This window comes from Dendropsophus ebraccatus, chromosome 7 (assembly GCF_027789765.1).
Source record: "Dendropsophus ebraccatus isolate aDenEbr1 chromosome 7, aDenEbr1.pat, whole genome shotgun sequence".
Lineage (NCBI taxonomy): Eukaryota > Metazoa > Chordata > Amphibia > Anura > Hylidae > Dendropsophus > Dendropsophus ebraccatus.
The window spans coordinates 95,948,908-96,237,265 of NC_091460.1; the positions used below are offsets into that span (position 1 = coordinate 95,948,908).

Sequence of the window (288,358 nt, forward strand, 5' to 3'; positions counted from 1 at the left end):
AACCCCTTTAAATTTTACATGGCCATATATGTGAAAAGTAGAAAGCCTTTTACACTGCTCTCAGTCCCTGTTCTCTATGAGTAATGTAGTTAAATATTTCCTTTATTATTTGGAAAGCAGTGTCTTCTGCTGAGGTTCCCTATGGGTAACTTAGTCGGTTGGGGGCCCACTCAGACTTGCTCGCCCCCCCTAGACTGAACCCCTAGCTACGCCCCTGGTATAACCACTTTCTGTATACGCAAAAAAGTTTCAAAGTTGGAAAAATGCATTTTTTCACATTATTTGGTTTTTTTAATAAAGATTTGTTATGAGCATCGACTCCAATTTACCAGAAATGTAAAGTACAATATGTCACGAGAAAACAATCTCAGAATCAGCCGGATAGGTAAAAGCATCCCGAAGTTATTAATGAATAAAGTGACACTGGTCATATTCATAAAATTTGCTCCAGTCCTTAAGGGGTGAAAGTATCTCATTTTCATAAGCAACATGAGAGAAAATGCACCCCAAATTTTGTAACACAGGTTCTTCTGAGTACAACGGTACCCAATATGTGGGCATAAACCACTGTATGGGCACACAGCAGGGTTCAGAAGGAATGGAGCGCCAACTAGCATTTCCAGTTCAGATTTTGCAGAAGAAGTCTCTGAGCGCCAGGTGCGTTTGCAGAGCCCCTGTAGTGTCAGCAGAATAACCCCCCCCCCCCAAAAGTCACCTTATTTAGGAAAGTACACCCCTCAAAGAATTCATCTTGGGTGTGGTGAGCATTTTGACCCCACAGGTATTGGAGGAAAGTATTCAAAACTAGACCGTAAAAATGAAAAAAAATAATTTTTCCAATAACATATTTGTTTAGTTTGAAATTTCTCAATTTCACTAGGAACAGGGGAGAAAAACCACCCCAACATTTGTAACAGAGATTCTCCTGAGTACAATGGTACACCATATGTGGGCATAAACCACTGTATGGGCACACAGCAGGGTTCAGAAGGAAAGGAGTGTTTTTTTTACTTTTACACTAGTGTACATTACTGTACACTAGTGTAAAATACTTTGATCACTGATACAATACATTGCAGTACATAATGTACTGCAATGTATTGTATCATGCCTCATGCTGACAGGCCACCCCTGTCAGCATGAGGCATCTCCATGGTGACCCCGGGGGCCTTCATTAGGACCCCGGGATCACCATGGAGACATTGGGACACCGGACGGCGCCACGGGACATTGCGATCACGTAAGTGACCCACGGCGTCGTCCGGGACCCGTTAGATCCTGCTGTCATGCTTTGACAGCGGCATTTAACAGGTCAAACTGCCCGCAGCAGAGAATCCTCCTCTCCGGGCAGTTACAGGGGGGGGGGGGGGTCAGCTGTCACACTGACCGCTGATACCCCGCACTGCTGCCGCCGGCGGGTGGCAATTCATTCCGATGTGTACGCCGTTAAAAGGCATACGCATCGGAATAAAGCCCATTAGTGGCCGCCGTGAAAAGGCAGCTCGGCGGTCACTAAGGGGTTAAAAGTTATTTTTAGGACAATAACTGCATCACCTGCTGAACAGACCCCAGGACAGATCTTGGATTAAAAGCAGCTATTCAACAGGGGAGTGGGGGGTAGATTCTGGGTACAGAGTCGCTTTAAAAGGAACCTGTCACCCCCCATGCCGGGGTGACAGCCTCCCGACCCCCCGCTACAGCCCCCTATACTCACCTGATCCCCCCGGGTCCCGCTTCTGGATCCGGTCGGGTCATGGAGATATAATAATAATGAGAAAAAAAAGACATCTATTTAATTTCCATCAGGGGATTCGAACCAGAGAATGAACTGCTGGCAGGTCTCTAGACCACAGCTCCAACACATTAGGTAGAAGAGATTCTTTCAGAGATAACCTGCCTACAGAGGACTGATCTGAAATCAGCTGACAGCTGAGCGAGCAGGAGGCCGGGCAGCATTGATTATTCATGAAGAGGGAGGAGGATGCATGACAAGTGTGGCACAAACAACAGCTCTGTGACAGTAGAAGACATAAGATTGTACATAATCCGCTGCACGGAAAATTGCCAAAAAGGCACCATGCTTACTGGGGGCTGCCAGCTACAGCACACTGTCAACACCTTAGGTAGGGCCCAGGAGCTGACAGATTCCCTTTAAGTTCTGAAGTGGATTTGTGGGGCCTGTAAGTTATTTACCCCCATAAATCCCCCCATTGTAAAAACTGCACCCCTCAAAGTATTCAAAGTAACATTTCATAGGTTTATGAAATGTGCTTCACAGAAATTTAAGCACATTGGAGCGGACATTTAAAAATTTTAATTTTTGGCAGATATTCCATTTTAATTAATTTTTTTCTCTTACACAGGAAATACTAACTTAGAAATGCAACTCACTATTCATTCCTCTTATTCCAATGTTTCCAGAAATAACTCATATGTGGCTGCAGTGCGTCATCTGACTCACCTGACATGACAGAGGCCTGGTAAATTTTGGGGCCTTTTTGTATTAAGGTTTTTTTAGCCATTATATCAAGTCATAGAGACCTTAGGGTGCCAAAATAATTTAATTTATTTTTTTTATGAGGTGGTATGAATGAAAAACAGAAGTTAGAAGCTGTTTTTCATTATCTTTATCGTTATCTTTATTTTTCAGGTCGGTATTATTGCAGTGATATCAATTTTATATAGCGTTTGCCAGGGCTGTGGAGTCGGAGTCAGAGTCGGAGTCGGAACTAGTTTTGGCTGGAGTATCTAGCAGAGGAGCTTCCCTGAAGAAGCCGGTATTGGCGAAACAATCGTAGGGATAGCTGTGACCCACATAGTGAACATGGGTGAGTGTTAATACCATGGAGATCTGTTGTGTCTGTATATAATTGCCCTTGTTTTATTAATATTGGGCAGTGCTGCGACCGGGCCGCTACCAAGGGGGGGCCCGCGAGGCCCCCCTTGCCACTGCACTGCCGTCCTCCCACTCCCTCTTGTGACCGCAAGCAATGTTTTGCTTGCGATCACAAGAGGGAGGCTGGGACGGGCCCGGCTGACTTGCAGCTCCTTGGCTCTGTCCCCGGCAGCACACACACCAGTGAGCTCTGTGTGGGAGCAGGGAGCGTGCCACTGATGTGTGTGCTGCATAGTTTTGCCGTGTCTGTCCCGTTTCTGAGGAGACAGCCCCGGCAAAACCGTGTCCCGGGAGGCCCCGCCCCCCGCTAGCGCCGGTGACATTGTTCGTGCAAGCAGGGACAGGAGTGCTGGGAAACCATACAGGTGAGTATAGCGTTTTTTGTTTTAAATACAGATGATGGGTGTAGTGGTATGATGATAAAGGAACAAGAGGATGATGAGGATGTAGTGGTATGACGATGAAAGAACAAGAGGATGGTGAGGATGTAGTGGTATCAAGGAACAAGAGGATGAGGGTGTAGTGGTATGATGATGAAGGAACAAGAGGATGATGAGGGGTGTAGTGGTATGATGCTGAAGGAACAAGAGGATGATGAGGGGTGTAGTGGTATGATGCTGAAGAAACCAGAGGATGATGAGGATGTAGTGGTATGACGATGAAGGAACAAGAGGATGATGAGGGGTGTAGTGGTATGATGATGAAGAAACAAGAGGATGATGAGGGGTGTAGTGGTGTGTTGCTGAAGGAACAAGAGGATGATGAGGATGTAGTGGTATGAAGGAACAAGAGGATAATGCAGGGTGTAGTGGTATGATGATGAAGGAACATGAGGATGATGAAGGGTGTAGTGGTATGATGATGGAACAAGAGGTTAATGGGAGGTGTAGTGGTATGATGATGGAACAAGAGGATGATGAGGGGTGTAGTGGTATGATGATGAAGAAACAAGAGGATGATGAGGATGTAGTGCTATGATGCTGAAGGAACAAGAGGATGATGAGGATGTAGTGGTATGATGCTGAAGGAGCAAGAGGATGATGAAGGGTGTAGTGGTATGATGATGAAGGAACAAGAGGATGATGGGGGTGTAGTGGTATAATGATGAAGGAACAAGAGGATGATGAGGGGTGTAGTGGTATGATGCTGAAGGAACAAGAGGATGATGAGGATGTAGTGGTATGATGCTGAAGGAACAAGAGGATGATGGGGATGTAGTGGTATGATGGTAAAGGAACAAGAGGATGATGAGGATGTAGTGGTATGATGGTAAAGGAACAAGAGAATGATGAGGATGTAGTGGTATGATGATGAAGGAACAAGAGGATGGTGAAGGGTGTAGTGGTATGATGCTGAAGGAACAAGAGGATAATGAGGGGTGTAGTGGTATGATGGTAAAGGAACAAGAGGATGATGAGGATGTAGTGGTATGATGCTGAAGGAACAAGAGGATGATGAGGGGTGTAGTGGTATGATGCTGAAGGAACAAGAGGATGATGAGGGGTGTAGTGGTATGATGATGGAACAAGAGGATGATGGGGGTGTAGTGGTATGATGATGAAGGAACACGAGGATGATGAAGGGTGTAGTGGTATGATGATGAAGGAACAAGAGGATGATGAGGATGTACTGGTATGATAAAGGAACAAGAGGATGATAAGGGGTGTAGTGGTATGATGCTGAAGGAACAAGAGGATGATGAGGGGTGTAGTGGTATGATGCTGAAGGAACCAGAGGATGATGAGGATGTAGTGGTATGACGATGAAGGAACAAGAGGATGATGGGGATGTAGTGGTATGATGCTGAAGGAACAAGAGGATGGTGAGGATGTAGTGGTATGAAGGAACAAGAGGATGATGAGGGTGTAGTGGTATGATGAAGGAACAAGAGGATGATGAGGATGTAGTGGTATGATGAAGGAACAAGAGGATGATGAGGGGTGTAGTGGTATGACAATGAAGGAACAAGAGGATAATGAGGGGTGTAGTGGTATGATGATGGAACAAGAGGATGATGGGGGTGTAGTGGTATGACGATGAAGGAACAAGAGGATGATGAGGGGTGTAGTGGTATGATGATGAAGGAACAAGAGGATGATGAGGGGTGTAGTGGTATGATGATGAAAGGGCAGGAGGATGATGATGTATGATAGTATGATGATGGAGGAGGATGAAGGGGGTAGTAATATAAAGATGGAGGAGCAGGAGGATGAAATGGGTAGTAGTATAACACGGGGGGCATCTATAAGGGAGATTACACGGGGGGTGTATACAATAGGGCATGTACTATAGAGGACCACACAGAGGGGGGAATATACTATAAGGGGGTCACATAGAGTCAGGGCTACCCACTAAATGAGGGTGTAAAGGGGCCAATACAGATGTGCAGTTTGTAGAGAGATGAGGATGGTGACAGAGTGTGGAGCCTAATATGTCTGTCTGGCAGATTCTGTGGATTCATGGCTTGGAGAAGTTCTCATAATGGCCCAGGACAGATGGAGAAGATGATGAAAAGGGAAGAACTCCAATCAGAGAAGACGTCCTCTGTGAGTCACTTGATATAACTGCAGTGTAATGTATATGGTGTACAGAACTTGTGTAGAGCTGGGGATACCTCTATATGACTATATAATATTTGCCCCTTGTATACTGGATTTGGTTAGTAACAATATGGCGGTAATATGTATGGTGATATTTCCTATATACTGGTATTATTGGTAATATCATTCTTGAGATATATATACCAATAGCATCGACGAAGGGGTGGCCCAAGTTGACCTCTTGCACCAGGGCCCAAGAGACATTAGCTACGCCCCTGTCTATGTGGGTTGGTTTTACATATGTAATTTTATTAGTAAGTGGTTATTTTTAAATATATTTTTATGACATAGTATTTTTTAATCATGTTGTGCAGGGTATTATGGTAAATAAAAATTTTGTGATTATTTAGACTTTATGCCCATAGTTGTTGTTGTGTATCCATTCTGTTGATGGGTTGTTCTGGTCGTTTGGTGGAGTGACGCTTGGGGTCGCGGTTCATCACTGTGCCCTATACACTTATACAGGGTTATTGTTTGTCTCTACCACTGAGCCTTTTTGTGTATAACTGCTTTATATACAGTATTCCTTTATTCCCTTTAGAAGTCACCCCAGGATCATGTAGGACATTAGGGAGAAGCTGCTGAGCCAGTGTGATAAATAACCCCCCTGGTATATGACTGGCCATTTATGAAGGAGCAGGAGTCGGAGTAGGTCCTGATAAAATTCAGGAGTCGGAGTCTGAGTTGGAGTTGGCCCTGATAAAATTCAGGAGTCGGATTCGGAGTTGGAGTCGGAGCTGCGGCTTACTGACTCCACAGCCCTTTATGAAATTTATACTATAAAAACTGTTTATACTATAAAAACTGTGTCTATCCATATTGTAAAAGCTGTAATATTTAAATTACAGTTTAAAGTTTTGATTACTTTTTTCCTATATTTTTCAGAGGGTGGGATAAACAAAAAATTGTCATTTTGGTTTTATTTATTTTTTCTACAGCGTTATTCGGGCAGGATAATTAAAGCGTAACTGTAATTTAGATGTAATTTTTGTAATAAAATGTAATAAAAAATAATCTTAAACCTGCAGTATCTTTCCATCTAGTCCAGGATAAAATACTCATAGACACATTAAAAGCATAAACCATACAAATACATAACCCAGGGGCCCTTATAGTGCAATAGATCAACACAGAGGTTTAGGGAATGCGGTACAAAAGCATATGAAAACAATGAAAAAAATAATGAAAAAATAAATAATTAAACAATAAATAATAAAAATAAAAAATATCATAAAGGTGTATAAAGTGTATAAAACAACTAGTCATATAAATAGCCATGTTTCAAAGCTGCTAGATTCTTCCTCAGTGGCTGAGGAAGAAGCTAGCAGCTTCGAAACGTGTCTGGCAGCCACCTAACATTTGCCTACACCCCTCAACAGTCACCTGAACATACACCTGGATCTATTCCCCATCCCTCTAAGTCTGGGAGGAGCTGGCTCAACAGTCACTTTGCCTACTGCACCACTGGCAGTGGGGCCACGCTTTGACACAGACCAGGAACAAGATCGGTGACGCCACTGTATTCATTGCGGGCAGACCGGGACGCCGGTGACCCCGGAGAAGACGCAGATCCTGTATGGGTGAGCGGTGCACATGCACCAAACTATGTGAATGTGTATAAGTCCTCCCCTATGACAACAAACAGTGAAAGAGCCAGAGAGATCCAGTGCTTGCAGTACATCTAAGACAGAACACCAGGGATCAGTGGTATCTATTATACTGGTCTAACAACTATACACTCCACACAAGGAGTTCATTTACTTTGGAACGTTATCTACAAACGAACTGACTTCTAGTTTTAACAACAAAGTTGGATCAGTCCAGTGACTCCAGTGAGAGGATGATGGGAATCCCTCTCTTGGTCTGAACCAAAAGACCAGTTCTACCACATCTGTGCTGACCACACACTTGAAGCATTGCAGTATAATGACTATATGGCTATTTATATGACTATCTAGTTGTTTTATTTTTATTATTTATTTTTAATTATTTATTTTTTCATTATTTTTTCATTGTTTTCATATGCTTTTGTTCCGCATTCCCTAACCCTCTGTGTTGATCTATTGCACTATAAGGGCCCCGGGGGTTATGTATTTGTATGGTTTATGCTTTTAATGTGTCTATGAGTATTTTATCCTGGACTAGACGGAAAGATACTGCAGGTTTAAGATTATTTTTTATTACATTTTATTACAATAAATTGATATATATTATCAGATTTTGCTTTGAGGACTGGTTTGTTTAGAATTTTTAGTCACTGTGTACATTGTATGGTGTATTCCAGTTAGCCTCAGCTAAATCAGATACAGGTGAGCTGCACCTTAGATCGTTACTAAATATCAATAGTACAAACGATTTTAAGAAACTCTGCAATAGGTTTTTTTTTAGCAAAAGTGTTTCCTTCTGTACTCAAAAAACTGTTTTTTAACCTCCCTTCTCACTTCAGAAGAAGCAGGATTTCTGTGTCCATTATGCTCTATGGGGAGGGGAGGGGATGAGAGAGTGAGTGAGCATGGAGGAGAGTTGCACAGCACAACATCCTGCAATGTTCTCTCAGCAAGTTCCAAGATTAGCACTGACCTTTCTGATTTCTGATTTCAGCGTTTTAGATGCCCAGACAGTCTACAAACAACTGACCTTCATGACCTTTGCCTAATAAAACCTGTTACAGTGGTTTTTTTTTTAATTGCTTGATTTCTGCAGAACCCCCCCCCCCCCAAAAAAAAAAACAAGACAGTTAGGGCCCTATTACACTAACAGATTTTCTGACAGATTTTTTTTGAGCCAAAGCCAGGAGTGGACTATAAACAGAGAACAGGTAACAAAGGAAAGACTGAGATTTCTCTTTCAGATCCATTCCTGGCTTTGCTAAAACAAATCTGTCAGATAATGGGTTAATAAACAGGGTCATTAAGGATGCGGTGATACTGAATTTGTGTATTTTATTATAAGGGTTATGTCAGGACTGGAGCTCATAGCGAGCATGCCATCGCTCCTGTCTCTGACACTGCAAATGATGTAGGTGCTCGCTTACGTTCTCAAACATTAGCTGCACGCAGGAGAACGTGAGCATTTATTCATTGCCATCTTGTACTGACCTGGTCACATTAGGGTTAATTTCTCTGGAGTTCTCCTGCTCTCACCTGTGGGGGTGGGGCTCCAGCCTGCATTTAAGCTCTATCAGGCTGCTAATGGTGCGTTTACACAGGCAGATTTTTTAAGCCAAAGGCAGGAACAGACCATAAACACGGAACGGGTCATAAAGGAAAGAATGAGATTTCTCTTCTTTTCAAATCCATTCCTGGCTTTGGCTTCCAAAATCTGTCAGATAAATCTGCCTGTGTAAACGCACCATTACTGCCAGTGTTTGATTTCTCTGCACTAGCTAGCTTGGTGATCTGATCGCTGCAATTCTGACCTTATTTTGTGTTCTAACCTTCTCTTGCCTGACCCCTTTGTACCTTGCTGCCGGTTGGTTTTGACTTCGGCTTGTTTTTGACCTTTCTTAGCTTTCTGATTTTGTCCTGACGCTCCTTCCTAGTTTTGACCCGGCCTGTTCTGACAATTCTTCTGTGTTTGTCTGTGTCTCTTGTCTCCCATCCCCTGCACACTAGTCAGTGTATACGCAGTCTTCGTGGTTGTTGCCCCACGGTCTAGCGTGGGTGGGGCAATAGGCAGGGACAGAGATTGGGGTAAGCGCAGGGCTCACGTTCCTCTGTTGTCTGTTTATCCCAGCCCTGACAGGTTATCATTTATAATGGGGGAATGGGGAATGTGTATATTTATTTATTGTGTATTTGTATGTGTTTTTTGATTTTTTTTTTAACTTTTATTTTTTTTCTCAACAGGTGATCATATATAATACAGTACAGCACATGATCTGTGCTGTAACGTATTATATACACTGTATAAGCTGTCAGTTACACAGCTCATACAGATCAGGCTCCTGTCAGCTACCTAGAAGCACTGACTGGCTTCTAGGTTGCTATGGCTACCTCGGAGCTGTGCAATCGTCTTGATGCCAACCTCGACGTCTGTTTCGCCGATATAGCTTAGCAGCTTTATATTGATACCCTCTGATAAAGCTATATCTGCGAAACGTACGTCAGGGTTGGTATCAAGACAATCGCAGCATGATGGGTGAGTTGCTATACAGATTTTGAGATATAATGAACTGTGGTTCCCTTTTGATACATGCAGACACCTAATAGCGATAGTAGGAGTTACAGGTGGTGGGGATTCATGCTGGCTATATGAATGTGTAGTATGGAAACGCACTGAGAACTTTCTTTGTTACTTTATTGGCTGCTGTATCTGCATATATATTGGGTAGAGGAATTTAGAAGAATTTAGTAAAATATGTTTGCAACCTTTATGCCTACTCTGCGGTGTTATCCTGTTATATTGCATTTTTGTTTATCTCCTTGTTTTTAATATGTATTAACCCTTAGGGGACACAGCCAGCCATTTTTGCCCTTTCGTGTTTTCCTCCTCGTGTATATAAGGCCATAGCGCCTGTATTTTTCCACCTAGAGACCCAAATGAGCCCTTATTTTTTGCGCAACTAATTGTACTTTGCTATGGCAGATGTAATTTTTGCCTAAAATGTGCCGGGAAACCAGAAAAAAATTATATGTGTGGTGAAATTGAAGAAAAAAGTAGTTGTTTTTACTACGTTCGCCCTAGGGTAAAACTGACTTGTTATATATGTTCCTTAAGTTGTTACGATTACAACGATATGTAACATGTATAACTTTTATTTGATGGCTTGTAAAAAATTAAAACCTTTTAAAGAAAATATATGTTCCTTAAAATCGCTCCAATCCCAGGCTTATAGCGCTTTTATCCTTTGGTCTATGGGGCTGTGTAAGGTGTCATTTTTTGCGCCATGATGTGATTTTTCTATCGGTACCTTGATTGCGCATATACAACTTTTTGATCGCTTTTTATTACAATTATTCTGGATTTGATGCAACCAAAAATGCGCAATTTTGCACTTTGGGATTTTTTGGCGCTTACGCCATTTACCGTGTGAGATCAGTACTGTGATAAATTAATAGTTCGGGCGATTACGCACGCGGCGATAGCAAACATGTTTAGTTATTTATTTATTTTTATTTATAAAATGGGTAAAGGGGGGTGATTCAGACTTTTATTAGGGGAGGGGGGATTTTGTGTTATTAAAAATCAATTTTTCTTTTACTTTACACATATACTAGAAGCCCCCCCTGGGGGACTTCTAGTATATGCACTCTGATCTCTCATAGAGATCCATGCAGTATGGTTATACTGCATGAATCCATGAGATCGGTGTTCTATTGCTTTTGGCTGCTGCAGCCAAAAGCAATAGAATGCCGGGCCGGGATCAGCGCCATTACGGCGCAGACCCCGGCCCGGGATGGATGAGGGGATCGTCCCCCCGCAATTGCACCGCGGGGGGGGGGGGGGCGATCCCCCCCACTAGACCACCAGGTATTGAGATGAGCAAGTATTTAGAAGCAGCTGTCAACTTTGACAGCTGCTTCTAAGTATTTAATTAGCGGGCACGGTGATCGGACCGTGCCCGCTAATAGCCGCGATCCTGGGCTACATGCGACACCTGGGATCGCCGCGCGACCCCCCCCTCTGAACTCCCATAGCGGCACGAGGACGTTCAGTAACGTCCTGGTGCAGCTATGGGTTAATGATAATTTTTTTATAAAATAAATTATTTTATGGATATCTATGCTCATAATTTTTAGTATACAAAACCTTGGTAAAAGTGTCTCACTCTGTCACAGGTTAGGGCAGGAGGCTGCTGCTCCACTAGTTAGTGCCTGGCTACGGGCCAGGCCGGACTTGTATATAGTTGTTCTGGACAATGTAGCTATCCAAACACTATGGGTTTTCTACACTGGACCCCTAGGGAAGCCGGAGACAAGGAAGTCTCACCCCTTGCATACGCCAAGGATTTCCTTGATAACACAAAACAGTCGACTACCTTAGAGAAAAGGACTGATACTTCAAAACTGGACCTGCAGTAGAGCACAGCGCCAGAAAGCCGCTCTCTACTGACAGACGCTCAGCTTAGTAGGAAGGATTCTACAAGCCAGCTCCCCCCAGAGCAGAGACCTGGGACTTGTACTACTCCAGTAGGATGGAAACCCGACACTGTAGAGTAGAAGGCGGTTAAGTGAGATAACTGTGACTCATCCATACGAGTATGAGAATATTCTTAAATACTACAGAGACACTTCACCACATCCTGGCAAAGTACCTACTACATTAGGCAAGGGGCCCTCCTATCCAGTCCCTTACACCTGTTACTATTTCTTCTATGAACTCGCCTACTTCCCTGTTGGATCAGTATTATTGTTTTTTGTACTAAGTACCTGAGCACTGTTTGTGACCTTTGATAAGTAAAATTTTAAAGTGATTTGAAGTGGGTCTCTGTCATCTCTACCACGGCACTTGCATCTACACCTCGCACCTCACTTTAGTACCAACCAAGGTCCTGTTGCTCATTTCTTTATACACTACAGATATATCCTGTTCATTTTAGGTGTATCTAGCAGAAGAGCTTATATTCAATAGAAACAGATGTGTAATTCCTTTCCTGTGCTAGATATGCAGCATCCAGGGTTGAAGTGGTCCCAATGCTGGGTGAGGTTGAAGTGGTCTCAATGCCTGTCGAGGCGTCACCACCTATTGCTGCTTTCTGGAAGAGATGGTAAGGTGTGTTGCACCCTTATGGGAAATAAGTTCAGAGAGTCAGGGTTCACGGTGAACAGTGTGCTTCTTTACTGAAGACATTTCAGGTACAAAACGATACAGGCAAAGCACTGAGCTGGCTTCTCCAGTCTGGCTGCCCGCACCCAGAAAGGTCCCTTTTCAGTATGGAATTTAGTCAATACCCTATATACAGGAGCAGCCAGTGTGCAGGGGGCCTGGGGAGCTTGCAGGGTGATTCAAAGGAGCAGCCTATATATTGCTTGTCCAATTTATGTACAGTCTGCACAGGCAGTGAGACTGTTTGGTAGCAGTAATATACATCACTACAGTACAGGCACTAAGTAGCTGCAGGATTATGTGTATTACTGCTGCCCAGTCTCACTGCCTGTGCAGACTGTACAACGATTGGACAGGCAAAGCATTAGACAATACCAAACAGTGTGTGACCCTAGGCACCTGCAGCCTAGGTCCCTCTCCTCACACACTTCAACCCCTGACACTGGCCCTGTTCGGCAGACAGAGAGCTGCACTACCTAACTAGAAATAAACTGACCCATAGCAAAGGAAGTTTTTTTTGGGCAAGGGAAAGGCCTAAGCTAGCAGTCTTCTCCTGGGTCTTTGCAGGCTTGTGCTCTTATCAAAGGGTAGGTGACTCAGGGCCTATAGAGTCAGCATCTTCTTCTTTGTCTTCTGTGCTGTCTAGCAGAGCAGAGTCTTTTTACCTCTTAAGGCAATTTTACATCTTTCTCCATTGAAAATAATGTTCATTTATATTCTTCACTCTTTTTGTTCGGGGCGGGGAAGTAGTCATCTGGGCGGCTCCTCAGAGCTGCCCAGCGCGCTGACAGGCAGAGCGCGGTGACTAGACACGGGCCTTTTAGACCGCTGCGAGTATGTATTCACAGTGACTTGCCAGGACCTTACCTCGTAGCGGATTTTGCTGCAAAACTCGCAGCGAGATTTCTGCTGCAAGTCGTCCTGTGTGAACCCACCCTTAAGGTAACATAAAGCTTCTTCAGCCTCCAACCTCTCCAGACAACACCCATCACCCGACCCCCCCCCCCCATACACACTACTACCCCCCAGCCATTCACACAACTTCCCCTGCCAAACACACAACTACCCTACCCCCCAGCCATACATGCAACTACCCCTCCGTCATTCACACTACTACCCCTCAGCCATTTACCCAACTACCCCCGAGCCATACACACAACTACCACCCCAAGCTTCCCACACAACTACCACCCCCAGCCCCTCAAAAAACTACTACCCCTAGCCCCCCAAACAACTACCACTGCCACCCCCAGCAACCTAAGCAACTACCAGCCCCCCACGCAACTACTACCTCCAGCTCCCCACAGTACCATAGCCCCCCAAACAACTATCACCCTGGGGGTATATTCTGCTGTAGGCTGCTGGCACAAGTGGATTTAGGCAATCCATGAGACATAGGGGATATGGTGGCAGCTACAGACAGAGCAGCAGGTCATTACCTGATCCATTGTCCCTACAAATAGTTTCTGTGTCTGGGGGGACACTGCACAGCACTTTATACAGGGTAGTGACTTAATCCCATACCGCAAAGGGACCTTGCTGGGGGAGGGCACACAGCTCCCAGGCAAGCCCCGCCCCGGCTAAATTTTATTGGCTGCTCCACTCCGGGCTTCCTAGCAGTCAAAATCAGACCCTGCCGGACTCCCGACCCTAATCCGAACGTTTAGTATTAGGGTTAGGGTTGTGGGTCGGATAAGGGTTACTACAAACATTTAACTATCCCCTGCCCATACAACAACCCTAACCCTCAGGGTTGGTGCTAATCAGAAGGGTTAGGGTTGGGGCTGTGGGGAGGGTTAGACATGAGAAATCAGTGGGACGTAACCCTAAGCCGACCCCCAACCCTAACCCTAATACTAAACGTTCGGATTAGGGGAGGGGGTCCGCAGGGTTTGATTTTGACTGCTAGGAAGCCAGGAGTGGAGCAGCCAATGAAATCCGGCCAGGGCGGGCTCGTCTGGGAGCTGTGTGCCCGCACCCAGCAAGGTCCCTTTGCAGTATGGAATTTAGTCACTACCCTATATACAGGAGCAGCCAGTGTGCAGGGGGCCTGGGGAACTTGCAGGGTGATTCAAAGGAGCAGCCTATATATTGCCTGTCCAATTTATGTACAGTCTGCACAGGCAGTGAGACTGTTTGGTAGCAGTAATATACATCACTACAGTACAGGCACTGAGTAGCTGTAGGATTATGTGTATTACTGCTGCCCAGTCTCACTGCCTGTGCAGACTGTGCATAGATTGGACAGGCAAAGCATTAGACAATACCAAACAGTGTGTGACCCTAGGCAGCTGCAGCCTAGGTCCCTCTCCTCACACACTTCAACCCCTGACACTGGCCCTGTTCGGCAGACAGAGAGCTGCACTACCTAACTAGAAATAGAAGTTAGATGTGCTTTATCTGCCTGGGAAAGAAGCGGGCGGGCGGCCAGCTGGGGGGGGGGGGAAGCGATCCTGCAGACAGGCAGCACATCTAACTTCTATTTCTAGTTAGGTAGTGCAGCTCTCTGTCTGCCGAAGCGCCCCCTAGCTGGCGCCCTGGAGTGAGGCGCCCTGTGCAAGCTCACAGGTCGTTCGCCCTGAAGGCCGGCCCTGGCCCTAATTTTCACTTAGCTATTGTGTCCTGACCTATTTATTCACGCTTCGTGCTCATAGACTGTGTTTTACAGGATTCTTTAAACCACGGTCTATAAGGCATAGGTTTAAACTCTGAACAGGTACACATGCTTGTTTTTCATTTATTTCGTTTATTAAAACTATATGCAGATCGTCTGTGTAGGTAATGGGGGATAAATCATCTAATGCTCATTTATTAGGTACTTCTTTAGTACATATTTTGTAGAAATATGCATTGGCATTATATTTTTTGCACATAATTTCCTGGAAACAGCCCTTCCTTGCCGCGAAGTCGTCCCTTCCACCAGCCAGAGGCATCTGAAATGACAGTGAGAATTGTTGAATGTGTAACACGCACATGACAAATATTGGCTCCATGGCATACAGAGTCCATCTTTGTGGCTTTGTTCATACACAGTCAAATAAAGGTAAAATATAAGGGTAATTTTGAGGTTAAAATATGGCTGTATTTTAAATATAATAATTTGGTCCATTGAAGTTAAAGAGAAATTGTCTGGCAGTGCAAACATCATATAGAATAACAGCTGTAATTAATTTTAATCGTCAAATAATTACCATGCTTAGTATTTACCACCTGCTTTTGCAAATACAGTCCCTTTTTTTTTTTTTCTTAACTGTTCACACATTGTTTTATTTACACTCAAAATTATGGTCATAGTTCGCTTTTATTTTACTGTGTGTGAACCAAGCATAAAGCATTCCTCTCATTTCCAATAACTTGCTGGGAGTGATGTGTACTGCCACTCACTCCCTTAGCTGTATCTTGGGAGCACAGCAGGTCTCAGAAGTGACAACAATGTGCACATGGTTCAAATATGTTAAGCCAAGCTTTTGACATGACTTAGATGCAATATGATTGTAGGGTCGGGTCTGATAGGAATGGTCTCCTTTTCTTCCCTGTGCAGGTACAAACATTAATTATGCACCAATTTTTTGCATTTACCTAGTCCAGTCGCACAGACGGAAAGTGTGGGGATCATGAGACAGTACCATCTTTTCCCTGTTATGCCTCTATAGTTGCAAATCTTATATGCACTTTGATTAACACTTTTTTTGTCAGCCTTGAACTTGCATTATGTTGCTCTATACAGTGGAGATGCTACACCAGCATAGAGGTTCTGTTCTGGTTTATACCGTACCTGGCATTCCCATGGTTTATATTTTAAGTGTTTTTAGCTTTGGGACTATTTACTTAAGGGCGTGTTCACATGCCGTAGGACACTGGCCGTTCTGTGACCCGGTCTGGTCACGAAACGGCCGGTGTCAGAGAAGATCATCCCGGCCGGTACTCTTGATGAATTGGGATGCAGGTGCATTCGTGCATGCCCGCGTCTCAATTCCCCGCTGCACGCTCCATTGTGTGCTCTGACAGATTTCTGCGGCTGCTATTCAATGAATAGCGGACCCAGAAAATTGACGTCAGTTTTTTTTAGATGGGAGCACTACGCAAGTTCCGTAGTAATCATGGCCGTTGTTGCAAATCGGCAATGACGGCTGTGATTATAACGTAACTTGCGTAATGTGAACATAGCCTAAGGTACAAACTGGGCGGATCCGCAGTGAGTTTCTCGTTGCGATTTTTCAGCGAGACCCGCTGCGGATCCCTGCCCTGTACACATATGGGCAGACAAACTTGCAGCAGGATGGACATACCGCTGAGAGTTTCTGCGCAGCCCACCCCATTAACCCCCCGCCGGCTTACTTCTGGGCTCCCAGTGTTTTCAGTGCGCTGCAGCGGACCTGGTGATGTATAATCTCCAGCCGGCGAGATGTTAAACATACTCGCAGTGGGATGTGCATCTTGCTGCAAGTTTGTCTGCCCATAGGGTGTACAGGGCAGGGATCCACAGCGGGTCTCGCTGCGGATCCGCCCAGTGAGTTTGTACGCTAATAGTGTGTTTTACCTGCTTCAATAAAGTACTTTTATTCTTATGATTTTTTTGGTGTGCCAGTTTGCATATTTAGCATATTCTTTTTCTTTGATAGTTTCTGGCAGCCAATGATTAGCTGAGCGGGCTGACTCTCGAGAGTGACAGCCAATTACTAGCCGCAGCACTGTCCTGTCTCAGTCAGTGATTTTTTTTTTTTTTTTTTTAGCTGATATTTTGAGGGTTTCAGAACCAATTATCAGTTTTCCATAGAGTTATGGCCGCACGATAAAATAGTATTAACTAACAATGGTGGTCCTGGAACCAGTTACTATTATGGGATCCCTTATAATATAGTAGATAATTTAATATTATCCTGTTTATGCAGAAAATATCAACACTGTCATGTCATGTAACTCACCTTCAAGTAGAATGTCGATTACATCATTAACATTAAAGCTAAGTTCATCAACATCTTGTCCTATGTATTGATAAATAGCTCGACAGCGAGGGCATGCAGGCCTAGCCTGGGGTTTGGGCCGACCCACTGCTGGTGGTGGTCTTTGAGTTACACTTTTTCTTCTCTGTGCCCTGAAATAGATTTTTGAAAAACAGCCGTAGGTAGGAAGGTGGTTTTCTGACCTTAAAAAAAATACTAAAAAATACTAAAAAGTTGGATATTAGTTTTCTCTTTTTTTTTTCAAAACTGTTTTAGCTGCTTACAAGTGTTTTGTAGGAATATTTGTTGCTACAAAGACAACACAAATGATTTTGGAAATGAAAGGCTATCTGTAACATCTGCACCCGTTCAGACTTCTGCACCATCCCCCAGCCGTATGGTATGAGACATGTTCAGCTCTGAACTTGTTGTTCTAATGCTGCGTTTACATGGAACGATTATCGTTCGAATTTTCACAATAACAATCGCATTTAGCGATAATTGTTCCGTGTAAACACAGGAAACGATCAAGCGACAAGCGAAAAACCGTTCATTTAGATCTTTCAACATGTTCTCAAATCGTCGTTCATCGTTCGCTAAAAATTCGCAAATCGCTTTGTGTAATAGTCTTTCAAAGATTCACCCTATGTAACAGATGGGCTTAATAACTTTTTTTTAACGAATTTTCTTACGATTTTTCGAACAGTTTATTCGTCTAAAAGCTGATTATTATAAAAAACAAATTGTTGCTTCAAAATCGTTTAACGATCGATTGGGCGAATTATCGCTTCGTGTAAACGCAGCATTAGTCTAATCTTAGTTCTATTCCTCGTCTATGGTAATGGAATTCTCCTGTTCCTCCCTGTGTGTGGCTGCGATGTCAGGATCCGGTCCACCACGCCTGGGGTGGGCTCCTGGCATCCCATAAACAGTTCTCTAATCCAGACTCCATTGCTTGCTATTGGTTTCTGTTAGCATGCTAAGTGCTTTCTCCTGCCTCTTATATGTTGTTATTCTACCCCCCCCCCCTTTTCCGTTATTGCCATTTGACTATTCTTCTTTGTACTCTGCTGCCTGACTGGTTCTGACCCTTGGTTTGTTTACTACCTGTATTGGTTTGTTTATCTGCACCTTTGTCCTCTACTGCCTAGGGTAGTTGAGGCAAGTAGGTAGGGACAGCTGGGTGGGTTTCATCTCTAGGGCCCACTGTCCATGTCTCTCCCTTCCCACCTGGCATTACTGCAGCAGCTATTAGCATAACACTATTTTCACCTTTTGTAACAATTGTACAGACTCAATGCATTTTTAACCCCTTAACGACAATTTATGTAAATGTATGGCATGAAAGTCATGGCACATGTGATGCATGGCATACATATACATCTTGGTCTGTAGGGCCACAAGGAGTGAGGATCGGCTGCTATGAGCAGCTGGGTATTAACTGTTAATGACAGGCCGTCGCGATCCCGCGGCCACCCGTCATTAACCCTTTCAATGCCGCAATCGTAGCATTTAAATGTCAGTGACAGGGACCCCCTTATTACAGTCTATCTGGCTGCTGGAGGTCTCTTACCTCTTCCCTGGCAATCAGATTGGCAATCACTGCATTGAGTCTTCCACAGGCAGGCTCAGTACAGTGATCGCAGATAACACTGATCAATGCTATGCTATGGCATAGCAATGATCACTGTTACCGATCAAATGTATGTAAGTTATATTCCGAACCCCCACTTTCCCATTTTATAAATAAAACACATAAAAATAATAAAATAAATAAACATATAATACACTGTAGCGTGCGTAATTGTCTGATGTATTAAAACACAGCTGTTCCCGCACGGTGAATGGCGTAAACAAAAAATCTGTAAAAACCGCCAAGATTGCAGTTTTTTTTATTATATTTTATATTAAAAAAAATTATAAAACAAGTTCAATACATCCGATCTACACAAATATGGTACTAAAATAAACTACAGATCATGGTGCAAAAAATGATCCCCCCATACAGCTCCGTAGGTTAAAAAATAAAAGCGCTATAACCATCACAATGTGGCCATTTTAAATATACCTATTTGCAAAGAAATATGTTCTACTGGTGATAAAACAGTAAAACACTAGAAAAGCTACGTACAGATTACACAGGTCAACAAAAAAAAAAAAAATTTACTGGTGTCCAAAATATTTTAATGATTTTGGGGTATTTTTGGGGTGCTGATTCTGAATATGCTATCAGTTTTGCCAGATTGGCTCAAGTTTTTTTTCATGTCTTGTTCATTTTTGAAGATTACTTTCTAAAACTAGTTAAAATAAACTAAAATCAACATTTACTTTGTAAAATTTATTGTATTCATGACAATAGCAATAAAGTTAATGCGCGTGTAGCAAATTACGTCTTCTTTTTTTTTTTACACATTTCACGAAAATTCTCAAAAACTTGAGCCAATCTGGCAAAACTGATGACATATTCAGAATCAGCACCCCAAAGTTACCCTAAATTCGTTGAAATATCTTTGGCTCCAAAAATGCTGTTGACCTGTGTTATAGATAAAATGTTAGTTTTACTGTAAAGCGCATTACGTTAACACGGAAACACCCCAAGATTTGCAGAATTAATTTTTTTTTCCTAATTTCACCCCATAAATAATGTTTTGGGGATTTCGTCATTCATTTTATGGTAGATTGAAAGGCGCCATTACAAAGTACACCTGTTCCTGAAAAAAACAAGCCCTGATATGGCCCTGTAAATAAAAATAAAATAAACAAAAGAAAAGAAATAAAAGAGTTATGGCTCCTAGAAGACGAGGAGGAAAAAACGAAAATGCTAAATTGTTGCGGTCAATTTGGGTGATTTTAGTTTCCGTCCTTAGGGGTCCTTTTAGGGTACTCTGGTGAAAATCTTTTTCTTTCAAATCAACTGGTTTCAGAAAGCTGTATAGATTTATAATTTACTTCTATTTAAAAAATCTTGAGTCTTCCCATACATATCAGCTGCTGTATGTCCTGCAGGAAATGTTATTTTCTTTTCAGTCTGAAACAGATCCCTGCTGCCACCTTTGTTCGAGACAGGAACTGTTCAGAGCTATAGCAAATCTCCATAGAAAACCTCTCCTGCTATGGACAGTTCCTGTCACAAACAGAGGTGTCAGCAGAGAGCACTGTGTCACACTGAAAAGAAAACACCACTTCCTGCAGGACAAAACAAAAACATTGGATTTGATGTGGACATAGCTTGATGTATAATGTTGGTTTTAATGGTTTTATCTTTAATTGCAACAAGTAATATTGATGGAATAGATGTTAAATTACACTATGGCTATGTTCTCATTTTGGGAACATAGCAGGGAAAGACGGCCATTTCATAACATAGATGCCTGCTAACAATGATCGTTATGGTCACTGTTAGCGGCCGTCTATATTATGAGACAGCTGCTATCTCCCACTATGGAGACATAGCCTATAGTTGCCATTGGAAAAGTATTAATAGCAAAAACACAGCGTATAGAAATACAGTATATCCTATGTGAAAGTGGGAGACACTATTAAAGTTATCATTGATTAACTTAGATTAATGTATACAAGCAGGGGTATAGAAAAGGCAAACTGAGAAATTGCCCCATTTGCTGGTCCCCACTGCTCAGTTCTTCCTGCAGCTACTGGTGAGTAAATGTATTTTAATTTTTTTTTTTTTTTTGCCACCCAGAGAACCACATTAAAGCTATTTTCACACTATGTGAAAACAACAGCCATATTTCATAACAATGGTCGTTGCTTGCACAACGGCTGTTGTTAGGAAATATGGCTGTTGTTTTTACATAGTGTGAACATAGCCCAAACCTGATTGATTTGTGATAATGTAACAACCATATCAAATGCATTACATATAGTAAGTTGAACAATGGTGTGGGTAGTTCCAAGCTGTAGAGTTGGCAGAGCACTAAAATTACTTCTTCTTTTTTTTTTTTTTTAACACTGAGTGGAGTTTTATATATGCAATATATTAATGTACTTACCCAGCTACACCTTGGTCTGGAACATTAAGGAATTCCATATTGTGGTCAGAGGGAGCACGGCTTTTTCTAGCGGCAGTCTGTCGAGGTATAGCAGCTGTAGGCGGAGCTCGGGGTTGTTTCCTAGCTTGGCTGTACGTTGGGCTTCTGGTTTTTTCTGTATTGAATTGTGCGGCCCCATTTCTATGAAATCCTTTAAAAACATAAAGAATTCCAGTATCGCATACAAAGTAAGGTAAAAGTGTGCTTTATTATGTGGGGCAGCACGGTGGCTCAGTGGTTAGCACATGTTCTCTCCCTGTTTGTGTGGGTTCCCTCCCAAAACAGACAGGTCAATTTAAATAAAAAGCATTATTATAAAAAAAATAAAATAATAAAAAGCACTGCTGTAGGAAACTGAAATAAAAGTGAATCTGTAACTGCTAATCTCCTAACTCCTAAACAAGCTACTTGCACCACTGGATAGATATCAATGAAAGCATTCAGAACATACATTTATGGCTGTTTTTATTCATTAAAATACACCTTTATTTGGCCGTAAAGGGTGTCAAAGAGAGGGAGCCTTTTTTTCCCCTGGACTCTAGCATCACTACATTTTACTTGTGTGCTGAATGCAGAGTGTACCTGGCCGATTATGCAGGGGGCAGGTATACAGCATGGTGAGGCATAGTGGCGCTAGGGCCAAGGTAATAATAGGTTCTGCATCTTTGACAGCCCAAACAAAGATGTTTTGGTTTTTTTTTAAATAAAAATAAAAACAGACTCGGGAAACAAAAAATATATTCTGATTGCTTTCGTTAATATCTATCCAGCGGTGCCTTCAGCTCAGTAGGCGGTCAGAGGTTCACAGATTCAGTTAAATGTTGTCAAAATCATTTGGCCGCCCCATTTGGGCATCATGTGGCTAAATGTTTATCTAAAGAATTACCTGGTGGTGCTGGAGCTGGGCGATTTGGGGGTGGTCTGTGTCCATGGTTCTGGAATCTTGCCTTTCTTGTAGGTTCTAGGTATAAACATTTTTTAAGTTAATATATTTTCCATGGAACACTTCTACTATTCTCTTTTTGTGTGTTCATATAGACACTCTAGAAAGTGTACTTCAAGACAGAAATAAAAACTTAGGGGGAGATTTATCAAGGATGTGCCCCTTGCGTACACCAGGGAAAAGGTGCAGATCCTTGCCTTTTCCCTGGAGTATGGCAGCCGTATCACCCACTTGCCCGATGAGTAGGCAGGGGGGGGGGGGGTACAGCAAGGTGGGGAAGAGATCGTGCATCTGTTTGTGTCCTTACTTGCCTTGCTTGTGACTTTTTGTACCATGAGATTTTGACACATTGAAATAAAGAACAGAATTTTTATCTTGCAACATTTTCCCTTTTCTGTTCAAGGCGAACAGATCTGTGCTAGATTTATCCTGATTTACTCACACCCGCAGGCGTGAATCATGATACAAATGTACACTTTCTCTTGAGGTCTCCTATTCAACAGCCTGTATTTTTAGGTTAGTCTACAACAGCGCTTCTCAATTCCAGTCCTCAGGCCTCACCAACAGGTCATGGTTTGAGGATATCTCATACAAAAAATAGCTGTGAGAATACCTGAATATCACCTGTGAAATAATAAGGCAATCCTCAAAACATGACCTGTTGGTGAGGCCTGAGGACTGGAATTGAGAAGCACTGGTCTGCAACACTCAGTCAACTCATTCCTATAACCAATTTTTGGAAATAAATCTGAGTGATCTGAGGGGATCTGTTCATTGATTTCACAGCAAGTTGTCAGAAGATTACTTTATGCTGCATCTCCTCTAGAACAGAGATCATTCCTTTACAGGCTCCAACAGCCTCATGTTGAAAATATTTAAAGAGGACCTGTCACGCGGTGTGCTGGGGCCAGTGTCGGACTGGGCCACTGGAGGATCCTCCGGTGGGCCCCTCCCCCACTCCCACTGACAGTCCACAGCTGCGGCCCCCCAGACAGCCATAGAGTGAGTATCTGATGCTGCAGCAGCTGTCAGGTCTCCAGCCCTGGGAGGATACCTGGACTCAAGACGGGGCAAAGCCATGTCCCCGGTATCACCCTGGAAGCACCGTCCCCCGACGCGGGAAGCCCCGCCCCCTGACGGCTGGACTGATCTAATGCAGAGCAGGGAGAGGAATCACTGGGAGACTAGAAGAACCATACAGTATAGCTGTTTTTTTTATTTTAAATAGAGATGGAGAGGCAGGAGAATGATGAAGAAGGCGGTAGTATGGTGATGAGGGGCAAAAGGATAAGAGGGGAACTACTATGATGATGGAAGGGCAGGAGGATGAAGGGGGTAGTAGTATGATGGGGTAGGAGGATGATGGAGGGGCAGGAGGATGAAGGGGGTAGTAGTATGATGATAAAGGGGGTGGTAGTATTATAATGAAGGGGTAGTAGTATGATGATGGCAGGGCAGGAGAATGAAGGGGGTAGGAGGATGATGGAGGGGTAGTATTATGATGGAGAGGCAGGAGGATGATGGGGTAGAAGGATGATGGAGGGGTAGTTTTATGAGGGATGGGCAGGAGGATGAAAGGGTAGAATGATGATAAAGGTGTTGGTAGTATTATGATGAAGGGGTAGTAGTATGATCTTGGAGGTGCAGGAGGATGAAGGAGGTAGTAGTATGATGATGGAGGAGCAGGAGGATGAAGGGGTAGTAGTATGATGATAGAGGGCAGGAGGATGAAGGAGGTAGTAGTATGATTATAGAGGGCAGGAGAATGAAGGAGGTAGTAGTATGATGATGTAGGGCAAGAGGATGAAGGGGTAGTAGTATGATGATGGGCGGCAAGAGGATGAAGGAGGTAGTAGTATGATGATGGAGGGCAGGAGGATGAAGGGGTAGTAGTATGATGATGGAGGGCAGGAGGATGAAGGGGTAGTAGTATGATGATGGAGGGCAGGAGGATGAAGGGGTAGTAGTATGATGATGGAGGGCAGGAGGATGAAGGAGGTAGTAGTAGTAGGATGATGGAGGTGCAGGAGGATGAAGGAGGTAGTAGTAGTAGGATGATGGAGGTGCAGGAGGATGTAGGAGGTAGTAGTATGATGATGGAGGTGCAGGAGGATGAAGGAGGTAGTAGTAGTAGGATGATGGAGGTGCAGGAGGATGAAGGGGTAGTAGTATGATGATGGGTGGCAAGAGGATGAAGGAGGTAGTAGTAAGATGATGGCGGGCAGGAGGATGAAGGTAATAGTAGGATGATGGAGGGCAGGAGGATGAAGGAGGTAGTAGTATGATGATGGAGGGCAGGAGGATGAAGGGGTAGTAGTATGATGATGGAGGGCAGGAGGATGAAGGGGTAGTAGTATGATGATGGAGGGCAGGAGGATGAGGGGGTAGTAGTATGATGATGGAGGGCAGGAGGATGAAGGAGGTAGTAGTAGTAGGATGATGGAGGTGCAGGAGGATGAAGGAGGTAGTAGTAGTAGGATGATGGAGGTGCAGGAGGATAAAGGAGGTAGTAGTATGATGATGGAGGTGCAGGAGGATAAAGGAGGTAGTAGTAGTAGGATGATGGAGGTGCAGGAGGATGAAGGGGTAGTAGTATGATGATGGGTGGCAAGAGGATGAAGGAGGTAGTAGTATGATGATGGTGGGCAGGAGGATGAAGGGGTAGTAGTAGGATGATGGAGGGCAGGAGGATGAAGGAGGTAGTAGTGTGATGATGGAGGGGCAGGAGGATGAAGGAGGTAGTAGTATGATGATGGCGGGCAGGAGGATGAAGGGGTAGTAGTATGATGATGGAGGGCAGGAGGATGAAGGGGTAGTAGTATGATGATGGGCGGCAGGAGGATGAAGGGGGTAGTAGTATTATGATGGGTGGCAGGAGGATGAAGGGGGTAATAAAATGATTATATGGGGTGCAGCTGCATCATATGGGCACAAACTACCAGTATATACAGTCAGTCATTGGAGTGCTATCTCTATAGCCTGCTCTGAGTGGGGGACAAGGGAGTTGTCGCAGATCCAGATGAATCCAGGATAGGGCTGGGTCAGTATGTCGCTTTTTACCGATTTGTTCTTTGGTGGGCCCCAAGGATCATTTCCTCTGGTGGGCCCAAGGTATCCCAGTCCGACACTGGCCAGGGCAGAACCCGCCGGACTCACTGGTGGTGCACTAGATACTTACTCTTTCCTGGACGTCCCGCTCCTGTACCCGGTGTATGCTAATTACCAGAGATGAGTCCGACATCCATAGAAAATGACTAGAACAGTCATTTTCTATGGACGTCGGATTAATCTCTCGTAATTAGCATACAGCGCACGCTCAGCTTCCAGCGGCGATATATCCGTCCCAGGACCGGGTCCAGGAGCAGGACTTCCAGGAAAGAGTAAGTATCCAGGGCTCCACCGGGGGGTTGGGCGGGTTCTGCCCTGGCACACCGCGTGCCAGGTTCCCTTTAAACATTCACCTTTCCATACAACCTAAGGTGATTATGACATATGACAACCCATTCTTGCTCTGTTTAATAGATCAAGAGGATGAGAATCACGAGGGCAGAGAAAGATGTGAATGGAAGCAGGGCCCGACGTGCAGGGTAAGCGCCCTATTACATGGGACGATTATCGTGTAAAAATCATTATATAGTTTGAATTTAAACTATAATAGTTTTGTGTGTTTACTTGTTTGTGTGTCGTTGATCGCATAGCTTGCTAATCGTTCACTAAATGTTCAGTAAATATTTGCTAATTGTACACATAGTCGTTCATTTGCTGAGATTAGAAGGAGTAAACGATGTTGGCCAGCAGCCATTACACAATTCTGATTTGGCAGATAATCACTCCATGTAATAGAGCCTTTATTCTTTCAGTGCTGAGCTGTTTGTACAAAAAATGTTGCTTTTGTGTAAGGCCCTATTCACACAACAGTAATCCTGTCCATAACTCCATACCCACAATGATAGACAGGTTTCGAATGTGTATCCATCCCTGTCTGCATTTGTGTGAACCCATTGACTAAAATGGGTGGATCTGTGTTGCAGATATATGGCATGTATTATGGCTTGCCAGCATTCTTTGTGGCACAAATCGCAGATCCGTAGCAAATACAAGTACGGTATGTATAAGGGTCAGTTCAAGTCAAAAGGTACTATACTGTTTGCAATTACAAATCTGTAATTGTGGACAGTATAGTATGGATGTGTGAAATCGGCCAAAGGATGCCAAAAATACATCTTGTGTGTTAAAATGCAATGTCTAATGTCAGGAGGCAGATATTGAATTTGTGACAAGTGCAAGTTGGTAAACTATTTTAATGCACCTAAATTTAAAAAAAAAGTAATCTTGATCTTGTAGTCTAACCATCGAGGTCTACATAGAAACTGTAGACAACAAACATCATTTTGGTTTCATAATAATTCACAGCCTCATTTATTTTTGTGATTGGATTGGAGCAGTACAACATCCATAACATTGTTATTATTATTATTATTAGCCTCTTCTCACCTAATTCGGCTCTGTGCACTTATATCAGTTCTCTTCTGTCTAAGCAGTCACTTACTGGAATTTTTGGACAGTCCATCCCCAATACTGATTGTCAGGATTTTTCCTCCGAGTTTAAGCTGTGCAACGTCTCCTTGTCCTCTCAAGAATGTAATGGTTCGAGTGCCTCCACCTCCCCAGCCTTCTTTCTTTACTCTAAGCTGTAGTCTGGAGAGAATGCGACCCTTATATAAATCAATGCACATGCTATTGCAAGCCATGTGTATCATTAAAAGATCTGTAGTCAGTATTAAAATAAATAGCTTTTAAATAATTTTGTGTCTCTAATGCCCTGATTTCAATGCTTTATGTGGTTGTTAGACCATCACAACCCCCCTCCTCTATTGTTAAAGGGTTAGTTCAGCAAAAATCTTTTCTTTTAAATCAACTGGTGCCAGAAAGTGCCAGAGGTTTTTAATTTATTTGTAATCTCAAATCTTCCAGTACTTATCAGCTGCTGTATGTCCTGCAGGATGTGGTGTACTCTTTCCAGTTTGACACTGTGCTCTCTGCAACCACCTCTGTCCATGTCCAGAGCAGCAGCAGATTCCCATAAAAAAAACCTCCCCTGCTCTACAGACTGGAAAGAATACACCACTTCCTGGAGGTCACACAGCAGCTGATAAGTACTAGGAGACTGAAGATTTTTTTTTAATTTCTGGCACCAGTTGATTTGAAAGATTTTTTTTTTTTTGCTTAACTTCCCCTTTAAGATAAAGATTTTACTATCTGGTTTTAAATCTGCACTTTTCTCTGAATATGTACATTGGCTTTATTTTAATAGGGCTGTGAATGCTAAGCTCAACTAATTCACAGTCCCTCAGATACACATGGAAACCCCTTTTAATATACTTACATTCTTTCCTATGTATTTATGTGCATTTTAATCATACAGGTTACAACCATGGCAATACTAACGTGTCTGCAAAGTTCAGGGTGAGTTTACTCTTGGTCATCTCCTCATATCTTTTGCACAGTAGACTAATAAGTTCTGTTTTGAACATTGATTCCAGAAGGGTGTCATGATCTGTCTCATGTAAGATGAAGAAGTCATCCTGGCGTGTGCTGGATACATGAAAAGAAATTCACAAAGCCTGCTATTAGTTTGTGGATTTGTTTTTGATTACTTAACAAAAAGAACTAAAATAAAGAAAAGAACTTAAAGGGTTGAAAACTATTCCATAGTGTACCATGTTAAAAAAAAAAAAATTACCAACAATAACAATATGGTGTGTATAATGGGAGCAGCACTCGTGCAGATAAGTTCTTGCGGGGGGGTGCCAGCAGTGTGCACTGTGGGACCACTTGTGCACAGCTATGTAGACAAGGTAAACCACCGCGGCACTCCAGATGAAATCAAACAGGTTTGTTTGATTTCATCTGGAGTGCTGCTTTGGTTTACCTTGTGAACAATAACAATAGATATACAGGAGACAGATGAAATATGTTTAGTCCTATTGACAAGAAGCTCCCGCTGGGCTGCGAAACAAGGTCTTTCTACCTCCCTCCCCATTAACTTCCTAGTTGCCAGGCCTCAGCAGAGAAGAGCTGTGTTCGCTGCTGCCACGGACACCTTCTGTCGGGCATCTCCACCTCCTAGCTGACATTGCCTGCCCCCGCTCCTCCTTTACAGGCCGTCCCTGAACTCCTGCTCGCTGTCTCCCTTCCTGCCGCTACGGTCTGTTCAGAAGTGCCCATGGACGGGGGCGTGGCTTAGCCGGCAATGTGAGTGGACGTGCCTCAGAGAGCTCCCTCAGATAATCCTCCGTTTATCCTGGGCATCCTGCCATTAACATTGCTTCTTTTGCCTAATACCGGGCGGCATACGGCTAGGCTCTCTGCTGAGGCAGGTATGAGCCAGAAAAACAAGCTCCCGCACAAGAATAAGGCGAAGAGAGGTGGGGGAGTGAAGAGGCCTACGGCCCGGCGCCATCTTTGCAGGCAGACTCGGCGGCAGACATTACCGGGTGGCTAAAGAAATACGCCCGCATACAGGGTGACGATAATCCTTCCGACGACTGGGAGGATATCGGGTCTGCGCAGGCTGAGTGGCTGGCACCTGTTGCGGCGAGCTCCGAGGCGGTGGAGACGGAGGCCCCTGCGCCCAAGATGGCGGCCGCAGCAGAGGTGAGTGCGGGTAGAGCCGGGGAGGATGATGCTGGAGCCTCTGGTCAGTGTACTGCTACCCCCACCCTGCAGGATGTGCTTACAGCCATTGCTAAAGGCAATAAGGACCTCACACTGTTAATGGGGAATATGAGAGAGGACATTAACCTACTCAGGCATGATTTACAGAAAGTCTCTGAACGGATGGGAGCGGTGGAAGAAAGAGTGGGAGATATAGAGGATCAGGTGACCCCCATGAAAAGAGATATGAAACGGGTGGCAACGGGTCTGTCGGCGCTGGCTGCAAAAGCTGATGATATAGAAAACCGCCTGAGGCGAAACAATGTGCGCCTTATAGGAGTACCAGAGAAAGTGGAGGGGAGGAATCCGAGTGACTTTTTTGAAACATGGCTGTTGAACACTTTTGGCAAGGACGTCTTGACTCCCCTGTTTGCAGTTGAGCGCGCACACAGAGTCCCGTCCCGTCCTCTGCCACCGGGGTCACCTCCTCAAACAGTCCTAATTAGGATACTACACTATAAGGACAGAGACATTATCCTACGCAGAGCGCGAGAAATGGAGCGTATTGCTCTGGACGGACATAACATCTCTGTGTTCCCCGATTTTTCGGCAGAGGTGCAGAAGAGGAGAGCCAAATATATGGATATTAAGAAAAGATTGAGAGCCTTGGAGATACAGTACTCAATGTTGTATCCTGCCCGTTTGCATGTGGCTGCGCTGGGAAGCACGCATATTTTTGAGGAGCCTGCAGCAGCCCTTGCTTGGCTGGATGAAAACGAAAATAGACTCCGCGGCCCTAACAGGCGCAGGCCGGACAGAGACTGACACCGTGGCACGATGACATCAGGACAGTGATATGTTTTGTAGCTAACCTGGCAGTCATTCCCATTTTGAGTATACTTGGGAGGACAGAGCAGATCACCATTATTATTGCAGTGTACCTATGCAATTGGTTAAAGTTGTTCTACAAGTTACATAACAAGTCTATAAGGCATTGTGCAGGAGGAACTATATGTGGTGACGTTTACTGCCTCCTAGTGGAGGGACAGGCTACCAACATTCTATCTTTCCCTTTCTATGTGTATTCTTTCAGCTATCCCTGTCCCCCCGATTCCCCTTATACTGTTGGTCATAAATACAAGCCAGCATGTCAGCAGATCAAAGTATGTTTCATGACAGATGACTGATCTCTATAGCTGATACGCAGGAGGGCAGATGCGCAGTGAAGCTCGCTGTCCCTCTCTTGAGAGGGTGATATGTGTCGTTCTATTTCTTCATGTACTCTTTCTGCTATCCCTGTCTCCCTGATACCCCTTGTGTGATGTTTGTCCTCTGCTGTCTGGTTGGATCGCTGGCTCAAAGGAAGCGGAATACGATGAATGTGAATATGTGAATGTTATTCTTTATACTGATATGCTGCAGGGGATATGTGTGGAGATGCTTAGTATCCCAGGAGGGGGGACTGGACTGAAGGAACTTTATCTCTTCTTTAGATTTTCCTGGCTATCCCTATCTCCCCATATCCCTTTGTGTTATGTGCAACTTTCCTTTCTATATGTTATGGCAGGGCCCATGGTTTTTTTCTTTTGGGAGCTCGGCATATGCTTGAGCACATATATGGAGTGGTTACTGAAACTGGTTTACGTACTGCTCCATTGTTGGGTCACATACTTTGACCCCAATTCCCGCAAATTGCGGAAATATCTAGAGTTTTTTGTTGTTTCTGGCAGGCGGGGAGTCTCATGTATGTATGTGAGGAGTGATTGTTTGGGTATGAATGTATGGCACTTTCGTGTGGGTAGAGTGGTTTCCGGGGGGCTAAAATGCATCTTTCTCTATTTTTACAATGGCGGTTGAACTAAACGTAGTGGCATGGAATGTGAGGGGACTGGGAGCTCCTGCCAAACGGCTGGCGGTGCTTGACTCTCTCAAGCACCTTCAGCCTGCTATTATCTGTCTCTCTGAAACACACCTTGTTGAAGAAACTAAGAATGTGTTGAATAAATGGTGGGTGGGTACAGCGTATCATGCAACATTCTCAACGCATGCACGGGGTGTGAGTGTGCTTGTACACAAGAGTATAATATATAAAGAACTTAAGTCACTGATAGACCCGGACGGGAGATACATTTGCCTCCACTGTGAGGTTTACCATATTAAATATTGTGGCAATATATGTCCCCCCGCCGTACACACACGCTGTGTTGTATAAGATATTCTCCTTTCTCTCCTCTTGCCCAGATTTACCAACACTAATTGTCGGGGATTTTAATAATACTATGGATTTACACCTAGACAGATTTGTGCAGGGGGCTGCGGCCTCTCCTGCTGCCCCGACGGGAATGTGTAAATTGCTAAGTGAGGCTAACCTCTTCGATTTGTGGAGACTGCGCAACCCTGCACAACACCAGTTCTCCTGCTACTCGGCCTCCCGTGGTACCCTGTCCCGAATAGACCTAGCAATAGGAAATAGCCTTATGCGTGCTTTGGTGGTAGAGGTTGAATACCTGCATAGACAACTATCTGATCATTCCCCGGTAAGGGTCAAACTGTGCTGCGGGAGCCGCCCAGGCTCATTGCAGGCGCCTTGGCGTCTCAACCCGTTCTGGCTCCAGCTGGTTCAGCCTGTCCCTCACATCTCGGACGAAATCGCCTTCTTTCTGGAGGTCAATAATGGTACTGCTGCCAAAACGATAGTCTGGGACTCTCTTAAAGCATATGTGCGGGGTGTGCTGATTAAAGCGATAAGTAAATGTAAGTCCAAATCTAGAGAAATTCACAATATGCTACAGCTTAGATTAGAACGCACAGAACAAGGGTATGTGGACCATCCGTCTAAGGAGTCCAAAAAACAATGGTTAGAAGCTCAGGATATGTATAATGGTCATTTAGAGCATACTGCGGATGATAAGAGGTTCTTCCAGCAGCTTAGGTATTTTGAGAGTGGGGAGAGTACTGGGAGGCTATTGGCGAGAGTTGCTTCGGCTCAGAGGGGACCCTCATTTATAGCACAGCTACAGGCGGCTACTGGTCAGATAGTGACAACAGATGAGGACATCTTGGCAGAAATGGTTTCTTTTTATAAGGACACATATACTTCTAAACTCAATTGTAGGGAGGATGAGCTAATTGCTTATGTTTCTTCTATCCAGCTTCGTAGGTTAACAGAGGCACAGGGGGAGGAATTGTATCGGCCCCTGGCAGTGGAGGAGTTGGAGGAGGCGCTAAAAGATTTCCCGAATGAAAAGTCTCCTGGTGTGGATGGGCTGCCGGCTGAGTTCTTTAAACAATATGGTGAGAGCTTGCTACCGGCGCCTCTGTCCACATTCAATGCGGCATGTGATGAGGGCAGATTACCGGGGTCCATGGCGGAGGCTGTAGTAGTTCTTATTCCCAAACCGGGGCAGGATAACACGCAACAGGGATCGTATAGGCCCATCTCTTTGCTATGCACTGATATTAAACTGATAGCTAAAGTGCTTGCAAATAGGCTCCTCACGGTCATCTCTCACCTAATTCACCCCAACCAAACTGGGTTCATGCCTGGAAAATCTACAGCCGATAACATTAGGAGGTTGTATCTCAACCTACAGGCTCACGGGGGGGGGGGGGGGGGGAGGGGGCTAGGGCTATCCTCTCACTCGACGCTGCCAAGGCTTTTGACAGCGTCGAGTGGAGGTACCTGTGGTGTGTGCTTTCAAGAATGGGGTTTGGCCCTAAATATCTGGGGTGGATACGTCTCCTGTACACCATGCCCACGGCCCGACTTCGGGTAAATGGCCTGTTATCGGAGGCTTTTCCGCTGGCCAGGGGAACCAGACAGGGTTGCCCCCTGTCGCCCTTTTTGTTTGCCCTGGCCATCGAGCCATTAGCAGTGATGGTTAGGGCATCTCCTGATATAGTAGGATTTACACATGGGGCTATAGAAGATCGTATTGCACTATATGCGGACGACATGCTACTATTTGTCGGGAATGTAGAGACATCCCTGCCTGCTATAATGGATATGCTGGGGGGCTTTGGGAAATATTCCGGGCTCCTTATTAACTGGAATAAATCAGTGCTCCTGCCATTGGACCCCCTTCCTGATCTGCCTCTGCTACAGACGCATTGTATACCGGTAGTTCAGCAATTCAAGTATCTGGGTGTTCAGATACATCCTAATCTCTCTAGGTATTTGGCGCTGAATCTGACTCCTCTACTGGCCAGGGCACAAGCAAAGGTAAAGGTGTGGAGAAAACTGCCTCTCTCCCTGGTTGGCAGGGCGAACCTTGCCAAGATGATCCTCATGCCACAATTTCTATATATTCTTCATAATGCACCTGTATGGGTCCCCAAAACATATCTTAAGCAAATTCAATCGCTCTTTAGAGAGCTAATTTGGGATGGTCGGAGTGCAAGGATCGGATTGGATACGCTGCAGAGGGGGAAGGAGGATGGAGGACTAGCAGTCCCAAACCCGTATCTATATTATTTGGCAGCACAGCTTCAACAGATGAGGGGGTGGGATTCGCTGGACCGCCTGGTGCCGAACGGAAGATTACTTCAATGTATGTCAAGGGGAATGTTGCCCATTCATCTCCTGGAGATAGCGGCACAGACTAGACCACTGGATGTTCCGGTTATTACTCCAATGCTGTGTAAAGTATGGGAACAGATCAAACTGCTTCTTGGCTGTAGGGGCTGCATTGAATATACGCCTCTGTGGAATAACCCAGACCTGCGGCACTTGACTCTGTTGGAGGGGAGAGGTGAATGGGAGGGCAGAGGTGTATGCAGGGTGGCACAGCTGTATCAGGATGGTATCTTTAAGTCCTTTGCTATGTTACAGGAGGAATTTCAGATACCGCGAACAATGTTCTATAGATATTTACAGCTGCGACATGCGACTGAATCTCAGTTTGAGGCGGCGCCGCTGATTGCGACTAGTGCCATTCTCCGCTCGATGTTGACTGCAGAGGACTCAAGGGGTCTCATATCCTTTATTTATAAACATCTCCTGTCTGCGGTTCATACTAACAAACCTCTAACAATAAAAGCTAAATGGGAGGCAGATGTGGGACCTCTTACAGGGGAACAGTGGTCTGACATCCTGGCGCTAACACCTAAGTTGGCTTTGTCTGAAACGCATAGGAATCACATGCGAATCACAGCATCACAGCTGTTCCTTCTTCATAGAGTTTACCGCACTCCAAAATTTCTATATGATATAGGCCTGAGAACTGATTCTAGATGCCCGCGATGCCAGATGGAGGGAGCCCACATAATCCATATTATGTGGAGCTGTTCAGAATTAGAGAGGTATTGGAAAGGAGTCCTTGCCCTAATTAAAAAGGTATATCGTATCACGATACCCCTTGAGCCTCTGCGGTGTATACTGGGTTTGATAAATGAATCAGCGGAACCTACTGGAGCGGAGTTGGCAATATGCAGGATACTGTACCAGGCCCGCAAATTAATAGCCCAGCACTGGTTACAGACTGCGCCTCCTACTGTGGCTGAATTGACTGTTAAGCTAAATAATGTAATACGACTGGAAAAAGGGATATACAAAAAAAGGAAAGCAATGAAGAAGTATGAAAGTATTTGGGGCCCGTGGATAGACACTCCTGGTTTGCCGTCTCACTTTCTGAAGCGTAACCCTATGGAGGCCTTCCTATTGTTGGCTGATCAAAACACTGAAGCTAGACGGAATAGGTCCTAATAGATTCGAAACCCTTGGTGAAGCTATATAAGCTGTATTGCAATTGGTTGACGTGCTGGAATGAATGATGGTGTGAATGGAGTGTGTGGGTGGGACTCCCTGTCTGCTGGATGAGGTTCTTGAAACACTGATTCTATAAAAGAACACGATGTTATGTTTACGTATTATATATTTTTGTGATACCTGTGTTTTCCTGTTTGATAATGGGGATGTTTGAAGGACATGTTGTCCTATGGGATGGGGACGGGAACAGTTGGGGGAGGGACATGAGGGAGGGGGGGAGGGGGTTCTTTTTCTTGTAAAATTGAAAAATGTTTAATAAAAATTATCTGATTAACCCATAGCTGCACCAGGACGTTATTGAACGTCCTCGTGCCGCTATGGGAGTTCAGAGGGGGGTCGCGCGGCGACCACCCTCTGAACTGCCGCAATCCCGGGTGCCGCGTGTAGCCCGGGCTCGCGGCTATTAGCGGGCACGGTCCGATCGCCGTGCCCGCTAATTAAGTACTTAGAAGCAGCTGTCAAAGTTGACAGCTGCTTCTAAATACTAACTAATCTCCATACCTGGTGGTCTAGTGGGGGGATCGCCCCCCTGCGGCGCGATTGCGGGGGGGCGATCCCTGCATCCATACCGGGCCGGGGTCTGCTCCGTAATGGCGCTGATCCCGGCTCGGCATTCTATTGCTTTTGGCTGCAGCAGCCAAAAGTAATAGAACACCGATCTCATGGATTCATGCAGTATAACTATACTGCATGGATCTCTATGAGAGATCAGAGTGCATATACTAGAAGTCCCCCAGGGGGGCTTCTAGTATATGTCTAAAGTAAAAGAAAAAAGTATTTTTAATAACACAAAATCCCCTCCCCTAATAAAAGTCTGAATCACCCCCCTTTCCCCATTTTATAAATAAAAATAAATAAATAAATTAATAAACAAACATGTTTGCTATCGCCGCGTGCGTAATCGCCCGAACTATTAATTAATCACATTCCTGATCTCACACGGTAAACGGCGTCAGCACAAAAAAATCCCAAAGTGCAAAATTGCGCATTTTTGGTCGCATCAAATCCAGAATAATTGTAATAAAAAGCGATCAAAAAGTCATATATGCGCAATCAAGGTACCGATAGAAAGATCACATCATGGCGCAAAAAATGACACCTCACACAGACCCATAGACCAAAGGATAAAAGCGTTATAAGCCTGGGAATGGAGCGATTTTAAGGAACGTATATTGGTTAACAACGGTTTGAATTTTATACAGGCCATCAGATACAATATAAGTTATACATGTTACATATCGTTTTAATCGTAACGACTTGAGGAACATGCATAACAAGTCAGTTTTACCCCAGGGCGAATGGCGTAAAAACACATTTCCCCCAAATAAAAGAAATGCGTTTTTTTTTTCAATTTCACCACACATATAATTTTTTTCTGGTTTCCCGGCACATTTTAGGCAAAAATTACATCTGCCTTAGCAAAGTACAATTAGTTGCGCAAAAAATAAGGGCTCATTTGGGTCTCTAGGTGGAAAAATGCAGGCGCTATGGCCTTATATACACGAGGAGGGAAAAACGAAAACGCAAAAATGAAAACTGGCTGTGTCCCCTAAGGGTTAAAAAAAAGAAGTGCCCATGGACGTCCGTGCAAGTTGTGGGAGTGCTGCAGGAGAGACATACTGGATCGCAGGCACTCCTGCTTTCACAGCTGAGAACTCTGAAGCCAAGGAGAGGGAAGCGTAAAACTGCCGGCAACTGACAGTCAAGAACAGGTTGACCTTGATAAAATGAATACAGAGTGTAACTCATCACATGCTCCTGGCAGACCGGACCCTCGGAGCCTCTCTCACTACTAGAGCAGCATAGCAGTTGGGAAAATTCTCCAGGTCACTTTCTCCAGAAAGAGCCCCTTACCATCGATTTTCCTGTTTGACGGGTCTCCTAGTCCGTCTCCTCCTATGTCACCTAGAGGTTCCCCTTCTAGAGCCTCCCAAATGGACTGGAAGTTCACAGAGATTCTTATGGCCATTAATGTCTGACAAACTACCCTGATGTCCAAAGTGGTTAGAGTTAAAACAAGATTTCACAATCATTAAGCATGACTTACAGAAGCTCCGGGGTCGCAGTTCTGAAGTTGAAAGGCAAAACTCTGATTTGGAGGACACCTTGCACCCCATCCCAGTGTAAATTGTGGAGCTACAGCGGCAGGTCTCCATCTCCCACCTTTTCTCATTTTTTCACTAATGAGCGGGCTCACAGGGTACCTACAAGCTTGGGCACCCCTCCCCGAAGTACCCCGAGACCACTTCTGGCTAAACTGATATATTTAAACAACGGGATGCCATCCTTCGGGCAGTCAGCCTGAAAGGAGACATTTTGTACAACAATGTGAGCGTCTCATTTTAACCAGATTTCTCTGTCAATGTTGGGAAACAAAGCGCCAACTTTAAAGAAGCCTGCAAGCTGCTCCATGATAAAGGCTATCCCTATGCCATTATCTTCCCGGCTTGTCTGCGTGTAGTTGATGGTACCACCACCCGCTTCTTCAATTCCCCGGAATTCTTCAATTCCCCTGGGCAAGAGAGGCCGGGCGTGTTGCACCTAGAAGCCCAAGGACGTGAGACTGAAGACTCTTCTGCTGAAGAGTTGTATGCATACAGTGCTCTTGTTTACCTAATTGGTTGTTACAGCTAGTCTTACTGCTCAGGTTTGGTGGGAACCCAGTTGTTTGATGTTTTTATCTATGGCTTTTTTCATGTTGCCAAGGTTGCCTGTGACTGCGTATTTTGTGTTTGCCGCCTCCCGTGCTTCCCTCTTGTTTGTTTGTAATGGGGCTCCGATCTCCGAGTTGGTTCGCTGTCCTACTTCTTAGACATGGCGTCCATTAAGGTACTTGCCTGTAATGTCTGGGGTCTAAATTCTAAGTTTAAGAGGGCTACGGTACTCTATTTTGTTAAAAAATATAACCCCAACCTTATTTTTTTATTACAAGACACCCATCTGACTGGCCAAAAAGTCCTTGCTCGCAAACTGAATTGGATATCTCACCCCTACCATGCCTCGTATTCCAATTATTCCCAGGAGGTTCTATTCTGGTCGCCAAATCACTGCCATTCACCTCATATAGGGTTGAGTGTGACCACTTTGGAAGATGTGTTATCCTCCAAGGGGTGGTTGCTGGATTCCTCTTTACTATAGTCTACACCCCCCTATATCTTTCCTCTTTACTATTCCTATATCCCTCCCCTGTTTCAGATACCCCTACTAGACTCTATTGCCTCTGTGGTGTCTACATTTCCTCCAACCTCTTCTTTGGTGATCGGAGACTTCAACATGGCCCTTAATTCCTCTTTGACCGTATGTCCAAATGTGACCCTGCCAGTGCGTCATTGAAGTCCTGGTGCAGTTTGTGCAATCTGAAAGATAACTGGCGGTGGAAGAATCCCACTGATGTTGTTTATTCATGCTTTTCAGCTACTCATAAGTCTATATCCAGGACTGACCTTGCCTTGGGATCTTCTGATTTACTTCCATTAGTCTCTAATATCTTTTACACACCGAGAAGTATTTCTGACCACTTTGCCATAGTGCTCTTCATCCTGTGCCACAATCTAAACTTTGGCGATTACACCCTAGGCATACTCTAGGGGCATACTCTAGTTATTGGGAATTCAATTCTACGTTCCTGGATCAGCTAGTTCAATGGAATATAAGGCTGTATTTAGAGGGGCTTTCACACTGGAGGTTGCCACTTTTAGTAAGGCTCTGCACTCTCGGGTGGTGAAGTTGGAGGATAAACTTGCTTCTGCTAAGGCTACATTTATATCTGACCCAACTTGGTTTTCGCCTTTGGGGACAAAAATGTGAATCTCTTGACTTACTAGGCCCACTCTGAGCAGCCCTGTGTGTCTGTACCGTACGGAGAACTCCAGGTCTTGATGGCCTTTACAAACGACTGGTATAAAATGAGAGTGGAGCAGTTGGGTCCAATCCTGGCGGATCTATTTAATGGGGTTGATGAGATGGGGTCCTCACTGCCAGTATAAGGGATGAAGTGGTGGTGTATGAGTGAAGTGTGAGTGTGTGTGGATGTGGCAGTGAACAACCATGTCAGTTGATCCTAGTGTTCCCTTAATTCGTATCCCTGGGTTTCAGGCAGTTAATTAATATCCTTTCAATTCTTATTATCTGACTCATGCAGGGCGTGAACCATGATCTGGTCTCATGGACATGCAATTGATATGCCCTGGCTCCTTTGGACATTTACCAGGACCAGGATATTTCTCTGGCCTTGTGTTGATATTGACTGCCTGAGTTACTGGTTCTCGGGGATCCAGGAATGGTTGTGTCTTTGATGTTTTAATGTTGGTATTTGTGTGTTGTCAACAAAAACAAAATGTCAAAAATAAAACCTTTCAAAAAATGTCTTGTTGACAAATCTGGTACACTAAAAGCTAATTTCATACACCTGGAATATGGGCACGTAGCTGGATGTGTATTACAGACCCAAATCAAACCCACGACCTGAAGTACCAGCGCCATAGGTTCTTAGGATGCTGGCTGCGTGGTGACACCACAAGTTGAGTCAGGATATCCACCACCAGTTGCATAGCTAGCATGGAGGCAGACCAAGCAACTGCTACTGGGCCCATGCGTCAGAGCGAATCATGGTTTTCCTGCCCTGGCAAAGCATGGTTTGCCTCCATGGTACTAGCTACCTCCCCTACTTACCTGGCCCGGACCAGTAGCCCAGCATTTGTTCTCCTGGCTCCCCATGCATGAGTGAACTCACTCGTGTGCTGGGGAGTCAGGAGAACGAAGGAATGCTGAGGGACTGCGCCGAGCTGGATAAGTATGGAGAGGGGAGGCCATATAGGATTAATGGGGCCCGTACATTATTTTGCTATATGGCCCCATGAATTCTAGCTACGCCCCTGTCCACCACAATATGGGCACAGAAATGCTTCTGTATTTCGTTTGTCTGAAACTGTTGCACTATATGTCTCTGTTAGTAAGGGGCAGCTGGGGAAGCAGAGTCCTTTTTTGGAATCCATGAGGCACACATGACATAGGCTAATCATATAATTGTTTTGCATATGAATAGCCTTCTTTTGGTGACCTAGAAAGGAAGAAGGTTGAATGAGCTAGCTAGGAACTTTTAAAAATGTCATATTAGGCTAATAAGCCTCTTGATATATGACAAGTGGTAGCAGCGAGACATCTTGGGTACATGTATGGACTGATCATTGTAAAAGTGAGTGCGTAAAGCCGATTTACTGTCTGTCATCTGGGTGAGCTGGATAGTGAGTATTGATTGTTACCTTAGAGAAATACTTTTAACAGAAGGAATTTCGAGCTTCTTCTTCAACACTTCCTTTATTTGACCCTTTTCGGGTCCTTTCTTTACTTTCTCACGCCCAATCAAGTAGATGTATTTGGGAGTGGTGATCAAATCTCTTTTAATGGACTGTTAGTAAAGAGAAGATTATATATTAACTGGAGCACCTATATTCGACTACTATCTAATTTCTTTCAAGCAACATTGCAACCAAAGCATACCTGTTAGGAAGTACACAGGCCTGATTGTTGTGAAATCCCTTCTACCACCCGAGGTTCGAGTATCCAAGCATACAACCACACCTGGCCGATTCTGTGCACACGCCCCATTGGATCAGAATGGGACTGACCCGGCTTGGTCGTATCCATGGATACGTGAACTTCTGGTGGCAGAATAGATTTCTCACAGATCAGGTTAGTGTACTTTATGACAGGTATCATTTAAAGGCAAGTAAGAATCTGAGCAACATGCCACTAATTTAGATTGTATATGAAATATACAATACAATATATACAAAAGTGCATTTATTGGGCTGGTACAACTTGATTACTGGGGTAAGTGAAAATATTCTGGACAAACCATAGAGCAATAGAAAAGCACAAAACAAAAAAAAGATAGGAAGGAGGAGCAAAACTAAAAAAGAAAAAGCAAAATAAAAACAAAACCCTATATATACAGTGGGAAAAAAGGATTTAGTCAGTCACCAATAGTGCAAGTTCCACCACTTAAAAAGATGAGAGAGACACCATATGTAGACCTCAACTATGGGAGACAAAATAAGAAAACAAATCGAGAAAATCACATTGTCTGATTTTGTAAGAATTTATTTGCAAATTATGGTGGAAAATAAGTATTTGGTCAGTAACAAAATTTCATCTCAATACTTTGTTATATATCCTTTGTTGGCAATGACAGAGATCAAACGTTTTCTGTAAGTCTTCACAAGGTTGGCACCCACTGTTGTTGGTATGTTGGCCCATTCCTCCATGAGGATCTCCTCTAGAGCAGTGATGTTTTGGGGCTGTCGCTTGGCAACACGGACTTTCAACTCCCTCCAAAGGTTTTCTATAGGGTTGAGATCTGGAGACTGGCTAGGCCACTCCAGGACCTCCTTCGTTGCCCTTGCGGGGTGCTTTGGATCATTGTCATGTTGAAAGACCCAGCCACATTTCATCTTCAATGCCCTTGCTGATGGAAGGAGGTTTGCACTCAAAATCTCACGATACATGGCCCCATTCATTCTTTCATGAACCCGGATCAGTCGTCCTGGCCCCTTTACAGAGAAACAGCCCCAAAGCATGATGTTTCCATCCCCATGCTTTACAGTAGGTATGGTGTTTGATGGATGCAACTCAGTATTCTTTTTCCTCCAAACACGACAAGTTGTGTTTCTACCAAACAGTTCCACTTTGCTTTCATCAGACTCCAAGCTGGTTGCCTATTGCAGATTCAGTCTTCCCAGCCTGGTGCAAGGCTACAATTTTGTTTCTGGTGTCCTTTGACAGCTCTTTGGTCTTCACCATAGTGGAGTTTGGAGTCTGAATGTTTGAGGGTGTGCACAGGTGTCTTTTTATACTGATAACAAGTTTAAACAGGTGCAATTACTACAGGTAATGAGTGGAGGAAAGAGGAGACTCTTAAAGAAGAAGTTACAGGTCTGTGAGAGCCAGAAATCTTGATTGTTTGTAGGTGACCAAATACTTATTTTCCACCATAATTTGCAAATAAATTCTTACAAAATCAGACAATGTAATTTTCGGGATTTGTTTTCTCATTTTGTCTCTCATAGTTGAGGTCTACCTATGATGTAAATTACAGACGCCTCTCATCTTTTTAAGTGGGAGAACTTGCACTATTGGTGACTGACTAAATACTTTTTTTCCCCACTGTACAGTAAAAGGCTAGGTTCAGACTATGTAACTGTGCGGCTGTATTTGCGGCTGTAATTGTGCGGCCGTATTTTTGGTGGTTCATGCGCACGCTGGAAAGTATACGATATACGGCTGCACAGTGCACACTATGTATGAATCTACGGCCCTATCGTAAACGGACCCGTAAAAAATGAACAAGACCATTGTTTGTGGCTGGAAATGCGGCCGTAGATTGACAGGTGGTCCGTACGGAGTACTTAAAAAATACCCGGCAATGATGCCGAATGCCGATGCCTCTAATAGTTAATATATTAAATTAATAAAACACATTTTCTTTGTAATAAAGTCCCTTTCGTTGTTCAATAATTTAATTCTAACGAATCCATCATTGTGCAATTAAATATACTGTTAAAATAAATATATATATAAATAAATGTATATTTATATATATATTTATTTTTGACAGTATATTTAATTGCACAATAATGGATTCGTTAGAATTAAATTATTGAACAACGAAACTGATTTTATTTCAACGAAAATGTGTTTTATTAATTAAATATTAATTAGTACAGGAAGCTCCAGTAAGCCGTTAATTCATATTGCCGGCAATAGAGCTTTCTGTACTAATCATCACTTTACTTTAATTAAAACATCAAATGTTTCTTCTAATTATGTTATCACAATAGCATTATTAGAAGAAACATTTAGAATTATATGTGCGCTCAGCTGATTGGCTGATCGGCTGAGCGCACATATAATTAGCGGGTCCGCAGCACAGTGACTTCATTGTGCTGCGGACTAGCGAAGAGACAACATCAGGGTGAGTATAGAGCTTTCCCCACCCCCTCCCCAGCACTGCACCCATCCCAGCAAGGAAGGGGGGTCACCTAACCCCTTCCTTGCTGGGATGGGTGCAGTCTGACATCAGTCTGGCCCCCAAGGGGTTAAGGGGGATGCAATACATCCTCCCTTAACCCCTTGGGGGCCAGACTGTAAGCAGCGATCTGTAAAGATGCTGCATACTGTAAGGAGCACAACACCGCTCACAATGATGGGTGTTGTGCTCCTGTTTGTGTGTTTTTTGTGTGTTTCTCCCTTTTTATTTTTCAGATATCGGTATCTTGGGGATTACGTCGGATTCCGTGGACTACGTCGATGATGAGCGGTTGTTTGTTGTTTTTTTTTTTATAAAATGGTCAATGAGGGGTGTGGGGGTGTTTTTATTTGAATAAAAAAATTTTTTAACTTGTGTCTTGTCTTTATTTCTTTACTTTATAGACTTAGTAGTGGAAGCCGTCTAATAGGCGGAATCCATTACTAAGTTGGGGCCTAGTGTTAGCAGGTATAAAATGGCTAACACTAACCCCCTATTATTACCCCAGTACCCAATGCCACCAGGGGTACTGGGAAGAGCCGGTTGCCAGTGGTCCCGGAGCGCCAATTTTGACGCTCCGGGACCGGGCGGCAGCAGGCTGGTAAGATTTAGGCTGGGGAGGGCCTAAACCAATGGCTCTTCCCACCCTGGTGTTACCAGGCTGCTGTCGTTTGGTTTTTAACCCGGCTGGTTATAAAAATAGGGGGGACCCTATGCGGTTTTTTTTTATTTATTTATTTAAAAAAAAAAAACGCATAGGGTCCCCCCTATTTTTATAACCAGCCGGGTTAAAAACCAAACGACAGCAGCCTGGTAACACCAGGGTGGGAAGAGCCATTGGTTTAGGCCCTCCCCAGCCTAAATCTTACCAGCCTGCTGCCGCCCGGTCCCGGAGCGCCAATTTTGACGCTCCGGGACCACTGGCACCCGGCTCTTTCCAGTACCCCTGGTGGCATTGGGTACTGGGGTAATAATGGGGGGTTAGTGTTAGCCATTTTATACCGGCTAACACTAGGCCCCGACTTAGTAATGGATTCCGTCTATTAGACGGCTTCCACTACTAAGTCTATAAAGTAAAGAAATAAAGACAAGACACAAGTTAAAAAATTTTTTTATTCAAATAAAAACACCCCCACACCCCTCATTGACTATTTTATTAAAAAAACAACAACAAACAACTGCTGGTCATCGACGTAGTCCACGTAGTGTTGTGCTCCTTACAGTATGCAGCATCTTTACAGATCGCTGCTTACAGTCTGGCCCCCAAGGGGTTAAGGGAGGATGTATTGCATCCCCCTTAACCCCTTGGGGGCCAGACTTATGTCAGACTGCACCCATCCCAGCAAGGAAGGGGTTAAGTGACCCCCCTTCCTTGCTGGGAGGGGTGCAGTGCTGGGGAGGGGGTGGGGAGAGCTCCATATTCACCCCGATGTGTCCTCTTGCTGGTCCGCAGCACAATGAAGTCACTGTTCTGCGGACTCGCTAATTATATGTGCGCTCAGCCGATCAGCTAATCAGCTGAGCGCACATATAATTCTAAATTTTTCTTCTAATAATGCTATTGTGATAACATAATTAGAAGAAACATTTGATGTTTTAATTAAAGTAAAGAGATGATTAGTACAGAATGCTCTATTGCCGGCAATATGAATTAACGGCTTACTGGAACTTCCTGTACTAATTAATATTTAATTAATAAAACACATTTTCGTTGAAATAAAATCAGTTTCGTTGTTCAATAATTTAATTTAAACGAATCCATCATTGTGCAATTAAATATACTGTCAAAAAATAAATAATATATATATATATATATATATATATATATATATACATTTATTTATATATATATTTATTTTAACAGTATATTTAATTGCAAAATGATGGAATCGTTTAAATTTAATTATTGAACAATGAAAGGGACTTTATTACAACGAAAATGTGTTTTATAAATTCAATATATTAACCATGAGAGGCATCGGCATACTGCAGAGGATCGCAAACCCCGGTAATAGCGATTCATGTAAACTGTTTCCCTGCTTTCCCAGATGCATTCCAGAGGTGTTTGCATCACTTTCTTAAGATTTTATTTGTTATTTTTAGTTGAACCAGATTTCCAAGTAAATGACCGTATGTTTTCAGCCGCATGTCTATTTTTTCCCACGGCCGTAGTTTCATCCGCACATTTACAGCCGCATAAAAAATACAGCCGCACACATACATAGTGTGAACATAGCCAAAGACTGTAACCTGCTGCTATGTTTCCATAAGGCCGGTGATGCTGGGGAAAAAGACAATTTTCGTACCTGCATCCTCAGGGCTGTTTTAAAATCCTTTGTTTTATTATAATGTTAAAGGAGAAGTCCCACAAGTTACAAAAACTACAGACAGGCTGGTGGGGGCAGTAAGATAATAAACAACTGAAGTTTCCGGGTCCCATTCACATCAGCCGGCAACTTGCAGCTCTCATAGCTGCTACATCACGTTCCTGGTTGGTGGAGGCCCCGGGCGACAATTTAGTTTGGGGCCTTTCATCCCCCCCCCCCCCAAAAAAAAAACAACAAAAAACTATACAGCCATCCATACAAGCGTCTGCCTTACTGTAGGGGATTTATTACCTACCCCTCCTCACTCCTGGCTGTATAGCTCAGCATTTTCTTCTGTTCTGCTGAAAAAAATTATTGCTTGCAATAATTACATTATGCAATGGAGCACTGCGAACCAACGGCACAAGTGTGTACCTGACCCTTCCTACAGAAGGCAGCCGTATATGAGAAGGCTCAGATCCTGAACCTGCTCCATACCTCTCTAGTGTCCATTAGTTATATGTACAGCAGATGTCACCCAGGAATAGGAACACATATATACATATAACCACACACACACAAACATAATCACACACATACTCCCTCACACATACATACATGCAACCTCACTCACATACATGCATACAGTGTGATGCGGGGTTTCTCTTTGTGTATTAACAGTGTGATGCGGGTTTATCTCTGTGTATTATCAGTGTAATGCGGGGTCCCCCCTCTCTGTGTATTTTCAGTGTTATGCAGGGTCCCCCTCTCTGTGTAGTATAAGTATGAATCGGGGTCCCTCTCTGTGTATTATCAGTGTGATGCGGGGCCCCTCTATGCCCATTATCAGTGTGATGCGGGATCCCCCCTCTCTGCCTATTACACAGGTCAACAAAAAAAAAAATTTACTGGTGTCCAAAATATTTTAATGATTTTGGGGTATTTTTGGGGTGCTGATTCTGAATATGCTATCAGTTTTGCCAGATTGGCTCAAGTTTTTTTTCATGTCTTGTTCATTTTTGAAGATTACTTTCTAAAACCAGTTAAAATAAACTAAAATCAACATTTACTTTGTAAAATTTATTGTATTCATGACAATAGCAATAAAATTAATGCGCGTGTAGCAAATTACGTCTTTTTTTTTTTTTACACATTTCACGAAAATTCTCAAAAACCTGAGCCAATCTGGCAAAACTGATGACATATTCAGAATCAGCACCCCAAAGTTACCCTAAATTCGTTGAAATATCTTTGGCCCCAAAAATGCTGTTGACCTGTGTTATCAGTGTGAGATCAGTGGCCCAAAGTCAATTTTATTTTTAAATCATAATTTTGTGTTTTGCTTTGATGCCCATTTTTATGCCAGCCGTGGGGTCCTTTAGCCATGTTTATCACCAATCCCCTTAGGGCACATCACTTACAGGCAGGTTATGAATATTATACATTTTCTGTAAGAATAATACCTGAAACAGGAAAAAAAAATTCTCTGAATAGGAAACTGCTAAATAAGAAGCCTGGTTAATCTAGATGGCTATATAACAGCAACATGGCAGACATTATATATGGTAACGTGGACAGAGGCTATTTGTATAGCAATACTGTGCACTGTGCCACTGAAGGGGTATTGGGTCTCTCCCAGTGGTGAAATTAGGGGGGGCAGTGGCTCCAGGGCCCACTCAGGCAGGGGCCCACTGAAGTCCCAGACAGTTATTGCTGTCTGTAGTAGCTATTGCTTTTGCAGACAGCCTTAACACGTTTGCAGGGGCCCCCAGATGGCATCAGGTGTGGGCCCCCTGCTTCTTGGGGCCCCTCTCAGTCACCTGATGCTGCTTCTGGCCGGGGATGGTTGTGCTCTCACTTCTCTTCCTATGATGCACAGCGCTGCAGACAGGGGAGGAGGGGGTCCCATGTAATGAGAGCAGCCGAGCGATCCTGCAACTGCATGGCTGCCAGGTGTATGGCTGACTGTAAAGAGGAGCAGCAGCAGCTGACTGACTGACTGACAGTGAGTGATCATCATCATCATCAGTGTGTCTGTCAGGCTGCTGTGTGCTGTAAGTTGTAGTGGGCAGACTGAGTGAGGGAAGTACAGAGTGCCCCCCTCCTGATGCTGGAGACTGGACATCTCTGTACAGGCAGCAGCTTCAGACAAGTTTAGGGACCATTGAAGTGAATGCAGCTATACACATGATCCGTGCCGCGCCCCACACCATGTAAAAATAAGACATGTCCTAGTGTGGACCACGGCACGGATCACCCCCCACCCCTGCCGACTGCATGGCATCTGAATAGGGTAACTTTGTAACCTACAAGTGACTGGGTCCCAATAGCTGCAAGAAAGCCATCTCAGGTCATAACACGACCCTGTTCGGTTACCAAAGCCCAACCAGATCCACTATAGCTAAAGGTGTCTAAACACCTTACGCTAAAGTCAGCTAAACACGCCAGCAGCTTCAGCCTATTGTATAAAGTATATGGCAGCCTCCAACTGTCCAACAACAAATAAAGTAAGTAGAGATAAGGGCTGGGTGTGCTGGATTTTGCCACCCCACTATGTTATATAGATAGATAGACACATAGATAGACAGACAGACAGACAGATAGATAGATAGATAGATAGATAGATAGATAGATAGATAGATAGATAGATAGATAGATAGATAGCAGAATATAGCCTTTGTTATTCAGAAAACATTGTCGTCTGCCAAGGTTTCCCATGGGTAACATAATCGGTTGGGGGCCCACTCAGACTCACTCAACAACCATCCCCCCCGCCACCCTAGCTACGCCCCTGGTCTCACCACAAAATGTGGGCATTGTTGTAGAAACTGTGTGTGTGTGGTGGTGGTGGTGGGGATAAAGATGGCATTAAGGGGGCAATGTAGAGAGTACAGAGTGTGTAGGAATAGATAGCAGAGCTGTATGTGTGTGCAGTAGAGAGATGTGTGTGAGCATTAATAAAAGATATGTGTGTGCATGTGTAACAGGCAGTGCTGTGTGTGTGTGCGCATGTGTAACAGGAAGTGCTGTGCTGTGCATGTGTAACAGGCAGTGCTGTGTGTGTGTGTGTGCGTGCAGTGGTGTAGCGACCGCGATCAGGACGCTTTAAAGGGGGGGCCAGCGAGGTCCCCCCTTGCCACCACACTGCCCCCTCCCTGTTGTGACCGCAAGCAGTGTTTTGCTTGTGGTCACAAGAGGCTGGTCCCCCGTCTGACGCGCGGCTCCCGATTCCCTGGCTCGGTCTGGCCCCCAGCAGCACACTCGTCAGTAAGCTATGTGAGCGCACTGGTGTGTGTGCTGCCGGGAACGGGACCGAGTCGGGGAGCCAGGAGCCACGTATCAGACGGGGAGGGGACCAAGCCTGCACAAGAGAGACACGGCGGGGAGCGAGTTGTAGGTGAGTGTTTTTTTTTTCTTTTTCTTATCTGCTTTGCACGGGGGGGGGAGCATCTATAAGGGGGATACATGGGGGGCATCTATAAGGGGGATAACATGGGGAGGCCATCTATAAGGGGGATACATGGGGGGCATCTATAAGGGGGATAACATGGGGGCCATCTATAAGGGGGATACATGGGGGCCATCTACAAGGGGGATACATGGGGGGCATCTATAAGGGGGATAACATGGGGGCCATCTATAAGGGGGATACATGGGGGGCCATCTACAAGGGGGATACAATGGGGGGGCATCTATAAGGGGGATAACAGGAGAGGCATCTATAAGGGGGATACATGGGGGGCATCTATAAGGGGGATAACAGGAGGGAGATACATGGGGGCCATCTATAAGGGGGGTAACAGGAGGGACAACACAGAGGGGGCAATCTATAAGGGGGAAATATTGGAGGCCATCTATAAGGGGGATAACACAAGGGGGGGCATCTGTAAGGGGGATAACATTGGGGGGCTATCTATAAGGGGGAATACACAAGGGGGGTATACAATAGGGCGTGCACAGAGGGATGCATGTACTATAGTGGTCTACACAGAGGGGGGCATATACTATAAGGGGAGGTCACATAGAGTCAGCCTACCCAAAATTAGGGCACAAAGGGGCCAATCCAGATGTGCAGTTTTTTAGAGAGATGAGGATGGTCTGTCTGGCAGATTCTGTGGATTTGTGGCTCGAAGAAGTTCTCATAATGGCCCAGGGCGGAAGAAAAAGATGAAAAGGGAAGAACTCTGATCAGAGAAGACATCCCCTGTGAGTCACCTGATAATGTATATGGTGTACGGAACCTGTGTTGGGCTGGGTCAGCCTCGATATGACTGGATGAGGTGATCTGTGTACAGTGGATGTTATTTAGTAGCAGCGGTGGTGGTGTTATTCAGTAGAGGGTGGTGTTAGTCAGTAGCAGCAGCGGTGGTGTTAGTCAGTATGTGGTGGTGTTAGTCAGTATGCAGTGGTGTTAGTCAGTATGCAGTGGTGTTAGTCAGTATGTGGCGGTGTTAGTCAGTATGTGGCGGTAATATTTGTTGCTTGTAATCTGGTACTGTGTTTTATTGGATTTAGTATACTGGATTTGGCCAATAACAATATGGTGGTGATGGTTATGGTGTAGCGGTAATATTTCCCCCTTGTGTACTGGTATTATTGGCAATATTGGTCTCAGTATACAGGATTTTGTTAGTAACAGTATGGCGGTAATATGTATGGTGATAATATTTCCTATATACTGGTATTATTGGTAATATCAGTCTTCAGATATACCAATAGCATCTCTTGGTCGAGGAAGGGGGGGCCCAAGTTGACCTCTTGCACCAGGGCCCAAGAGACATTAGCTACGCCCCTGTGTGCGTGTGTACATTAAAGGGCTGTTTACCATCTCATACGGACATGAGCTCCTCTCCATACACATCCCCTCCGACAGCTTGCAGAGCCTGGCTCCTCCCATATCACATGGGCCTGACATCACCGCAGGTATCCTCTCCTTTGAGTTTCTCACTGTAGGGGATACATTCTAGCATCTTCAGTACTGAAATGGCTAGAATGTATCCTCTCCTTTGAGTTTCTCACTGCAGGGGATACATTCTAGCATTTTCACTATTTAAATGCCTAAATTGTATCCTCTCCTCTGAGGCTCTCACTATAGGGTATACATTCTAGCATCTTCAGTACTGAAGTGTCTAGAATGTATCCTCTCCTCTGAGTGTACCTTCTCCTCTGAGTTTCTCACTGTAGGGGATACATTCTAGCATTTTTAGTATTAAAATGGCTAGAATATATACCCTCTCAGAGTAGAGGATACACTCAGAGGAGAGGATACATTCTAGGCATTTCAGTACTGAAAATGCTAGAATGTATTCCCTGCAGTGAGAAACTCAGAAGAGAGAATACACTCAGAGGAGAGGATACACTCAGAGGAGAGGATACATTCTAGCCATTTCAGTACTGAACATGCTAGAATGTATCCCCTGCACTGAGAAACTCAGATGAGCGCATACACTCAGATGAGAGGATACACTCAGAGGAGAGGATACATTCTAGCCATTTAAGTACTGAACATTCTAGAATCTATCCTCTGCAGTGCGAAACTCCGAGGAGAGGATACATTCTAGCCATTTAAGTACTGAACATGCTAGAATGTATCCCCTGCAGTGAAAAACTCAGAAGAGAGGATACACTCAGAGGAGAGGATACATTTCTCAACCAGTTTGAAGACCATAATCAGCTGATATAATGGATTATTACACCAAATCATTATCAGATGGAACAGCCAGGAATCATCAGAGCTGAGCTGCACAGGGAACAGGAATGGTGTGTGGGGGGGGGGGGGGGGTCTGTATACAGGGGAAAGGACGGGTGCGTGTGGTCTGTATACAGGAGGAGAGGACTGGTGTGTGTGGGGTCTGTATACAGGGGGAGAGGACTAGTGTGTGTGGGGTCTGTATACAGGTGAGAGGACTGGTGTGTGTGTGGGGTCTGTATACAGGGGGACAGGTCTGGTGTGTGTGGGGTCTGTATACAGGGGGAGAGGACTGGTGTGTGTGTGTGGGGTCTGTATACAGGTGAGAGGACTGGTGTGTGTGGGGTCTGTATACAGGGTTAGAGGACTGGTGTGTGTGTGGGGTCTGTATACAGGGGGACAGGTCTGGTGTGTGTGGGGGTCTGTATACAGGGGGAGAGGACTGGTGTGTGTGTGTGGGGTCTGTATACAGGGGGAGAGGACTGGTGTGTGTGTGGGGGGGTCTGTATACAGGGGGAGAGGACTGGTGTGTGTGGGGTCTATATACAGGGGAAGATGACTGGTGTGTGTGGGGTCTGTATACAGGGAACAGGACGTGTGTGTTTTGGGTCTGTATACAGAGGAGAGGACTGGTGTGTGTGGGGTGTGTATACAGGGGAAGAGGACTGGTGTGTGCGGACTGTACACAGGGGGAGGACTGGTGTGTTTTGATTTGTATACAGGGGAGAGGACTGGTGTGTGGGGTCTGTACACAGGGGGAGAGGACTGGTGTGTTTTGATTTGTATACAGGGGAGAGGACTGGTGTGTGGGGTCTGTACACAGGGGGAGAGGACTGGTGTGTGTGGGGTCTGTATACAGGGGAGAGGACTGGTGTGTGGGGGGTCTGTATACAGGGGAGAGGACTGGTGTGTGTGGTCTGTATACAGAGGAGAGGACTGGGGTGTGTGTGTGGGGGTCTGTATACAGGGGAGAGGACTGGTGTGTGTGGGGTCTGTATACAGGGGGAGAGGACTGGTGTGTGTGGGGGATCTGTATACAGGGGAGAGGACTAGTGTGTGCGGGGTCTGAAGATGAGAAGCAGGAGCCCCGGGGCTAGAGCTGTAAACTGCGGGGGCAGGGGCTGAGCTGTGTGTGAGGTTGGTGAGTATATGTTTGTATTATTTTCTGTCAGGGTCAGGGATGGGTCTGCCTAGAGGAGAGGGAATAGGGGATACTACAGTGGGACCTATAATGAGGGGGAGATTACTACAGTGGGACCTATGATGGGGGGATACTACAGTGGGACCTATGATGGGGGAGGGGGGATACTACAGTGGGAGTGGGGACCTACTATAGGGAGATGAGGACTTGTTTGGCGATTTCTATTTTGAATTTGGTGATGGAATACCTTACTGGGGGTATTGATGCTGTTGTCTCCGCTGCTGAGTGGAGTTGATCGAACCTCGGGAAATCCGAGGTTCGATCGAACCTCGAACTCGAACCTCCTAGTGGTACTTAGGGACCAAATTTTAAATGGGAAAAATGGAAGTACTTTAAAAAATGCTGATTGAGCCCAAAGCTGCCTGATAATCATTCCTCATAAAAACATTCCAGATACACAGTAAATGTGACATTATGTTACCCATAGGAAACCTTGGCAGACGACAATGTTTTCTGAATAACAAAGGCTATATTCTGCTATCTATCTATCTATCTGTCTGTCTGTCTGTCTGTCTGTCCATCTATAGGCCCTATTTCACGGAACGATTATCGTTCGTATTCAGCCGATATCGGCCGCTACGGACGATAATCGTCCCGTGGAATAGAGTGCAACGATCAGCCAACATCGTTCATATCGGCTGATCGTTGCAGTCGCTTGTTTTTCAACATGTTGAAAAACAAGCGACTGATATAGCAGCGATCTGCTGCCGTCGCTCCATTGAATAGGAGTGTCGGCAGCAGACGCTGCTATATCCTATGGGCTGCCCGGACGATCTAGCGATCCCCCGGGCAGCCCCCCCCCCGCCGCGCCCCCCCCCCCCCCCCCCCCCACACACACTCACCCGCTCGCTGCAGCCAAGCTGAATAGCGGCGGCAGCGAGCGGGGAACGAGGAGCAAACGAGCGCTCGTTTGCTCCTCTATCGACCCGTGTAATAGGCCCATAAGTGTCTATCTATCTATATAACATAGTGGGGTGGCAAAATCCAGCACACCCAGCCCTTATCTCTACTTACTTTATCTGTTGTTTATCTGTTGTTGGACAGTTGGGAGGCTGCCATATACTTTATACAATAGGCTGAAGCTGCTGGCGTGTTTAGCTGACTTTAGCGTAAGGTGTTTAGACACCTTTAGCTATAGTGGATCTGGTTGGGCTTTGGTTGGGCATAACCGAACAGGGTCGTGTTATGACCGGAGATGGCTTTCTTGCAGCTATTGGGACCCAGTCACTTGTAGGTTACAAAGTTACCCTATTCAGATGCCATGCAGTCGGCAGGGGTGGGGGGTGATCCGTGCCGTGGTCCGCACTAGGACATGTCTTATTTTTACATGGTGTGGGGCGCGGCAAGGATCATGTGTATAGCTGCATTCACTTCAATGGTCCCTAAACTTGTCTGTGGTCACGGATCCGGTCAATTTTATGGGACATGTGAAGGCAGCCTAGAGGGAGGTAAAAGACTGCAGGCACTCTGGGTGGGTGGGGTGGGGGGGGGGGAGATAACACACTGGAGGTGCCACTGTTGGGGCACAGATGGGACACATTTACTGTATGTTGCTGTTTAGGGGGTAGATGAATAAAAGGAACAGGCATGCTGGAATTGAGCTCTGCACAGGGGAGGGGGGCAAAGTCATTGGCAGAAAACAAACTTAAAATCATTCCTGAAGCTGCTGCCTGTACAGAGATGTCCAGTCTCCAGCATCAGGAGGGGGGTGCTCTGTACTTCTCTCACTCAGTCTGCCCTCTCCAACTTACAGCACACAGCAGCCTGACAGACACACTGATGATGATGATGATGATGATGATGATCACTCACTGTCAGTCAGTCAGTCAGCTGCTGCTGCTCCTCTTTACAGTCAGCCATACACCTGGCAGCCATGCAGTTGCAGGATCGCTCGGCTCCTCTCATTACATGGCTCCCCCTCCTCCCCTGTCTGCAGCGCTGTGCATCATAGGAAGAGAAGTGAGGGCACAACCATCCCCGGCCAGAAGCATGGTTGACTGAGAGGGGCCCCAAGAAGCAGGGGAGGTTTACTAGCAGGAGCCCTGCTGCGGTCAGGCAGGGGTTAACTGAAGTTGAACAATAAAAGAACAAACTATTTAACTCACCTGTGATCCATTCCCGGCAGCCACTCGTCCCCCGTCACGTTCTTGGCGCAGGGAGTGTGAAGCTCTCCCAGCCGCCCAGCGCCTCATCGGAGAAGCTTGGAGACGCTCGACTGCCAGGAGAGCTTTTCGGGAGAATGGCAGAGGCGCCGAAAGTCCCCGCTGTCTCTATTATTTTCCCGAAGCTCTCCTGACAGCCGAGCATCTCCAAGCTTCTCCGATGAGGCGCTGGGCGGCCGGGAGAGCTTTGGAAACCTCTGGCGCAGACAGTGTGCAACACACAGTGTGCGCCATTCCCACGCTGAGTCCTGTACTGGTAAGAGGAAGGAATCCCCCCCCCCCCCCCCACGATCGCATCATGGGGGGGGGATCCAGCCACTAGACCACAAGGTGATCGCTATTAAGGACTTTTAAATGCAGCTGTCATCTTTGACAGCTACATTTAATGGTCCTAATTAGCGGGTGTGGCCAAACACAACACCCGCTAATTAGGACCATTAAATGTAGCTGTCAAAGATGGCAGCTGCATTTAAAAGTCCTAATAGCCGCAGTCCCTGACTGCAGATTGCATGATGTATCCGATACGTCATGGGTCATTAAGGGTTTAGGAGAGACTTTGGTGTTGTGAGCAACTTGGGTTCAGTCCCTTTAAGAGCGACTTTGGTGCCGTCTCTTTAAAAACGACTTTGGTGCCGGCCCTTTAAGAGCTAATTCAGTACTGGCCCTATAACACTGACTTTGAAACCGACTCCTTAACAGTGATATCCACAGCAGCCTTACAATGGTAAAGCACATTGCTCGGTTACCATGACAATCTTACTTATGTCAGTGATACAAAATCGTTAAGGACCTTCTATCTTCTACATCTAGTGGACATGTGATGCCTGGATGTTGTCAGGCATTGACTGACAAGACCTGAGAGTTTCTATTGGCTGCCACATTTCAGCTCTTTGCATATGTGCTGTGATTGGCTGTTAGTGCTGTACAGTGTGGCCATTATTTCCTATGGGAAATTTTGGGTCTTAAGGGTAGTTTCACATGTACAGGATCGGCAGCGGATTTCACGCTGCGAGTTTGCAGCGAAATCCACTGCGGATCTTCGTAGTGTGAAAGGAATGGGTCCCATACCCCAAAAGGAATTTTCATTCCGCTGCCAATATTTGACTCGGCCCCTTTAACCCCCCGCATCCCGCAGACCCCAGGCCCAGAGCATACATTACCTGCTCGACGCCATGGCTGTGTGTGAGGCTTCCGGCTCCCCTTGTTTCCCATCAGCCAATCAGTGCACGCCCAGAACAGGTAATGTATGCTGCGGGCGGCAGGATGCGGGGGATTAAAGGGGCCGGGTCACATACTGGCAGCAGAATGAAAATTCCGATGGGGGTATGTGACCCATTCACTTCACACTACCATGATCCGCAGCGGATTTTGATGCAAACTCGCAGCGTGAAATTCACTGCGGATCCTGTATGTGTGAAGCTACCCTTAAAGTAAATTTCTTAAAAATGACAAATCTGAAACAAAAAAAAACTTAGCACACCTCTCACAGCTGAAGGCTTTGAGACACAGTTTGAATGGAGTCTGTGCGCAAAGCATTTTGGGGGGAAAAAAGGAAAAAAGAAGCAGAAGAAGAAGACATTTTCATACCTTAAATCGTCTGTCATATTTGTTAATGGAGTCCGCAAAGTCTACCCTTTCCCGCTTAGCCATGAACTGTCGGAGCTCTGGCTTATCTTCCATACCCAGATAGTCACCAACAAAGTTGCGATTAATGCTGTTTCTCCGTCGTTCTTTGAATTCATACAAAATGTTGGAGGCTAGAGTAATGAAAAACAGAAAAGGATTATATTTGTTACCTGCTTTATATATTGATATTATAATTATAAATTATAGTGATATTATAAATATCTATACTTTACTACTAAAAATGAAAAGGAATTACACTGTTTAAAAGTCATTCATATCTTGATTATGTTCAGAACTGCAGACAAGTGAAGATAGCTAAGGTAGCTTAAGGTAGATAAAACAGATTAATACATTCAAAAGTGGGTTCATCACTCAAAATATAAAAATCCATGAACTTGCATACCTGTTCTGGTTGTGTCTCAAAAAGGTAAGGGAGGTGCACACGGATCCTAGGAGCTTGCTAGGTAGAGCTAACAATTCAAATTCCAAGAAAATTTGTCTAAGGCACTCAATCTCATAAAATCATGTTCCTTTATTAGTCGTTACCAAGTTAGAAAATAGCGTGTACAGCAACACGTTTCAACGTCACCGTCTTTGTCAAAGCATATGCCCATTGCTGTACATGCTATTTTCTAATTGGACTTCTTGTACTTGTGAACAACTAATAAAGGAACATGAGATTTATGAGATTGAGTGCCTTGGACAAGTTTGGAATTAAAACAAATGATTCCTGTCTTTTAAATTATGGCAATTTGCAAAGTTATAAAATCATGTATTCCTAAGAACATAAGCCGTATAGGTCCTGCTGAGCTGCAGCATGCACACCTTCTCCTCCCCATCCTGTTTTGCATGATTGATGTACAGGGTTTAGCGATAGGTTCACATTGTGTCAGAGGCTCCATTCAGAATCCTCCACGCAGGATCTCAGGTCTCATTACACAATTGCAAAATGGTGAACATAAGCAGATAACCCAATTGACCGTACTAAAGTCAATGGAGTTTATCAAGCTCTGTTTGTGTCCAATGGTTTCAGTGGTCCATGTTTCTCAAACGGCAAATGCCATGGAGCCTGACACAGCATGAATCTAGCCTTAGCATGGTCTGTATAACATGAATTTGGAATTAATTTAATAATTTTGAAAGTGGCCATCAGCTAAGTCATACAGTATGTATCATATTTTTTATCTGCTCTATCTACCCATGTCTGTAGTGCTGAGCAAGTTATAAAGCTAAAATGAAGAAGCAGGGAAAACGCTTTGTGAAGGAGAGCAAAATAACCAGGATAGAGCAAGCTCTAAAAGAGCCTATGGCTCGGCTTGATAATCATGCTACAAGAGCTGTATATATATTGTTAGCAATGTACGTGCAGCCCTTGTTTTAAATGTGTAAAATAATAAAGTTTATACATACTATACCTGTCAACGATCCCCATTGTTCTTCCTGCTTCTGCCCACAGCTTCTGCTGGAACTTCCGAGCCGGTCTCTGAAGTGACAAGCCACTCAGCCAATCACTGGCCAAGACGAGACAGCACTGCAGCCAGCCTGTCACTTCATAGACCGGCTCAGAAGTTCCAATGATGGCTGCAGGGACCAGGCAGATGCGGGAAGAACACATGGAGCATGAACAGGTTCAGTATGTATAAACTTTATTATTTTTTTTACACAGTCGGCGGCCAATGATTTTTCAGCAGGTTCAACAACAAAGATACTCATTGATTGTTTCATCGGCTGATTATTGTCTTTATTACACAGAGTGATAATCTGCCAAAACTGTCTCATTGGGCAGATTCTGTGTAATAGGGCTTAAAGAGGACCTGTCACCCCCCCCCCCCCCCACCCCCGTGCCGGGGTGACAGGCTTCCGACCCCCAACTAGATCCCTTATACTGACCTCATCCCGCAGAGTCCCGCTCCCGGGATGGAGATATCCTGGTCAGAAGCAAGATAAGTCCGGCATCCATAGAGAATGAATGGAGCCGGACTCATCGCTGCAGAGCGCGCACGGCTCCATTCATTCTCTATGGACGCTGGACCTATCTCCACAGCGCGCGTTTCGGCTTTTGACCAGGATATCTCCGTCCCGGGAGCGGGACTCGGCGGGATGAGGTCAGTATAAGGGGATCTAGCTGGGGGTCGGGAGCCTGTCTCCTTTAAGCGAAGCAAGGTTTTAAATTGTTTAGCTTATCAAAATATTGCCTATACTATATACTGTAGCAAGTAAATGCATTGGTCTTTTGTTACTGTTAACCACCTTCTTCCCGCATCTGCTCATATTTCCTTTTGGCAATGTATTTCCTCCAAGCTTTCTGGATAGCTCTGGCATAGGAATCAAACTTTCTCTCTCTCATTTCCTCCAATAGGAACAACTACAGAGACAATAAGAGTTAATAGATTAATAGAAGGATATGAAAACACTATGTAAAACCAGCTCCCCCCTGGATATTTTTCCCTTACTGAAACTGGTGGGCAGCAACCCTATGATTAATATTCTTGCTCATCAACAGCATGACTGGCTAGGCCATACTGTCATAATTTAATGCCTTCTTACAACTATAAACAGGGCTGACATCAGCACCCAGCAAACCGGACCAAGTGCTGGGGTCCCCTACTCCTGGGTGCCCCCCCCCTACTCCTGGGTGCCCCCCCCCCCCCCCTGCAGTGCTCTGGCTTGTACTTTAACTGTAAGCACTGGGAGTGGCTGCCAACTGGGGGATTACTTACATGGTGAATTCTATTTATGGGGGGATCCAACAACCAGCAGGACTACCTACAGGGGGGTACCTACATGGTAAGGCAGATGGTAAGATTTTTTTTTTTTTTGGACAGGGGGATACCTACATGGGGAAGTGACTGCTTAATTTAGGGTCTTACCTACATGGGGATTTTCTCTTCTGGAAGGGTAACTACCAGGGGGACTACCTACTGGATGATGTCTACATAGGAATGCTACCTACAGAAGAATTACTTACTTTTGCATATAAATTATGGGGCAGCTGGGGCACTTAGTACAGGAATGCCGCAGTGTGTGTGTGTGTGTGTGTGTGTGTGTGTGTGTGTGTGTGTGTGTGTGTGTGGGTGGGTTGGGGGTACCGACATGGGGCATACTCTTTACTGGGGGGCTAACTACCAGGGGGGATAGTATCTACTGGCGGCACTACCTGCACAGGCCTAACTACTATATGGATGCATAGAGGGACCCAACTACTATATAGATGCACTAAGGGGGTCTAACTATTATAGGGGGATACAGAGGGGACCTAACTAAGCTAGGAGGGCACAGAGGGGACCTGACTACTATATGGGGCACAAGGTGACCTAAGTTCTATATTGGTCACAGAGGGGACCCAACTATTGCATGCATTTTATACTAAAAGTGCTGGAGCAAGTAACCTAATATGTTTCTCTGGCAGATTCTGCAGAGAAGAGTCGTGGTTGAGGCTGGATGAAAAAGAAAGGTTGACATCTTCAATCAGAGTAGATGTCCCCTGTAAGTCAATGGATATAACTGCACTGTCGTCACTTGTAAAGTCTGCAGAGATGATGTTGTAGAGCTGATATCTCCTAGTGTTGAGCGAACTTGCTGAATGATTGGTTTGGCCCAAAAATTTGACTCTTATTACCTGGAAAAGTTGGATGCAGCCCTTCCAATATTGCCAGTCACCAGAAGTCAAATTCCAAGTGTTGGGTTTTGGCCAAACCTGAATTTTTGGCTTAATACTAATATTTGTCTTAGTATAGTATAGTATAGGATTTTATTCTGGACAAATTCAGGAACGTGATTAATTAATAGTTCGGGCGATTACGCACGCGGCGATAGCAAACATGTTTGTTTATTTATTTATTTATTTACTTTTATTTATAACCTGGGAAAAGGGGTGTGATTCAGACTTTTATTAGGGGAGGGGGATTTTTACTAATAACAATACTTTCTTTTTTTACTTTTACACTTATACTAGAAGCCCCCCTAGGGGACTTCTAGTATAAGTGCTTTGATCTCTCATTGAGATCTCTGCAGCATAGATATGCTGCAGAGATCCATGAGATAGGCACTTGTTTACTTCCGGCTGCTGCAGCCGGAAGTAAACGAGTGCCGAGTCGGGGACGGCGCCATCTTGGAGCAGTTCCCGGCCGGCTTCAGAAACTGAGATCCCTCCTCCGGGATAACAATATACGCCCTATGTCGTTAAGGGGTTAAGCGATCGCAAAACGAATTTCTGTACGATATATTGTACCGTCTAAACGCTGACCGTTATGGAAAAAAATCGTTACTCCGACATCGTTAATCGTACGATTGGGCCAATTATCGTTCCGTGTAAACGCAGCATTAGTAAGTGTACTCACTGCACTTACTGACAGCAGCTCCCTGTGAACTCACTACACTTACTGACAGCAGCCTGTATACACAGCACTTACTGACAGCAGCTCCCTGTGTACTCACTGCACTTATTGACAGCAGCTTCCTATGTATTCACTGCACTTACTGACAGCAGCTCCCTGTGTACTCACTGCACTTACTGACAGCAGCTCCTTGTGTACTCACTGCACTCACTGACAGCAGCTCCCTATGTATTCAGTGCACTAACTACCAGCAGCTCACTGTGTACTCACTGCACTTACTGACAGCAGCTCCCTATGTATTCAGTGCACTTACTGACAGCAGCTCCTTGTGCACTCACTGCACTTACTGACAGCAGCTCCCTGTGTACTCACTGCACTTACTGACAGCAGCTCCATGTGTACTCACTGCACTTACTGACAGCAGCTTCCTATGTATTCAGTGCACTTACTGACAGCAGCTCCTTGTGCACTCACTGCACTTACTGACAGCAGCTCCCTGTGTACTCACTGCACTTACTGACAGCAGCTCCATGTGTACTCACTGCACTTACTGACAGCAGCTCCCTGTGTACTCACTGCACTTACTGACAGCAGCTCCATATGTATTCAGTGCACTTACTGACAGAAGCTCCTTGTGTACTCACTGCACTTACTGACAGCTGCTCCCTGTGTACTCACTACACTTACTGACAGCAGCTCCATGTGTACTCACTGCACTTACTGACAGCAGCTCCTTGTGTACTCACTGCACTTACTGACAGCAGCTCCCTATGTATTCAGTGCACTTACTGACAGCAGCTCCTTGTGCACTCACTGCACTTACTGACAGCTGCTCCCTGTGTACTCACTGCACTTACTGACAGCAGCTCCCTGTACAATCTCCCTGTGTACTCACTGCACTTACTGACAGCAGCTCCATGTATACACTGCACTTACTGACAGCAGCTCCGTGTGTACTCATTGCACTTACTGACAGCAGCTCCCTGTGTACTAACTGCACTTACTGACAGCAGCTCCCTGTGTACTCACTGCACTAACTGACAGCAGCTCACTGTGTACTCACTGCACTTACTGACAGCAGCTCCCTATGTATTCACTGCACTTACTGACAGCAGCTCCCTGTGTACTCACTGCACTTACTGACAGCAGCTCCCTATGTATTCAGTGCACTTACTGACAGCAGCTCCTTGTGTACTCACTGCACTTACTGACAGCTGCTCCCTGTATACTCACTGAACTTACTGACAGCAGCTCCCTGTGTACTCACTGCACTTACTGACTGCAGCTCCTTGTGTACTCACTGCACTTACTGACAGCTGCTCCCTGTGTACTCACTGCAGTTACTGACAGCAGCTCCATGTATACACTGCACTTACTGACAGCAGCTCCGTGTGTACTCATTGCACTTACTGACAGCAGCTCCCTGTGTACTAGCTGCACTTACTGACAGCAGCTCCATGTGTACTCATTGCTCTTACTGATAGTGTTTTCCTGTACTTACTGCACTTACTGACAGAAGTTGCCTGTGTACTCACTGCACTTACTGACAGCAGCTCCATGTGTACTCATTGCACTCACTGACAGCAGCTCTATGTGTTCTATTTGCACTCACTGACAGCAGCTCCCTGTGTACTCACTGCACTTACTGACAGCAGTTCCCTGTACTCACTGCACTTCCTGACAGCAGCTCCCTGTGTACTCACTGCACTTACTGACAGAAGCACCCTGTGTACTCACTGCACTTACTGACAGCAGCTCCCTGTGTACTCACTGCACTTACTGACAGCAGCTCCCTGTGTACTCACTGCACTTACTGACAGCAGCTCCCTGTGTACTCACGGCACTTACTGACAGCAGCTCCCTGTGTACTCACGGCACTTACTGACAGCAGCTCCCTGTGTACTCACGGCACTTACTGACAGCAGTTCCCTGTGTACTCACTGCACTCACTGACAGCAGCTCCCTGTGTACTCACTGCACTTAAAGCAGTTCCCTGTACTCACTGCACTTACTGACAGCAGCTCCCTGTGTACTCACTGCACTTACTGACAGAAGCACCCTGTGTACTCACTGCACTTACTGACAGCAGCTCCCTGTGTACTCACTGCACTTACTGACAGCAGCTCCCTGTGTACTCACTGCACTTACTGACAGCAGCTCCCTGTGTACTCACGGCACTTACTGACAGCAGCTCCCTGTGTACTAACGGCACTTACTGACAGTAGCTCCCTGTACTCACGGCACTTATTGACTGCAGCTCCCTGTGTACTCACTGCACTTACTGACAGCAGCTCCCTGTGTACTCACTGCACTTACTGACAGCAGCTCCCTGTGTACTCACTGCACTTACTGACAGCAGCTCCCTGTGTACTCACTGGACTTACTGACAGCAGCTCCCTGTGTACTCACGGCACTTACTGACAGTAGCTCCCTGTACTTACGGCACTTATTGACTGCAGCTCCCAGTGTACTTCATAGAGCTAAAATCAGACTACACTCCTGCAGGCTGTGCTGTCCTGCTTTTTGGTGATTCTGTCCATCTGATGGCCGGCATGGAAAAACCTGTGCTTGTGCCCCTATCCCTGGGTAAGCCAGCCTTTATATTGCTATGGAGGACATGGGGTAGGGCTTGGTCACATTTTATGCATACCTCCCAAATGTCCCTCTTTTGGAGGAACAGTCCCCACTTTTGAGCCAAGTCCCTTTGTCCCTCTTTGCCCCTTACATGTCCCTCTTTTTGGCCTAGGAATTAGATTTGCAAGATATGTTGCTTTATTTCACACATGCCGTTCATATGGCCCCATATGAACAAGTATGTTTTAATCAGAAAACCCCGTTAAGACGAACCACAAGCCACAATGATACCTGTTAATGGCTAACAAAAAAAACCTGAAATTGTATAAAATGACAAGCTTTTGAGACAATGTAGGTCTCTTTATCATTCATGATATAAAAGAAAGTATTGAAAGAAACACATATATACAATTCAGCAGAGGCTAGGTGTAATAAGTCAACGTGAAAAACATCAGAATAAACTATTATTTAAATTGCTTATCCAACCTTTTAAAATGTATAGTCTAACCTCAGTGTTGCCTTGATAATAGATCAGCAGCAGTCTGACTACCACCACCCTGCCAATAAAATACCGGCTGTTATTTGAATCTCAGCAGTGAAAAAAAGATGTTTTGGGAACATAGTCGTGGACTGTGTCTACACCTGCCATTATTGGTGCATTTTTGCAGTGATTTCTCCTGCTATTTTTAATGTGAATTATGCATTCGTGGTAAAATACTGCCATGTTTGATGCGATTTTCATAGATTTTACCATGATTGTGCAATTGGCGGCAAAATTGCAGGAATATTGCTGCAAAAATGCATCAAAAACACATAAAATAATGCCATGTGTAAACACATCCTCAAGCCATTTCCAGTCTCATTATATTGAAAACCCCTTTTATGTCTAGAGAAAAACTGGAACATGTTTAGACTAGGCATGATATTGTCTAATGAAAAATAAAATATAGATATGAAAATACTGGGTGTGAGTAGTTAACCCTTTGAGGACCAGGCCCAAAATGACCAGTGGACCGCGCAAATTTTGATCTTGGTGTTTTCGTTTTTCCCTCCTCCCCTTCTAAGAGCTCCAACACTCTCAGATTTCTATCTACAGGCCATGTAAGTGCTTGTTTTTTACAGGAATAGTTGTACTTTGTAATGGCGTCTTTCATTTTACCATCACATGTATGACGGAATCCCAAATATATTATTTATGAAGATATAAATAGGTGAAATCGTAAAAAAGAATGCAATATGGTAACGTTTGGGGGGTTCCTGTGTCTACGTAATGCACTATATGGTAAAAGCAACATTATACAATTATTCTATAGGTCAGCCCGAACACAACCATATGCAGGTTTACACAGATTCTCTAATGTTATATATTTTTTTTTAATGAAATCCTTTTTTTTGGCAATTAATTATAAATAAAATGGGCCTATTGTGACGCTTATAGCGGTTTTATTTTTTCACCTACGGGGCTGTATGGGGTGTCATTTTTTCCGCCATGATCTCTAGTTTTTATTAATACCATATTTGTGAAGATCGGACGTTTTGATCACTTTTTATAAAAATTTTTTTTATAAATAATGTAACATAAAATCGGTAATCCGCGCACTTTTTCGCCTCTTTTCGTCTACGCCGTTTACCGTTCGCAATGACGCTTGTTATATTTTAATAGATTGGACAATTACGCACGCTACGGTATATTATATGTTTATCTATTTATTTATTTTTATATGTTTTATTTATATAATGGGAAAGGGGGGTGATTTCAACTTTTATTGGGGGAGGGGTTTGGGGGTAGTGTGTTAGTGTTTTTAACTTTTTTTTTTTTTTACACATTTGAAGTCCCTTTGGGGGACTTGTACATACATTAGTTTGATTTTTACACTGATCATTGCTATGCCATAGGCATAGCATTGATCAGCGTTATCGGCGATCTGCTCATTGAGCCTGCCTGTGCGGGGGTCTTGATCGGTAAGTGACAGGGGACTCCACCTGTCACTTACACTTAAACGCCACGGTCGCGCCGTGACATATTTTATTAAAAGATTGTTGGTGACATTTTTCAAATTTTCCATTTTCCATCTATATTATAAATAATCCTGAAATCTGGGACCAAAACTAAGCTGAGTCTTGTGATCTGTACAGCATTACAGCGACATGTGACACAGTAGATAGAGGAGACAATAGCAGCTTCCTGTGGAATAACCTCTTCACAGGTCACAAAGCGCACTCAAGGGGACTGAGTCTGTCTATTGTTTTTTATGTCCACGAGTCATGCTGTAAAGCATGTCACTAAATGCTGTTAAAGACAGCCCAAAACAATATACAAAAAAAATTACACTCAGAATATAGAAACAGATTAGAATAAAAGAACACATTTTAGTTGCTGACTCTAATCAGTAAAAGAAAATGTTGGTGACACATTCCCTTTTTATTATGGAATGTATAGGCAGTCACCTCTTTATGCTGTACCATCAAAACAGAATAATATATTAAGCATAAGTGTTTATCATTTAACAGAATGCATACTGATTCTGGATTCTTCACAAACACTTTGGTCTTTCCCATCTGGTACTGATCAGCATCCATATTCACGGATCTCAGGAGATGCTGTACGCCTTGACGCTCATCTCCTCTCCACCTCGGCCATGTTTCTTGTGTCAGGATGGCATACCTAATAGCAAAATAGAGGAAACATTAAGGATCTCAAGAACATGGTTTTATATCTGAGCACTTCTGTGTTACTAGTTTGCTCTACCTTTGAAGAAATTTGTTAAAAACTCTTCGATAAGCAAAGCCAGCGCGACGTACACGGATGTTTTCTTTAAGACCCAAATATTCTACTTGATGTTTGACTCTAGAACATACATAGAATTAGTATAACAGTGAAATGCTGTTCATGCATGATACCTATTTAACAATTTTCCAACCTGTTCTCTTCCCAGTCTTTAGGCCTTTTAGTCTCATTTGGTTTGATACATCGGATATAATGTGGTGTGCATTTCATCAGAGTGTTGACAAGGTCATTGGCTTGTTTCTGGAAAAAAGACATACTTTAATCACTAGCATACTAGCCAATGGCAAGTTCAACAGAACACACCCACACGCATGACATTTCTGCCAGCTTGTGTCTTATACAAAGGAGCCAAGTTATAATACTATACACAAAGTGAGGATAGGTATGGCACTGTTTTTGAAAGAAAGCAGCCACATTTTATGATCCTGGAAACCCTTTAAATCTGTTGTTTACTTCTCCCTAGCTCGGTATGCTTCCGGGATGAGAAAAGGCGAGTATAAGTCATGATCATCAGTGACATCACCGGTCATTATGTGTGTCCGTGGATTTGCTTGCATGTGATAATTGGTACTTACACTGACCCCCTCTTATCTCCGAAAGTATACTTCCAGGATGTGGGGAAAGTAGAAATGAGCACTAGGGAGATGAAGATGTGAGACATTTCCTGATCCCTGGACAACCCCTTTAAAGTGTCCATACACTCTCAACAGTTGTTGGTCAAATGCTTGTTTGGTTGAGTTATTTCATTGGCTAATAGCTCATTTGGAGTGAAGAGAGAAAGCTGCTGCCATGCACCTCCAGTCAGCGCCATATTTGCCACTAGGCACCTCTGGTCCTGTGCCTAGGGCAGCACCTTGTGGGGAGCGGCGCCAGTGCCTGACAGTAAGATTTTATTTTATTTTATTGAGAGGGACTGTTAACTTGGTTGAGAAAGCCACTTCAGGGTGCTACTTTCTTTAACCACTACTTGTTACTTGTCACCAACACTCAGAGACCATGCTGACAGAGTGAAAGCTCCTCAACAGCTCCACCAATGAGGCAAGGGACCTAATCCACGCACCAAAAGATGGTGAAGGGCCTGGGAAGAGGGCAAAGTACAGGACCACCTCTACCGCCGCTCACCTGGCTTAGGCCCAGCAGGAGGCATACATTGTATACTTCCTGCCCAGTTTGTCAGGAAGGGGTTTAGAGATAACCAAGGGATTGGTCAGTGACATCATTTGTAAAGGGAAAGTTAGGACATCCCCATACAAATAAAATAGTCCATTCCACCAAAACTGGCGAGGATGGCCATGGCCAACCTTTCTCTAATACTTGCACAGTGTCTGTTCCTTTTTCTTCAAATAGACAGCATAAAAAAATGAGAGATATTAGAGGAGAGATGTTAGAGGTGTTTGACAGACCTAGCTGGAGATTGCTGATTGCTGATTTCCCTTGCTCCCGTGGATTGGAACTTTTTGAGACTTCACCTGCGATTAACTGTACATTATATTTTTTTGAACTTTTAAAGGATTTGCAATGCTTCCTTATGATTGTTGATGTCAGAGAAGGTGTTTTAGGTTTTTATAGTAAAGTGTAGTACTATGCTGCCAAAACTCCTAGTGTAAATACACAGGGTTTTCTGAGATAGCAAGAATATTGCGATCAGTGATGCTGGAATGGCAGTAGATATATCAAGTGCACATACAGAAGGGGCTTTTGCTGTTCTATGTCATTTACTCAGTTTTTTATGATGCTGGAAATACCAGACTCAGACTGGGCCACCGGGGAGCTGGGAAAAGCCCCGGTGGGCCCTGAGCCCAGTCAGGGCACACAGGGCTGGAGACTACAGAAATGTGGTCTGCACTTAGCAATCCCAGCCGGGGCCCTCTGCTCCTGGGGTGGTTTGGCCGCCAGGTGCCGCACCTTCCAGTTAAATGTAGCAGTGTTCTTATTGACAGCGGAAGGAGCCATAGGCTTCCCACCCTGTCAATCACACTTGTGTCCGCAAGGAGTGTTTTGCTTACAAACACAAGAGGCAGTGTCAGACTGGCCCCGACCCCGACAGATGCGCTGCTCCCTGGGGGGTCTCCTGGGGAGTCCCAGGCATCGCACGCAGACCCGTGTGTGCCGCGGCAGCTGGGACTTCTGGTACAGGGAGCACATGTGGAATGCCAACTGTACTGAAAGTCTTAGCCATCGGCACACACTGAGCTCAGTGGTGCGTGTGCTGCTTGGGAATCCCTGGGACACCCCCAGGGAGCTGCGCATTTGTTGGGAAAGGGAGGAGAAGAGAACAGCAACGGGAGAGTGTGTTGTTAGGTGAGTTGTGTTTTTTCTTTTTATCAGAAAGGGACAACATGAAGAGGCTACCTATATGGGGAATGGACAACACAGGGGGCATTTATAAGGGGGACAATACAGGGGAGGCCATCTATAAGGGGGACAACACGGGGGGGCATCTATAAGGGGGACAATACAGGGGGAAAACACGGGGCATCTATAAGGGGGACAACGCAGGGGGGCATCTATAAGGGGGACAACACAGGGGGGCATCTATAAGGGGGACAACACAGGGGGGCATCTATAAGGGAGACAACACAGGGGGCCATATATAAAGGGGGCAACATGGGGCCATCTATAAGGGGCACTGGACAGGGGCAGAGAGGGTCATCTATAAGGGGGACAACACGGGGCCATCTATAACAGGAACAACATATATAAGGGGCACTGGACAGGGGGCATCTATAAGGGGGACAGAGGGGGCCATCTATAAGGGGGACAACACGGGGGCCATCTATAGGGCACACTACACAGAGAGAGACACCTATAAGAGGCAATACACAGAGGTGCCATCTGTAAAGGAGACAAAACATAGGCGGACAACAATAGGGCATGCGCAGAAGGGTGGCATCTACTATAATGGACTACACAGAGGGGTCTATAAGGGGGGCTACAGAAAGGGGTGGCATCTATAAGGGGACTACACAGAGGGGGGCCATATACTATAGAGCAGGGATAGGGAACCTGGGCTCTCCAGCTGTTGCAAAACCACAGCTTTAGCTGTCCACACATGATGGGAGTTGTAGTTTTTTATCAGCTGGAAAGCCAAGGTTCCCTACCCCTGTTATAGGGGATGCATGGAGGGTGAAATCCATTATAGGAGGGGGGGGGGGGGGCTACACAGAAAGGAGCTCTCTAGGAGATGCACATGGGGCCATCTATATGGAAGACTATTTGTGGGCATATTTGCTCTGTATATACTAGTGTTATTGGTAGTTGTATGACTTTTGTATCTAAGTATACAGTGTTATGTTCACACTACGTTAGAGTCACGGAACAGCCGATCTCTGAAAAAAATCATCCTTGCTAGTACTGCAGTACTGGCCGGATGATCTTTAGGGTCGCAGAGTTCTGATGCACCTGCATCAGAACTCCCCACTGCACACTATGGAGCGAACGGCTGGACGCGCTCGCTCCATAGTGTGCACTGACAGGATTTTCTGCGGCCGCTATTCAATGAATAGCGGCCGCAGAAAACTGACGCGTCAGTTTTCTGCTGCGCTGGAATTCCATAGAGGCCAGGTAACGTATATATTTTCATATTAATCACAGCCGTTGTTGCAATCGGCCTTACTTTTACGAAAATATACTTTGTGTGAACATGGCCTTAACATGCAAGGAAAACTGTATTATAACCTGATTACACAGGCCAATTATCAGTAACAAGCGCTCCTAGGAAGCCTATTCAGCCGATGATCGGCCCATGTACCAGCGATCAGCTACCTGATACCTGATAGTTGGCTTATTTGATCTTTTGTGTGGCTGTAAAAATCATTGCTGTCGGCCGCACATCTCTCTGTGGAGCCCTACACTGCCCCATATCGCATGTAAATAGACCTTTATTTATGTTAACATCAAGTCAAGTATGGTGGCTGAAAGGTCGGCCCCAAGAATGATTTGGTGGGCCCGAGGCACTCCAGTTCGACACTGGGTAACCACCTATAACTTATACAAAGCCTAGCTCTATAGATGCTGCTAGTGCTTTAGTCACAAGGTTTTGACTAATATTACCTTGATTTTTGAGCTTGCCGTAGTTGGTCTACTTTTCTTATCTGAATCCAATTTCTCTGGGAAAAGGCTCTGTATGAACTGGCTAGAGAGAAAAAGAAAGTATTTTTTCAAGTACAGTGGTACCTTGATTTAAGAGTAACTTGGTTTAAGAACGTTTTGGTTTAAGAGCTCACAGTTTTTCAAAATTGTGACTTGGTTTAAGAGCATTGCTTTGGTTTAAGAGCTCCCTGTACTGGGTGGGAGCATGAGTGGAGGGGAATGGTCTGCATAGCGGGGTCTACAGCACTGTACTCTGACCCAGGAAGTCTCCCTTACCTTCCAAATCATAGCAAATCCACTTCAGGCTGGGGCTTGCATCAGGGGACAGGACTATGGGGGTAATCTTTCCATAGGTGTAACCCCTCTCTCCCCGGACAGAGAGTGCTACATGTATGTGCCCACATCTGCCCTGCTCATTCCTTCATACTCCCTGCAGTCTCTGTCAGGTGCCTTTGTCAGGTGCCTTTGTGTTTCCCATCCTCTCCATTACTGTACAGTAACTTATAATATCACATATTCTGCTGTTTCTGAATGTTTGTTTCATTAGTTTTACATGTTATTCAGAATAATAAATATTTATTTTTGAGATGTGGAACCAATTGTCTGCATTTCTTTGATTTCTTATGGGAAAATTTGCTTTGGTTTTAGAGTGGATTTGGATTACAAGCACGGACCCAGAACGAATTATGCTCATCATGCACCACTGTATATATTAATAATAATAAAATAATAATAATAATAATAATAATACATATATAAAGTATTATAATTCAAAAACTGATGTCTTTGACCCTGAGCAAATCTTACAAGCTCTGATTACACACAAAGTTCCCAAAAAGAAACAACTGAAGAAAACAGATTGCTTGATTTAGAATTTTAATACGGTACTTTATATATTTTTTTTAAATCACGCTGCAGAATCTGCGGAATCTGCACTATACAAATAAATACTATTATTATTGACAGATTTTTTTGCCTCTTTGAGTCAATTTAAACTAGACACACTACTGGTCTAGATTTTTGGGTGGTTGTCTCAAAGAGGTTTCACTGTGTATAACTGTAGGTCTTTACACTATATGCTTTATTCATACTGCTACATATATACCTAACAACAAAATGCTCATTTGCATATTATATGAGGAACCAACTTCTTATTAATCTCTTAGATTACATATTTACATTTTAATTTGCTTGGAAATTTAGTACTATTCCCCAAAGTGACCTTGACAAAGGAGTTATTCTCTACTTACTACTCACTGCTCTGCATCAGTTCGATGAGGTCTATGAAAAGAACATCTCGATTCCTCTCGCAGAATCCCTCAATATCATATGAAACCTAAAGAAAACATTTGGAATGTTAGGCTTGCATACAAGGAGATTCTTAGATGGCACTGATTTGCTGCATTATTGCCTGTAGTCTGTAAGAGTGCGTTCACACTGAGGAAAAGAGGTGGAAAATCCAAGCGGAATCCCCACGGCGGACTCCGTTCGGAATTCCGCCTGCCTCAATGTCTCAATGTTAGGTATAGGACATCTCCGCTCTCTGCAGCTTTCCTCTGAAAGTATTAGCATGTCAATTCTTTTAGCGGAGAGCGGAGGTGTCCTTTACTTAACAGTGAGACACTGAGGCAGCCAGAGTTTCGAGCGAAGTTTGCAACAGGGATTCTGCTTGGAATTTCCATCTTTTTTTCCTCACAGTGAACGCACCCTAAGGCTATGTTCCCAGAACGAATGTTTTGCATAAACCACAGCCGTCGTCGGCCTAAGATTGCACAGAATATGATCATCTGTATATAAATTAAATATTTCCAATCCTTTTCCCTTTACTTAGGTTAAAAGGAATCTGATAGTTTTATATCATGCACAGATCTCAAGCGTCAATGAGGCTATGCTGAGCCACAGAATGAATCTCACCTCCCTTCATATCTTGACTTACTGACTGAGGTACATGACTCATACATCAGACTTACATCAATATATACATCAATCAGCAAGACAGGCTGCATGCTGCAGCTCAGCACAGCCAGACAGCTCTGAGCATGATAGAGATGACTGATTCCCTTTAACTTGTGTTGGATAATAATTACCTTCCCAGCATAGTGATGGATAACAAAGCCAGAATTCCAGTTGTTGAAGTGCTCGTGAGTACCCACAGCTGCCTGGAGTTTCTGCAATAAGGTTTGATCTGCACCCCCACTTGTAGCATGCATAGTAGCACACACATCATCCAGCACACTCATTATACCTGGGGGATTCTGGGTGGATAGACGAGACACTACTGTTATATACTTAAAGTGTCACTGTAGTTTCAAAAAACTTTTGACATGTCAGAGAGACACACAAAAACACAAAAAATGCGACATCTCGTTGCTAATGGCAAAACATAAATTCAATACAGATATGAAAATCACTAAAAGCAGATCCCCCCCCCCCCTCAACTGCTAAAGAAAATCATCATAAAAATAAAGAGGCTTTTGGCATACCATTTCCAAAAGTGTGTACCACTCCACCATAGTAAGGTGTACTTATAAACGGGATGAGACCTAACTGTGGCCTCTCCTGGGCTAATAATAAGCCTATGTTCTGGGCATAAAGGGTCCAACTAATGCTGGCCAAAATATCCCCTAGGGTCGGATGGGTGGAGTGCACAACCAAATAGAGGCAGCCCCTCCCCCCAACACAGACTAAAAGACAAAAAAACCTTGGACAGCTCTCCTACAACACTATTCACACTGGGCAGGGACACATTAGAAACATGTCAAAAGTTTTGATCTGTCTGGGTCTGAGTGTTCAGACCTCTCTCGTCTTGTCCTGCAATCCGTTGCACTCATAACAAAAGTCTGACTTTTTACTGAAACAGAGTGGGGGGGCATACTACGCAGCAGTGCGGCTCTCTATTCTCTTGTTATCCCGATCAGTCAGGGTCTGAACACATCACACATACAGATTTTTTTGTTGCAATTAGTGAAAACAAAGCCAGGAATGGAGTGGAGAAGAGGAGAAATTTCAGTCTTTCCTTTATGAGCTTTTCTCTCTTTATAGTCTGTTCCTTGCTTTGGCTTCAATAATTCTATTGGAAAATCTGTCTGTGTAAACACGCCCTCAGACGCGGTCCCAGACGAAACGTTTTTGCGTTTTCGTTTTTTCCTCCTTGTGTTTAAAAGGCCATAGCACTTGCATTTTTCCACCTAGAAACCCACATGAGCCCTTATTTTTTGGGTCACTAATTGTACTTTGCAATGACAGGCTGAATTTTTGCATAAAGTACACTGCGAAACTAGAAAAAAATTCAATGTGTGGTGAAATTGAACAAAAAAACTGATTTATTTTATTTGGGGGGAATTTGTTTGTACGCCATTCACCCTGGGGTAAAACTGACTTGTTATGTATGTTCCTCAAGTCGTTACGATTAAAATGATATATAAAATGTATAACTTTTATTGTATCTGATGGCTTGTAAAAAATTCAAACCATTGTTAACAAATATATGTTCCTTAAAATTGCCCCATTCCCATACTTATAACGCTTTTATCCTTTGGTCTATGGGGCTGTGCGAGGTGTCATTTTTTGTGCCATGATGTTTACTTTCTATCGGTACCTTGATTGCGCATATACGACTTTTTGATCGCTTTTTATTACATTTTTTCTGAATTTGATGTGACCAAAAATGTGCAATTTTGCAATTTTTTTGCGCTTACGCCGTTTACCGTGCAAGATCAATTAATAGATTGGCCGATTACGCACGCGCCGAAACCAAACATGTTTATTTATTTATTTTTATTTATAACCTGGGAAAAGGGGGGTGATTCAGACTTTTATTAGGGGAGGGGGCTTTTTTTTTACAACAACACTTTATTTTTATTTTTTTCACTTATACTAGAAGCCCCCCTGGGGGACTTCTAGTATATACACTTTGATCTCTCATTGAGATCTTTGCTGTATAGTTATACAGCAAAGATCAATGAGATTGGCACTCGTTTGCTTTCGGCTGCTGCAGCCGAAAACAAACAAGTGCCGAGCCGGGGTCAGCGCCATCTTGCGTGGCCCCGCTCTGAACACCTCTTGGGGACATATGACGTATGGGTACGTCATATGTCCCTAAGAGGTCACTGTCGTGAAATTTTTTTTTTGCAGAAATCAATAGTCCAAGCGATTCTAAGAAACTTTGTATTTGGGTTTATTAGCCGAAAAATGAATTTTTATCATGAAAAAGCAGTTTGAAGCTCTCCCCCTATCTTAATTGTACTCCTATGGAGAGAGGGAAATGAGACACCAAAACAGGACAACAAAGAATTTATTAAAAGCTACATTATTTGGCTCTCTCCTCTGATGTCACCACTGACCTATCTGACCTCTGAATAGCATTCTAAATAGCCCCCCCCCCGTGTAATCCTTTGTTCTCTGCTCTCTGCTGCTGACATATCTCCTCCGTCTCTCCACCCCCTCCCCTCTCCATAGCTCAGACCGGACGTGTCTGACTGAGATTTCCTGATTCTGAGCAGTGGATGACAGAAAGGAGAGGAGGGGGGACCTGGGAAAATGCTTTTTAAATGCAGATAATGGCATATTTGCCTAATAAACCCAATTACAAGTTTCTTAAAATCGCCTGGACTTTTGATTTCTGCAAAAAAAATATTTCACGACAGTGACTCTTTAAGCTAATCCTTAACGGGACAAGTTATAAAGTAAATGACACAATAAGTGAGGGAGAAGGTGAGAAGTGCAGTGGATAAAGTAACTAGAAGATAGGGCCTTCCAGAGGTGTAGCCAGGCTCTCCTGCACCCAGGGCAAAGAATCAATTTGGCGCCCCAAAAAAACAATGTGGACCTAGCCTTACACTGTTCACAAAGCAAGATCAATAATTAGTTGAATACTTCAGACATTTCTGCATGATACTAAATATGTTTATTATTGCATATCATTTACATTCTTTGAATGATTTGAATTTTGTTCGTGGAGAAATTTTTCTTTATATTTGAATATATATATATATATATAATTTTTTTTTTTTTTTTCCTTATTGTATTGGATGAACCCGATCAGCAAATCAGTGGTCAAAGTGGTCACTTGCTTTAGCCAGTAATTGGCTGAGCGGGCCTGTAATGTTATGCCCTGGCTCCTACACAGTGGTATAATGCTAGCAGTAGTGGGGGAGCCATGAAATAGGGCATTCTTTTTTTTTTTTTTTTTTTTTTTAATTCAACTCCTATCTATGTCCCTCCAGTCCATTCTAGTGACAGATGGGGGACACAAATATAAGCATTGGTGGTAGCAAGGGGGCCCATGTCATGTTACCCGTTCCTGCTGGTATATAAAAATATGTATATACATTTTAACTAAGTTATATTACATCTCAATATAACTTCATTGAATTCATGTATTTAATCCTTTGAGGACCAGGTCCAAAATGACCCAGTTGACTGCGCAAATTTTGATCTTTGCGCTTTCGTTTTTCCCTCCTCCCCTTCTAAGAGCTCCAGCACTTTCAGTTTTCTATCTACAAGGCCATGTAAGTGCTTGTTTGTTACAGGAATAGTTGTACTTTGTAATGGCGTTTTTTTATTTTACCATAACATGTATGACGGAATCCCAAATATATTATTTATGAAAATATAAATAGGTGAAATCGTAGAAAAGAATGCAATATGGTAATGTTTGGGGGGTTCCTGTGTCTAAGTAATGCACTATATGGTAAAAGCGACATGATACTATTATTTTATAGGTCAGTCCGAACACAACCACATGCAGGTTACACAGATTCTCTAATGTTATATATTTTTTTTTTAATGAAATCCTTTTTTTTGGCAATTAAATATTAATAAAATGGGCCTATTGTGACGCTTATAAAAGTTTTATTTTTTCACCTACAGGGCTGTATGGGGTGTCATTTTTTCCGACATGATCTCTAGTTTTTAAAAATACAATTTTTGTGAAGATCGGACGTTATGATCACTTTTCATTAATTTCTTTTTTATATATAATGTAACATAAAATCGGTAATCCGCGCACTTTTTTCCCTCTTTTCATGTACGCTGTTCACTGTTCGCAATTAGCCAAATTAGCTCTTAACAGTACCAAAGCTGCTCCTAAAGGGGCGACACTAAAGTCGCTCATAAAGGAACAGTGCTAAAGTCGCACTTACAAAGACGGTGCCAAAGTCACACTTACAAGGATGGTGCCAATACGCTCTTGCAGGGCTGGGGCAAAATTAGCTCTTAAAGGGATGGTACCAAAGTCCCTCTGAAAGGGGTGGTACTAAATTCGCTATTAAAGGGACGGTACCAAAGTCGCTCTTAAAGGGGTGGTATCAAAGTTGCTTTTAAAGGGACAGTGCCAAAGTTGTTTTTAAAGGGCTGGTACTGAATTCTCTTTTAAATGGCCACAACTGAATTTGCTCTTAAAAGGTCGGTATTGAATTTGCTTATAAAGGGCCAGTACCAAATTGTCTCCTAAAGGGCCAGTACTGAATTAGTTCTTAAAGGGCTGGTATTGATTTTGCTTTTAATTGGCTGGCACCAAAGCCACTCTGAAGAGGCCGGTAACAAAGTAACACTTACAGATTTCATATCTAGTTTATATATTATCATGAGAATGAGATGATAATAGGTATTTTAAATTTGTAAACATGTACAATGTATAGATTGCAAGTTTCCCTGCCTGGGTAAATTTTCTATTTCTGAATTGTTTATATGGTAAATTTCAACATTGTTATCTTTTTATGAGAGAAAATAGAGAGGTTAAAAACAAAAAAAACAAACAAAAAAACCCAATGAATATTTTTTAGTTCTTTAGTATAGGGATCTGGGGATGGAGCTTTGAACATCTCTTCATACTCACCACCTTGTTCTCAATGAGGTCACACACCACTTTGTTATTAAAGTACTGAATAGGGGTCCATTTTATTCCTTCTGCAACATATTCTTCCTGAAAATATAATTTGCAGTTTATAAATTGATTCCACTCATTGCAAGTTCCTTAAGGGGGTTAATGTTCTAGTTAGATATAGTACAGATTTACCATAAACAAGGCCACATTTAGACTAAGTGGGGCTCTGGCCAAAAGTGGGAACCTAAGTGCTCAAATATTGTACCACAGTTATAGGGGTTTTCTGGGATAAAACAACTGAAAGTCAGTCCAGGGAATATTCTATTGCAGTGTCCCAGAGCGGTTCCACTGTCTTTTCTAAACAAGTATAGGTCAGTACCATATGTCTGTGTAACCGCTGAGACTGAAGCCACCAGATGTCGCTGTTCTGTTGCACAGCTAATAGCGAAAAGTGTATAAGGGTTAACTGATGTCTCTATTATTGATTGTGTACTTCCTGCCACTGTCTTCTGATTTCTACTGACCAATCCCTGAGCTAGCTACCTCAGGAGTATTCCCATATCGCAGAGGGTTATCTTGTCTATTGTCCAATCGGATCCTCCCGTTAGCCCTATATATATATATATATATATATATATATATATATATATATATATATATATAGTGGGGTGGGACATTGGGTAAGTCAGTTTTTGTCTACTGTTCAGTCTATCCACATTGTATGATAGAGAGTATCTTCACAGAGCCTGCTGAGAGGTTGCAACCAGGCCCTGGTCTGCCACCAAAAGCCTTGTGTGGGGCTTCTGTTATTTCTTCTGACTACTAGGATCCTAGCCATGTCCAGCTAGAGCACTGCATGTAGGGACTGCGGTGAAGGACTAACCTATTCATGCTGGGGAACTTTATTCTCTTCTTCTGCTACCCCTGAAGGATTGTACAAGTAATGAGGTACCAAGCCTGCCAGTATCTAAGTTAACCGAAAAAAGCAGAGTCTTCTACTGCAAGTTGCTAATGTGTCTTTCGAGGGTCTCCCGGAAAACTCTCTCTACCACTAGGTGGGCTTGAACTCCCTGATCGTTTTTCGTTCCACAGCCACACGGTAGCGTAGGTGGGTTTAGGAATTTTCTCTAACAGACGCCGGTAATAGACCGTTGTAGTGCGCCGGAATTGGGCCGTGGTTCAAAAAAAAAAAAAAAAGGACTACGGCACTGGCGCCGTTCTATTGATATGCTATACTTAAAGCGAATGCACCTGATGGTACATTCACTTTAAGGCTATGTTCACACTGCGTATGAGTCCGGACGCATTTCATACGCCGCCGTACACGTGTGGCTGAAACTATGGGCGTGGGAAAAATAGACATGCGGCCGGATGTGTACGAACCGCGAACATACGCCCGTAGTACAGTTATGCTTCCCTAGCTTGTTTCAAAGCGATCTGAGGCAGGTCATTTACTTGGAAATCTTCGCCCAGCCCCGTAAACTACACAGAACCTTTTGGATCGAAAAATCAAGTTCAATTTGGCTGAAATAAGTACTTCGAACGGGACCGCATGAAAATCCACGGCCGTGAGTTTCAACATTTCCGTCCTCAAACAATGGTCTTGTTAATTTTTCATGGCGCCGTATACGATCCGGCCGTAAGCTCATACGTAGTGTGCATTGTGCGGGCGTATATCGTATACTTTCAAGCGAACGCATCAACCTCAAAACTACGTGCGTATATTCGCGGTTCGCACTACGGCCGGACTCATACGCAGTGTGAACATAGCCTTAAGCGTAACTGTCATTTATACTTATAGAAGAAATAGAGGCAATGTGGCACTGGCTAAACTTTCCACGTTTTCTTTATTACACCATCTTAACAGTCAGTGATACAAAGTGCAGATCGGCAACCGATTTGCCGATCTGCACTTTGTATCACTGACTGTTAAGATGGTGTAATAAAGAAAACGTGGAAAGTTTAGCCAGTGCCACATTGCCTCTATTTCTTCTATAAGTATACTGGACATTGTTTGCTGAGAGGCGTAGAGCACGGCTATTACCACGCTAGTATCCAGAGAGACTCTATCAGCTGGGATCTCCTACACAGCGGTGAGTGGATAGTGCCGACACCCACTTCTATGAACTATATTGTAACTGTCATTTAAATGTAAATTTTTTTAGAAATCAATACACTGGTATACATCAGTTTTGCTGACAACAAGATGAGATGTGATCTTTATGTATTTTCGTGTGCTGAATCCAGAAATAACATCAGTTTCCTCCAGTCACGCCAGGTTCTTCCCTAAAATGTTGTTAACTAATAAACTCTTGCAGTTATAACGTAACATTACATATAATTACTAGCAAATGTACCTGGCGCTGCCCAGGTATGAAGTGTCAGTGTGTTAATTAGATTTGTTCCAAGGTCGCCCAGGAGGCAAATCTATGCCCTAGTTTGTTTTTTTTTGTTTAAGGGGAAATCGCCAGGAGCCCTATATACCCCTTTATACACTATATACCAGGACAGTTCTGCACTGTTTATGTAAATTGTAGCTTATGCACATTAGAAATAAACTAAAAACTTTAAACATCCTAAATACCTTATAGCCAATCTGAGATGTCATGTGATCAGACTGTATACAGAGCCTGGTTAGGCTAGGTTCACACTGCGTTTTCAGCATCCGTTTAACGGATCCGATTTTTGCAAAAAACGGATTGCAAAAAACGGATGCATTTGTGTGCATCCGTTTTTGATCCGTTTTTCCATTGACTTCCATTATAAAATAAAATGGATCAAAACGGATGCACACAAATGCATCCGTTTTTTGCAATCCGTTTTTTGCAAAACAAAAACGGATCCGTTAAACGGATGCTGAAAACGCAGTGTTTGTGATGCACAATAAAGTACTGTTGACACTACTTTTTTGACCGTTAAAAAAAACGGATCCGTTAAACGGATGCTGAAAACCGCTCCAGTTAAAAGTAGAATTTTTATTTCACATCTTTAAAATGGATGACAAAACAATAAAAACATGCGCCTATACAGGTCCTGTATACCTGTAGTGTATAGTTCTGGGGTCCTGTATACCTGTAGTTTATAGTTTTGGGCCCCGCTGACTGCAGACCATAAGTGTGTATGTGTGTGTGTGTGTGTGTGTGTGCAGAAAACCTGCAGCTTATAATAAACAATCCTGCATAAACAATCCTGCATCATCATAATCTGGCCCTCTTTAGGCACTACTTTTCATCCTAGGACAACACAGAAGAGGTTTTAAAGTTTCTAATATTGTAACCCCCCCCCCTTGCAGGTAGTCCCTATACTGTATACACTCCCCACCCCCTGGAGGTGGCCCCAATACTGTATACACCCCCCACCCCTGCGGGTAGCCCCCATACTCTATACACTCCCCCCTTGCAGGAAGTCCCTATACTGTATACACTCCACTCCCTCCGGTAGCCCCCATAATCTATACACTCCCCCCCTTTTTGCAGGTTGCCCCCATAATGTATACACTCCACCCCCGCAGGTAGCCCCCATACTGTATACACTTCCCCCCTTCTTGCAGGTTGCCCCATACTGTATACACTTCACACCCGCAGGTTGCCCCCATACTGTATACACTCCCCCTGCAGGTAGCCCACATACTGTATACACTGCCCCCCTTGCAGATAGCCCCCATGCTGTATACACTCCCCCCTTCAGGTAGCCCCCATGCTGTACAAACTCCCCTCTGCATGTAGCCCTCAAGCTGTATACACTACCCTCTGAAGGTAGCCTCCATGCTGTATACACTCACCCTTCAGGTAGCCCCCCCATGCTGTATACACCCCCCAGGTAGCCCCCATGCTTTATACATTCCCTAACAACCCCTTACTGTATACATTCCCCAACACCACCACCCGGCAGGTAAGCCCCTTACTGTATACACTGTATATACACTGTACACTGTTAGGGTACAAACACACTGGGCGAATCTGCAACGGGTCTCGCTGCGAATATCCCTGCCCTGTGCACTCAATGGCAGACAAACTCGCAGCAGAATGCCCACCCCGCTGTGAGTTAGTCAACAGCCCGCTCCGTTAGCCCCCCGGCAGCCGGAGTGTATACATCACCTGGTCCCCGCTCTGGCTTGCTTGGGGGGTTCCCGGCAGGTCCAGCTCGGCCAATTAGTGCATTGCCCTGCCGCAGCACACTGATTGGCTGAGCGGGACATGAAGACGCCGCGAGCCTCGAAGCAAGCCGGAGCAGGGAGCAGGTTATGTATATGCTCCGGCGGCCGAGGGTTAACGGAGCGGACTGCTGACAAACTTGCAGTGGGATGTGCATCCTGCTGCAAGTTTGTCTGCCAAAAAGTGCACAGGGCAGGGATCCGCAGTGGGTCTCGCTGTGAACTCGCAGCAAAAAATCCACCGCGGATTCACCCATTGTGTTTGTACCCTTACTGTATTTATTTCTGTGGATCTGTTGTGAGGCAGCTGGCCCTAGCAGCCAATCAGATTCCAGCTCCCTGTGAAAATGAAAGTAGTAGTCCTATTGGTTGCTAAGGCTTCCAACTGTCATTTCTGCTGGAGAGCTGCAGCACTAATTATATCACCTGTGTGTGCAGTGTGGAGATTCTCCCATTCATCTCTATTGGGGCTTTCCCCCTCCGCCACCCCTCCTGTACATCCGGTAAGGACGGGCCCTTCGCTCTAACCTTCCCGGGCACCCAATGTATCTGTGGGTCAAATTTGGGGTTAAATGGTTGAGGCGTTTTGAAGTCTACAGAGGACAGACAGACAGACTTTAATTTTTATGACATAGATTAAGGATGGTCCGAACCTGCCTATGGCTATGGCTGTATCACAGTTTTCCAGGTGGTCCTCCTGCTGTATCTACCCTCTCCACGGAGCGGGCAGACAGCGGGAATCATTGCCAAGAGTACAGGTTCGTACAAACCCGAACCTCGGCAGGTTCGGAGCATCCCTAATATGGATAGAAAATGTACCCGGCGGTATAAAGTGTCAGTGTGTTAATTAGATTTGTTCCAAGGTCGTCCAGGAGGCAAATCTATGCCCTTGTTTTTTTTTTTGTTTAAGTGGAAATCGCCAGGAGCCCTATATATCCCTTTATACGCTATATACCCCAACAGTTCTGCACTGTTTATGTAAATTGTAGCTTATTGTAGAGGAGAGAGCTGTGCCCGGCAGCAGCAGCACAGCACTGAACACACTGGAGGGGAGCCTGCACGATCTAATAGCAGTCTGTGCAAGCGGGATGATGGGTGCCTCTGTCAGTGTAAGTTACGCTCCAGCCGCCAAGGGGGTTAATTTACATACTCGCAGCGGGATGTCAATCCCGCTGCGAGTATGTAGTGTCATAGGGTTGAATGACACTGGATCTGCAGTGGATTTCGCAGCGAATTCGCAGCGTGAAATGCGCTGCGGACGGTGTGTGTGACGGCACCCTTACTGTATTTATTTCTGTGGATCTGTTGTGAGGCAGCTGGCCCTAGCAACCAATCAGATTCCAGCTCCCTGTGAAAATGAAAGTAGTAATCCTATTGGTTGCTAAGGCTGCCAACTGCCATTTCAGCTGCAGCACTAATTATATGACCTGTGTATGCAGTGTGGAGATTTTCCCATTAATTTCTATGGGGTGCTCTTCCCTCTCCCCCTCCCCTCCTTCGGGACCTTCGTTCTAACCTTCCCGGGCAACCAATATATATGTGAGCCAAATTTGAGGTCAAACGGTTTTAGGCGTTTTGAAGTCTATACGGGACAGACAGACAGACTTTCATTTTTATCATATAGATATTATTTGGAGTGTGAAAAAAGATAAGAGCTTTGTCTGAACCGTAATAATGGGTGACACAGGCCCCAGACCTCGTTACCTGGGATGAGCGGAATGGCCAGAATTTTCTGGTTACACCCGCGCTGCGGGATGGAATTCATAGACTTTCAGTAACTTTGCTCCACCGGGATCAGTTCCTAGCTCTTTGGCTCTTTTGCGGAGACTGTCCTGCACTGTAGTTACTCCTAGTCCTCGATGTGGATTGAGATGATCTATTGGCTAGTCCTCTCTTGAAGAGTTTAGCACTGCATCACACAACGTGTTGGTGCTTCAAGAAATAAGTTTGTAAGCGAGTTCTGTCCTGCGTCCTATCCATGCAGGGTACTGACTAAGACTAAGACTTGTTAAGGGGGACCTGGCAGGGGGCTAGGGCCCTGGCAAAACCACTGTGGAGAGCTTTCAGAGCTGCGTCCTTTCTCCACAGAATCTCAAGTAAGACTCCTCCCTCACCCAAGGGACTAACTTCCTAACCAGCGTGTAAGTCGCGCTGTGGTTGGTTGGAAAGAGTGCAATAGAAGAGGAGAAAGAGAACAGGTGATAGGATAGAAGAAACTAGAGTTCCTACTGGTTCACAGAATCTGGTTTACAAAAATACAATAACCCCTTGAGACACTTCAGCTGTGCGGCTTCCACACTTCAGTTATATAATAGAGCGACATCTAGTGGTCATCTTTGGTAACACTTCAGCTGCAATAGGACTACAAAAGGTACAGACTTTTATGAAGGGTGTGGATAATAGTAACACCCCTAGTGGGTTACCACAATTACAGACTTTCGTGGCAACTTTAGAGCAGAAAATTATAACCTTTCAGTTCAAAATGTAATAATCTCTTTTCAAAGACTTGGGGAAAACATGATCGTTAAATTGCATTTTCTTCATACCCAGCTGAACTACTTGTCTTCAAACCTCTTATTACCCTAAATATTGGATTTAATAAAACCTTTAATCAAACACTTCTCATTTGTGGAAAAAATTTGACGTATTGCATATTTTTTTTGCCTTCAAATAATGAATCAGCAGCTATTATTAAAAATCAGCAAAAATATTTAGGTCAGCTAATTTTTTTTTTTCAAATGTAAACCAGTGACATCAATCGTTCAAGCAATTTTAAGAAACTCTGTAGGGGTGCGTTCACACAAAGCAAATCTGCAGTGTATCTGCTGCAGATTCTAATCTGCGCCATCAAATCTGTTGCGGATCCTGTATGTGTGAATGCACCCTAATGGGTTTTATTTAGGCTAGGTTCACACTGCGTTTTTGCAATCTTTTTTTTTCATTCGTTTTTTGCAAAAAACGGCTAAAAAAATTGATGCATTTGTGTGCATCCGTTTTGATCCATTTTTTTACAATAGAAGTCAATGGAAAAACGGATCAAAACGGATGCACACAAATGCATCAGTTTTTTTCATCTTCTTTTTATTACTTTTTTTTGCAAAGAACGGATGAAAAAAACTGTTTGCAAAAACGGATCTGGTTTTTTAAACCCTTTGAGGACCCAGTGGACCATGCAAATTTTGATCTTAGTGTTTTCGTTTTTTCCTCCTCCCCTTCTAAGAGCTCTAGCACTTTCGGTTTTCTATCTACAGGGCCATGTAAGGGCTTGTTTTTTACAGGAATAGGTGTACTATGTAATGGTGTCTTTCATTTTACCATAACATGTATGATGGAATCCCAAAATTAATATTTATGAAGATATAAATTGGTAAAATCGTAAAAAAGAATGCAATATGGTAACTTTTGGGGGTTTCCTGTGTCTACGTAATGCACTATACGGTAAAAGCGACAAGATACCATTATTCTATACGTCATCCCGAACACAACCATATGCAGGTTTACACAGATTCTCTAATGTTATATATTTTTTAATTAAATCCTTTTTTTGGCAATCAATTATTAATAAAATGGGCCTATTGTGACGCTTATAACGGTTTTATTTTTTCACATACGGGGCTGTATGTGGTGTCATTTTTTCCGCCATGATCTCTAGTTTTTATTAATACCATCTTTGTGAAGATCAGACTTTTTAATCATTTTTTATAAATTTTTTTATATATAAAGTAACATCAGATCGGTAATCCGTGCATTTTTTCTCTCTTTTCGTGTACGCTGTTCGCAATGACGCTTGTTATATTTTAATAAATCGGACAATTATGCACGCCACGGTATATTATATGTTTATTTATTTTTATATATGTTTTATTTATATAATGGGAAAGGGGGTGATTTAAACTTTTATTGGGGGAGGGGCTTTGGGGTAGTGTATTAGTGATTTTAACTTTTTTTTTTTTTTACACATTTTAAGTCCCTTTGGGGGACTTTTACATACATTAGATTGATTTCATACACTGATCATTGCTATGCCCTGGAAGTACAGTTACGCCCAGGGTTGTCTGGTGACAGACTTCCATGGCGTAACTGTACGTCCAGGGTCGTCTAGGGGTTGACGGACACAGGCGTGTCAGCTACGTTTTTGTGTCTGTAAAAAAAAAAACTGATCTGTTTTGATCCGTTTTTTTTACAATGGAAGTCAATGGAAAAACAGATCAAAACGGATGCACACAAATGCATCCTTTTTTTCATCCTTTTTTTTTTTGCAAAAAACGGATGAAAAAAAGGGATAAAAAAACGCAGTGTGAACCTAGCCTAAGCAAAAGAGTTTCCTTCTCTACTCAAAAAGCAGTTTTTTTTTACCTTCCCCTTACTTCAGAAGAAGCAGAATTTCTGTATCCATTATGCTCTATGGAGAGGAGAGTGGTCAAGGAGGGGTGTGTGAGCAAGAAGAGTAGAAAAGGCAGCCCTGCAAAACCCTGCAATCTTCTCTCACCAAGCTCCCAGATAAGCACTGACCTATCTGACCTCTGAATCCAGCATTTTATGTGCCCACCCAGACAGTCCGCAAACTGTACAGCTGCTTCTTTGCTCTCCCTGCTCATCCCCTTGGCCCCTGACCCTCCATAGGATATAATGGACTCAGCAAACTCGTCTTCACTTTGCTCCTCTGTAATGAAGATGACTTTGCCTAATAATGCACACATAAGAAGGGGAGGCTGGGAAACGGCTTTTTGAGTACAGAAAGAGGCTTTTATAACTAATAAAACCTTAAAATTGCTTGTACTATTGATTTTTGCAAAAAAAAGTTATATGACACTTTACACTTTGGGGCTATGTTCACACTACGTAAAACTACGACCGTAGTTCTCACCGCAGAACTACGGCCGTAGTTTTGCGGTGTGTGACACAGTTTTGTGTTGAATAGGATCCCGGCCGGAGTGTACACGCATCGTATACGCTCCTGCCGGGATCTGTGCGGCCCCGCAAATAACTGACAGGTCAGTTTTCTGCGGCCGGAATTCAGTGAATTCCGGCCGCAGAAAGACCTGTCAGTTCACACAGTGAAGCGAGCGGCTCCGGCCGTTTGCTTCACTGTGTGCTATGGTAAGCTCTGATGCGGGCGCACGCTGATGCGCCCGCATCAGAGCTCTGCGGCCAGAAAGATCATCCGGCGGGCCGGGGTCACAGAACGGCCGGTCTCAGGCTACGTAAAAGTACGGCCGTACTTTGTGCGGTGTGTAACATAGCCTATCTTCTATGGGATCCCGGCCAGAGTGTATACACATCGTATATGCTTGGGCCGGAATCCCGTGCAGCACCGCAAATAACTGACATGTCAGTTTTCTGCGGCTGCAATTCAGTTAATTGCGGCCGTAGGAAACACTGTCAGTTCACACAATGAAGCGAGCGGCTCCGGCAACTTGCTTCATTGTGTGCTGTGAGAGGTTCTGATGCGGGCGCGCGCTGATGCGCCCGCATCAGAATCCTGCGGCCGGAAAAGATCATCCGGCCAGTACTTAAAGCGTAACTGTCATGTTTTTTTTTATTGCAGAAATCCGTAGTATAAGCGTTTTTAAGAAACTCTGTAATAGGTTTTATCAGCCAAAAAAGCCTCCTTCTGTACTCAAGAAGCAATCTCCCTGCCTACCCCCCTGACTTCTTATCTGTGCATTATCAGGCAAATCCGTCTTCATTACAGAGAAGCCAGTGAAGACGGGCTCTGCTCTCTCCATTGTAAGCCTATGAAGGGGGGAGGGGCCGAGGGAGATGAGGGAGCAGGAAGAGGTGACATGAAGGTCAGCTGTTTGTAGACTCTCTGGGCACCTAAAACACAGGATTCAGGTTTCAGAAAGGTCAGTGCTTATCTATCAACTTACTGAGAAAAGATTAGAGAGTGTTGTGCTTTGCAGAAATCCTCCGTGCTCAGTCACTCCTAACAGCGCCTCCCCTCTCCATAGACACATAATCGACAGAGAACTCCTGCTTCTTTTGCAGTGAGGGTGGGGGCTGGGAGGTTGCTTTTTTAGTCCACAAGTTAACTCTTTCAGTACATAAAACCTATTACAGAGTTTCTTAAAATCGCTTGAACTGTTGATATTTAATGTTTTCAAAAAAATGACGGTTACGCTTTAAGTACCGGCCGCGATGATCCGAGCAGAGACCGGCCGTTCTGTGACCTGGCCGGGGTCATGGAACGGCTGGTCTCTTACGTTGTGTAAACATAGCCTAAAGAAGAACTTTAGTTAAAGTGGATCTAGTAGCGACATATGTGACAAAAAACATTGCTTGTACAGTATTTCTATAAAACTAACCTGTATAATTGTTATTTCAATGTTGAAATTAAAACAATACATCTGATAAAATGAAACAATGGTCTAGTTTTACAATCTCTAGCATGTCTTTTGAATTTACCTGCTCAGCCTTTAACGTCAACTCAATGAAGATCTGCTGTAATTTTTCATTGACAAAATTTATACAGAATTGCTCAAACCCGTTTTTCTGTGCAAAAGAGAAAGAATAGATGACTGTTAAGTCCAAAGTTCTCCACACATACTTGTATTGTGGCAGCTTACAACCTCTAAACTGAACAGAACTGGGAATATATAGTACTCTGATTTCTTTTTTTTTTGTCAGACTTCATGAAGCTCAGGCTTCATTGTGTAGTTGTGAACACATTGGGGGACATTTATTATGTCCGGCGTTTTCTGCATCGGGCGTAAAAATATCCCTGCAGTGCTGACAATACGAAGATTTATGTAGAGGTGCACTGCCTCTACATAAATCCTGCGCGCACCAGTGTATGCCCCAGGAAACCTATGCCAGCTCGGAGTTGACGTAGGCTTCCTTATCATTTTTTATTGCAAAAATGATAAATTAAGCGGACCCAGAGTCCGTGCCCCCCCCCCCCATTCCTCCTCACCCCCGCCCCCCTGGTGAAGCTGGCTTAAAATGGCCGGATGCGAATACCTTTGCCAAATGGCCCTTTGCAAATAAATTTATTCGCAAATACCCGTTTTACGCCAAAAATACACCTTTTTCCTTTCATAACTTTCCCACTCTGTGTTATGAATGCTACGCGTTAATATTCGCAAAAAAAAAAAAAAAAAAAAACATTTTATGATTAAAATTGACATGCCACAGGGTTTTAGGTAGTTTACCAAAGTGCATAGTTATAAATAGCTTCTAAGCCTGATTTCATGCATAACATGCTTTTACAGATTGTGCCGACAGTGGTTGGCCTTGTAGCGCCATGCAGGGAGCAGTTCCAGAAGCCACCAGGATCCCCCAGACTGAACCCCTTCTTCCCTAGTATAAAGTGTCCTCTGAATGACACAGGCACAAAGAAGCTGTGCCTGTGTCATCAGTGGTGGGTCCCAGCTGTCAGTGGTAGCTGGCGCCCACCACATCTGTCAGCACTGAAGCCATGCTCCAGTGCTGACAAATTAAATTAATAAATGCTGCTCTGTATCGCAGAGTCCCAATGATAGCCATGGACACCGGAGGCCTCAGGCCTCTGCTGTCCTGGCTGCCAACGGAGGCCGATCTGAAGAGAGGGGAGGCCAAACGGGTAAGAGGGGAAGGGGGAGAGAGAGGAGGCTGACAGGAAAGGGGTGTCCTGGCTGTTTATAGAGGCCACAGTGAGAGAGGAGTGTCCTGGCTGCTTACAGACAAAACAAACAAAAAACAAAAACAAAGGGCAACAGCAACCTACAGGTGCAAGCGCTTACCGCACATACCCCCCCCCCCCAGCGTGCACATAATAAAAACCTGCTCTATAGATATTGCAATCTGTGTGTGTGGGGTGTATGTATGTGGGGATTTTTGCTACCTTTTGTTGGCTTGCACGCCACCCATGTTTTGTGGGGGCTATAAATAGAGATTTGGCTCCTATCTGCTCAATTGTAGGCTTATTGTTAGCCCAGGAAAGGCCATTGCTAGTGTTAGAATGCTAGAGTAGGACCATGTCTTTAAAGGACACCTTAATGTGATGACATGGTACACTTCGTTTGATCAAATAGTTTGCTAAGATACTTATTTTTAATATCTATAGAGCAGGTTTTTATCATGTGTATGCTGGGGGGAGTATGTGTGGTAAGCACTTGCTCCTGCAGGTTGCTGTTGCACTTTGTGTTTTTTTTTTGGTCTGTATTTAAGCCACTTGCGGCATGCATCCTACAGTGTGAACAGAGACATAGGGGTGCTGCCAATTTTTTTTTCTGGCTTCTTACAGAGGCTGACAGGAAGAGAAAGGAGGGCTGGCAGAGTGCACTGCTGCTGTGGTGGCCTCCGGTGTAGAGGCGGGGCCGGTCACTTGCCAGATGGTTAGGTGGGACACCACTCCGGGAGTTGTTGGCCGAAGTATAGCCCTGCCCGGTGGTAATTTGTCGTGACGCCAGTGCCGGATGGGCACACAGGCATGCTAGCACACCTGCTTTTATTTTAGTGGGCTGGCTTTACCTTTTTCCCCAGTGGACAGTAGCCTGCCGGGCTTTTTGGGGGTCCCTTGGGCAATTATCACGGTGGTCCGGAGTGGAGTAGCGACCCACCCGGACTATTGGTACTGCCACCCCCAGAAAGGGGAGGTGACCCAAGGAAGGTGTATTTGCGGTGTAGGTGCTTAGTGAAGAGCCAAAGAGTCCCGTTACAATAAATAAAATCTGTTTACTTGATCTAGAAAGCAGGTAATACAGCTTTGCCTTGATATGGTACTTTATACTTAATAGGCTATATCTGTACTGAGAGTAGAGTAGAAGGTACAGCCATGCTGGCTGGGTTGCGTGCTGAGATGTCAAAAGTTCAGAAAAGTAGAAAGGAGAATGTCGAGAGAGTCCCAACCCAAGTAGTACTGTGCTCTGCCAGAACTTCAGAGGTAGAAGAACTAGAATACTTGAAAGTAGAGAGGATACTTGTGCCTGTGTTTTGACCTCTGGTCTTTGCACCACCTATTGCCCACCAGTGTCAGTTGACCCGTCCAAGAGGGTGACACAAGCCCCAGACCTGGTTACCTGGGATGAGCGGTATGCTGAGGGTTTCCTGCTTACACCTGCGCTGCGAGATAGAGTGCATAGGCTTCTAGCAACTTTGCTCTATCCGGATCAGTTCCTTTACTTTTAATGGAGACTGTCCTACACTGTGTACCTTCTGGTTCTCAAAGTGGGTTGAGATGATCTCTGACTTGTCCATTCTAGTAGCGACCTAACATGCATAGTGTTAAGAAGTGTTGCTGGAAAGGAACTGTGTCTGGGTCTAGCGTGTGCACTTCTCAACGTCTGGACCGCAACTACCCTGACTAGGGGACCTGGCAGGAGCCAGGGCCCAACTGGCTGCTGTAGGGAGCGTTCTAGCTTGCGTCCTTTCTTTACAGAATCCAAAGTAGTAAGACCCTACACTTCCCCTACCCATGTGACTTTCTTCCTACAACGCATGTAAGGTTTGCTGTGTGTGGGTGAGGAGTACACGTGAAAGATGCAAAGAGAAAGGTGATAGGAAAGAAGAAGAAAGAACTCTTATTGGTGTACGGATCCATGTGACACACACAAAAAACAATAACTCTTTAGCTTCTACAGCCTTGCAATATCTAGGTATACATACTTGCAATAACGACATCCAGTGGTAAAACTTTGGTACTACTACATTACCACTTACACATATGAGTACAGAATTTTGCAAAGGGTCCTGCATAGGGCCCCTGTGCAAAAAATTTGCCTGCCCCCCCCCCAATAAGCAAACCATGCCACCATATTTCTGACTGCCCCCCATCCCCACACACACTCCCCATCTTGCCTGCCCCCCATCCCAACAAACAATACCCCAACTGACCCCTCAATGGTCCTCCAGGTAGAGCAGGAGCGAGGCAGAGCAGAGCGTGGCACCGCTGTGGCCAGCCATTGCTCACATATCCAATTCGGTATGTGGGGCGGGCCATGACTGCTGGCATCTCGACGCTGGAGGGCTGTAGGTGGCAGGACATCTGATAACGCACCTGGTGCATGGGTGGATGGATAATACATTTCACCTATGTGGCGGGGTCCACTAGACTGAGTCCAAACACAGTAGCGAAAACAGTTGGGGGCAAAGGGAGCGGTCGCTTCCGGGCCCACACTGGCAGGGGCCCACTGAGGTCTCAGACGCTTAATGCTGTCTGCAAAAGCTATTTCTTTTGCAGACAACCTTAGCACCTGTGTAGTTGGACCCTAACAGGGCAACAGTACCTGGCAATAGCCGGCCCCATGCTCATGAGGAGCCCCCTCAGCCGTCGGATGCCGAGCCCAGCCAGGGCTGGATCTTGTCCCTGGTCTCTTCTCTTCCTCCTACACGCTGCTTCCTGCTCTGCTGCTGGCCCCTCCCCCTCCTCTCCCTCACTGTCCTACAGAGCCTGGTGTGAGGAGAGAGCTGGAGGGATCCTGCCGTCTATGAAGTCCAGCGGCAGCTGTAAGTGATCATCATCAGTGTCCGTGGTGTCACACACACTCACACTCACACACACACACACACACACACACTTTATCACTTTATAGATATAGCAGTGACCAATTGACTAGGAGGAGCCATATATATATATATATATATATATATATATATATATACAGTGGTACCTTGGTTTAAGAGCGTTTTGGTTTAAGAGCTCACAGTTTTTCAAAATTGTGACTTGGTTCATTCCTTCATACTCCCTGCAGTCTCTGTCAGCCCTGGTGTTTTCCATCTTCTCCATTACTGTACAGTAACTTATAATATCACATATTCTGCTGTTTCTGAATGTTTGTTTCATTAGTTTTACATTCAGAATAATAAATCATTATTTTGGGGTGTGGAACCAATTGTCTGCATTTCTATGAATTCTTATGGGAAAATTTGCTTTGGTTTAAGAGTGGATTTGGATTACAAGCACAGTCCCAGAACGAATTATGCTCGTAATCCAAGGCACCACTGTATATATATATATGGCTCCTCCTGGTCATTTGGTGACTGCTGTATATATTTATATATATATATATATATATATATATATATATATATATATATATATATAGCATCACCTAGTCCTTTGATTACTGCTGTGTTTATATACATATATATATATAGCTCCTCCTGGTTATTTGGTCACTGCTATATATGTGTGTATATAATATATATATATAGCACAAAAAATATATGCGGCACTCAGGAAAAGAGGAGAGCAACTGTGTGCCAGCTAGCAAGCCAGGGGTCCACCAGGCTGTCTGTATATATCTTCAAAAAGGCTGCGGCACTCCAACGATAGTGTTAAACTGTGCAAAAATTTATTCAGATCCCAAATACAAAAGCAGCGACGTTTCTGACCACAACTACTTAAAATAGCTTGAAAAAAGACCGCAGTTGCAGTCAGAAACATCGCTGCTTTTGTATTTGGGATCTGAATAAATTTTTGCACAGTTTATCACTATCGTTGGAGTGCCGCAGCCTTTTTGAAGATATTTACAGCATTGACCTGCAGGATATATATATATATATATATATACAGCAGCGTCCAGCAGGAGCCATATATATATATATATATATATATATATATATATATATATATATATATAGCAATGACCAAGTGACCAGCAGGAGCCATTTATATATACAGCTCTGCTGGAGGGCCTGAGTGTGACACCCTTGCTGTTGTCAGTATGATGGAGGTCACCCAGCTTTCTGGCATCCTGTAGTCAGTATGATGGAGGTCACCCAGCTTTCCCAGCATCTTATACTCAGTATGATACAGGTCACCCAGCTTTCCCACCATCTTTTTTTTTTTTTTTTTTCAATTCAATTCTTTATTTTTGGGTTTTGAAAAGTTGTACAAAACATTAATTGGTTTCTGAAATGACTTTACAAAGGTCATCCAAATTACAGTGAGTATTAAAGAAGTATATTATATGAACATAAGTATATCAATGAACAGTGAACAAATGAAGAATAAATGAAGGATAGTTAAAACTTCTTGAGCCTACCGCTTAACTTTTGGTCCAATGGAGAGGCGTTGTTATATGCGTCTTAACTCCGCCTATGCGGTCTTCAATAACAGAAACTTCCCAGGAATGGGAAGAAATTAACAGGGGGGGGGGGTACAAACACTTGTAACAAGACTAACAAGATGAGAGGGGAGGAGGGAAGGGGGGGGAGGAGGGGGGGTAGTGGGGTTCGTTGTGGGCTTAGTTTCCAAATTTAATGAATGTAGTCATGGATTTCTATTTTTTCTATATGTTGACCATAGTTCCCATGTCTTGGTGAATTTTTAGGCCGCCGCTGAGGAGAGCAGTTCTTTCAGGCTGCCATCCTGCTCAGCGGTAAGGCTCCGCCCCCTCCCACCATCTTAAACTCAGTATGATACAGGTCACCCAGCTTTCCCAGCATCTAGTGCTTAGTATAATGGAGGTCACCCAGCTTTCCCACCATCTTATACTCAGTATAATACAAGTCACACAGCTTTCTGGCATCCTGTAGTCAGTATTATGTGGTCACCCAGCTTTCCTAGCATCTTATACTCGGTATGTTGGAGATCATCCAGCTGTCCCAGCATCTAGTGCTTAGTATAATGGAGGTCACCCAGCTTTGCAGCATCTTGTACTCAGTATGATGATGTGTGTGTGTGTGTGTGTGTGCGCGCGCGTGCTATTTTGCACATAGGTCTGTACTAAACAGAGGAGGGAGGAGTGTACTACACATAGGGGGCAATACAATAGAGAAGCCTACACTCCAGAGAGGGGGGCAATACCACAGAGAGGCCTATACTACACAGAGGCTGCATTACTAGGGGAGTTTGTATAGAGATGAGGATAAGCTGGAGTGAGGAGCCTAAAATGTCGCTCTAGCAGATCCTGTGGAGTCAAGTCATGGTCGGAGATGTCTTCATGATGGCCGGAGCCAGATGGAGACCAAAGGAAAAGTGAACAACCTTGAATACCAAAAACATTGCCTGTAATTCATACAGAGAAGCCGAAGATAGATAGATATATAATCAATGTTCAGAGATTGCCAGAGATTGTCCCGACCACGGACCAAATAGATTCCAGTTCAATAGATAGTCTCGGCACTCCCAAATCGATTTAGTGAGAATTTATTGGCAAAAGTTCATAATCAGTGCAGCACAGCAAATAGGTTATGGTGCAACGTTTCGGCGATCCTGCTTGAAAATGGCGGTGTAGGATCACCGAAACATTGCACCATAACCTGTTTGCTCTGATGATGAAAAGGGAAGAACTCTGACCAGAAGACGTCCCCTGTGAGTCACCGGATATAACTGCACTGTAATGTATATGGTGTACAGAACCTGTGTAGAGCTGAGGCTACCTCTATATGACTGGATGAGGTGATATTGGTCTTTGTACAGTGGATGTTATTCAGTAGCAGCGGTGGTGTTATTCAGTAGCAGCAGTGGTATTAGTCAGTATGTGGTGATGTTAGTCAGTAGCAGCGGTGGTGTTAGTTAGTAATTGTATATGGTGGTATAAGTCAGTAGCTGCAGCAGGGCCATCTTACCCATTCGCAAGAGGAAATCCGGCCCCGGCTGATGCGTCGCTCCCCGGGGGATTCTCCGGGAGCGCACGCATCAGGAACCTCATTGCGCGTCGCTGGGGCTTCCTGTGCCTAAGTCCCGGCCTGGGCGCACACTGAGCTTCCGGATGTGTGCGCTCCCGGAGAATCCCCCGGGGAGCGACGCATCAGCCGGGGGCAGAAGAGGAGAGGAAGGATAGGGGGGATACAGGGGGAGCCATCTATAGGGGGGATACAGGGGGGAGCCATCTATAGGGGGGGGATACAGGGGGGAGCCATCTATAGGGGGGATACAGGGGGGAGCAATCTATAGGGGGGATACAGGGGGAGCCATCTATAGGGGGGGATACAGGGGGGAGCCATCTATAGGGGGGATACAGGGGGAGCCATCTATAGGGGGGGATACAGGGGGGAGCCATCTATAGGGGGGGATACAGGGGGTATCACCATGTGCAGTCCAAAAAATAATAAGAAGCGGGTCAGATAGGCAACAGTCACCCCACGTGTTCCGCCGCCCTGAGGAAGCCGCTGGGCGGCGGAACGCGTGGGGTGACTGTTGCCTATCTGACCCGCTTCTTATTATTTTTTGGACTGCACATGGTGATCGTTTCATTTATCTACCCTTTGTTCATATTAATTATTTTTCTTGATGTCATATGTCATAGGGATACTGCTTAGGCAGTTTTGTTAGAACCCATATGGTCCGGGGTCAGAGTGGTTGTTAGACCTTGCTGGTACGCCGGCGGGTCTCATGTTGAAATTTTAAGTGTTTTTAATGTAGGGTAGTGTTTGGGGTTTGTCTCCCTTATTGCTTTACCCCTGCATAGTTTATGGTATTTTTCTGTATATTTTGTTATTGTCTCAATAAAGTATTATTATGATGTGCTACCTTTTTGTGCATATGCTTTTGTCTTTTTGGGGAGTTGTCTTCTAATTATGTTATGACAATAGCATTATTAGAAGAAACATTTAGAATTATATGTGCGCTCAGCTGATTGGCTGTTCGGCTGAGCGCACATATAATGAGCTGGTCCGCAGTACAGTGACTTCATTGTGCTGCAGACCAGCGAAGAGACAACATCGGGGTGAGTATAGAGCTCTCCCCACCCCCTCCCCGGCACTGCACCCCTCCCAGCAAGGAAGGGGGGTCACTTAACCCCTTCCTTGCTGGGATGGGTGCAGTCTGACATCAGTCTGGCCCCCAGGGGGTTAAGGGGGATGCAATACATCCTCCCTTAACCCCTTGGGGGCCAGACTGTAAGTAGCGATCTGTAAAGATGCTGCATACTGTAAGGAGCACAACACCGCTCACAATGATGGGTGTTGTGCTCCTGTTTGTGTGTTTTTTGTGTGTTTCTCCCTTTTTGTTTTTCAGATATCGGTATCCTGGGGATTACGTCGGATTCCATGGACTACGTTGATGACCAGCGGTTGTTCTTTGAATTTTTTTTAATAAAATGGTCAATGAGGGGTGTGGGGGTGTTTTTATTTGAATAAAAAAATTTGTAAACTTGTGTCTTGTCTTTATTTCTTTACTTTATAGACTTAGTAGTGGAAGCCGTCTAATAGACGGAATCCATTACTAAGTTGGGGCCTAGTGTTAGCCGGTATAAAATGGCTAACACTAACCCCCTATTATTACCCCAGTACCCAATGCCACCAGGGGTACTGGGAAGAGCCGGGTGCCAGTGGTCCCGGAGCGTCAATATTGGCGCTCCTGGACCGGGCGGCAGCAGGCTGGTAAGATTTAGGCTGGGGAGGGCCTAAAACAATGGCTCTTCCCACCCTGGTGTTACCAGGCTGCTGTCGTTTGGTTTTTAACCCGGCTGGTTATAAAAATAGGGGGGACCCTATGCGTTTTTTTTAAATTATTTATTTATTTAAAAAAAAAAACCGCATAGGGTCCCCCCTATTTTTATAACCAGCCGGGTTAAAAACCAAACGACAGCAGCCTGGTAACACCAGGGTGGGAAGAGCCATTGTTTTAGGCCCTCCCCAGCCTAAATCTTACCAGCCTGCTGCCGCCCGGTCCAGGAGCGCCAATTTTGACGCTCCGGGACCACTGGCACCCGGCTCTTCCCAGTACCCCTGGTGGCATTGGGTACTGGGGTAATAATAGGGGGTTAGTGTTAGCCATTTTATACCGGCTAACACTAGGCCCCAACTTAGTAATGGATTCCGTCTATTAGACGGCTTCCACTACTAAGTCTATAAAGTAAAGAAATAAAGACAAGACACAAGTTTACAAATTTTTTTATTCAAATAAAAACACCCCCACACCCCTCATTGACCATTTTATTAAAAAAAATTCAAAGAACAACCGCTGGTCATCGACGTAGTCCATGGAATTCGACGTAATCCCCAGGATACCGATATCTGAAAAACAAAAAGGGAGAAACACACAAAAAACACACAAACAGGAGCACAACACCCATCATTGTGAGCGGTGTTGTGCACCTTACAGTATGCAGCATCTTTACAGATCGCTGCTTACAGTCTGGCCCCCAAGGGGTTAAGGGAGGATGTATCGTATCCCCCTTAACCCCCTGGGGGCCAGACTGATGTCAGACTGCACCCATCCCAGCAAGGAAGGGGTTAAGTGACCCCCCTTCCTTGCTGGGAGGGGTGCAGTGCCGGGGACGGGGTGGGGAGAGCTCTATACTCACCCCGATGCGTCCTCTTCGCTGGTCCGCAGCACAATGAAGTGACTGTGCTGCGGACCGACTCATTATATGTGCGCTCAGCCGAACAGCCAATCAGCTGAGCGCACATATAATTCTAAATGTTTCTTCTAATAATGCTATTGTCATAACATAATTAGAAGAAACATTTGATGTTTTAATTAAAGTTAAGTGATGATTAGTACAGAATGCTCTATTGCCGGCATATGAATTAACGGCTTATAGAGCTTCCTGTACTAATTAATATTTAATTAAGAAAACACATTTTCGTTTAAATAAATACAGTTTCTTTGTTCAATAATTTAATTCTAACGAATCCATCATTGTGCAATTAAATATACTGTCAAAAAATAAATATATAGATAAATATACATTTATTTATATATATATTTATGTTAACAGTATATTTAATTGCAAAATGATGGAATCGTTTACATTTAATTATTGAACAATAAAAGGGACTTTATTGCAAAGAAAATGTGTTTTATTAATTCAATATATTAACCATGAGAGACATCGGCTATAGTGCAGAGGATCGCAAACCCCGGTAAAAGCGATTCATGTAAACTGTGTTCCCTGCTTTCCCAGATGCATCCAGAGGTGTTTGCATCACTTTCTTAACATTTTATTTGTTATTTTTAGTTGAACCAGATTTCCAAGTAAATGACCGTATGTTTTGAGCCGCATGTCTATTTTTTCCCACGGCAGCAGTTTCACCCGCACATTTACAGCCGCATAAAAAATACAGCAGCATAAAAAATACAGCCGCACAGTTACAGCGTGTGAACCCAGCCTACAAGTGTATTTGAGGGGCCTGTATGTTAGAAAGCCCCACAAAGCACCCCATTTCAGAAACTGCACCCCCCAAACTCTGCAAAAGCATATCCAGAAAGTGTTTTAACCCTTTAGGGGAGTCACAGAAATAAAAGCTAAGTGTGTAAGGAATTTGAAAATTTTAATTTTCTGTGCAGAGATTTTATTGTAATCCAATATTTTTCATAATTATAAACCTATTACCAGAGAAATGCACCCCAATAATTATTGTCCCGTTTCTGCAGTTTATAGAAATACCCCATATGTGACCCTATTGCGCTATTTGACGCAACCACAAGCCTCAGATATAAAGGAGCGCCTAGTGAATTTCAACGCCTCCGTTATATTTGGTCATTTTTGACTGTACCACTTCAGGTTGGCAGAGGCTCTGGGGTGCCAAAACCTAAAAAACACCCCTAAAGAGACACCATTTAGAAAACTACACCCCTCAAGGAATGTAACAAGGGGTGCCGTGAGCATCTGGACCCCACAGGTGCTTCACAGATTTTCCGAACAATATGGCGTGAAAAAAGAAAAATTTATTTTTTACACTAAAACGTTGTTCTAGCCTTCAATTTTTCATTTTCTTAAAGGGATAAGAGGAAAAAAAAGACAAAAAATGTGTAGCGCAGTTTCTCCCGAGTATGGAAATACCCCACATGTGGCGATAAAGTGCCAAGGGGGCGCAGGACGAGCCTCCAAAGGGAAGGAGCGCCAATTGGCTTTTGGAAGCTGAATTTCACTGAAAAGGATTTCAAGGGCCATGTCGCATTTACAGAGCCCTCGTGCTGCCAAGACACTGGAAACCCCCCACAAGTGACTCCATTCTGGAAACTACACCCCTCAAGGAATCTAACAAGGGGTTCAGTGAGCATATGGACCCCACTGGTGACGGGCACAAATGTGGAACAATGTGACGTGAAAGGGAAAAATTTCATTTTTTCACTTTCATGGCACAAATGTGCCCGTCATCAAGGGGTCCATATCCTCACTGCACCCCTTGTTAGATTCCTTGAGGGGTGCAGTTTCCAGAATGGGGTCACTTGTGGGGGGTTTCCAGTGTTTTGGCAGCACGAGGGCTCTGTAAATGCGACATGGCGTTCATCATCCATTCTAGCCAAATCCAACCTCCAAAATCCAAATGGCGCTCCTTCCCTTCGGAGGCTTGCCCTGCGCCCATATGGCGCTTTATGTCCACATGTGGGGTATTTACGGACTTGGGGGAAATTGCTCTACACATATTGTGTGTTTTTTTCTCTTTTAACCCCTTGTGAAAATGATAAATTCAAGGCTAAACCAACATTATAGTGTAAAAAATGTAATATTTCATTTTCACGCCACATTGTTCCACATTTGTGCCCGTCACCAGTGGGGTCCATATGCTCACTACACCCCTTGTTACATTCCTTGAGGGGTGTAGTTTCCATAATGGGGTCACTTGTGGGGGGTTTCAACTGTCTTGGCAACACAGAGGCCTTTTGAATGCAACATGGCCCCTCAAAATCCATTCCATCCAAATCCAGCCTTCAAAAACGAAATGGTGCTCCTTCCCTTCGGAGGCTTACCCTGCACCCGCACGGCGCTTTATGTCCACATGTGGGGTATTTACGGACTCGGGGGAAATTGCTCTACACATTTTGTTTTTTTTTCCTCTTTTAACCCCTTGTGAAAATGATAAATTCAAGGCTTAACCAACATTATAGTGTAAAAAATGTAATATTTCATTTTCACGCCACATTGTTCCACATTTGTGTCCGTCACCAGTGGGGTCCATATGCTCACTACACCCCTTGTTACATTCCTTGAGGGGTGCAGTTTCCATAATGGGGTCACTTGTGGGGGGTTTCAACTGTCTTGGCAACACAGGGGCCTTTTGAATGCAACATGGCCCCTCGAAATCCATTCCATCCAAATCCAACCTTCAAAAACCAAATGGCGCTCCGTCCCTTCGGAGGCTTACCCTGCACCCGCATGGCGCTTTATGTACACATGTGGGGTATTTCCGTACTCAGGGGAAATTGCTCTACACATTAAATGTTTTTTTTTTAATCTTTTAACCCCTTGTGAAAATGAAAAAATCATGACAAGATTAATGATTTAGAGTAAAAATTTTACAAAAATTACACTAAATGTTGGTCTAGCCTTGATTTTTTTTCCATTTCCACAAGGGGTTAAAAAAGAAAATGAACACAAAACGTGTAGGGTAGTGTCCCCTGAGTACGAAAATACCCCACATGTGGGCATAATGTGCCATATGGGCACAGGGCAAGTCACCAAAGGGACAGAGCGCCATTTAGAGGCTGGAATGGAGGATGGAGGCCATGTCGCAATTACAAAGCTCCTGTGCTGCCAGGACAGTAGAAACCCCCGACAAGTGACCCCATTCTGGAAACTACACCCCATAAGGAATCTAACAAGGGGTGCAGTGAGCATATGGACCCCACTGGTGACGGGCACTTACGTAGAACATGTGCCGAGAAAATAAAAAATAAAATTTTTTTCATTTTCACGTCCCAAATGTGGCCGTCACCAGGGGGCCATATCCCCGCTGCCCCCCTTGTTAGATTCCTTATGGGGTGTAGTTTCCAGAATGGGGTCACTTGTGGGGGGTTTCTACTGTCCTGGCCGCACAGAGGCTCTGTAATTGCATCATGGCATCCTCTAATGGGAATGGCGGCCATACCTACTTAGCTGGGGAAAAGGGACAATTCTAATTTATTTGGGGGTATTAGGCCAATTATTAGTTTATAAGGTTGAAAATGACATGTGTCCATCAAATTCAACCTGTGTTGATCCAGAGGAAGGCAAAAAACCCTCATAAGGCAGACAACAGTAGCCTCATCACAGGGAAAAATTCCTTCCCGACTCCATAATGGCGATCAGAATAATCGCTGGATCAACGTGACCCCTGAAATAGGAATAAGGGACAGAATTTAGATAATGTAGAACCCCAATGACGTGTGGTGCGCCTGGAAGCGATCCTGTATGCAGAGGCCGGGGGGATTAGGACAAGTGTCACACTGGAAAATGGCGTCCTTCCTGATCCCCCTGTTACGCCACACTCTACACTTCTTCTGGGGTCTCCCTTTCTCCAGTGTGGGGGAGGTCACCTGGAAAATGTTTCCCTGGTGCGATACGGGGTCCCACATATCCAGAGGCGCTGGGTCCGCTCCATGGCTGCTAAATATTAGGGCTCTATTACTGCTTCTGATATTTTCGGATCGTGCCGCAAGCTACAGGGCAGCGAGGGACCAAAAGAGGGGGTGCTGGTATAAAAGTTATCCCCGTACAGGTGGTGACCTTTATCCAGCAGTGGGAGGATCAGTTCCCGGACGATCTTCCCACTAACTCCGAGGATGGGGGGGGAGGGGGCATCTGGGGGCTGCATTCGGGTGTCCCTTCGGGTGACTCCATTCTATGCACGGGCGGATTCCGCTCTCCGTCCAACGTGTTCATTCTTTGGATGGACGACGGATTCCGCCCGTGCATAGAATGGAGTCTATGACACGGGTAGAGACATGCGCCTCCATCAGTCCGCCGGCGGGTGCCAGCTGCGGAATACACAAAGGGTTATCCTTCGCCATTCCGCAGTGTGCACGTACCCTAAATCTGTAAGTGTACCCTGAGGTACGCTCACAGAGTTTGTAGAATTTCACACCATACCGTCATCTCTTATTGGGACGGTACTGGCGGAAAAGACGTGTCTGTGGGGCAGCGTACGCTACGCTACCCCCAGATACGTCATTGGAGGATGAGGATGATGAGGATGAATGGAGGAAAGAAGGATCCCCCCATTCATCCTCACTGGCTGTTTCGGTGTCGGAGGCAATAACGTATGCGTCCGACACCGAAAACACCCTGGGGGTCATCTTTATACGGGGACTAGTATATGGGGTATGTAGTGGTGTAGTGTCAAACTTTATTCAATGTAGTGTGGTGTAATGTAGTGTTTTTTTACGTGTTTTTTTACAGTAAGTATAAAAAAAAAACCTACGCCAACAAAGGAGTTGCTGATAAATGCCGCACTTATGTGCGGCACTTATTAGCAGACTGTGGCAGTAGAATATAGAAAAAAAACACCCTATGCCAAAAAGGAGGAGTTGCTGATTAGCAGCGCAGTTTCGTACGATGCTGATCAACACTCAGCGGCGATAGGGTGCGGAAAATAGAAAAAAAAAAATTTGAAAAAAAAATAAAAATTTTTTTCTACATTCTGAACATCCCTGTAGCTGCTGATAAGTGTATTACACATATCAGCCGCTAGAGGGCAGCAGAGCGCAAAATACGGAAAAAGCCGACGCTGGAGCCGAAAATAGCCGAGAGAAGCCGAACGTGACGTCACGGAGGAAGCCGAAGACCCGAACGAAGACGAGGACGCCGCGAACCCGGAAGACGCCGATCAGGAGCCCGGGACAGGTGAGTAATGTACAAATACCTGCTCTGGACCCCTCGGCTACCTAGCTGAGGGGTCCAGGGCAGGTATTTACTATTTTGTGGGACTCTGATCGCCGTGCCACCGGCCCGATCGCCGAGAACGGCCGGCCGGCCGTTCACGGCGATCGGGCCGGTGGCACGGCGATCACCATTACTTTTTACAGTAATGGCGGTCGGTGCCGTCCTCGGACAGCACCGACCGCCATTTATTTCCGGGTCATCGGGTCGCCGATGACCCGGAAAGGTTCCGATCGCCGCTATTGGCTGATCTGAATTGATCAGCCTATAGCGGCGATCGTAAGCACGGGGGGTGTTAACCACCCCCCGTGCCGTGAAGCTAAGATGGCCTGCTATGATTTATAGCAGGCCATCTTCCCCGACCGCTGTGTGTGAACACGCAGCGATCGGGGAAACATCAGGCGTAAATTTACGCCCTGATGCGCCAAGTACCAGGGCACGAGGGCGTAAGTTTACGCCCGATGTCGTTAAGGGGTTAAAGCCAACCTGGTCTGGTTTGGTGAGGCATGCACGCACGGTTATTTTTTGTTTTTGCGCTGCTGAAAGACTGTGTTGTGAATTAAAGTTTATGTTAACAATAATTAGTATTTTTTATTGTACGTAATTGTACTGGCTAGGGGCGGGGTTGCAAAGATGGGGGGTTTTGATGGCGGCGGCCGCGGGGGGTGGGGCCCAATTCGCACCTCTGCCCAGGGGCCCATAATGCTGTTAAGATGGCCCTGAGCTGCAGTGGTGTTATTATTGGTAATATTGGTCTCAGTATACAGGATTTGCTTAGTAACAGTATATGTATATATATGTTTCCTTTTTTAGGTCCCAAAGCTCGCAATAGTGTGAGGACCTGAGGGACTACGTATCAGGGTGGTTTGGTGCTATCCCCACTAGGAGGCACCGCTTGGCAATAGGCTTCCTTCTCTGGAGAGAGGAATATCTGGCTATTCCCGTGTTTTGAGATTCGCAACTGAGGCTCCATGGACCCCTTCTTTGCATATATATATATATATATATATATATATATATATATAGTGATTATATTTCCTATATACTGGTATTATCAGTAAAATCTTGAGATATATATACCAATTGCATCGCTTGGTCGAGGAGGAGGGGGGGGGGGGGGCAAAATTACCTCTTGCACCAGGGCCCAAGAGACATTAGCTACGCCCCTGGTAGAAGGCAAGTATAGGCACACAAGGTAAATGCTATAGAAACACTAAGAACTAAGACAGGAGGATAGGGCTGCCTATCACTGGCAAGGCAAGAAGTTAACTGTTAAGGTGCTGGTAGAATTCACTCCAGAAAATGCAGGGTGTTAACCAGAATGTTATCAATTAGGCCAGGACCGAATCCACCCATGTTTACACCAGTGAAAAGCAATGTTCCCTCTAAGCTTCAGCCAGAGCTGAGCGGAATGGCAAGAGAGCTGTGTAATGGTCAGGCAAAGTCAGGCAAATCAAGAACTTGACACAGGAACATCGGTACCATAGGCTCTATACACCATATACATTAAAGTGCAGTTATATCAAATGACTCACAGGGGACGTCTTCTCTGATCAGAGTTCTTTCCTTTTCATCTTCTTCTCCATCTGCCCTGTGCCATTATGAGAGCTTCTCTGAATCCATGAATCCACAGAATCTGCCAGAGAAACATATTAGGCTCCTCACTCTGGCACGATCCTCATCTCAAACTGCACATCTGTATTGACCCCTTTGTGCCCTCATTTAGTGGGTAGGCTGACTCTATGTGACCCCCTTATAGTATATGCCCCCTCTGCCTCCTTATAGATGGTCCCTCTGTGTATTCCCTCTTATAGATGGCTCCTGTATTGTCCCCCTTATAGATGCCCCCCTGTATTGTCCCCTATATAGATGGCCCCCTGTGTATTCTCCCTTATAGATGTCCCCTTATGTTGTCCCCCTTATAGATGGCCCATGTGTTGTCCCCTTACAGATGGCCCCTGTGTTGTTCCCCTTATAGATGGCTCCTGTATTGCCCCCTTATAGACCCCCCCTGTGTTGTTTCCCTTATAGATTGCACCCGTTGTCCCCCTTACAGATGTCCCCCCGTGTTGCCCCCCCTTATAAATGCCCCCTTTTGTTATTCCATGTAGAGATGCCCCCCTCCCTGTGTTGTCCCCCTATTAGATGCCCCTTGTGTTGGCCCCCCTTATGTTCCCCCCCCCCGTGTTATCCCCCTTATAAATTCCCCCCTAATACCACTCTTATAGATGCCCCCCTAATATCCCCCTTATAGATGCCCCCCTAATATCCTCCTTATACATGCACCACTATTATCCCCCTAATACATGCCCCCCTAATATCCCCCTTATAGATGGTCCCCCTTATAAGCCCCCTTATACATGCCCCCCTGTTATCCCCCTTATAGATGGTCCCCCTAATAATCCCCCTTATACATGCCCCCCCCCCTGTTATGACCTAACAAATTGTTCCACCATCACTGCTCTCTTCTCTTTTCCCCCGGCTGCTGCTCCGCTCCCTGGGGGTGTCCCGGGGATTCCCGGCGGCGCACACATCAGGAAGCAAAGTGTGCCCCGAGCCGGTACTTCCAGTACAAGAAGCGTCTCTAACAGGCCCTCCCTGTCCTGGAAGTCCCGGCCAACGCACACTGAGCTTCCTGATGTGTGTGCCGGTTGGGACACCCCCGGGGAGAGGAGCAGCAGTTGGGGGCCGGATTGCCTCTTGTGACCACAAGCAGAATACTGCTTGCGGTCACAAGACAGATTGGGAAGGGGAATATCACGCCCCTCTCAAATTCAGTTCCTGCAGTCTATGAAAAGGAATGGCGGGGCCGGTACAAGCAGTGCCAGCACCGCCATTCTATCTGTATCTGTGTCCAGAAGAGGACGCAGATACATTGTTCTTTGCAAGCCGCCCAGAGATCTCGGGCTGAGCGGGCGGCTGGAGGCAGTGAGCAGCGCCTCCCTGTCAGCTGAGTGGATGGGCACCACGCAGCCTAAAGGGAACGTTGGTGAAAAGCAAACATGAGAACAATTAGCAAGTACAAAAATTTTGCTGCAACAGCCATAGCCAGCAGCCAGTGCTCAAAACCAAGGGTTTATCAGGTACAGTTATGACAGCTGGGCTTTTGCATCCAGGGGTGACATTTAGTTCAACCACCTAAAAACTTAGGACCCCTTTTTTCACAATAGCCCGGGAGGGGGTGCATAAAAACAATTACATCTACTTACCTCCCTTGCTTCAGTGCTAACGCTGCGGGAGATAGTATTTGAGACATGATATGGTCAGGCCTGCTTAGCCACTCAGTGGCTGTAGCAGTGTCCCGCCTCTTCTGCCAAATGGCTGAGTGGGTCTCAGATGTCACGTCTCAAGTCCTCTCTCAGACCAGGGAGTGACCAGAGACTGCAGCAGCAAGATCCAATGGCAGCACTGAAGCTGGGAAGTAGATCCCAGGCAATTTTGAAAAAATGTCCAAAGTACCCCTTTAACTATTGCTATGCAAGAACTATTACACGTTATATACTTGGGAAACCATTTGGTGGTCATTATTGTGGCCAAATTTCATTCTTGTAAAGAATCAATATAGTACATTAGCGAGGCGGAGCCTGACCGCAGAGCAGGATGGCTGCATGTTAGCTCAGCTCTCCTCAGCGACGGCCTAATTCCACTATCAAAGGCTTCCAAAACGCACCAAAATGAGCAGAAACATCAAAGACAGGTCGAAGAACACCCCAGGCACCCCTAGATCTCTGCGGGGCCAGACAGACCTAGGAAAATACCTTCATAAGAAGACGGGTCGCAGCCCTGCACACGTCTCCAAAATGGCGCCGGCGGTAACTAGTGACAGAGAGCGCGCGGAGGACACAGAAGCGGAAGACAGCGGCTCTGATACACAAGGTACGGAGGAGAGCACAGAGATACAGATCACTAAGGCCCTGCTGAAGAGAACGGTCACGCAAGCTATAAAACGTTCTCTACAGGCTGCGCTAGACCCCATATTACATGAACCCTCTGAAATAAAATCCGAAGTGCGCCATATTGGCAACAGGACTGAACACCTAGAGACTGTCATGGCGGACACTGTTTCCTTCTGTGACTCAGTGACGGTGAATTTGCAACATCAGGAGAATCAACTCAACAAATCCTTCCTGCTTATAGAAGATCAGGAAAATCGCAGTAGAAGGAAAAATCTGAGGCTAAAAGGTCTCCCGGAATCCTATGCCCCAGAGGCCTTGCCTTCAGTGATGGCGCAGATCTTCAAGCAACTACTAGGCCATGACAGAGGGGCAGACATAGCAGTGGAAAGAGTTCACCGAGCTCTCCGCCCAGTACCAAAAGCACAAGAACCCCCGAGAGACGTGATATGTGGCCTACTGAGGTATGTGGACGCTGCTGCCGTCCTAAAAGCCCACCGAGACCAAGGGTCGTTGCTTTTTGAATCGCACCCTGTAAAGATATTCCAAGACCTGGCCGCTTCAACTCTCGCTAAAAGACGTGTTCTCAACCCGCTCTTGTAGAAACTGAGAGACCTAAACATACCGTATGCATGGACCTATCCATTCGGTCTCACCTTCCAGCGAGATGGAAAACGCCTAACAATACGCCATCCGGACGACTTGGCAGAGGTATGGCAGCTTCTGGACATAGACCCAATTCCCGTGCAGTCGTGGCTGCCAGTACAGATCTGCAACCATCTCCCTGAGATCCCAAAAATGGTGCCATGGAATAAAGTGGAGAGGATGAAGTCACCAAAGCAAAAGAAAACGGCACGACGTGGAAACCTTCTGCCATCTGAAGACCCGGACTGATTCTTGATAACCTCCATGTGGTGATCTGAAGGCTGACCCAGTCTAAGTCATTTCTTTCTATATACGTTGTTTATACTGCAGGGACTCATTCAAATAGGTTGCATAGTCCTATGTTCCTCTAAATGTTGCTCATTTTGGTTCCATATGTTTGAAACTCTTCTCATTCCCTCTTCTCCCTTCCTCTACCTTACCCCCCTCCCCCCCCCATTCAGACAAAAAAAAAATAAATAAAAAAATCTTATCTTCTCATATCTCCTTCCCCCCCCCCCCTTCCCCCAAAGGTTTTTCCTGTGACACACAGAAGATGTTTAAATGCCTTTCTATCATGTGTTATTAGGCATAGAGTTTCACTATAACACAACAGTTGCCTTATTACATTTTCATGTTACTTATTATGTATCTGTTTACAAGTAGAAAAATCCGACGCGCCGGCTCAGGATGCATTCCACCTCTAAAATTGCCTTATCCTTGGCTGAAACTTGTTTGACTCACAGGTTCTCCCGTTTGGAGCACACTTTTCCTTGCTGCTGTTCAATTTACAAGCCCCACATATGCCCACAAAGGGCCCCTCTACCGCTACCTTGGCTCATATTCACCTTCTTGTCAAGAGGTAGCAGCCCAGTGTGTACCGCTTCCCCCCCCCTTCTCTTTTCTCCCTTTCCCTCTTTTTCTTTCCTATTCCTTGCTGTTCTCTTCCCCCCTCCCCCCCCCCTTTTCCCCCCCTCCCATCCCTCTCCCCTCCCTCTCCCCTCCCTCTCCACTGCCTCACATGGAGTTCTAATTTTACATGTTGTGCACATCACTGTGCACTTAACCCTCATCTTACTAGCCCATGGCTGATATTCTAGTTTCCACGTACAATGTAAAAAGCCTAGGGTCTGCTAACAAGAGGCACCAGGTTCTCACCTTACTAAAGAAAGACAATGTATCAATAGTGTTTCTACAAGAGACTCATTTTAAGCACGACAGATTCCCTAAATTGCCTACTAATCATTTCTCCTCTTGGTATCACAGTGGAAGCTCTAACTCCTCATCCAGAGGTGTCTCCATAGGAATTCGCAAAGACGTCCCCTTCACCTGCAATGCGCGATTTGACTCTGGAGACGTGAGGGCGCTGTTCTTAAAGGGTAAGCTTGGACACACATCTTACACACTAGCAAATTTATACACACCAAACAAAAAACAAGTACCATGGCTTCTGAAAATGCTGGAGGAGCTGAGAGCTTTTGCAGAAGGGCCAATAATTTTAGGAACAGATCTAAATCTAACCCTAAATCCCGCAATAGATGCATCCACTGGAAGCTCGGCGGTGTCACCAAAAGCACTACAGAGATTAATATCACAAATAAGGAGGGCTGGCTTGGTGGACATATGGAGGACTCTCCATCCCCAAGAACGTGACTATACGTTTTTCTCCTCCCCTCATAAAACGTACCAAAGGTTAGACTATCTCTTCCTACATGAAAGCCTTCTCCCATCTGTCACCTCATCCAGCATTGCGCCTACGACGTGCTCTGACCATGCACCACTTCATGTTTCCCTCACTTTATCTAGTCTGCCGAAGAGGAACTGGACTTGGAGGCTTAATGACTCCTTGTTAGACAAACCTGCACATGTTACTTCCCTTTCTACCCAACTAAAAAATTATTTTGACATCAACTTAACCCCAGACGTCCCAGTGACAACAGTCTGGGAAGCCCATAAAGCTTTTACTCGTGGCCTGCTGATTTCATTGGGGTCCAAAGTCAAAGCAGAAATGAGAAAAGAGATTACAAACCTATTAGACAGAATAGCCCTATTGGAGCTATCCCACAAAACACAAAAGTCAATGCAGATCCCTAGTGAACTCACCCAAGCCAGGGAACAATTGAAGGACATCCTAAATAAACAAGCTGCGGCTAAAGCTCTATATTTTAAACAAAAACTGTATGCTCACGGAGACAAAGGGGGTAGGTTGATGTCGGCAATGATTAAGAAACGTAAGGAAAAATCATTTATCCACCATATCACCTCATCTAAGGGACAAAAGCTTGACACAACACCTGATATTGCTACTGAATTTAGCTCTTATTACTCCTCCCTATACAACATAAAGCAGCAGGACCCCGGGCAGGGTAACGATAGACCCAATAAGATAAAAAACTTCCTGGAAACCCTTCACATACCCACCCTCAGTGAAGAGGACAGAGTGACCTTAATGTCTCCCATCACAATCCAAGAAGTGAAGGATATCCTCTTCTCCTTCCCACCCGGTAAGAGCCCTGGTCCAGATGGCTTGCCCATCTCATACTATAGACACTTTCATGAAATATTACTCCCACATCTAACTAATGTCTGCAACTCTCTCCTGCAAGGAGCCCCCCTACACCCCCAATCTTTAGAAGCTCACATTAGTATACTACCTAAGGAAGGGAAGGATCCCTCACTATGCCCCAGCTACAGACCCATCTCCTTACTAAACCTAGATTTGAAGGTCTGGGCTAAAATATTAGCAACTAGACTTAGCCCCTTCCTACCCACGCTTATACACCCAGACCAGACGGGCTTTGTGAAGGGGAGAGAGGGCAAACATAACGCCATAAGGGTTTTACATGCAATGCACTACGCTACGCGACACCGAATACCTCTAGTATTATTGGGAACTGATGCCGAAAAGGCATTTGACAGGGTAGCGTGGGACTATATGGCTGAGACCCTACACAAGTTTGGTTTTCCTCCAGAATTTGTCTCCGCTATCCTGTCCCTTTACTCTAAACCTAGCGCACGGGTAAGGGTAAATGGCACATTATCCCCCCCCTTTGGGATAACAAATGGGACTCGCCAGGGTTGCCCTCTCTCTCCTTCACTCTATATAGTCATGGAAACCCTGTTACAAGCCCTAAGGCAAGCCCCCAAAGTGAAAGGCCTAACAGTAGGATCACATACACACCTTACCGCAGAGTTTGCAGACGACTTGCTGGTGCTTATCACAAACCCGTCAACAGCCTTACCGCGAGTTCAAGCAATACTCGAACTGTATGGACACCTCTCCAACTTCAAAGTAAACTATAGTAAATCGGAAATTCTCAACGTCACCCTGCCCAGAGCCCTCACGGACACTTTAAAACATAATTCACCTTTCCACTGGCCAACAACCTCTATCAAATATTTAGGGATTAACTTGCCCAAGGACCTCTCTCAACTATACGCATTAAATTATCCACCGCTTTATGAGAAGCTTAAGAAGCTAATGCAATCCTTTACTATCCCATACCTATCGTGGATGGGAAGAAGAAATTTGTTACAGACTTATATCCTGCCTTCGCTCTTATACACACTCCAGATGCTCCCCATGGAACTCCCACGCGCCTACCTCATGAGCTGGAGGACATTATTCTCCAATTTCCTGTGGGCCCAAAGAAAACAACGACTTTCCCACGCCCTGCTGTCGCAGAAAAAACATATGGGTGGATTGGGACTTCCGAATGTGGAACTCCTATATCTAGCCATACACTTACAGAGGTGGGTACACGTGGCTTCCAATATGAGCCTTTTGGTTGGACAGGATCTGGAGTACGTGCAAATGGGCGCAAAAGGTTACAAAACTCTTTGGCTTCCCACTAAAGCGGAAATTAGAGCAATTAGCAACCCTCTTCTTAGAGGCACTCTCCAAGTCCGCCTCCATCTGCTTTCCACATCCCCACAACTATCTTCTCCCCCTCCATTAGCACCAGGAATGATACTGCCTTACCTAACTGCGCCAGATTTAACTTCACACGAACCAATATGGGAAAAACTAAACCATATACCCCTCAGCTCTATCTTTTCGGACTCCAAGCCTCCATTCTCTTCGACACTGCTGGACATATTATCACCTTACAAACCAAACTTCCTACAAATGCATCATCTTACGCACACGTTTAATGCCTTTCTCAAATCACACACTGAATGGAGAGAATTGCACTGGTTGGAACGCCTACTTGCCTCCATAGTCAAAATCAAGCATAAGTTAACCAGGTATGTAGACAGTTTACTAAAAGAACAATCCAGGAGCCCCCCGATATACCTTCTATCCTGGGAAATGGACCTGCAGAAAAAATTCACGGACAGAGAACGTGAGATTATCCTATCACATTCACATGGTTTTTACAAATGTGTTAAGACACAGGAAAACCATTTCAAGTTGTTATCTAGGTGGTACAAAACCCCAGAACATCTATATCGTATGGGCCTCTCTGACTCAGACACATGCTGGCGCTGTAAAAAAGACAAGGGCACACTATTCCATGTCTGGTGGTCATGCCCAGATATAGTCCCTTTCTGGACAATGGTGGAAGAGGACATAAACAAAATATTCTCCTCCCACACCAAACTAAACATGGAATTGGTAGCGCTGGGTTTACCCAACAAAACCTTTCCACTTCATAAAAACTCACTGCAGGCTCATCTACTATCTGCAGCAAAACTTCTAATCCCGCTATATTGGCTGAGTCAAGAGATCCCATCCAAACGGCAATGGCTAGAAAAAGTTAGTCAGATCTGCAGGCTGGAGGAACTGACCAGTATTTTAAGCCATACCAGGACCAAGTTTCAGAACACTTGGGCTCCTTGGATAGCATACAGGGACACAACGTTATTGAACTTATGATCTAGAACTCCTCCCCCCCCCCGCCTCTAACCACCCCCCTCTTCATCCTACCCCTCCCCCTCCTCCTTTTACTTACCTCCCCCCCTCTCCCCCCCTCTCCCCCCCCCCTCTACTCCCTCCCCCTCCCACTGGTCTGCCTCCCCCCCCTAATACCCGAAGGGTACACACTGGGCTCATCTCATCACATCACATCTCATCTTATCTCATCCCCTTTCATCTAATAAAGATATACGTGATAACTACGCATTCTGGTACTTAAGGTAAAGCTAACAGTGGATTTAAACTTAGAAGAAATATATAATGACCATAATATGGGACATTCATTATTCTTTACAATCTGTCCTGCGACAGAAATCATGACAACATTACATGACTTCTAACAAAATGTATGACCACGCCAAATATCCTCATCTATCAGAATATGATGCTATCAACCCTACACCAACTAATTAGCAACAAAGAAAAATAACACCTAACTCTCAGCCGTTACTATGTAGTACCAGCAATTATAATACCCTATTGACGCTTTTACGTAGCCCTACCTACTTTGTGGATTGTTTATTGAATACTATGACACTCTCTGTTTAGTCACTTACCCCCCTTTGTTTACCTTATTATTACTGTAAAAACTAAGGTTAAAAAGTTATTTTGTTTCCTATGTAACTGCGATTTTATTGGAAAATAAAAACACAGATTTGAAAAAAAATATAGTACATTAGCAGGTAGCTTTATTGCCAGATGCAAAAATCAGTAGAAAAGAATTATACCTGGAATATTTCAAACCCATATATATCCAACACCCCAATGCTGAATTCTTCATGGGGTTTTTGCATGGCCTTGTTAATAGACTATAAAAGAAGAAAATAAGTTTGAATAAATTGGAGTATTTTCAGTCACATATTGTTTTTTGTTTCTCTAAACAGTAAATTTTGTTAGACACATTTTTATTATTTTCTTACTTCTCACCTCAACCAGAAAATCAAAAACTCTCGCATACAGAGCTTTTGATAGAGCATCTCGTGTATACGTGGCCTGCTCCACATTAAGGGTGACTGTGATGGACTCAGACCGTCCTCCCCACTTGCTATCCATCTTGCGGCTGGTTAGTTTACCATTGAGGCGATCTTTGTCTATGCCAAGCAAATAGGCAGGGAAGGCCAAGACTAGAACATAGTAAGAGTCATGATGAGGATAAAATGAGAATGGTTGTGAGCTAAGAAGAGAGTAAGAATTATTCTTTAGTAGGAAAAACAAATAAATACAGCAAATGATTGTGTTGGACATTTGTGTCTAGAAGGAACAAAGTACTTTGGGAGTGATACCTTTATTGGTTAACCCTCAAATTGTTATATTCACAAGTAGAGATGAGTGAACTTTTCAGTTTGTTTGGTTTGCTGAACTTTACAGTGAAGTTTGAAGTTTGTCCACTGCTGTCCTGAAACAGGTTGGTTGGAGGTTGGTGGATCAGCAGTGTAAAACTATGACTTCTCTATAGACAGCAGTGGGCGTCATATACAGTGGCATAAAATTATGTTTTTTTTTTACATTTTATCCCTTGTTAGCAGTGCATGTTGGTAGATCAGCAGTGTAGAATTAAGTTTACTCTATAGAGAGCAGTGGGCGTTGGAAGATCAGTGCTTTCTTCCAGGATTATGCTTCCTCCCAGGAAAGTAGTGGACACTTTAAAGTGGCAGTACCATGAGAGGCAATTTATTCTTGATCCTGAGAGGCCTAGTACACAGACCTGGAATAAGCAGCAGCAGTAGCACTTTCTTCAACCTAAAGGGGCCAAGGTCAAATAGTTGGAAGTGGCAGCAGCCTCCTTCACCCTAGGTGGCAGCAACAGCAGTAGCACTCTCTTTGACCCAAATAGGCCAGGACATCATCAAGGATCATTTTCACCAAAGAAAGACACCCAACATTAAAAATATGCAAACACATAGGGGGAGATTTATAAAAAGGGGATTTTTCTAGATGTGGTCTATTTCTGTTTTGGCATGAATAGACTGGTCTATTTAAAGTGCAATTTACTATCAGGGATAAGCCTGGTCTATTTTCTGTGGTGCTGATTTGTTTGGCTCAGAATTGTCTCTAAATAGTCTCAGAATTGTCTCTAAATAGTCTCATTGGCCCTGGTTTGCCTCCTAGGTAATGAGCATTTCCTTCTCCCTTTCTTTTTCAGATAGCGGCATGCAGAGGATTACGTCGAAGTCGTTTGGACTACGTCGATGACCGGCGGACTTTACTGTTCAATAAAATGGTCAACGAGGGGTGTGGGCGTGTTTTTATTTGAATAAAAAAAATTTCTAGGTGTGCTGTGTTTTCTTTCATTACTTTACAGGCTTAGTTGTGGAAGCCGTCTGATAGACGGAATCCATAACTAAGTCGGGGCCTAGTGTTAGCCGGTATAAAATGGCTAACACTAACCCCCCCATTATTACCCCAGTACCCAATGCCACCAGGGATACTGGGAAGAGCCGGGTGCCAGTGGTCCTGGAGCGTCAAAATTGGCGCTCCTGGACTGGGTGGCAGCAGGCTGGTAATATTAAGGCTGGGGAGGGCCTAAACCAATGGCCCTTCCCACCCTAGTGTTACCAGGCTGCTGTTGCTTGGTTTTTAACCCGGCTGGTTATGAAAATAGGGGGGGGACCCTATGCGTTTTTTTTTTTAATTGCGCATGCAATTTTTTTAATTGCCGATGCAGTGCGCTCTGGGGAGGGGGGGAGGAGTTACCTGCTGCTTCTTCTTCCTCCTCCTTCATTGTTGATAGCTGTCCCAGGATGCCCCGGTAAGCCCCGCGGGGGCGGGGCTTACCAGGACAGCTATCAACAATGAAGGAGGAAGAAGCAGCAGCCGGTAACCCCCCCCCCATGGAGATCGCACTGCATCTGCCCCAGCAAGGAAGGGGGGCACTTAACCTCCTTCCTTGCTGGTGCAGATGCAGTGCGATCTCCATTGGGGGAGGGGGTTTACATTCGCTCCACACCCTTTACACTCGCTCCACACTCGCTCCACAGTATAGGTGGTGAAATAGACCACCTCTAGTGTGGAGTGAGTTTGCGACCCATGTGCGACTATTTTAGATAGTCGCACATGATAAATCATGCCTACTTTTAGCGTAAGCTGAAATAGGCATGATCAGTCTAAGTCAGTGACATTTCGCAAAATTTTGCGCAGCTATGCGGGTGCGCAAAATTTTGCGACATTTTCAATCCAAAAAAATGGTCTAAAATGATGATAAATCTCCCCAATAGAAACCATTTTTTTCAATATAAATTAATGTTATTCCAGTATAATTTTTGAGATAAAGGGGACACTGAACTGTTTAAAACTAATACTTAACACATAGTCAAGTAGGATTCCGTTTAAATAGACAGAAACTCCAACAGCAAAAGCAAAATCCATGAGTTGGATAAAGAAAAAGGCCAAGATTTACGCCTATTTCTATAAATAGACATCCTGGTACTTCTTTTTTTTAAAAAAATTGGTAATCTATTCACAAAAAAACTTGTTGAACAAGCTCATACAGATTTTTACAAGAAATGCACACATACTGTATAGACAACAGTTTTATGTTCTTACAATGCACACATTGCACTCTTGCATGAATCTCTTTGCGTGTTTAAAGCTTTTTTCAGCTTGCTTGAACTGGGAAGGGGGAAACCCTGATGGGGTGACCCTCCTACCCTTGTTTTAGAAGTAAGGAAGAGGAAAGCATCCTCAGTGATATATGCCCCATCGTGGGAGGTTAAAATCTTACACAATAGCCTTATTGGCAACCTCTAACTACCCTTATCTTATCTTTAAAAGCCAAGAACATTTATCAGCCACTCACCATGCATGTCCAGGAAAATAGGATACGAATGGTTATATTCCAAGTACCAGGGATGTAATGGATATGATTACCAAGATGGGGAATGTCCTCTTTGTGAACCAAAGTCATGGGGATTTTTGACTTGATATTACTGTTCTTGGGGCATGGGTTGCACAATGCACTTTGCAGAGACATAAAGCTGGTGTGGATACATACAGTATGCCTATGTTGTAAATAGTGTAATTCGGGCAGACAAAAAGGTAATTTATTTGATGTTGGGGTTGTTGATTTACATTATTATTAGATTATGTGGGGTTTAAGGGGAAACACTATATTAAAAAAAAAAGATTAATTATGATTGGCGCATATGGTAATGGAAACTTGGATAGACACTGTCTGTCATGTGCCTGAATGCTGGGTGGTGAATTAGTCCTTTACATCAGGCACAGGCGTGTTAAAATTCGATGCTATCAAGGCTTAATTCATTGATAAATGTCAGCCTCTCCACACCTGGGCAAGACAGCCTTGTCCTGCTAGGTGTTACAAAGGCCCCTGCTGCGCTAAACACCATCTCGGATGCTGCGCTGCTTGCTGGGCATGACAGCATGGACAGAGCAAACTCTGCCAGCTGCGGCCAGATTTATTTTTCTGGCCCAGAACAGCACAGGGTCTGTAATATTTAGGGGCAGAGGTGAGCTTAAGTAAAAAAAAACACTTGGTGTTTCAGCTGCTGATGTTCATTCTGTGTGGATGCTGCTGGCTTGGTTCCTCCCTTGATGGGTATAGAAATTTGCTTATGAGCAAATGCAGTCTCAAGTGGCTACCACTGCTACTACTGCTGCCCCTCATGGCTCCACTACCAGTCATGGGAGTGGCGCACACTGGGTTCCCCCGAGGAGATCATATTGGGGAGAATGGCTGGTTGTGATGCAATGCCTCGACCAAGCAACTGGCCAAAAGTTCGTTCAAAAGTTCACGTTAGCAACAAATTTTTGCTTCACTGTCTGCAGGTAAAAAACATTCAGCCATTTTCCACAGGTATCAGGGGTCAAGCTGCAAGCAGAGTGGCCAGCCAATAGTCATCCCTCCTTCAGATTGTGTCAATGCGACTGTTGGACTGAGCACGCACTTCAGGAAGCACGTTGTCATCCTTGAAAACTGATGGACTGGTCCCCTCCTTGACGATGTTTAAAAGGGAAGTCTCCAGGACATGAAGCAAGTGGATGACATCATTAACGCCATAGTCATTCTGGCTGATGAAAAGAGTTGCAATTGCGAGCAAGTGACAGGCATCACGCATCATCTGCCAATGGGTAACTTGGAAATTCCAGCTTTGTGTGAAACTGCCTGAATGCGTCATGAGGAAGTCTGACACCACCGTTCTCTGCTCAAAGGGCCGATCTAACGTGGAGAGCTAAGATTCATTGTTTTGGCATGTCACAGATCAGCCAATGTTCTGGTAGACCGCACTGCCGTTTAATGAGGAGGAGGGCATTTCATGCAGTACGAGTGGCTGAATTGTATGCACAGCTTGTGTGACATCTTCATCAGCTCCTTCAGTCCAGTGAAGGTAAATAGGAACCTATCACATGTAAAGCAAAGAAGAAAAGGTCTGGAAAAACGGAGAGTGCACCTCCAATATATAATCAAATACACTTTATTCACATCACAATATATAATCAAATACACTTTCACATTATATAGATCAAAGCACACTCTAAAAGCTTTCAACTGGCATTCTGTTAAAGGTTCAATCAAACGCATCAAAAAGTTTGGCCTGTTAACCAACCCCAACTTTTGCAGAAGTTCAAAACAAACCCAGGTTTGACGAGTTTGATTCGCTAATCCTTAATCACAAGCTTTCAACATACATAGACCTCTTCCTCAGTTAAATTTACAAGTTTGTTTACATGTGCAAACTCACTTAACCGCTTCCCTCCTGGGCCAATTTTCATTTTTGCGGTTTAATTTTTTCCTCCTTGTATGGATGGATGATAAGCATTTTTTGGGGTTAGCCACTAGAGGTATCACTCCTAAAGTCCTCAAATACTTTTTTGGGGCCTGCTTTTTAAATAAATGTCCTGATTCACTGAAGGTTATTGGGCAATAAGACACTACCAAGTAGTCTAAACTGGTAAGAGCTAGTTTTGTACACATTTGTAATATAATGTAGATCTTTCTGAACTATTCGAGAAGGCTTAAAGGGGTTATCCATTATTAGAAAAACATGGCCACTTTCTTCCAGAGACAACACTACTCTTGTCTCCACCTCCAGCTCCATTCACTTCAGTGGAACAAAGTTTCAAATCCTTAAAGGGGTTATCCAGTGCTACAAAAACATGGCCACTTTCTTTAAGAGACAACACAACTCATGTCTCCAGTTCAGGTGTGGTTTGCAATTAAGCTCCATTCACTTCAATGGAAGGCTACGTTCACGCAGAGCAAAAGGGGCGGATTACGCGAGAAAATATTTCCGCCTGAAATCAACTGACGCTGAATTCCGAGCAGAATATAAGCAGAATGTAAGCAGAATCCCTGCGTATTCCGCTAGGAAAGTGTTCAGCTCGTAATCAGCTCTTGACAAATTCAGCGCGGAATATTTGAGGAATCCATGCTAAATCTGCATGCATTCAGCGCTGAAATTCAGTGAGTATTTGGCGAGTAAACTAGACTATACCAGAATATATACTAGAATCCTCCTCCCCACCCTTTTTTCCCCCATTTACGCGCTGATTCTGTGCGTAATTTCCGCTTGTATTACGCTTGTATTCCTCACTGAATACGCGCATATTCCGCGCTGAAACAGAAAATCAGAGCCCCATTGGTTTGTATAGGCTTCCGCTAGCGGAAGAATGAACATGTTCATTCTTCTGGCGGAAAGCGGATTAGTTCAGTGCGGAAATTCCACTGTGTGAACTGCAGAGCAGAATTTCCTTTCAACACAATGGAAATTAGCTCTGCACCTATTTTAACGGCTGAAATTTCAGCGCTGATTCAGCGCAGAAATTCAGCTGCTTTTGCTCTGTGTGAACGAGCCCGAACTCAGCAGCAAAACCCCACCCAAGCTGGAGACAAGAGTAGGGCTGTCTCTGGAAGAAAGTGGCTATGTTTTTGTAGCGCTGGATAACCCCTTTAACCCAAACTGGAGACAAAAGTGGTGCTGTCTATGGAAGAAAGTGGCCATGTTTTTCTAAGGCTGGATAACCCTAAGAAGTGTGTTCAAGAAAGAGATATCATATTGCAGCTGTTGTTGCTGACAGCTGTCAAAAGGACATCACTTTTTTTAGAGAATTTAAAACCTGAGTGATCTAATAAATTAAAGGAAATAGCACTACATGTGCATTTCCCATAATCAGTGTACTGAGTGTGGAGTGATTTTTTTTGTGCATTTTGGAATCAAGTGAAACAGTACTACTCACGGTCGGTACACTCTACCATTGCATAATTCCCCTGTTCTTGAAAGCTGATATTTCCAAGATGCAAGATTCCTGCTGCTATTTGCAGGACCAGCTGTTGCTCTTCCCATAGAATACCAATAACCTGCATAGCATTCTGTGAGAAACAAGGGTGAAAACAATGACTTGGGGTGAGAGTTGAGAGAGTTGCATGCTAGACCAAGGGTCCCTTAACATGCAGCGATTTGTCTGCCATTGGGGCTGCAAACGAGCGCTCACCTGCAGTGTCTTTACACAGCATGAGAAATTCTTCTATCATTCGTGCAGCCCTGGAAACTGACAGTACGGATATGTATATATGATATACTATACATATAGGATATGTATATATATGTGCTGCCAGTTTCCAGATCACTAGCAGTGTATACAGTAACTTAGATCAGTGTCGCTTGTGATCCAGCTCTCCAGTCCTCAAGCCACTGTCTGTATATTTGGGCTCCTCCTCCGGCTGTCAATCATTCTGCAAGAGTTGGGGCCTGAAGTTACAACTGATGGCCTGAAAACTTGACAGTCAGATTACAAGCAGGGCGGCTGGTAAGTATACACTGCTTGTGATCTGGAAACTGACAGCACTGATATATACATATTCTATATGTACAGTATATCCTACATATATATTTGTGCTGTCAATTTCCCAGTTTACTATTATCGGCTGCACAATACACATTACTTTGTAATATAACTGTATTAAAGTATCTTTTTTTTTTGTACACATCCACTTCCATCCACATGGCCCCTATCATCGCTCACTGTGCTATAAGCAATCACTGCTCCTTCTGCAGAGGCTGCCGGACACAGCAAATGTGACAGACAGCTTCCCCCTGGGTGCTGCATATAAGAATATACAGTACATGAAGGGGAACGGGACCCTGCTCTGTATAATGCTGTTCAGCAATGCAAAATCAGAGCAGGGGATGGGGAACTGACGAGGCTTAACCAGGCCTACAGTTCCAGAAAACAAACATTGGTGGCAGCAGAGGGGACCATGTCGCCCCTTACTGCTGCTAGTCAACATAAGTGCATATGTACATAAGAAACTATACCCACAAAGTAATATAACCTACTTAAAGCAATGTATAAAACATTCATTTTTGGTCTTCGGAGTACCGTTTAATGGAATACACTGAATAGTCCAGATTGAGAAAACTTACCATTGTCTCACCGAAGTCATTCTTATCATCAGTTCCTTCAACTTTGTATGTTTCTGACTGATTCAAGTAGAAATAGTAATTAGGAGTCATGATGCCCAGATTTTGCTTTTGTTCTTGGGAAGCCCCCTCTATCAGCTGGTAAAGACAATATTAGGGTCACACTCAACACCAATGAAGTTCTCTTCTACACCACAACATTGCTTTTACAAGATTGAAATCATTTACCAATTCTACCTCAGTACCAATATAATATCAGAAACTTTACCTGATAAAAAACATGGAAGTTGCGCTCATTTTCGTTTTGATTGACAACACGAGATTTTTCCAGAAGAAAATTTGATATTTTACCTCCATCAGGCTCTCCCCCACGGCTGAATTGTATCTCAAAATATTTACCCTGCCACAAATAAAAATGGTGTGAAAGAAATTTGTAGAAATCTGAATTAAATGGGCACTATGGCAACCCCCCCCCCCCAACTTTCAGATCAACTGGTGTCAGACAATTATACAGAGTTGTACTTCTATTTGAAAATCTCTAGTCTCTCTTCTAGTACTTATCAACTGCTGTATGTCCTGCACAGCACACTGCATTCTCTACCTGTAATGCTGATATCGGAATACATTTTTTAAATAATTTTTTCCCCCTTTCCACACACATATTATGATCAAGCATCTTTTATCTTTGAAGTTGATTCCCACAAAAAGGACTTTATCCGATATTATCTTACATGGGATAAACTGTTCATGCCTTGTTTTTTTGTGCAGGTGGGATTGGCAGTGTCGGCTTTTATCCTCTCTGCTGTTTAGCATTATCTATTTGTGTTACTCAGGGGTGAATCTAGCCTCTCTGCTGCCCGAGGCGAACTATAGGATGACGCCCCCCCCCCCCCCCGGTCAATCCGCCCACATTATAATCCACTACTGCCCCCCCCCCAACTGCTGTCCCCAATAAACATAATGTTTGGTCCCTTGCTGCACAGAGGATGTCAGGAGAGGAGGGGGCTGATCTTATAGGGGAGGTCACAGCCACACAGAGGAGGTCAGGAGAGGAGGGTGCTAATCCTATAGGAGAGGTCCCAGCAGCACAGAGGAGGTCAGGAGAGGAGGGTGCTAATCCTATAGGAGAGGTCCCAGCAGCACAGAGGATGTCAGGAGAGGAGGGTGCTAATCCTATAGGAGAGGTCCCAGCAGCACAGAGGATGTCAGGAGAGGAGGGTGCTGATCTTTTAGGAGATGGTCCCCCTCTTCCCCCCTTATAGATGGACCCCCTCTTCCCCCCCTTATAGATGGTCCCCTCTCCCTTATAGATGGCCCCCCTCTCCCCCCCCCTTATAGATGGTTCCCCTCTCCCCCTCCCTTATAGATGGTCCCCCTCTCCCCCTCCCTTATAGATGGTCCCCCTCTTTCCCCTCCCTTATAGATGGTCCCCCTCTTCCCCCCCTCCCTTATAGATGGTCCCCCTCTCCCCCCCCCCCTTATAGATGGTCCCCCTCTTCCCTCTCCCTTATATATGCCCCCCCCCCTGCACAGCAGATAAAACAAAAAACAGCACACAACTCACCTGCCATCCGTTCCCCCGTCGAGCCTCTCTGGTCTGGTCCCGGCTGATGTGCGGCTGCCCGGGGTGTCCCGTCCTGTCCCCGGCAGCGCACGCATCAGAGAGCTCCCCGTGCGCCTGTGGCTGTGACTTCCAGTGCACAGGGAGCTCTCTGATGCGCGCGCTGCCGGAGACATGATGAGACAAACCCGGGCAGCCGCAGATCAGCCGGGGGACTAAAGGCTGCATTCCCACGTTCCGTGGAATGCCGATACCGGAGACCCCCGAGCCCGGACAGCATCTGTAATTAGATGCTGGGAGCTGGGGAGACTGTATTCATAAGCGCTGCGCTGTAGTAACAGCACCGCGTGGCTGATTCATTACACCGCGGCGCTTATGAATACAGTCTCCCCCGCTCCCAGCATCTAATTACAGATGCTGTCCGGGCGCGGGGGTCTCTGGTACATGGTACAATCAGTGGCGGATTATAATGTGGGCGGCCGCCCGAACCGCCCATATTATAATCTGCCACTGAATGCCGCCCCTAGTAAGCTAATGGCGTAGCTAATGTCTCTTGGGCCCTGGTGCAAGAGGGCAACTTGGGCCCCCCCTTTCTCGATGCTATTGGTATATATATATATATATATATATATATATATATATATATATATATATCTCAAGACTGATATTACCAATAATACCAGTATACAGGAAATATTATCACCGCCATACTGTTACTAAACAAATTCTGTTTACTGAGACCAATATTGCCAATATTACCATTACAAAAGGGGAAATATTACCGCCACACCACAACCATCACCACCATATTGTTACTGACCAAATCCAGTATACTAAATCCAATAAAACACAGTACCAGATAACAAGTAACAAATAATACCACCTCATAGTGACTAACACCACCGCTGCTACTGAATATAATCCTCTGTACATAGACCAATATCACTTCATACAGTCATATAGAGGTGGACGCACTGTACACAGGATCTATACACCATATACATTACAGTGCAGTTATATCAAGTGACTCACAGGGGATGTCTTCTCTGATCGGAGTTCCTCCCTTTTCATCTTCTCCATCTGTTGTGGGCGATTTTGAGAACTTCTCTGGGCCACGAATCCACAGAATCTGCCAGACAGACATATTAGGCTCCTCACACTGACACCATCATCTCTCTAAAAACTGCACATCTGTACTGTCCCCTTTACACCCTCATTTAGTAGGTAGCCCTGACACTATGTGACCCCCCTTAAAGTACATGCCCCCCTCTGTGCATGCCCTATTGTATACACCCCCCATGTAGTCCACCTTATAGATGGCCCCCAATTTTTCCCCCTTATAGATGGCCCCCTGTGTTGTCCCTCTTATAGATGCCCCCCATGTTATCCCCCATATAGATGGCCCCCCATTTTATCCCCCTTACAGATGCCCCCCATGTTGTCCCCTCCTCCTGCCCCTTTATCACCATACTACTACCCCTTTCATCCTCCTGCCCTTTCATAATCATACTACAAACACCTCCATCATAATACTACCACCCCCTTCATCATCATACCACTACACCCTTCATCATCCTCTTGTTCCTTAATCATCATACCACTACACCCTTCATCATCCTCTTGTTCCTTAATCATCATACCACTACACCCATCATCCTCTTGTTCCTTAATCATCATACCACTACACCCTCATCATCATACCACTACACCCCCCATCATCCTCTTGTTCCATCATCATACCACTACACCCCCCATCATCCTCTTGTTCCATCATCATACCACTACACCCTCATCATCATACCACTACACCCCCATCATCCTCTTGTTCCATCATCATACCACTACACCCTCATCATCATACCACTACACCCCCATCATCCTCTTGTTCCATCATCATCATCATACCACTACACCCCCATCATCCTCTTGTTCCATCATCATACCACTACACCCCCATCATCCTCTTGTTCCATCATCATACCACTACACCCCCATCAATCTCTTGTTCCATCATCATACCACTACACCCCCCATCATCCTCTTGTTCCATCATACCACTACACCCCCATCATCCTCTTGTTCCATCATCATACCACTACACCCCCCATCATCCTCTTGTTCCATCATACCACTACACCCCCATCATCCTCTTGTTCCATCATCATCATCATACCACTACACCCCCCATCATCCTCTTGTTCCATCATACCACTACACCCCCCATCATCCTCTTGTTCCATCATCATCATCATCATACCACTACACCCCCCATCATCCTCATGTTCCATCATCATCATATCACTACACCCCCCATCATCCTCATGTTCCATCATCATACCACTACACCCCCATCATCCTCTTGTTCCATCATCATCATACCACTACACCCCCCATCATCCTCATGTTCCATCATCATCATCATACCACTACACCCCCATCATCCTCTTGTTCCATCATCATACCACTACACCCCCCATCATCCTCATGTTCCATCATCATACCACTATACCCCATCATCCTCTTGTTCCACTACCATACCACTACACCCCCATCATCCTCTTGTTCCACCATCATACCACTACACCCCCATCATCCTCTTGTTCCATCATCATCATACCATTACACCCCCCCATCATCCTCTTGTTCCATCATCATACCACTATACCCCCCATCATCCTCTTGTTCCACCACCATACCACTACACCCCCATCATCCTCTTGTTCCACCATCATACCACTACACCCCCATCATCCTCTTGTTCCATCATCATCATACCATTACACCCCCCCATCATCCTCTTGTTCCATCATCATACCACTATACCCCCCATCATCCTCTTGTTCCACCACCATACCACTACACCCCCATCATGCCCTTTAAAACAAAAAAATCTTTACTCACCTGAATGGTTCCTCTAGTCTTCTTGTCAGGCGCGCTGGCGGGCTTACCGCGGCTGGGGGGCGGGGCTTCCAGCAGAGGGGGCAGAGCTTCGAGGGACCTGTTTTTTTGCCCTCAAGATGCTCCCAGCCCCGCAAGTCAGCCGGGGGCCGTCCCAGCCTCCTCTTGTGATCGCAGGCAAAACATTGCTTGCGGTCACAAGAAGGAGTGGGATGGGAGCAGTACAGTGGCAGTACAGAAGCGGCCCGGTCGTGCTGCGACCGTGGTAGCTACGCCACTGAATGCCGCCCCCATGATAACAGCTGGTGGCGCCGCCTGAGGCAGACGACTCAGGTCGCCTCATCATTGCGGCGCCACTGGTGTTACTGCATCATTTTTGTGCAGATGCTGCAGTACAGCAATGACACTCCAACAAGTGTGAACACAGCCCTAAATTCTCTGTAGACTTTTGCGCAATCAGCGAAAGTTGAAACACCTGCTGAGACGAGCAGACTGAGACTAGCAGACACACACAATGTGAGACAGAGGCATGGAATATTTGTCTCCTAAGGGGGGACAACAGAAAGAGCAGAAGACAATGTAGATTAACACGAAGGCAATTTTTTTTCACTTCCTGGATTTCCATCAGCTACCAGTGTGTCAGAACCATACAGATACAGTAATACATTGTATAGACACACCTATATAACTTTTAATGTACTTTTAATAGAAAACAAGTTTTTCTTATCCGGAGTTCCCCTTTAAAATCTGCATGACTTTCTGACACCAGTTTATTTGAAAGAAATTAAATCCCCCCTTTAATTAAAAAGGTATATGTAGACAAAATGATGAAACTAGAAAATACAACTTTTCCCACAAAACACTAGTGCTCATACAGTTACATAAAAAACAACCTTTAACAAGGAAAAATGTAATAACCAGTCATTGATTTATTCATACATTTTCAGGAGGACCAACAGAAGAACAGGATGCTGCAGAATTCTAAGAAAAACTATTATATGGTGATTGCAAGTAGTTACTTAACAGATAACCGGTCATCATTGAAGGCACCAGGGTCAGTTATCAGTTAGGCATAATCTATGTTCTATAACATATGGACATAGTTCTATCAGCCCACGATGTTGTGTATAAATGGAGAATTTTCCTTCCTATATTGTAATACACTAGATTTTTCAACTCTAAACCATTGTGGTATATGTCAGAAAAACATAGAATGGCATGCCAACATATACTGTGGGGTACACACACTCTGCCTTGGCCCATGACTGGCTTAGCAGACCTTACATGTCATGTCCCAGGTCCCCACTCAGCAGTTGGTGGCTGAGAACCAGAACGGAGGACAGCAAACCCCAGTAGAGTTAAAAGATTTTTAAATCTCAACTGCAGACTTCTTCACAATAGACTAAAAGTCTCTTGATGGCCCTCACACTTTTCTGGCCTCCAAAGAAATGGCAGAAAAAATGCCAAAGTGGTGCATGGTGTTTTTTTTTCTTCATACATTTGCATTTTTTCTGGAGTATTATCTAGTGATGGCCGAACTTCCATTTTTTCTGCCATCACATGACACAGTTGCAGAACCAAAAGGGTGAAAAACGCCATTACAAAAAACCCATACGCACAGCAATAGCATTTTGAGATGACCAGAACAGTCCCACTTAAGTCTATAGAAAAAAAATTCCACTGTTTGCAAAAAAAAAACAAAAAACACCACAACCTCAACATGCTGCGTTTTGGAAAAAACAAAGCTTCAGAAATGCCAGAGAGGAGAGCAAAAAGGCCACCCCAAAAAAACGTCATGAGTGTAAAGCCTTGTTCACATCACTATTTTGCTGTCCGTTTAATGTATCCTTTCTGTGAAAAATAAGAATTAAAAAAACGGATGGTAAAAACAGATGCTGTTGTATGCCATCCGTTTTGATGCATTTTCAATTGACTTACCTTATTTATAAAAAAAAAACGAAAAACATTAAAACAGATTTTTTTTACATTTTGTAGCAGACTCAAAAATGTGGCTCTGTATATTTAGCAAAATGGATACAATGAGACGGATTGCAAAATCGTCATGTGAACCTAGCCTAAAGCTGCTATTACACAGGGTGACGAGATGGAGCATGCGAGCGCGGACCTGTCAGGTCAGCGCTTGCTTGCTCCTCATTCCCCGCTCGCTGCTGGCGCTATTACACAGGTTGGCAGCGAGCAAGTAAGAACCAGGGGGCTGCGAGGGGATGCCTGGGTGATCACTAGATCGTCTGGGCAGCTTATCGAGGATAGTGGAGGTCTGCTGCCGGCGCTCCTATTACACGGAACAACGGTAGCATATCGCTGCTATCTAGATCATTGCCATTGACATTGTGCATGTCGGTTGATCATTGTCTTCTAATACACTAAGTGATTATTGTTTGTAACGGTCGGTATCGCTTCGTTTAATAGGGCCTTAATGCAGATAAGAGACTTCCACTGACTTCCAGCTGACATCTGGCTACTGGTGTTTTTTTTTTTAGTTTGATTTCCCAAAATTTTAAGGCAGTGTAAATCCAGCTTAAGTGAATGAAAAATCTTAACTGTCATATTACTTACAAATCGACTTGAATTGTTGTTTCGGACTGTTTTTGCATTTCCAAAAGCTTCAAGGAGAGGATTAGATTGAAGGATTATGTCTTTAACATGCTGGAAAAGTAACACAGAGAACTAATGTGAGAGCAAATTTGAGCTAATGTGAGCAGCTCCTTTCATTTCTCTTTACAAAAGGACAATATAACAATATGGCATCAACTCACTCATTTGCAGATTGTAGTATTTTGTAGCATCTTTGTAGTATTACTAGTAAAAAAAATCTTTAAATAAAGCCCCGCCCCTATTTAGTCGACCGAATTTAGAGGTGCACTCATGGACCTTGGCGGGGCCGTGCAGCAAACGCAGGCTCGGACTGGGCCACCGGGGAGCCGGGGGATTCCCCGGTGGGCCCCGCCTCCTCCCCCCTCCTTTCTCCTTGCTGGGCCCTGTCCCTGAGCCAGAGAGGGGCCTACCATTTGATAGGGAGCGCAAGGGGGCCCCTGCTTGTTCCCACACTGCTGAAAAGAACAGGCGGCATCAGGGCCCGTTCTTAATGTAAACTAATCATGGGCCCTCCCTCCCCCTGCATTCAGTGTGTCCCCGCTCCCAGCCTCGGCCCTGCTCTCTTCCTACCTGTCATGAGGAAGATGCGGAGAGCAGCAGCAGGGCCCTCCATCCCCCCTCCCCTCTGCAGTCATGTGACTCTCCTGTTGCTATGTGTGCAGTCGGTGCACAGGAGAAGGGGGAGAGGCTGCCGGCTGCCGGGCCTGGCTGGGAGAAGAGGAGGGAAAGACGGAGACTCCATGGAGCTTCCTGCCCTGCTGAACATGTGAGTTTGTTAACTGTATATTTGTCTGTCTTTGTAATCTGTGTGTGTTTGTACATCTGTGTCATGTGTTTATGCATGCGTGTGTGTGTGTGTGTGTGTGTGTGTGTGTGTGCGTGTGTGCGCGGGCGGGCATCTATCATGTATATAGTGTATATTATGTAATGTAGTACTATAGATATTTTACTGTATATATATAATCTGCATGCTTTTGTATCTGTGTATATATGTTTGTGTGTCTGTCATGTGTCTGTGTGTGTGTGTTAGTATGCTTAGATGTAGGTATATATGTAAGGTGTGTTGTGTCTATTTGTGTGTGTGTTAGTATGCTTAGATGTAGGTATATATGTAAGGTGTGTTGTGCATATTTGTGTATGTCTGCAATATGTCATTTTGTGTGTATATATGTGTATGTGATGATAAACAGTTTGCACCCTGGAGGTCCAGTTGTGCAGGAGATCCCTGAGGCTTAGGGGCTGATTCAGTATTAAAGGAGTGATGGTAGGATGATAGGAGTAGTAGTAGTAGACATAACAGTAAGACTTTCATCAATGGATGAGGCGTTTTGAGGGGAACCCTCTTTGTCAGATCTATTGAGGGTTTTCTACAAAAAATGTCATCCATTGATTAAAGTCTTACTGTTACTTCTACTACAACTCCTATCATCTTTGATGTGAGAATCCTGAATCAGCTGATCAGCGCCTAAGCCTCACAGATCTCCTGCACAACTGGGACCTCCAGAGTGTGAACTTCTTCTCAATTATTGCACCAACTCAAAAAATAAAGATATAAGCATCAGACACAGGTAGTATAATGCCCCCTCATCTGACTGCACCCCCTCCAGACACAGGTAGTATTATGCCCCCTCATCTGACTGCACCCCCTCCAGCCACAGGTAGTATAATGCCCCCCTCATCTGACTGCACCCACTCCAGACACAGGTAGTATAATGTCCCCTCATCTGACTGCACCCCCTCCAGACACAGGTAGTATAATGCCCCCCTCATCTGACTGCACCCACTCCAGACACCGGTAGTATAATGTCCCCTCATCTGACTGCACCCCTCCAGACACAGGTAGTATAATGCCCCCCTCATCTGACTGCCCCCCCCTCCAGACACAGGTAGTATAATGCCCCCTCATCTGACTGCATCCACTCCAGACACAGGTAGTATAATGCCCCCTCATCTGACTGCACCCCCTCCAGACACAGGTAGTATAATACCCCCCTCATCTGACTGCACCCTCTCCAGACACAGGTAGTATAATGCCCCCTCATCTGACTGCACCCCCTCCAGACACAGGTAGTATAATGCCCCCTCATCTGACTGCACCCCCTCCAGACACAGGTAGTATAATGCCCCCTCATCTGACTGCACCCCCTCCAGACACAGGTAGTATAATGCCCCCCTCATCTGACTGCACCCCCTCCAGACACAGGTAGTATAATGCCCCCCCTCATCTGACTGCACCCCCTCCAGACACAGGTAGTATAATGACCCCCTCATCTGACTGCACCCACTCCAGACACAGGTAGTATAATGCCCCCCCTCATCTGACTGCCCCCCCCCTCCAGACACAGGTAGTATAATGCCCCCCTCATCTGACTGCACCCACTCCAGACACAGGTAGTATAATGCTCCCTCATCTGACTGCACCCCCTCCAGACACAGGTAGTATAATGCCCCCCTCATCTGACTGCACCCCCTCCAGACACGGGTAGTATAATGCCCCCTCATCTGACTGCACCCCCTCCAGACACAGGTAGTATAATGCCCCCCCTCATCTGACTGCACCCCCTCCAGACACAGGTAGTATAATGCCCCCCTCATCTGATTGCACCCCCTCCAGACACAGGTAGTATAATGCCCCCTCATCTGACTGCACCCCCTCCAGACACAGTTAGTATAATGCCCCCCCTCATCTGACTGCACCCCCTCCAGACACAGTTAGTATAATGCCCCCCCTCATCTGACTGCACCCCCTCCAGACAGAGGTAGTATAATGCCCCCCCCCTCATCTCACTGCACCCCCTCCAGACACAGGTAGTATAATGCCCCCCTCATCTCACTGCACCCCCTCCAGACACAGGTAGTATAATGCCCCCTCATCTGACTGCACCCCCTCCAGACACAGTTAGTATAATGCCCCCCTCATCTGACTGCCCCCCCTCCAGACACAGGTAGTATAATGTCCCCTCATCTGACTGCACCCCCTCCAGACACAGGTAGTATAATGCCCCCCTCATCTGACTGCCCCCCCCTCCAGACACAGGTAGTATAATGCCCCCTCATCTGACTGCATCCCCTCCAGACACAGGTAGTATAATGCCCCCTCATCTGACTGCCCCCCTCCAGACACAGGTAGTATAATGCCCCCCTCATCTGACTGCCCCCCCTCCAGACACAGGTAGTATAATGCCCCCCTCATCTCACTGCACCCCCTCCAGACACAGGTAGTATAATGCCCCCTCATCTGACTGCACCCCCTCCAGACACAGGTAGTATAATGCCCCCTCATCTGACTGCACCCCTCCAGACACAGGTAGTATAATGCCCCCTCATCTGACTGCCCCCCCTCCAGACACAGGTAGTATAATGCCCCCTCATCTGACTGCCCCCCCTCCAGACACAGGTAGTATAATGCCCCCTCATCTGACTGCACCCCTCCAGACACAGGTAGTATAATGCCCCCTCATCTGACTGCACCCCCTCCAGACACAGGTAGTATAATGCCCCCTCATCTGACTGCACCCCCTCCAGACACAGGTAGTATAATGCCCCCCTCATCTGACTGCACCCCCTCCAGACACAGGTAGTATAATGCCCCCCTCATCTGACTGCCCCCCCCCCTCCAGACACAGGTAGTATAATGCCCCCTCATCTGACTGCACCCCCTCCAGACACAGGTAGTATAATGCCCCCCTCATCTCACTGCACCCCCTCCAGACACAGGTAGTATAATGCCCCCTCATCTGACTGCACCCCCTCCAGACACAGGTAGTATAATGCCCCCTCATCTGACTGCACCCCTCCAGACACAGGTAGTATAATGCCCCCTCATCCGACTGCCCCCCCTCCAGACACAGGTAGTATAATGCCCCCTCATCTGACTGCCCCCCCCTCCAGACACAGGTAGTATAATGCCCCCCCTCATAATATAATGCTCCGGCTGCACGCTCCATTGTGTGCATCTGGGAATTCAGATGCGGGTGCACACGGGTGTGCCTGAATCACAATTCAACAGAGATGAAGACCATCCGGCTGGGATATTCTGGTAAAAGGGGTATTCTGGTGAAAAATTTTTTTTCAAATTAACTGGTAATTTGTAAATTACTTCTAATTAAAAATCTCCAGTCTTCCAATACTTATCAGCTGCTGTGTGTCTTGCAGGAAGTGGTGTATTCTCTCCAGTCTGACACAGTGCTCTCTGCTTCCACCTCTGTCCATGTCAGGAACTGCCCAGAGCAGGAGAGGTTTTCTATGGGGATTTGCTACTGCTCTGGACAGTTCCTGACATGGACAGAGGTGGCAGCAGAGAGCACTGTGTCAGACTGGAGAGAATACACCATTTCCTGCTGGACATACAGCAGCTGATAAGTACTGGAATACAAAGTAATTTACTGATCTGTAACTTCTGACAGATTTGAAAAAATGTTTTATTTACCTGAGTACCCCTTTAACGCTTTAATGACCACTGATATGCCTTTCATGAAGGTCCTTAAAAGTCTTATTCTAGCCCAACACCTTGTGGTGAGGCTAGAATAAACCATTATTGGTCTCCTCTGCTGGAGATTGTAATATAAGAATAGACTAGATGGACATTTTCTCCTTCATCGTTTATGTTTTTAAGTCTGTGTTCACACATGACATTTTTCATGTGTTTTTGCAGCAATATTAAAGAGAACCTGTCACCTCCCGTGCCGGGTCAGAGCCCAGCCGACCCCCGCTAGAGCCCCTTAAAGTCACCTCAATCCCGAAGTCCCGCTTCTTCAGCCGGTGCGGGGACGGAGATATCACCGTGGGAAGCCCGTAGCGCGCGCTGCTGAGATGAGAATGACTGCTCCATTCATTCTCTATGAGCGTCGGACTCATCTCAGCCGCGCTCACCAGGCTTCCCACGGTGATATCTCCGTCCCCGCAGCGGCTAAAGAAGCGGGACTTCGGGAATGAGGTGACTATAAGGGGCTCTAGCGGGGGTCGGCCGGGCTCTGACCCGGCACGGGAGGTGACAGGTTCTCTTTAAGTTTCTACATAAATGGTGCAGTTTTACCACAACTGCATCAATCAGTAACAACTGTATAAGTGACTGGCAGTGCACTAGTATTGCTGCTCACATACACAGCTCTATGCAAAATCGCTGTACTAACGTGAAAGGTTTGGTGCTGATTATGTCTTTATATATTGGGTGGGCCCCAAGAATCAATTTCCCTGGTGGGCCCAAGGTACCCCAGTCCGACACTGAGCAAACGTAACACCTGCTTTGGAGCAGGCCTAGATTTCTGCCATGTTGTGTTTACACAGAGAGATTTATCTGACAGATTTTTTTAAGCCAAAGCCAGGAACAGACTATAAACAGAGAACAGGTCATAAAGGAAACAGTGAGACATTTCCTCTTTTCAAATCCATTCCTGGCTTTGGCTTCAAAAATCTGTCATTAGTTGCCAGAAGAAGGACAAAATCTGCGGCTTTAGGCTAGGTTCAGACGCTGTAACTGTGCGGCTGTATTTGCGGCTGTAATTGTGCGGCGGTATTTTTGGTGGTTCGTGTGTATGCTTGAAAGTATAGGATATGCGGCTGCACAGTGCACACTATGTCTGAATCTACGGCCCGATCGTAAACGGACCCGTAAAAAATGAACAAGACCATTGTTTGCGGCTGGACATGCGGCCGAGGATTGACAGGCGGTCCGTACGGAATACTTCAAAAATAGCCGGCAATGATGCCGAATGCCGATGCCTCTATTAGTTAATATATTAAATTACTAAAACACATTTTCTTTGTAATAAAGACACTTTCGTTGTTCAATAATTTATTTCTAATGAATCCATCATTTTGCAATTAAATATACTGTTAAAATAGATATATAAATAAATGTATATTTATCTATATATTTATTTTTTGACAGTATATTTAATTGCACAATGATGGATTCGTTAGAATTAAATTATTGAACACCGAAACTGAATTTATTTCCACGAAAATGTGTTTTATTAATTAAATATTAATTAGTACAGGAAGCTCCATAAGCCATTAATTCATATTCCCGGCAATAGAGCATTCTGTACTAATCATCACTTTACTTTAATTAAAACATCAAATGTTTCTTCTAATGATGTTATGACAATAGCATTATTAGAAGAAACATTTAGAATTATATGTGCGCTCAGCTGATTGGCTGTTCGGCTGAGCGCACATATAATGAGCCAGTCCGCAGTACAGTGACTTCATTGTGCTGCGGACCAGCGAAGAGGACACATCGGGGTGAGTATAGAGCTCTCCCCACCCCCTCCCCTGCACTGCACCCCTCCCAGCAAGGAAAGGGGGTCACTTAACCCCTTCCTTGCTGGGATGGGTGCAGTATGACATCAGTCTGGCCCCCAGGGGGTTAAGGGGGATGCAATACATCCTCCCTTAACCCCTTGGGGGCCAGACTGTAAGCAGGGATCTGTAAAGATGCTGCATACTGTAAGGAGCACAACACCGCTCACAATGATGGGTGTTGTGCTCCTGTTTGTGTTTTTTTTGTGTGTTTCTCCCTTTTTGTTTTTCAGATATCGGTATCCTGGGGGTTACGTCGGATTCCATGGACTACGTCGATGACCAGCGGTTGTTGTTTTAATTTTTTTAATAAAATGGTCAATGAGGGGTGTGGGGGTGTTTTTATTTGAATAAAATTTTTTTTTAACTTGTGTGTTGTCTTTATTTCTTTACTTTATAGACTTAGTAGTGGAAGCCGTCTAATAGACGGAATCCATTACTAAGTTGGGGCCTAGTGTTAGCCGGTATAAAATGGCTAACACTAACCCCCTATTATTACCCCAGTACCCAATGCCACCAGGGGTACTGGGAAGAGCCGGGTGCCAGTGGTCCCGGAGCGTCAAAATTGGCGCTCCTGGACCGGGCGGCAGCAGGCTGGTAAGATTTAGGCTGGGGAGGGCCTAAACCAATGGCTCTTCCCACCCTGGTGTTACCAGGCTGCTGTCGTTTGGTTTTTAACCCGGCTGGTTATAAAAACAGGGGGGACCCTATGCGGTTTTTTTTTTTAAAATAAATAAATAATAAAAAAAAACGCATAGGGACCCCCCTATTTTTATAACCAGCCGGGTTAAAACCCAAACGACAGCAGCCTGGTAACACCAGGGTGGGAAGAGCCATTGGTTTAGGCCCTCCCCAGCCTAAATCTTACCAGCCTGCTTCCGCCCGGTCCAGGAGCGCCAATTTTGATGTTCCGGGACCACTGGCACCCGGCTCTTCCCAGTACCCCTGGTGGCATTGGGTACTGGGGTAATAATAGGGGGTTAGTGTTAGCCATTTTATACCGGCTAACACTAGGCCCCAACTTAGTAATGGATTCCGTCTATTAGACGGCTTCCACTACTAAGTCTATAAAGTAAAGAAATAAAGACCAGACACAAGTTTAAAATTTCTTTTATTCAAATAAAAACACCCCCACACCCCTCATTGACCATTTTATTACAAAAATTAAAACAACAACCGCTGGTCATCGACGTAGTCCATGGAATCCGACGTAATCTTCAGGATACCGATATCTGAAAAACAAAAAGGGAGAAACACACAAAAAACACACAAACAGGAGCACAACACCCATCATTGTGAGCGGTGTTGTGCTCCTTACAGTATGCAGCATCTTTACAGATCGCTGTTTACAGTCTGACCCCCAAGGGGTTAAGGGAGGATGTATTGCATCCCCCTTAACCCCCTGGGGGCCAGACTGATGTCAGACTGGGGGAGGGGGTGGGGAGAGCTCTATACTCACCTCGATGTTGTCTCTTCGCTGGTCCGCAGCACAATGAAGTGACTGTACTGCGGACCGGCTCATTATATGTGCGCTCAGCCGAACAGCCAATCAGCTGAGCGCACATATAATTCTAAATGTTTCTTCTAATAATGCTATTGTCATAACATAATTAGAAGAAACATTTGATGTTTTAATTAAAGTTAAGTGATGATTAGTACAGAATGCTCTATTGCCGGGAATATGAATTAACGGCTTATGGAGCTTCCTGTACTAATTAATAGTTAATTAATAAAACACATTTTCGTTGAAATAAATACAGTTTCTTTGTTCAATCATTTAATTCTAACGAATCCATCATTGTGCAATTAAATATACTGTCAAAAAATAAATATATATATAAATATACATTTATTTATATATATATTTATTTTAACAGTATATTTCATTGCAAAATGATGGAATCGTTTACATTTAATTATTGAACAATGAAAGGGACTTTATTACAAAGAAAATGTGTTTTATTAATTCAATATATTAACCATGAGAGACATCGGCTATAGTGCAGAGGATCGCAAACCCCGGTAATAGCGATTCATGTAAACTGTGTTCCCTGCTTTCCCAGATGCATCCAGAGGTGTTTGCATCACTTTCTTAAGATTTTATTTGTTATTTTTAGTTGAACCAGATTTACAAGTAAATGACCGTATGTTTTGAGCCGCATGTCTATTTTTTCCCACGGCCGCAGTTTCACCCGCACATTTACAGCCGCATAAAAAATACAGCCGCACAGTTACAGCGTCTGAACCTAGCCTTATGGTGAAATACGCCACAGGCACATTGTTGATAAATGTGCCCCTATATATCTACTCTGCTTCTCTTGCTGTTAGATTGCATGGTCAATGTAACATTATCTGATTTAAAGGGGTACTCTGGTGAAATTAAGAAAGTTATATAGATTTGTAATTAGATTAGATTTGTAGATTTTGTAAATAGATTTGTATTTTAAAAATCTCCAGTTTTCCATTGCTTATCAGCTGCTGTATGTCCTGCAGGAAATGTTGTATTCTTTCCTGTCTAACACAGTTCTCTCTGCTGTCATCCCTGTCTGTGTCAGGAACTGTCCAGAGCAAGAGTGGTCTTCTATGCACATTTTCTACAGCTCTGGACAGTTCCTGACATGGACAGAATTGGCCGCAGAGAGCACTGTGTCAGACTGAAAAGAATACACCACTTCCTGCAGGACATACATCAGCTGATAAATACTGGAAGACTGGAGATTTTTAAATCTATATAACTTTCTGACACACGTTCATCTGAAACAAAATGTTTTTCACCCGAGCTCCCTTTTAAACAAACACTAAACCTAAACATGAATTATATAGGAAAAGGCATTTATTAATAATAGCATACTCTGCATCAGTGAAATTGGAGATGGTAGAATTGCACCTACATGCAACTTTTGTGACCTGCAGTTTTTGGCAGTTGGCTGTAGGAGATGTTCCCACAGTGTCTTTTTTAGGCAAAATAATGGCTGTTGTTTGATAATTACGACCGTAAATAAAGATGATTAGAGATGAGCGAAGCTATAAAAAAAAGTCTTGATGGGGTATATATCACAGAGCATGATGTCCTTTAAATGTGATATAAGAAACTTCTAAAGCTTCTTCCAGCAGCTATCTGCTGTTGAAATGCAGGTTACCTTGCCTTATTTATAGTGAATTCATCTGTGAATGGCTGCTTTTTGGTTTCTGTTGCCTAAAGTGACTGTACCACCATTGAATTGAATAGTAAAAACTGAGAAAGAAAGGTGACAAAAGAAAAACTGTATGTGAACAACTAATAAAAAACATCCGCTGTTTGCAAAAGATGTCCGAAAATAATGATCATGTTCATTATTTTGACGTCCCTGGTAAAAACGTCCAGTATTCAATACATTGTGTGCATTGGATGTCCGTCTTTTTATTGACTTCAATGCATTGCCATTTAAGTCAATTAAATCGGACGCTTTTTCTTTTTTTTGACGTTGTGTGAACATAGCCTATATAATACAGCACTGATAGATAAGATCAATGCTCTATTACTCTGGTCTGCTGCAGACCAGATCTACAGATTGCTGAGCCGGGATCAGCGTCAGTGCGACCATGAGCCCCGCCCCGGTAAGAAGAAGGGATCTCCCCTCCACGATCGTATCTAGACACTTAGACACCAGGGATAGGGGCACAAAGGACATTTAAATGCAGCTGTCAGTACATTAATGTTCTGATGTGGGAAGGGGTAAACTAACTAGGGAGACAAAGGTTGCCACACAAGGGAAGTGAAAGGGTACTTGAAGGAGGATTGGAACATGAGAAATGTTTTATTAGAAAGATTTCCGATTTTATGTCGCTGATACAACAATGTCCACTGCTGTCCATGCCGGAAATTGAATGATTGGGAGGGGGGATCCCAGCCCAGTCAGAAGGCATGTTTTTTGTACTACGGTGGGAATAAACCCTTATGCCTATGGTTCCCTGCGGACTAAAACTTAGCTTTTATTAGTAACTTAAAATGAACTATAATGTGCTCAATCTACAGTGATAGTGAAGTGATTTAAAATAGATCCAGGTGTTGGTTACCGATAGACTAAATACACATGTATGCAGCAGGCAAGTGGTTAACAATAGCAGCACCTCGGCCGTTGGTGCTAGGCTGATGAACTTTTTGTTCTATCGATTTACTGTTACTTAGTGACGAGTAATAAGCACAAAACACACCCGCCACTCTAACCACTGTTTGTCCCCGTATACTACTCCGGTGTTTTCCCGGAGCTAACAGATTAGTCCCGTCTGGGAATAGAGCCAGTACGCTCACTACATGCGATTTTGTATACGCATATCCACAGCCCACACCAACCACCCAGATCTACATAAAATGCACTGTCTGCCCATCTGACATGTTTCGCTGATAGCTCATCAGCTTTTTCAAATAATTGGCAATTGAATGATTGACTGACTGATTGCCATTTTCCAATTTTAGACACTGTAAAAACAAACTGTAGCTACTACAGTTTGGCTGTTTAATGAGATTCGTTAGTATTAGACTTGAGAAAGGAATTTTCAGCTTGTTAGCTCATCTCTAATCATGATCATTGTTAATGCCCGTCATTGTAAAATAATGGTTATTATTTTCAAAACAACTGCCTTTATTTCTCTGCATGAAACGCGAACGTGGAGTGCCTGTAACGGACTTCTCCCCCCGCCCGGACAGCATCTATGATAAGATGCTGGGAGCGGGGGAGCTGTACAGATATGCTCCGTGCTGTAATGACAGAGCCAATTCACGCTGTAATGACAGCTGAAAAAAATCCAAGTCAATCAGGTGACACAGGTCACCATGCAGGTTTGGGTTATACATAACCTAAATTTTAGACTTCTGAACTGGCCTAGAAATCCATACAAAACTCACAAGAAATCTGCAGGCTTTACACTATATAGTAGATCTAACTATAGATTCCACTTATTGCAAAAAATGAAAATATGAACTTTGACAGCATTGGGTTGGTTAAAACACAATTCTAATCATTGTTTGCAAATATATCATGTGTGAACCTTTCTATAGCTTTACTCTCTCTCTCTCTCTCTCTCTCTCTGTCTCTCTGTATTATTGAAAAAAAAGTAAATAAAAAAAAAGAATTCATGGTATTAAATTGCACACGTGCACACAACAGTATCTTGAAAGCAAGCAAGCAAACAAATAAACAGAAGAACAATTTGTATGTACTGCTAAATGAATGTTACCTGTACTTTTTCACCACCTCCTGATACTTTCGATATATAACCCATGATGTATTTAGCAGCCACGGTCTTTCCTGCACCGCTCTCTCCACTGAAAGAACAAAACAACTTAAAGTATTTGCTCAGTGTATGCAGGCTACCTTCATGAGTTAAAGGGGTTTATTTGCTTTTAAACTTGGGTTGTAGAAAATTAATAAACATCTTATAATCACCTTCTCCGGTCCCCCTGCAGACGCTCCCAGTCCCCTGCTAATTATGCTGTCCAGACCCCATAGGACCTTCCCATTGATAAAGAGGTAACTGATTGGCTGAGTGGCCTGTCCCATGGAGTTTGGATTGCATGGAAAGCTGAAGAAGCATAGACCAGCGGGGGACCTAAAGTATCCTAACTGCAGAAGTGTGTACCATATTTCATTTTTTATACAACCTCCATAAAGCTTGCCTGTCAGAGGGGGTTACCCTAAGATCCAGAGTTTTCCCATATGAACAGTATAAGGGATAACTAGCTGATACTGGTGTCCAACCTGGATGCGATTTCACTGGGCCATTCGCTTTGTATGTATCACAGCAGAAGTGCAGTAGGTAAGTATGTACTGTTGGGTGGTCATAAAACTGATAGCACAGATATATGCATATCCTGTATGTACAGTATATCAAGTATACTGTTGTCAGTTTGCCTTTATCGTTATCGGCCTTACATCCCCTCTTTACACAGGAAGATATGCGGCCGATAAACATAAATTTCACCAATCAGCCGAGCATCAGGGCTTTTCCAGCTGATTGCTATCACTTTTATACGAGCCAATTATCATTTCTTAACCCGTGTAAAAGGCCCTATACAGTCAGACACAATGGCTTAGGTTTACTGAAAGGATCCAATTCTTAGACAGTGGAAAATTCAAAATGGCTTAGGGAGTTTGATAAGTCTGTCATAACTTTTTTAGTCTAAGTTTAGACCTATTATAGTTTAGACCAGAAAATGGATATGAAACCGCTGGCACTGTTACATTGCAAAGAAAAGATACAGATTGTACCTGTGTATTACCTGTGTATTACATTTTTTACTTATTCAACAATTTTTATAATTGGGATAATAGGAGTACAACATGAGCATCATGGAAAAAATAGTCATAACATGGTCAAACTAGGAGATCATTGCTATCAAGAATAGAGGTGAGTAGTGAAATATTAGTGAAATATTCAAAAACTCGAAATTTGTTTCGAACAGACCGTGATGTTTGACTATTCGATCGAATATCGAACCCCATTAACCCCTTAAAGACAGAGCCAATTTCGATTTTTGCGTTTTCGTTTTTCCTCCTTGTGCTTAAAAGGCCATAGCAGTTGCATTTTTCCACCTAGAGACCAACATGAGCCCTTATTTTTTGTATTAATTAATTGTACTTTGCAATGACAGGCTGAATTTTTGCATAAAGTAAACTGCGAAACCAGGAAAAAATTCTAAGTGTGGTGAAATTGAAAAAAAAAAACTCATTTTGTTTATTTGGGGGAAATGTGTTTTTACGCCATTCGCCCTGGGGTAAAACTGACTTGTTATATATGTTCCTTAAGTTGTTACGATTACAACGATATGTAACGTATAACTTATATTGTATCTGATGGCCTGTAAAAAATTCAAACCATTGTCAACAAATATATGTCACTTAAAATCGCTCCATTCCCAGGCTTATAGCGCTTTTATCCTTTGGTTTATGGGGCTGTGTGAGGTGTCATTTTTTTGTGCCATGACGTGTTCTTTCTATCGGTCTCCTCCACTAGACACCAGGGATAAGCTGCGTCCGGTAATCGGATGCAGCTGTCATGTTTGACAGCTGCATCTGATTACTGTATTAGCGGGCACGGCGATCAGACCGTGCCTGCTAATACCTGCGGTCCCGGGCTACAAGCGGCACCCGGGACCGCAGCGGTTCAGAGCGGGGTAGCCGCGCGGCCCCGCTCTGAACTCCCTTACCGGCAATAGGGCGTAAATATACGCCCTTTGTCGTTAAGGGGTTAAAGTCTATGAGAGAAAAATGTTTGTTTTGTGGAAACCTAAATTCGATCACTTGGAGGTCACCAAGTCCTCAATAACACCTCAGAAATTGATGAACACACCGCTGGAATGCAACTGGGACAACAGGGGAAGCATGCCTGGGTGCATCTAAAATGCCCAAGTTGCGGTACTACGCTACATAAAGGGGTGTGGGTCTTATCTAAACCATGTAAAAATTGAAATTTAGGTGAGGTGATTTAAATGAGGTGAGCCCCCCCAAAATCCTAGGAATTACAGGGGAACAAATAACAATACAGTTTTCCCAAGAGACCCTGGAATCTGAATGTTCACACTTGAAATCTTTTTAAGAGTATCTAAGAGAGGGCAAGTGCGGTAGCTATGCTTGGATCAGATTGAATTCCCAGAATGATGTGCCTCTGGATACCAAAGACGAAGTTTGCTGTGTCAGACAAGTTCTTTCTCATCAGTTCCTATTTTCTGATCTTAAAGGAGTATTCCCCCCCCAAATCTTTTTGCTGTGTTAAATAGCCCACCCATAACTTAATAAATTGCTCAAAGCAAGTAATTAACGCTTTTGAGACGTTTTGGAGCTATTTTTGCCGCTTCACCCCCACTGGCCGGCTCCTAGATACACATCCCCTCCAGCTGACATGCTCCCCCCCTTTCTCCAGCGGCACACAGATGACAGACCAGATCACCCTGTGTTAACGTCCATCACTAAACTTTACTACATACTATGAGATGTGCGCTCGCAGCAGGGGAGCCAGACCTGTCATCTGGGTACCGTTTGGGAAGGGATGCAGCCCTAGATGACAGGTATGACTCCCCTGCTGCGAGCGCACATCTCATAGTATGTAGTGTAGTTTAGTGATGTACGCTCGCATGGGGTGATCCCGTCTGTCATATGTGTGTCTTGGATATAGGTGAGCTGTTAGAAAAACTTCGAACTCAGGAACGGTGGCAGCTAGAAAGACAGGAGATGGCTCAAAATACTAAGGGGGACTTGGTGAGTAAGACCAGATAGGTATGGGAGCATTTCATTTTATTTAGCTCTTGGGGGGAATACCCCATTAAGGCCTTTCTTAAGAATTTCTTTTGCATTAGATCTCCGAACTGTACAGTCAAGTGCGATCTTTTCTCTTCTCCTGATGCAAAAAAGGTACATTTAATTTGGAATTGAAGAATAAAGGGGTACTCCAGCGTGGGGGCACTTTTTTGGGGGGACCAGGGAGGAGGTGGCTGAAATAAAAGACGTCCACTTACCTCCCCGATTCCAGCAGCGGGTCCCGCATCACGGCGCTCCGGTGCCCGGTTCCCGGCCGCTTCCGGGTGTATGACGCCGCCCGAGACGCTATGTCTCAGGGCCACTCAGCCACTCATTGAAGGAGGCGGGATCCGAGCGGACTTCAAACGCCTCCTTCACTGAGTGGCTGAGCGGACCTGAGACGTAGCATCTCGGGCGGCGTCAGACACCCGGAAGCGGCCGGGAATCGGGCACCGGAGCGCCGTGATGCGCGACCCGCCGCTGGAACTGGGGAGGTAAGTGGACGTCTTTTATTTCAGCCACTAGAAAGCACAAATTGGGACATGCACAACCAAATAATAATAGTGATTGCTAAATGGTAAGCATACAAACAATTGTAGCTATATCAAAGAGAGAAAGCTATGCCAAAAAATACCATAGCACACCAAAATAGGTAAAGTTAAGTAAAAAGACTTTATTAGAACAGGTACAATGTTAAAGATAAATGATCCCATAAACTTAAAAACAATTAAAAATGATGGACACACATGGAGGTACCCGGTATGGCACCATCCACAATGGCACCCTAATAAAAGGTATAAGGGTGCATTTATCTGACAGATTTTGGAAGCCAAAGCGAGGAATAGATTTGAAAAGAGGATAGATCCCAGTCTTTCCTTTATGACCTGATCCCTGTTTACAGTCTGTTCCTGGTTTTGGCTTCAAAGATCTGTCAGATAAATCTGTCTGTGTAAACGCACCTTTACACACACCCTGTACAAGTAAAGTGCAAGTGCAAGATGTAAACCACAATAAAGAAACCAATATATGAGTATACAGCCCAAGTAATATGCTTAATCAACAATATCCAAAAAATTTACACGCACTGTGACCAGTAGTATAAACAATGATGAAAAGGTGAAAAAAATCAAAATAGACCACAAAATGTCACCATAAGTATAGAGTAACAGGGTGGTGATGGGGTGTCAAGGGAGAGAGCCCCACGCTTTCCTTCCGCCCAACCGGACTTCCTCAGGGGTACTGTATAAAGGTAAAACAAAGTTGTGCGGTGAGGTCCTCAGGTATTGGCCAATGTTAGATAATGATATTGTAAACACTAGAATAGAATTATAAGTGGCGGAATAATAACATAATTTACCAGTATCACAGTGTTAAAATCATTTAGTGGTAAGAGATCGGTAGTTAATAATAAACACAATTATAAAATATAAACACAATTAAAAAACATCGTTAAAATATACACGGGATATATGCAATATAGCAAAAAATGAAAAAAATTCATAAAAATGAATAAAGACAAATGAAATGAAAAATAGAAAATAGAAAAACAAAAAGTTGAAAGAATCCAATGTGCAAATTAGATAAGTCTCAGTTCATGGGTCATGATATATTTAATACTTTCATCCAAATGATCACTTAAAGAGTCAATTGCAATGCTTGATTAGCAGCAATAGATATTCTGTATAACTCTTTTATAGAGAGATTAGTTGTGTTATAGTGATGCCGTAATTGGATAATTCATCCTTTGTTGGCTTATGCGTATATTACTTGGTTATACCAGTTTGGGTGGAATATACAGATTTTGCAGATAGTCAGTACAGACGATTGGTTAATTTGCTGTATTAGTGCTCCTTGTTAAATGTTGTAGTTATCTGAAAAGATACGCTGTGATGCGTACTACGGCATACACTGTGGAGTGAGGAGTGTTACAGTATTGTAACGCTGGCTCTGTTAACGCCTGATATTTGTAGGCCACGTTGGGTCCGTAATAATAAGGTTGTTAGAGTGTGGTAACAAATAATAATACAGTGTCATAGAAACATCTCACCCGTCCTGTGCGGCCGTTCAGTCTTGAACTGTGGAGGTTTTAGCGCGAGGCTCGTCCCGGCGACAGTGGTCCTTGTGCTGGCTGTATAGCGCTGGGAGCGCAGGTCGGCGCTGGATAAGTAGATCAATTGTCTTGCGCTTGCGCTGATGGGACTGTTGCCCGCGGGACCTCGTGTCAGGTTTGGCGCCAAAAATTCAAACTGGTGCTATTTCTTGTATAGATGATTTAAGTGAATCAGATGGATGATCAAAGGAGTGGAAAACAATGTAGATGAAAAATAGTCTTTGTAAAAAAGGTATAAGGTAGCTGGACGCGTTTCAAAGCTTTCATTAGCTTTTTCCTCAGCAGCAAAGTGGATATCTGTAGAGAAACTTGCAGGTTTTTATAGGCTTTCATTAGACCACTTAATTGATGGGTGGGTTATCTCAAAAACCCGGATTTTCTGTTTTATGGAGTTGATAAATTATGCTGATATAGTAGGATATAAAAATAAATATAAACAGTATAAAGGATATAAACAGTTGTAAAAAATATGGACAGTATAAAAAATATGAACAGTATATATATGATCAGTATAAAAAATAAAAAATATATAAAAAATAATAAAGTGAAAAATGATGATAATCGATGAAGAATACAAAACAAAATGAAATAAAAAATAAAAAACCAAAACAAATAATGAAAATAGAAAATAGATAAATGTCGACAATAGTAAAGTTTATTGATGGTCCCTATATAAGTATGTGATAAGTATGAGAAATATAAAATATAAATATATGTACAACCAGAGAAGCTGCGTGTCAACTATATATTGACTGAGATGGTTGTATATGTTTCCTTTTCTGTGTTATGAGAACCCTGGTGTGTATATAGAACATATTATTATACTAGGTAGACAAGGCTAAAGAGTATCATACAGTCATTAAAAAAGATATTGGTTGATGTTAGGGAAATAAAAATCTTGACTTGTGTTACGTACGTCTGGGTTGCATGTTAGTGGGCCATGGGGGGATAGATCTCGGGGTCCGTCATGGCGCTAATAAACAGCCAGGCACATGACGGGCCGCGAAAAAAGATCCACCCAGGCAAGTGTCTAGATGAAACCAAATACTTCTAGTTCTTCGTTAAGTCCTGATGGTGCGATGGTCTCGAAGTCGTAAATAAGTCTCGCTTCTGCCCTTGACATGGCTGATATAAAGTCGCCCCCTCTCCAGTTGGCTTTCACTGTATGTAACGCTGTGTATGTTATGCCGTCTGTCTTCATATTGTGAAACCTTTTGAAATGTAATGAAAGGGGATGGTTTTCATTTCCCTTTCTGATGTTATACAAATGTTCACTTATTCTTGTTTTTAGCTCTCTCTTTGTACGTCCTACATATTGTTTGTTGCATGGACACTGCAGGATATATATGACGCCCTTGGTGTGGCAGGTTAGCAATTCTTGGATCGTCCATTTGAAGTCGTTGGTGGTAGAATGGACTTCAATGGTTTTTTTAGGGAACTGTGTACATTTGCAACACGAACAGATTCCACAGCGAAAGAAGCCCTTGGTTGTTAGCCACGTGGATTTTTCCTGTTTGCGGGAGGGATTTCTAATTGTAGGAGCTACTTTAATAGCTAGATTCGGGGCTCTTGTAAACACAATCGGGGGTTTGGGCGGTAGAAGGGGAGCTAGGACCTTATCATGACAGAGTAAGGGCCAATGTTTGGCAAAAATCTTTTCTATTTGTTTGTGTTGTGTGTTGAATGGTATTATTATTTTGGATGTTTCTGATGTGGTATGTTGATTTGTGATAGTCTGATCATTATTTTGAAAAAAATGTGTTCTGTCAAGTTGTTGGACTGTTAGGAAGGATTTTTGTATAATCGGTTCAGGATAATGTTAGGCTCTAAATTGATTGGAGAGATCCTCTGCCTCTTTAAGGAATTGATCGTTGTAAGTACAGTTTCTTTTTAGGCTGGGTTCACACTACGTATATTTGAGGCTGTATGTTTGAGGCTGTATAGCAACCAAAACAAGGAGTGGATTGAAAACACAGAAAGGCTATGTTCACATAATGTTGTAATTGAGTGGATGGCCGTCATTTAATGGCAAATATTTGCTGTTATTTTAAAACAAAGGCTGTTATATTGAAATAATGGAAGTTATTTACCGTTATATGGCGGCCATCCACTCAATTTCAACATTGTGTGAACAGATCCTTTCTGGGTTTTCAATCCACTCCTGGTTTTGGTTGCTATGAGGACCTGACATGAGGACCAAATACAGCCTGAAATATACATAGTGTGAACCCAGCTTTAATCTGCAAAATTGACTAGTTGGTATGTTGGTCAGCCATCTAGGGAGATGGCAGCTGGAGAAGAGTATGTAGCTGTTTTTAGAGGTGGGTTTTTTGTAGGTATGACATGTTAGTTTATTTTCTTGGATGGTGAGATTGAGATCTAGGAACTCTACTTGTGTTTTACTAATATGGGGAGTAAATCTAAGGTTATGGTCGTTAGTGTTCAGTTGGAGAAAGAATTGTTCTAATTGATCTTGAGTACCTTTCCAGATGAGAATGATACACCATTCCAAAAATACATAAGAACCCACAGAACCCACCAGGCCGACCCATCATCTCCGGCATCGGATCTCTTACAGCCAACCTCTCACAGTATATAGATAGAATCCTTCAACCCTTAGTTCAGTCCACTCCCACTTACCTTAAGGACACTACTCAAGTCATTAAAGAATTAGAATTCTTCACCTGGCAACCAGATTATCTTTTAGCTACATTAGATGTCCAATCATTATACACTATCATAGATCATCAACAAGGAGTAGAGGCCATCAAACATCATTTAGACAAAACTAACATTCCATCAGATCAAATCCTATTCATAACCCAAGCCATCTCCTTCATTTTATCACATAATTATTTTTTCTTTCATGATTCATACCACCAACAAATAACAGGCACGGCTATGGGCACTCGTTTTGCCCCAAGCTATGCTAATTTATTCATGGCCCATTGAGAAGAACATACCATTTTGCCACACCTAGGAAATAACCTTCTTTTTTGAAAAAGATATATAGACGATATCATTCTCATCTGGAAAGGTACTCAAGATCAATTAGAACAATTCTTTCTCCAACTGAACACTAACGACCATAACCTTAGATTTACTCCCCATATTAGTAAAACACAAGTAGAGTTCCTAGATCTCAATCTCACCATCCAAGAAAATAAACTAACATGTCATACCAACAAAAAACCCACCTCTAAAAACCGCTATATACTCTTCTCCAGCTGCCATCTCCCTAGATGGCTGACCAACATACCAACTAGTCAATTTTGCAGATTAAAAAGAAACTGTACTTACAACGATCAATTCCTTAAAGAGGCAGAGGATCTCTCCAATCAATTTAGAGCCAAACATTATCCTGAACCGATTATACAAAAATCCTTCCTAACAGTCCAACAACTTGACAGAACACATTTTTTTCAAAATAATGATCAGACTATCACAAATCAACATATCACATCAGAAACATCCAAAATAATAATACCATTCAACACACAACACAAACAAATAGAAAAGATTTTTGCCAAACATTGGCCCTTACTCTGTCATGATAAGGTCCTAGCTCCCCTTCTACCGCCCAAACTCCCGATTGTGTTTACAAGAGCCCCGAATCTAGCTATTAAAGTAGCTCCTACAATTAGAAATCCCTCCCGCAAACAGGAAAAATCCACGTGGCTAACAACCAAGGGCTTCTTTCGCTGTGGAATCTGTTCGTGTTGCAAATGTACACAGTTCCCTAAAAAAAACCATTGAAGTCCATTCTACCACCAACGACTTCAAATGGACGATCCAAGAATTGCTAACCTGCCACACCAAGGGCGTCATATATATCCTGCAGTGTCCATGCAACAAACAATATGTAGGACGTACAAAGAGAGAGCTAAAAACAAGAATAAGTGAACATTTGTATAACATCAGAAAGGGAAATGAAAACCATCCCCTTTCATTACATTTCAAAAGGTTTCACAATATGAAGACAGACGGCATAACATACACAGCGTTACATACAGTGAAAGCCAACTGGAGAGGGGGCGACTTTATATCAGCCATGTCAAGGGCAGAAGCGAGACTTATTTACGACTTCGAGACCATCGCACCATCAGGACTTAACGAAGAACTAGAAGTATTTGGTTTCATCTAGACACTTGCCTGGGTGGATCTTTTTTCGCGGCCCGTCATGTGCCTGGCTGTTTATTAGCGCCATGACGGACCCCGAGATCTATCCCCCCATGGCCCACTAACATGCAACCCAGACGTACATAACACAAGTCAAGATTTTTATTTCCCTAACATCAACCAATATCTTTTTTAATGACTGTATGATACTCTTTAGCCTTGTCTACCTAGTATAATAATATGTTCTATATACACACCAGGGTTCTCATAACACAGAAAAGGAAACATATACAACCATCTCAGTCAATATATAGTTGACACGCAGCTTCTCTGGTTGTACATATATTTATATTTTATATTTCTCATACTTATCACATATTTATATAGGGACCATCAATAAACTTTACTATTGTCGACATTTATCTATTTTCTATTTTCATTATTTGTTTTGGTTTTTTATTTTTTATTTCATTTTGTTTTGTATTCTTCATCGATTATCATCATTTTTCCCTTTATTATTTTTTATTTTTTATATATTTTTTATTTTTTATACTGATCATATATATACTGTTCATATTTTTTATACTGTCCATATTTTTTACAACTGTTTATATCCTTTATACTGTTTATATTTATTTTTATAGCCTACTATATCAGCATAATTTATCAACTCCATAAAACAGAAAATCCGGGTTTTTGAGATAACCCACCCATCAATTAAGTGGTCTAATGAAAGCCTATAAAAACCTGCAAGTTTCTCTACAGATATCCACTTTGCTGCTGAGGAAAAAGCTAATGAAAGCTTTGAAACGCGTCCAGCTACCTTATACCTTTTTTACAAAGACTATTTTTTATCTACATTGTTTTCCACTCCTATGATCATCCATCTGATTCACTTAAATCATCTATACAAGAAATAGCACCAGTTTGAATTTTTGGTGCCAAACCTAACACGAGGTCCCGCGGGCAACAGTCCCATCAACGCAAGCGCAAGACAATTGATCTACTTATTCAGCGCCGACCTGCGCTCCCAGCGCTATAAAGCCAGCACAAGGACCACTGCCGCCGGGACGAGCCTCGCGCTAAAACCTCCACAGTTCAAGACTGAACGGCCGCACAGGACGGGTGAGATGTATCTATGACACTGTATTATTATTTGTTACCGCACTCTAACAACCTTATTATTACGGACCCAACGTGGCCTACAAATATCAGGAGTTAACAGAGCCAGCGGCTTTACAATACTGTAACACTCCTCACTCCACAGTGTATGCCGTAGTACGCATCACAGCGTATCTTTTCAGATAACTACAACATTTAACAAGGAGCACTAATACAGCAAATTAACCAATCGTCTGTACTGACTATCTGCGAAATCTGTATATTCCACCCAAACTGGTATAACCAAGTAATATACGCATAAGCCGACAAAGGATGAATTATCCAATTACAGCATCACTATAACACAACTAATCTCTCTATAAAAGAGTTACACAGAATATCTATTGCTGCTAATCAAGCATTGCAATTGACTCTTTAAGTGATCATTTGGATGAAAGTATTAAATATATCATGACCCATGAACTGAGACTTATCTAATTTGCACATTGGATTCTTTCAACTTTTTGTTTTTCTATTTTCTATTTTTCATTTCATTTGTATTTATTCATTTTTATGAATTTTTTTCATTTTTTGCTATATTGCATATATCCCGTGTATATTTTAACGATGTTTTTTAATTGTGTTTATATTTTATAATTGTGTGTATTATTAACTACCGATCTCTTACCACTAAATGATTTTAACACTGTGATACTGGTAAATTATGTTATTATTCCGCCACTTATAATTCTATTCTAGTGTTTACAATATCATTATCTAACATTGGCCAATACCTGAGGACCTCACCGCACAACTTTGTTTTACTTCTATATCCATTTCTGACCCTTCGGTATAAGGGCACGAGGTTAACCTCGGCAAGTGCCAATTGCAGTAGATTCAATTATAGTCAATAATTAGATACAGTCTATAAATAATCGATAATAGATAATACCTGTGGCAGGAGCTGCCCACTGCTCCACACTGACTCCTAAGATGGCGCCGACGGCGTGACTCATGCGTCAATGCGCATGCCCCAAAATGATAGGTCACATGACCCCTCCTATGTAAATCATGAAGTCACATGACCGCTATAGCCCATTATATTGTTAGAGTACAACAAAGTACAATATATACCTTTGCTAATTGTACAGTTATGGTCCTATGCACCTAGTATCAGAAGGTAATAAAGTATTCGCCACAGTGGCGTTTCATTATGGTACCTGTAGTTCGCCGAATTACGTGCATGTATCATGTGTCAAATACGCATGTCCAAGAAGAATTTTTTTTCGCATGACCATACTTCTGCAAATCACAAGGTCACATGACCGCTATCATTAAGAATATACAAAAAGCAGGGCATATACCGCTGTTAGTCATACAATTTCAACCTTATCTCCATAATGCTAAATGATGACAGAGGATATGCCAAGCTGGTTATTATAGCGCTCGTAATTCGCCGAGCTATGCGCATGCGCCAGAGACCTGCATACAATGCACGTGCATTAAGAATTCACATATGATGCACTATATAAATATGAATATACAATACATTTAAATGTCCATTATAAGCACCAACTGTCAGTGAAACCACAACACAGGTTTTTCGCCGGGTTATGCGCATGCGCCTTTATTACTATGTACCCTAATAGGTTGTGAGTACAAGGGTAAATTAAACCAACACTGTCCATAGCACATAGATGCAAGCGTCATAGTATACATCGAAAGAAACAAAAAGTATAAAGGAAAGAGTGTGTATACATAATGTACGCATTATTCCAAACAATTGTATGGAGTGAACCCATATTACCGGTACACAACAGTTTGGCATCATGATCTATTGATGTCTGCCATCGGGGCATCATGGTCAATGTGTGACCCTATGTTAAAGTCAGACCTGGATATTATGTGAATACAAATTAACATGGCGCCATCTCTAGGAGTCAGATGTGGGCGATCCCCTAAGTAAATTCATAATACAAAAAATATATAACAAAAATTATATTTACATGTATGTACAGCTATTTACAGATGTCCCATGGACAAGGATGCCAAGTGAGGCTAGGCATGGAGAGAAGATGTCAATACTCAAACTATTCAAAATATACATAAACATCATAGACTGATATAAATATCTTAGAGACTGAAGTTCCGGGTGAACAATCAATTATATAGCAGATCCTTAAATTTAGATCCAAGGAGGAGAAAGAAGGGAATGGAGGGAATAAGAGGGTTTTTGGATTAAGTTCGTGGTAAACAGGGGAGAAAGAGATGGAGAGAATTTCTGACATGTATCCAACGGGCTGGGCTTTGGACTTCTTCTCTTGAAGGATAAAAGATGATCATCCAGTGGAGGGCGTCCGTCCTCATGAGCTCGAGATAAAGATGGATCCAAGAACATCAAGTAAATGGGAACATCTAATATAAATGATCGTATAGCTATTGGTACAGTGAATCTAAAAGAGAGACACGTGCAAAAAATAGTGAACATATCTCAAACAACAAGCAAATGCAATAAAGTGATATGATGTGAAAAAATATATCGTGTGTCCACGTTCTATGTCATTTAATATGTGTCAACGTTCTATATGTATCATCTAGTGTGTATCAATGTTCTATGTGTAATGTGCATATGCATGCAGTCATGTGAGCATGTGAGTTTTTCAGCCCTTTGTACTGCGGTTGCCATCGTATACATGGGATTCCATGCACCTCATTGAACAGCTGGAGGATTTCGAGGTACCGGAGGGGACCCTACTGGTGACTCTCGATGTCGAGTCCCTCTACACGAATATCGGACACGAATTGGGGGTAAGGGCGGTTGCATTATTTCTTTGTGGCGAGGATAAGGATAATGAACAGCATAATGCTTTCCTACTGGACCTACTTTCCTACTTTTGAATTTTGTACTCATATTCATGGAACATGTTCATATTCAATGGAACATTTTACAAGCAGACGTCGGGTACTGCCATGGGGCAGTACTGCCGTCGGGTACTGCCCCTCCTACGCTAACCTCTTTATGGGGTGGTGGGAGGGGTCACACGTGTACCCCATGGACCAATACCAGCACAGTGTGCTAAAATGGTGTCGTTTCATAGACTACATACTCATGCTATGGACGGGTACCAAACAGGAGTGTGAGGAGTTTTTGACTAAACTGAACAACAATAATTTGAATATAACCCTTACCTCACACATTTCACAGGAACATGCAGAATTCTTGGACCTGAAGCTGCGACTTGTTGGAGACAGAATTCACACTACATTGTTCAGGAAGAAAACTGCTACGAACAGTTTGCTGCATTTCCAGAGCTTCCACCCTAATCACTTAAAACAAGGAATCCCTATTGGACAGTTTTATCGGGTGAGATGTAATTGTAGTATGGAGGTGGATTTCAAAAAAGAATCTTGGGATCTTACGCAACGTTTGAAGGCGAGGGGAAACCCTCATAGGACGATCTCTAGGGCCTTTGGACGTGCCAGAGATATGGAAAGGACACAGCTACTTACACCTAGGCCTCGTAGATCACATGGCAAGGTTAGATTAATAACTGGCTATAATAACCAATGGCAAGAGATCTATGAAATTATGAGGAAAAATTGGAACATCTTGTTAACTGAGCCCCGCCTGGCTATGTATATAACCGACAAACCCTCATTAACGGCAAGACGTGCACGTAATTTAAGGGACATTTTAACGGCCAGTTACTTCTCACAACCCACTACTGCGTTGGTTGGAGGAATTCGCCAGCGTGGTTAATTTTCGTGTGGTATTTGCAATATTTGCAGATTTATGACTCCATCACAATCGTTCATAAATCCTGGAGACAACAAACAATATAACCTTAAGAACTTCATTAGCTGTCGGAGCAGGAATGTTGTCTGTGCCCTGATTTGCCCTTGCCATTTAGTCTACGTGGGACAGACTACTCAAGAATTGCGCAAGAGGGTACAGCAACATTTCTCCAATATCAGAAGGGCCAATAGAACAACACATGTTACTCTGGATCTGACCTCTGTTGCAGCTCATGCCAAGGATTGCCATAATGGTAAGTATGATCGATTTCAAGTAATTGGCTTGGAAATGATAAAAACAGGGATTAGGGGGGGGGGGTGATGTTGTCAAAAAGTTACTACGGGCTGAGTCCAGATGGATTTTCAATTTACATAGCTTGGAACCTAACGGGTTAAATGAGGAACTGCTTTATACTGGCTTTTATAAGTAGATTCCTCTGGGTGTATATTCATTCTACATATTTTTTTCCCCTATATATTCTTTGAGTTTGGTACTTTACTGGCTTGTCACTTTGCTGTTTTTTTTTTCTCTTCTATCTCTTTGTTTTCTTTGTCCTTTGCTTACTTTTTTTGCCTCTTTCCTGGCTTTTTCGTGTCTGTTTGTTTCGCTCCTTCATTCTATGTTTTAATTTTATTTTTGAATGTCACACTGGTATATTCACAGCTATCACTCACATATCTTTCTATCTATAGGCACATGCTGCACCAATGTGCTCACATGACTGCATGCATGTGCACATTACACATAGAACATTGATACACACTAGATGATACATATAGAACGTTGACACATATTAAATGACATAGAACGTGGACACACATGATATATTTTTTCACATCATATCACTTTATTGCATTTGCTTGTTGTTTGAGATATGTTCACTATTTTTTGCACGTGTCTCTCTTTTAGATTCACTGTACCAATAGCTATACGATCATTCATATTAGATGTTCCCATTTACTTGATGTTCTTGGATCCATCTTTATCTCGAGCTCATGAGGACGGATGCCCTCCACTGGATGATCATCTTTTATCCTTCAAGAGAAGAAGTCCAAAGCCCGGCCCGTTGGATACATGTCAGAAATTCTCTCCATCTCTTTCTCCCCTGTTTACCACGAACTTAATCCAAAAACCCTCTTATTCCCTCCATTCCCTTCTTTCTCCTCCTTGGATCTAAATTTAAAGATCTGCTATATAATTGATTGTTCACCCGGAACTTCAGTCTCTAAGATATTTATATCAGTCTATGATGTTTATGTATATTTTGAATAGTTTGAGTATTGACATCTTCTCTCCATGCCTAGCCTCACTTGGCATCCTTGTCCATGGGACATCTGTAAATAGCTGTACATACATGTAAATATAATTTTTGTTATATATTTTTTGTATTATGAATTTACTTAGGGGATCGCCCACATCTGACTCCTAGAGATGGCGCCATGTTAATTTGTATTCACATAATATCCAGGTCTGACTGTAACATAGACTTCCAATATAGAAGAAAGAAAATCGGAGCACTTCTTGAATTGCAGCAATCTTAGTCTTTATTCAGCAACTTGGCAGTATACATGAATGTGGAGACTGAACAGGCTACAGCTGTTTCTCACGTCGTAGCGTGCTTTTTCACAGCCCTAACGTCAGTACGCATACTTCCCCTTATATACAACTCACCCACGTGAATATAATAAGTTAAAAACATATTTGTAACATATACAAAAAAGAAATTACCAAATTAGTGTTGGAACGCACGGAAAAAGAATATGCATGTATTACAGAGGATCTATTAAAAGCTAAAATGGACAGAGTTGCAATATGCCAATTTGTTAAAAAGAATTGAAAAACGAGTGGTTCCCGTTCAGAGTGAGTTAAAAGAAAGGAAACGTAATAAATTCCTGCGTGACAAACAGGACTATGATTGCAATAGGGTCTTCAGTTGGAATTTAAAACCTAATAGACGCAATAGGAGATATCGCAAACAATCTAAACAGTCTGAATATTGGACTACGGATTCGGGCTCGGATTCAAGTGCGGACACTCCAGTCCGGAGGGACTCTAATCCGGGTGCCTCAACCATTGCCTCTGACCCAGCCCCTTTAGACAACACACTAGGAGGAGGGGGGGTAAGAGGTGGAAGAGGTACAGGGAGAGGCGCCAAGAGAAAACATGTGTCTTGGCGGCACTAAATGACCGGGACATTGTATCCAGTGGCTATAATGGTGGATTGGTTGACTCATTAACGGTGGTAAACCTTACTGATGTATCATTGTCTGATGACTGTATTACACTATTGTCTAAAGGGCTTAATTTTTGTACTAATACTAAGTTTGATTCTGTACAGTTCACTATGGATTTGCATAAAGGTATCAGAAAGTTAAATCTAAAAAAGTTTTTTGCCAACAAAATAGATGGTGTTACACATGAGAGTTTGGTGGGTGAGAACCCCTGTGTAGTGAGTCCCCTGGGTTTCAGCATGAGTCCGCACTTTGATGAACAGGATCGTGAAATATTGAGATCCCTCATGGAGCTTCAGGGTTACACAGAGACCGGTGTATACTATGACGCTTGCATCTATGTGCTATGGACAGTGTTGGTTTAATTTACTCCTGTACTCACAACCTATTAGGGTACATAGTAATAAAGGCGCATGCGCATAACCCGGCGAAAAACCTGTGTTGTGGTTTCACTGACAGTTGGTGCTTATAGTGGACATTTAAATGTATTGTATATTCATATTTATATAGTGCATCATATGTGAATTCTTAATGCACGTGCATTGTATGCAGGTCTCTGGCGCATGCGCATAGCTCAGCGAATTACGAGCACTATAATAACCAACTTGGCATATCCTCTGTCATCATTTAGCATTATGGAGATAAGGTTGAAATTGTATGACTAACAGCGGTATATGCCCTGCTTTTTGTATATTCTTAATGATAGCGGTCATGTGATTTGCAGAAGTATGGTCATGCGAAAAAAAATTCTTCTTGGACATGCGTATTTGACACATGATACATGCACGTAATTCGGCGAACTACAGGTACCATAATGAAACGCCACTGTGGCGAATACTTTATTACCTTCTGATACTAGGTGCATAGGACCATAACTGTACAATTAGCAAAGGTATATATTGTACTTTGTTGTACTCTAACAATATAATGGGCTATAGCGGTCATGTGACTTCATGATTTACATAGGAGGGGTCATGTGACCTATCATTTTGGGGCATGCGCATTGACGCATAAGTCACGCCGTCGGCGCCATCTTAGGAGTCAGTGTGGAGCAGTGGGCAGCTCCTGCCACAGGTATTATCTATTATCGATTATTTATAGACTGTATCTAAATATTGACTATATTTATGTATAAATAACGGTCCCTAACCTTTATACAGTACCCCTGAGGAAGTCCGGTTGGGCGGACGGAACGCGTGGGGCTCTCTCCCTTGACACCCCATCACCACCCTGTTACTCTATACTTATGGTGACATTTTGTGGTCTGATTTGATTTTTTTCACCTTTTCATCATTGTTTATACTACTGGTCACAGTGCGTGTACATTTTTTGGATATTGTTGATTAAGCATATTACTTGGGCTGTATACTCATATATTGGTTTCTTTATTGTGGTTTACATCTTGCACTTGCACTTTACTTGTACAGGGTGTGTGCTATACCTTTATTGGGGTGCCATTGTGGATGGTGCCATACCGGGTACCTCCATGTGTGTCCATCATTTTTAATTGTTTTTAAGTTTATGGGATCATTTATCTTTAACATTGTACCTGTTCTGATAAAGTACTTTTACTTAACTTTGGTGTGCTATGGTATTTTTTGGCATAGCTTTCTCTCTTTGATATAGCTTTTATTTCAGCCACCTCCTCCCCGGTCCCTCCAAAAAAGTGCCCCCACGCTGGAGCACCCCTTTAAAAAAACACCTGACACAGTGGCCTATAGTTGACTGGTCGGCTTCTGCATTTGAAATAGCTACTAAATCCAAGAAAGGTCAGAATGCACCAAAATTATCAATACCAACTCGGAGGAGCAGTGACAATAAACAAGGTGAGCCCTCTAAAAATTGATTTAGAGGCCCTTTAGGTGAGCCCTCCAAACATTAAGTCTGAGACTTGATTTTGAGAAGTTAGAGTAGAGACCAGCAATACACGAGAGGTTAAAAAAATACTGTGACCGTTACTATAACAACGGAACTTGGCCATACCTAGCATACACTGTGTATATCAGAAGTTTTACATATGCCAGCCAGCGATACGAGAGAGGTGTTTTTTTGTTTTTAAACCTGGCGCAGTGTTTTTAAACTCTGCTACCATTGCTATGACACCGAAACTAGTCAAAGTTGGGCGTACACTGTATATATTTGAAATTTTACATATACCAGCCGGCGATACGTGAGAAGTGTTTTTTTTTTTAATTCTTTTTTAAACCTGGCGCAGAGCCCAATAAAACACTGCGACCATTGCTACCACACTGTAATTAGTCCAGAGGTTTTTTTTTATTTTGGTTAAACCTGGCGCAGAGCCAAATTAAACTCTGCGACTGCGACTCGTGCACTGCATATATCTGAAATTTTACGTATACCGGCTGGTGATACGTGAGAAGTATTTTTTTTATTTTTGGCGCAGAGCTCAATAAAACACTGCAACCATTGCTATCACACCGGTACTAGTCCAAGCCTGGGGCACACTGTATATATCTGAAACTTTACATATACCAGCTGGCGATGCGTGAGAGGTATTTTTCTTCTTTCTAACAAGCGCAGAGCACAATAAACTGTCCTGTGACAATTTAACTGTAGGACAAAATAGGCAGACACAGGTCTATGCAGGAGAATTCTAATTCTAATCTGCATGCCTGCCTGCCTGTCTAACTATCTGATATGCTGCTAGTCTATGCACTTTAAATGCAGATGTATATGCTATGCTGTACTGTGTGGAAGCCCTAACAAGGGCTTTTGGGTTCCTTCCTGCCTACAATCTGATAAGATGCTTACTGTCCCAATTGCAATCTCTCTATCCCTCATTACTTGCAACAGTAAGGGCCCTATTACACAGGACGATTATCGTGCGAAAAATCGTTAAATCGTTTGTATTTAAACTATAATAGTTCTATGTAATTGCAGGCAACGATTGAAAAATTGTTCGTATGTCGTTGATCGTTTATTTAGATCTGAATCTAAAATTATCTTTAATCGTTCGCTAATCGTTCGCTGTAATTCCACATTCGCTCAAGTTCGGCGTTTTTTCACTAATCCTTTAGTGTAATTGCACATTGCCCATTGCTTTGCTGGGATCAGAAGGATTACACAATCATAGTAACGATCGCAATAACGATAGTAACTAACGATTATCATTCTGTGTAATATGGTGAATGGTTAATGTTATGGTTAATGATAAACAATCTCATTTGTGATCGTTTATCGTTAGTCGTTAACCATTAAAAATCCTTAAGGCCCTATTCCACGGGCCAACTAACAGGAGCAAACGAGCGCTATTAGCGCTCGTTTTCTCCTCCTTACCCGCTCGTTGCTGCCGCTATTACACGCCAGTGGGCTGGTGGGAGCTGCGGGGGGGGCTGCCCGGGGGATCACTGATCGTCCGGGCAGCCCATAGGATACAGCAGCGTCTGCTGCCGACGTTCCTATTCCACGTAATGACGTCAGCAGATCGTTGCTGTATCAGTCGTTTGTTTTTCAACATATTTGAAAGACAAACAACACAACGATCAGCCGACATGAACGATGTCGGCTGATCGTTGCTGTTAATTCCACAGGACGATTATCGCCCGTTACGGCCGATATCGGCTGAAAATGGCCGATAATCGTTCCGTGGAATAGGGCCTTTAGACTGTAGGAGCAAATAAATTAACTACAGTTAATTCTTCTCAGTGAACAGAATGAGCTGCAGATGCGGTGGTAGCCAGCCAGGGAATCACTAGATATATGTTGTGCTGTGTATAATTGTAGCCCTAGCAAGGGCTTTTTGGGTCTTTTCTGAATAGAATCGGCTAAATCCTCACTCTCACCTTTATCTGTTACTGCTGCAACAGCTCATCACACAGGACCAGTCACCCAGGTTCAGCTTACAACGTGGGAAAGCTTGTTCCTGGCCCTATTCCACACTCAACTACGTCAGCTACAGCGTCTGCTTCCATGGTAACTACTAGGTAGGCTACTAAAGGGTTTGCCACCAACATTATCCATGTATGAAGGAGGCCGTGCTATGTGGCAACATTGACATTACTGCTAAGTTTTCTTTTCTGATACAGATGTGAAGTATCTCTGCAAAGGACTTGTTCATGTTGACCTCTTCAGTGTTATCCCCAGTTAATCTTTTGCAACAGTTTAAGCATCCATTTGTTCGGCATTGCTGTCAACTCTTCCCCCTCCTCCCCTTGTTTTCTACTGTGAAAAGCCTGCACTTACAAGAGGACTTTACCAAAAAGTGTTTTATTGTTATTATGTACGAAAGAGACTGATGCATCATAGCACTCCAGGTGCACAAAGACTGATGCATTCAGATTGTTGTTATGTTCGTCATTATGGACGATTTGCACTCGATTTGCCTATTGCATTACAAGGTTTATACTTTTATATTAGTATTTGTTCCTTAGTGTCTAATACACTGTTTTCTATTTTCAGTAGCCTTCTCAGAACTATGTTTATGTCCTGTGCCTAACTCCCCATTTTTCCAGCATATTTTCAGGTACTGCCCTATAAGTACGTCAGCTTTTTTTCTTAGTGGGGGAGTAGACAGTGTCCCAGAGCGGATGTCCACTGCTATTGTCGCGGCACGAATAGGTCGGTACTGTGTGATATAGGATCTGTGTCTGAAGCCCATAGGGCCCTATTCCACCGGACGATTATCGTTCAGATTATCGTTAAATCGTTCGAATCTAAACGATAATCGTTCGGTTGAAATGCAGTAACGATTAACGACCGAACGAGAAATCGTTGATCGCTTTATAAGACCTGGACCTATTTTTATCGTTGCTCGTTCGCAAAACGTTCGCAAATCGTTCGCATTGAATAAGACATCGTTCGGTCGTTCGCAATAGATACGAACGCAATAGCGAAGAAATACGGAAGAAGAAACGATCGCAATTACGATCATAAGTAACGATTATCGTTCCATGGAAATGAGTGAACGTTTTCAGGTCTTTCGCAATAGCGGTCGTTTGAGATCGTTAATCGTTAATGACTATGCTAACGATAATCGTCCGGTGGAATAGGGCCCTTAGAATGCTGCTCCCTTAACCAGCTCTCACTGATTCGCAGCTTGTCTCCACGGCTGAAGGTTAAATACAAAAGGGTTAACTAATATCTCTATTGATTGTAGGTCTTAAGATGTTAACCTATCACTGAGGGGTATCCTGTCCCCTTTTCCAATCCCCCCCCCCCCCCCGGAAGAGCCTTATATATAGTGGGCTTGGGCTAGTCTTCAGTGTTTTGAGATATTGTACAAGCTAGTAGTTAAGCTAAGTGCAAAGGCAGAATCTCTACTGCTACCACGCTAGGGGTACACCCAAAGGCTAGCTCTACCCACGAGGTGGGCCTGTAATCCCTGATCTTGTGTTACTTGGTGTCCAAAGGATAGCATTGGCAGATGTTCATTCCAGTGGATACAGGACTCATTGTCTGTGACTTGTGAAAAGGTTATTGTACAGTTAGGGGAGCTGTGCCCATGACCTATTGGTCAGTGGTGAATTCTGTGTGGCTCAATAGTCAGTGTGAAAAAATGCAAGGTGTTATTTTTTTTTTTACATTAGGGGGCTAGGTTCACACTATGTAACTGTGCGGCTGTATTTTTTACGCGGCTGTAAATGTGCGGATGAAACTACAGCCGTGGGAAAAAATAGACATGCGGCTCAAAACATACGGTCATTTACTTGGAAATCTGGTTCAACTAAAAATAACAAATAAAATCTTAAGAAAGTGATGCAAACACCTCTGTAATGCATCTGGGAAAGCAGGGAAACAGTTTACATGAATTGCTATTACCGGGGTTTGCGATCCTCTGCAGTAATGCCGATGTCTCTCATGGTTAATATATTAAAATAATAAAACACATTTTCGTTGTAATAAAGTCCCTTTCGTTGTTCAATAATTAAATTTAAACTAATCCATCATTTTGCAATTAAATATACTGTTAAAATAAATATATATATAAATAAATGTATATTTATATATATAATTATTATTTGACAGTATATTTAATTGCACAATGATGGATTCGTTAGAATTAAATTATTGAATAACGAAACTGAATTTATTTCAACGAAAATGTGTTTTATTAATTAAATATTAATTAGTACAGGAAGCTCCATAAGCCATTAATTCATATTGCCGGCAAAAGAGCATTCTGTACTAATCATCACTTTACTTTAATGAAAACATCAAATGTTTCTTCTAATTATGTTATCACAATAGCATTATTAGAAGAAACATTTAGAATTATATGTGCGCTCAGCTGATTGGCTGATCGGCTGAGCGCACATATAATTAGCGGGTCCGCAGCACAGTGACTTCATTGTGCTGCGGACCAGCGAAGAGACATCAGGGTGAGTATAGAGCTCTTCCCACCCCCTCCCCAGCACTGCACCCCTCCCAGCAAGGAAAGGGGTCACTTAACCCCTTCCTTGCTGGGATGGGTGCAGTCTGACATCAGTCTGGCCCCCAAGGGGTTAAGGGGGATGCAATACATCCTCCCTTAACCCCTTGGGGGCCAGAATGTAAGCAGCGATCTGTAAAGATGCTGCATACTGTAAGGAGCACAACACCGTTCACAATGATGGGTGTTGTGCTACTGTTTGTGTGTTTTTTGTGTGTTTCTCCCTTTTGTTTTTCAGATATCGGTATCCTGGGGATTACGTCGGATTCCGTGGACTACGTCGATGACCAGCGGTTTTTTGTTGTTTTTTTTTTTTTTTATAAAATGGTCAATGAGGGGTGTGGGGGTGTTTTTATTTGAATAAATTTTTTTTTTAACTTGTGTCTTCTCTTTATTTCTTTACTTTATAGACTTAGTAGTGGAAGCCATCTAATAGACGGAATCCATTACTAAGTTGGGGCCTAGTGTTAGCCGGTATAAAATGGCTAACACTAACCCCCCCATTATTACCCCGGTACCCAATGCCACCAGGGGTACTGGGAAGAGCCGGGTGCCAGTGGTCCCGGAGCGTCAAAATTGGCGCTCCTGGATCGGGCGGCAGCAGGCTGGTAAGATTTAGGCTGGGGAGGGCCTAATCCAATGGCTCTTCCCACCCTGGTGTTACAAGGCTGCTGTCGTTTGGTTTTTAACCCGGCTGGTTATAAAAATAGGGGGGACCCTATGCGTTTTTATTTATTTATTTATTTAAAAAAAAAAACCGCATAGGGTCCCCCCTATTTTTATAACCAGCCGGGTTAAAAACCAAACGACAGCAGCCTGGTAACACCAGGGTGGGAAGAGCCATTGGTTTAGGCCCTCCCCAGCCTAAATCTTACCAGCCTGCTGCCGCCCGGTCCAGGAGCGCCAATTTTGATGCTCCGGGACCACTGGCACCCGGCTCTTCCCAGTACCCCTGGTGGCATTGGGTACTGGGGTAATAATGGGGGGTTAGTGTTAGCCATTTTATACCGGCTGACACTAGGCCCCAACTTAGTAATGGATTCCGTCTATTAGACGGCTTCCACTACTAAGTCTATAAAGTAAAGAAATAAAGAGAAGACACAAGTAAAAAATTTTTTTTATTCAAATAAAAACACCCCCACACCCCTCATTGACCATTTTGATAAAAAAAACAACAACAAAAAAACGCTGGTCATCGACGTAGTCCACGGAATCCGACGTAATCCCCAGGATACCGATATCTGAAAAACAAAAAGGGAGAAACACACAAAAAACACACAAACAGGAGCACAACACCCATCATTGTGAGCGGTGTTGTGCTCCTTACAGTATGCAGCATCTTTACAGATCGCTGCTTACAGTCTGGCCCCCAAGGGGTTAAGGGAGGATCTATTGCATCCCCCTTAACCCCTTGGGGGCCAGACGGATGTCAGACTGCACCCATCCCAGCAAGGAAGGGGTTAAGTGACCCCCCTTCCTTGCTGGGAGGGGTGCAGTGCTGGGGAGGGGGTGGGGAGAGCTCTATACTCACCCCGATGTGTCCTCTTCGCTGGTCCGCAGCACAATGAAGTCACTGTGCTGCGGACCCGCTAATTATATGTGCGCTCAGCTGATCAGCGAATCAGCTGAGCGCACATATAATTCTAAATGTTTCTTCTAATAATGCTATTGTGATAACATAATTAGAAGAAACATTTGATGTTTTCATTAAAGTAAAGTGATGATTAGTACAGAATGCTCTTTTGCCGGCAATATGAATTAACGGCTTATGGAGCTTCCTGTATTAATTAATATTTAATTAATAAAACACATTTTCGTTTAAATAAATTCAGTTTCGTTATTCAATAATTTAATTCTAACGAATCCATCATTGTGCAATTAAATATACTGTCAAAAAATAAATATATATATAAATATACATTTATTTATATATATATTTATTTTAACAGTATATTTAATTGCAAAATGATGGATTCGTTAGAATTAAATTATTGAACAACGATAGGGACTTTATTACAAAGAAAATGTGTTTTATTAATTTAATATATTAACTATTAGAGGCATCGGCATTCGGCATCATTGCCGGCTATTTTTAAAGTACTCCGTACGGACCGCCTGTCAATCCACGGCCGCGTTTCCAGCCGCAAACAATGGTCTTGTTTATTTTTTACGGGTCCGTTTACGATAGTGCCGTAGATTCATACATAGTGTGCACTGTGCAGCCGTATATCGTATACTTTCCAGCGTACGCATGAACCACCAAAAATACCGCCGCACAATTACAGCCGCAAATACAGCCGCACAATTACATAGTCTGAACCTGGCCTCAATTGTTTTAAAGTTTTTTAAAGTTCTAAACATTTTATTGTGTTCACCTTAAAGCTATGTTTCCTCTATGGGGTCATAATGGAGAAAAGCGGCTGTCACATAATATTGTTGGCCACAAAAAATGATCATCCAAACAAAGGTAAAAATTCAGGGATACTTACCCACCCGGTAGCTCTGCAGTACAGCGCCACAGCTAACGGTCACTCTCCGGTCTCCTGAATCTCCCGGGTTCCTGTATTGTCATTACCCGCTCAGCCAGTCAGTGCAGAAGTGTCCAGCCTCAGTCACTGACTGGAAGAGCGGGAAATTTAGATAGGGGCGATGATGTCACTGGGCCAGGATATACAGGAGACAGATGGGTGACCGTGAGAAGTGGCACTGCGGTGGCACAGGGATGGGTAAGTATTATTTCATTATTATGCTCCTACCACCCTTTGCCCTGCCTGGTTTTGTACCTTTGCCCGGAGTTCTCTTGTAAAGTGAACATGCCAGTATATTTGCTGGTTGAGGTTTTGCAATCTCACCGATTGGCAGTAACATGCTGATTCCAGCAGTGCCATTTAATTGCTGTTGTTTGTTAACACACTAGCACTGTGGGCAGCACTGTGGCTCAGTGGTTAGCACTGTAGCCTTGCAGCGCTGGGGTCCTGGATTCAAATCCCACCAAGAGCAACATCTGCAAAGAGTTTGTATGTTCTCTCTGTGTTTGCGTGGGTTTCCTCCAGGTACTCCGGTTTAAGTGCTGCGGAATCTGTGTGCACTATACAAATAAAAGCATTAAAAGTACTGTACCATTCATTGCTTCATCTGTTCTCTTCCACTGTCATGATCACACATAAGTACCAGCAATGTATGCACTCTTCACATCTCATTGCACTCCTGTACTATTCATCACTATATGCTACCTTAAAGGTTTTTTTTATATTAATTACAGTTTTCCATTGTGCAGATATTATATGAAATATGCAGACCCAGTATTTGTAGGCTTCCCAGTTAAAGGCCTCAGGATCGCATACTATGTCTATTAACACTTTTACTGCACATGTCATAGGGGGTGGGACCTTGCTCAGGTCCTCTCTATGTACTGTACCAGATATCCACTGCAAAGAAAAAAGGTATAGCATATCTACCTATCCATACAAGTACTACACTGTACTATGAGTGATATCAAGCATGCTCTCACCTGATGATGACACATTGGTTCTCACTGTCAATCAGCATATTGCGATACATGTTATCTGTTAATGCATAGATATGTGGGGGATTCTCGTATTGAGCCTGAAAAAAAAAACATTAAACAATAAACCACAACATACAAGATCTTGTAATATAATATACAGCACTAAGTAATGTGTTTGTGTGGTTTGTCCCGGGAATCTGCGGGCAGGATCTTCCAGGGAATTCAAGATACATTCCCTGGATTTCCAGGGAATGTATCTTAAATTCCCTGGAAGGTCCCGGCCACAGATTCCCGGGAGCGCAACTATGCACCCGGGATCGCAGGCATCGCACTGGAGTGAGCGGCTTTCGGACTGAAAGTCCGAAAGTTCCGCTCATCTCTAAAAATGACCCAGTGGACCGCGCAAATTTTGATCTTAGTGTTTTCGTTTTTCCCTCCTCCCCTTCTAAGAGCTCTAGCACTTTCAGTTTTCTATGTACAGGGCCATGAAAGTGCTTGTTTTTTACAGGAATAGTTGTACTGTGTAATGGTGTCTTTTATTTTACCATAACATGTATGACGGAATTCCAGAATTATTATTTATGAAGATATAAATAGGTGAAATCGTAAAAAAGAATACAATCTGGTAACGTTTGGGGGGTTCCTGTGTCTACGTAATGCACTATATGGTAAAAGCGACGTGATACCACTATTTTATAGGTCAGTCCGAACACAACCACATGCAGGTTTACACAGATTCTCTAAAGCAGGTGTCTCAAACTCGCGGCCCGCGGGCCAACTGTGGCCCTCGGGACACTAGTTTGCGGCCCCCACCTCACCCAGTGTCCCGCATTATATGTGGCCCAACCCAGTGACGTCGCTGCATTAAGATTCGGGACCAGTGCCCCAGACAAGAAAGTCACTGCCCCGAATCTTTTGCCTACCAACGTCAAACTACAGGAGGCAGTGCCAGCGCCCGACAGCGATCGCCCCCAGAACATCCCCCCCGCCCCGGCACTCGCTGCGTCAGCACTGCACCAGAACTGCCCTCTCTCCCCTGAGGCCGGATCCCACAGACGTACAGCACGCTGGGGACGCGCTGCTCAGTGATGTCATCCGGACCCTCATTCATTGGATGGATGGCTGTGGCGGCTCCACGCTCCTGCGACGCCTCTCTTCTGCCTCTAGTCTACACGGGCTGGAATGACGTCACCCAGCAGTTGTACCCCACGACCGGCGATAGCGGATCCAAGCTGGTGAGCATTCTATTGTAACCCAGGGGATGGCGGCCAGAGGGTGGGAAGACTGGGGGGTTGGCAGTGTGTGTGTGGGGATCGTGGCCAGGTGGGGTAGTGTGTGTAGGGGGGAGTAAGGTGAGATAGTGTGTGTAGGGGGGGTCACGTGGGGTAGTGTGTGGGGGGGTCAGGTGGGATAGTGTGGGCACTATATGAGGGCATTGGCTACTATGTGGGCACTATATGGGGGCACTGGCTACTATGTGGGCACTATATGGGGGCATTGGATACTATGTGGGCACTATATGGGGGCATTGGATACTATGTGGGCACTATATGAGGGCATTGGCTACTATGTGGGCACTATATGGGGCATTGGAAACTATGTGGGCACTATATGGGGGCATTGGATACTATGTGGGGCATATATGGGCACATTGGCTACTATGTGGGCACTAAATGGGTGCATTGGATATTATGTGGACACTATATGGGGACATTGGATACTATGTGGGCACTATATGGGGCATTGGATACTATGTGGGCACTATATGAAGGCATTGGATAATATATAGTGCACTGTATGGGGGATTGGCTATTATGTGGGGCACTATATGGGGCATTGGCTACTATGTGGGGCACTATATGGGGGCATTGGCTACTATGTGGGGCACTATATTGGGGCATTGCTACTATATGGGGCACTATATGGTGGCATTGGCTACTATGTGGGGCACTATATGGGGGGATTGGATACTATGTGGGGCACTATATGGGGGGATTAGATACTATATAGGGCACTATAATTGGGATTGGATACTATATGGGGTACTATTCAGTCAGCAGTATGTGGTGACTGTAGGGAAGTGGCTATGGAGGGTTGCTATCTTGTTTTTCTTGTGGAAACCCTGATGTGGCCCAGCCTCACCCAGACTCTACCTCCAGTGGCCCCCGGGTAAATTGAGTTTGAGACCCCTGCTCTAAAGTTATATATATACTGTATATATATTTTTTTATGAAATCCTTTTTTTTGGCATTTAGTTATTAGTAAAATGGGCCTATTGTGACGCTTATATTGGTTTTATTTTTTCACCTACGGGGCTGTATGGGGTGTAATTTTTTCCGGCATGATCTCCAGTTTTTATTAATACCATATTTGTGAAGATCGGACGTTTTGATCACTTTTTATTAATTTTATTTATATATAATGTAACATCAAATCGGTAATCCGCGCAATTTTTTCCCTCTATTTGTGTACACCGTTCACAATGACGCTTGTCATATTTTAATAGATCGGACAATTATGCACGCTAAGGTATATTATATGTTATGTTTTTCTTTTTTTTATATGTTTTATTTATATAATGGGGGTGATTTAAATTTTTATTGGGAGAGGGGCTTTGGGGTAGTGTATTGGTGTTGTTAACTTCTTTTTTTTACACATTTGAAGTCCCTTTGGGGGACTTTTACATACGTAAGTGTGATTATTCACACTGATCACTGCTATGCCATAGGCATAGCATTGATCAGTGTAATAGGCAATCTGCTCATTGAGCCTGCCTGTGCAGGCTCAGTGAGCAGATCGCCGATTGGACTGCACGGAGGCACGTGTTAGTGTTTCAATAATAATTTTTGGAGCAGGGTATTCCTAAGAATAGAATCTCGCAATGTTGTGAGGCATAGAAGGAGGAGTGGGGAGGGCCAGGCAGGCAGAGGGTTTTTTTTCCCGCTTCTCTCTAAAATAAGTAGATGGTCCGGGTCTGTACATGGAATGTGAGAGGTATGGGAGATCGACTTGCCGGGGATTGTTTCATTAAGACACACCAGACGAAGAACACTATTAATATACATACAAAACGATGGACATCTCTCACATTCTATTCCACTTACTTTTCCTATTCAGCAGGTGTGTGGGTCTTGTTTCACAAAAAAGTTAATCTGTTGGTCCTACAATCACAAATAGATGAGAGAGGGAGATACCTGTTCTAGCACTGTGCATCTCGGGAGATACTGTATAAATTGTACAAGGTAGGCTAGGGACAAGTTCCTCAGGTAGGAATGGAACTGACAGGTCGCCGCTCTGGAGGTTCTGTGAGGAAGGGGGTTGGTACAATTTGTGGAGGTAGATGAATCCTGTAAATTAATGTATTTTCTTGCTTTAGCAGTTCCTTTTTATGCAGCATTGCATATCAATCTCGAACTATGCAACTTGCCAGTAAAGAGGGGGATCCGGAGGGTAGAGTATGCCCCTAAATCAATACCTGACCATACCCAGGGCCGTATTAACAGCTGCTCCAGCCATAGGCACTAAACCTGAAGATGCCCCATCTTGGGGAGCGAGGGGGAGAGTGGTTTCGGCTGTGGTGTCCCACCACGGGTGTTGCTATTGGTTACACCCTTCGCAAAAGCCTGAACTTATTGTAAGTGGTGATGAAGTAGTGATAAAGTTTCGCCACCAGATGTCGCTATTGTAGGTATGTGTACTCAGTTGTTGCACAGCTGAAGTATGGAAAGGGTTATTGTTTGCTTAAGTGTCACATGGATCTGTGAACCTGTGAGTGTCTTCTTCTTCTGTCCTCTCATCTATTTCTTTACTTCTTATGCACTCTTCAGCTGTAGATAGGAAATCATGTGGGTAGAGGAAGTGTAGCGCAGTCTTAGTCAGGTTCCTGTATGGTGAGGAAGCAAGACAAGACACACCTAACAGTTTCTCCTCAAGTAACCTTACTCAGCACTATGCAGTGTTAAAACCCTTACAGGAGAGGACACGTCTGAGATCATCTCAACCCTTGCCTTGGACTAGGAGAGTCACAGTGCAGGACAGTATCCACAAATTCAGAAAGATAGGAACTGATCCGGATAGAGCAAAGTTGCTAGAAGCCTATGAACTCTATCTCACAGCGCGGGTGTCAGTAGGAAACCCTCAGCATTCCGCTCATCCCAGGTAACAGGGTCTGGGGCTTGAGTTACCCTCTAGGACGGGTCCCCCAACACTGGGAGGGCAACAGGGGGTTCATTCCGACCAAGGTCGATGCATGGGCACAAGTATTCTCCCTCAAGTATTCTACTTTTTCTACCTCATTCTCCAACATCCCAGCAGAGCACAGTACTACTTGGGTTGGGACTCTCACGACATTCTCCTCTCTGCTCCCCTGATTCTTCTAAATATCTCTCAACACACAACCCAGTCAGCACAACTGTACCACTCTCTACGCTCTCATCACAGATCTGGATTCTGTATTATCAAGTGTATTATCAAGTGTGCTATCAAGTGTAACATATCCTGTCAATGCACAGCTATATGATCTGCTGCACACAAGTACTTTTAGAGTAAACAGGATATTATTTATGGTAAAGAGACTCTGTGATTCTTTGCCTCGTACCAACACAGTATACAGACACTCCTTGGGACATTTCCCCTTTCTGTGGGTGGCAGTGCCCATATACCAGAAGGATTACTACTCCACTCCAGCCCACCTTGACATTAACCCAAGGGACCCCTCAGCAGCCCGGCAGGTCACTGACCACAGGGGAACAAGGTATATTCGGCCCTTTAAAATAAAAACAGGTGTGCCACTATACCTGTGTGCCCAACCGGCACTGGCGTCACGACACAACACACTAGGGTCCGGCTACATCTCGGCCAACCATCACAGTGGTGGCTGCCATCACTCACTCCTATGCAGTTCCCACACACGGTGTCTCCTATAACTCTTGCGCACAGTATACCATGTTGACAAAGGTCGTAAATTACCAGAACGTCTGCTGAAATGGTACCCCAAAACTTATGTTAAATCATCGCTACCTGTGTTGGAATTGATGGCAATTGGTGTGCAGTTGATATTTCTGTATTCACTACTAAAAGTGTCCACTGGAGTCAAGGGAGAAAGCATAATTTTATGCCGCTGATCCACCAATGTCAACTGCTGTCTATGAAGAAAACATAGGTATACACAACTGCTGATCTACCAACGTGCACTGCTATCCAGGGAGAAAACACAATTTTACGCTGCTGATCCATTAATGTGAACTTCTTCCCTGGAAGAAAACATTTCATGCCAGTGATCCACCACACCCACCGCTGTCCTGACAGAAAGGGTCACTCATGCACTGAAACAGTACCATCTGCTAATGACTGCTTCAATACTGTAATGTGTCAGATATGGTGAAAGTGAAATGCCCCGCCTGAAGATTGAAATTTTTAGCACTATGAAATGTTTACTTTTTTTCCCACTGTATTACCTACTTCTGCCTCACGAACCTATACTCTGTAATACTTGAAAAGTAGATATAGCTGCTCACCGTCTTCTCCTGGTCTATCGGTAGGTGTACGGACCGCAAAGCTTCCCACTCAGGATACCACAAAAAGAGATGTCCAGCACTGATGCGATATTCCAATATCTGATGTCTTTATTAGTAGTAAAACAAACTCCATAGTTCCCCTACATGTTTCAGGCCAGATGGCCCTTAGTCATGGCATATACTCTGTAATACTACCACTAATATAGCTACAATGGTCTTCTTTAATAATGCAGTTCGGTTAGTTTCGGTTCGAATTGAGCCTGAACTTTGTGGTGAAGTTCAACAAACCAATTGAATCAAACTTTTCAAAAGTTGTCTCACCTCTACTACTAATTTAAAAACTGGCACTAAGCTTCAAAATGCCACCAAAGAGGGGGAAAAAAACACAAAAAACACTGTATAGTGTTAAATACAGTATTTTCATATTGACTCTGAGCTAATATCTGGTCACAGTGTGGTATCCCACCACGGGTGTTGCTATTGGTTACACCCTTCGTAAAAGCCTGTACTTTTAAGTGTAAGTGGTGATGTAATAGTATCAGAGTTTTGCCACAAGATGTTGTTATTGCGTAGTATGTATATTGCGTAGTAGTATGTAAGTATGTATACTCAGTTATTGCACAGCTTTAGTACTCAGAGTTATTGTTTATTTCTGGACCATATGGATCTGTATGCCAATGAGAGTTCTTTATTCTTCTCACCTATCATCTTTCTCTCTTTACTTTTCACATACGCACTCCTCACCTACTAACAGCACACCTTACATGCCCTGTAGAAAGAAAGTCACATGGGTAGAGGAAGTGTAGGGTCTTTTGTCTTTAGACACTGTAGAGGTAGGACGTTCCCTACAGTTTCTGCTCAAGTAGCTCCACTTAACACTATGCAGTGTTAAGCCTTCACTAGAGAGGACAAGTCAGGTATCATCCTAACCCACGCCATGGACAAGTAGAGACACAGTGCATGACAGTATCCATAAAAAATTAATGAACTGATCCAGATAGAGCAAAGTCGCTAGAAGCCTATGAACTCTATATTCTTCTATTTCTACCTCCGAAGTTCCGGCAGAGCACAGTACTACTTGGGTTGGGACTCTCTCGACATTCTCCTCTCTACTCTTCTGATCCTCTCCTCTTCTCATCACGCAACTCAGTCGGCAAGACTGTATCACTCTTCCTACTCTCAGTGCAGATCTGGATCCTAAAGTATTAAGTAACTTATCAAGTGTTGTATAAAGGCAAAGCTGTATTATCTACTGCCTACCTCAAGTATCTTCAGAGTAAACAAGATTATATTTATACTAAAGAGACTCTGTGATTCCTCGTCAGGTACCAATACAGCACACACACACTCCTTGGGTCATCTCCCCTTTCTGTGGGTGGCAGTACCAATAGTCCGGGTGCGTCACTACTCTACTCCACTCTGAACCACCATGATAAGTACCCAAGGGACCCCGCAACAGCCTGGCAGGTCACTGACCATGGGGGAATAAGGTATAGTCGGCCCAATAAAATAAGAGCAGGTGTGCCACTATACCTGTGTGCCCAACTGGCACTGGCCTTATGACAGATTACCATCACTGAGCAAGGCTATATCTCGGCCAACCACCATAGAACTGGCGTTACACCTAACCATCTGGCAAGTGACCAGCCGTACCTCCACAACACAACAGCGTATTTTAGCCAAAAAATATTGCTTTATTGTTCTTAATTCTGAATAGCTGATTTATCCTTTAAAAGGTCGACACATGATGACTAGAGCAAACCTACAGTAAGTTTGGGTTCACAAGAACTGGAACACTCAACATTTGAATCCTGTTGTCTGGAGAAGATTGATTCGGCTCTATGGCAGCCCTAGGGGTAAATTCATCTTCTCCATGCAGCAGGAGTCAAATACTTACTGTACGTTCACGTGCTGAAAAACAGTATGTAAATCGCAATTGAAAAGAAACAAAGACAAGTAGAACAGAAGAAACAAATGTAGCGTCCCGCATGAACAAAAAGCTGTAAAGAATGCCAGGATTGCAGATTTTTTATTACATTATATATATAACAATAAAAAGTGATCAATACGTTGGATCTACACAAATGTGATAGTAATAAAAACTAGAGATCATGGTACAAAAAATGATGCCCCATAGGTGAAAAAATAAAAGCGTTATAGGCGTTACAATAGGGCCATTTTAAATATACCTATGTGCAAAAAATAAATTACAAAAACATTAGAAAAGCTATGTAAACATGCATATCGCTGTATTCAGACTGACCTATAGAATAATGTTATCATGTCGGTTTTACCACAAAGAGGAAACATAAACACGGAAACCCCCCAACATATGCAGAATTTAATCCCCCCCCCAATTTCATCCCATAAATAATATTTTGGGGGTTCTGTTATTAATTTTATGGTACATTGAAAAGCACAAATACAAAGTACAGTTGTTCCTGAAAAAAATAAGCCCTTACATGGCCCTGTAGATGGAAAAATAAAAGCGTTATAGCTCTTAGAAGGCGAGGAGGAAAAAACTAAAATGCAAAAATGAAAATTGGCTTATTAAAAAGGGATTAATAACGGTTTTTATCAATAACTGTCTGCCCACTGATAACAAGCTGCCAGCTGATAACCATCTGCCTTTTGACAATTACCTGCCAGCTGACAAATACCTACTTGCTGACAATCATCTGTATGTTGAATTACTGATAACTACCTATTTGCTGACATCTGTTTGCTGGAGACAGTCTGCTGACAACTATATGCTTGCTGGCAACTTGTTGGCAACTATTTGCTTGCTGACAACTGTTTGCAGAAAAATTATCATTAATAACTTGGGAGTGCTTTTACCTATCCGGCTGATTCTGAGACTGTTTTCTCGTGGTACTTTACATTTTTGGTAAATTGGAGTCGATACTTATAACGAAACTTTATGAAAAAAAAACAAAATAACGTGAAAAATTGTGAAAAAATGCATTTTTCCAACTTTGGAACTTTTCTGCTCATACAGAAAACGGTTATGCCACATAAATCATATATTAAATAGCATCAGCAACATGACTACTTTATGTTGGCAGCATTTATTAAACTATCTTTCATTTTTTTAGACAATAAAAAGCTTAAAACATTAGCAGTAATTTTCCAAATTTTCTGTAAAATTTTAAAATCCATTATTTTTAGGGACCTGTTCAGGTTTAGGCTATGTTCACATTACGTATGAGACCGGCCATTCCGTGACCCCGGCCGTTCCGTGACGGAACGGCCGGTCCCTGGCCGGATCATCTCGGCCGGTACTTAAGTACCGGCTGGGTGATCTTTCCGGCCGCAGAGCTCTGATGCGGACGCATCAGCGTGCGCCAGCATCAGAGCTTACCATAGCCCACAGTGAAGCGAGCAGCCAGAGCCGCTTGCTTCACTGTGTGAACTGACAGGGTTTTCTGCAGCCGGAATTCACTGAATTCGGGCCGCAGAAAACTGACCTGTCAGTTTTTTCCGGCGCCGCACGGGATCCCGGCCGGAGCGTATACGTTGTGTGCACGCTCCGGCCGGGATCCCATTCAAAATGAAGCTATGTCCCACCCTGCAAAACTACAGCCGTAGTTGTGCGGCGAGAACTACGGCCGTAGTTTTACGCGGTGTGAACATAGCCTTAAAGTGTACTTGAGGGGACTGTATGTTAGAAAGCCCCACAAAGCACCCTATTTCAGAAACTACACCCCCCAAACTCTGCAAAAGCACATCCAGAAAGTTTTTTTTAACCTTTTAGGGGAGTCACAGAAATAAAAGCTAAGTGTATAAGAAATTTGAAAATTTTAATTTTCTGTGCAGAGATTTTATTTTAATCCAATATCTTTCATAATTGTAAACCCATTACTAGAGAAATGCACCCCAATATTAAGTGCCCCTTTTCTGCAGTTTATAGAAATACCCCACTTGGGGCCCAATTACGCTATTTTACGCAACCACAAGCCTCAGATATAAAGGAGTGCCTAGTGAATTTCAACGCCTCTGTTATATTTGGTCATTTTGGACTGTACCACTTCAGGTTGGCAGAGCCTCTGGGGTGCCAAAACATAAAAAACACCCCTAAAGGGACACCATTTAAAAAACTACACCCCTCGAGGAATGTAACAAGGTGCTTCACAGATTTTCAGAACAATGTGGCGTGAAAAAGGAAACATTTTTTTACACTAAAACGTTGTTCTAGCCTTCAATTTTCCATTTTCTTAAAGGGATAAGAGGAAAAGAAAGACACAAAATGTGTAGCGCAGTTTCTCCCGAGTACGGAAATACCCCACATGTGGATATTTAGTGCCAAGCGGGCGCAGGACGAGCCTCCAAAGGGAAGGAGCGCCAATTGACCTTTGGAAGCAGAATGGATTTCAAGGGCCATGTCGCATTTACAGAGCCATCGTGCTGCCAAAACACTGGAAACCCCCCACAAGTGACCCCATTATGGAAACTACACTCCTCAAGGAATCTAACAAGGGGTGCAGTGAGCATATGGACCCCACTGGTGACGGGTAAAAATGTGGAACAATGTGACGTAAAAGTGAAAACTTTCACAACTTTCACAAATGTGCCTGTCATGAAGGGGTCCATATCCTCACTGCACCCCTTGTAAGATTCTTTGAGGGGTGTAGTTTCCAGAATGGGGTCACTTGTGGGGGGTATTCACTGTCTTGGCAGCACGACGGCTCTGTAAATGGGACATGGCGTTCATCATCCATTCTGGCTAAATCCAGCCTCCAAAATCCAAATGGCGGTCCTTCCCTTCGGAGGCTTGCCCTGAACCCACATGTGGGGTATTTACGGACTCGGGGGAAATTGCTCTACACATTTTGTGAGTTTTTTTCTCTTTTAACCCCTCGTGAAAATGAAAAATTTAAGGCTAACATTATAGTGTAAAAAATTTAATATTTCATTTTCACGCCACATTGTTCCACATTTGTGCCCGTCACCAGTGGGGTCCATATGCTCACTATACCCCTTGTTACATTCCCTGAGGGGTGCAGTTTCCCTAATTGGGTCACTTATGGGGGGTTTCAACTGTCTTGGCAACAGTCCTTTCAAATGCAACAAGGCCCTTGAAATCCATTCCAGCCAAATTCAGCCTCCAAAAACCAAATGGCGCTTCTTCCCTTTGGAGGCTTACCCTGCACCCGCATGGCACTTTATGTCCACATGTGGGGTATTTTCATACTCAGAGGAAATTGATTTACACATTTTGTGTGTCTTTTTATCTTTTAACTCCTTGTGAAAATGAAAAATTTAAGGCTAAACCAACATTACAGTGTAAAAAATCAAGACAAGATCAATGATTTAGTGTAAAAATTACACTAAATGTTGGTCTAGCCTTGATTTTTTCCATTTCCACAAGGGGTTAAAAAAGAAAATAAATGCAAAAAGTGTAGCGCCATTTAGAGGCTGGAATGGAGGATGGAGGCCATGTCGCAATTATAAAGCTCCTGTGCTGCCAGGACAGTAGAAACCCCCCACAAGTGACCCCATTCTGGAAACTACACCCTATAAGGAATCTAACAAGGGGTGCAGTGAGCATATGGACTCCACTGGTGACGGGCACATATGTAGAACATGTGCCGTAAAAATAAAAGATACCATTTTTTTTCATTTTCACGGCACAAATGTGTCCGTCAATAGGGGGCCATATCCCCGCTGCACCCCTTGTTAGATTCTTGTGGGGTGTAGTTTCCAGAATGGGGTCACTTGTGGGGGTTTTCTACTGTCCTGGCAGAACAGAGGCTTTGTAATTGCATCATGGCAAGTCTCTAATGGGAATTGCAGCCATACCTATTTAGCTGGGGAAAAGGGACAATTTTAATTTATTTGGGGGTATTAGGCCAATTATTAGTTTATAAGGTTGAAAATGACAGGTGTCCATCAAATTCAACCTGTGTTGATCCAGAGGAAGGCTAAAAACCCTCATAAGGCAGACGACAGTAGCCTCCTTACAGGGCAAAAATTCCTTTCCGACTACAAAATGGAAATCAGAATAATCCCCGGATCAACGTGACCCCTGAAATAAGAATAAGGGAAGAATTTAGAAAATGTAGAACTCCAATGACGTGTGGTACGCCTTGAAGCAATCCTTTATGCAGAGGCCGGGGTGATCAGGACAGGTATCACACTGGAAAATTATCCCCCTGTTACGCCACAATCTGCAGTTCTTCTGGGGTCCAGTGTGGGGGACGGCACCTGGAAAATGTTGCCCTGGTGTGATACGGGATCCTTTATATCCAGAAGCGCTGGGTCTGCTCCATGGCTGCTAAATATTAGGGCTCCAATTACTGCTTCTGATATTTTTGGATCATGCCGCAAGCTACAGTAGCGGCGCACTTACGTGCAATGCTGATCAGCACTCAGCGGCCTTAGGGAGCATAAAAAGAAAAACAAAATTGAAAAAAAAAACTCTTTTTAACCCGAAGCAAATGATCAGTGAATAATATACACTGATCAGGCTCTAGGGGGCAGTAGAGTGAAGCTGCCGAAGATTGCCGAAGCCCGCCGGAGCCCAAAGAGCCCAAGATTTCCGAAGTTAGACGATGCAGACCCGACGGAACCCGGAAGTGACCCGATGCAGAGAAGAGGACACGCCGACCGCCGATCTCTGCTCCGGACGCTCGGAGCAGGTGAGTATACCTAGCTGAGGGGTGAAGAACCCGGGGACACACTTTTTTAACACTTTGATCGCCGTGATGGGCCGGCCGATACTGGCCAGTCCGGGGAAAAAATGGCGGCGGTGCCACCCCCACCCGGCGCCATCTTTTTCCCAAACACTAATAGCGATTGGTGCTGTCTTGGACAGCACCAATTGCCATTGCTTTCCGGGTCAGCGGGTCACAGATGACTCGAAAAGCTGAATTTAGCTGCTATCGGCTGATCTACATAGATCAGCCTATAGCAGCGATCGCCGTCCCGGGGAGGGGGGGGCTCATCACCCCCCGTGCTGACGAGCAGAGATGGCCTGCTATACATTATAACAGGCCATCTTTCCCGATCGCTGTGTGTGTACACATAGAGATCGGGGAAACATCAGGCGTAAATGTACGTCCATTTGCGTTAAAGCCCACCCTGCGGGGGCGTACATTTATGCCCGATGTCGTTAAGGGGTTAAGCTATCTTAAAAGAATCGCAATAATGAATTTTCCAAACAATATATCGTTCTGTCTAAAGGCTGATGGTTATAAAAAAACACATCGTTACTTCGAAAATCGTTAATTGTTCGATTGGGCAAACTATTGCTCTGTGTAAACGCAGCATAAGGCTGGGTTCACACTACGTATATTTTAGTCAGTATTGTGGTCCTCATATTGCAACAAAAACCAGGAGGGGATTGAATACACAGAAAGGCTCTGTTCACACAATGTTGAAATTGAGTGGATGGCCGCCATTTATTGGCAAATATTTGCTGTTATTTTAAAACAACGGCTGTTGTATTGAAATAATGGCCGTTATTTACTGTTATATGGCGGCCATCCACTCAATTTCAACATTGTGTGAACAGATCCTTTCTGTGTTTTTAACCCCTTAACGACCGCGGGCGTAAGTGTACACCCCCAAAACCCGTGCCTTAACGCAAACGGGCGTACATTTACGCCCACGGTTTCCCCGATCGCTGCGTATACACACGCAGCGATCGGGGAAGATGGCCTGCTATAATGTATAGCAGTCCATCCCTGCTTGTCGGCACGGGGGGTGATTAACCCCTCCCGTGCTGACGATCGCCGCTATTGGCTGATCAATTCAGATCAGCATATGGCGGCGATCTGCAGCTTTCCGGGTCATCAGTGACCCGATGGCCCGGAAAGCAATGCCGGTCGGTGCTGTCCGAGGACGACACCAACCGCCATTACTGTTAAAAGTAACGGTGGCCACGGTGCCACGTCCCGATCGTCGGGACCGGCCGGCGATATAAGTACCCCATGAAAGGGTTAAATACCTGCTGTGGACACCTCAGCTAGGTAGCTGAGGTGTACAGAGCAGGTATTGACCCATACTCACCGGATCCAGCGTCCCGATCGCGTCTTTACGCGTCCCGATCGGTTCCGAACGCGTCTTCGTCGGCGTCTTCGTCTTTTTCCGGCGGTCCCCATCGGCAATCATCGGCTCCAGCGTCGTCAAACTTCGGCTTTTTCCGGAATTGGCGTTCTACTGCCCCCTAGCGACTGATAAGTGTATATAATACACATATCAGTAGGAATAGGGTTGAAGAAAGATTTTTTTTTTTTTCCCAATTTTTTTTTTTTCACAATTTATTTTTTTTTTATTTTCCGCACCCTATCGCCGCTGAGTGCTGATCAGCATCGCACGTAAGTGCGCCGCTGATCAGCAACTCCTCCTTTTTGGCGTAGAGTGTTTTTTTCCTATATCCTACAGCCACGGTCTGCTTATAAGTGCCGCACATAAGTGCGGCATTTATCAGCAACTCCTTTCTTGGCGTAGTTTTTTTTTTTATACTTTTTTTTTTTTTACACTACACGGAATAAAGTTTGACACTACACCACTACATACCCCATATACCAATCCACGTATAAAGATGCCCCCCAGGGTGTTTTCGGTGTTGGACGCATACGCTATTATTGCCTCCGACACCGAAACAGCCAGTGAGGATTAATGGGGGGTCCTTCGTTCCTCCATTCATCCTCATCCTCATCATCCAATGACCTATCTGGGGGTAGCGTAGCGTACGCTGCCCCCCAGACAAGTCTTTTCCGCCAGTACCGTCCCAATAAGAGATCACGGTATGGCGTGAAATTCTACAAACTGTGTGAGAGTACCTCAGGGTACACTTACAGATTTATAAGGCTCGGTTCAGACGTTGTAACTGTGCGGCTGTATTTGCGGCTGTAATTGTGCGGCGGTATTTTTGGTGGTTCGTTTGTATGCTTGGAAGTATAGGATATGCGGCTGCACAGTGCACACTATGTCTGAATCTACGGCCCTATCGTAAACGGACCGGTAAAAAATGAACAAGACCATTGTTTGCAGCTGGACATGCGGCCGAGGATTGACAGGCGGTCCGTACGGAGTACTTCAAAAATAGCCGGCAATGATGCCGAATGCCGATGCCTCTAATAGTTAATATATTAAATTACTAAAACACATTTTCTTTGTAATCAAGACACTTTCGTTGTTCAATAATTTATTTCGAACGAATCCATCATTTTGCAATTAAATATACTGTTAAAATAAATATATATATAAATAAATGTATATTTATCTATATATTTATTTTTGACAGTATATTGAATTGCACAATGATGGATTCGTTAGAATTAAATTATTGAACACCGAAACTGAATTTATTTCCACGAAAATGTGTTTTATTAATTAATTATTAATTAGTACAGGAAGCTCCATAAGCCATTAATTCATATTCCCGGCAATAGAGCATTCTGTACTAATCATCACTTTACTTTAATTAAAACATCAAATGTTTCTTCTAATTATGTTATGACAATAGCATTATTAGAAGAAACATTTAGAATTATATGTGCGCTCAGCTGATTGGCTGATCGGCTGAGCGCACATATAATGAGCCGGTCCGCAGTACAGTCACTTCATTGTGCTGCGGACCAGCGAAGAGGACACATCGGGGTGAGTATAGAGCTCTCCCCACCCCCTCCCCTGCACTGCACCCCTCCCAGCAAGGAAGGGGGGTCACTTAACCCCTTCCTTGCTGGGATGGGTGCAGTCTGACATCAGTCTGGCCCCCAGGGGGTTAAGGGGGATGCAATACATCCTCCCTTAACCCCTTGGGGGTCAGACTGTAAGCAGCGATCTGTAAAGATGCTGCATACTGTAAGGAGCACAACACCGCTCACAATGATGGGTGTTGTGCTCCTGTTTGTGTTTTTTTTGTGTGTTTCTCCCTTTTTGTTTTTCAGATATCGGTATCCTGGGAATTACGTCGGATTCCATGGACTACGTCGATGACCAGCAGTTGTTGTTTTAATTTTTTTTAATAAAATGGTCAATGAGGGGTGTGGGGGTGTTTTTATTTGAATAAAAATGTTTTTTAACTTGTGTGTTGTCTTTATTTCTTTACTTTATAGACTTAGTAGTGGAAGCCGTCTAATAGACGGAATCCATTACTAAGTTGGGGCCTAGTGTTAGTCGGTATAAAATGGCTAACACTAACCCCCTATTATTACCCCAGTACCCAATGCCACCAGGGGTACTGGGAAGAGCCGGGTGCCAGTGGTCCCGGAGCGTCAAAATTGGCACTCCTGGACCGGGCGGCAGAACGCTGGTAAGATAAAGGCTGGGGAGGGCCTAAACCAATGGCTCTTCCCACCCTGGTGTTACCAGGCTGCTGTCGTTTGGTTTTTAACCCGGCTGGTTATAAAAATAGGGGGGACCCTATGCGTTTTTTTTTTAAATAAATAAATAATTTAAAAAAAAACCACTGGTGGACCACTGGCACCCGGCTCTTCCCAGTACCCCTGGTGGCATTGGGTACTGGGGTAATAATAGGGGGTTAGTGTTAGCCAGTGTTAGCTAACACTAGGCCCCGACTTAGTAATGGATTCCGTCTATTAGACGGCTTCCACTATTAAGTCTATAAAGTAAAGAAATAAAGACAAGACACAAGTTTAAATTTTTTTTATTCAAATAAAAACACCCCCACACCCCTCATTGACCATTTTATTAAAAAAATTAAAACAACAACCGCTGGTCATCGACGTAGTCCATGGAATCCGACGTAATCCCCAGGGGATTAAGGGGTTAAGTGACCCCCCTTCCTTGCTGGGAGGGGTGCAGTGCAGGGGAGGGGGTGGGGAGAGCTCTATACTCACCCCGATGTGTCCTCTTCGCTGGTCCGCAGCACAATGAAGTGACTGTACTGCGGACCGGCTCATTATATGTGCGCTCAGCCGATCAGCCAATCAGCTGAGCGCACATATAATTCTAAATGTTTCTTCTAATAATGCTATTGTCATAACATAATTAGAAGAAACAACACAGTAAGAGGTGGTCGGCACTACAGCCTAGAGCTCAACCTGAACGGCAACCAGATAGTAATTGGGGAAGTGTACGGTGGTGCTAGTTGTGGGTACAGTCTCTGTAGCGTACAAAAATTATTGAAGAAATGAAAAACTGCACTCACCGGCACTTGTGATAGCTTCTTTTTATTGCTTAAGTGCGGACATCATGGAGCAGACGCCAGCTAGGTGCGGGTAACAGGCTTGTTTCGCGCGTAGCGCTTCAACGGACCCTCCCCCTTTGCTACGTAGCCCCGTCTAAATATGTTAAACAAGGTGACGTATGTGAACATGTGATTACATATAAACAACATATAAAAAAGAGAAAGAAACCAATTTAAAAACAATCGGACACACATTTCATATCAGGAAACTACGGTCCTATTCTATCATTAAGGCCGCCCGGACCCTCGGCTTCAGTATACAAGATCCACTTTGTCTCAGCTTTCATTAGAAGGCGATGGCCATCTTCCCCTGCTCGGGGCTTAACTCTTTCTATTCCTGCAAATTTTATATCTGCCAGCTTGCTACCATGTGCCTCCTTCATATGATTAATGAATCTAGGGGCACCGGAGCCGGTTCTCAATGAATAGAAGTGTTCTCTAATGCGAGTATGTAATGGTCTCTTAGTCTTGCCTATGTAAAATCTTCCGCAATCGCAGAAGATTACATAGACCACTGACTTGGTTTTACAACAAATGAAATCATTAACGTGTATCTGCCGACCATTAATGCTAAGACTTGTGCTTTTATGCATATGGGTACACCATTTACAAGAACCACATTTATGATTGCCTTTTAAATCATGTTGTAACCATGCTATACCATTTTCTTTAGTTGTCCTCATTTTACTGTGTACTAATATATCTTTTATACTTTTGCTCCGTCTGAAGGTGACAAAGGTTTTTTTTATTGCTTGTTCTTCGAATACTGTATCATTCTCTATCAGGTACCAATACTTATTAATGGCTCTGCGAATCTGTGAGGCCATTGGTGAAAGTTTAAAGGAAAACGCTAACCGATCAGTATTGTCATTTTTAGATCTTTTGGGTTTGGTGGCATTATGGAGTAGAGTGTGGCGGTTTTTTTGTGCTGCCTTATGCAGCGATTCATCGATCAATTTTTCGGGATAACCCCTATCTATGAATTGCTGCCTAAGCGCTGCTGCCTGGGTTTTAAATGATTCTTCTGTGCTGTTAATGCGGCGCAACCGGAGAAATTGCCCATAGGGCACTGCTTTCTTCGTTGCGTCCGTATGGTAACTATTAAAGTGGAGCAAAGCGTTGGATGCTGTAGGTTTCCTATATCCTTTTGTTTCTACTTTACCATCTTTCACAGACACCATCACGTCCAAGAACTCCATCTCATGAGAGCTGATTTTGCTAGTGAATAACATGTTCATAGTATTCTCTTGATTGAGGTAACTAACAAACTCCTCAAAGTCCACTTCTGATCCTGTCCAAATTATAAAGATATCATCCACAAAGCGTGAATACCTGTGGATGAATCTTGAATAGGGATTTTTTGTGCTGAAAATAAAGTGCATTTCAAAAACTGCCAAAAATAAATTGGCCACAATACATGCCACTGGAGTGCCCATGGCAACTCCAGATGTTTGGAGATACCATCTATTATCAAACATAAAAGTGTTGTTAGACAAAATTAGATCTAGTGCCTCACAAACAAAATCTATGTACTCCCCACTTCTGTCTGTTTTTTCCAGGAGTTCACGGATGCTGTCTATACCCAACCGATGAGGAATACACGTATAAAGCGACTCCACATCGATTGTGGCAAGGAGCACGTGTTCCTCGCATACACAATCCTCCAGGCTGTTCAAGAATTCATTGGTGTCTTTGACCAGAGAGGGGACCCTCTCAAGCAGGGGGCTTAAGAGCCAATCCACATACTGAGATAAAGGTTCCAAAATCGATCCTACTCCGGCGACAATAGGACGGCCTGGAGGATTGTGCAGCGTTTTGTGTATTTTGGGGAGAAAATACCAGTGGGGCGTACTATATGATAAAGGCAGAATTTTGCGGGCAGTATTCTCGGAAATAAAACCTTTTTCAACTTGCCTTCTCAGAAAGGACTGTAATTTGGAGGAGATCTTTCTCATGGGATTTTCTTGGAGTTCTTGGTAGTTCGTGGCGTCTGACAGCTGGCGGAGGGCCTCTGTACGGTAGTAGTCCACTGACATAATAACTACTCCTCCTCCCTTATCTGCCCCTTTTATTATAAGATCATCCCTTTTCCTTAATTTCTGTAGGGCATGCCATTCAGCACTAGTGAGATTATTTTTATCTGTGGGGTAGACTAATGCACGGACCTCGTCCATAACCTTTTTATAAAAAAGATCTAGACTACTGCCAGGGGCAATGGGAGGTGAGAATGTGGATTTTACACCCCGGGTGAAGTTGGTATCTTCTGCCTCTATGTTGGTGGATGTAGGGTTAACATCACCTGCTAGCTCCATCAACATAGCCACACATTTTAGTTCATCATTAGTTTCCAGCTCTGGGGCAATGAAACCTAACAGACCTATCTTAGGACATGTTTCACCTTCACGTTTTTCATATGCTGATATTTTATTGGAAAAAAACTTCTTTAAATTTAATTTACGGACACCTTTAAATAAATCAGTCTCAAATTCTACAATATCAAAGTGCCCTGGTAAACAGAAGTTCAGTCCTTTAGATAGGAGTGATGTAGTCGCTGCGTCCAAGGGACTGTCCGTCAGGTTGATTACTTTCATTGCATTAATTTCTGGATCCGGATTTCCATTTAACGTCTCCACGATACTGTCTTTCTTTTGACCGATGTTCCTTTCTCTAACTCTTTTCTTTCTGCCACGTCTGGTCTTCCGTCATTGAGAACCGGCTCCGGTGCCCCTAGATTCATTAATCATATGAAGGAGGCACATGGTAGCAAGCTGGCAGATATAAAATTTGCAGGAATAGAAAGAGTTAAGCCCCGAGCAGGGGAAGATGGCCATCGCCTTCTAATGAAAGCTGAGACAAAGTGGATCTTGTATACTGAAGCCGAGGGTCCGGGCGGCCTTAATGATAGAATAGACCGTAGTTTCCTGATATGAAATGTGTGTCCGATTGTTTTTAAATTGGTTTCTTTCTCTTTTTTATATGTTGTTTATATGTAATCACATGTTCACATACGTCACCTTGTTTAACATATTTAGACGGGGCTACGTAGCAAAGGGGGAGGGTCCGTTGAAGCGCTACGCGCGAAACAAGCCTGTTACCCGCACCTAGCTGGCGTCTGCTCCATGATGTCCGCACTTAAGCAATAAAAAGAAGCTATCACAAGTGCCGGTGAGTGCAGTTTTTCATTTCTTCAATAATTTTTGTACGCTACAGAGACTGTACCCACAACTAGCACCACCGTACACTTCCCCAATTACTATCTGGTTGCCATTCAGGTTGAGCTCTAGGCTGTAGTGCCGACCACCTCTTACTGTGTTGTTGATGAACTCTTATGCTTTGGTCTGAGCACACAGCCATATACACGGAGCATATACCGCTACGTTTGTGCATCACTTAATAATGGAAATAGAAGACAGTGATGTGAATATAAGTGCACCCAGAGGGGATATGAATACTCCTATCAGTGCTGGACGAGCAGACGCCAGTTTGTTCTTCAGATCATGTGATCTTAGCGATCCATTACAACTGATGACCAATAAAAATCTGGAGTTTAAAATCCAGAATTTAGCCGAGAAGGAGATGCGGTTATTCTGGACTACACACTCATTGAAATCTTATTGGGAATGCAAACGTGTACCCAGAGGACTACGGTGCTATAAGGAAGCATCCCAATTTACTGATGACCCAGAATTTATGGCTATATGGACACAGATCCACCAGGAACACTCTATGCGAATCTTGGAGGTTGTTACTACACGCAATGAACAAGAATATACAACAGTAACCAATGACCTGTGTCGTGCAAAAATGGAATTAAAAACCAGATTGCCAGAAGATCAATATCATGCTTTTATCATGAAGTTGGAGAAAAAATTAGCATCTCTACAGGACATAATTAAAGGACAAAAAAGAGACAAATTTTTAAGGGATAAATCTGACTACGAGACCGATAAAGTGTTCCTAAAGAAAAACAAAAATATAAATAAAAAACAAAGGAAAGATCAGATCCAAAGCCCGCGCCAAGAGCGATTTTTGGACAACAGACTCTGATTCGAGTCTGTCAGATTCTACTCCAACAGTAAGATCAAAACCTAAACCTAAACTAGCTGAAAATAAGGAACAAGGGGCTTCAAATACCCCTTTAGACGGAAGACCAGACGTGGCAGAAAGAAAAGAGTTAGAGAAAGGAACATCGGTCAAAAGAAAGACAGTATCGTGGAGACGTTAAATGGAAATCCGGATCCAGAAATTAATGCAATGAAAGTAATCAACCTGACGGACAGTCCCTTGGACGCAGCGACTACATCACTCCTATCTAAAGGACTGAACTTCTGTTTACCAGGGCACTTTGATATTGTAGAATTTGAGACTGATTTATTTAAAGGTGTCCGTAAATTAAATTTAAAGAAGTTTTTTTTCCAATAAAATATCAGCATATGAAAAACGTGAAGGTGAAACATGTCCTAAGATAGGTCCGTTAGGTTTCATTGCCCCAGAGCTGGAAACTAATGATGAACTAAAATGTGTGGCTATGTTGATGGAGCTAGCAGGTGATGTTAACCCTACATCCACCAACATAGAGGCAGAAGATACCAACTTCACCCGGGGTGTAAAATCCACATTCTCACCTCCCATTGCCCCTGGCAGTAGTCTAGATCTTTTTTATAAAAAGGTTATGGACGAGGTCCGTGCATTAGTCTACCCCACAGATAAAAATAATCTCACTAGTGCTGAATGGCATGCCCTACAGAAATTAAGGAAAAGGGATGATCTTATAATAAAAGGGGCAGATAAGGGAGGAGGAGTAGTTATTATGTCAGTGGACTACTACCGTACAGAGGCCCTCCGCCAGCTGTCAGACGCCACGAACTACCAAGAACTCCAAGAAAATCCCATGAGAAAGATCTCCTCCAAATTACAGTCCTTTCTGAGAAGGCAAGTTGAAAAAGGTTTTATTTCCGAGAATACTGCCCGCAAAATTCTGCCTTTATCATATAGTACGCCCCACTGGTATTTTCTCCCCAAAATACACAAAACGCTGCACAATCCTCCAGGCCGTCCTATTGTCGCCGGAGTAGGATCGATTTTGGAACCTTTATCTCAGTATGTGGATTGGCTCTTAAGCCCCCTGCTTGAGAGGGTCCCCTCTCTGGTCAAAGACACCAATGAATTCTTGAACGGCCTGGAGGATTGTGTATGCGAGGAACACGTGCTCCTTGCCACAATCGATGTGGAGTCGCTTTATACGCGTATTCCTCATCGGTTGGGTATAGACAGCATCCGTGAACTCCTGGAAAAAACAGACAGAACTGGGGAGTACATAGATTTTGTTTGTGAGGCACTAGATCTAATTTTGTCTAACAACACTTTTATGTTTGATAATAGATGGTATCTCCAAACATCTGGAGTTGCCATGGGCACTCCAGTGGCATGTATTGTGGCCAATTTATTTTTGGCAGTTTTTGAAATGCACTTTATTTTCAGCACAAAAAATCCCTATTCAAGATTCATCCACAGGTATTCACGCTTTGTGGATGATATCTTTATAATTTGGACAGGATCAGAAGTGGACTTTGAGGAGTTTGTTAGTTACCTCAATCAAGAGAATACTATGAACATGTTATTCACTAGCAAAATCAGCTCTCATGAGATGGAGTTCTTGGACGTGATGGTGTCTGTGAAAGATGGTAAAGTAGAAACAAAAGGATATAGGAAACCTACAGCATCCAACGCTTTGCTCCACTTTAATAGTTACCATACGGACGCAACGAAGAAAGCAGTGCCCTATGGGCAATTTCTCCGGTTGCGCCGCATTAACAGCACAGAAGAATCATTTAAAACCCAGGCAGCAGCGCTTAGGCAGCGATTCATAGATAGGGGTTATCCCGAAAAATTGATCGATGAATCGCTGCATAAGGCAGCACAAAAAAACCGCCACACTCTACTCCATAATGCCACCAAACCCAAAAGATCTAAAAATGACAATACTGATCGGTTAGCGTTTTCCTTTAAACTTTCACCAATGGCCTCACAGATTCGCAGAGCCATTAATAAGTATTGGTACCTGATAGAGAATGATACAGTATTCGAAGAACAAGCAATAAAAAAAACCTTTGTCACCTTCAGACGGAGCAAAAGTATAAAAGATATATTAGTACACAGTAAAATGAGGACAACTAAAGAAAATGGTATAGCATGGTTACAACATGATTTAAAAGGCAATCATAAATGTGGTTCTTGTAAATGGTGTACCCATATGCATAAAAGCACATTTCATTTGTTGTAAAACCAAGTCAGTGGTCTATGTAATCTTCTGCGATTGCGGAAGATTTTACATAGGCAAGACTAAGAGACCATTACATACTCGCATTAGAGAACACTTCTATTCATTGAGAACCGGCTCCGGTGCCCCTAGATTCATTAATCATATGAAGGAGGCACATGGTAGCAAGCTGGCAGATATAAAATTTGCAGGAATAGAAAGAGTTAAGCCCCGAGCAGGGGAAGATGGCCATCGCCTTCTAATGAAAGCTGAGACAAAGTGGATCTTGTATACTGAAGCCGAGGGTCCGGGCGGCCTTAATGATAGAATAGACCGTAGTTTCCTGATATGAAATGTGTGTCCGATTGTTTTTAAATTGGTTTCTTTCTCTTTTTTATATGTTGTTTATATGTAATCACATGTTCACATACGTCACCTTGTTTAACATATTTAGACGGGGCTACGTAGCAAAGGGGGAGGGTCCGTTGAAGCGCTACGCGCGAAACAAGCCTGTTACCCGCACCTAGCTGGCGTCTGCTCCATGATGTCCGCACTTAAGCAATAAAAAGAAGCTATCACAAGTGCCGGTGAGTGCAGTTTTTCATTTCTTCAATAATAATTAGAAGAAACATTTGATGTTTTAATTAAAGTAAAGTGATGATTAGTACAGAATGCTCTATTGCCGGGAATATGAATTAACGGCTTATGGAGCTTCCTGTACTAATTAATATTTAATTAATAAAACACATTTTCGTTGAAATAAATACAGTTTCTTTGTTCAATAATTTAATTCTAACGAATCTATCATTGTGCAATTCAATATACTGTCAAAAAATAAATATATATATAAATATAAATTTATTTATATATATATTTATTTTAACAGTATATTTAATTGCAAAATGATGGAATCGTTTACATTTAATTATTGAACAATAAAAGGGACTTTATTAGAAAGAAAATGTGTTTTATTAATTCAATAGATTAACCATGAGAGACATCGGCTATAGTGCAGAGGATCGCAAACCCCGGTAATAGCGATTCATGTAAACTGTGTTCCCTGCTTTCTCAGATGCATCCAGAGGTGTTTGCATCACTTTCTTAACATTTTATTTGTTATTTTTAGTTGGACCAGATTTCCAAGTAAATGACCGTATGTTTTGAGCCGCATGTCTATTTTTTCCCACGGCCGGAGTTTCACCCGCACATTTACAGCCGCATAAAAAATACAGCCGCACAGTTACAGCGTCTGAACCTAGCCTTAAAGTATATTTGAGGGGCCTGTATGTTAGAAAGCCCCACAAAGCACCCCATTTCAGAAACTGCACCCCCCACACTCTGCAAAAGCATATCCAGAAAGTGTTTTAACCCTTTAGGGGAGTCTCAGAAATAAAAGCCAAGTGTGTAAGAAATTTGAAAATTTAAATTTTCTGTGCAGAGATTTTATTGTAATCCAATATCTATATAATAAAAATCAAAGTCTGTCTGTCTGTCTGTCTGTCCTTCTGTCTGTCTGTCTGTCCTCTATAGACTTCCAAACGCCTGAACCGTTTGACCCCAAATTTGGCACACAGATACATTGGGTGCCCGGGAAGGTTATTGCGAAGGTCCCGTCCCCGCCAGATTTACAGGAGGGGAGGGGGAGGGGAAAGAGCGCCCCATAGAGATGAATGGGAAAATCTTCTCACTGCAAACACAGGTGATATAATTAGCTGCAGCAGACACGGCAGTTGGAGCCTTAGCAACCAATAGGATTACTGCTTTCATTTTCACAGGGAGCAATGGTTGCTAGGGAAGCTGCCTCACAACATCCACAGTAATAACTGGTAGACCCCCTACTCCATCTATACAGTACATGTATATACAGGACCTCCTACTCCATCTATACAGTACATGTATATACAGGACCCCCTACTCCATCTATACAGTACATGTATACAGGACCCCCTACTCCATCTATACAGTACATGTATATACAGGACCCCCTACTCCATCTATACAGTACATGTATACAGGACCCCCTACTCCATTTATACAGTACATGTATACAGGACCCCCTACTCCATCTATACAGAACATGTATATACAGGACCTCCTACTCCATCTATACAGTACATGTATATACAGGACCCCCTACTCCATCTATACAGTACATGTATATACAGGAGCCCCTACTCCATCTATACAGTACATGTATATACAGGGCACAACAGGTATACCAAACTGTGACTGGGTAACACTGCCACACCAGACCTGACCAATACCGCCATACTGTGACTGGATAACACTGTCATATCAGACCTGACCAATACCGCCATACTGTGCTGGATAACACTGTCATACCAGATCTGACCAATACCGCTATACTGTGCTGGATAACACTGTCATACCAGACCTGACCAATACCGCCATACTGTGACTGGATAACACTGCCATACCTGACCTGACCAATACTGGCAAACTGTGACTGGGTAACACCGCCACACCAGACCTGACCAATACCACCATACTGTGACTGGATAACACCATCATATCAGACCTGACCAATACTGCCATACTGTGACTGGATAACACCGCTATACCAGACCTGACCAATACCACCCTACCGTGACTGGATAACACCGCCACATCAGACCTGACCAATACCGCCATACTGTGACTGGATAACACCGCCATACCAGACATGACCAATACCGACACACTGTGACTGAATAACACTGCCATATGGGTAAATACAACCCTGCAGGTATACAGGACACTACAGGTATACAGGACCCCAAAACTATACACTACAGGTGCACGGGACCTCCACAAAACTATATACTACAGGTATACAGGACCCAAAACGTTACACTACAGGTATAAAGGACCCCAAAACTATACACTACAGGTATACAGGACCTCCACCAACTATATACTTCAGGTATACAGGACCTCCACCAACTATATACTACAGGTATACAGGACCCAAAACTATACACTACAGGTGTACAGGACCTCAAAACTATACCCTACAGGTATACAAGACCTACACCAACTCTATAATACAGGTATACAGCACCTTCACCAACTCTATACTACAAGTATACAGGACCCCAAATCTATATACTACAGGTATACAGGAACTCCACCAGCTATATACTACAGGTATATAGGACCCCAAACTATACACTACAGGTATACAGGACCTCCACCAACTCTATACTATAGTTATACAGGACCCTCAAACTATTCACTACAGGTATACAGAACTATATACTACAGGTATACAAGACCTCCACCAATTATACACTACAGGTATCCAGGACCCTCAAACTATAAACTACAGGTATACAAGACCTCCACCAACTATACATTACAGGTATATAGCACCAACTATATAGTACAGGTATACAGGACCCCCGAACTATACAGTACAGGTATACAGGACCTTCACCAACTGTACACTGCAGGTATACAGGACCTCCCTCAACTATACACTACAGGTATACAGCCCCCCCCAACTACACACTACAGGTATACAGGACCCCCCCAACTATGCACTATAGGTATACAGCCCCCCCAACTATGCACTACAGATATGCGAGACCCCTAAAAACTATACATTGTGGGTATACAGAACCCCTCCAACTATGCACTACAGGTATACACTAATTCCACTGATTAACTCAGATGAAACAATACCTTTAGCTTGGCCTCCTGGGCACCTTAGAACAAATCTAATTAACACACTGACACTTTATACCCGGGCAGCGCCGGGTACATTTTCTAGTTTTTCATAATTATAAACCTATTACCAGAGAAAAGCACCCCAATAATTATTGCCCCGTTTCTGCAGTTTATAAAAATACCCCATATGTGGCCCTATTGCGCTATTTGACGCAACCACAAGCCTCAGATATAATGGAGCGCCTAGTGAATTTCAATGCCTCCGTTATATTTGGTCATTTTTGACTGTACCACTTCAGGTTGGCAGAGGCTCTGGAGTGCCAAAACCTAAAAAACACCCCTAAAGGGACACCATTTAGAAAACTATACCCCTCAAGGAATGTATCAAGGGGTGCGGTGAGCATTTGGACCCCACAGGTGCTTCACAGATTTTCTGAACAATATGGCGTGAAAAAAGAAAAATTTATTTTTTACACTAAAACGTTGTTCTAGCCTTCAATTTTCCATTTTCTTAAAGGGATAAGAGGAAAAGAAAGACACAAAATGTGTAGCGCAGTTTCTCCCGAGTAAGGAAATACCCCACATGTGGCGATAAAGTGCCAAGGGGGCGCAGGACGAGCCTTCAAAGGGAAGGAGCGCCAATTGGCTTTTGGAAGCTGAATTTCACTGGAAAGGATTTCAAGGGCCATGTCGCATTTACAGAGCCCTCGTGCTGCCAAGACACTAGAAACCCCCCACAAGTGACCCCATTCTGGAAACTACACCCCTCAAGGAATGTATCAAGGGGTGCGGTGAGCATTTGGACCCCACAGGTGCTTCACAGATTTTCCGAACAATATGGCGTGAAAAAAGAAAAATTTATTTTTTACACTAAAACGTTGTTCTAGCCTTCAATTTTCCATTTTCTTAAAGGGATAAGAGGAAAAGAAAGACACAAAATGTGTAGCGCAGTTTCTCCCGAGTAAGGAAATACCCCACATGTGGCGATAAAGTGCCAAGGGGGCGCAGGACGAGCCTTCAAAGGGAAGGAGCGCCAATTGGCTTTTGGAAGCTGAATTTCACTGGAAAGGATTTCAAGGGCCATGTCGCATTTACAGAGCCCTCGTGCTGCCAAGACACTGGAAACCCCCCACAAGTGACCCCATTCTGGAAACTACACCCCTCAAGGAATCTAACAAGGGGTGCAGTGAGCAGGCCCGGACTGGTAATCTGGCAAGGCGGGCAAATGCCCGCTGGGCTGGCCAGATTACCAGTCTGTGGGCCGCCCGGGCTGTCTAATAGAAAAAAAAAAAAAATCACTGCTGCGGCCCGCTCCTGACATGCTCCTCCAGTCCAATCAACGTGGGGCCGATGCGGCCCGCCGCTGTGGCCCCTCGTTGATTGGCGGAGCACGTCAGGAGCGGGGCAGCCGGGCCAAGGTGAGCGGGCTGTGGTGGCGGGAGGGGGGCGGGAGGGGGCTGCGGTGGCGTGTCTCCGCCCCGTTGTTCCCCTCCCAAGTGCCGAGGGCCGCAGACGTGCCGCGCGCAGGCACGTCTGCAGCCACCTCCACCAGGCCCCCAGCGGTGACGTCACTTCCCTGACGCGCCGCTGAGGACCTGGAGGAGAGAGAGGAGAGCCGCCGCCGTCGTGGACCGAAGATCCAGCCGAGGAAGAAGCTGCTGGGAGCGAGGTGAGGTGAGATTTTTTTTTTTTTTTAACCCCTTCACATGTGGCCATGCAGGGGGGCTATTCTATATGGGAGGGGGTGCAGGGGGGGGCTATTTTATATAGGAGGAGGATGCAGGGGGGCTATTCTATATGGGGGGTGCAGGGGGGGCTATTCTATATAGGAGGAGGATGCAGGGGGCTATTCTATATGGGAGGGGGTGCAGGGGGCTATTCTATATAGGAGGAGGATGCAGGGGGGCTATTCTATATGGAAGGGGGTGCAGGGGGGGCTATTCTATATAGGAGGAGGATGCAGGGGGGCTATTCTATATGGGAGGGGGTGCAGGGGGGGCTATTCTATATAGGAGGAGGATGCAGGGGGGCTATTCTATATGGGAGGGGGTGCAGGGGGCTATTCTATATAGGAGGAGGATGCAGGGGGGCTATTCTATATGGGAGGGGGTGCAGGGGGGGGCTATTCTATATAGGAGGAGGATGCAGGGGGGCTATTCTATATGGGAGGGGGTGCAGGGGGGCTATTCTATATAGGAGGACGATGCAGGGGGGCTATTCTATATGGGAGGGGGATGCAGGGGGCTATTCTATATAGGAGGAGGATGCAGGGGGGCTATTCTATATAGGAGGAGGATGCAGGGGGGCTATTCTATATAGGAGGAGGATGCAGGGGGGCTATTCTATATGGGAGGGGGTGCAGGGGGGCTATTCTATATAGGAGGAGGATGCAGGGGGGCTATTCTATATAGGAGGAGGATGCAGGGGGGCTATTCTATATAGGAGGAGGATGCAGGGGGGCTATTCTATATGGGAGGGAGTGCAGGGGGGCTATTCTATATAGGAGGAGGATGCAGGGGGGCTATTCTATATGGGAGGGGGTGCAGGGGGGGCTATTCTATATGGGAGGGGGTGCAGGGGGCTATTCTATATAGGAGGAGGATGCAGGGGGGCTATTCTATATGGGAGGGGGTGCAGGGGGCTATTCTATATAGGTGGAGGATGCAGGGGGGCTATTCTATATGGGAGGGGGTGCAGGGGGGGCTATTCTATATGGGAGGGGGATGCAGGGGGCTATTCTATATGGGAGGGGGTGCAGGGGGGGGGGCTATTCTATATAGGAAGAGGATGCAGGGGGGCTATTCTATATGGGAGGGGGTGCAGGGGGGGCTATTCTATATAGGAGGAGGATGCAGGGGGGCTATTCTATATGGGAGGGGGTGCAGGGGGGCTATTCTATATAGGAGGAGGATGCAGGGGGGCTATTCTATATGGGAGGGGGATGCAGGGGGCTATTCTATATAGGAGGAGGATGCAGGGGGGCTATTCTATATGGGAGGGGGTGCAGGGGGGGCTATTCTATATAGGAGGAGGATGCAGGGGGGCTATTCTATATGGGAGGGGGTGCAGGGGGGGCTATTCTATATAGGAGGAGGATGCAGGGGGGCTATTCTATATGGGAGGGGGTGCAGGGGGCTATTCTATATAGGAGGAGGATGCAGGGGGGCTATTCTATATGGGAGGGGGTGCAGGGGGGGCTATTCTATATAGGAGGAGGATGCAGGGGGGCTATTCTATATGGGAGGGGGTGCAGGGGGGGCTATTCTATATAGGAGGAGGATGCAGGGGGGCTATTCTATATGGGAGGGGGTGCAGGGGGGCTATTCTATATAGGAGGACGATGCAGGGGGGCTATTCTATATGGGAGGGGGTGCAGGGGGGCTATTCTATATAGGAGGAGGATGCAGGGGGGCTATTCTATATAGGAGGAGGATGCAGGGGGGCTATTCTATATGGGAGGGGGTGCAGGGGGGGGGCTATTCTATATGGGAGGAGGATGCAGGGGGGCTATTCTATATGGGAGGGGGTGCAGGGGGGCTATTCTATATAGGAGGAGGATGCAGGGGGGCTATTCTATATGGGAGGGGGTGCAGGGGGGGCTATTCTATATAGGAGGAGGATGCAGGGGGGCTATTCTATATGGGAGGGGGTGCAGGGGGGGCTATTCTATATGGGAGGGGGATGCGGGGGGCTATTCTATATTGGGGGGATGCAGGAGGCTATTCTATATGGGAGGGGGATGCAGGGGGCTATTCTATATGGGGGGTGTGCAGGGGGGGCTATTCTATATGGGGGGGGGTGCAGGGGGGGCTATTCTATATGGGAGGGGGATGCAGGGGGCTATTCTATATTGGGGGGATGCAGGAGGCTATTTTATATGGGAGGGGGATTCAGGGGGCTATTCTATATAGGAGGAGGATGCAGGGGGGCTATTCTATATGGGAGGGGATGCAGGGGGCTATTCTATATGGGGGGGATGCAGGGGGGCTATTCTATATGGGAGTGGGTGCAGGGGGCTATTCTATATAGGAGGAGGATGCAGGGGGGCTATTCTATATGGGAGGGGGATGCAGGGGGCCATTCTATATAGGGGGGGGGATGCAGGGTGGCTATTCTATATGGGAGGGGGATGCAGGGGGGCTATTCTATATGGAAGGGGGGGTGCAGGGGGCTATTCTATATGGGAGGGGGATGGACAGGGGGGCTATTCTATATGGAGGGGGATGCAGGGGGGCTATTCTATATGGGAGGGGGATGCAGGGGGCTATTCTATATGGGGGGATGCAGGGGGCTATTCTATATGGGAGGGGGTGCAGGGGAGGCTATTCTATATGGGAGGGGGGTGCAGGGGAGGCTATTCTATATGGGAGGGGGATGCAGGGGGCTATTCTATATGGGAGGGGGATGCAGGGGGCTATTCTATATGGGAGGGGGATGCAGGGGGGCTATTCTATATGGGAGGGGGATGCAGGGGGCTATTCTATATAGGAGGGGGATGCAGGGCGCTATTCTATATGGGAGGGGGATGCAAGGGGGCTATTCTATATAGGAGGGGGATGCAGGAGGCTATTCTATATGGGAGGGGGATGCAGGGGGGCTATTCTATATCGGAGGGGGATGCCGGGGGCTATTCTATATTGGAGGGGGATGCAGGGGGCTATTCTATATGGGAGGGGGATGCAGGGGGCATTCTATGTAGGAGGGGGATGCAGGGGGGCTATTCTATATGGGGGGATGCAGGGGGCTATTCTATATGGGGGGTGCAGGGGGGCTATTCTATATAAGGGGATGTACAGCAGGGGGGCTATTCTATAGGGGGGGGGATGTACAGCAGGGGGGCTATTCTATATGGGGGGATGTATAGATGAGGATGTTGCTGGAGCATGAAGCCTAAAATGTCTGTCTGGCAGATCCCGTGGAGAGGAGTCATGGCCAGAGAAGCCTTCATGATGGCCGGAGCCAGATGGAGAAGAAAAGGAAAAGTGGACGTCTCGTCATGCAGAGAAGACACCTACTGTGAGTGACAGGATGTAACTGCACTATAATCACTTATAATGTCTGCAGAACCTTTATACAGCTGGGATCTACCTCAGTATCAGGGGTGTCACACTCCGGCCCTCCAGGTGTTGCAAAACTACAATTCCCGTCATGCTTTAGCTGTCCAGTCCTGATGGGATTTGTAGTTCTGTAACAGCTGGAGGGCCGGAGTGTGACACCTGTGTTCTATTGTCACTGCTTTGGGAGAATATTGGTCTTTATATAGTGGCTGTTATTTGGTGCCAGTATAGTGGTATCCAGTCACTGTATGCTGAGAGTAGTGGGCATGGTGTGATGGTATAGGGGTATTATCCAGTCACCGTATGGTGAGAGTAGTGGGCATGGTGTGATGGTATAGTGGTATTATCCAGTCACTGTATGCTGAGGGTAGTGGGCATGGTGTGATGGTATAGTGGTATTATCCAGTCACTGTATGGTGGGAGTAGTGGGCATGGTGTGATGGTATAGTGGTATTATCCAGTCACTGTATGGTGGGAGTAGTGGGCATGGTGTGATGGTATTACTCGTATTATTGGTAATATTAGTGTTTTATATATGGATTGTATGTATGGATATATATATATGGATATATATGTGGATTGTATTCAGTCACAGTGTAGCGGTATTAGTCATTATGTGGTGGTAATGGCCGTGCTCATGGTGTGGTGATATTATTTGTTACTTATATACTGGTAGTATTGGCAATATTGGTGGGTTTGCTTAGTGACAGTGTGGCAGTAACGTGTACAGTGTGGTGATAATATTTGCTTACTGGTGTTATTAACTATGACAGTATTATCATGCACAGAAAATTCTTACCCATGTTACCATTATATATCCTTCAATTTTTCCTGGGGCCCTACAGATAGATAGATAGATAGATAGATGGATATCCAGTAGGAAATGGCTATCTAGCAGCTTATTATGTAGCTTTGACTGCCATTATATGGTGTGCAAACATAGTCAGGATAAAAGGTATTTAAAAAATATTGTAACTTTTGTCCAAAAACAGCACCACCCTGTCCTCAGTGTATGGTTATTACAACTTGGCTCCATTCACTTCAATGGAACTGAGCTGCAATACCTCACACAAACTGAAGAAGAGTGTGGCGCTGTTTCTGGAAGAAAGTGGCCATGTTTTTCTCCTATAAAGGGAATCTGTGAGGTCCGTACCAGGTCTAGGGCTGTAGCTCTTAGCAGACAGGGGTGAGGGAGATATCACTGATCTTTAGTCCAGTGTAAACTTATATAATTGTCCTTTTCATTTCCAACTAAAGTTTCACAACAGTAGCGGCAGCAGCAGCACTAACCTATACGTCCATCAGTCAGAGCAGGAAGGGGCGGGGCAGAAAGTGCTGCTGTGGCTCCACCTCTGTGACACTTCAGCTGGTAATGAAAAGAAAGATTATAGAGGTTTACACTGGACTAAAGATCCGATCCCTGATCTGTACGCTGGGATCTACAGCTGTGTTACCTGGTATAGACCTCACAGGTTCCCTTTAAGGGCACGTTCATACCTAATCCAATGCGGATTTGATGCTTCTGATTTAATCAGTTGAATGAGTGCATAAATATGCTGCATCAAATCCACAGCAGATTATGTTATAGCATTATTTTTAGGTGCTGATGGTGGGGTTCACATGTTTAAGGGAGTAGTGGGGGACATGGCTAAATAAAGTAGAATTTGCAACAGCTCGTATTTTATACCGCTATCCATAATATATAGGGAGGGATATGATATGTGGGCTGCTGGGGTTTGATTGCCAGGGCTGATTTTAAGTCCCAGTCCGGCCCTGGCAGTGAGCATATGGACCCCACTGGTGACGGGCACAAATGTGGAACAATGTGACGTGAAAGGTAAAATTTTAATTTTTTCACTTTCATGGCACAAATGTGCCTGTCATTAAGGGGTCCATATCCTCACTGCACCCCTTGTTAGATTCCCTGAGGGGTGCAGTTTCCAGAATGGGGTCACTTGTGGGGGGTTTCCAGTGTTTTGGCAGCACGAGGGCTCTGTAAATGCGACATGGCGTTCCTCATCCATTCTAGCCAAATCCAACCTCCAAAATCCAAATGGCGCTCCTTCCCTTCGGAGGCTTGACCTGCGCCCACATGGCGCTTTATGTCCATATGTGGGGTATTTACGGACTCGGGGGAAATTGCTCTACACATTTTCTTTTTTTTCCCTCTTTTAACCCCTTGTGAAAATGATAAATTCAAGGCTAAACCAACATTATAGTGTAAAAAATGTAATATTTCATTTTCACGCCACATTGTTCCACATTTGTGCCCGTCACCAGTGGGGTCCATATGCTCACTACACCCCTTGTTACATTCCCTGAGGGGTGTAGTTTCCATAATGGGGTCACTTGTGGGGGGTTTCAACTGTCTTGGCAACACAGGGGCCTTTTGAATGCAACATGGCCCCTCGAAATCCATTCCATCCAAATCCAGCCTTCAAAAACCAAATGGCGCTCCTTCCCTTCGGAGGCTTACCCTGCACCCGCATGGCGCTTTATGTCCACATGTGGGGTATTTCCGTACTCAGGGGAAATTGCGCTACACATTTAGTGTTTTTTTTTATCTTTTAGCCCCTTGTGAAAATGAAAAAATCATGACAAGATTAATGATTTAGATTAAAAATCTACACGTTGAACACAAAAACGTGTAGGTTAGTTTCCCCTGAGTACGAAAATACCCCACATGTGGGCATAATGTGCCATATGGGCACAGGGCAAGCCACCAAAGGGACAGAGCGCCATTTAGAGGCTGGAATGGAGGATGGAGGCCATGTCGCATTTACAAAGCTCCTGTGCTGCCAGGACAGTAGAAACCCCCCACAAGTGACCCCATTCTGGAAACTACACCCCATAAGGAATCTAACAAGGGGTGCAGTGAGCATATGGACCCCACTGGTGACGCGCACTTACGTAGAACATGTGCTGAGAAAATAAAAAATACAATTTTTTTCATTTTCACGTCCCAAATGTGGCCGTCACCAGGGGGCCATATCCCCGCTGCCCCCCTTGTTAGATTCCTTATCGGGTATAGTTTCCAGAATGGGGTCACTTGTGGGGGGTTTCTACTGTCCTGGCCGCACAGAGGCTTTGTAATTGCATCATGGCATCTTCTAATGGGAATGGCGGCCATACCTACTTAGCTGGGGAAAAGGGACAATTCTAATTTATTTGGGGGTATTAGGCCAATTATTAGTTTGAAGGTTGAAAATGACAGGTGTCCATCAAATTCAACCTGTGTTGACCCAGAGGAAGGGAAAAAACCCTCGTAAGGCAGACAACAGTAGCCTCATCACAGGGAAAAAATTCCTTCCCGACTCCATAATGGCGATCAGAATAATCCCTGGATCAACGTGACCCCTGAAATAGGAATAAGGGACAATATTTAGATAATGTAGAACTCCATTGACGTTTGGTGCGCCTTGAAGCGATCCAGTATGCAGAGGCCGCGGCGATCAGGACAGGTGTCACACTAGAAAATGGTGTCCTTCCTGATCCCCCTGTTACACCACACTCTGCACTTCTTCTGGGGTCTCCCTTTCTCCAGTGTGGGGGACGTCACCTGGAAAATGTTGTCCTGGTGCGATACGGGGTCCTTCATATCCAGAAGCGCTGGGTCCGCTCCATGGCTGCTAAATATTAGGGCTCTATTACTACTTCTGATATGTTCGGATCGTGCCGCAAGCTACAGGGCAGTGAGGGACCGGAAGAGGGGGTGCTGGTATAAAAGTTATCCCCGTACAGGTGGTAACCTTTATCCAGCAGTGGGAAGATCAGTTCCCGGACGATCTTCCCACTTGTTCCGAGGATGGGGGGGGGGGGGCATCTGGGGGCTGCATTCGGGTGTCCCTTCCTACATACACTCTAAGGGTACGTGCACACTGCGGAATCGCGACAGATAACCCTTCGTGCATTCCGCAGTTGGCACCCGCCGGCGGAGTGATGCAGGCACACGTCTCCACACATGTCATAGACTCCATTCTATGCACGGGCGGATTCCGCTCTCCGACCAACGTGTTCATTCTTTGGATGGACGATGGAATCCGCCTGTGCATAGAATGGACTCTATGACACGGGTGGAGACGCGCGCCCACATCAGTCCACCGGCGGGTGCCAGCTGCGGAATGCACAAAGGGTTATCCTTCGCCATTCTGCAGTGTGCACGTACCCTAAATCTGTAAGAGTACCCAGAGGTACTCTCACAGAGTTTGGAGAATTTCATGCCATACCGTCATCTCTTATTGGGACGGTACTGGCGGAAAAGACGTGTCTGGGAGGCAGCGTACGCTACGCTACCCCCAGACACGTCACTTGATGATGATGAGGATGAATGGAGGAAAGAAGGATCCCCCCATTCATCCTCACTGGCTGTTTCGGTGTCAGAGGCAATAATAACGTATCCCTCTGACGCCGAAAACACCCTGGGGGCCATCTTTATACGGGGAATGGTATATGGGGTATGTAGTGGTGTAGTGTCAAACTTTATTCAATGTAGTGTGGTGTAATGTAGTGTTTTTTACGTGTTTTTTTTTTACAGTAAGTATAAAAAAAACCTACGGCAACAAAGGCGTTGCTGATAAATGCCGCACTTATGTGCGGCACTTATCAGCAGACCGTGGCAGTAGGATTGTTGGGGGGTGAATGATGTATAAGTTTGTCTGTTTGTGTCTCTGTCTTTCTCTTACTTTCTTTCTCTGCTGGCCAGCAAAAATTCTTTCTATCCACTATTGTTTCTTCAGACAGACAAGTGCAGCATTTCCCACCAGCACACACATCCAGCAGCATACAAACAGCATCACAGCTTACCAGGAGGAACCAGAAGGGAGGGGGGTGCAGAGTTTATATGGAGCACTGACCTGATTACTGCCAGGTGAGGCTGAGCTGGAGCTATGCAGCTATAGTGGGTTTTGTATTCCTGGTTATTTTTTGTATTTCTATGTTATTTATTTTCACAATATGTATTATAATTTTATGCTGTGTAAGAAAAGGACAAGTTTGTAGCACTTTTATGTTTGGATTTAAACTGATGTGTATATTGCTTTAAGAGTGTTGCATTTTGGGTAAATTGGGTATAAAGACACCTGGAATCCCTAGGTTTGGAGAGAGTCTGGCTCAGAGTATGTGAGCTGGGAAAGCAGGGTGCTGCTTGATACATAGGCAGCTGCAACAAACCCTGATCTGCTGTATATTATTTGTTTTGTTATTTTGCTTAAAATAAAGAAGAAGAATTTTTTTTTGCTATGACTGAGTGACATTGTTTTTTTTGTGACCTCAACAAATCCCACACCTCAACAAGGATATAGAAAAAAAAACACCCTACGCCAAAAAGGAGGAGTTGCTGATTAGCAGCGCACTTCCGTGCGATGCTGATCAACATTCAGCGGCGATAGGGTGCGGAAAATAGAAAAAAAAAATTTGGAAAAAAAAACAAAAACTTTTTCTACATTCTGAATATCCCTGTAGCTGCTGATAAGTGTATTACACATATCAGCCGCTAGGGGGCAGCAGAGCGCAAAATCCGGAAAAAGACGAGGCTGGAGCCGAAAATAGCCAAAAAAAAGACGATGGGAACCGCCGGAAAGAGGAGAAGACGGAGGACGCCGTGATCACCATTACTTTTTACAGTAATGGCGGTCGGTGCCGTCCTCGGACAGCACCGACCGCCATTTTTTTCCGGGTCACCGATAGCGGCGATCGTAAGCACGGGGGGTGTTAACCACCCCCCGTGCCGAGAAGCTAAGATGGCCTGCTATGATTTATAGCAGGCCATCTTCCCCGATCGCTTTGTGCGAACACGCAGCGATCGGGGAAACATTGGGAGTAAATTTTTGCCCTGATGCGCTAAGTACCAGGGCGCGAGGGCGTAAATTTACGCCCAATGTCGTTAAGGGGTTAAGCTTTCACTCCTGATTTTTGCTTAAAGGGAATCTGTCAGCTGCAATTCACTTTACACACTGGTGACATTGTTAGATAGCTGGTAAGTCAAGGAGATACATATATACCTTTCATTTATGCAGTTGTGCTTCCATAATGAACAAAACTTGCTTTTATTATACATTAAGAAGAATTCAAAAGTATTTCCTGTGCTCCTGAAGTGCAGCAAGCTGTAACACCTCCTCTCTGTCCCAGTAAATGATTGACACCTGGAAGCTGAGTCCCAGGTTGAGGGATGGGAAGGGGAGGGTAGGAGATTTGACAGCTTACTGTACTTTAGGAGCTCAGGAAAGACGTAACTGTCATTTCAGGGTCTTTTTTTCTGAAAACAATAATATACTGTATATAGTACAAGCGATTTTAAGAAACTCTGTAACACCCTGCAATCTTCTCTCAGCAAGTTCCAAGATAACCACTGACCTTTCTGACCCCTGAATACAGCGTTTTAGGTGCCCAGACAGTCTACTTACAGCTGACTTTCATGTCTCCTCTTCCTGCTCGCTTATCTCCCTCGGCCCCTCCCCCCTCCATAGGGATATAATGGACACAGCAGAACCCGTCTTTACTAGCTTCTCTGTAATGAAGACGGCTTTGCCTGATACTGAACAGATAAGAAGAGAGGGGGGAGGCTGGGACATTGCTTTTTAAGTACAGAAAGAGGCTTTTTTTGCCTAATAAAACCTATTACCCCCTTAAGGACAGAGCCTGAAATGGCCTTAATGACAGAGACAAATTTTATGAATATGACCAGTGTCACTTTAGTCATTAATAACTTCGGGATGCTTTTACCTATCCGGCTGATTCTGAGATTGTTTTCTCGTGACATATTGTACTTTACATTTCTGGTAAATTGGAGTCGATACTCATAACAAATCTTTATGAAAAAAACCCAAATAAGGTGAAAAAATGTGAAAAAATGCATTTTTCCAACTTTGAAACTTCTTTGCGTATACAGAAAGTGGTTATACCACATAAATTATATATTAAATAGCATTAGCAACATGTCTACTTTATGTTGGCGGCATTTATTAAACTATCTTTCATTTTTTTTAGACGATAGGAAGCTTAAAACATTAGCAGCAAATTTCCAAATTTTCAGTAAAATTTCAAAATCAGATATTTTTAGGGACCTGTTCAGGTTTAAAGTGTATTTGAGGGGCCTGTATGTTAGAAAGCCCCACAAAGCACCCCATTTCAGAAACTGCACCCCCCAAACTCTGCAAAAGCATATCCAGAAAGTGTTTAAACCCTTTAGGGGAGTCACAGAAATAAAAGCCAAGTGTGTAAGGAATTTGAAAATTTTAATTTTCTGTGCAGAGATTTTATTGTAATCCAATATTTTTCATAATTATAAACCTATTACCAGAGAAATGCACCCCAATAATTATTGCCCCGTTTCTGCAGTTTATAGAAATACCCCATATGTGGCCCTATTGCGCTATTTGACGCAACCACAAGCCTCAGATATAAGGGAGCGCCTAGTGAATTTCAACGCCTCCGTTATATTTGGTCATTTTTGACTGTACCACTTCAGGTTGGCAGAGGCTCTGGGGTGTCAAAACCTAAAAAACACCCCTAAAGGGACACCATTTAGAAAACTACACCCCTCAAGGAATGTAACAAGGGGTGCGGTGAGCATCTGGACCCCACAGGTGCTTCACAGATTTTCCGAACAATATGGCGTGAAAAAAGAAAAATTTATTTTTTACACTAAAACGTTGTTCTAGCCTTCAATTTTTCATTTTCTTAAAGGGATAAGAGGCAAAAAAAGACAAAAAATGTGTAGCGCAGTTTCTCCCGAGTACAGAAATACCCCACATGTGGCGATAGAGTGCCAAGGGGGCGCAGGACGAGCCTCCAAAGGGAAGGAGCGCCAATTGGCTTTTGGAAGCTGAATTTCACTGAAAAGGATTTCAAGGGCCATGTCGCATTTACAGAGCCCTCGTGCTGCCAAAACACTGGAAACCCCCCACAAGTGATTCCATTCTGGAAACTACACCCCTCAAGGAATCTAACAAGGGGTGCAGTGAGCATATGGACCCCACTGGTGACGGGCACAAATGTGGAACAATGTGACGTGAAAGGGAAAAATTTCATTTTTTCACTTTCATGGCACAAATGTGCCCGTCATCAAGGGGTCCATATCCTCACTGCACCCCTTGTTAGATTCCTTGAGGGGTGCAGTTTCCAGAATGGGGTCACTTGTGGGGGGTTTCCAGTGTTTTGGCAGCAGGAGGGCTCTGTAAATGTGACATGGCGTTCATCATCCATTCTAGCCAAATCCAACCTCCAAAATCCAAATGGCGCTCCTTCCCTTCGGAGGCTTGCTCTGCGCCCACATGGCGCTTTATGTCCACATGTGGGGTATTTACGGACTCGGGGGAAATTGCTCTACACATATTGTGTGTTTTTTTCTCTTTTAACCCCTTGTGAAAATGATAAATTCAAGGCTAAACCAACATTATAGTGTAAAAAATGTAATATTTCATTTTCACGCCACATTGTTCCACATTTGTGCCCGTCACCAGTGGGGTCAATATGCTCACTACACCCCTTGTTACATTCCCTGAGGGGTGTAGTTTCCATAATGGGGTCACTTGTGGGGGGTTTCAACTGTCTTGGCAACACAGAGGCCTTTTGAATGCAACATGGCCCCTCAAAATCCATTCCATCCAAATCCAGCCTTCAAAAACGAAATGGTGCTCGTTCCCTTCGGAGGCTTGCCCTGCACCCGCATGGCGCTTTATGTCCACATGTGGGGTATTTACGGACTCGGGGGAAATTGCGCTACACATTTAGTTTTTTTTCTCCTCTTTTAACCCCTTGTGAAAATGATATATTCAAGGCTAAACCAACATTATAGTGTAAAAAATGTAATACTTCATTTTCACGCCACATTGTTCCACATTTGTGTCCGTCACCCGTGGGGTCCATATGCTCACTACACCCCTTGTTACATTCCTTGAGGGGTGCAGTTTCCATAATGGGGTCACTTGTGGGGGGTTTCAACTGTCTTGGCAACACAGGGGCCTTTTGAATGCAACATGGCCCCTCGAAATCCATTCCATCCAAATCCAGCCTTCAAAAACCAAATGGCGCTTCTTCCCTTCGGAGGCTTACCCTGCACCCGCATGGCGCTTTATGTCCACATGTGGGGTATTTCCAAACTCAGGGGAAATTGCTCTACACATTAAATGTTTTTTTTATCTTTTAACCCCTTGTGAAAATGAAAAAACATGACAAGATTAATGATTTAGAGTAAAAATTTTACAAAAATTACACTAAATGTTGGTCTAGCCTTGATTTTTTTCCATTTCCACAAGGGGTTAAAAAAGAAAATGAACACAAAACGTGTAGGGTAATTTCCCCTGAGTACGAAAATACCCCACATGTGGACATAATGTGCCATATGGGCACAGGGCAAGCCACCAAAGGGACAGAGCGCCATTTAGAGGCTGGAATGGAGGATGGAGGCCATGTCGCAATTACAAAGCTCCTGTGCTGCCAGGACAGTAGAAACCCCCGACAAGTGACCCCATTCTGGAAACTACACCCCATAAGGAATCCAACAAGGGGTGCAGTGAGCATATGGACCCCACTGGTGACGGGCACTTACGTAGAACATGTGCCGAGAAAATAAAAAATACAATTTTTTTCATTTTCACGTCCCAAATGTGGCCGTCACCAGGGGGCCATATCCCCGCTGCCCCCCTTCTTAGATTCCTTATGGGGTGTAGTTTCCAGAATGGGGTCACTTGTGGGGGGTTTCTACTGTCCTGGCCGCACAGAGGCTTTGTAATTGCATCATGGCATCCTCTAATGGGAATGGCGGCCATACCTATTTAGCTGGGGAAAAGGGACAATTCTAATTTATTTTGGGGGTATTAGGCCAATTATTAGTTTATAAGGTTGAAAATGACAGGTGTCCATCAAATTCAACCTGTGTTGATCCAGAGGAAGGCAAAAAAAAACCCTCGTAAGGCAGACGACAGTAGCCTCATCACAGGGGAAAAATTCCTTCCCGACTCCATAATGGCGATCAGAATAATCCCTGGATCAACGTGACCCCTGAAATAGGAATAAGGGACAGAATTTAGATAATGTAGAACCCCAGTGACGTGTGGTGCGCCTTGGAGCGATCCAGTATGCAGAGGCCGGGGTGATCAGGACAGGTGTCACACTGGAAAATGTTGTCCTTCCTGATCCCCCTGTTACACCACACTCTGCACTTCTTCTGGGGTCTCCCTTTCTCCAGTGTGGGGGACGTCACCTGGAAAATGTTGCCCTGGTGCGATACGGGGTCCTTCATATCCAGAAGCGCTGGGTCCGCTCCATGGCTGCTAAATATTAGGGCGCTATTACTACTTCTGATATGTTCGGATCGTGCCGCAAGCTACAGGGCAGCGAGAGACCAGAGGAGGGGGCGCTGGTATAAAAGTTATCCCCGTACAGATGGTGACCTTTATCCAGCAGTGGGAAGATCAGTTCCCGGACGATCTTCCCACTAACTCCGAGGATGGGGGGGCATCTGGGGGCTGGATTCGGGTGTCCCTTCCTACATACACTCTAAGGGTACGTGCACACTGCGGAATCGCGACAGATAACCCTTCGTGCATTCCACAGCTGGCACCCACCGGCGGACTGATGCAGGCGCGCGTCTCCACACGTGTCATAGACTCCATTCTATGCACGGGCGGATTCCGCTCTCCGTCCAACGTGTTCATTCTTTGGATGGACGATGGAATCCGCCCGTGCATAGAATGGATTCTATGACACGGGTGGAGACACATGCCTGCATCAGTCCGCCGGCGGGTGCCAGCTGTGGAATGCACGAAGGGTTATCCTTCGCCATTCCGCAGTGTGCACGTACCCGAAATCTGTAAGTGTACCCTAAGGTACGCTCACAGAGTTTGTAGAATTTCACTCCATACCGTCATCTCTTATTGGGACGGTACTGGCGGAAAAGATGTGTCTGGGGGGCAGCGTACGCTACACTACCCCCAGACACGTCACTGGAGGATGAGGATGATGAGGATGAATGGAGGAACGAAGGACCCCCCATTCATCCTCACTGGCTGTTTCGGTGTCGGAGGTAATAATAACGTATCCCTCTGACGCCGAAAACACCCAGGGGGCCATCTTTATACGGGGATTAGTATATGGGGTATGTAGTGGTGTAGTGTCAAACTTTATTCAATGTAGTGTGGTGTAATGTAGTGTTTTTTACGTGTTTTTTTACAGTAAGTATAAAAAAAAAACCTACGCCAACAAAGGAGTTGCTGATAAATGCCGCACTTATGTGCGGCACTTATAAGCAGACCGTGGCAGTAGAATATAGAAAAAAAACACCCTACGCCAAAAAGGAGGAGTTGCTGATTAGCAGCGCACTTTCGTGCGATGCTGATCAACACTCAGCGGCGATAGGGTGCGGAAAATAGAAAAAAAAAAATTTGAAAAAAAAAAAAAAATTCTGAACATCCCTGTAGCTGCTGATAAGTGTATTACACATATCAGCCGCTAGAGGGCAGCAGAGCGCAAAATACGGAAAGAGCCGACGATGGAGCCGAAAATAGCCGAGAGAAGCCGAACATGACGTCACGGAAGAAGCCGAAGACCCGAACGAAGACGAGGATGCCGCGAACCCGGAAGACGCCGATCAGGAGCCCGGGACAGGTGAGTAATGTACAAATACCTGCTCTGGACCCCTCGGCTGCCTAGCTGAGGGGTCCAGGGCAGGTATTTACTATATTGTGGGACTCTGATCGCCGTGCCACCGGCCCGATCGCCGTGAATGGCCGGCCGGTACCGGCCGATGTCGTTAAGGGGTTACACAGGTCAACAACAACAAAAAAAATTTACTGGTGTCCAAAATATATTAATGATTTTGGGGTAGTTTTGGGGTGCTGATTCTGAATATGCTATCAGTTTTGCCAGATTGGCTCAAGTTTTTTTTCATGTCTTGTTCATTTTTGAAGATTACTTTCTAAAACTAGTTAAAATAAACTAAAATCAACATTTACTTTGTAAAATTTATTGTATTCATGACAATAGCAATAAAGTTAATGCGCGTATAGCAAATTACGTCTTTTTTTTTTTTTTTACACATTTCACGAAAATTCTCAAAAACTTGAGCCAATCTGGCAAAACTGATGACATATTCAGAATCAGCACCCCAAAGTTACCCTAAATTCGTTGAAATATCTTTGGCCCCAAAAATGCTGTTGACCTGTGTTATAGATTTTTTTAAAATCGCCTATACTACTGTTTTCTGCAATTAAAAAAAAAATGAAAGTTACGCTTTAAGTCTTCTTACTATATAATAAAATCATGTTTCTATGTTCTGGAATCACAGACAGATATATGAAAGGCAGCAGGTGTCAGCAGTTTGGAACATTAACTGCGGCTGACATTTTCACTTCAACAATACTGATATAAAAAACTGACCAAATCTACAATGCATAAATGAGGCTATAGAAGGAATCATTGCAAACAGTAAAAGAAAAACCTAAAACAAAATCATCTGCGCATTGTCTTTTTTTTTTTTTTACATTGATAGCCATTAGTAATAATCATTATTTAGTTTATAAAATGTCAGCTAAAAAGACATTTTGGGAACAATAGCCTTAGACAGGTTTGATAAATCTGCCCCATACTTTCTTTTTCCCTGATTATTTCTTTCTCTTTTTCTCACTGTAGTTTGTAGAATATAAATATGAATATACAATTACTTACAGCTCCTTGATATAATTCAATTTCTCGGTCTGTGAAATAAGGCATCTGCTTAAATGGATTAACTGAAATAAGTACAGAACCTATGTATGTCTGGCCGCAGAGTAAAGGAAAGACTTCACAATGGTATTATATACACACAGCATTCAGTGATGTATTATAAGGGTATGTGCACACTGAGGAAAAGGCGAGGAATTCAGCTTGAAATTCCTCCCGTAAAATATGTACAGAGCATTGTGTTCAATGGGTTTTCTGCTCTGTTATTCACACTGCAGAATTTCCGAGCAGAATTTTCTGCTGTACATCTGCTAGAGGAATCCTATAGAAGTCAATGGGGGGCTTAAATTCTGCTTGAATTCTGCCTGAAAACTTTCTGCTTTAATTCCTCGAGAATTGCTCAGTGTGCAATTTCATACATTTTATGCGAGAATGTTGTTAGTGGTGAAAACATGAAATAATGATGTATATAACATGTCAAAAGACAAGATTTTGTGTCCTGTAAGACCAAAAGCCTTATGTATCAAAAGATAAGAGCAGAGGAAAATGGTTACATGTAGCAACCAATAACACATTACAGTTACAGATTCTCAGTTTCTTGAGGTGGAACGTTGATCCAAGAATTTATTCTGCCATATTGAGAGTTGTTTGATAATTGTTCAACTGTTATGCAGCAATAGATATTTGTCTCACAATGGTTTTTAGTATTATTAAGGATTATTATGGATTATTTAAGGATTTATGGATTTATTATTACATTTTAGCCAAAATTTTTCTTGTGGTCTTTTTAGTCCCCACAGGTGTTCATCAGTGGCCTTTTCATCAGTGGCACCTTCACTGTTCCTTCTCGGATCTTATTCTCTCTGTAATCCAGACACCTGGATATTAGGTGATCAGCAGCTGGTCAGATATTTAATGACACCTAATGGTCCCTAAATATCAACCTCTAGGTTACAATTCATGAGTTGGTGTCAAGGAAAAAATTTGGAGGATTGAGTAGATTTAAAGGAGAACTCTGGGCTGATTTTCGGCAGAGTGCTGAGGAGGGGGAGGATGGAAAAAGTAACATGCTTTCATCTCGCCTGCTCCAGCGCTGGTGCCGGTATCCCACAACTCCAGGCCACTTCTGGGTTTGAGTGGGGACCTGGGATGTGACGTGTTAGGCCTGCCTGCTTAGTGAGTCAGCAACCAAGGCAGGACCCCGTTACGGCAGCTGACTGGCTGAGTGGGCCTGGCACGTCACATACCATGTCCCCACTCAGACCCAGAAGCAGCCAGGAACGGGGACCGTAGCTGTGGGATACATCAGCAACACTGGAGTCGGGGAGGTGAGAGCATGTCACGCCTTTCATCCTCTCCCTACCCAGTACTCTGCCAAAATCACCCCAGCCCAGAGTTCTCCTTTAGGAGGCACCTTCTTTACAGTGCTGGAGGCCCTCTTCTTCTTTCCAGTCACAAGTCACACCTTGCAAACTTGGCGAACATTCAGCATTTGACTCCTGGTGGCTGGAGAAGTTGGATGCAGCCACAGACCTGGCTGCCCTAGGTCTGCATTCAACTTTACCAGACTGGGGCTGCTTCTCCAGACACAGAGTGAAATGCAGGTGGCTGGTGGTTATAACTCTGGGATGCTGCAATTCTGAGATTGTTTTTCTGTGACACATTGTTTTTAGGTTTTGTGATAAATTTTGCCTGATATCATTACAATTTTTTGTCAATAATTTTTTCATTAAAAAATGGCAAAATTAGCATTTTTCTGGCTTTAAAATTCTTTGCATTCACCTTGCAGGTTAAATAATGTAATAATTTTATTGCCAACGTTGTTATGGATGTGGCAATACCAAATATGTTTTTTTTAAATTAATTATTGTGGGTCATGCATCTAAACACTTTTCTGTTTCTCTCCTTGCTACTGGAGAGGGATTCTATAGAAAGTCTATGGAGCCCATCTCCTGCAGCAAGTAAGGATATAAGAATAGGAGGGCTCAGCTAAATGCTTTGTCGAGCTAGTTTTAGCGATCAAAAGTTTCTTTTTTTTTTTTTTTTTTTAATAACATGTATACAGGAAGTGGTGTATTTTTTTCCAGTGTGACACATTGCTCTTTGCTGCCACCTCTGTCCATGTCGGGAACTGTCCAGAGCAGTATCAAATCCCCATAGACCAGACATCTGGCATCTAAATCCGAACTGGTAAGTGTGCAGAAAATGAATGGCCACACATTCATACTTCATAACCTTGGTGTAACACATGATTATACATTAAGTCAACTAAAAAAAAATTACATTGAAATGTAGAAAATAGCTAATTGTCTGCACTTTCATCATGTATCACTGCTGGATGTGTCATATGCAGCAACCTCTTCTCTGGGCGACCTCTTCCTTCCTCTCTTCTTTCTCTTATCCATTTAAGGACTCCATTCAGTTAACCACAACTCGTTTCTATATTTCACCATCCCACACACAAAAAGTAGTAGAAAGGAGATAGTCTGCTGGTTTTATATGACAAGGTCATTGATCTAATAGTAGGTTCTTAATAGTTACCAAAACAGACTAAATTCTAAGGGCCCTATTAGGTGGCCTGAAGCCATCTGTAAGAGATCGTGATATCGATAATCGGCCCTCATTTACAGAGCTTGATCACTTGTTGGATTGCTGGCTCGTTCATTCTGCACTTTCTGGCAATCAGCCTATGATTCGCCTATAAAAGGCCCAATAAAAGGCTGAAAGCTAATCGCTAGTCCTATTACACAGGGCAATATAGGCTTGTACAGCTGATAAACACTGTGTAATATGGCCCATCGAATTATGTTGTGACAGCAATTATATGATAGTAACTGTAACTTTACATCTACAATATTTTATGATCTTGTATATCATAAAATATCCTTCATATAAAGTGCCACACCCATCCTCAGGTTTTGTGCGGTATTGCAGCTCAGCTCTATTTACTGCAATGAAACCAAGCTGTAATACATACTGAGGACAAGGGTGGCGCTGTTTCTGAAAGAAAGCAGCTATATTTTCCTAATCCTGGCTAACATATTTAAACCATTAACTTTTTTGTGATTCAGCGGCATTATGTTCTCACTGCTTTACTCTGGTTATTAATCACAGATTAGGAAGAGGAATTCTCCAAACAGGATCTTAAGAAAAATAAAGTACAATAATAGAAAGGATACAAAAATGTAATCATCCATGTATCTTTTTTTCAGGTTCTCCACTATGGCATCCTCTGTGATTTTAGAAAGTAGCACCATGTCATCAACTCCGCTTTGCTTGACATTTTGGCTCTGCCAGTGATACCTTTCCTTGCTTCCCTAGAGAAAGAGAGACAACAGTAAGAGTAAATAAAAGAACCTTTAGACCATTTTAGACGGGAATATACTCTGCCACACCTGAAGCCTGAGTGGCTTTACCATACTGAACTTGTATCACCATGGGACCCTATGATTATCTAAATCTGGACTAGTAGAATCACAGGTCATTCATAAAACAGACACAGAAAAGTGGATTGCATCAAGGGGTAGAGCCTGCCGCAGAGCCATGGTTGCTTCCATGCTGGAATAAATAGTACAAAAGGTGTGGATATAAGAGAGTTAATTTCTCACCATTCCACCGTCATCTTAATATAGACGTATCTTCAGCTTAACCAACATATGCATTGGGTGAATAATCACTCATGAGATATTCACCCACCATTGATAAGATTTATTACTCACAAAAGATGCAGCGTACAATAGGCTCACAGCTGATGTTCATAGTTCCCGTACACCCAGTCACGCCAGCAAACTACTGTGAAATTCGCAGATATATAATCACAAAAGCTGTTGAGCCTCAAGCAATCCTCAGATTTGAGGCCTATTTGATATTATTACCTGATGTCTGATAAAAAGTATGCCTTACACGTTCTCACTCATCACTAAACTGGTCTCCCCTCTATGGGAAAAGAGATGGTGTGCTAGAGCAGGCGACTCCCAATTGGTAAAATATTTCCAATGTATAACTATTGGCCAATGTAATGTGCCTGGGCTCCCTTGCTCACAGCGAGTACACGGTGCAATGTGAAACAGCATAATCACATAAACAGCATAAAATAGGGCAAAATAGTAAACTACCATGAACATCTTATAGTAATAATGAGACATGTCCAACAACCAGGGATACACAGCGGGATACTGTACTTTTGTACTTTTTTTTAACTGACAGTGAGGTACAAAATGTACTGTCATGTTTTATAAACGATGCATAGCTAAAAAATAATGACATCAATTATAAGGGCAATCTTATTTAGAAAATCCAGTTCCCTATTCCATATTAAAGCAAAATAGCAGGACTTAAGCACCTGTCAAACTTGGCCAAGGGCCTAGGGGGCCCACTGGGCCACTGGGTGTTGTGCTGGTTGTAGAACTTTTAACTTTAGGCACTTCTAATGAGTACTTACATTTGAATGCATCATGCCTGCGGTCACAGTTGCTCTCTTCCCCATCACCCCAGTACTTGAGTAATGTCATTTGACCTCTTGCAGAGCAGGGAGAAAGAGGAAATGCTGGTGGACTGTGCAGGAGCCAGGTAAGTATGGGTGTTTATATATTACGATGGAGTAGTACCTACATAGGGCTAACTGTCGGGAGGTTACCTACTATGTAGGGACACAGAAGGACCTAGCTACTATTTGAGGCCTAATACTATATAGGGGCACACATAGGCCTAATACTATATACAAACACAGAGGCATCCTAACTACTATATGGTGGAACAGAGGGAGTTAAGTACTGTATAGGGGCACAGAGGAGGTTTACTACTTTATGGGTCACAGGGCACAGAAAGACATTGAAGTGCTTGAGTGGTTTTAAAGCTTGGCACTTAAGGTAATTAATGGAATGTGTTGACTTTAGTACCCAAACATTATCATATTTGTGGTTATAAAGTTTAAGAAGATTGCTAAGGGGTAATTTAATACATTTATATAAATGTATGATGGGGCAATAAAAAAGCTACTTATTCACAGGACAGTGTTTGTAAGAGGTGGGCATCCTCTACACCTAGAGGTAAGAAAATACTACACCAACACAGAATGGTATTCTTTACTCTAAAAGCAGTAAGACTATGAAACTTTCTGGAAGTTGTGATAATAAACTTACTAAATTAATTCACAATAGGCTTGGATACATTTTTGGATACATTACAGGTAGAAATGGTTGAACCGAACTTCCTGACCAAGATTCATTCCAAAATATTTTGATATGGTAACTAACCAAATTTCTTGAAAACATTCAAAGTTCGTCCAAAATGGTGACTACACATAGTACATTACTGCAGCTGCCACCACTTCAGAGATGAACATGTCTTGGGAGTGACAAACCCCTCAGCTAATCAGTGACTAAGAAGGGCAACTGAGCGGCTGTCTCATGCCACAGCTCCTATTGCGTGGAGCGACGGGCAGCAGACAACGATCAGCCAACATAGTCCATGTTGGCTGATTGTTGCCTTTTAACATGACCTATTACATCAAACATCCAAATAATCATTTGGGGTAATAGTATCTATATTTGCGGTGCATTTTAGCATTTACATAGAACAGACTCTTTTTTTCAGATAGCTGTCAGGGAGTCTAGGGGTTCGGGAAGATGGCAGTCCCTTCTATCAACCCTTAACACCTGTCCCTACCAAGCGTCAGACTTGGCCACCGGAGGACCGGAGAATCCACCAGTAGGGCCCGACGCGCCACACTGATGCGGCACACTGGGAGGGCCCCAGACAGTTATATAGGGCCCCCCTTGCTGCACTGCCCCCCTTCCCAATCCCTCTTGTGACCGCAAGCAGTATTCTGCTTGCGGTTACAAGAGGCAATCCGGCCCCCAGCTGCTGCTCCTCTCCCTGGCGGATTCCATGGCGGTGCACACATCAGGAAGCTCAGTGTGCGTCGGCCGGGACTTCCGGCACAGGGAACGCGTGTTAGAGACGCTCCCTGCACTGGAAGTATCGGCCCCGGAGCACACTGAGCTTCCAGATGTGTGCGCCGCCCGTGAATCCCCAGGACAACCCCAGGGAGCGGAGCAGCAGCCTGGGGAGAAGAGGAGATAAGAGCAGCGACGGGGCAACGATTTGTTTGGTGAGTTGTGTTTTATTTATTTTTTTCCTTTTCATCTGCACAGGGGGGACCATCTATAAGGGGCATAAAAGGGGGCATGTATAAGGAGGATTATTAGTGGGACCATCTATAAGGGGGGGGCATGTATAAGGGAGATTATAAGGGGGACCATCTATAAGGGGGATAACGGGGGGGGAATGCATAAGGGGGATAATAGGGGGGCATGTATAAGGGGGATTATTAGGGGGACCATCTATAAGGGGGATAACAGGGGGGGCATGTATAAGGGGGATTATTAGGGGGACCATCTATAAGGGGGATAACATGGGGGCATGTATAAGGGGGATATTAGGGGGACATCTATAAGAGTGGTATTAAGGGGGAATCTATAAGGGGGATAACACGGGGGGAAACATAAGGGGTGGCCAACACAAGGGGCATCCATAAGGGGGACATTTTTAGGGGGGCATCTATAAGGGGGACAACACGGGGGACATCTATAAGGGGGGCAACAAGGAGGGGGCATTTAATAGGGGGATAACGGGTGCAATCTATAAGGGGGACAACACAAGGGGGGCATGTATAAGGGGGACAATACAGTAGCCATCTATAAGGGGAACAACTCAGGGGGGCCATCTGTAAAGGGACGACACAGGGGCCATCTATAAGGGGGACAACATAAGGGGCCACCTATAAGGGAGAATACACAGGGGAGACATCTTCAAAGGGGTCAACACAGGGGGTCATCTATAAGAGGGAATACACAGAGGGGGCATCTATAAGGAAGAAGTGGGGGCATATACTATAAGGGGGATCACAAAGTGTCAGCCTACCCACTTAATGGGCGTGTAAAGGGGCCAATACAGATGTGCAGTTTGTAGAGAGATGAGGATGGTGACAGTGAGGAGCCTAATATGTTTGGCAGATTCTGTGGATTTGTGGCTCGAAGAAGTTCTCATAACAGCCCAGGGCAGATGAAGAATAAGATGAAAAGGGAAGAACTCTGATTAGAGAAGACGTCTCTTGTGAGTCATTTGATACAACTGGACTGTGAAGTGCACTACCATTCAAATGTTGGGGGTCACATTGAAATGTCCTTATTTTTGAAGAAAAAGCACTGTACTTTTAATTGAAAATAACTTTAAACTAGTCCTAACTTTAAACAAATACACTCTATACATTGCTAATGTGGTAAATGACTATTCTAGCTGCAAATGTCTGGTTTTTGGTGCAATATCTACATAGGTGTATAGAGGCCCATTTCCAGCAACTATCACTCCAGTGTTCTAATGGTACAATGTGTTTGCTCACTGGCTCAAAGGCTAATTGATGATTAGAAAACCCTTGTGCAATCATGTTCACACATCTGAAAACAGTCTAGCTCATTACAGAAGCTACAAAACTGACCTTCCTTTGAGCAGATTGTGTTTCTGGAGCATCATATTTGTGGGGTCAATTAAACGCTAAAAATGGCCAGAAAAAGAGAACTTTCATCTGAAACTCGACAGTCTATTCTTGTTCTTAGAAATGAAGGCTATTCCATGCGAGAAATCGCTAAGAAATTTAAGATTTCCTACAACGGTGTGTACTACTCCCTTCAGAGGACAGCACAAACAGGCTCTAACCAGAGTAGAAAAAGAAGTAGGAGGCTGCGTGGCACAACTAAGCAAGAAGATAAGCACATTGTCCTTATGGGTAACTCCTTGATGTGGTGTTGCACCAGATGGGCGTTTTGCTCCCTTTCCTTAATACATGATTCTTTTGTTAGGAGTGATATACTAGGATAGGTTTTCTTTGTTTTGCTTTGTTGGGGTTTTTTTTTTTTGTTTTTTTTCCCCTTTTCCTTTTTTTTGTGCTATGCCTCGGGGACTCTCAGACGCACACCTGGGGGTGCTTTGGCTATGCCCCCCCACCTCCTTCGGAGTCGTGTCCCCCTGCTTCTCAACCCGACCCCATAGTGGTTATCTCCGCATGATATTAAATACTTCCCCCATAGGTTAAAAGGTTTTTTTTTTCTCTCTCTTTCTCTCTCTCCTTTCCTCTTTTGGTAGGTAAATTTGTGGTTGGCTGGTAGAGTCTGGAATCTAGATAGAGTGACATTCTATCCTATGGGGGGTCCCCGCCGTGGTCCTAGGTAGAAAATTAAAAATTGTAAGTAATGCAGAAACTTTTTTTCTCATCGTTTATGCTTGATCTATGAGAACTCTGATGCTACAACTTTAGAAATCGAGGGGCTAGTCATCTCCTATGTCTTTGTGCGGGTTCAATTTTTGGGGATGGGGTTTATCGCTTTGTTTTTTTTCTTTTTATATGTGGATTTGTAAGAAAAGTTTTGTAAATAAAGATTTATAAAAGAATACTCATCTACTAGCAAGAAAAAAAAAAAAAAAAGAAGATAAGCACATTAGAGTCTCTAGTTTGAGAAACAGACGACTCACAGGTCCCCAACTGGCATCTTCATTAAATAGTACCCGCAAAACACCAGTGTCAACATCTACAGTGAAGAGACGGCTGCAGGATTTTGGGCTCCAGGGCAGAGTGGCAAAGAAAATGCCATAGCAAAAGAACACAGACATTGGACAGAGGAAAACTGGAAAAAAGTGTTGTGGACGGATGAATCCAAGTTTGAGGTGTTTGGATCACAAAGAAAAACGTTTGTGAGATGCAGAACAAATGAAAATATGCTGAAAGAATGCCTGACGCCATCTGTTAAGCATGGTGGAGGTAATGTGATGGTCTGGGGTTGCTTTGGTGCTGGTAAGGTGGGAGATTTGTACAGGATAAAAGGGATTCTGAATAAGGAAGGCTATCACTCAATTTTGCAACGCCATGCCATACCATACCGAGTGGACAGCGCTTGATTGGAGCCAATTTCATCCTACAACAGGACAATGACCCTAAACACACCTCCAAATTGTGGAAGAACTATTTACAGCAGAAGCAGGCAGCTGGTATTCTATTGGTAATGGAGTGGCCAGCGCAGTCACCAGATCTGAACCCCATTGAGCTGTTGTGGGAGCAGCTTGACCGTATGGTACGCCAGAAGTGCCCATCCAACCAATCCAACTTGTGGGAGCTGCTTCTAGAAGCGTGGGGTGCAATTTCTCCAGCTTACCTCAACAGATAAATAGCTAGAATGCCAAAGGTGTGCAATGCTATAATTGCTGCAAAAGGTGGATTCTTTGACGAAAGCAAAGATTGATGTAAAAACAATGTTATTTCAAATACAAATCATTATTTATAACCTTGTCAATGTCTTGACTCTATTTTCTTTTCATTTCACAACATATGGTGGTAAATAAGTGTGACTTTTCATGGAAAACACAAAATTGTTTGGGTGACCCCAAACTTTTGAACGGTAGTGTATATGGTGAATAGAACCGGTGTAGAGCTGGATCAGCCTCTATTTGACTGGATGAGGTGATCGTGATCTTTGTATAGTGGATCTTATTCAGTATCAGTGGTGTTGTTAGTCAGTATGTGGTGGTATTAGTCAGTATGTGGTGGTATCTGTCAGTATGTGGTGATGTTAGTCAGTATGTGGTGGTATTATTCAGTATCAGTGGTGGTGTTAGTCAGTATGTGGTGGTATTATTCAGTATCAGTGGTGGTGTTAGTCAGTATGTGGGGGTATAATTTTTTTACTTGTTATCTGGTACTGTGTTTTATTGGTCTTATGGTGCGTTTACACAGACAGATTTATCTGACAGATCTTTGAAGCCCAAACCAGGAACAGAATATAAACAGGGATCAGGTCATAAAGGAAAGACTGGGATCTATCCTCTTTTCAAATCCATTCCTGGCTTTGGCTTCCAAAATCTGTCAGATAAATCTGTCTGTGTAAACGCAGCATTAGTATACAGGATTTGGTCAGAAACTGGTATGGCGGTAATATATATGGTGATAATATTTCCTTCCTATATACTGGTATTATTGGTAATATCGGTCTTGATAATTGATATATATATATATATATATATATAGCATTGCTTGGTCAGTAGTAACTGAACTGTAATATATAGTATATATAATGTAACTTATATAGTGTGCACAGCCTGTGTACCATCGGTGTCTAAATGGGTCAGTGTATGGTTTGTGCTAGTGTACTGACACAGCCCCACGGTCACTACAGTACACTAATGCCATCATGATTAATCCTGATGCTGGGAGCTCCCAGGTCCAGTCCGCAGAACACTGACCTCAAACGGACTGAATTCTTCGGATGTGTGAATTATCCCATTGTCACTATGTGGTGTTGGTCACGGTGAGGTGATAATTATTTTTTTCTTATATACAGGTATTTTGGTAATATTGTTCTTGGTTTTCTGGATTTGGTTACAGTGTGACAGTATTGTGATAACATGGTAACAGTGTGACAGTATGGTGATAACATGGTAACAGTGTGACAGTATGGTGATAATATGGTAACAGTGTGACGGTACGGTGATAATATGGTAACAGTGTGACGGTATGGTGATAATATGGTAACAGTGTGACGGTATGGTGATAATATGGTAACAGTGTGACGGTATGGTGATAATATGGTAACAGTGTGACAGTATGGTGATAATATGGTAACAGTGTGACAGTATGGTGATAATATAGTAACAGTGTGACAGTATGGTGATAATATGGTAACAGTGTGACAGTATGGTGATAGTATGGTAACAGTGTGACGGTATGGTGATAATATGGTAAAGGTGTAACGGTGATGGTGATAATATGTTAGGGGTAGATGTTTTTGTTCTATCCCCTATTAGTGCTGTTCTGGGGTCACTTCACTACACGGAGCCCCCACAGATCTATGTATTCTTATACACCCAGAAGGCTGAAGGCACTACAACTCCCAGCATTTACTGACAGTCTACAACACTCAGGATATGCTGGGAGTTGTAGTACAGTAAAGAGACAATCCTCTGATAACTGCCGCTGTATACAGATGTATTGCCGGATCTTCAGGGCTGATGGTTGTCACCCCCAGATTGCAGCCACCAGGAGACTCTGCACACAGTGATTTATTAAAGTGTTGTACACTCAGAGACTACAACTCCCAGCATACCCTGGGAGCTTTATAAATATAGGGTGTTCTGAGATTTGTGACAGATACAGATGAATCTAGGAAAGGACCGGGTCTCATGGGTTCTTTATTGGTGGGCCCCAAGGATCATTTCCTCTGGTGGGCCCCAGGTGCTCCAGTCCGACACTGTTCATGTTGTACATATAAAGTTTTGAATCATTTATTGCGCAGGATTGAATTTATAGGGGGCAATGTATCAATGGAGACTCTTCAATAAGTACTCCATTAGATTTTTTTGTCGCTGGTCTCCCTGAACTCAGCGATTGCTGTGTTTTGTTAAAACTTCATACACCCCAGCTGATGCAGAGCCTCAAAATACACTTCAGCTGCTGCAGAACATTATATTACACACATCAGCTGCTGCAGAACCTGAAAATGCACATCTGCTGCTGCAGAACCTCATAACACACCCTAGCTGCTGCAGAACCTCGTACACCCCAGCTGCTGTAGAACCTCATAACACACCCCAGCTGCTGCAGAACCTAGCATAAAGGGGCTGAGAGCTGGATCCAGACATAAATGATGAGGCTGTGTGCACAAGGTGGCAGCCCCCCTCCCCCGGCAGCCACCAGTTGTCGTCCAGATAACCTTCCACAGTTGTCTACAGACCCCCCCTCAAACATCCCATCATCCATCAATTATACACCTCAGCCCCCACCCCTCCTGCCCCCAGTTATAATACTTACTCATCCTGGTCTGGGACAGAGGATGGAACAGAGTGTGGTGCCGTTGAGGCATAGGGAGAGACTATGGGTGAGGCTTCCCACAGCAGGGGCGGGGCTTCCCAGGACATACCATGGACATACCATGGACATGAGTTTGCCAGCATTGTTTCCTCAAAACCAGACTGTTGGGAATTATGGCAAAGGGACCCTCACACCTCATTATCTATAGTACAGGAGCATGTCGTCAGCAGGAGGAGGCGGCCAGGACAGACCATACAGTACAGGGGGAGGACTGGAAGGGAAGGCTAAAGCAGGGGGCAAATAACAGGGAACACAAATTTTTTTACATAATTTTTCTTTTTTTTACACAAGACTTTAAGACCAGGTGCCGTAAAAGTGTCTGAGAATCAAGCAAGTGTTTGCGTTCTGAAGCAAACTTTCCTTGAAAATATTGTTTGAGAACTGAACTGTTTGAGTTCAGAGCAGTCTGAGAACCGAGGTACTTATTAGGTAGTTTAACTAAAAACCTATTTCAATGCACAAAACCACTTTTTGTGATGTGATATTAATGTTTACACACCATAAAATAAAGCCAAAATAAGGCCATATTTTCAGTATAAGGCCATCTTCGCACAGTGTTTTTTTTATTACAAAAATGCCCTTGGTCATAAAAAAATGGACTGCATTGAAATCCGTTATTGCCCGGAGGAAAATGTTAAACAGCATCTATTGTTTAAAGGAAACCAATCACGCGAAAAACGGCCATAAAGCTAAGGAAATGTGCTGGTACATCAACCAGCACGCTTCCCAAACATACCCCTGTACCCTGCATACCATATACATATAAACCGCAAAATTGGGGGGGCGTGGCCAGGCTATGGAGGGGTGAACACGCACCATCTGTAGGCTCCGAGAACAGGGCGCCAAAACAGCCTTCCCATACACCCCAAAACCAGCCCAAGACACCCCAAATGGTGGGTGGCCGGCGGAGAACTAAGTCCAGCACCAATCCGGACCGTTCCCGGCCCGCCCGCGGCAGTTTGGACCGGTACTTCCCCGCCACGCAGCGCGGCCTAGCAGACCAGCCTGCAGCCTCCATAACCCCCGGCTCTCGCGTAACTAGGGCCTCCGTTGCCGCTGCCGCCCGTACCTGCTACGCCGAGTACTCCTGTGACCCGGACGGCTTCCCATCAACGGCAGCAACGGAGGTACGTGCTCCGGTCACGGAGCTTTCTGCATCTGCGGCCCCGGACGCTGGCGGCTCTGCCTGTGAGGGAGACGCGGCAGCTTCTCTCAGGCTCCCTGGTGCTGCTCCTGCTGAGCTCCACTCCGTGCGGCCGACTCTGACACCCCGGCGGTCCGTCTCCCCTGGGGCTGTTCCGTTGGAGGCAGGGGCCACAAACATCCCCCTTGTGAGAACTGGGGAGATTTGCCTGCAGCAGAGACGTTTGTTCCTGGATCCCAGCATGTCTTCACTGTCCCCTGCTGCAGTTCCATTCTCCACCACTAGAGGCAGTGAGAGGAGCAGTGCTGGCTCTGCTACACATATTAACCCCGGAAGTGCCGCTGCTGCTATTAACTCTATGAATGCTACTACATCCAGCCACTTGTTGAGTTCTGCTACATCCAGCAACCTGATGAGCTCTGATACATCTATTAACCCCATATGCCCCGCTGCTTCCTCTAATTCTGAGTGCAACAATATGGAGTGGGATTGGAAAGAATACATGAAATTGCTGCCTACGCGCTCCGATATGGAAAAGCTTGTGGAGCGCCTGGAAACCTCCTACAAACAGGAACTGAACTCTCTCAAATCTGAAGTCCACACCTTGGAGGCGAAAGTCTCAGATGTCGCGGCCGACCATAATTCTCTAGTATCTACAGTGGACGATGTCCAGGCTACGCTTGCTACTCAGGAAAGACGGATCCGGCATCTTTATAGGCTTCATGATGACGCTGAGAATAGGAGTCGCCGGAACAACATCCGGATCCGAGGACTGCCTGAAGCAACTAGAGCTAATGATCTCATCCTATCTCTCCAGGGACTGTTCGCCTCCATCCTCAAAAGGCCACCGGGTGCGGAGTTTGAAATCGACAGAGCTCACCGCACATTAGGCCCGGTCTCTAATGATGTAAACAGGCCTCATCTGCCGGCTCCACCACTATCGGATAAAAGATGAGATCATGAGAGCAGTACGCGACATGGACTTTGTCGACTTTGATGGAGCTCAATTGATCTTCTTACAGGACCTTTCCAGAGCTACTTTGTCTCAACGGCGTGCCCTCAAGCCTCTACTGGAACTGCTACGAAATCGTGACATTCCATATTCCTGGGGCTTCCCTTTTCAATTGGTGGTTCGTAAAAATGGCAAGCGGATTGAACTACACACTCCAGATGATTTGCCGGCCTTCCTGATGTCACTGGACCTTCCCCAAATAACTCTGCCTGACTGGGACCCGCTGTTGCCACTGCCTATTGGCCGCCCGGTCCGTCCAAGCGGAGCCTCGGCTCCGGATGATTGAGGTCGCTACGAGGCTCCACACCGTCGTGCCCTACAGTGCCTTCCCTACTTGAGATGTATCTTTTTCTCCTAATGTTGGCTGGTTGCTTCATTTTTTTTTTTGCTTTTTCTTGCAGCTGCATTGTGTTTATTATGTTCGCATTATGTGGTTGCTGACAGTATGTAGTTGGTTTTAGGAGTTATTCTATAGCATAGTCTGCTGCCTCCACGAGGAGGATTCCACGGCCTTCCTTGGCCGCCACCAGGGGGTGTTTTGTTATTTTTGTGCTTACTGTTTGTTCCAGAAAGGGGAGTTGCTTACTAAGATTTTTCATTTTTGGTGCCCTGTCACGGACTCGCAGACCTCATCTGTTAGTCCGTCCCTCACTAGGTTAAGACGCTTTAGGCGTCGTTACACCCATTTGGGTTTTTTCCGGGTAGTGTAGCTCCTACTTGGATTTGGAGGTTTCCCCCTTGGAAACCTTCTATTTCTGACTGCAGGCTCAGTCCTCTGCTCTGGTCTTTCCCATCTTTCCTTTCTCTCTTCTTTCTTTCTTTCTACCCTAGTCTCTTCTCTCTCCTTCTTTCTAGGGCCTCCCTTTGAGGGTGTGGGGGCGGCGGCGATGGACATCAGGCTGGCGTCCCTCAACGTCAGGTGACTGAATGTCCCACAAAAACGATCGCAAATCATTTACTCCATGCATAGGCAAAAAGTCCATATCCTGCTACTGCAGGAAACGCATTTTAAGACCTCTCAGACTCCTCGCATGAGACTTAATTACTATAATGTCTGGTCCCATAGCACTAATCCCGCTGCCAAATCCAAAGGTGTTTCTATCGCTTTGCATAAATCCCTGCCACACACTCTGCTGGATTCTCTAGTCTGCCCCAAGGGTCGATATGTCTTTCTCAAAATAGAAATACAGAGACGGATTTATACCATTGGAAATGTCTATCTCCCTAATACCAACCAAGGTAGCACTCTGCGTACGATCCTTAGGGCTGCTTCTACTTTTATTGATGGCTTGCTGATCTTAGGGGGCGACTTTAATCTGGTCATGGACCCCTCCCTGGACACCTCCTCCGGCAGAACTGCTGTGCCACGTTCAGAGTATGTGTTGGCACGATCGCTCCTGAGTATGCACACTCTAGTTGACATCTGGAGAATCCTTCATCCTGCGGATAGGGATTTTACTCACTATTCTGACGCGCACCGTACCTATGGCAGACTAGACATGTTCATGGTGGCGCAGTTTGCATTGACCCTTCATCCCACAGCCCACATAGGCACCGCTCTATGGTCAGATCACGCTCCGATCTTTATGTCTTTGCGGCTGCCGGGGCTGGTGCCCAGGGAGTGGTCGTGGAGACTGAATGAGACACTACTCCGGGATGTGGCATGTGGGGCGGCCGTGTCCCAGACTATACAGGACTTTATCCGGGACCATGTTTCAGATGATACTGCTTTGCCTTTGCAATGGGAGGCTCTCAAGTGTGTGGTCAGGGGGACCTTGATTCAGCATGGGGCCAGGCTTAAGAGGGAGAGAGGTGCGAAAATTGTTGCACTGCTGGGTCGGGTCGAAGCACTTTCCACGGCTCATAAACGTAATGCCACCACTGAGACTTTGACGGAGCTGACCCTGGCTAGGGAACAGCTCAAGGATTGTCTTGCTAAGTCCTCTTCCTCTCAGCAGGAACGGTATCGTAGCTTCCTATATGAGCACGCTAACAAAAGCGGCAGAACGTTGGCTCGGCTAATTCATCCGAGGACGCGGTTCACACACATACCTGGTCTCCTTGACCATCGCGGCAAAGAGGTACATAATCCTAAAGAGATCACTGCTCTTTTCTGCTCCTATTTCTCCTCTTTATACAACATTAAAAGTCGCTTTTCAGAGTTGCCAGTGGAGGAAAGGGAGACTAGGGTGTCTGCTTATCTGCTAGATACGGCACTACCTACCGTTCCTGTGGAGTCGGCTGAGGAGTTGGAGACCCCCTTCACTGAAGGAGAGTTTCAGTCGGCCATCACTGAGGCCAAAGGGGGCAAGAGTCCGGGGCCGGACGGCTTCACTGCCGGATTCTTCAAAACTTTCAAAGAGCTGTTAGTGCCATTCATGACCAAATGCTTCAACAGCGTTTCCATGGCCTGTCCCTTCCCTCGCCATTCCCTAGAGGCACATGTGGTGGTCTTGCCCAAACCTGGTAAAGACCCTAAATATTGCAAAAACTACCGCCCTATCTCCCTTATCAATTGCGATCTCAAACTTTATGCCAAGGTATTGGCCTCTCGTTTGAGCCCCCTCATCTCTCAAATCATCCATGTTGACCAGGTCGGTTTTGTTCCTGGTAGGGAGGCAAGGGACAACACCCTTAGGACGCTCTCGCTACTGTCATGGGCTGGCCGTACGGGATCTCCCTTGTGCTTGCTCTCCATTGATGCTGAAAAGGCTTTTGATAGAGTGCATTGGGGATTCCTGCGGTCGGTCCTGGCGGGGGTGGGGTTGGGCCCGCACTTTGTGGAAAGAATCATGGCATTGTATTCTTGCCCGTCAGCCCGGGTGCGGGCCAATGGCGTACTCTCTAGTCCGTTTGCAATCCACAACGGTACGCTCCAGGGCTGTCCCTTGTCTCCCATGCTTTATATCCTCACGATGGAGCACCTAGCTGTAGCCCTTCGGCAGAATCTAGCGATCAAAGGGGCGATATTTGGGCAGGATCACCACAAATTGGCTCTCTACGCAGACGATCTTCTTCTGTACATATCTTCCCCCATCACTTCTCTCCCCTCTATTCTACAGGAATTCCAACGGTTCGGTGACCTTAGTAATTTCAAGGTTAATCTGTCCAAAACTGAGGGTCTTAACATCTCAATCCCACCCAATGTCTTTAGCACGATCAAGGCCTCCTTCCCCTTTCAGTGGCGGGAGGACTCTCTCATCTACTTAGGTGTTAGAGTCCCCTCTGCTCCTAGCTCTCTCTTCTCTTTGAATTACACCCCCATGCTGAGCAAGGTCCTTTCGGAGATGTCCTCATACTTTTTGAAACCGGCTTCCTGGTTTGGGCGGATGGCTATTGTGAAAATGGACATTCTCCCCAAACTACTGTACATTTTCCAGACCGTCCCCATTGTGGTGCCGGTGGCCTTTTTCAGGACTCTACGTCGAGCTGTCTCGAAATTTGTGTGGGGCAAGAGCAGGCCACGGATTAAACATGCAGTTCTCACGCAGTCCAAATTTTTGGGCGGCATGGGTCTGCCTGATTTGCGCTTCTACCACGAGGCGGCGGTTATGCGTGGAGTCCTGGACTGGGTGCACTATAGAGGCATGAAAAGGTGGGTAGACGTGATGTTTTCTTTGTGTCCGGTTAGCCCCTCCGCTCTCCCCTGGATACCCCCCGGGGACCGATCCGTTCTTCCAGGCCTTCCTTTTCTAGTGTCACATACGCTCTGCGTCTGGGATAGATGGGTCACTAAACGGGGGTTATCCACTGTCCCTGGGCCGCTCTCCCCAATACTTCAAAACCCGAAATTCCGGCCCGGATGGCAGGCACATACGTTCCTGCTGTGGGACCAGTTTACATGTCCTAGAGTACGGGATTGCATGACGGGCGGAGCTGTGTCATCCTTGGCCTCCCTTCAAGCCCAGTCTACAAGGGGCCTGCTATCCTGGCTGGAATATGGTCAGTTGGTTTCTTTCATCCGGGCCCTCTTTCCGCGGGGCACCCCCATACCTGCGCTCACTGATTTTGACAACCTGGCTGTCTCTGCTTCTCCGATCCCACATTGCATTTCGGTTATCTATCAGATCCTGATCAGTACTGTCAGTCCCGATAGAGCCCCCTTCTTTGCTAAATGGGAAGCCGACCTTGCTGCCTCGTTTGATGCTCAGTCTGTCCGGAAGATGTGCGAACTGACTCATGGTATCTCAATGTCTGCTAAGGCTAAAGAAAAAAACTACAAAATCATCTCTCGGTGGTATTACTGTCCGGTCACCTTGCATAAAATGTTCCCTGAGACATCTGATCGCTGCTGGCGATGTCTGGCGGACGCTGGTGACATGTTGCACATCTGGTGGGCCTGCCCGGGAATCCATGATTTTTGGGACAAGGTCTTAGGAATATATAGCGCATATTCTGGACAGACTGTCGTCAACTCGCCTCAGTTAGCCTTGCTGTCTAAAATTCCCGGCTCTCTTTCTAAGGCCAAAAAGGGAATCCTGCGACATTTTCTGACCGCTGTACGCTTAGTTATCCCCCGACATTGGAAATCCCCCCTTGTGCCCACCATAGCAGAGTGGATAGGTGAACTCAGGGACCTTGGCAGAGTGGAGGAATTGGTGGCTGAGGCCCATGATAGATCAGACAAATTCGAAAAAGTGTGGTTTCCTTGGCGCCTATACATGGACTCTGAGGAGTTTCTGGCTCTTATACGATAGCCCCTGGCGTGCGGGGGCTCTGGGTTTTAAGGCTGCTAAGCTGTACCGGCGATGGTGTCCATTCCCCCACCCCATGCCCTCTTCTTCTCCCTCTCCATTTTACCCTTATCTCTTACCTTCCTTTCTTACATTCTCTAACCTTTTTCTTGGAGTTTGCACTTCTATAGTTGTTATTTTATGCTGTTTCCTTATGGTGTACTTGGGCACCCTGCCTTGTTCTTATGCCTGTTGACGGATTCTACAAATTCCTTTTGTTATACTGAAAATCTGACACCGTGTGACTTGCAGGTCACGTTTTGTTGCTTGATTACTGAACCTGTATCTGTTACCTGTGCACGATTGTCAATAAAATCAGATTACACATAAACCGCAAAATTAGTTTAATAATCTCTTGCGCTGTATGTAAATTACCTGCTAAGTAGTCATGATGGGCGGGTGGCTTGTTCAAGTAGTCATGGTGGACGGGTGGCTTGTTCATCTAGTCACGGTCCTGGGTGGGCTCCGGCGCTGTAATCATGTCCCTCTGGGCGTGTTGGAAAGAGCTGCATGCTGACGTCACCCGGTTTTGGGGGGGGCGGGATGGGGCGGCATTGCACGTCGTCCGCGCCGATGGCTTTACTATGCTGCGCATGCGCAGTACAGCGGGAGTACACGCTGCTGTACTACGCAGCGCAGGCATTTTCTAATAGGTAATATGGCCGCCGCCTACCAGTGACAGAGACACTTTTTATTATAACCCCAGGCGCTCTATGTTTCAGGAGCAGGGACACCGTCAGCCAATAGGAATTGCCTGTAAACGGAAGCCCGTGTGCCGAAACAGATACAAGTACGCTGGGCTGCAAGTGGAATGTTGCACCTGGGTGGTGGGCAAGGTAACTGTAATGGCTGCGCTGTGCTCGGACTTGTCCGTCTGTCGTGCTGCACAGCAGGACGTGTCCTGTGCGGGAGGCCGGCACGGCACAGGCGCAATACAGCAGCGTCGTCTCTCGCTGTACTGCGCATGCGTAGCATAGTAAAGCCGTCGGCGCGGCCGACATGCAATGCCGCCCCCCCCCCGGGAGACGTCAGCATGCAGCTCTTACCAACACGCCCAGAGGGGCGTGATTACAGTGCCAGAGTCCACCCAGGACCATGACTAGATATACAAGCCACCTGCCCACCGTGACTATTAAACTAACTTTGCAGTTTATATGTATATGGTATGCAGAATACAGGGGTATGTTTGGAAAGCGTGCTGAGTGATGTACCAGCACGTTTCCTTAGCTTTATGGCCGTTTTTAGCGTGATTGGTTCCCTTTAACACAGTAAAGAGCGTGCTTCTGTTTTGCTTAATGATGCGCTTCATTGAAGAATCGACTCCAGTGCTCCAAACAAGCTAATTTACCTATTTAGGCTGGGTTCACACTATGTATATTTCAGTCAGTATTGTGGTCCTCATATTGCAACCAAAACCAGGAGTGGATTGAATACACAGAAAGGCTCTGTTCACACAATGTTGAAATTGAGTGGATGGCCGTCATTTAATGGCAAATATTTGCTGTTATTTTAAAACAACGGCTGTTGTATTGAAATAATGGCCGTTATTAACTGTTACATGGCGGCCATCCACTCAACATTGTGTGAACAGAGCCTTTATGTGTTTTCAATCCACTCCTGGTTTTGGTTGCAATATGAGGACCCAGGGACGTAGCTAGGGGTTCAGCCTAGGGGGGGCGAGTGAGTCTGAGTGGGCCCCCAACCGATTATGTTACTCATAGGGAACCTCAGCAGGTGACACGGATTTCTGAATAATAAAGGGTATAATCTTATACCCTTTATTATAGTGAATAAGGATAAAGAGCTGTGTAAGAGGCCTCTACATCTGAAATATAGAACCACAGAAAAAGTAAAAGGACTTAAGATTAGGAAAATATAGCTGCCTTCTTCCACAGACAGCACCATTCTTGTCCTCAGTTTGTGTGTGGTATTCGACTAAAGTTAATAGAGCCAAGTTGTGATACCACACACAACCTAAGAGCAGGGGTGGCGCTGTTTTGGAAGAAAACAATTATGTTTTGTTTGTTTTTTTTTTATTCTGGAGAACCTTTTTAACTAGATCTATCTATCTATCTATCTATCTATCTATCTATCTATCTATCTATCTCTTTCCTATCTATCTATCTGATAAGTATGGGAAGATTGACATTTTTAAACAGAGGTAATTTACAAATCTATATAAGTTTCTGAAACCGGTAATTAAAAAAAAAAAATTGCTGGAGTACCACTTTAACTTACTTTAGCATAAGGTGTATGGTGCAGGTACAACAGGGGGGTCAGATGTGTTGGGGGCACTTGTGAAAATGTGACAACGGCTGAGCAGTAGTGTAACCCCCCAGTAGTGTAACCCCCTCTATGCAGCCTCTGTGTAGTATAGGCCTCTCTGTAGTGTAGCCCCCTCTATGCAGCCTCTGTGTAGTATAGGCCTCTCTGTAGTGTAGCCCCCTCTATGCAGCCTCTGTGTAGTATAGGCCTCTCTGTAGTGTAGCCCCCTCTATGCAGCCTTTGTGTAGTATAGGCCTTTCTGTAGTGTAGCCCCCTCTATGCAGCCTCTGTGTAGTATAGGCCTCTCTGTGGTATTGCCCCCCTCTCTGGAGTGCAGGCTTCTCTATTGTATTGCCCCCCTGTGTGTAGTACACCCCTCCCTCCTGTGTTTAGTACAGACCCATGTGCAGTCTCCATCATACTGAGTACAAATGCTGGGAAAGCTGGGTGACCTCCATCATACTGACTACAGGATACTGGGAAAGCTGGGTGACCTCCATCATACTGACTACAGGATACTGGGAAAGCTGGGTGACCTCCATCATACTGACTACAGGATACTGGGAAAGCTTGGTGATCTCCATTATACTGACTACAGGATACTGGGAAAGCTGGGTGATCTCCATTATACTGACTACAGGATACTGGGAAAGCTGAGTGATCTCCATTATACTGAATACAAGATTCTGGAAAGCTGGGTGACCTCCATCATACTGACTACAAGATACTGAAAAGCTGGGTGACCTCCATGACACTGACGACAGGATACTGGGAAAGCTGGGTGACCTCCATTATGCTGACTACAGGATACTGGGAAAGCTGGGTGATCTCCATTATGCTGACTACAGGATACTGGGAAAGCTGGGTGATCTCCATTATACTGACTACAGGATACTGGGAAAGCTGGGTGACCTCCATTATGCTGACTACAGGATACTGGGAAAGCTGGGTGACCTCCATTATACACTGACTACAGCAAGGATGTCACACTCAGGCCCTCCAGCTGTTGCAAGTCAGAGCTGTGTGTGTGTATATATATATATATATATATATATATATATATATCCTGCTGGTCACTTGGTCACTGCTGTATATATACAGTATATATAAATATACACTAGCAGGAGCCACATGTATGGCAGTGACCAAGTGACCGTCAGGAGCCATATATATATATATATATATATATATATATATATATATATATAAATATATATATATATATATATATATATATATATATATATATATAAAACTGGCTGCTGTGTCTGGTCAGTGGTGTGGGTGGTTGTGTGTGTGTGTGTGTTGTCACTCCTCTCACAGTACTTACTCCCCTCTCACAGTCCTCACTCCTCTCAGTCCTCACTACCCTCACACAGTCCTCACCCCTCTCAGTCCTCACTCCCCTCACACAGTCCTCACTCCCCTCTCACAGTCCTCACCCCCCTCACACAGTCCTCACTCCCCTCACACAGTCCTCACTCCCCTCACACAGTCCTCACTCCCCTCACACAGTCCTCACTCCCCCCACACAGTCCTCACTCCCCCCACACAGTCCTCACTCCCCTCACACAGTCCTCACTCCCCTCACACAGTCCTCACTCCCCTCACACAGTCCTCACTCCCCTCTCACAGTCCTCACTCCCCTCACACAGTCCTCACTCCCCTCACAGTCCTCACTCCCCACACAGTCCTCACTCCCCCCACACAGTCCTTACTCCCCTCTCACAGTCCTCACTCCTCTCACAGTCCTCACTCCCCTCACAGTCCTTACTCCCCTCACACAGTCCTTACTCCCCTCTCACAGTCCTCACTCCTCTCACAGTCCTCACTCCCCTCACACAGTCCTCACCCCTCTCAGTCCCCACTCCCCTCACACAGTCCTCACTTCTCTCACAGTCCTCACCCCTCTCAGTCCTCACCCCTCTCAGTCCTCACCCCTCTCAGTCCTCACTCCCCTCACACAGTCCTCACTCCTCTCAGTCCCCACTCCCCTCACACAGTCCTTACTCCCCTCTCACAGTCCTCACTCCTCTCACAGTCCTCACTTCCCTCACACAGTCCTCACCCCTCTCAGTCCTCACTCAGTCCCCACTCCCCTCACACAGTCCTCACTCCCCTCACAGTCCTCACTCCCCTCACAGTCCTCACTCCCCTCACACAGTCCTCACTCCCCTCACAGTCCTCACTCCCCTCACAGTCCTCACTCCCCTCACAGTCCTCACTCCCCTCACACAGTCCTTACTCCCCTCACACAGTCCTTACTCCCCTCACACAGTCCTTACTCCCCTCTCACAGTCCTCACTCCTCTCACAGTCCTCACTCCCCTCACACAGTCCTCACCCCTCTCAGTCCTCACTCCCCTCACACAGTCCTCACTCCTCTCACACAGTCCTCACTACCCTCACACAGTCCTCACTCCTCTCACAGTCCTCACTTCCCTCACACAGTCCTCACCCCTCTCAGTCCTCACACAGTCCTCACTCCCCTCACAGTCCTCACTCCCCTCACAGTCCTCACTCCCCTCACAGTCCTCACTCCCCTCACACAGTCCTTACTCCCCTCACACAGTCCTTACTCCCCTCACACAGTCCTTACTCCCCTCACACAGTCCTTACTCCCCTCTCACAGTCCTCACTCCTCTCACAGTCCTCACTCCCCTCACACAGTCCTCACCCCTCTCAGTCCTCACTCCCCTCACACAGTCCTCACTCCTCTCACACAGTCCTCACTACCCTCACACAGTCCTCACTCCTCTCACAGTCCTCACTTCCCTCACACAGTCCTCACCCCTCTCAGTCCTCACTCAGTCCCCACTCCCCTCACACAGTCCTCACTCCCCTCACAGTCCTCACTCCCCTCACAGTCCTCACTCCCCTCACAGTCCTCACTCCCCTCTCACAGTCCTCACTCCTCTCACAGTCCTCACTTCCCTCACACAGTCCTCACCCCTCTCAGTCCTCACTCAGTCCCCACTCCCCTCACACAGTCCTCACTCCCCTCACAGTCCTCACTCCCCTCACAGTCCTCACTCCCCTCTCACAGTCCTCACTCCTCTCACAGTCCTCACTTCCCTCACACAGTCCTCACCCCTCTCAGTCCTCACTTAGTCCCCACTCCCCTCACACAGTCCTCACTCTCCTCACAGTCCTCACTCCCCTCACAGTCCTCACTCCCCTCACAGTCCTCACTCCCCTCACAGTCCTCACTCCCCTCACACAGTCCTCACTCCCCTCACAGTCCTCACTCCCCTCACACAGTCCTTACTCCCCTCACACAGTCCTTACTCCCCTCACACAGTCCTTACTCCCCTCACACAGTCCTTACTCCCCTCTCACAGTCCTCACTCCTCTCACAGTCCTCGCTCCCCTCACACAGTCCTCACCCCTCTCAGTCCTCACTCCCCTCTCACAGTCCTCACTCCTCTCACAGTCCTCACTCCCCTCACAGTCCTTACTCCCCTCACACAATCCTTACTCCCCTCACACAGTCCTCACTCCTCTCACAGTCCTCACTCCCCTCACACAGTCCTCACCCCTCTCAGTCCCCACTCCCCTCACACAGTCCTCACTTCTCTCACAGTCCTCACCCCTCTCAGTCCTCACCCCTCTCAGTCCTCACTCCCCTCACACAGTCCTCACTCCTCTCAGTCCCCACTCCCCTCACACAGTCCTTACTCCCCTCTCACAGTCCTCACTCCTCTCACAGTCCTCACTTCCCTCACACAGTCCTCACCCCTCTCAGTCCTCACTCAGTCCCCACTCCCCTCACACAGTCCTCACTCCCCTCACAGTCCTCACTCCCCTCACAGTCCTCACTCCCCTCACACAGTCCTCACTCCCCTCACACAGTCCTCACTCCCCTCAGACAGTCCTTACTCCCCTCACACAGTCCTTACTCCCCTCACACAGTCCTTACTCCCCTCACACAGTCCTTACTCCCCTCTCACAGTCCTCACTCCTCTCACAGTCCTCACTCCCCTCACACAGTCCTCACCCCTCTCAGTCCTCACTCCCCTCACACAGTCCTCACTACCCTCACACAGTCCTCACTACCCTCACACAGTCCTCACTCCTCTCACACAGTCCTCACTACCCTCACACAGTCCTCACTCCTCTCAGTCCTTACTCCCCTCACAGTCCTCACTCCCCTCACACAGTCCTTACTCCTCTCACAGTCCTCACTCCCCTCAGTCCTTACTCCCCTCACACAGTCCTCACTCCCCTCACACAGTCCTCACTCCTCTCACACAGTCCTCACTCACCTCACACAGTCCTCACTCCCCTCACACAGTCCTCACTCGTCTCACACAGTCCTCACTCATCTCACACAGTTTTCACTTGTCTCACACAGTCCTCACTCGTCTCACACAGTCCTCACTCGTCTCACACAGTCCTCACTCGTCTCACACAGTCCTCACTCGTCTCACACAGTCCTCACTCGTCTCACACAGTCCTCACACTGTACCTGACAACGTCCAGAGCTGCTGCTGGATGTCTTCACAGTCCCCCCTGGCAGCCATAGACGGTGAGGATCCCTCCAGCTGCTGTCCTCCCTCCTCACACAACCTTTTGCAGCCAGTGAGGGAGAGGAGGGGGAGGGGCCAGCAGCAGCAGCCTGTAGGAGCGTGTAGAAGGAAGCAGCAGGAAGAAGATCCAGCCCTGGCCGGGCTCGGCATCCGACAGCTGAGCGGGCCCCTCAGGAGCAGGGACCCGCTATTCCCAGGTGCAGTTTCCCTCTTGGGGGCCACTACAGACATGTATCCTCACTCCTCTCACAGTCCTCACTCCCCTCACACAGTCCTCACTCCCCTCACACAGTCCTTACTCCCCTCACACAGTCCTTACTCCCCTCTCACAGTCCTCACAGTCCTCACTCCCCTCACAGTCCTCACTCCCCTCACACAGTCCTCACTCCCCTCACACAGTCCTCACTCCCCTCACACAGTCCTCACTCCCCTCACACAGTCCTCACTACCCTCACACTGTCCTCACTCCTCTCACACAGTCCTCACTACCCTCACACAGTCCTCACTACCCTCACACAGTCCTCACTACCCTCACACAGTCCTCACTCGTCTCACACAGTCCTCACTCCTCTCACACAGTCCTCACTACCCTCACACAGTCCTCACTCCTCTCAGTCCTTACTCCCCTCACACAGTCTTCACTCCCCTCACACAGTCCTCACTCCCCTCACACAGTCCTCACTCCTCTCACACAGTCCTCACTCCTCTCACAGTCCTCACTCCCCTCACACAGTCCTCACTCGTCTCACACAGTCCTCACTCGTCTCACACAGTCCTCACTCGTCTCACACAGTCCTCACTCCTCTCACACAGTCCTCACTCGTCTTACACAGTCCTCACTCCTCTCACACAGTCCTCACTCCTCTCACAGTCTTCACTCCCCTCACACAGTCCTCACTCCCCTCACACAGTCCTCACACTGTACCTGACAACGTCCAGAGCTGCTGCTGGACGTCTTCACAGTCCCCCCTGGCAGCCATAGACGGTGAGGATCCCTCCAGCTGCTGTCCTCCCTCCTCACACAACGTTTTGCAGCCAGTGAGGGAGAGGAGGGGGAGGGGCCAGCAGCAGCAGCCTGTAGGAGCGTGTAGAAGGAAGCAGCAGGAAGCACCAAGTTCCCCGGACCTGGCAGCCTGGCCTTATACCAAACACAGTAGGGTATGCAGAGCCGTGATGGCAGGCAGCGTCCCGGCAGCGCAGCAGTTAACAAAATTTACTAGTAAAAGGGAGAAGAGGTAGGAGATCCTACACAGTGTCCCAGGCATTGGGTGACTTGAGCGGGCAGAGGGTGACCAGGTCTCCTCTACAGTTCGTATCTTCCTGCACTCCAAGGTGGGTAAAACAGGCGCAGGTTCAAGGGGTAATAGTGATATAAAATATCATAAAATTTATTTAAAAAATTATGCCAGCGACACAACGGGTTTCGAGAACGGTCCGGTCTCTTTATCAAGTGTCTAAATGATAAATGATTAAGATACCGGACCGGTCTCGAAACGCGTTGTATCGCTGGCATAATTCTTTTAATAAATATTATGATATTTTATATCATTATTACCCCTTGGACCTGTGCCTGTTTTACCCGAATTGGAGTAGAGGAGGATTCTGACTGTCTTTAATCCCTGTGGGAGTTGCTGCGGTTTATTCACATGCTATCAGTAAGAGTTGTGCCTTACACCAGCACAACCTGCTCAGTTGAGCGTTCTATGTGCTTACTTTCACCACTTCAGCCCTGTCTGAATTACGCTATGGAGCGATGTCTTATATTTTTTTTCTCTACAGTTCGTCTGTCGCCCACCACCTGCTTCAGGGGTCCCACCGTGTCCTGGATGACATCAATAAAGCACTGGATGCAGGTTGGGCCCGCTGCTGGCCATGTTGTTGTAAGCAGAAATATTTGGGTGTACCAGCCCCAGGTGGTTGGATAATGCAGTACCAGAGATGGGAGGAAGGGTGACTAGGGGTTTCGGCCGGGTTGGGGGTGGGGATGCACTCTGAGAGGGGGGGGGACCCTGTGGGTATGCGCTGTCATACTGGGGGTGACAGAAGTGGCAAAAGGTGTCATGGGATCAGTGGGCAGCACGGTGGCTCAGTGATTAGCACTGTAGCCTTGCAGCGCTGGGGTCCTGGGTTTAAATCCCATCCCATTATTATTATTCCACAGATATGCATCCATGGAATCGGTGAAAAACACGGATCCCATAGACTTCTATTGGGGGATCTGTGCCGTGAACTGCCTCTGCACTAGGACATGTCCAATTTTTTTTGCAGGGCGGATCACAGAGCAGGTTGTGTAAATAGAATCTTAAAAACCACAAAGAAAAGGGACAGAATACATAAAATGCACAAACCTGGAGAACACACAAATTGCACCCATGGTTGATACTAAAGCTTGTTCAGCTGCAGCCATTTCTGTGTTCTCCAGGCTTGTGAATTTTATCTATTCTGTCCCTTTTCTTTTTGCACTCCTCACCCATATGTGACCAATTACCAGGAAGTGATGTGCATGGTAAGTACCTCTTCTATCCCAGCCTAGCTGGGAGCAAATGGAGTAGGCTTTTAGATCTGTTCACACTAGGGGGGACATTTATTAAGTTCGACGTTTTCTGCGCCGGGCTTAAAAATGTCCCTACAGCTCCGACAGTAAACTGATTTATGTAGAGGCGCAATACCTCTACATAAATCCTGTGCTCACCAGCCTGTGCACTGAGAAAACCTACGCCAGCTCACATCAATTCCTGATCATTTTTCTGCAAGAAAAATAATAAATTAAGCAGACCCAGAGTCGGCGCCCCACGTTCCACCCCCTCCACACCCCCTCCCCGCCCCCGGCGTACCGGACGGAAAATGGCCAAATGCGAATATTTATTCCCAAAACGGCCTATTGGGAACAAATTTATTCGCATTTGGCCATTTTCTGCCATGTTATGCATTTTTGCATAAATGTCCCCCCCTAGGTGTTCGCTGTCTGCCATTGACTCTGCTGGCCATGCTGGCGGAGTGGTGCAGCTTTAGCACCACCCCTAAAGCCTCACCACCCCAGGGCTTGGTTCTGCGACAGTGGGGTCGCTGGGCTGCTGGGCTGCTCCCCCCTGTGGGCACTGACCTTGCGGCGGTGGTGGTCGCCGGCGAATACTGCACCATGGCTAGAGTAGGGATTCAGTATATCAGAAGACCTGCACGTGAGGCAATATGGTTTGATCAAATTATATACTAGTATTTTACTTTATACTTTATTATTAACCATAGGTGCGATGTGCAGCCATTTCTGTGTTCTCCAGGATTGTGTGTAGTCTATAGTGCATCTTGCCCTCACCCCCTAAAGTGCTTCAGTCGGGCAGCAGTATAATACAACCATAGGTTGGGCACCACAAGTCCCCCATTACTACTTTGAAGAGTTTCTGGCCTAATTGTCTGTCCTACATTACACAATGAACACTCAGTAAAATTCATTCATTCCTGTGACAGTGGCCAAACTCTTCTATTATTGCCAGGGCTATGCAGTATCAGCCATGTTGAAACCCAATGTTCAGGCAGCAGCCTCCCCCCCCTCCCCACTCCCTCACAAAATGATGTAATAAATTTGGCCTGTTATAGGTCTTTTGAGTTTCTTAAAGGAAGTATCTATAATCTTTTCAAGGGTGTTTTAAGGCAGCTGTACTATTTCCTGTTGTGACTCGGGTTAAAGATTAAATCTACTAAGCACCTTCAGTTACAGTACCTACAATATAAAATGTTAGGAATAAATATGGGTGTGTGAAAATATTTTTTATGTGGGAATTGTATTTTCAGCTCTAGGTGACAGGAACCTCCATGTTCTGCAATATGGGTCAAATGGGATTCATCACAGATAATGTAATTTACATTAACACTTTTCTTGACAAGCAAATCACACTAACCTTTGAATTACCCTTACCTCTTAAAGGGCTTGTTCCTGAGCAGGTCCCCAGGCTATGGAGCATGGCTGAACTGAGTAAAAGGCATACACATGCCTCCTGCTCAGCCTGCTAAGAGTTAAGTGAAGATGCTTTGCACCACCACTTAACTCTTCTGGGGTAAGACACACACAACTGTGTAGCCTATATCACAGACATGTAAGTGTTGCCTTAGTACTGAAAGGCTGGGTTCCCCCATTGAATTTTATTATGTACTGTAAATGCAGTGTGGGAACAGCATTTTCAGCAGTGCTAGCAACTGTGGCTAGTGTATGCAGACAGGACTGGAATTTTCATTTCCCGAGTGCCTTCTGGAGTTCACAACCGCAGGCACTAGCCACAGCCACTAATGCGACAGGGAAGAGCACCCTCATTTACTAACATATTTTCTCTCTTTTTTTTGTTTGTTTAGATACCGCTATCCTATGGACTATATTCACACTACTTCACACTTGTCCATGCCAGGAGCACCAGGGCCATTGCTAAGGGACTATTCTTTTCTCAAACACTACAAGAAGCAGGAGGTACGTCTCAAAGGAAACACTGCAGGAAGCAGTCTATAAAATCCCCAGCTAAAGGAGTTTACAGAAGGCCCTTCTCTCAGTCAATCTCTATATTTTTCTACTTCAGTCACACTGTTCCAGGCAGAGTACATTTCTACATTAGACAAGGCCCCTCTGTAACCCCTCTCCTCTATACTCTCTACTACAAAGCACTCTCTTCCTTAAAGCATCGGGTCTCTACCTCAACTACTAGCACCTAAGTCTCTTGCAAGATTGTATCTTTTGTATTGCACTACGTTTCTCTTAAGTAAACTGTTCTACTTTGCTGAAGCACTGGACTCTGGGTTATCTCTTCCGCACCCGCTCACATCTGTACACTTGGGTTAATCTATTTTTTCTGCTGGTGAGGCGCTAGACTGTGCAGGGTGGGTCCTACACCATGACAAGTGCCCAAGTGACCCTAGACCCACTCAGCCACCACACAATAGTACCAGCTGACCCGGCAAGGAGATCACCTAAACAAACACTCCCCACGCCTCGCCGCACTGTATTTTGATTTTGAATCATACATTGTGTCTAGCTTCTTATTCATGTATACATCTCTTTACCTTTGTATGCACAAGCACAATGGAATACTAGTGGGGATAAGTGCCATTTTGGCCTTGGGCACTGATAACTAATAAGTATAGCGCAGGTGCATTGGGTTTGTTTTCCCTATTACGCCATGAGATAGTGTATTATGTGTACATGCGCATTGAACTGACTATATCTTGTGAGCGCCATCTTGGCATAGGTGCTATCTTGAAATGTGCGGATTGATCTTGGCAGAATGGTTTTATGTTTAAATGATTACAAAGATACGCCACATCATATATTGAATTTCCATTCGCTGACTCATTTCTATGTCTGCAAGTGCTTCTTTGGCATGCGCACACGTATTGGAACACTAACACTAACCATTATTGCAGCGCAGACGCACTAGTTGGGCTCACTGCTGGGAGCACCATCTTGGCCCCACTGACCCACAGGTCCCATACACTTACAGGTTGGTTTTACACAGCTTTATATTATTAACAATTATTATTATGTGTATTTGTACAAGCCCTCAAGGGGCATACTGTACCCCTGACGAAATTCCAGGTGTGGAATGTAACGCATAGGGTTCAGATCCCCACATGACTGTGGAACCCCTCACATGGTGATATTGTTTCCAGCCATCTATAGCTCTGGTCACTTTATTGGTTAACTTCTGCTGTATGACTTTGCACATAGGAAGTTGGTATTATATTGATTTACTTATAGCTACATTGTTTACATTTTGGCACTTTATTTACCCATGACCGGTAAAGTTACACATAGATGTATTTCTTTGGCTGCTAATTGATCTGTTAACATGTAGAGAGTGGGGGGCTCCCCCCTATATTGTATAGGTTGTGGGTAATGTTAGGGACCATATGTATTGAATAGATCCCTCAGGATGTTGTTCTTAATTGTTTTTAATTGGATCTAGGGTTTGAACATTTCTGTGTTATATATTTGTTGAATAAAGCATTGTATTATATTTCTTTATACCTCAGTGATCCTCTCATTTATGAGATACCCCCTTTTTTCTCTCTGTCCTTGTAATACATCCTTGTACTACTAGGCTGCTGCTGTTTGTTTGTTTTTTTACCTGACTGATTATGAAGCATAGGAGGTGTCCTACATGCTACATTGTGTTTGAAACAACAAAAGAAAAAAATGTGTAAGACCCCCGTTTTATTTTTTACCTGCCTATGAAACGTAGGATACCCCAATGTTTCATAACCAGCTAGGCAGAAAACCAAACAGCAGCAGCCTAGCAGTACAAGGGACATTTATTTTGTCCCCTTCCAGCCTAATAATACCAGCCTGCTACCACCTCAGACCCTGAGTGCCATTTTTTGATGCTCTGGGTCTGCTGGTACCCAGCTCTTCCCAGTACTCCTATAGCGTTGGGTACATGGGTAATAATTAAAGGGGTTAGTGATAGCCTTTTTACAGGCTAACACTGAGCCCCAGCTTAGTTAGGGACGCTGTCCTTTAGACGTTTTTCACTACTGAGCTGAAAAGTAATAAAATAAAAACAACAGTAGTGATAAATTATTATTATAATAAGAACACTCCTACACCTCTTCTTGACAATTAAGTTTTAAAAAGAAATCCACCAGTGTTAAAGGCTGCGGTCGCACTACTGCTCCCAGCCCGCCTGCTCTGTGCTCCTCTGATCACATGGAGAGCCGACTCTTTGCTGCAGCAGCGTCTCGCACTGTTGTCTGTGGCTACCCTCTGTCTCCTCCTCAGACACCCTTTCCCTCCTCTCCTCAGACACCGACCCTGCTACAATTTAAAGGGCCAGCGAAACATTCATTGGTGCAGGACCCACACATCTAGTATTTAACTCAGCCTCTTCCTATCCATTCTGCCGGATCTTTAGTGCCTCTAGCCGATTGAGAAAGCTATGTTCCTGTACCTCATATCACCTCACTGCCTCCACAAGCAAGTCACACCAGGGGTCACCTGCTGTAGCAAGTCCATCCTGTCTTCCAACGGGTTCTGGTGAGAACCAGTGGCTCTTTAGACTCTGCTCCCTGGTGTGGCTTATACCATCGCTTGTACTGGTCCAGTGGATCCACTATCTCAGGTCATTACAACTGGTTTTCGATGAAGTCCACTGAATCTAACGTATGAATGGGTTTTGGGTTGCACTTCGGCATTCCATCTTTAAAAGGTTCGCCATCACTGTCATAGGGGGTCCAACAATTGTACCCCAGCTATCAGTTTTCCCCTATCCTGTGAAAAGTTTTAATGGACATAGCTAGCTGTTGCGTCCCCTTAATGAGATTAGGACCGTTTTAGTCCTACCCACCTGGGAAAGCCATGCAGCATATGCAAAGTGTCTCAAAAAGTGCAGAGTGTCTCGAAAAGAGTGGAGGCTGCTCTCATTTTTACACTAGTCAATTGTCAGATCTAGCAGTGGTCCTTGAAGCCAAATCCCCCCTGTTCACTATTTTATGTTAATTTGTATTAAAGGAAAATTCTGGGCAGGGACATTTTTTTCAAAAGTGCCGGGGAGGGTGAAAAAAATAACATGCACTTACTAGTGCCCACATATTCCAAATCCGGGTCCCCTGTTGCCTCCTCACTTGAGAGAAGACCTGGGACATAATGTTCTTGGCCCGCTCAGCCAGTGAGTGGCAGAGGCTCTCCCTCGCTATGGCCGCTGGCTGGCTGAGCGGGCCAGGTCCCCTCTCAAACCAGGAAGCAGCTGGAGACTGGGGGACCAGACCAGCTGCGGTAGGCAGCCACCAGCACTGGAGCCAGGGAGGTAAGTGCATGTTATTTTTTCAAAAAAATCTCCGTGTCTCGAGTTCTCCTTTATTCACTTTCTGAGAAATACCCTTAGGCACAAAACAACTTTTGTTTTAGCAGCTCATCCTAGTGTGTTTTTGTCAGCTAAAGGTATAGGTGTAATCTTATGGTGTAATGAGTGCACAAAATCATATAGACAGGTCTGTAGTTGTGTTAGAAGAAAGAAAGTTACAGTCTACTTTCATCCCAGCTGATTAAAAGACGAGCTCGGGCATGATGTTGTGCTGCTCTATTGGTTGGGGTCACTGTGCCTACCAATGACACTGGAGGAATCAATATCTTTAAAGGGGTTATCTAGAATTACAAAAACTTGGCTTACTTCTGGAAACAGTGCCACTTTCTGTGTGTCATCATTTTATGTGTAGTATTGCAGCTCACTTCCACTGAATGGAGCAGAGTTGTAATATCCCACATGAGGACTAGTGTGATGCTGTGTTCTTTTAAGAAAGCAACAACTCTTTTCCCTGAAAGTAGATTCTGCTACCTAACACTAAGATATCTTGCATGTTTCTCATAATATAAGGAATTGCAATAAAATTAATTCTAAAAGAATAATAATTAGGGATTTGTGACCCTTCAGTGACTTCCCTTAAATCACACATCCCTGCAGACTATCAAGGCATATGATCATTTAGATTTGTGAACAATAAGGGTTTTAAGTGTAACGTTTAGATTTATATTATAATAATTAAGTAAGTAAGTAAGTAGAAAGCAGATTACCATGATTGGATGGAGTCCTTCTGGGGAGACTCTAACTCTGCTAGTCTTCTGGATCTTACAATGCCACCATAATCCACATATCGGTTGAAGGAGTCATTCTTTGTCCCTGTGCTTGTATGTTTAGTAAAAAGTTAGTTATTGCAGAAGTTCCTCTATTAGTCACCCACTTCCTTCTTGCTTATTGTCAGCTTTTTGAAAATATCATTTTGCTCGGGGTGGAGTATCTGAGCACTCGGAAGAGTCTCAAGTAATCCTTTAACCTAAACCAACAGCTAATGAAAACCTTTTTGGACATCTATGACCACATTTCTGGATTTAAGTGGTGTATGTCAATAGTCAAAGTGTAAAATGTAGGCCACACGTGCTGCACTGTATGTTAGGATTTAGTTTTACTATATATACAGACTTCTAACTAGAGTGCAATGCATCTCCTGCCAACACCATTTTACATCTGTAAGTGTCCAGGTGTAAATCTTTCATACCCATGCCCAAAGTATACATAACTAACAGTACTATTAGGCAAAGCGATTGTTAATGATAAACGATCGCAAACAAGAGCTACCTGAAATCATTCACCATATTACACAGAATGATAGACGTTAGTTACCATTGTTACTACGATCGCTAACTCCATCTGATCCCAGTAAAAGAATGAACAATGTGGAATTACACTGAACGATTAGCGAATAGAGATCAATGAGGAGCACTTGATCAAGTAGATATTCAATCAATGTTTTTGAATACACAGTAAAAATTAGATTCCCCTCCCACCTTCTCTGGCGCCTTTTTTGGACCAATAACTATACGGGGGCATATGTGTGACAGGCCCTTGGAGCACACTGGCATCGTGAGAACCGCGTCTACATTCACTGGCTTACTTACTCATGTGACCTCCAGAGTAAAAGAACTTGGGATTTCCTGCTCGTCGTCAGACTCCATCTTGGACCTATACAGGGAGATTATTTGCAGCAGGGAAAGTTAGGTTTTAGCAATGTTTACGCATGAGGGACCCCCCAACCCCTTTTTAGGACTACAACTACACACAGCACAGTTTTAGCACACTATATACAGTGATTGTATTAGCGGCTAGCAGTCCATCAGTGTGTTCTCACGGATAGTGTTCATTAAACTGTTCAAAAAAAGTTAAGTTTGATTCGAATATCTCGATTTTCTCAAACTCGAAGCGAACCGAACTTAACTGTTCATTCAAGTTAGCGTTCGAGTTTGAGTTAGTGTTCGAGCACCTTTTTTGCCAGCCAATCAGTAGAGAGCAGAAACATCATTGTTGAGGTGTAGGGGTCTTATTGGCTGCTAAAATTACATAACCATGTCACATAAAAGTCATTGTGCAGCGTTCTGTGTGGATGGCAATCACAGCGTAGCATTGTCTGCCTGCACGCTGCCATTTCCATTAATCACTGTGCTGCGTTCTGGGCGCCATTGTCTCCTCACTCACTCACTCACTCACTGACTCTGCTGTACAGACGGCTATCACAGTGTATCATCTGACTGCATGCAGCCATTTTAAGTAGTCCCCATGCAGCTATCTGGATGCCATTGTCTTCTCACTCACTCACTCACTGTGCTGTACAGACGGCTATCACATTGTTTTATCTGACTGCATGCACCTATTTCGAGTAGTCCCCATGCATCTTTCTGGACGCCATTATCTCCTCACTCACTTTTCTGTACAGACAACTATCTCACAGATAGGCAGTGAGATTAGTGATATTACAGAGATAGGCATTGAGATTAGTAATATTACAGAGATTGGCATTGAGATTAGAGAGATTAATGGTGTGTTCATCATAGTTACACTAGCGTATTTGCAACAAGCATTTTCCTGTCCATAGACACCATTGCAGCCACAGCAATAATTATCTTTGGGATTGCAGGCTGAATATTGGATTTGGCAATTTATACATAGTGCCTAAGGCTGGGTTCACACACAGTATATTTCAGGCAGTATTTGGTCCTCATGTCAGGTCCTCATATTGCAACCAAAACCAGGAATGGATTCAAAACACACAAAGGCTCTGTTCACACAATGTTGAAATTGAGTGGATGGCCGCCATATAACGGTAAATAACTGCCTTTATTTCAATACAAAAGCCATTGTTTTAAAATAACAGCAAATATTTGCCATTAAATGACGGCCATTCACTCAATTACAACATTATGTGGACATAGCCTTTCTGTGTTTTCAATCCACTCCTGGTTTTGATTGCAATGAGGACCTGACAAGAGGACCAAATACTGCCTGAAATATACTGTGTGTGAACCCAGCCTAAGGTTATGTTCACTTTACGTGAATACCCGGCCGTTCTGTGACCCTTAAGTACCAGCCGGGTGATCTTTCTGGCCACGGACCTCTGATGCGGGCACGCGCTGATGCGCCCACATCAGAGCTCCGTGGCCGGAAAGATCACCCGGCCGGTACTTAAGGGTCACGGTCCCAAGCTTCCCATAGCCCACAGTTCACTGTGTGAACTGACAGGTCTTTCTGCGGCCGGAATTCAGTTTTTTCCAGCGCCGCATGGGATCCTGGCCGAAGCGTATACGATGTGTGTACGCTCCGGCCCGGATCCCATTCAAAATAAGGCTATGTTCCACCCTGAAAACTACGGCCGTAGTTCTGCGGCAAAAACTACGGCCGTAGTTTTACGTAGTGTGAACATAGCCTTAAAGTGTATTTTGGTCTGCTCACATCTGTAATAAATTAACTAAACGTACATTTCATTTGTGTACGTGCATTTCTTGAGTTATTACAGCTCTATCCCTATTAGCTGCAAAAAGTCCCCTGAGAGGAAAAATAGGAAATAGTACACATCTGTTATATAGTGATTAAACTTACATCTCGTTTGTGTATGTGCATTTCTTGAGTTATTACAGTTCTATTCCTATAAGCTGCAAAAGGGGTCTCTTTTTATGGGGGATCATTTACAAAGGGGGATAGAGAATGCCTATATTTATTTATTTATTTAGTTACTTATTTATTTATATTTATTTATTTTAATTATTTAATTATTTATTTATTTATTTATGTATTTATTTAATTATTTAATTTATTTCTTTTAACCCCTTCAGGCTTTTGTTTTTCCCTCCTCGTGTTTAAAAGGCCATAGATTTCCAATTTTTTCACCTACAGACCCACATGCGCCCTTATTTTTTGCGCCACTAATTTGTGTAAACTGTATTTTGCAATGTCAAGCTTACCTTTTGCATAAAGTACCCTGCAAAACCATAAAAAAAATTGAATGTGTAATGAAACTGGAAAAAAACACATTTTTTAAATTTGGGAAGTATTTGTATTTAAGTTGTTCGCCCTGGGGTAAAACTGACTTGTTATGCATGTTCCTTAAGTTGTTACGATTACAACGATATGTAACATGTATAAATTAATGTTCCTCTATTAAATCGCTCTATTACTATGCTTATAGCGCTTTTATCCTTTGGTCTGTGGGGCTGTGTGAGGTGTCATTTTTTGTGCCATAATCTGTACTTTCTATCGGTACCTTAATTTTTCTGGATTTGGAGCGACCAAAAATGCGCAATTTTGCATTTTTTTTACCCTTACACCGTTTACCGTGACAGATCGGGAATGTGATAATTTAATAGTTTGGACGATTACGAACTCAGCGATACCAAACATGTTTGTTTATTTATTTTTATTTAAAAAATGGGGAAAGGGGGGTGATTCAAACTTTTATTAGGGGAGGATTTTTTTATTCATAAAAAAAAACATTTATTTACTTTTTTACGCACATACTAGAAGTCCCCCTGGTGGACTTCTAGTATTTACAAACTGATCTCTCATAGAGATGTATGCAGTATAGATATACTGCATAGGTCCATGAGATCTGTGCTCTATTGCTTTCGGGTGCTGTAGCCGAAAGCAATAGGATGCCAAGCAGGGATCAGCGCGGCTGCGGTGTTTAAGTGTAAGTGACAGGGGGAGTCCCCTGTCACTTACCGATCGGGACCCACGCAGTGTGACTTCGGGGGTTCCGATCGTTAAAACGGACCACCAGAGGTCTCTCACCTGCCTCCGTGCGGTCCGATCGGCGCTCTGGTCACTGAGCCCCTGAGGAAGCGGTACAGCGAAACGACGTTGGAGTGTGAGGTGGGAGGCCTGAGGCCTTAGGGATTTTATCCCTGGGTAACTTTGTTTGTGTGCATGTGCCTACATATGGTGAACATTTAGCTTATACAGCCTGTGTTTTATATATTTTAGCACTTGCACTTTATATACAGATTTTGGTTTACAACCTGGTTGGAATGAGTTACTGTATTTATACCGAATATTAGCACTTGCACTTTATTGTTAACATATACCTGTCCTCTTGTGTGGTCTCCCACCTCCCAGGTTTTGATTTTAATATCTTTCCTTCCCCCTTTTTCTTGCGATGTTTTCAATAAAGTTTTGGGCATATATATCTAAACTTTCATGTGATTTCTTTATTGATTCTGGATGTATTGATAGGTGTTGAGTCAATCAGCATAGCGCCGGTAACACTGATCAATGCTATGCCTATGGCATAGCAATGATCAGTGTAAAAATCAAAGTAATGTATGTAGAAGTCCCCCAAAGGGACTTAAAATGTGTAAAAAAAAAAAAAAAAGTTAAATCACTAATACACTACCCCAAAGCCCCTCCCTCAATAAAAGTTGAAATCTACCCCCTTTCCCATTATATAAATAAAACATAAAAATAAATAAATAAATAAACATATAATATACCGTAGCGTGCGTAATTGTCCGATCTATTAAAATATAACAAGCATCATTGCGAACGGTAAACGGCGTACACGGAAAGAGGAAAAAATGTGCGCGGATTACCGATTTTATGTTACATTATATATAAAAAAAATCTATAAAAAGTGATCAAAATGTCCGATCTTCACAAGTATGGTATTAATAAAAACTAGAGATCATGTCGAAAAAAATAACACCCCATACAACCCCATAGGTGTAAAAATAAAAGCGCTATAAGCGTCACAATAGGCCTATTTTATTAATAAATAATTGCCAAAAAAAAGGATTTCATTAACCTCTTAAGGACGCATGACGTACCCGTACATCATGCGCCCGTAAGAGGTGTTCAGAGCGGGGCCGCGCGGCCACCCCTCTCTGAACCGCCGCGGTTCCGGGTGCCGCTTGTAGCCCGGTGTAATGCCTGGAGTAGTGGATCCACTGGACCGACACCAGCGATGGCACTAACCTCACCAGGGGGCGGAGTCTAAGGGGCCGCTGGTTTTCACCAGAGCCCGCCGCAAGGCGGGATGGACTTGCTGCGGCAGGCGACCCCCAGGTCGCTACCCCTGGCTTGGTTGCTGGTGTCGGCAGGCGAGGCGTGGCAGGAGATGGCACAGGCAATGGTCTGCAGGTGAGAGCGCACGTGACAGGCTGAACACGGGAACAGATGGAGTGACAGGGGAACAGGAACCAGGAACAGGGACTTGGGACCAGGTAACGGATAGGACTCAGGAACAGGGACTAGGACCAGGTAACGGATAGGACTCAGGAACAGGGACTAGGACCAGGTAGCGGAATAGGACACAGGAACAACAGGGGGCTGGGCCAACGCTATGGGAAGCATGTAGAGGCTCCAACACTAAGGACAGGGCATGCTGGGATTTATAGGGGAGTGATTGGTGCCACTAACCAATTAGGAGCGCACTGCCCCTTTAAATCTGAGACAGCCGGCGCGCGCGCGCCCGAGGAGGCGGGGACGCGCGCGCCGGCCGGCACAGACCGCGACATGCACGGAGGAGAGGTGAGGCGCCCCAGGGGCCGAAGCAGCAGCAGCGCCGGGTCCCTACACAAGGACCCCGGCGGCTGCACGGGACAGGAGGCGGTCGCGGCGGCAACCCGGGACGCGGGAAGCCGCCGCGGCCGTGACACCCGGGACCGCGGGTATTAGCGGCCACGGTTCAATCGTATAAGGGGGGGGCTTCTAGTATATGTGTAAAAAAAAAAAAAAAAGTATTGTTATTAGTAAAAAGCCCCCTCCCCTAATAAAAATTTGAATCACCCCCCTTTTCCTAGGTTTTAAATAAAAATAAATAAATAAATAAATAAACATGTTTGCTATTGCCGCGTGCGTAATCGCCCGAACTATTAATTAATCACATTCCTGATCTTGTACGGTAAACAGCGTAAACGCAAAAAAATCCCAAAATGCAAAATTGCGCATTTTTGGTCGCATCAAATCCAGAAAGTAAACATCATCAGTGGAGGTTGAGGAGGATGAGATAGTTACAGTGCGCGTCCCACCTAAGAAAGTCCGCTGATATTACTGCACCAGCCGTGGTCAGTAGTGGCAGCGGGGAGACCGGTAGTAGGTTTTCGACATTTAAGAGGTTCCGAACCTGTGAAGCCTGGACCTTTTTTGATCAAGCCTCTGATTCTCCGACTGAGGTGATATGTTGTATTTTCCAGCAACGCGTCAGTAGAGGAAAAAATGAAAAGTGTTCAAGTACCATGAGCATGAACAGGCACATGCAGGGAAAGCATGAATTGCTGAGGCATAGTCGCTTGGAGAAAAAAGGCCACACAGGTCCTGGGCTTCCCACTACTGTCACATCTACCGCCTCCTCCTCCACTTCCAAGGCAAAGCTGCCCTCTTCTGCCATTGTGCCGGTGCAGCACGATCAAGCACCATCTTCAAACAAAGATCCTGTTGGCCGCTCCCCACCGCCACCAACACGGATGACACCTTCGCATACCACCATTGTGACCTGCACGCCGTACAGCTGCCAGTCCGGCAGCCAGCCTTCTGTGTACCAGGTGTGGGAGCATAAGAAATGCTTTCACCCCAACCATCCCAAACCCAAAAAAGTTAATGTCGGCATTGCCAGGCTGTTGGCTTTGGAAATGTTGTCTTTCCGCCTGGTGGCTTCCGCCCTGGTCTGGCTCTGGCATGTCCCCAGTATCAGATGCCTAGAAGGCATTTCTTTGCAAGAAAAGCTTTCCCAGCCCTGGCCCAGCACGTTGCAGAAAATATCTAAAGCGTGTTAGCTGCATCTGTGTCCACCAAGGTCCATTAGACTACAGACACATGGATCAGTAAGCACCGTCAAGGTCACAGCTAGCGTTCTAAGTGTTTTAACGGAATATATTTTTCAAAAATAGTAGTGATGAGCGAGTACTAAAATGCTCAGGTGCTCGTTACTCAAGACGAATATCTCCCGATACTCGAGTGCTCGTTTCGAGTAACGAACCCCATTGAAGTCAATGGGAGACTCGAGCATTTTTGCAGGAGACTCAAGTTCGGTAGAGGGAAGGTCGTGTGAAAACCTGTCAACCTCAGAAATTGATGGAAACACAACGGAAATGGACAGGAAACAGCAGAGGCTGCATGTATGCATGCCTCTGAGGCTGCCTAATGGCACCATTATGCCTAATTAAATTAAATCCCTGGTTAAAACAGAGGTAGGCATATGGACCACCCAAAAACTCAGCCTGACACAGCATGGCAGTGAGAACACAGGGAACCAATAAAAGAGAAGTAGCATATCATGAACCAGCCAAAAATTCAGCCTGACACAGCATGGTGGTGAGGACAGAGTGAACAAGGTAGAAGTGGTAGCCAGTCAGCCTTCCAAAAATTATACCAAAAGAGGAGTCTGTGGAGCCTCATTGAAGAGTCTCAAAACACAGGACTAGACAGATATACTCCTGTTTTGCATATTCATGTTTCCCAGGGGGCAATACACCTAGGACTTCACTGCATTGAGCGCTTTCACTAGCAGCCGGCAGTGTTGTCGTTTGGCTGGTCTCCGCAGTTCAGCAATCTGTTTCTCTTAAAAATGATACCAGACCACCAAAAATTATACCAGACCAAAATTTACTCCAGACACTGCATGGCATTGAGCACACAGAGAACAATTAAAAGTGAGTCAGGAAGCAAGTGAGCCCACCAAAAATTGGAGTGAGTCCAGGGGCTGGCATATTTAGTGGACATGAACCCGGGTGCTGACAGCTAACTGGCTAGGCCAGCTGTCAGTCACCTTCAAGGGTACACCTGATGCCTCTCGGCCAGGAGTGGCGAGGCCCTGGCCACAGCTGGACCAAAAATAAAATAAAACATCTGGCTGGTTGGCGGGGGCGCGATCGGCGGGCCCCCGGCAACCAGTCCCGCTCCTCCGCAGACGTAGTGTAACGTCAGAGCATGGCAGTGAGGACACATAGAACCATTAGAAGTGAGTGAGGAAGCAATTGCAATTGAGCCTCCCAATAATTAGGCCAGAAAAAGACTTGGCAGTTGGCTGAGAATTGAAGGAAGAGGAGGAGAGGAGATTCCAAGAATCTTCATGTTGAGCTGCTTTCCCCAGGTGGACAGTTGAATTCAGGTGAAATCCAGGCTTTGTTCATTTTTATAAACGTCAGCCTGTCAGCGCTGTCAGTTGACAGGCGGGTGCGCTTATCAGTGATGATGGCACCAGCTGCACTGAAGACCCACTCTGACAACACGTTAGCGGCAGGGCAGCCCAGCACCTCCAAGGCATAAAGCGCCAGTTTGGGCCATGTATCCAGCTTTGAAACCCAGTAGTTGTAGGAAGCAGAGTGATCGGTAAGGACGTTGGTATGGTCAGCAAGGTACTCCCTCACCATCTTCCTGAAGGCTTCTCCCCTACTCTGTCTAGACTGGGGACGGTCAGGCCCGCTTCTGCCATGAGGCGGAATGAGTATTCTGCCTCAGGGGGCACATTTTGCACCTCTGCAGGGGGCGGCAAGATCTTCACTGCTGTCATTTTAGTTAAGTTTAACTTAGCTAAAACGACAGCAGCAGTCGCGGCACCACCACACATCTTGCCGCCCGCGCTCCCCGGCATCTCCACGTACTGCCGGGTTCCCTGTCCGACGCCACCTGGAGTGTTGCCCAGCGCTCTGGTAAGTGCCGGGACACTGCTATCACACAGCAATGTCCTGGCACCTATCACCGCCGCTGCTCTCTCTTTCCTTCTCCCAGTAGCAGCTCAGCAGCGTTCAGTGCTAGGGACAGGAGACGCTGCTGGGGAAAGGAAAGAGACAGCGCAGCGACTAGCACGGGTTGCCAGCAGCTATCTCCCTTCTTCCCCTGCAATCTGCGCCGACAGTGACGGCTCCCCATAGCTGCCCAGGAATCCACGCCGGCAACTGCAGGCCCCCAACAACCCCGCACCCGACCTCCGCATACGACCCCCCTGTACCACCAACGGAACCACCGCACACAGCAGCAACGGGCCAGCACTCTGGCAACCACACACCCCGCTCTCTGGTAGCTTCCCGGGAAAGGGGGGGGGGGCGGTGATTGTCTGCTCGGTGGGGGCGGCTGTAGCCCAGGTTTGCCTCAGGCGGCAAAAATCCTGGAAACGGCCCTGGGGACGGTTGACATAGTCTTGCTGGGGTGCCATGAAAATGTCAAAGGCCTTGGAGAGTGTTCCCCTGCTTGACAAGCTGCCTGCTCCACCGCTCCTCTCCCCCGCTCTTTGGCCCACAGAACTACGTCCTCTGTCGCTAGTGGTGTCAGATGGGAAGTACATTTTCAGCTTCTGCACCAGGGCCTGTTGATATTGATTCACTCTCATACTGCGTTCCTCTGCAGGAGAGTGGAAAAGTTGTGTTTGTACCGAGGGTCCAGGAGGGTGAACACCCAATAATCTGTGTTGTCAAAAAATTTTTTAACCCGAGGGTTACAGGAACAACAGCCTAACATAAAGTCAGCCAATATGCGCCGGGGTCCCAACATGCTAGAACTCACCCTCCTCCACCAGATCCTCCTCTTCAGGCCATACACGCTCAACAACTAAGGATTGAGCATGGGTACCCTCTTCAGTGGTGGCAGCAGTCTTCTCCTCTTCCTCCTCTTCTTCATCCTCCTCATCCTCTACTCCGTGGTGAGAAACTGACATCAGGGACAGGGCAGGGCTATCTAGCAGTGACTGTTCTTCACCCGTTTTCTGAGACAAAGGCAAAGTGTCAGACTTCAGGATTTAAGCAGACACAGCAGCGGAATGGTGAAGCTGATGATGGCGGAATTTCACCTTGTGGGCAAGTCGCACAGCAGTCTGTGAGCCGGCAGTTGCAAGCGCCTTTGCACTGCCCTAAGGGTGGCAGCATCCATGATTGACTTGCGGAAATGCGCACAGATGCGCCGCACCTTGGTGAGCAAGTCAGCCAAATTGGGGTAGGTCTTAAGGAACCGCTGCACCACTAGGTTGAACACATGGGCTAGGCATGGTACATATGTGAGGCTGCCGAGTTGCAGAGCCGCCACCAGGTTTCGCCCTTTGTCAAACACAACCATGCCTGGTTTGAGGCTCCGTGGCGTGAGCCAAAAATCTGACTGCGCCGTGATGCCCTGCAACAGCTCCTGGGCCGTGTGCCTCTTGTCGCCTAAGCTCAGCAGTTTCAACACCGCCTGTTGGCACTTACCCACCGCACTGCTGATGCTACGAGATGGAGGCGATGTGCTTGTGGAGGGTAATAGAGAGGAGGAGGAAGAAGAGGAGGAGAAAGAGGTGTGCAACTCATGAGAGACTGCTACCGAGGTGGGCCCCGCAATTCTCGGTGTGGGCAGCACATGAGCGGAACCAGGGTCAGACTCTGTCCCAGCCTCCACCAAGTTGACCCAATGTGTCGTCAGGGAGATATAGTGTCCCTGCCCGCTAGCACTTGTCCACGTGTCCGTGGTTAGGTGGACCTTGTCGCTGACCACGTTGGTCATGGTACAGATGATGTTATCCTACACGTTCTGGTGTAGGGCTAGGACGGCACATCGTGAAAAGTAGTGGCGGCTGGGGACAGAGTACCGAGGGACAGCCACCGCCATGAGGTTCCTAAATGCCTCTGTCTCTACTTGCCGATAGAGCAGCATCTCCAAGCTCAGCAGTTTGCCTATGTGCGCATTTAGGGCTTGTGCATGCTGGTCCGTGGCAGTGTATTTGCGCTTCCGTTCAAAGGTCTGCTGCAGGGACAGTTGAACGCTGCGCTTGGACACCTTGCTGGAGGGTGTGGAGCATAGTGGAGAGGAAGGGGTGCATGTAGGGCGGGCGGCCCTTGTGCCTGGGGCCTGGCCCGGGGGACTGGCAGAGCCAGCACGTGACACAGGGGAAGGAGCAGGTATGCGACTTGCAGTCACTTGGTTCCACTGAGTGGGGTGTTTAGCACTCATATGCCTGTGCATGCTGGTAGTAGTTAGGCTGGTAGTGGTGGCTCCCCTGCTGATTCTGGCGTGGCACACATTGCACACTACAGTCCGTCGGTCATCCGCACTTTCTTTAAAAAACCTCCAGACTTGGGAACATCTAGCCCTGGCCACGGGAGTTTGACTCTGTGAAACAGTTCCTGATCTACTCGTTCTGCCCCTGCTTCTCCCTCTGCCCACCCCTTTTCCTCTTCCAACCGGTCCTGCGGGTGAACTTGCCTCCCCCTCAGAAGCACGGTCTCCATTAGGCTTATCCACCCAGCTCGGGTCAGTCACCTCGTCCTCATCCACCAGCTCTTCCTCCATTTCCTCACTCTCCTCCTCACCTTGAGTTACATCCATGACAATAACCTCACTGTCTGACAACCGGGTCTCATCGTCATCATCAGACACCTCTTCACACGCCACTTGCAAGTCCCCATTCTCAACACCCACTGACTGCGTGACCTGCATAGTTTGGGCATCGGGACAGATCGACTGCTCCAGTTGCTCTGACTCAGGTAAGGGTCCAGAAAAGAGTTCCTGGCAGCATGGTGGTGGATCTGAATCCCTTCTTTCCCTAGAGGGGCCAGGCTGTGGGGAAGGAGGCTGAGCTAATGGAGCAAGGGTTCCACTCCCTGGGGTAGCGTAGCTGGACTGCGTGGAAGACTGAGTGGTGGATAAGTTACTGGACACATTATCCGCTATCCACGTGATCACCTGTTCACACTGCTGCGGTTTCAATATCGGTCTACCATGATACCCTGTAATTTGGGCTAAGATGCTAGGGAGTGGACGTCTGTGGTATGCCACTGCTACCTCCTTAACAGGTGCTGCTGTGTCACCCTGCCCTGAACCACGGCCACCGGCAATGGCATCACTTGGAACCCCACGCCCTCGTCCTCGACCCTTCTCCATTTTATGGACACTGCACAGTATCGAACTTAGATAGGTCTTGCGTGAAATACAGAAATCAGGAAAAATACTTGTGTTCCCACAAGTTTTGGGGAGGTTGTACGGTACAATCTGGTAGTGGCTGGACCTAGAAACACGCTGTGATACCATCTTACAATGAGCAGTGAAGTTTTATGCAGGTGTTCTTCAAATCCGAGCAATACAGTGTAGTGCCCGCTAGTTTAGGGGGGCTGTACGGTACAATCTGGTAGTGGCTGGACCTAGACACACTCTCTGACACACCCTTTACTCTGTGAAAGCAGTTGTGATGTAATTGAAATTAGATAGGCCTTGCATATGAAATACAGAAATCAGGAAAAATACTTGTGCTCCCACAAGTTTAGGGGGGGCTATACGGTAGGTATACTAGCTGGTAGTGGCTGGACCTAGATACACGCTGTGATACCCCCATCCAATGAGCAGTGAAGTTTTATAAAGGTGTACTACAAATCCCAGCAATACAGTGTACTACCCACTAGTTTAGGGGGGGCTGTACGGTACAATCTGGTAGTGGCTGGACCTAGCTACACGCTGTGATACCCCCTTACAATGAGCAGTGAAGTTTTATAAAGTTGTACTACAAATTCCAGCAATATAGTGTAGTACCCACTAGTTTAGGGGAGCTGTACGGTACAATCTGGTAGTGGCTGGACCTAGATACACGCTGTGATACCCCCGTCCAATGAGCAGTGAAGTTCTAAACAGGTGTAGTACAAATCCCAGCAATCCAATGTTGTACAGCAGGACCACCAGCCCCAAACCCCAAAATCAAAAAAGAGTACACTGAGCACTTCTTAGGGGTCTGTATGCAACACCTAATGTCCCCTTTCTGCTAGCAGCCGATCACCACAGTGTGCTGGTTAAATCATGGTAGCAGCACTGCAAGTCCCAGCCAGCAGTCTGTAGTAATACTATTAACCCCTTAGCGACCCATGATGTATCTGGTACGTCATGGTGCCGTGGGGGGTGTTCAGAGCGGGGTCCCGCCGGGACCCCGCTCTGAACTGCGCTGCTCCCGGCTGATATGTGCAGCCGGGCAGTGCCTCCATTAGCCAGCGCGGGTCCCGTTGCCGCGCCGGCTAATTAAGCACTTCAATGCAGCTGTCAAACCTGACAGCTGCATTGAAGGGCTTTAAACTTCATATCCCTGGTGTCTAGTGGGACGGATCTCCCCCCCCTCGATCCGATTGCGGGGGGAGATCCGTTCTTCTGTCCGTGCCGGGCCTCAGCCACAATGACGCTGATCCCGGCTCGGCAATAGATTGCTGTGGCCTGCTGCAGGCCAAAACAATCTATTACCGATCTGATGGATCTTTGCTGTGTATATACACAGCATTGATCTCTATGAGAGTTCAGTGCTGTGTATATACAAGACCCCCAGGGGAATTTCTAGTTCATGTAAAAAAAAAAAAAAGTTAAAAAGTGTTTTTATTAATAAAAAATCCCCTCCCCTAATAAAAGTCCAAATTATCCCCCTTTTCCTATTTTATAAATATAAATTAATAAATAAACAAATAAATAAACATATTTGGTATCGCCGCACACGTAATCGCCCGAACTATTAAATGATCACATTCCTGATCTCGCACGGTAAACGGCGTCAGTGCAAAAACACTTTTGGTCGCATCAAATCCAGAAAAAAATTTAATAAAAAGTGATCAAAAAGTCGTATATGCTCAATCAAAGTACCGATAGAAAGAACACATCATGGCGCAAAAAATGACATCTCAAACAGCCCCATAGACCAAAGGATAAAAGCACTATAAGCCTGGGAATGGAGTGATTTTAAGGAACATATATTTGTTAACAATGGTTAGAATTTATTAAAAGCCATCTCGTAATATAAAAGTTATACATGTTACATATCGTTGTAATCGTAACGACTTGAGGAACATACCAAATCCGTTTTACCATAGGGCGAACAGCGTAAATGCAAAACTAACCGAAATCAAAACAAATTCCTTTTTTTTTTTCAATTTGACAGCGCAAATGATTTTTTTCCGGTTTCGCAGCATATTTTATGGAAAAATAATGGCTGTCATTGCAAAGTACAATTGGCTTCTCAAAAAATAGGCGCTCATACACGTCTCTAGGTCAAAAAATGCAAGCGCTATGGACTTTTAAACATAAAATGGAAAAAGCAAAAGTGCAAAAACGAAAATTGGCTTTGACCTTAAGGGTTTAAAAAACGATTTGAAGCCCTGAAAAGGGCTGTTTGTTTGTGTTGCTAGTATTCCCTGCCTACTGGAACGCTAAATCCTACACTGACGCTCTCAGCTCTGTCCCTAATCTCTTACAGCATGCGTCTGAAGCGAGCGTTTTATATGGCAGGATCATCTGATCTGGCCAACCAATCGCTGCTATCGACATGTATGGGTCCCACGTCATCGCAGGATGTACCAAAGAGTCTCCTGCATGTTTATTGGCTGAGAAAAAGCGCCCCAACTTACAGGAAACGGATGATGAGATTTTCTCGAGTATCGCGAGGTGCTCGTCCAAGTAACGAGTACCATCAAGTACCCTAATACTCGATCGAGTACCAAGCTCGGACGAGCATGCTCGCTCATCACTAGTTTTGATACATGATTTACATAAATAATTCCCAAATTTATACAAATAATTTAGAATTCATATTTAATGTATTTCATATATAGATATTCACATCTTTGTATTAGGAATGCATCGGTCAATCAACCTACCGTTAGTTCACACTATATACATAAACAATCCATTATTTATAATTTACTCCATAGAATGTACATGAATAATTTATTATATTTAATGCATCTTATATATAGATACTTACTCCTCTTTTTTATTTAATTTATTCTGTTCATTCATAAGAATGTATTGGTCAATTCATATTTAGACATTACACTGTTAATATATAGCGTGGAATGTAACAAGAATGGAATCTAATTGTGCTCTGTAGTGATTTCACAAATATAAGTAACAGTTCACATCATATGAATGCAATACTGCATTTTTAAAAAAACGGCACTGCATTTTTTTCTACATGGGACTAATTCATATAATGAATATAACGTATATTGTACCTATATGTCCTTTGTGCATGATAATAATGTACTTCACTTCGAACTTCAGAGAGATATATTCAAAACTGACTCACCTATACAGACTATGCGTCTATGGACATTGGAAGATATATATGGATACAAAATCCAGACTATACACTCCATGTTTTTGAGAGAACCTCAAAGTCCAAGCCTAGTCCTTTGACTCTCTCACTTGAAATACTATAAAAAGGACCAGTATCGCACTGTATACACTAGCTACTGAGGAAGAGGCCCTGGTTTTGCCTTGAAACGCGTTTAGAATTATACACATTGATACAGTCGACATACCTTTTCCATACTGCAAGGTTGACAATAACCAGCTGGAACGAACATCGAGAATGGCAGAAGTGATTGACAGGCCAATTCCTGCACAACAGTGAACCTGTTAGAGCCGCTCCAGCGCAGTTCACAATGGCCACTAGCAGGAAAAAACTCTGTTTTGATCCGGCAGCCACACGATTGAAGCCGACACAGCTCTACTTAGATCTACTCATGGCAGCGGTCTCTGATGCGGAGTGGAGGACTTTCAGGCGCACCATTAGCCACATATCATCTTTCTTAACGGCCAGCTCTACAGTGACCCGCAATGAGATTCACTCATAGCAGCGGCCTCTGATGCGGAACAGAGGACTCTCCGGCGCTCCAGAAGCCACATATCACCTTTCTAAACGGCCCGCTCAACAGTGACCCGGTGAGAGATGTATTACACCAATTTTTTTCATTTTCATGCAATATTGCCTTTTCCTGCCCTTTTTCTGACACAAAAGGACATCATTACTTTTGATACTTTTGAATGTTTCTACTAATTTAGATACTGTGGGACAATTATCTGCATGATTAACGCATCCTGTGAACAATATACTTACCATCTGGGCCCAATATAGATGTACTAAAATAGATTTATTGAATGGTTCAAGCTTTATATGAATCTTTTAACTACATGAATTTTTTAACTTGATTGTACAGACTATCTTATTGAATTTTACTGTGTCACAACTTTAATTTTTCTATCACTTGTTTATGATATATGAAATTAAAATGTTATATAAATCTTATATATCCATTTAAGTAAAATACCCTAGAGCATTGGTTACTTTTCTTTTTCTAGGTCTTCTTCCTCCTCGGCATCTTCTGCTAAGGTGTATGGGAGAGGAAAAGGCTGCTGGTGCACTTGCACACCAGCAGCCTTTTCATTGGCTGGAGCGCATCACATGGCTTCCAGCTTGCTCGGCCCTGATTGGCTGAGCTTCCTGGAAGCCATGTGACGCGCAAGCGCACCGGCAGCCTTTTCTTTCCCATAGACCCGAAAATGAGGGAAATCGCAGGATGGCAGCCGGAGGTGACAGAGACGCGGACGGCGGGCGATTCAAGTGGCAATCGTCACTGGAGGGATGGTGAGTATGGTGTGTGTGTGTGTCTGTGTTTTTTTCTTTTTGCAGGTCCCATGGGAGTTGTCCTTTAAACTTTATACATTACCTATCCAGGCTGCAGGGCTCCTCTTGCGGTCTTCTTCTCCCCGGGTCTCGTGGGCTCCAGCTTCAGAGCGGCCTGTCTCAGCTGACAGGCCGCTCAGCCAATCACTGGCCACGGCGGTCCCAGCCTTTGAATGGCTGAGCGGTCTGTCAGCTCAGACAGGCCGCTCTGAAGCTGGAGTGCACGGGACCTGGGAAGAAGAAGACCGCAAGAGGAGCCTGAATAAGTAATGTAAATCGTAAGTTTCCGGCACGTAGCAATGCACGGTCGGCGCCCAACAATTATAGGTTCAATCCTATATCAACGATCAGCCGATGATCGCTGTCATCAGCTGATCGTTGTATTCATTCCACGGAGCGATAATCGGCTGATTTACTTCACTCATTCCTAGTGTAAGTGCCTTATAGTTGTGTATCCACACTAGGTCTCAGTCCTGAAACCCACTCCGATAGTAAGTTATACCTGGGTGAAGCATGCAGCCACACATTATACTCCCCGGCCAGTGAAGCCAACTCATTAAAGAAACAACTCCAAGTCTATGGAGCTCGACTCCTGTAATTAGTTACAGTAGATTGGCTGGCTGGCTGGGTGGGGGGAAAGCGCACAGCAGTGCACTTCACCAAACTACTGTATATCTCTTAATTACAGCAGGTCTCAAAGTGTGATGGATGTCTGGATGACATGTCAAAAGTTAAGATCAGAGCAGGTCTGAGACCAAGTGTGAGTGAAACTTTCAACATGTCTGGACAACATGTCAAAAGATTTTCACAGATAACACTAATGCCTTAAGCCTCAAGAAGTATTGCTTCTTATTGAGGCACTGCACACCGCCATGGGCATGTATGCCTAATTCCATTTCTGCGCTTTATAGAATACTTCTTTAAAAGGATATTTGTTTTGTAAATAATATCAGTTTTTCATATTTATTGCACATGGAGGCAGCAAGGAAGCAAAATTTTTAGCGTATAAAAAGAAATACACACCCAGCAAAGCACTTTGGGGAAATGATACAAAAAGTCATTGCAACAGTTCCTTAGGTGTCATCATTAGAAGAACCCCAGATGTGGCTAGAGTTGAGAAACTTTCTGCTGACTATATAGATGCTGTCATTTCAATGAAACAAGGGTTCTATTTGTTCACACGATAATGCAGAAAAGATAGCTTTGTCTTCCTAAGATAGCTATCAGAAAACAAATATATTCTTTCTGCAATTGTAGCTTAGTTTCTATATGTTCTTACTCTCTTCCTAGCTTACTTTATAGACTGAGAGCGGAACTATGTGTGTGTGGGAGGGACATGTGTTAACCATGTGGTTCTGTAGGCTCGCTCCTTATTGACATTTGCCTAGCTAAGTACAAGAAATTGTTACCTCACTTTACAGTGAAAAACATTCAACACTTAGCAGATGAGCCTGAGCATTATGCTTCCGCTTTGTGCATTTGTATTAGTTTCACAATGATGTCTTCAAACATCTTACTTATAATCACCTTCTTTTATTACCTTTTCAAAGAATGTAGAAAATTATATCGATAATTCCTTGCTGTTGGGCACCCTGCGATTTAACGCTTTCCTTTCCACTTCTCCTTCATATATCTTGGAGCAAGTACAGTGAACTAAACACATACATTTACACTAGCTAAAGAAAGATAGCTAAAGGCAAGGAGAAGCATGGTTAGGGCCCTATTCCACTGGACGATTATCGTACAGATTATCGTTAAATCATTCGAATCTAAACGATAATCGTTCGGTTGAAATGTAGTTAACGATTAACGACCGAACGAGAAATCGTTGATCGCTTTATAAGACCTGGACCTATTTTTATTGTTGCTCGTATGCAAATTGTTTGCAAATCGTTCGCATTGAATAAGACGTCGTTCGATCGTTAGCAATAGATACGAACGCAATAGCGAAGCGAAGAAAAAACGATCGCAAATACAATCATAAGTAACGATTATTGTTCCATGGAAATGAGTGAACGTTTTCAGGTCTTTTGCAATAGCGGTCATTTGAGATCGTTAAAGGGGTTGTACACCCAAAAATTTTTTCTTTCAAATCAACTGCTGCCATAAAGTGCCAGAGATTTGTAATTTACTTCTATTAAAAAATCTCAAGCCTTCCAGTACTTATCAGCTGCTGTATGCCCAACAGGAAGTTGTATTATTTCCAGTCTGGAGAGCAGGAGAGGTTTTCTATGGGGATTTGCTGCTGCTCTGGACAGTTCCTGACATGGACAGAGGAGGCAACAGAGAGCACTGTGTCAGACAGGAAAGAAAACACCACTTCCTGCAGGACACACAGCAGCTGATTAGTACTGGAAGACTTAAGATTTTTTAATAGAAGTGAATTACAAATCTCTGGCACCAGTTGATTTGAAAGAAAAAAAAATTGGTGAACAACCCCTTTAATTGTTAACGATTAAGCGGTGGAATAGGGCCCTTAGAGAGGATTATAGAAGGTTGATTAGGTATCAGGCACACATAGAGGATAGCATAAGGAAAGTAGTGTAAGCTGTCTAGCTGTGAAATGGCTCCTGTCCCGTCACTTTGTGTATCAGTGCACGCTAGCCCCCTGGGTGAAGTTAACCTAGCGAATTACCTGTCAGGTTATATCAGGTGGCCTTTTCTAAAATGTGTCTGTCAGCAGCATAAATTACATTTATGGGCGTGGGAGTGAAACGGCTGTTCTGGGAGTGCGCTCCCGCTAGTCCACCTGTCCTCCCTTCCTTTGGATGTTTGGATTAAAGTTAATCAAGCCAGAAGACTTGGTGAGTGCCCCATTCTTTACCTTTTACCCTCATAAAATACATTTATGCTGTTTCCAGACATGTTTTTAGAACAGTCCACTTGACAGATGACTCCCTGGGTTAACTTAAACTAGAAGAGCTGGGGGAAGCAGTGGATCACTGGTGCACAATTTGTGTTGTGAGGTGCAGTAGAAATCAGCCAACAGCTCCCTTATCATTCATCAGGTACAACTGGTCTTTTATCTGTGGAGAACCTACAAAATGGCCTCCAGATATAGAAGGATGCAGATGGGTGGAGATTTATCTCTGAAATACAATGCATATACAGTAGTACCTTGGTTTAAGAGTAACTTGGTTTAAGAGCGTTTTGGTTTAAGAGTTCACTTTTTTTTTTTAAATGTGACTTTGTTTAAGAGCATTGCTTTGGTTTAAGAGCTCCCTGTGCTGGGTGGGAGCGCGAGTAGGGGAGGGGCATGGTCTGTATAGCGTGGTCTACAGCACTGTACTCCGACCCAGGAAGTCTCCCTCACCTTCCAAATAATAGCAGATCCACTTCAGGCTGGGGGTTACATCAGGGGACAGGACTGTGGAGGTAATCTCTCCAATAGCTGTAACCCCTCTCTCCCCAGACAGAGAGTGCTGCATGTATGTGCCCACAATTCCCCCCCGCGATGCGATCCGGTGTACTGAGCTGGCCGGGGCTCAGCGTCGGAATGACGCTGATCCTGGCTCGGCAATCCATTTAGATGGTCTGCAGCAGACCATTATAATAGAGCACCGATCTGATGAATCGGTCCTTTATTATATACACAGCATTGATCTCAATGGAAGATCAGTGCTGTGTATATAGAAGTCCCCCCAGGGGGCTTCATATTACTGTATGAAAAAATAAAAAAAGGTGTTTTTATTAATAAAAAATCCCCTTCCCTAATAAAAGTTTAAATCCCCCTCTTCCCATTTTATAAATAAAAATAAATGAATTAATAAACAAACATATTTGACATCGCCGCATGCGTAATAGCCCAAAATATAAAATTATCACATTCTAGATCTCGCACGGTAAACAGCGTAAGCACAAAAAATCCCAAAGTGCAGAATTCAAATTCAGAAAAAATTGATAAAAAGCGATCAAAAAGTCGCATATACGCAAGTAAGGTACTGATAGAAAGTACAAATCATGGCTCAAAAAATTACACCTCACTCAGCCCCATAGATCAAAGGATAACAGAGCTATAAGAATGGGAATAGAGCGATTTTAAAGAACATTTAGTTTTTTTGAAAGGTTTTGATTTTTTTTACAAGCCATCAAATAATATAAAAGTTATACATTTTACATATCGTTGTAATCGTAACAACTTGAGGAACATGTATAACAAGCCAGTTTTACGATATGGCGCATGGTGTAAACAAAACCACCCCAAATAAAAAATATTGTGTTTTATTTTCAATTTCACTGTGCATATAATTTTTAATATATTTTATGCAAAAATAAAGTCTGCCATTGCAAAATACAATTAATTGCACAAAAAATAAGGGCTCATGTGGGTCTGTAGGTGAAAAAATGCGAGTGACATGGCCTTTTAAACCCAAGGAGGAAAAAATGAAAATGCAAAAACGGAAATATGCACAGGAGGGAAGGGGTTAAGAGTGGATTTGGATTACAAGCACAGTCCCAGAACGAATTATGCTCGTAAGCCAAGGCACCACTGTATTTCAGTATACATAATACATAAAACTTCGTAAAAAACAAAGAATGTCATGGGAAAAGACACAGAAATCACAAAGCCAGAGGGGGAGGAAGATCTCAATTTGGTAATTGTACTCAAAGCATTAACCCCTTAAGGACAAAGCCTGAAATGGCCTTAATGACAGAGACAAATTTTATGAATATGACCTGTGTCACTTAATTCATTAATAACTTCGGGATGCTTTTACCTATCCGGCTGATTCTGAGATTGTTTTCTCGTGACATATTGTACTTTACATTTCTGGTAAATTGGAGTCGATATTCATAACGAATCTTTATGAAATCTTTTTTGCGTATACAGAAAGTGGATATACCACATAAATTATATATTAAATAGCATTAGCAACATGTCTACTTTATGTTGGCGGCATTTATTAAACGATCTTTCATTTTTTTTAGACAATAGGAAGCTTAAAACATTAGCAGCAAATTTCCAAATTTTCTGTAAAATTTCAAAATCAGATATTTTTAGGGACCTGTTCAGGTTTATAAAAGTGTATTTGAGGGGCCTGTATGTTAGAAAGCCCCACAAAGCACCCCATTTCAGAAACTGCACCCCCCACACTCTGCAAAAGCATATCCAGAAAGTGTTTTAACCCTTTAGGGGAATCCAATATTTTTCATAATTATAAACCTATTACCATAGAAATGCAGCCCAATATTGATTGCCCCGTTTCTGCAGTTTATAGAAATACCCCATATGTGGCCCTATTGCGCTATTTGACGCAACCACAAGCCTCAGATATAAGGGAGTGCCTAGTGAATTTCAATGCCTCCGTTATATTTGGTCATTTCTGACTGTACCACTTCAGGTTGGCAGAGGCTCTAGGGTGCCAAAACCTAAAAAACACCCCTAAAGGGACACCATTTAGAAAACTACACCCCTCAAGGAATGTAACAAGGGGTGCGGTGAGCATTTGGACCCCACAGGTGCTTCACAGATTTTCCCAACAATATGGCGTGAAAAAAGAAAAATTTATTTTTTACACTAAAACATTGTTCTAGCCTTCAAATTTTTAATTTTCTTAAAGGGATAAGAGGAAAAAAAAGACACAAAATGTGTAGCGCAGTTTCTCCCGAGTTCGGAAATACCCCACATGTGGACATAAAATGCCAAGCGGGCGCAGGACGAGCCTCCAAAGGGAAGGAGCGCCAATTGGCTTTTGGAAGCTGGATTTCACTGGAATGGATTTCAAGGGCCATGTCGCATTTACAGAGCCCTCGTGCTGCCAAGACACTGGAAACCCCCCACAAGTGACCCCATTCTGGAAACTACACCCCTCAAGGAATCTAACAAGGGGTGCAGTGAGCATATGGACCCCACTGGTGACGGGCACAAATGTGGAACAATGTGACGTAAAAGTAAAAAAATTCATTTTTTCACTTTCATGGCACAAATGTGCCCGTCATCAAGGGGTCCATATCCTCACTGCACCCCTTGTTAGATTCCCTGAGGGGTGCAGTTTCCAGAATGGGGTCACTTGTGGGGGGTTTCCAGTGTTTTGGCAGCACGAGGGCTCTGTAAATGCGACATGGCGTTCATCATACATTCTAGCCAAATCCAACCTCCAAAATCCAAATGGCGCTCCTTCCCTTTGGAGGCTTGCCCTGCGCCCACATGGCGCTTTATGTCCACATGTGGGGTATTTTCGGACTCGGGGGAAATTGCTCTACACATTTTGTTTTTTTTGCCCTCTTTTAACCCCTTGCAAAAATGATAAATTCAAGGCTAAACCAACATTATAGTGTAAAAAATTTAATATTTCATTTTCACGCCACATTGTTCCACATTTGTGCCCGTCACCAGTGGGGTCCATATGCTCACTACACCCCTTGTTACATTCCTTGAGGGGTGTAGTTTCCATATATGGACCCACTGGTGACGGGCACTTACGTAGAACATGTGCCGAGAAAATAAAAAATACCATTTTTTTTCATTTTCACTTCCCAAATGTGGCCGTCACCAGGGGGCCATATCCCCGCTGCCCCCCTTGTTAGATTCCTTATCGGGTGTAGTTTCCAGAATGGGGTCACTTGTGGGGGGTTTCTACTGTCCTGGCCGCACAGAGGCTCTGTAATTGCATCATGGCATCCTCTAATGGGAATGGCGGCCATACCTACTTAGCTGGGAAAAAGGGACAATTCTAAGTTATTTGGGGGTATTAGGCCAATTATTGGTTTATAAGGTTGGAAATGACAGGTGTCCATCAAACACAACCTGTGTTGATCCAGAGGAAGGCAAAAACCCTCGTAAGGCAGACGACAGTAGCCTCATCACAGGGGAAAATTCCTTCCCGACTCCATATTGGCGATCAGAATAATCCCCGGACCAACGTGACCCCTGAAATAGGAATAAGGGACAGAATTTAGATAATGTGGAACCCCAATGACGTGTAGTACGCCTTGAAGCGATCCTGTATGCAGAGGCCGGGGGGATCAGGACAGGCGTCACACTGGAAAATGGCGTCCTTTCTGATCCCCCTGTTACGCCACACTCTGCACTTCTTCTGGGGTCTCCCTTTCTCCAGTGTGGGGGACGTCACCTGGAAAATGTTCTCCTGGTGCGACACGGGGTCCCTCATATCCAGAAGCGCAGGGTCCGCTCCATGGCTGCTAAATATAAAGGGCGCTTTTACTACTTCTGATATTTTCGTATCGTGCCGCAAGCTACAGTAGCTCGGGCAGCGAGGGACCGGAAGAGGGGGTGCTGGTATAAAAGTTATCCCCGTACAGGTGGTGACCTTTATCCAGCAGTGGGAAGATCAGTTCCCGGACGATCTTCCCACTTGTTCCGAGGATGGGCGGGAGGGGGCATCTGGGGGCTGCATTCGGGTGTCCCTTCCTTCATACACTCTACGGGTACATGCACACTGCGGAATCGCGACAGATAACCCTTCGTGCATTCCGCAGTTGGCACCCGCCGGCGGAGTGATGCAGGCGCACGTCTCCACACGTGTCATAGACTCCATTCTATGCCCGGGCGGATTCCGCTCTCCGTCCAACGTGTTCATTCTTTGGATGGACGACGGAATCCGCCCGTGCATAGAATGGAGTCTATGACACCGGTAGAGACATGCGCCCGCATCAGTCCGCCGGCGGGTGCCAGCTGCGGAATGCACGAAGGGTTATCCTTCGCCATTCCGCAGTGTGCACGTACCCTAAATCTGTAAGTGTACCCTGAGGTACGCTCACACAGTTCGTAGAATTTCACACCATACTGTCATCTCTTATTGGGACGGTACTGGCGAAAAGACGTGTCTGGGGGGCAGCGTACGCTATGCTACCCCCAGACACGTCACAGGATGATGAGGAGGATGAGGATGAATGGAGGAAAGAAGGATCCCCCCATTCATCCTCACTGGCTGTTTCGGTGTCGGAGGCAATAACGTATTCCTCTGATGCCGAAAACACCCTGGGGGTCATCTTTATACGGGGACTAGTATATGGGGTATGTAGTGGTGTAGTGTCAAACTTTATTCAATGTAGTGTGGTGTAATGTAGTGTTTTTTTACGTGTTTTTTATTACAGTAAGTATAAAAAAAAACCTACGCCAATAAAGGAGTTGCTGATAAATGCCGCACTTATGTGCGGCACTTATAAGCAGACCGTGGCAGTAGAATATAGAAAAAAAAAACACCCTACGCCAAAAAGGAGGAGTTGCTGATTAGCAGCGCACTTTCGTGCGATGCTGATCAACACTCAGCGGCGATAGGGTGCGGAAAATAGAAAAAAAAAAATACGCAAAATACGGAAAAAGCCGACGCTGGAGCCGAAAATAGCCGAGAGAAGCCGAACGTGACGTCACGGAGGAAGCCGAAGACCCGAACGAACACGAGGATGCCGCGAACCCGGAAGACGCCGATCAGGAGCCCGGGACAGGTGAGTAATGTACAAATACCTGCTCTGGACCCCTCGGCTACCTAGCTGAGGGGTCCAGGGCAGGTATTTTTTATTTTATGGGACTCTGATCGCCGTGCCACCGGCCCGATCGCCGTGAGCGGCCGGCCGGCCGTTCACGGCGATCGGGCCGGTGGCACGGCGATCACCATTACTTTTTACAGTAACGGCGGTCGGGGCCGTCCTCGGACAGCACCGACCGCCATTTTTTTCCGGGTCATCGGTGAAAGGTTCCGATCGCCGATCCTGGGTGCCGTCCCTTTAAGAGCGACTTGGGTCCCATCCCTTTAAGAGCAACTTGGCTCCCGTCCCTTAAAGAGCAACATGGGTCCCTTTAGGAGCGACCTGGGTCACTTTAAGAGCGACGTGGGTCCCTTCGCTCTTGAAGGGACCCAGGTCACTCTTAACGGAACCCAGGTCGCTCTTAAAGGGACCCAGGTCGCTCTTAAAGGTACCTAGGTCACTCTTAAAGGGTCCCAGGTCGCTCTTAAAGGTACCCAGGTCGCTCTTAAAGGGACCCAGGTCTCTCTTAATGGAACCCATTTCGCTCTTAAAGGGACCCAGATCACTCTTAAAGGGACCAATTTCACTCTAAAAGGGCCCCAGGTCGCTCTTAAAGGGCCCCCGTTGCACTTAAAGGGACCCAAATGGCTTTTAAAGGGACCCAGGTTGCTCTTAAAGGGACCCATTTCGCTCTTAAAGGGACCCATTTCGCTCTTAAAGGGACCAATTTCACTCTTAAAGGCACCCAGGTCGCTCTTAAAAGGACCCATTTTGCTCTTAAAGGGACATATTTCACTCTTCAAGGGACATATTTTGCTCTTATAGGGACATATTTTGCTCTTAAAGGGACCCAGGTCGCTCTTAAAGGGACCCATTTTGCTCTTAAAGGGACCCATTTCGCTTTTAAAGGGACATATTTTGCTCTTATAGGGACATATTTTGCTCTTAAAGGGACATATTTCGCTCTTAAAGGGACATATTTTGCTCTTAAAGGGACCCAGATCACTCTTAAAGGGACCCATTTTGCTCTTAAAGGGACCCAGGTTGCTCTTAAAGGGACCAATTTCGCTCTTAAAGGGACCCAGGTCGCTCTTAAAAGGACCCATTTTGCTCTTAAAGGGACATATTTTGCTCTTAAAGGGACATATTTTGCTCTTAAAGGGACATATTTCGCTCTTAAAGGGACATATTTTGCTCTTAAAGGGACCCAGATCACTCTTAAAGGGACCCATTTTGCTCTTAAAGGGACCCATTTCGCTCTTAAAGGGACCCAGATCGCTCTTACAGGGACCAATTTTACTCTTAAAGGGACCAATTTCACGCTTAAAGGGACCAATTTCGCTCTTAAAGGGACCCAGGTCGCTCTTAAAGGGACCCATTTTGCTCTTAAAGGGACATATTTTGCTCTTAAAGGGACATATTTCGCTCTTAAAGGGACATATTTTGCTCTTAAAGGGACCCAGGTCGCTCTTAAAGGGACATATTTTGCTCTTAAAGGGACCCAGGTCGCTCTTAAAGGGACCCATTTTGCTCTTAAAGGGACCCAGGTCGCTCTTAAAAGGACCCATTTTGCTCTTAAAGGGACATATTTCACTCTTCAAGGGACATATTTTGCTCTTATAGGGACATATTTTGCTCTTAAAGGGACCCAGGTCGCTCTTAAAGGGACCCATTTTGCTCTTAAAGGGACCCATTTCGCTTTTAAAGGGCCATATTTCGCTCTTAAAGTGACCCAGGTTGCTCTTAAAGGGACCCAGGTTGCTCTTAAAGGGACCAATTTCGCTCTTAAAGGGACCCAGGTCGCTCTTAAAAGGACCCATTTTGCTCTTAAAGGGACATATTTTGCTCTTAAAGGGACATATTTCGCTCTTAAAGGGACATATTTTGCTCTTAAAGGGACCCAGATCACTCTTAAAGGGACCCATTTTGCTCTTAAAGGGACCCATTTCGCTCTTAAAGGGACCCAGATCGCTCTTACAGGGACCCATTTTGCTCTTAAAGGGACCCATTTCGCTCTTAAAGGGACCCAGATCGCTCTTACAGGGACCCATTTTGCTCTTAAAGGGACCCATTTTGCTCTTAAAGGGACCCAGATTGCTCTTAAAGGGAACAAGGTCGCTCTTAAAGGGACCCAAATCGCTCTTAAAGGGACCAATTTTACTCTTAAAGGGACCAATTTCACGCTTAAAGGGACCAATTTCGCTCTTAAAGGGACCCAGGTCGCTCTTAAAGGGACCCATTTTGCTCTTAAAGGGACATATTTTGCTCTTAAAGGGACATATTTCGCTCTTAAAGGGACATATTTTGCTCTTAAAGGGACCCAGGTCGCTCTTAAAGGGACATATTTTGCTCCTAAAGGGACCCAGGTCGCTCTTAAAGGGACCCATTTTGCTCTTAAAGGGACCCATTTCGCTCTTAAAGGGACCCAGATCGCTCTTTCAGGGACCCATTTTGCTCTTAAAGGGACCCAGGTCACACTTAAAGGGACCCAGGTCGCTCCTAAAGGGACCCAGGTCGCTCTTAAAGGGACCCATTTTGCTCTTAAAGGGACCCAGGTCGCTCTTAAAGGGACCAATTTTGCTCTTAAAGGGACATATTTTGCTCTTAAAGGGACATATTTCGCTCTTAAAGAGACATATTTTGCTCTTAAAGGGACCCAGGTCGCTCTTGAAGGGACCCATTTCGTTCTTAAAGGGACCCATTTCGCTCTTAAAGGGACCCATTTTGATCTAAAAGGGACCCAGATCGCTCTTAAAGGGACCCATTTTGCTCTTAAAGGGACCCATTTTGCTCTTAAAGGGACCCATTTCGCTCTTAAAGGGACCCATTTTGATCTAAAAGGGACCCAGGTCACACTTAAAGGGACCCAGGTCGCTCTTAAAGGGACCCATTTTGCTCTTAAAGGGACCCAGGTCGCTCTTAAAGGGACCAATTTTGCTCTTAAAGGGACATATTTTGCTCTTAAAGGGACATATTTCGCTCTTAAAGGGACATATTTTGCTCTTAAAGGGACCCAGGTCACTCTTAAAGGGACCCATTTTGCTCTTAAAGGGACCCATTTCGCTCTTAAAGGGACCCAGATTGCTCTTACTGGGACCCATTTTGCTCTTAAAGGGACCCATTTTGCTCTTAAAGGGACCCAGATTGCTCTTAAAGGGACCAAGGTCGCTCTTAAAGGGACCCAGGTCGCTCTTAAAGGGACCTATTTTGCTCTTAAAGGGACCCAGGTCGCTCTTAAAGGGACCAATTTTACTCTTGAAGGGACCAATTTCACGCTTAAAGGGACCAATTTCGCTCTTAAAGGGACCCAGGTCGCTCTTAAAGGGACCCATTTTGCTCTTAAAGGGACATATTTTGCTCTTAAAGGGACATATTTCGCTCTTAAAGGGACATATTTTGCTCTTAAAGGGACCCAGGTCGCTCTTAAAGGGACCCAGGTCGCTCTTAAAGGGACCCATTTTGCTCTTAAAGGGACCCATTTCGCTCTTAAAGGGACCCAGATCGCTCTTAAAGGGACCCATTTTGCTCTTAAAGGGACCCAGGTCACACTTAAAGGGACCCAGGTCGCTCTTAAAGGGACCCATTTTGCTCTTAAAGGGACCCAGGTCGCTCTTAAAGGGACCAATTTCGCTCTTAAAGGGACCCAGGTCGCTCTTAATGGGACCCATTTTGCTCTTAAAGGAACATATTTTGCTCTTAAAGGGACATATTTCGCTCTTAAAGGGACATATTTTGCTCTTAAAGGGACCCAGGTCGCTCTTAAAGGGACCCATTTCGCTCTTAAAGGGACCCATTTCGCGCTCAAAGGGACCCATTTCACTCTTAAAGGGACCCAGGATGCTCTTAAAAGGACCCATTTTGCTCTTAAAGGGACATATTTCACTCTTAAAGGGACATATTTTGCTCTTATAGGGACATATCTCGCTCTTAAAGGGACATATTTTGCTCTTAAAGGGACCCATTTTGCTCTTAAAGTGACCCATTTCGCTCTTAAAGGGACCCAGATCGCTCTTAAAGGGACCCATTTTGCTCTTAAAGAGACCCAGGGCGCTCTTAAAGGGACCCAGGGCGCTCTTAAAGGGACCCAAGTCGCTCCTAAAGTGACCCATTTTGCTCTTAAAGGGACCCAGGTCGCTCTTAAAGGGACCAATTTTGCTCTTAAAGGGACATATTTTGCTCTTAAAGGGACATATTTCGCTCTTAAAGGGACATATTTTGCTCTTAAAGGGACCCAGGTCGCTCTTGAAGGGACCCATTTTGCTCTTAAAGGGACCCAGATCGCTCTTAAAGGAACCCATTTTGCTCTTAAAGGGACCCATTTTACTCTTAAAGGGACACAGGTTGCTCTTAAAAGGACCTATTTTGCTCTTAAAGCGACATATTTCGCTCTTAAAGGGACCCAGGTCGCTCTTAAAGGAACATATTTTGCTCTTAAAGGGACCCAGGTCGCTCTTAAAGGGACATATTTTGCTCTAGAAGGGACCCAGGTTGCTCTTAAAGGGACCAATTTTGCTCTTAAAGGGACCTTGGTCGCTCTTGAAGGGACATATTTCGCTCTTAAAAGGACCCAGGTAGCTTTTAAAAGGGACCCGGGCCGCTCTTAACCCATAGCTGCACCAGGACGTTATTTAACGTCCTCGTGCCGCTATGGGAGTTCAGAGGGGGGTCGCGCGGCGACCACCCTCTGAACTGCCGCGATCCCGGGTGCCGCGAGTAGCCCGGGCTCGCGGCTATTAGCGGGCACGGTCCGATCGCCGTGCCCGCTAATTAAGTACTTAGAAGCAGCTGTCAAAGTTGACAGCTGCTTCTAAATACTTGCGGTTACACATCCCTGGTGGTCTAGTGGGGGGATCGCCCCCCTGCGGCGCGATTGCGGGGGGGCGATCCCTGCATCCATACCGGGCCGGGGTCTGCTCCGTAATGGCGCTGATCCCGGCTCGGCATTCTATTGCTTTTGGCTGCAGCAGCCAAAAGTAATAGAACACCGATCTCATGGATTCATGCAGTATAACTATACTGCATGGATCTCTATGAGAGATCAGAGTGCATATACTAGAAGCCCCCCAGGGGGGCTTCTAGTATATGTCTAAAGTAAAAGAAAAAAGTATTTTTAATAACACAAAACCCCCTCCCCTAATAAAAGTCTGAATCACCCCCCTTTCCCCATTTTATAAATAAAAATAAATAAATAAATTAATAAACAAACATGTTTGCTATCGCCGCGTGCGTAATCGCCCGAACTATTAATTAATCACATTCCTGATCTCACACGGTAAACGGCGTCAGCGCAAAAAAATCCCAAAGTGCAAAATTGCGCATTTTTGGTCGCATCAAATCCAGAATAATTGTAATAAAAAGCGATCAAAAAGTCATATATGCGCAATCAAGGTACCGATAGAAAGATCACATCATGGCGCAAAAAATGACACCTCAAACAGACCCATAGACCAAAGGATAAAAGCGCTATAAGCCCGGGAATGGAGCGATTTTAAGGAACGTATATTGGTTAACAACGGTTTGAATTTTATACAGGCCATCAGATACAATATAAGTTATACATGTTACATATCGTTTTAATCGTAACGACTTGAGGAACATGCATAACAGTTTTACCCCAGGGCGAATGGCGTAAAAACACATTTCCCCCAAATAAAAGAAATGCGTTTTTTTTTTCAATTTCACCACACATATAATTTTTTTCTGGTTTCCCGGCACATTTTAGGCAAAAATTACATCTGCCTTAGCAAAGTACAATTAGTTGCGCAAAAAATAAGGGCTCATTTGGGTCTCTAGGTGGAAAAATGCAGGCGCTATGGCCTTATATACACGAGGAGGGAAAAACGAAAACGCAAAAATGAAAACTGGCTGTGTCCCCTAAGGGTTAAAGGGACCTTGGTCGCTCTTGAAGGGACATATTTCGCTCTTAAAAGGCCCCAGGTCGCTCTTAAAAGGGACCCGGACCACTCTTAACCCCTTAAGGACAGAGCCTGAAATGGCCTTAATGACAGAGACAAATTTTATGAATATGACCAGTGTCACTTTAGTCATTAATAACTTCGGGATGCTTTTACCTATCCGGCTGATTCTGAGATTGTTTTCTCGTGACATATTGTACTTTACATTTCTGGTAAATTGGAGTCGATACTCATAACAAATCTTTATGAAAAAAACCCAAATAATGTGAAAAAATGTGAAAAAATGCATTTTTCCAACTTTGAAACTTTTTTGCGTATACAGAAAGTGGTTATACCACATAAATTATATATTAAATAGCATTAGCAACATGTCTACTTTATGTTGGCGGCATTTATTAAACTATCTTTCATTTTTTTTAGACGATAGGAAGCTTAAAACATTAGCAGCAAATTTCCAAATTTTCAGTAAAATTTCAAAATCAGATATTTTTAGGGACCTGTTCAGGTTTAAAGTGTATTTGAGGGGCCTGTATGTTAGAAAGCCCCACAAAGCACCCCATTTCAGAAACTGCACCCCCCAAACTCTGCGAAAGCATATCCAGAAAGTGTTTTAACCCTTTAGGGGAGTCACAGAAATAAAAGCTAAGTGTGTAAGGAATTTGAAAATTTTAATTTTCTGTGCAGAGATTTTATTGTAATCCAATATTTTTCATAATTATAAACCTATTACCAGAGAAATGCACCCCAATAATTATTGCCCCGTTTCTGCAGTTTATAGAAATACCCCATATGTGGCCCTATTGCGCTATTTGACGCAACCACAAGCCTCAGATATAAGGGAGCGCCTAGTGAATTTCAACGCCTCCGTTACATTTGGTCATTTTTGACTGTACCACTTCAGGTTGGCAGAGGCTCTGGGGTGCCAAAACCTAAAAAACACCCCTAAAGTGACACCATTTAGAAAACTACACCCCTCAAGGAATGTAACAAGGGGTGCGGTGAGCATCTGGACCCCACAGGTGCTTCACAGATTTTCCGAACAATATGGCGTGAAAAAAGAAAAATTTATTTTTTACACTAAAATGTTGTTCTAGCCTTCAATTTTTCATTTTCTTAAAGGGATAAGAGGCAAAAAAAGACAAAAAATGTGTAGCGCAGTTTCTCCCGAGTACAGAAATACCCCACATGTGGCGATAGAGTGCCAAGGGGGCGCAGGACGAGCCTCCAAAGGGAAGGAGCGCCAATTGGCTTTTGGAAGCTGAATTTCACTGAAAAGGATTTCAAGGGCCATGTCGCATTTACAGAGCCCTCGTGCTGCCAAGACACTGGAAACCCCCCACAAGTGATTCCATTCTGGAAACTACACCCCTCAAGGAATCTAACAAGGGGTGCAGTGAGCATATGGACCCCACTGGTGACGGGCACAAATGTGGAACAATGTGACGTGAAAGGGAAAATTTCATTTTTTCACTTTCATGGCACAAATGTGCCCGTCATCAAGGGGTCCATATCCTCACTGCACCCCTTGTTAGATTCCTTGAGGGGTGTAGTTTCCAGAATGGGGTCACTTGTGGGGGGTTTCCAGTGTTTTGGCAGCACGAGGGCTCTGTAAATGCGACATGGCGTTCATCATCCATTCTAGCCAAATCCAACCTCCAAAATCCAAATGGCGCTCCTTCCCTTCGGAGGCTTGCCCTGCGCCCACATGGCGCTTTATGTCCACATGTGGGGTATTTACGGACTCGGGGGAAATTGCTCTACACATATTGTGTGTTTTTTTCTCTTTTAACCCCTTGTGAAAATGATAAATTCAAGGCTAAACCAACATTATAGTGTAAAAAATGTAATATTTCATTTTCACGCCACATTGTTCCACATTTGTGCCCGTCACCAGTGGGGTCCATATGCTCACTACACCCCTTGTTACATTCCTTGAGGGGTGTAGTTTCCATAATGGGGTCACTTGTGGGGGGTTTCAACTGTCTTGGCAACACAGGGGCCTTTTGAATGCAACATGGCCCCTCGAAATCCATTCCATCCAAATCCAGCCTTCAAAAACCAAATGGCGCTCCTTCCCTTTGGAGGCTTACCCTGCACCCGCATGGCGCTTTATGTCCACATGTGGGGTATTTCCGTTCTCAGGGGAAATTGCTCTACACATTAAATGTTTTTTTTTATCTTTTAACCCCTTGTGAAAATGAAAAAACATGACAAGATTAATGATTTAGAGTAAAAATTTTACAAAAATTACACTAAATGTTGGTCTAGCCTTGATTTTTTTCCATTTCCACAAGGGGTTAAAAAAGAAAATGAACACAAAACGTGTAGGGTAGTGTCCCCTGAGTACGAAAATACCCCACATGTGGGCATAATGTGCCATATGGGCACAGGGCAAGTCACCAAAGGGACAGAGCGCCATTTAGAGGCTGGAATGGAGGATGGAGGCCATGTCGCAATTACAAAGCTCCTGTGCTGCCAGTACAGTAGAAACCCCCGACAAGTGACCCCATTCTGGAAACTACACCCCATAAGGAATCTAACAAGGGGTGCAGTGAGCATATGGACCCCACTGGTGACGGGCACTTACGTAGAACATGTGCCGAGAAAATAAAAAATACAATTTTTTTCATTTTCACGTCCCAAATGTGGCCGTCACCAGGGGGCCATATCCCCGCTGCCCCCCTTGTTAGATTCCTTATGGGGTGTAGTTTCCAGAATGGGGTCACTTGTGGGGGGTTTCTACTGTCCTGGCCGCACAGAGGCTTTGTAATTGCATCATGGCATCCTCTAATGGGAATGGCGGCCATACCTATTTAGCTGGGGAAAAGGGACAATTCTAATTTATTTGGGGGTATTAGGCCAATTATTAGTTTATAAGGTTGGAAATGACAGGTGTCCATCAAATTCAACCTGTGTTGATCCAGAGGAAGGCAAAAAAAAACCCTCGTAAGGCAGACGACAGTAGCCTCATCACAGGGGAAAAATTCCTTCCCGACTCCATAATGGCGATTAGAATAATCCCTGGATCAACGTGACCCCTGAAATAGGAATAAGGGACAGAATTTAGATAATGTAGAACCCCAGTGACGTGTGGTGCGCCTTGGAGCGATCCAGTATGCAGAGGCCGGGGGGATCAGGACAGGTGTCACACTGGAAAATGGCGTCCTTCCTGATCCCCCTGTTACGCCACACTCTCCACTTCTTCTGGGGTCTCCCTTTCTCCAGTGTGGGGGACGTCACCTTAAAAATGTTGCCCTGGTGCGATACGGGGTCCCTCATATCCAGAAGCGCTGGGTCCGCTCCATGGCTGCTAAATATTAGGGCTCTATTACTGCTTCTGATATGTTCGGATCGTGCCGCAAGCTACAGTAGCTCGGGCAGCGAGGGACCGGAAGAGGGGGTGCTGGTATAAAAGTTATCCCCGTACGGGTGGTGACCTTTATCCAGCAGTGGGAAGATCAGTTCCCGGACGATGTCCCCACTAACTCCGAGGATGGGGGGGGAGGGGGCATCTGGGGGCTGCATTCGGGTGTCCCTTCCTACATACACTCTAAGGGTACGTGCACACTGCGGAATCGCAACAGATAACCCTTCGTGCATTCCGCAGCTGGCACCCACCGGCGGACTGATGCAGGCGCACGTCTCCACACGTGTCATAGACTCCATTCTATGCACGGGCGGATTCCGCTCTCCGTCCAACGTATTCATTCTTTGGATGGACGACGGATTCCGCCCGTGCATAGAATGGAGTCTATGACACGGGTGGAGACATGCGCCCGCATCAGTCCGCCGGTGGGTGCCAGCTGCGGAATGCACAAAGGGTTATCCTTCGCCATTCCGCAGTGTGCACGTACCCTGGATCTGTAAGTGTACCCAGAGGTACGCTCACACAGTTTGTAGAATTTCACACCATACCGTCATCTCTTATTGGGACGGTTCTGGCGGAAAAGACGTGTCTGGGGGGCAGCGTACGCTATGCTACCCCCCAGACACGTCACAGGATGATGAGGATGAATGGAGGAAAGAAGGATCCCCCCATTCATCCTCACTGGCTGTTTCGGTGTCGGAGGTAATAATAACGTATCCCTCTGACGCCGAAAACACCCTGGGGGCCGTCTTTATACGGGGATTGGTATATGGGGTATATAGTGGTGTAGTGTCAAACTTTATTCAATGTAGTGTGGTGTAATGTAGTGTTTTTTACGTGTTTTTTTACAGTAAGTATAAAAAAAAAAACCTACGCCAAAAATGGTGTTGCTGATGAATGCCGCACTTATGTGCGGCACTTATAAGCAGACCGTGGCAGTAGGATATAGAAAAAAAACACCCTACGCCAAAAAGGAGGAGTTGCTGATTAGCAGCGCACTTTCGTGCGATGCTGATCAACACTTAGCGGCGATAGGGTGCGGAAAATAGAAAAAAAAAAATTTGAAAAAAAAAAAAAAAAAAAATTCTACATTCTGAATATCCCTGTAGCTGCTGATAAGTGTATTACACATATCAGCCGCTAGGGGGCAGCAGAGCGCAAAATACGGAAAGAGCCGACGCTGGAGCCGAAAATAGCCGAGAGAAGCCGAACGTGACGTCACGGAAGAAGCCGAAGACCCGAACGAAGACGAGAACGCCGCGAACCCGGAAGACGCCGATCAGGAGCCCGGGACAGGTGAGTAATGTACAAATACCTGCTCTGGACCCCTCGGCTACCTAGCTGAGGGGTCCAGGGCAGGTATTTACTATTTTGTGGGACTCTGATCGCCGTGCCACCGGCCCGATCGCCGTGAACGGCCGGCCGGCCGTTCACGGCGATCGGGCCGGTGGCACGGCGATCACCATTACTTTTTACAGTAATGGCGGTCGGTGCCGTCCTCGGACAGCACCGACCGCCATTTTTTTCCGGGTCATCGGGTCGCCGATGACCCGGAAAGGTTCCGATCGCCGCTATTGGCTGATCTGAATTGATCAGCCTATAGCAGCGATCGTAAGCACGGGGGGTGTTAACCACCCCCCGTGCCGTGAAGCTAAGATGGCCTGCTATGATTTATAGCAGGCCATCTTCCCCGACCGCTGTGTGTGAACACGCAGCGATCGGGGAAACATCGGGCGTAAATTTACGCCCTGATGCGCCAAGTACCAGGGCGCGAGGGCGTAAGTTTACGCCCGATGTCGTTAAGGGGTTAAAGGGACTCAGGTCGCTCTAGCGACATGGGTCTCTGTAAGAGCGACATGGGTCCCATACCTTTTGGAGTGTCCCGTCCGTTTAAGAGCAACTTGGGTCCCGTCCCTTTAAGAGCGACTTGGATCCCTTTAAGAGCTACATGGGACCCTTTAAAAGCGACTTGGGTCCCGTCCCTTTAAGAGCGACTTGGGTCCCGCCACTTTAAGAACGACTTGGGTCCCTTTAAGAGCGACATGGCTCCCGTCCCTTTAAGAGCAACTTGGGTCCCTTTAAGAGCGACATGGCTCCCGTCCCTTTAAGAGAGACTTGGGTCCCTTTAAGAGCGACTTGCGTTCCTTTAAGGGTGACCTGGATCCCTTTAAGAGCGATCTGAGTACTTATAATGGTAAAGATCATTGCTCGGTTACCATGACAATCTTACTCATGTCGGGGAGACAAAATCTTTAAGGACCTTCCATATATTACATCTTTTATTGGCCAATAGTGGACATGTGACTGTGGATGGTGTGATACATTGCATGACGAGACCTTAGAGTTCCTATTGGCTGCTATAGTTCAGCTATTTGCATATGTGCTGTGATTGGCTGTCAGCGGTTAGAGTGTGGCCATTATTTGCAATGGGCCATTATTTTCTATGGGAAATTTGGGGTCGTTTAACGTAAATTTCTTAAAAACGACAAATCCGATCGAAACGAAGAATAGATAGCACACCACACAGCGCCGAGGGCTTCGAAACGCAGTTAGAACGGAGTGTGTGCACAAAGCGCTTCGGGCTGTATTACGCGCAGAAAAATGGCTGGAAGAAGAAGAAGAATACGGATTACAATATAGTGCTTTTCAAGCACTATAATTATAGTGCTTGAAAAGCACTATATTGTAATCCGTATTCTTCTTCTTCTTCCGTTTCTTCTTCCAGCCATTTTTCTGCGCATAATACAGCCCGAACCGCTTTGCGCACAGACTCCGTTCAAACTGCATTTCGAAGCCCTCGGCGGTGTGTGGTGTGGCGTTTTGATCGGATTTGTTGTTTTTAAGAAATTTACGTTTAAAGACCCCAAATTTCCCATAGAAAATAATGGCCCATTGCAAATAATGGCCACACTCTAACTGCTGACAGCCAATCACAGCACATATGCAAATAGCTGAAATATAGCAGCCAATAGGAACTCTAAGGTCTCGTCATGCATTGTATCACACCATCCACAGTCACATGTCCACTATTGGCCAATAGAAGATGTAATATATGGAAGGTCCTTAACCATTTTGTCTCCCTGACATGAGTAAGATTGTCATGGTAACCGATCAATGGTCTTTACCATTATAAGTAGCAGAGGTCAGTCAGTAAAATAGCAGAGCTGAGGCAGCCATGTAGCAGGTACGGGATCCAAGCTGCTCTTAAAGGGACGGTACCCAAGCCGCTCTTAAAGGAACGGTACCCAAGTCGCTCTTAAAGGGACCCAAGCCGCTCTAAATGGGCCCCTTTAAGAGCGAACTAAGTACCTGTAAGAGCGACCCGGGTCCCTTGAGAAGGTAAATGGGTCCCTTTAAGAGCGAAATATGTCCCTTTAAGAGCGACCTGGGTCCCTTTAAAAGCTAAATGGGTCCCTTGAAGAGTGATCTGGGTCCCTTTAAAGGAAATATTTCGCTCTTAAAGAGACCCGTTTCACTCGAACTGGGTCCCTTTAAGAGTGAAATATGTCCCTTTAAGAGCGACGTGGGTCCCTTTAAGAGCGACCTGGGTCCCTATAAGAGCGAAATATGTCCCTTTAAGAGCGACCTTTGTCCCTTTAAGAGCGAAATATGTCCCTTTAAGAGCAAAATGGGTCCCTTTAAGACCGACCTGGGTCCATTTAAGAGCGAAATATGTCCCTTTAAGAGCAAAATATGTCCATTTAAGAGATAAATTGGTACCTTTAAGAGTGACCTTGGTCCCTTTAAGAGCGACCTGGGTCCCTTGAGGGGGGAAACGGGTCCCTTTAAGAGCGAAATATGTCCCTTTAAGAGCGACCTGGGTCCCTTTAAGAGCGAAATGGGTCCCTTTAAGAGTGATCTGGGTCCCTTTAAAGGAAATATTTCACTCTTAAAGAGACCCATTTCGCTCTTAAAGAGCGACCTGGGTCCCTTTAAGAGTGAAATATGTCCCTTTAAGAGCAACCTGGGTCCCTTTAAGAGCGATCTGGATCCCTATAAGAGTGAAATATGTCCCTTTAAGAGCGACCTGGGTCCGACCTTTAAGAGCGACCTTTAAGAGCGAAATATGTCCCTTTAAGGGCAAAATGGGTCCCTTTAAGAGCGAAATATGTCCCTTTAAGAGCGAACTGGGTCCCTTTAAGAGCAACCTGGGTCCCTTTAAGAGAGAAATATGTCCCTTTAAGAGCAAAAATCGGTCCCTTAAAGAGCGACCTTGGTCCCTTTAAGAGCGAAATATGTCCCTTTAAGAGCGAAATATGTCCCTTTAAGAGCAAAATGGGTCCCTTTAAGAGCGACCTTGGTCCCTTTAAGAGCGACCTGGGTCCCTTTAAGAGCGAAATATGTCCCTTTAAGAGAAAAATGGGTCCCTTTAAGAGCAAAATATGTCCCTTTAAGAGCGACCTGGGTCCCTTTAAGAGCGACCTGGGTCCCTTTTAGAGCGACCTGGGTCCCTTTAAGAGCGAAATATGTCCCTTTAAGAGCAAAATCGGTCCCTTTAACCCCTTAGGGACCAAGCCTGTTTGGGCCTTAATGACCAGGCTCATTTTTCAAAATCTGACCTGTCTCACTTTATGCGCTTATAGCTCAGTGATGCTTTAACGTATGCTAGCGATTCTGAGATTGTTTTTTCGTAACATATGGTACTTTATGTTAGTGGCAAAATTTGGTCACTGTCTTGTGTGTTTTTTGTGAAAAACATCAAAATATAATGAAAAATTTGAAAATTTTGCACTTTACGAACTTTGAAATTCTTTGCTTCTAAAAAAAAAAGGCACATGACAAAAATTAGTTAGTAAGTCACATTATCAATATGTCCTCTTTATTCTGGCTTCATTTCGTAAACATATTTAACTTTTTTAGGCTGTTATGGGGCTTAGAAATGTATCAGCAAATTATCAAATTTTCATGAAATTTCCAAAACTGATTTCTTTAGGGACCAGTTCTTTTTTTAAGTTGATTTAGGAGGCTTGTATACTGGAAACCCCCATAAGTGACCCCATTTTGGAAACTAGACACCTTAAAGAATTAATCTAGGGGTATAATGAGCATTTTAACCCTACAGGGGCTGGAGGAAAGTATTCACAATTAGGCCGGAAAAAAATGGAAAATAGAAATTTTCCAATAATATATTTGTTAAGATTAAAGTATCTCATTTTCATAATAAACATGAGAGAAAATGCACCCCAAATTTTGTAATGCAGGTTCTCCTGAGTAGAATGGTACCCCATATGTGGGCGTAAACCACTGTATGGGCACACAGCAGGCCTCAGAAGGAAGGGAGCACCTATTAGCATTTCCAGTTCAGATTTTGCTGAAGAAATTTCTGAGCGCCAGGTGCGTTTGCAGAGCCCCTGTAGTGTCAGCAGAATAGAACCCCCCCAAAAGTCACCCCATTTTGGAAAGTACACCCATCAAAGAATACATCTTGGGGTGTGGTGACCATTTTGACCCCACAGGTATTAGAGGAAAGTATTCAAAAGAAGACAGTAAAAATGAAAAAATAGAATTTTTCCAATAATATGTTTGTTTAGTTTGAAATTTCTCAATTTCACGAGGAACAGGGGAGAAAACTCACCCCAATATATGTAAGGCAGGTACTCCTGAGTAGAACGATACCCCATATGTGGGCATAAACCACTGTGTGGGCACACAGCGGGGCTCAGAAGGGAAGGAGCGCCAATTAGCATTTCCAGTTCAGATTTTGCTGAAGAAATTTCTGAGCGCCAGGTGCGTTTGCAGAGCCCCTGTAGTGTCAGCAGAATAGAACCCCCCCAAAAGTCACCCCATTTTGGAAAGTACACCCATCAAAGAATACATCTTGGGGTGTGGTGACCATTTTGACCCCACAGGTATTAGAGGAAAGTATTCAAAAGAAGACAGTAAAAATGAAAAAATAGAATTTTTCCAATAATATGTTTGTTTAGTTTGAAATTTCTCAATTTCACGAGGAACAGGGGAGAAAACTCACCCCAATATATGTAAGGCAGGTACTCCTGAGTAGAACGATACCCCATATGTGGGCATAAACCACTGTGTGGGCACACAGCGGGGCTCAGAAGGGAAGGAGCGCCAATTAGCATTTCCAGTTCAGATTTTGCTGAAGAAATTTCTGAGCGCCAGGTGCGTTTGCAGAGCCCCTGTAGTGTTAGCAGAATAGAACCCCCCCAAAAGTCACCCCATTTTGGAAAGTACACCCATCAAAGAATACATCTTGGGGTGTGGTGACCATTTTGACCCCACAGGTATTAGAGGAAAGTATTCAAAAGAAGACAGTAAAAATGAAAAAATAGAATTTTTCCAATAATATGTTTGTTTAGTTTGAAATTTCTCAATTTCACGAGGAACAGGGGAGAAAACTCACCCCAATATATGTAAGGCAGGTACTCCTGAGTAGAACAGTACCCCATATGTGGGCATAAACCACTGTGTGGGCACACAGCAGGGCTCAGTAGGGAGGGAGCGCCAAGCATTTTCAGTGCATGATTTTCCTGAAGAAGTTTCTGAGCGCCAGGTGCGTTTGCAGTGCCCCTGTAATGTCTACAGAATAGAACCCTCCCCCCCAAAATCACCCCATTTTGGAAAGTACACCCCTCAAGGAATTTATCTTGGGGTGTGGTGACCATTTTGACCCCACAGTTATTGGAGGAAAGTATTCAAAACTAGACCGTAAAAATGAAAAAAAATGAATTTTTTCAATAACATGTTTGTTTAGTTTGAAATTTCTCAATTTCACTAGGAACAAGGGAGAAAAAGCACCCCAAAACTTGTAATGGAGGTTCTCCTGAGTACAATGGTACCCCATATGTGGGCATAAACCACTGTATGGGCACACAGCAGGGCTCAGAAGAGAAGGAGTGTCATTTTAGTTACAGGCAATATGTGGGTGTTTACTGGTTATCTGGGGTGGTAATAGACAATCTCAGGGTGTTTACTGGCTATCTGAGGTGGCAGCAGGCAATCTGGTGGGGTTATGGGCAATCTGGGGTGGTTACGAGCAGTCTGTGCCAATCTGGGGTGGTTACGGTCAATCTGGGGTGGTTACGGTCAATCTGGGGTGGTTACGGTCAATCTGGGGTGGTCACAGGCAATCTGGGGTGGTCACAGGCAATCTGGGGTGGTTACGGGCAATCTGGGGTGGTTACTGGCTGTATGGGGTGGTTATGGGCAATCTTGGGGTGTTTACTGGCTATCTAGGGGTGGTTACTGGCTATCTGGGGAGGTGACGGGCAATCTGGTGGTGTTCACTGACTATCTGGGGATGCAACTGGCAATCTGGGGTGGTGACGGAAAATCTGGGGTGGTGACGGGAAATCTGGGGTGGTTGCGAGCAATCTGTGGTGGTTACAGGCAATTTGGGGTAGTTACAGGCAGTCTGTGGCAATCTGGGGTGGTTACGGGCTGTCTGGAATGGTTATGGGCTATGGGTGGGGATACGGGCAATCTGTGGAGATTACGGGCAATCTGTGGAGATTACGGGCATTCTGGGGTGGTGACAGGCAATCTGGGGTGGTTATGGGCTGTCTAGGATGGTTATGGGCTGTCTGGGATGGTTATGGGCTGTCTGGGATGGTTATGGGCTGTCTGGGATGGTTATGGGCTGTCTGGGGTGGATACGGGCAATCTGATCCACCCCAATCTGGGGAGGTTACAGACAATCTGGGGAGGTTACAGGCAATCTAGGGTGGTTACAGGCAATCTGGGGTGGTTACGGGCAATCTGGGGTGGTTATGGGCAATCTGGGGTGGTTACGGGCAATCTGGGGTGGTTACGGGTAATCTGGGGTGGTTACGGGTAATCTGGGGTGGTGATGGGTAATCTGGGGTGGTTACAGGTAATCTGGAGTGGTTACAAGTAATCCAGGGTGGTTACGGGTAATCCAGGGCACTTGACTTTGGTGACAGGCGTAAAAAAGTGCCGGCACCATTTGGAACAAGCGATCAGTGGTATATAGTATATACCGCTGATCACTTGTACTAGGACCACACCAGGTGGTCACCGATCATTGCCCCATGCTCTCCGCCACCTCCTGTGGTGGAAAGAATGAAGCTTGGATCATTTTTAGGAATCCATCACTGTGAACAGAGTCTGTTCACAGTGATGACGGCGGCCATCTTGGATCAGATGGCCGCCCAGGGAGGGGAGGGTCAGTGGCCAGGTCACTAGGGTTAATTCTGGGGATGGGGGGGACATGTTTTCATCTCCTCTCACTGTGGATTCACGGTGAGAAGAGATGAAAGCGTTCAGCTGCGCTGGCAATGCCCGTTACCGGTAGCCGCCTTTATACTGATAATAACGGCGATCACCGGTGAGGGGACTGGCCGGGACTGACCCCACACTCTCCCCCAACCCCTCAGCTACCTCCGATAGCTGAGAGGAGGAGGCTGCGGGCATTACCGGCGCCGCTGCACTATTCTGCACCATCGCCATAAAGAGCTGATGGCAGAAGAATAGAGCCCATTAGTGATCGCCGTAAAAATCCGTATCGGCGGTCACTAATAACATAACACATGTATTCTCTGGGTCGCTACGGTTACGGCGATACCACATTTGTATAGTTTTTTTTAACTATTACCGCTTTGGCGCAATAGAAACTATCTTCCTAGCCAAAACCCACAAAAACTGTCCCTGCATTGCAAGATCCATAGCGTTCTCATCTTTTGCGCGACAGAGCTGGTTTTGGGCTTATTTTTTGCGGGAAGATCTGTAGTTTCTATTGATACCAAGTTTTATATGTATATGACTTTTTGATCTCTTTTATGACGTATTTTCTAAAGTGGATTGATAAAATACAGCTATTCTAGTACTGTTTTTTTTATTTTTTTTTTACATCGTGTGTCGTGCGATATAATTATTGATATAGTTTTATAGATTGGGTCGTTACGGACGTAACGATACCAAATATGTATAGGATTTGTGTTTTTGATCACTTTTATGTAATGTTTTATAGTGTATGGGGAATGTAATGCATCTTTATTATTGGGGGGGCTGGGGGGGGGGCTGTGTTGTGTTTGGTGCACACTTTTTTTCACTTTTTTTTACTTTTACACTAGTGTACATTACTGTACACTAGTGTAAAATACTTAGATCACTGATACAATACATTGCAGTACCTGATGTACTGCAATGTATTGTATCATGCCTCATGCTGACAGGCAATAGCCGCGGCCACCCCTGTCAGCATCAGGCATCTCCATGGTGACCCCGGGGACCTTCATTAGGACCCCGGAATCACCATGGAGACATCGGGACCCCGGACGGCGCCGCGGGACATCGCGATCATGTAAGTGAACCACGGCGCCATCGGGGATCCACCGGGACCCGTTAGATGCCGCTGTCATGGTTTGACAGCGGCATTTAACAGGTTAAACTGCCCGGAGCGGAGAATCCTCCGCTCCGGGCAGTTACAGGAGGGTGTCAGCGGTCACACTGACCGCTGATCACCCGTCCTGCAGCCGCCGCCGGGCGGTAATTTATTCCGATGCGCCCGCCGTTAAAAGGCGTACGCATCGGAATAAAGCCCATTAGTGGCCGCCGTGAAAAGGCAGCATGGCGGTCACTAAGGGGTTAAAAGCGACTTTGGTCCCTTTAAGAGCAAAATATGTCCCTTTAAGTACAAAATGGGTCCCTTTAAGAGCAACCTGGGTCCCTTTAACAGCGACCTGTGTCCCTTTAAGAGCGACCTGGGTCCCTTTAAGAGCGAAATATGTCCCTTTAAGAGTAAAATGGGTCCCTTTAAGAGCAACCTGCGTCCCTGTAAGAAAAAAATATGTCCCTTTAAGAGCGACCTGGGTCCTTTTAAGAGCGACCTGGGTCCCTTTTAGAGCAAAATGGGTCCCTTTAAGAGCGAAATATGTCCCTTTAAGAGCAAAATGGGTCCCTTTAAGAGCGACTTTGGTCGCTTTAAGAGCAAAATATGTCCCTTTAAGGGCAAAATGGGTCCCTTTAAGAGCAACCTGGGTCCCTTTAAGAGCGACCTGTGTCCCTTTAAGAGCGACCTGGGTCCGTTTAAGAGCGAAATATGTCCCTTTAACAGCTACCTGGGTCCCTTTAAGAGCAACCTGGGTCCCTGTAAGAGCAAAATATGTCCCTTTAACAGCTACCTGGGTCCCTTTAAGAGCGACCTGGGTCCCTTTAAGAGCGACCTTTGTCCCTTTAAGAGCGAAATATGTCCCTTTAAGAGCAAAATGGGTCCCTTTAAGACCGAACTGGGTCCATTTAAGAGATAAATTGGTCCCTTTAAGAGCGACCTTGGTCCCTTTAAGAGCGACCTGGGTCCCTTGAGGGGGGAAATGGGTCCCTTTAAGAGTGAAATATGTCCCTTTAAGAGCGACCTGGGTCCCTTTAAGAGCGAAATGGTTCCCTTTAAGTGTGATCTGGGTCCCTTTAAAGGAAATATTTCACTCTTAAAGAGACCCATTTCGCTCTTAAAGAGCGACCTGGGTCCCTTTAAGAGTGAAATATGTCCCTTTAACAGCGAAATATGTCCCTTTAAGAGCAAAATGGGTCCGTTTAAGAGCGACCATGGTCCCTTTATGAGCGAAATGATTCCCTTTAAAGAGTGACCTGGGTCCCTTTAAGAGCGACCTGGATCCCTTTAAGGGACCCAGGTCGCTCTTAAAGGGATCCAAGTCGCTCTTAAAGGGATCCATGTAGCTCTTAAAGGGATCCATGTAGCTCTTAAAGGTATGGGACCCAAGTCACTCTTATAGGGATGGGACCCATGTCGCTCTGAAAGGAATGGGATCCAAGTTTCTCTTAAAGGGAAGTCACTGGTAAAAGGGCCCTCTTTTCAAGCACTATGTATTTTCCTGGAAATGCAAATCTAGTTGCTACTTACAATGGCAGAGTGTGGGGAGATCCGGATTGGCGTACCAAGATGGTGGACGCAGCCGGACAAAGAATATTGGCCTCATAATGTCCAATTAAATATAAAGGGAAAGGAACATGTGACCAGAATAC

At 44.8% G+C, this 288,358-nt stretch overlaps 1 protein-coding gene across 2 annotated transcripts; it reads right to left on the minus strand.

The window, feature by feature from the left end:
• Positions 1–15,057: 15,057 nt before the first annotated feature.
• On the minus strand, positions 15,058–243,164 carry MYO1F (myosin IF). Of its 2 annotated transcripts, XM_069976646.1 has the most exons (28): positions 243,054–243,164; positions 212,092–212,229; positions 208,919–209,008; positions 164,600–164,694; positions 138,288–138,375; positions 126,729–126,818; positions 119,961–120,092; positions 119,696–119,830; positions 118,509–118,641; positions 112,242–112,438; positions 112,043–112,123; positions 86,812–86,898; positions 76,263–76,349; positions 71,512–71,679; positions 70,675–70,760; positions 69,386–69,467; positions 65,466–65,572; positions 65,294–65,392; positions 65,065–65,209; positions 57,884–57,998; positions 55,595–55,764; positions 39,885–40,030; positions 27,648–27,794; positions 26,749–26,897; positions 22,143–22,217; positions 21,218–21,407; positions 17,190–17,359; positions 15,058–15,197 (listed from the first exon to the last, which is right to left on the minus strand). In XM_069976646.1, exons 1-28 carry the CDS (start codon positions 243,054–243,056, stop codon positions 15,121–15,123), a joined length of 3,282 nt encoding a protein of 1,093 aa, XP_069832747.1. In that variant the 5' UTR covers positions 243,057–243,164; the 3' UTR covers positions 15,058–15,120. The 2 variants fall into 2 exon arrangements, with proteins under 2 accessions (XP_069832747.1, XP_069832748.1); XM_069976647.1 differs by lacking the exon at positions 71,512–71,679.
• Positions 243,165–288,358: the final 45,194 nt, after the last annotated feature.

Excerpts from the sequence above, each read along its gene's own strand:
- MYO1F (XM_069976646.1), bottom strand. Across the intron at positions 164,695-208,918 it reads TTGAATTATATCAAGGAGCT|GCTCAATACGAGAATCCCCC; the intron begins GTAAGTAATTGT and ends TTTTTTTTTCAG. Across the intron at positions 86,899-112,042 it reads ATGGGTTTGAAATATTCCAG|AAAAACGGGTTTGAGCAATT; the intron begins GTATAATTCTTT and ends TCTTTTGCACAG.